General features: G+C 43.6%; 1 protein-coding gene and 1 non-coding gene across 4 annotated transcripts; one reads left to right on the forward strand and one right to left on the reverse strand.

Annotated features, from left to right (window-relative positions):
- Window positions 1–18793: 18793 nt before the first annotated feature.
- On the reverse strand, window positions 18794–18899 carry LOC125463029 (U6 spliceosomal RNA). The gene has a single exon (XR_007249739.1). It is a non-coding gene; the product is annotated as a U6 spliceosomal RNA (small nuclear RNA).
- A 3533-nt stretch (window positions 18900–22432) lies between these two features.
- Window positions 22433–224689, forward strand: LOC125462621 (leucine-rich repeat neuronal protein 2-like). 3 transcript variants are annotated; one of them, XM_048552834.2, is made up of 3 exons: window positions 22433–22729; window positions 208363–208501; window positions 220639–224689. In XM_048552834.2, exon 3 carries the CDS (start codon window positions 220951–220953, stop codon window positions 223087–223089), a length of 2139 nt encoding a protein of 712 aa, XP_048408791.1. In that variant the 5' UTR covers window positions 22433–22729; window positions 208363–208501; window positions 220639–220950; the 3' UTR covers window positions 223090–224689. The 3 variants fall into 3 exon arrangements, with proteins under 3 accessions (XP_048408791.1, XP_048408792.1, XP_059509314.1); XM_059653331.1 differs by lacking the exon at window positions 22433–22729 and adding an exon at window positions 24014–24032; XM_048552835.2 differs by lacking the exon at window positions 208363–208501.
- Window positions 224690–288358: the final 63669 nt, after the last annotated feature.

The raw sequence follows: 288358 nt of genomic DNA on the forward strand, positions 1-288358 counted from the left end.
TAGAACAGGCTCAAAGGATTGATTGGCCTCCCCCTGCTCCTAATTTGTACACTCTTCAGGCAGATTGCTGTAACAAGTGATCAATTTGCTCTGTGTTTTAAACAGCAATGATTCGCTTTTGAATGTGTTATTGAACTAACTGTGCTGAATTAGGTTCTACACAAAGAGTTAAAATCTGGCTGAGAAGTGGTGGGAAATACAGAGGTTGTGCTGACTGCTAATTTGCAACATACCCTACAGAATGAGTCAGGAATCTCAGCTCAATCTAATTACTCAAAGTGATGAGTGCAGTTGGTGTTGGAAAGGTGCTACAGACTGTAGTATACAGGAGAGCAATTCTGCTCCAGTTTTCAATGGGGAATGTACCCTTCTGTCCTTGCAGATGAGTAGTTTGTTCACTGATGCTATTTCATTGTTCTTCTAGACTGTGATTTTCAGGTGGAAGCTGCTAAGCAATGTCTTTGCAGCATCCCGACTGCAGCGTGCAGCTTGTCAGGCAGTCAGAAATCACATGACACCAGGTTGTAGTCCGACAAGTTTATTTGAAATCACAAGCTTTCAAACTTCTGACTTCGTCCATACCAGTCCAAACACCAGCACAACTACATCATTGTTGCACACAGAACAGCTCTGAATGTGTAAACCCTTGATCAGCCATGGCTTTGTGGGTTCCCACTCTGATTTCTGAGTGAAAAGACTGTGCAGATGTTTGGGCATAACATGACACCCCATCAACATACAGAGGGTTTGCTAGACTGGTGACGAGTTTACCCATTAAACACTTAATTTGGTTACCCAGTAGGCAACGGTCAGTGGTGATTGAATTGGTGATGCCTTGTGCCTGAACCATGGGGGTGCAGAATTTAATTCCAACTCCAGACTTTTAGGTGATAAATCTGGGCTGAAGATGCTGTGAAGTACTGAAGGCATGCAGCATTGCCTGAGGAGCTGTATTGTTGGTGAGATGTTGAACAGAGATGCTGCCAGCCCTCCAATGAGGTTGAAAAGTGTCTAATGGCACTACTTTGAAGAAGTGTGAAGAAAGTTTTAGAATTCATTCATGAGATGTGGGCATCACTGGCCAATGCCAAAATTTATTGCCCATCTCTAGTTGCCCTTGATAATGTAGTGATGCGATGTCTTCCTGAACCATCGCAGTCTGTTTGGTGCAGTTAACCCCTCAATGCCACAAGGGAGAGAGTTTTAGGATTTCAACCCAGTGACGGTGAAGGAACAGCATTATATTTCCAGGTCAAGGTGGTGAGTGACTTGGAGGTGACCTCGCAGTAGTGGTGTTCCCATGTATCTGGTTGCCCTTATCCTTCTAGATGATAGCAGTCGTGGGTTGGCTAAGCTCTGTCTAAGAAGCCTTGGTGGATTTCTGCTGTGCATTTTGGCGGTGATGCACAATGCTGCTACCGAGTGTCAGTGATGGAGGGCTGGAATGTGATGTCAATCAAAACGGCTGCTTTGTTCTGGGTGGTGCCAGGCTCCTTGAGTGTTGTTGGGGCTGGACAAATAGGGAGTATTCCATCATACTCTTGGCTTGTGCTTTGTAGATAGTGGACAAGCTTTGGAGAGTCAAGGAGTGAGTTACTTCCTACAGGATTTCTAGCCTCTCATCTGCTCCTGTACCCAGGGTGTTTATATGGCTAGCCCTGTTGAGTTTCTGGTCAGTGACAAACTCCCAGAATATTGATAGTAGGAGATTAGCCAGAGTGATGCCAATGAATGTCAAGAAGTAATGATTAGTCTCTCATTTGTTGGAGGTAGTCATTGCTTTGAACTTTGTGTGACACAAATGGTGTTTATCATTTGTCAGTGTAAATCTGGATATTGTCCAGGTCTTGCTACATCTGAGACTGGGGAGCATAGTTCAGCTGAGAGACGTTGGGGCTGAAGTTTGAGAAAAATCCACTTCATGGGAATGAACCTTTTGTGGATAACAGGATGGATCCTAATTTAGGTGTCTAATTTTACCTCACAGGAGTTTGGACAGAATTGTGGAATGGAAGTGTGAATATGTACGGAGGGAAAGTTCAAAGTGATGCAGTGTGGATGTCCGATATTCATGTTGAAAAGAGAATGATGTCCTTTATTGCATGGGGAATAGAAAATAAAGGTGGGAAAGTCTCTCCACACCTGCACAGAGCATTGGTGAGATCAGATCTATAGCACAGTTTTGGCTCCCTTTCTTTAGGAGGGCTAAACTTGCATTGAAGACAGTCAGTGAAGATTCATTAAGTTAACTCCTGGAATTAGGGTGTTGTTGGGGCTGGACAAATAGGGAATATTCCATCATGAAGAAACTTTGAATGGGTTGAGCTTGCATCCATTGAAGTTTACAAATACAAGTGATCTTATTGAAACAGACAAAATTCTGAGCCGGTTTGACAGTGTAGATGCTGTGTAGATAGTTCCCCTCATTGGGGAATATATCACTAGAGGTGATAATTAGAAAATAAGTGCTTCCTATTTGCAATGGAGCTGAGGAAGAATTTCTATTCACAGAGGGCCAACAGTGATTGGAATTCTCTTCTCCAGACAGCAGTGGGGGCTGGGTTATTGAATGTCTGAATCTTCCAGGGGCAGCAATCCCTACTGAATTACTGCTCTACCATATGCATTTTTACTTTAGAGTTCATCTCCTACATAGCTGGCCACAACTTCTGTTGCCAGTGTTGTGATTGTTAAAAGTTCAGCTAGCTGGACAGTTTAGAATATGAGATCCCTGATTGGGGTTGTTAATCTGGGCCGATCAGGGATCCAGGACTGATGTAAACAGGTGAGTGTCAGGGATATTGGGACTCCGAGTGTCTGATTCAGTGAAAGACAGTGTTATTATCAAAGGCTAAGCATTTGCGAATAAAGGGTGACTGGTAATAGGATACCAGCCTCTGAAGAGTTATTTCAGCTAGAGGCCTCCAAAATGTGCAATGAACCATTCATCCAGCTGAATCCTTGTAGTGCCAGATGGCCAGGGGAAAAACAAATCACACCTGCTTTTTTTTTACAGCACTAACTGCAGTATTCTGGTAAATTCATTCATTTACTCACACGCCAAAGAGTTGTGGGACAATTAAACAGCTTTGTAGTGTTAGTAACTGAGTGCGAGTCAGCTAAGTGGTTAACGGGTAAGGTAAGTTATAAGGGGACAGGGTGGCAAGATGGGGACGGCATAGAGTGGCAAGAGGCATCATAGTTAGAGTGGCAGGGTGAATGAGTTGATAAGTCGATTGGAGATGAGTGAATTCTGCTTGGGAGGTGTGCTGTTGGGTTTGGGTCTGGAAGTGTTGCTGAAGTGGAAGGGGGAGGGGTTGATATCCTGAGGCTGGAGATACTATTTGATCTATTTCAAGGGGCTGGGGTGCTGGAGGTCAGGTCAGCCCAGCAGCAGAGTCGAATCCAGTCCAGAGTGTTGGATTGAGACAAATTTATACTCCCCTGGTATTTTAATTGTGGTCAGTGCATTAGGACTGAGAAGAGTACTGACAAGGTTCTTTCAGGGTACGCCTGGTCTACAGCTATCCCAGGACTGGAAGATCTGGGCCAATATATTCAGGTTGGAGTTAGAAAGATGATTGATTGAATGGCTAAAGGGAGGGAGTTAAAGATGGTGGGTGGCTGTGTGCAGATGGAAAATCGAGTTAAGGCCACAATCAGATCAGAAATGATTTTAGTGAATGATGGAGAAGACTCAAGGAGGCAAATGATTTGTTGCACTCCTACCACTCCTACACTTGCACCAGCAAAATCCCTGGAAAACCCTGTTGCTGTGTGTAACAGGAATCAAATTTGATTTGTGGCTTTTCCTCAACACTTCGGGATTAATTATATAACAAATGGAATCAGGATGTGTCTCCTCTGATCTAAAATAATAAGAGTATCAAACTGCCAAGTCATTGAACAGGATTTGACACACTCACTCACTCTATACTTGGGGCCACGGCCCTCTGTGTAAATTAGAAGGATTGATTAGTGAACATTTACCTCTAGACTTTGCAGTTCCCTGGCAGGTTTGTTTAAAACTCACTGCCTGACATTGAACTGTGTGTTTGTTCACTGAGCATTATGGAATGTGGACACAGTTCCACATAGCTTATTAATCTATGTTACACCCGACTCTCAGTTTTTGCAAAGCAAATGGTGCAGAATCTAATTTTATTGATGATTTGAAGAAAATTATCGATGTTGGAAAACTCAATGCCTGCATTGCATCACAGAGGGTGAGAAAACATTTCCATAAATGTGCGTGTATTGCCGATTTTAATACTTAGTTTGCACACTTTTAGTTCTGTTCAATAATTGCTCATCATACCCTCTTCATAGGATCCCTACACTACAGGGAGTGGTTCTTTGCCCTACTGAGTCGACACCATCCCTCTGAAGAGAATCAGCCCTGAACCCCCTCACCAATAACTCCACATTCACCATGAATAACCCACCTATGGCTAATTTCCCCACTGCCAATCCACCTAACCTGCACGTTTTTGGACTGTGGGAGGAAACTGGAACATGCTGAGGACATCCACAAAGGCACAATGTACATCCACAAAGGGAGAATGTACAAACTCCACACAGACAGCCACCCAGATTTGAACCCAGGTCCCTGGTGCTGTGAGGCAGGAGTGCAAACCACTGAGCCACCATGCTCCTAAGCTCACCACCACACCAACACCTTACCCCACCGCCTTCCCTCCAAAGTTGCAGTATAGGCAGGTCCACAGTCTGGTACGACGAACGAACTTAAGCAAGGAATTAGAAGGGCTAAAATGAGTCATGAAAAGTCAGTAGCAAACAGGATTAAGGAGAATTCTGAAGCTTTGTATACATAAATAAAAAGCAAGAGGGTAGCCGGGAAGATGTTGGCTCACTCGAGGAGAAAGGAAGCAATGTATGTGTGAAGCCAGAAGAGGTAAGTGTGGTCTTAAATGAATACTTTGTATTGGTTTTCACCAAAGAGAAGGAATTGGTGGAGAATGATCTCAGAGAAGGGAGTTTTGAATTTCCAAGCTAAGTTGCTCACAAAAAGGAACATGTTATACGTCTTAAAAATATTAGAATAGATATGTCCCCAGAATCTATCCCTGAATGTTGAAGGAAGCAAGAGAACAAATTGTTGGAGCATTGCAACCTCTCTGGCCACAGATGAGGTTCCAGAGAACTGGAGAATAACCAATGTTGTCCCATTGTTTAGAAAGGGTAACAGGGATAATCCAAAAAAATTACAGGCCTGTGAGTCTCACATCAGTGTTAGGGAAATTTTTGGAAAAGGTTCTCGATGACAAGATCTGTACACATTTAGAAGCAAATGGACGGATTAGTGATAAACAGCATGGTTTTATGCAGGGGAGGTCATGCCTCGCTAACTTGATTGAGTTTTTTCAGAAGGTGACAAAGACGATTGTTGAGGGAAAAGGGATTGATGTTGTCTGCATGGACTTCAGTAAAGCCTTTGACAAGGTCCCTCATGGCAGACTGATACAGAAGGTGAAGTCATATCGTATTGGGGTGAGCTGGCAAGTTAGATACAGAGCTAGCTTAGTCATAGGAGACAGATGGTAGCGGTGGAAGGATACTTTTTGGAATGGAGGCTTATAACTAGTGGTATCCCACAGGGATCAGTGCGGGGACCTCTGCTGTTCATGATCTACAATAATGATTTGGAGGAAAACGTAGCTTGTCTGATTAGTAAATTTGAATATGGTACCAAGGTTGATGGAGCTGCAGATAGTGAGGACAGTTGTCAGAGGACAAAGCAGGATATAGATCAGTTGGAGGCATGAGCAGAAAAATGGCAGATGGAGTTCAATCCAGACCAATGTGAGGTGATGGATTTTGGAAGGTCAAGTACAGGTGGAAATGGTACACTGAATGGCAGAACCCTTAGGAGTATTGATATGCAGAGGAATGTGGGTGTGCAGGTCCCCAGATCACTGAAGGTAGCAGCACAGGTAGATAAGGTAGTAAAAGAGGCTTATCGCATGCTTGCCTTCATTTGGAAGGGACATTGAGTGCAAGGTTAGACAAGTTATACTGCATCTTTATAGAACTTTAGCGAGGCCGCACTTGGAATATTGCATACAATTCTTGTCACCATAATACCAGAAGGATGTGGATGTTTTGGAGGTGGTACAGAAAAGGTTTAACAGAATGTTGCCTGGTTTGGGGAGTTTTAGCTATGAAGAAAGATTGGATAGACTGGGCTTGTTTTCACTGGGATGCAGGAGATTGAGGGGCAACCTGATAGTCGTTTACAAGATTGTGAATAGCATGGAAAGAGTGGCAAGTATGAGGCTTTTTCCCCAGGGTGGAGGAGTCATTTACTAGGGGACCCAGGTTCAAGGTGTGACGCAAGTTTTTCAAACAAAGGGTGAACAGACTTCTAGAGGACGTAGTGGCAGCAGATAAAATAGTAGCATCCAAGAAACACCTGGATGAATACATGAATAGGAAGAGAATAGAGGGATATGGGTCCTGTCAGTGAAGATAGTTTCAGTATGGAAAGGCAAAATGTGTCAGTGCAGGCTTGGAGGGCTGAAGGGCCTGTCCCTGTGCTGTACTGGCCTTATCTCTTTGTTCATTGTTCTTGTTCTTACTTGTCATGCATAAGATTGGATATTTCACAGGAAAGTTTCAATGCTGATTCCAAACTATACAAGAAGGCATGAAGACAGGTGGCTAATAACTTGATCAAGTACATAATGCAAAAGGTATGTACCAAAAGGTTGCAGGAATGGTTTGATGAGTGCATTAGGGGAGGGGAGAGAGGGAGAAAGTGGGCATATGGACTTGGGGTAGATGTTGACCTCTTGAGCCTGTTACATCATTCAATTAATTCATGGCTGATCGTGCATGTTTCCACATTTCCTGATCCGATAAGCTTTGATTCCACTGCCTAACAAGAATTTAACTCCTTCCACCTTAAAAGTGTTCAATGATTCCAGCTACTCCGTTCTTCTGAGGCAGATTTTCAAAAATGCATAAAGGTCTGAAAAAAATACAGATCTACTCAACTCTGACCTGAAAGGATGGCCACTATTTCTTTTTAACAGTGTCCATTGGTTCTGTACCTGCTCACTGATAGAAACATCTATTATGTGCCTAATTTGTCAAGACCAATCAGGATCTTATACTGTTCAGTCAAGTCACGCAATGCGAACAAGACCAATCTTTCCTCATATAAAGACCTGTTCATTCTGGTATCAATCCAGTAACCTGCTTTTTTACTACCTCCAATATATTTAAGTTCTTCTGTAAATACGACCAAAATGCACACAATATTCAAATTGGCTTACCCTGCATAACTGAATTATAATGTCCGTACTTTTATGTTTAATTTATGTTGTGCTAAAGGAGAGCATTCCATTAGCTTTCATAATTACTTGCCGCACCTGCACTCTACAGTGTACTGTAATGGAGAGTACTGTAATTTGTAATGGAGAGCTGTAGAAAGGCAAGGGATTTAGCCCTGGGACCTGAGCAGTAAATATCAAGGATGCTTGAAAGGCTAGAGTTGGAGGGACAGAGAGATCTTGGGGGGATTATAGGACTGGAAAAGGTTTTTGAGGTAGAGGTCATAGAGGGACAAGAATCTTAAAATGTCTTTTGATTAACATGAAATGTTACTCATTCCCAGCTTTACAGCTCGACATAGTACATTCAAGACATAAAAAGAACATGGTAAAATCGAAGAGCCGCAACATCGAGGACCGAAAGGCATGTTCTGCATTGTATTGTTCTATTGTAAAGAAGATAATATGAAAGCTAAGAGTGTGCTCTTAGTTTTTGAACTTGCCATACTTCACAATTGATTACTTTATTAACATATCATTTAACCCTGAAGTGCACCATGTTTAGTAACAGCATGCTTATTAGTAGTCATGAAGTGCAGTGGTAATGTCCCTACCTCTGATCCAGGAGAGACACATTTCAAGTCCCACCTGCCCTAGATGTAATGACATCTCTGAAGAGGTTGATATCTCAACAGTCAGGATTCTATTTGTGTATCTTGCTGTAACTAATCTGATAGAGCCTTAGGGTCCAAAGTAACTGATAGATCATTAGCAGAGAGATGGACTATATTTGGCACTTATTTATCCTGCAGAATTTGCTCTCAATATATAATGTAAAAATATTAAAATTGCTTATTAGCTGAGACAAAAATAGAAATTGCTGGAAAGGCTCAGCAGCTCTGTGGAAGAAATCAGAATTAACGTCAGAACTGATGGCAGCTAGGAAAATGCTGGCTTTATGCATAAGATAAGTGGAGGTGGAGGGGGGGTTAAGGAGTAAACAAAAGTTGGGCATAGAGCTCAAAGACAGAGAAGAATAGTTGGACAGACAAAGAAGTGGATAACAATCTGGCTGGAAGGATGAATAGCTGTTAATGGGGACTGTTAGTGGCTAACGTTGTGTGTAATAGCAAACCATGTGAAATCAAGGCCTGGTGTGTCGGAGTTGGATTAAGGACATGGAAGAACTCAGGCCCTAAAGTTTTTTAACTCGATGTTGTCCAGAAGGCTGCAGGGTCTTCAGATGGAAAATGAGATGCTGTTCTTTCAGCCTGCACTGAGCTTCACTGGAGTACTGCCGCAAGCCTGAGACAGGGATGTTGGCCAGGGAACGGGGTGGCATGTTGAAGTGGCAGACAACTGGAAGTTCAGAGTCTTTATTGCTATCAGAATGTAGATGTTCTGTGAATTGTCACCCAGTCTACATTTCCTTTACTCCATGTAGAGGAGACCACATTGTGTGCAGCGAATGCAGTAGCCTAGATTATGTGAAATGCAGGTAAAGCATGTCTTCACCTGCAAGCTGTGTCTGTCCCTTGGATTCTAAGCTTATTTGCTGCTTTTACTGAGGGCAATACTTTTACAGCAAACCGCAAATACAGTTATTAACTCAGCACTCAGTAAATAGAGTCTATTTTACAACATTATAGTGCATTAATGGCACTTAACTGGCTGCAGAAGTTCAAGAAAGCAGCTCACCACGACCTTCTCAACGGGCAACTGGGGATGGACAATAAATGCTGGCCCACATCCTAAGAATGAATGTTCAAAACAGAGTAGAGACTATTAAGTTAGCAGTCAGCAAACAATGTCTATTTTGCAGCAAGTAAAGAGTATTTAAACAGCAATTAGCTCTTCAAGTTTATTTTACAGCAAACAGCAAATAAAATCTATTTACTTGGATGCTCCAGCACTTACAGCAAACAGAATTCACATTCCAAATCTACAAAAGTCTCCAAAAAGAAGCAGAGCTTTTCAATGGTAAAAAACAACAAGTGGAGGAGTTTTGCACAGTACATGTTACAGGTAATCCCCGGTGTTTGCAGCAACCTGGTTTCTGTGTCATTCTTTGCAGTTTTAAAAGAAACCAAGTACAGGCAGGGCTGTGAAGTGATCCCATATACTGCACATTCACTTCAGAGAAGTCTGGAAAATGCATTTACGTGTTTGAGTCATCTTGTATCAGAAATTACATCTCAACTGCTGAATAAAGCACAGTTTCCATTAATGCCGATTGTTTGCTTTTAACTATGGCATGCAATTCAATTATTGTAGATGCTTTATTGAAACCATACATTACTAACAGATGCTAAAACGCAAGAGCATCACAGAGAATACCAATGAGTTTCAATAGTTTCATAATTTACAACACAGTCATCTAAATACCTGTGGTTGATTTGCAATAATGTGTTTCTCTTACAGAAGGAAGTTATTGACCCTACTTTTAATAATTCCTGTCCCTTAATAATTCATTTGAATAGTGATTTACTGTTTATACCCTAACGCATCACACCTGTGATTAATTTCAGTGCAAAGTGTCACTCAGGAATTATATTGCCAAGACTGATCCTCTTACCAGAATGACAATTTATCGGAGAGTTCTAAATGTGCTGAAATACCCAGCATAAATCAGAACTGAGCAGGAAGCAGTCTCACCCCTGAATCAGGATGATGTAGGTAGAGGTCTCTCTGAAAGACTGAAACATCAAATTTAGACTGACAGTTCCAGGATAGAACTGGGAGGGTGCTGCTCTGTTGTATATGCCATCTTTCAGATAAAATCTGAAAGAAAATACCTGATTGCTCGCTCAGTGGGTTTAGAGAGTTCCATGGAAAAGGAGCAGGAAATTTCTTCCCAGTGTCTCCTCCAATAGTTATCCCTCAATCAAAACATGATGAAATTAGGTTATTGCCACTTTGCTGTGTATGGGAACTGGCTGTGTGCTAATTCCAATATTGACTTCCTGAAAACAACAAATGCCAGAGATCATAATGGGTCTGGCAGCATCCATGGAGAGAGAGCAAGCTAATGTTTTGAGTCTGGATAACCCTTCATCAGCTCTGATGGAGAATCATCGAGACTTGGAACTTTAGCTCGATCTCTCTCCAAGGATGCCACCTGACCTACTGTGAACTCCAGCATTTGTTGTTTTCAGTACAAATTCCAGCATCTGCAGTAATTTCCTCCACCAGTATTGACTTCCCTTCACTTTGGAACATCCTGAGGGTGGGAAACGTTCTGTCTCATCATCTTTCTTTTAATTTCTGATCTTTATTTTCCTGAAAACTGAGTGTTTTCAACCCTCGGCCACAAAACCCCAACATGGGTCATTACAAATGGAACAATGTTAATTTCTATCCTCCAATAGTTCATTGGAAAGGTGAACAGAATGGGCATTGTGGTACAAAACCTTTCAAGCGAGAAGGTACATGGATTCAAACTGTGATGTTTCCAACCAGTGGGGGAGCTATACCTAGCCTCAATGATAATAGCTGACAGTGAGAGAGAGAGAGAGTGAGGCAGAGATAGACACAGAAATAGTAAGAGAGAAAATTTATGAGACAATAATCAGAGTTCACATTCATGAATTCCTCCCAGTTCACACAGCAAGTTCTTGTCGAGAAAGAGTAAGAGAGATGGTTATACAAGGCTTATTCCAGATACTGTTCAAATCAGTTATGAAACTGAAGTGTGGAAAATATGAGCTGCAGGCTATTCGACCCATTGAGCCTGCTCCTCCATTCGATATGATCAGAGCTGATTAGCCAACTCAGCCCCCGGTGCCTGCATTCTCCCCATATCCTTCTATCCCTCTAGCCCAAAGAACTATATCAAACTCCTCCTTGAAAACATTAAATATTTCGTCTCAATCATTTCCCGTGACAGAAAATTCCACCACTCCCTGGGTAAAGAAATTTCTCCTCATCTCAGTCTCAACTGGCCTCCCTGCTATCCTCAGACTGTGACCCTGGATTCTAGACTCCCCAGTCATTGGAAACGTTCTTCCTGCAGTTACCCTGTCGAATTTTATCAGTTTAATGTCTTCAACGATTGCAGCAGCAGCATAATAATTGTTTCCAAACTAGCGATGAGACCTGGACAAATGGTTCAGAGTCAAAAATGTAAATCCTACTAATTGAGGAAATTATACTCAATATTTTATAACATAAAATCTTTACTGGAAAATAAGTAAACGTGATGGTGGCCGTAAAACTGCCACAATATAACACTTTGGTTAGACCGCGCTTGGAATACTGCGTCCAGTTCTGGTCACCCCATTATAGGAAAGATGTGGATGCTTTGGAGAGGGTTCAGAGGAGTTTACCAGGATGCTGCCTGGACTGAAGGGCTTATCTTATGAAGAGAGGTTGACTGAGCTCGGACTCTTTTCATTGGAGAAAAGGAGGAGGAGAGGGGACCTAATTGAGGTATACAAGATAATGAGAGGCATAGATAGAGTTGATAGCCAGAGACTATTTCCCAGGGCAGAAATGGCTAACACGAGGGGTCATAGTTTTAAGCTGGTTGGAGGAAAGTATAGAGGGGATGTCAGAGGCGGGTTCTTTACACAGAGAGTTGTGAGAGCATGGAATGCGTTGCCAGCAGCAGTTGTGGAAGCAAGGTCATTGGGGACATTTAAGAGACTGCTGGACATGCATATGGTCACAGAAATTTGAGGGTGCATACATGAGGATCAATGGTCGGCACAACATCGTGGGCTGAAGGGCCTGTTCTGTGCTGTGCTGTTCTATGTTCTATGTTCTATGTAATATTGATTAAAGCCCATCTGGTTCACTATATATCAATTAAGAAAGAAAATGTGCACTTACCCACACTGGCATGTGTGTGATTTCCGACCTACAGCAACGTGACTGATTATTAATTACTGTCTGAAAATGGCCCAGCAATACCTCCGTTTTATTTGAGAAGGTGGCTCACCACTGCCTCCTCAAGGACAAACAGCAATGGTCAATGAATGCTGGCCTTACCAGCAACGCTCACATCCTGTGAATAAATAATCAAAAACGCAGGCTCTGGAAAGATTCCCACCCATCTATTTCTTACTGACAAGGCTACCAAATGCAGAAGCACTTATAGAGAGAAAGAGAGTTTAAAATAAGTGAGTGTCATACATGATTTATTACACTATTCATACAGGCCTCATATCTTATGAATGACATTGCCATAAATGAGTTATGATTTGATTAGATTAGACTCCCTACTGTGTGGAATCAGGACCTTTGGCCCAACAAGTCCACACCGCCCCTTGAAGCATCCCATCCAGACCCACCCCCCTATAGCCCACACACCCCTGAACACTATGGACAATTTAGCATTATGTAAGTCTATGTCCGCAATTTGAGGCACCAGGGGTTTGGTTAACCAAAAAGGTGGGAATGAGAGACAGATATGGTAAGCTGATTAGCATCCTAAAGAGTTAACTAGGTCAACCCAGGTCTTTCACCAAATGGTAACACCAGAGATGTTAAATTTCATCTTTTGACTGACCAGATTCCAATGTTCCCTGTATTCATCACCTACTCTGTGGGCTGTCTACCCTTGCAGTGGATTTTTATTGCACAACCCTTGACATCTACACCTTTGTCACTTAAAAATTCAACTTTGGAATTCCCTCCCTAGATCTACATCTCTTGCTACTTCTCTCCATCCCTCTCTTAACAAACTTATTAAAACCTATCTCTCTCACCAAACTATTGGTCACCTGTTTTTACAAGTATGAAATTTATGGAATCGGCATAGAATCCCAACAGTGTGGAAGCAGGCCATTCATCCCATCGAGTCCATACTGACCCTCCGAAGAGCATCCCAGCCAGACCCATCCCACTACCCACAAAAACAGAAGTTGCTGGAAAAGCTCAGCAGGTCTGGCAGTGCCTGTGAAGAAAAAAATCAGAGTTAACACTTCGGGTCCAGTGACCTTTCCTCAGAACTCTATTTTCACAGGTGCTGCCAGGCCCACTAAGCTTTTCCAGCAACTTCTGTTTTTGTTCCACCCCACTACCCTAACCCCACAACCTTACATTTCCCATGGCCAATCCACCTAACCTATACATCCCTGGAGCTATGAGAAATTTAGCATGACCAATCCACCTAACCTGTACATAGAGTCATCGAGCGCGGAAACCCTTCAGTCCAACTCATTGAGAGGCGATGTTTTCTCCTGCTGTCTCACTTGACACAGCTTGAAGGACCAAGTATCACCTGCATCTTGGTTAAATTGTCACTTGCAACATCTTTGGATTTCTACTTATGTTTTGAGGCTGGGTCTTTAATTTTAAGTAAAATAAAAGGAATGATGTGATAGGCTGATTTCAGTACTGGTGGGCTTGATTGTTAGAGATGAAGGGAAGACTTACTTTCGTTTATAGGGAAGAAAATGCAAGGTGTTGGAGACAATTGTAGCAGCTTATGCACTAATGGGAATGCTGTGAATTTCCAATATCTTGGAAAAGAATAAGAATGTTGCATTGCAAAGCTTATGTTTTAAGTTGTCCCTTTAGTTCCGACAAGAAAGAGAGTTTTGCTGGCTAATTCGCATTGCTACCTGGATACAAGGCCAACATGATTCAAGTTGCCTCGGAAATGGATTTATCAAGGGAAAGAATTTCTAAGGATATCTTTGATAACTCAGGAACAGTGAGTCTGGCAGGATCGGGAGGTGGAGGACAACTCAAGGCAACAAGACACTGTGGCTCACTGTGCAGGAATGCAGGGGGAACTAATATTGTGCAGCAAAAATCAAATTTGTGGGGAGCTCAAAGACATCCAGAGGCGATGGTGGCAGCGGCAATAAGGATGTCCTCTGGCATTCAGGGCTGGCAGCAGCAATGGTGGCAAAACTCCTTCGGTGGTTGGAGGCGGCAGCAGCAGCAGAATTTACAAGTTGGCAGCGCTGGCAAGGTAACATCTCAGAGGAGGGCAGCCAGAGAGGGACTCTTGATGAGACGGTGGAGGCGGCCTGGTGGGGTTAGTGGAGCCAGGGCCTCCTAGTTGCAGTAAGCCCAGAGCAGGGACTGTTCGTGTTGATAAGGTGTCAACAGGTTCGGGGAACCCTGGTTGCGGGGCAAGCGTAAGTTCAGCACAGGACCCAGCATTGGCATCAGCAGCAGTGTTGGCAAGATGGGCCCAGGAGCAAAGAGATGGTGACTCTTATGGCTTTCTATAGGTACTTAAGGAATAAAAGAATGACGAGAGTAAGATTAGGGCCAATCAAAGATAGGAGTGGTAAGTTGTGTGTGGAGTCAGAGGAGATAGGGGAAGCACTAAACGAATATTTTTCAACAGTATTCACTCTAGAAAACGACAATGTTATCGAGGAGAATACTGAGATACAGGTTACTAGACTAGGTGGGATTGAGGTTCACAAGGAAGAGGTGTTAAAAATCCCACAGAGTGTGAAAATTGATAAGTCCCCTGGGCCGGACAGGATTTACCCTAGGATCCTCTGGGAAGCCAGGGAGGAGATTGCTGAACCTTTGGCATTGATCTTTAACTCGTCATTGTCTACAGGAATAGTGCCAGACAACTGGAGGATAGCAAATGTGATTCCCCTGTTCAAGGAGGGGAGTAAAGACAACCCTGGTAATTATAGACCAATGAACCTTACTTCAGTTGTTGGTAAAGTGTTGGAAAAGGTTATAAGGGATAGGATTTATAATCATCTAGAAAAGAATAATTTGATTAGGGATAGTCAGCACGGTTTTGTGAAGGGAGGGTTGTGCCTCACAAACCTTATTGAGTTCTTTGAGAAGGTGACCAAACGGATAGATGAGAGTAAGCCGGTTGATGTGGTGTATATGGATTTCAGCAAGGCATTCAATAAGGTTCCCCACAGTAGGCTATTGTACAAAATGCGGAGGAATGGGATTGTGGGAGATATAGCAGTTTGGATCAGAAATTGGCTTGCTGAAAGAAGACAGAGGGTGGTGGTTGATGGGAAATGTTCACCCTGAAGACCAGTTACTAGTGGTGTACCGCAAGGGTCGGTGTTGGGTCCACTGCTGTTTGTCATTTTTATAAATGACCTGGATGAGGGCGTAGAAGGATGGGTTAGTAAATTTGCAGACAACACTAAGGTCGGTGGAGTTGTGGATAGTGACGAAGGATGTTGAGGTTACAGAGAGACATAGATAAGCTGCAGAGCTGGGCTGAGAGGTGGCAAATGGAGTTTAATGCAGGCAAGTGTGAGGTGATGCACTTTGGTAGGAGTAACCAGAATGCAAAGTACTGGGCTAATGGTAAGATTTTTAGTAGTGTAGATGAGCAGAGAGATCTCGGTGTCCATGTACACAGATCCTTGAAAGTTGCCACCCAGGTTGACAGGGTTGTTCAGAAGGCATACAGTGGTTTAGCTTTTATTAATAGAGGGATTGAGTTCCGGAACCAAGAGGTTATGGTGAAGCTGTACAAAACTCTGGTGTGGCCGCACTTGGAGTATTGCGTACAGTTCTGGTCACCGCATTATAAGAAGGATGTGGAAGCTTTGGAAAGGGTGCAGAGGAGATTTACTAGGATGTTGCCTGGTATGGAAGGAAGGTCTTATGAGGAAAGGCTGAGGGACTTGAGACTGTTTTCGTTAGAGAGAAGAAGGTTGAGAGGTGACTTAATTGAGACATATAGGATAAGCAAAGGGTTAGATAGGGTGGATAGGGAGAGTTTTTTTTCCTAGGATGGTGACGGCGAGCATGAGGGGGCATAGCTTTAAATTGAGGGGTGAAAGATATAGGAGAGATGTCAGAGAGAGTTTCTTTACTCCGAGAGTAGTAAGGTTATGGAACGCTTTGCCTGTAACGGTAGTAGATTCGCCAACTTTAGGTACATTTAAGTCGTCATTGGACAAGCATATGGACGTACATGGAATAGTGTAGGTTAGAATAGGCTTCAGATTGGTATGACAGGTTGGCACAACATTGAGGGACGAAGGGCCTGTACTGTGCTGTAATGTTCTATGTTCTATGTTCTATGATGGGTCCTTCGCCGGTGGTGGCGAGGTGGTGGAGGAAGGGTGGCAGTGCATGTGTCATTACTGACCCAGTTCAGGACTCAAGATGCTCTTTCAGTTGTATCTTTTATCCTGTTTTCTCTCATTCTTAAACTATTCAAAATGGCATTGGATTGTGGCAACTCTATTTTACTGCATGATTTACTGTAAAAGATAAGTGACAATAAATAAATCATTCATCCATCATTCGGGCTTGCCCAACTTGGATGAGATGGAGAAGTAATCAAGAAACTTGCATTGTGAAAGTCTTGCCCGGGGTTAAACATTGCCAGGCTGGGGAACAAAAAAGATCAGAGGTTACTCAGCTTCTCCCGTATACCTGTTCTTACATCACATTCCTGCAATTTATTTTTCTTCAGCTGCATATCTGATGCCCTTTTCAAAGCCCTGATTCTATCTGTGTTCCAGGTTGCGAATTCCAAATCCAGATTTCAGTTCAGATGAAAGACTAAAGAACCATAACCTGCATGAGCCAAAGTAGGCCATTCAGTGAGATCATGGCTGATCTGATAATCCTCAGTTACATGTTCTTGTACATCACCCTTTATTCCCTTACTAATTAAAAAAATTGCCTATCTTGATTTTGAATTGACTTAATGGCCCAGCCTCAACAGGTAAAGAATCCCAAAGATTCATTACCATCTGAATGCAGAAATTACTTCCTTTCTCTGTCATAAATGTGCGATCCCTTGTTCTGAGATGATGCCCTCTAGCCCAAGAATCTCCCACTGGAGGAAACAACCTTTCTGAATCTATTGTGTCAAATCCCCTTACATTAAATAAGGCTGCCTCTCATTAATCTAAATTTCAATGAGTTCAGGCCAACCTACTTAATCTACCCTCATAAGAAATCCCTGTTTGATTACAGTCAGAAGTCATGTAACACCAGGGTATTGTCCCACAGGTTTATTTGAAATCACAAGTGTTTGGATCTTGTGTTTCCGGTTGGACTATAATCTGGTGTTGTGTGATTTCTGATTTTGTCCACCCAGTGGCACTTCCATATCATGTTTGTTTATTTAAAGTGGGTGAAACACTCAAGAGGTTCATGAAATGATTGGGACTTAAAGAGTTAGATTCTGAAAACAGATTACAGGATAAACTGGCACTCCCAAGAAAAAAGCAGATTGGGGAGTCTAATTGAAGCATTTAAGATGATTAAAGGAATTAGTAGGGCCGACATGGCGAAAAATTTCCACTGGGCCAGGGATTCAGGCTGCATATCTTAAAATTAGAACTAGCCTTTATAGAGGTAATCTCAAGGAGATATGGCTTAATTGAATGGCAATGGAAGTCTGAGGGGCTGAATGGCCTGATCTCCTTCCTATTTTCTATTGAGCCTGGCTGTACAGAGGCCACGACTATTTCCAGGTGCTAAAACCATGGCAGATGGATGTTTTTGTGTACATTTATTTTATTTTAAGATAATAATGCCAGTTTCTCTGACAGAAAATGGTTCCTAAACAGTTGTACAAATCTGAATAAATGCAAGTAAAATGGTAGCTAAAACAATGAGGCTTTTATTCTGTTCAGAGAGCTTCCCTGAGACCTTTGGAGGTAAAGATAGAAATCATAACTGCTGCTGTACCTGGAACAAAAGTGTTGGAAACACATGGCATGTTAGAGGAATGATCTCATTCCTCTTTCAAATAATTAAGGACTGACCTACATTTCAATCCCGATGCCTTTTGCTTTTATGGCTTAATTTTGTTGAATTTGTTTGATCACTTGGAGCCGGTGCTACTTCATCTCATTCTTCTGCTTGAATCTTCATCAGTGACTGTTCAAACACCAGCTTTGGTTCAGCTGGTAACATGTTGATCTGTTAGAGCTACTGATTTTCACATGAAATACTTTGGTCAGTCATGCTTCCATAACTGTGAAGATCAGGGGGAGCTGAAACATTGATAAATTTTAAAGTCTTATTAAAAGATTAATGCCAAGAGATGCTAGCCAGAACCGTTGGAAATAGTCATTTGGCAGCCACGGACATGCAGATGCAGTGGCTTACTGATAATGTCATTGTGCTAGTATTTCAGAAGCCCAGTGCATTATTCTGGGGACATGAGTTCAAATCCTAACATGGCAGGTGATGAAATTTGAATTTGATTAAAAATAAGATTCTGGAATTTAGGAAAAAAATCTGGTCTAGTTCCTCCATATAATAACTTGTAATTTTTTAAAAAACTTAACCAGTTTTGCTAACCAACCTGTTCAGAGACATTATTACACTGTTCAGGAGCAGCTGGGTCTTAAACCGCGGCCTTGCAGTCTAAGGGGAAGGACACTGTGTCACAAGAGGGCCCTCATTTCTTTTTTTCCCTGACAATGGATTTATGGCCATCATTAGACTCTTAATTCCAGTCTTCTAACAAATTAAAAGTCAACCATTTGCCACGGCATGATTCGAAAACAAGCTCCACCTGTGTGTCTGGATTATTAGTCTAGTGATAATACCAGTACGCCATCGTCTCCGCCAATATGGACCCCTTCACAAATCTGTGAGTCATCCTTGTGCAGGAGTCGTGCTAATCTTCTCTGGATCTTTGTAATTTTTGTTGATGAGCTGCCAAGATTGTTCCATGTGAAAAGACCATCTGTTGCATTGATGGCCTCATGAGAAGGAAATCCTAACGTGGCCTAGCTGACATGTTCCTACAGAACACCAGTGCTTTTTTTTACTCTTAACTGCCTTTTTGGCAATTAGTGTGGAAGATAACTGATAGCCGAGCCAGTGACATGGGCATCTCAGGAAATAATACAAAAACTTGAGTATTTCAGGAAAGGTACATTCTTTTGAGTCTTCCCATTTTGCAATAACTGAGAAAATTCGTAAGAATGAACACAGCAGGCCAAGCAGGAAGGCTGACTTTTCGGGCCTAGACCCTTCTTCAGAAATGGGGGAAGGGAAGGGCATTCTGAAATAAATAGGGAGAGAGGTGGATGCAGATAGAAGATGGAGAGAGGAGAAGTAGGTGGAGAGGAGACAGACAGGTCAAAGAGGCGAGGGTGAAGCCAGTAAAGGTGAGTGTAGGTGGGGAGTTACGGAGGGGTAGGTCAGCCCAGGGAGGGCGGACAGGTCAAAGGGGTGGGATGAGGTTAGTAGATAGGAGATGGGGGCAGGGCTTGAGGTGGGGGGAGGTAATAGGTGGGAGGAAGGACAGGTTAAGGAGGCGGGGACAAGCTGGGCTGGTTTTGGGATGTAGTTGGGGGAGGGGAGATTTTGAAGCTTGTGAAGTCCACATTGATACCCTTGGGCTGCAGGGTTCCCAAGTGAAATATGAGATGTTGTTCCTGAAAACTTCAGGTGGCATCATTGTGGCACTGCAGGAGGCCCAGGACGGGCATGTCATCTAAGGAGTGGGAGGAGGAGTTGAAATGTTCGTGACTGGGAGGTGCAGTTGTTTAGTGCAAACCAAGCATAGGCGTTCCGCAAAGCGGTCCCCAAGCCTCTGCTTGGTTTCCCCGATGTAGAGGAGGCCACATCTGGAACAGCAGAAACAGTATACTATATTAGCAGATGTGCAGGTGAACATCTGTTTGATGTGGAAGGTGTTATGGGGCCTGGGATAGGGGTGAGGGGGTAGGTGTAGGGGCAGGTGTTGCACTTCCTGCAGTCGCAGGGAAAAGTGCTGGGGGAGGTGGGGCTGGAGGGGAGTGTGGAGCGGACAAGCGAGTCACGGAGAGAGTGGTCCCTCCGGAAGGCAGATAAGAATGGAGCGAGAAAAACGTCCATTTTTATTTATTGTCCATCGCTTAGTACCCAAATGGCTGTTAAGGATGAACTATAATGCTGTAGGCAAGGAGTCACATACAGACCAGGCAAAGATCCCCGAAAGGCATTTATGAACCAGGTGGGATTTTACAACAACAATTAGAATAACTATTTTTTAAATTTTAGAGTTTATTGAATTCAGATTGCACCAGCTTTCAGGTCCCAAGGACACTGGCCTCCGTCATTCTTGCCAATCCAGTGACATTGCCATTACACTGTGTCTCCAGACCATGCCACCAGAATATCTCTTTGCTGTTGTTATAAAGATGCAGATATACGGTTGTCTTGATGGCAGGAATATCATCAAAATCTGAATCAACAATTTACTGCGCATATCTGTTTAATTTGCTCAGGGGAGGGATTTGTGATTACTTCTGGTCCCCAGACTCCCAATCAATCTCTCTCTCTCCCCTCACCATCTGCATTCCTCCACCTCTCCCTCCCTCCAGGTTTCCCATTCCAGTCCCATCCATCATTTATTCTCACTCACCTTTTCCACCTTCCCTCTGGCTCTCATTCACACTATAGGTCTTCCCTTTTGCCCCAATAGCCTCTTCTCCCATCGCCTTCCCCTGCCACTTTCCTCTCCTCTGTCCCCCTTTCTGCACCTTCAAACTCCCTCCATCCACTCCCTCTTTCCTGACATCACATCCTCCCTGCCCCTCTCTCCCTCACTCATTCTCTTCCTCGCTCTGCCTTTCCACTTCCCTACCTTTCTTTTCAGTCTTTGCCCTCCTCCCACCTTCATTCTCTGCACCTCTCTTACCCCATTCCCCACATTACCCCTTCCCTCCCCACTTACTACCCCTTACTCCACATCTACTCCCCTACACCTCTTCCACCTCCCAATCCCAGCCTCCTCCTCCCTTGCCTGCATTTCTCTGCTCTCTGCCTCCAAACTATCTCTATCCCCAGTCCTACTCTTCTTCTCTTCAGCTCCCTTTCCTGCCTCTCCCTCTATCCTACCTTCCTCCCTCCCCTTTCATCCCCTCCCTCCATCTTCTCTCACTATTCTTCTTTCTTGCCCCTGCTCCCTTCGCTTCTCCATCCCTTCCTCCCTACTCTCCTCCTCCTACATTTGTCATCACTCTCCCAGCCTCCCCTGAACTCCTTCCCTCCCCGTCCCTCACTCACTCTTCTCTTCCACTCATCATCCCTCTTCACTCCATCCTCTTTCCCTATTTCCTTTCCCCTTGATACCTATAATTCCTCCCACTTTCCCTTCCCTCTTCAATCTCCATCCATATACTCTCCCTCACCTTCTTTCCCTCCTTTCTCCTTCTGTATCCTTCCTTTCCACTCCCTATATTCCTCCTTGCCCTCTCCACTCTGTTTCCCCTCTCTTTGCCCTCCTATTTCAGTTCCTCCCTATTCTACCCATCCTCTTTCCCTAACTCGTCCCTCCTCTCTCCTCCCTCCTCCTTTCCCCTTACCATCCTCCATTCACATCTTCCCTTCCCACCCTTCCCTCTTCCCCCTTACCTTTCCCTCCCCTATTCCCATCCCTCCTTCTCCCTTCCCCTTCTCTCAATCCGCATTTTCAACGTCTTCTCCATCCCTTACCCTCCTCCTACATCCCTTTCCCTCATCCATTCTTCCAATATGTCCCTCCCTCCCATGCCCCTCGCTTCCCCTCTTCCTCTCCATTCCTCCTGACTCCTGTTCCCTCTCCCTCCCTTCCCCTCCTGTTCATCACTTTCCCTCTTCCTCCTTCTCTCCATTCTTCCCTACTTCTCTCCGATTGCAAAGTCCTCCATCCTACCATCCTCCCCATCCCCTCTTCCTCCATCCCTCTGTCCTACCCCATCCCCTCATCCTCCATCCCTCTGTCCTCCCGAAAACCCTCCTCCCCATTCTTTCCTCCCCATCCCTCCCTCCTCCTCCGTCCTCCTGGTCCCCCCTCCCCAACTCCTCCTCCTCATCCCCTCCTCCTCATCCCCTCCTCCCAATCCCTCCCTCCCCATCCCCTCCTCCCTGATTGCCTCCTCCCCATTCCCTCCGTCCTCCCCATCCCCTCCTCTTCCTCCTCCCCATCCCCTCCTCCTCCATCCCTCCCTCTTCCTCCCCCCCACCCTCCTCCTCCATCCCTCCCTCTTCCTCCCCATCCCCTCCTCCTCCATCCCTCCGACCTCCTGATCGCCTCCTTCCCTCCTCCTGGTTGTGATCTGCAAAGGACCCGTAGACACAGCCAATGGGGGCTGCTTTGCAGTGACAGCCCCTTTGCCTGGAGCAGCCTATGGGCTGTGGGCTGTGGGCAGTGAGGGCGGGGGCTGGGGGGGGAACGTTGAGAGCTGCAGCTCACTGCCTGACTCAGAGACACTAAATGAGAGAGAGAGAGAGATAGAGATAGAGAGAGAAACTGAGTAGGCGAGGGGCTGGGAGGCGAGGGGAACGCTGCAGACACTCAGCTCGCTACTGAGTCAGGGGGAGGGAGGGAAGGAGGAGAGACAGCGCGGAAAAGAAGGGCAGATGAATCCTGGAACCAGTGAGGCTTAAATCTGAAGGATGGTCAGAATAATTCGTCACTGTGTGGGAGAAAACAGCAGAGTGTTGTGAAGGTTCCGGGATCTGGACTGCGATCCAGCGTGAGGAATGGCTAAGGAGAAGCCTGGACCTGAGCTCTGAGCAAATCCACGGTGAGTGTCCTGGAAAACATAATGTGTCGGGGGCGTTCTGAATCATTGTCGAGAGCCCAGAAACGGGCAAGGGGAAATAATCTAGGGAAGAAACAAATATTTTTTTTGTGTATCAGATTGGAACAAGTGTGTGAGCGTTCAATGATTTGAGGAGGGTTTGGGAAGCGATAGGGGACTAATCAAAACGTTTTAACAAAAGTGGGTTTGAGGGGCAGTTTAGCCCCGTTGGAAATGAATCCATTCACATCTGACGGAGCGTTTTCATTGCAGTGCAGGAAGGTCTAAATAGCCAGCTGATGTCCACTAGGTTCAGTGCAATCCTTCTGCAGTTTTCTCAGCCTTCAGTGTACCATTTAGCTCTGTCAGCCCAGGCTGTCACTGAACAACGCTGCAGGAATTGCGAGGTCAAAAGAACACGTCTGTCTCTCTCTCTCTCCTCCATCTCTTACGGGACAAACACGCGAAGGGTTCCCTGAGTCAGATGTAACGGTAACATAATTATGTATCACAGAGAAGAGAGAACAACTCTCGGAAGAGGAACCCATGGCTTGTAACAATTTTGGGATCTTGTGAAACAGTCTGCTGTGCTGTGCCCTGGTGGTCTGTCTGAAGAAAATTTAAATCTTTGCAAGGTGCAACAAGGAGGGGCGGTCTCGGGAGCTTATAGTTAGGGCAAGGGAAGTGGGAGGGAGTGATGTGCAAATCTTAGCTTTTTCAAATGCAACGTTAGTCTTAATTAAGTTGTTTTAGTTTTGACTGTCGTGGTTTACTATCCACATAGCGTGTGACTATGATATTCCTGAGCTTGTGCGGTCTGAGGCTGGGTTCTTTGGCTATGTAGGTGTCTCCAGGACAGAGCGTCCGCATTCACTGATAAATTGCTGTGTGGATGGATATGGGCACTTGCAGTGTGTGGGTGTGGGTGGTGTTTATGTGTGTGTGTGCGTTTGTGTGTGTGTGTGTGGGTGGGTGGGTGTTTGCGAAAGCTGGTGTGCGGGTGTGTATTCGTGTTTGTGTGTGTTTGTGAGAGAGAGAGGGGGGATGTTGGAGTTCCCCTGCTGTGTGCGCAAGATTATCTGCTGCTCAGTGAGTGTGCGACCAATGTGGTGACTTCGTGTGTGGGCAGCACATGCACATGGTGTGTCAGTGCCTGGGTGTGTCAGTGTAGTGTCAGCGTGTGGTGCGTGCATGGGTGCCTGACTTTGGGAGTCTGACTGCATATATAGCCTCCCATGTCCTGAGCTGTGGAAGCCCCTCCATCCGAAAGGATGAAGGAAACAGATTCAGAAGTAACTTTCAAAAGGTAATTATGTTCATTCTGGGGGGGGGGGGGGGGGGGGGAGAGAAGAAACAGTAGGACTAGGTGTGGGAAAGAGGGGGGACTAATTCTGCAAACAGCTACTCTTTGGTTTGGTGGGTCGGCTGGCCTCCTGCTCTGTATCATTCTACACGCATGTTAGCCTGTCCCTGTGGCCAGTTCTGTGAGCGCAGTTGTGTGTACATTTTTCATGTGTGTGCAAATGCGCAAGGCTTACATTAACAGTGGGTCCCATATGGGTACGTTGCCAACTGTATGTAGCTATTGGCCTATGTGGCGTACATTCGTACACTTTACACACACACACACACACACACACACACACACACACACAAATATATCTGCTTGTTATTGTAAACATTTATATACTAAATGTGCAGGTCTATAGGTTAAGGTGTATATGGATACTTGTATCTATCGGTGTGTCCCAAAATGTTCGTGTTCGGGTATCTGTGTACATGTCGTCTGCACATACTTCTGTGGATTTGCTAGTGTGTGTCTTTTTGTGCATTTGTGTTTGCTTAATAACTTGTGTTAATCCGTGTTAAAATATTGCAGCGAGGATTGTTCTCTCCGAGCTAAAGTTAGTGAAAGGTCTCCCCAGCAAACAATGACAATATTGGGGTTTTGTATCAAAAGTGAAGTTGAATGTGAATTAAATTGGTACTGAATATGGTGAAGCCAAGATGGTAACAATAAGGAAAAAGAGAGGTCTGGTATTTGAGACTATCCTCATTAGCCTCAACGATCCACAGCGTTTCAGAAGCAAATAAGTATTTTGTTTTCAGTTGTAGCCGCTGGTTTGATGCGTGGCTGCCATTAACAAAATAGACAAGGCAGATCACCTCCTTCTCGGGCAACTAGGGATGGGCAATATATGCCCATTTTTGAAGAAGGGTCCAGGTCCGAAACGTCAGCTTTCCTTCTCCTCTGGTGCTGCTTGGTCTGCTGTATTCATCCAGCTCCACACTTTGTTATCTCAGATTCTCCAGCGTCGGCAGTTCTTACTATCTCGGTGACACGCACTTCTTTTTTAGTTTTTTTTAAATATACCCCAAAACATAAAGTTACACCAAACAAACAGGATGTTGCAAAACTTCAGCAGGTCTGGCATCAATGGAGAGAGAAACAGTTAACACTGTGAGTCTGGTCTTCTTTCTTCAGAATAGTTGCTTTTCGAACGGTTGTAGAATAGCTATATAAATGTTGTACTGAGGGACCTCTACGCTGTTAAAGATGTGTTCTTCTGGAGGGTCAGCTAGGATTAAGACCACCCTCACAGGTGGAATTTAAAGGTCACATGGCGACCAGGGTAATTATCCCGAATCTCCAGGCCAATATTTATTCCTCAATGAGCGACACAAAAACAGGTTCCCTTGTCAGGATGGCATTTTTGTTTACGGGAGCCTTGCTGTGTGCAAAGTCTTAATAGCTGCAGTGACTACACTTCGAACAGTATTTAATTAGCTGTAAAGCACTTTGGGATGCCCTGACGCCTTGTGGAAGCGGCTATATAAACAAATTAAAACGGAATGTGCTAAAGAAACTCAGCACGTCGAGCAGCATCTGTGGAGAGAGAAACAGTTAACATTCCAAGTCCGAAATGGCTCGTCTGCAGAATTTGTATCATAGCAGCTTCTATGTAAATACATGTTATTCCATATGAGTGGAACCTACGTGAGTGCTTAGGGAAAAAGAGACTTCGGGAGAAAATACTACGAGTGATAATGCTCACTAGCATCTTTCTGTGGATCCAGGTACCTGGTTTGCGATGTGTGTTGTAGTGGGAAGGGAAATATAATGTTGTATTGATCCTGTGTGTTTGAGATCTTTATATCTGTGTACTGAAGGGAGCGCAGATGTTTATCTCTGCATAATGATGTGTGGGATGGTGTGTTTGCACACTTGCTTAACAAACATCTCCTCACTTCAATAGGCTAATCTCAGCGTTCTCTCCTCCCAGTACCACACTTGAAGAATTATAGCGTTGCGGTTGTGACGGAAACTATGTGGCTGTTTGTTTTTAATAAGCTCGTTTTGCTTTTGCCAACTGATTTCGTAAAAAGCCTTCAAGTTATGTCTTTATCTAATACGTGCTGTTGCATGACGGTGACATTTTATTTGCTGTACAAAGATAAAATCAGTTGTTCAAACTTATATATAAGCCCCTAACCTCTTGGGGCCGTATTTATCGGAAAACTCTTTGAATCAGTTACCATGTCACCAACTAAGTAACTTGTTTTCCCTCCAATGCTCTCTACTATTCAGGTAATGAAGTGAGGGATTGCTATCTCAAGTAGCCATTCTAATAAGGCTGCGAGCACTTAACACTTTTTGCAATGTCATCTTGATTATTTTGTCTTGTTCAAAGACCCATCAAGGACTATGTCCCCTGAGTCTTGCCTTGTGCCAGCTGTAGTTCAGTAGACATCCGCTTTTGAGTCAGAGCATTGTGAGCCCAAATCCAGCTCTCAGTAAAGCTAAGCAAAAAAACAGTCAAGGCTAACATTTCAGTGAAGGATCAGTGCACAGTCGGAGTTAGTTTTTCGGAAGTATTACTAAAGCAAGTAAGTTTTCGTCCCAATCGGGTGATCACAAAAAAAATCCCGTGGCAGTAATGCAGAGGGCAGGAGGAATTCTTCCTGCTGTTCCTGACCAATACTTAGCCATCAACTAATTTCACCAAATAATTAAAACAGATTTTCGGATCAGCAGTAGGTGACTGCTTGCAATTTAGTTACTCCACTTTACAGCAAATTTTAAACTTCTTCCTTCTTGGGATATGGACAAGGCCAACGCTTACTATTCATTCCTAATTCTTATCGAAAAGACAGACAGGAACCGTGTTTGGTCACTACAACTTGATGGTCCATCTTTTTTTAAATTCGATCATGGGTCACAGGAATTGCTGGGCAGCATTTATTGCCCATCCATAACGACCAAGAGGGCAGTTAAGAGTCAACCACATTGCTGTGCGTCTAGAGTCACATGTAGGCCAGACCAGGGAAGGATGGCAGTTTCCTTCCCGAAAGAACATTAGTGAGCCAGATGACCTTTTTCCCCAACAGTGGTTTCGTGATCATTGTTGGACTCGTAATTTCAGTTTTTCTTAAAAAAAAATTCCCTTGCCTTTGTATTCCAGCATCTTCCACGACAGGATTTGAACCCATGTCCCCTGGATTAATAGCGCAGTGATAATGCGACTAGGCTAACCCCTCCCGGCGTGGGTGGGAAACGAGTCTGACGTTAAGAAGGGGACACCAGGAATTTTAACTCGGAGCTGAAGGATAAAATTGTTGGTACTTTTCCCAGTCAGGATGACATCTGACGTGATATTTCTACGTACCTGCTAACTTTGTCTGAGCTGGTGGGTTTGGGAGGTACTGTTGTAGAATCCTCAGTTGTTTCTTCGGGGTATTCCACACACAGCAAACCAGAGAGGTGACCAGCAAGTGTGCCAAATGGAAAATGCAGCTGGTCTACTACAGTATGGTTTTCCGGGCTTAGGCTTGAGCTATGCAATGGAGCAATGTATAGGAAACTTTCCACTTCTGTTTGTTCAGGCTGTATTCCTGCTCGACACTGATGCTAGAGACAAAAAAAGTAGCAAAGTACTCCATTTCTCAAAAGTCCACCTCACATTCTTCAACATTCACCATTTCATTCTGCCCAGCTCCTCCCCAGTTCAACATCTTGCCCTGGTTCCCAGGTGATAAACAGATTATCTCCAGCAATCCAAACCAATTGCTCCAAAACAATTCCACTTTCCATAGAAGATAACAGAGTGTGGAGCTGGATGAACACAGCAGGCCCAGCAGCATCTCAGGAGCACAAAAGCTGACGTTTCGGGCCTAGACCCTTCATCAGAGAAGGGGGAGAGGGAGAGGGTTCTGAAATAAATAGGGAGAGAAGGAGAGGCTGATCGAAGATGGATAGAGGAGAAGTTAGCTGGGGAGGTAGGGAGGGGATAGGTCAGTCCGGGGAAGACGGACAGGTCAAGGAGGCTGGATGAGGTTAGTAGGTAGGAGATGGAGGTGCAGCTTGAGGTGGGAGGAAGGGATGGGTGAGAGGAAGAACAGGTTAGGGAAGCAGAGACAGGCTGGGCTGGTTTTGGGATGCAGTTGGGGGAGGGGAAGAACTGGGCTGGTTTTGGGATGCAGTGGGGGGAGGGGAAGAACTGGGCTGGTTTTGGGATGCGGTGAGGGAAGGGGAGATTTTGAAGCTGGTGAAGTCCACATTGATACAATTGGGCTGCAGGGTTCCCAAGCGGAATATGAGTTGCTGTTACTGCAACCTTCGGGTGGCATCATTGTGGCACTGCAGGAGGCCCATGATGGACATGTCGTCTGAGGAATGGGAGGGGGAATTAAAATGGTTGGCAACTGGGAGGTTGCAGTTGTTTATTGCGAACCGAGCGGAGATGTTCTGCAAAGCCCCAAGCCTTCGTTTGGTTTCCCCAATGTAGAGGAAGCCACACCGGGTACAATGGATACAATATACCACATTGGCAGAGGTGCAGGTGAACATTTGCTTGATATGGAAGGCCATCTTGGGGCCTGGGATGGGGGGGAGGAGCATCCCAAAACCAGCCCAGCTCGTCCCCTCCCCCCACTGCATCCCAAAACCAGACCAGCCTGTCACCACTTCCCTAACCTGTTTTTCCTCTCACCCATCCCTTCCTCCCACCCCAAGCCGCACCTCCATCTCCTACCTACTAACCTCATCCCGTCCCCTTGACCTGTCCGTCTTCCCTGGACTGACCTATCCCCTCCCTACCTCCTCACCTATACTCTCCTGTCCACCTATCTTCTTTTCTCTCCATCTTCGGTCCGCCTCCCTCTCTCTCCCTATTTATTCCAGTTCCCTCTCCCCATCCTCCTCTCTGATGAAGGGTCTTGGCCCGAAACATCAGCTCTTGTGCTCCTGGGAATTGAGCCCAGCCCTCCTGACCCAGAGGCATGGTCACTGCGCCACCAGATATTTTCTAATCAACCTGTTCACACAGGTAATGACTCACCTCTGGATTGCATGGATGTTGAATTCAGGTCTCCGGGGGTTGCAACACTGCCACTTTTGGTAAATTTTCATTGAAGATAACTTAGAATCCCTACAGTGCAAGAAGCAGCCATTCCGCTCAGTATCCCATCCCTCTAGCCTGTACATCCCTAAGCATGGCAAATTCATCTCACCTGCACATCTTTGGACTGTGGGAGGTAAGCCCATGCAGACACTGGGAGAATGTGGAATTGAACCCAGGACCCTGGTGCTCTGAGGCAGCAGGTCTAACCACTGAGCCACCATGCTACCCTTATCAGTTATCCCACAGTGTGATTCAAACCCACCTCCCCATATCATTGACCTGGTGTTCAGAATTATTGATCCAATGACATGGCCACTGCACTTCTGTTTCAAATTTTTTTAACCTCATTTCACGACTAAGCAATTACTGGGATCTCAACTCATACCCCCATAAACATCAGAGCCTGGGGTTATGGGTGACTGCACACTGTCATCGCCTTCCCTTTTTCATGCGTTCTTGGTAGATATTTCCCAATCGCACTGTCCAAAGCTGTTAGAACCCGCACCTCTGGAAAGGGTGGGATTTGAACCTGGGCCTCCTGGTTAACTGTTAGGGACAGGGCCGCTGCACCACAAGAATTCTAATACTCTTGGCACTGCAGTGATACTTAATGTGCTCATCCTCTGCCCCTTCCCCGATTGAGGAAATGTGAGACTGCACTCAGCCGTTCTCTCAGAGTGGCCTGCAGTCTCTGTGTCAGGAGCACCAGGGGCTATTGCGCTGCGTTGCGTGATATGTTTGCAATCCACGTAACTCTGTGTTGGAGGTTCTTTTAACATCTGAATTAGGGATAGTCTTTCTTTTCTCTTTTCAGGAAACGCGTTTGGTGCCAATTGCTGTTGTCATGTGCTTGAATGTGTTCCAGTAATTATGATTGTAATCAACCTCGCAGGCGACCTGATGTTTTTTTGCTAACTGTACAGAGTGTCAGTGATGCCCCTGGCAGCGAGAATCTAACCGTCCAGGCATTCATTTCATTACTGTAATCGCAAACAAAAAAAAGTTTTGTAAATCCAACCCAAGGCATGTTTGAAGTTAAGTAGCGTTACTGTATTCCCTTCACGCCTGAGCTCTTCAAAACTGCTCTGTCTTGGTGTTTTGCGGCCAGACTACACTGCATGCCGTCTAAAGCGAGGTCCTCTCCTGCCTTAATGATTCTGAGATGCGAACTGCAAATGAGAACGCTGTTGCCATTTGGCTGGCCCTCTGCCGGGAAGCGTGTGAGAGAGAAGAGCAGTTGGTTGAGATTGAGGGCCAGCGCCTGCTTTACTGGGACTGCACCTGTTCAGATGCTCCTCCTTTTTTCCACCTTTTCCATCCAAACCCCGCCCTCTCCCGCCATACACACTCATTCTCTCTCTCACACTGACACACACAAATTCACATGCAAACATCCATTCACACTCACTGTCACTCACACTTACACACACACATACTCACACTCACATTCACACTTCCACACACTCACTCCCACATTCGCACACTCTCACTCCCACATTCCCACACTCTCACTTGTCTCACTCATCTCCCACTCTCCCACACTCGCTCTCCCACACTCGCTCTCCCACACTCATTCACTCCCCCCTCATTCACTCCCACCCTCATTCACTCCCCCTCATTCACTCCCACCCTCATTCACTCCCACCCTCATTCACTCCCACCCTCATTCACTCCCCCCATTCACTCCCCCCCTCATTCACTCCCCCCATTCACTCCCCCCCCATTCACTCCCACCCTCATTCACTCCCACCCTCATTCACTCCCCCCATTCACTACTCCCCCCATTCACTCCCCCCTCATTCACTCCCATCCTCATTCACTCCCCCTCATTCACTCCCCCCTCATTCACTCCCACCCTCATTCACTCCCCCCATTCACTCCCCCCTCATTCACTCCCACCCTCATTCACTCCCACCCTCATTCACTCCCCCCATTCACTCCCCCCCTCATTCACTCCCACCCTCATTCACTCCCACCCTCATTCACTCCCCCCTCATTCACTCCCCCCTCATTCACTCCCCCCATTCACTCCCCCCCTCATTCACTCCCCCATTCACTCCCCCCATTCACTCCCACGCTCATTCACTCCCACACTCACACTCATATGCACTCACTCTCACACACAAACTCTCTTTTCTGTCTCACTCACTCTCTTTCACACACACACACAAACACAATGAGATTTCTTAATTTGTGACATTAAGAACAGTCACACATGCAACCATAGGCTGAAGGAGTTTGTGCTCTTCAAGAGAGAATATTGTGGGGAGGGGACAGAAAGGTATTTCTAATCCAGTTTTGATGCCTATGATTATTTTTACCCTTTCAAGGGGCTTAAATACTGGCACAGTCAACACTTGTTTTCCATCTCTAATCAACTTTGAGAAGGCAATGGTGAACCATTTGGTCTAGGCACTGTTTAGAGAGGGAGCTTTTAAGTTTCTATTTCTCACTCAGTGAAGTAAAGGAATGGTAGTACAGATTCGGGTGGTGATAATTTCACTGTAGCCTTTGTGTTTTAAACCATTCTCTCATGGTATGGGCACTTTGCTGGAAAGACAAACTTCAGTAGTTCATTGTAATTTCCTGCATGACCAGTGGGAAATCGCATTGGGTCAGATCAGATAAGAACAGAAAATTTCCTTCCATAAAGCAGATCAGTGAAACAGGTGGCATTTTACAAAAAAAAACGAATTGTAGCTTCATGCTCACCATTATAGAGATGATCTTTTAATTGCAAAGCTTTCATGAATAAGTTGCATTTAAATTCCAATAGCTGTTGCAGACGGATTTGAGTTTGCAAACATAAGCCTTCTTGCTTACCACCACCAACAACAAACAGAAATTGCTGGAAAAGCTCAGCAGGTCTGGCAGCGTCTGTTATCAGTTACCATTTTGGGTCCAGTGACCCTTGTTCAGAACCAAATCTGGAACATTAACTCTGCTTTCTTTCCACAGATACTTCCAGAGCTGCTGAGTTTTTCCAGCAATTTCTAGTTTTGTTTCCAATTTCTAGCATCTGCAGTTCTTTTGGGTTTTATTTTTGCCTCTAGATTTACCAGCCTAAGTAGAACATATAACGTAGAAACAGGGCCGTTGGTCCAACAGGGGAGGTGATGGTCTAGTGGTATTATCAGTGGACTATTAATCCAAAGAGCCAGATAATGCTTTGGGGACCTGGGTTCGAATCTTGCCATGGCAGATAGTGGAATTTGAATTTGATAAATATCTGGAATTAAGTGTCTAATGACGATCATGGATCAATTGTCAGGATAAACCCATCTGGTTCATTAATGCCCTTGAGGGAAGAAAACTGCCATCCTTACCTGGTCTGGCCTCTATATGACTCCAGACCCACAGCAATGTGGTTGACTATTAACTGCCCTCTGGGCAATTAGGGATGGGCAATAATTGCTGCCCTAGCCAGTGACACCCTCATCCTGTGAATGAATAAAGAAAACAAGACCACTCTAACCCTTGGAGCATCCCACCCACACTCATCCCGTTATAACCCACCAAAGCTAAACCTCCCTGAACACTGCCAGCAATTTAGCATGGCCAATCCACCTAACCAGCACATCTTTGAACTGTGGAAGGAAACACACGCAGACATGGGAAGAATGTGCAAACTCCACACAGGCAGTCGCCCGAAGGTGAAATCAAACCCAGCCCCCAGTGCTGTGAGGCAGCAGTGCTAACCAATGAGCCACTGTGCTGCCCCTGTTGTATTTTACCACTACACCAGCAACACCCCAGCCCAACACCTAGATGTCAGCTTTGAAGGTGTCATCAAGGAAGCAGTCGCTAGTTATAGAAGTACACCTTGCTGTCATGGATGGTGCTGAAATGAATGAAAGTTGAAGGTGGCAGATACCATGCTGATCCAGTGGGCTGCCCTATCCCCCATGATGTTAAGCATCTTGAATGTTGCTGAAGCTGCACTCATCCAGGCAAATGGAGAGTATACCATCACACTCCTGACTTGTGCATCATAGATGGTGGACAGGCTCTTGTCACAGAATTCCTAGCTTTTTGACACAACCTCGGAGACTCAGTATTTATGTGAGTGATCCAATTTAGCTTCATGTCTCTGGTGCCTGGGATGTTGTTTATTGTTCTGAACATGAGGACAAGGAGATGGGGCATTACTCATTAGCAATGTGTCCATTTGAATAAGCTGGGCCATTTTTCCTGGAGCGTTGGAGCGTTGGAACTTATAGAGTTTTACAAAATCATGAGAAGCATGGATACGGTGAATAGACAAGGTCTTTTCCCCAGTCCAAAACTAGAGGGCATAGGTTTAAGGCGTGTGGGGAAAGATTTAAAAGGGACCTGAGGGGCAGGTTTTTCACGCAGAGGGTGATGCATGTATGGAATGAGCTGCTAGAGGAAGTGGTGGAGGCTGGTACAATTACAGCATTTAAAAACATTTGGATGTGTATGTGAGCAGGAAGGGTTTAAAGGGATATGGACCAAATGTTAGGAAATAGGACTCGATTAATTTAGGATATCTAGTTGGCATCAATGAGTTGAAGCAGAAGGTCTGTTTCCATGTTTACACCCCAATGACTCAATAACTGAAACAAGTTCACAAATGTAGCTAGTGGTGCTTACCCTCATTCTTTTCTTGACTTCATGCAATCCAACATGTACATTTTTCTCTTGGAAGGAAACGTCCCAGATTATACCATTCCTTTTGTATCGAGAAAGTCTGTGTACACTAAACACAACATGTAGTCCTCCTTCTTCTAGCGGAAGTGAATTTACAGTGGTCCTGAAGAGAAGCATGGTTCAGCCCTGTTGTTCAGTCCTAACCCTAACCCTAACCATATCGCAGCAAAGCACACTTACAACTGAGTCCTGAAGTACACCTCCAACAGGATCAAAAGGAGAAAGGAAACATTTTGAAGGTTAAAAATTAGACAAACTTCCCAAAACAAAGGACTTGTCAATATTTTCTCTACAAGTCTGGGGAAAATTGGGGTCTTCCATGCCAGCAACACAAAATACTGAGCACAAATAATAATCAAAAAATCTATGCCTCATTGTGTTCCTGAGAGGTGTGAATTAATGCCTCAATTGAGAGGTGGTCATGTTAATCTGGCTGTCGATTGATCTTCTGCTTAAGATCTGCTTAATATTCTGCAGGAGCAAATGAGAAATGTTTCACACCATAGAATCATTAAATGAGGGTTTAGGAAGTGAAAAAATTGAAATGTGTACAAGACAGTGAGTAATTGACACTGTCCTTGCAAAATAAAACACAGATTGTGCTCAGACCACCCACATGAGCTAACTGCTGTTAGCTCAGAACAGGTCAGATGGTGTAATCTTTGTGAAGTTGCCAATCCCAAAAGAAATCTAGAACACTGGGATATAAAGAAAAACATAGTATCAGAGATAATGAGAACTGCAGATGCTGGAGAATCTGAGACAACAAGGTGTAGAGCTGGATGAACACAGCAGACCAAGCACCATCTTAGGAGCAGGAAAGCTGACGTTTCGGGCCTAGATTCTGATGAAGGTCCTCAGCCCAAAATGTCAGCTTTCCTGCTCCTATGACGCTGCTTGGCCTGCTATGTTCATCCAGCTCTCCATCTTGTTGTCTAGAAAAACATCATACTTTTGTGGTGCACTTCCCTACTTCAATAGACGGTAAATTGATTAACAGTTATTGAAAGTGCCAACACAGTAACATAGGAAGTGGAGCAGCCAATTTGTATCAGCAACGTAGACATTTTCTAGTCAACGTTGTTCAGAGATGTTATTACACACCTCTGGAGCGGCTGGGACTTGAGCCCAGGTCTGTTTGCACTACAAGAGCTCCACGTTACTGCTGTGTTGATCACCCAATAATCCTTGTTACTTAAGGATGGCCTGAACTTTTATTTTGAAGAATGTTAAGGCATCTTTTATAATCACCCAAGAGGACAGACAGGGCTTACTATTACATCTGAACAACAGAATAGCAGACGGGGCAACACGTTCTCACCCGAGATTTTGTGTTAGGGTCTCCTGAGCAGACAATCACTTCTTCCAACAAGAATATACATTCGTAACATTTTTTAAGTATGGCACAGTTCCTGAGGATGCTTCAAAATAAGACCAAACGGGATTTTGTAATGTTTGAAATTGTTATTACACAAAATTAGACATCCAATTAAGATATTAGAACAGCTAGGATCTAGAAAGCTGAATCGGAGAGTGAGAGAGGTGTTTTAGGAGGATCCAAATCTTTAGTTCTTGAGCAGCTCATAGCAAGACCACCAATAATGTTGCAAGTAAAATTGGGAGAACACTAGGACAGAATCGAAGGAGTGTGAAGCACTTGGAGGGCAGCTGGGCTGCTGGCAGGATGGGTGAGGAATTTGTAAACAAGGATGAGAATTTTGAGATTGGGGCATTAGGCACAGAGGTGAATAAGCAGGAAACTGGCCAACTGTCGGCAGGTCAATCAAGTCCTGAGACAATGACACTCCAGAGGGTGTTTGCATGTGGTGTATGATGCGTCAAGAAGTAACAGCGCTTAGAATAATTTTAAGTTAAAGATGCACAGTATGTTATTTAAAGGATCACCACTGTCTGGCATAAAGTGAATCACTGTCTTTTTAAATCAATGGCTGTTTTGAATGGTCACGGACCATGGGAATATTAGGCTATGCTCAGGATAATCCGATCACATGTAGTTCTTGAGAACATGCGATACATTGTCTATTCATTTGAAAAGGGTATTGGATGGTTTTGATTTGTTTTACTGTCTCACAGCAGGCACGCTGAGCATGATAGAGACAGTGTGATGCAGATGACAAAGTAATAAAGACAATATGGTCCAATGGTTGTTGCCTTTCTGGACTGTTATCATGTGGATTTTTAACATGCAAACAGACTGTCTCTGCTGCCAGATCTTCCTCTAACTGGTCAATGAGTCACGTGGCCTGTTGGTTTAACATAGCCTTGGTTTGTTTAATTTTGCCATGAAATTTGGAGTGTTATTTTGCTGAATGTGAGTGAGGGAGATACCGCGTGGTGTTGTCTGCAGTGTATCTCAGACCTGGCTCCAGACTGGTGAAACAGGAGACGAGCAGCGCCAATGAATTCTGTAGGAGATCAGGTGAACAAAACAAAATACAGCGAGGGAAAGGCTGAATTTAAAATTTGGGGCAGAGAAAAGTAGAGCCAAGAGGCATTAAGCTTTTTCAGTCTCATCTGACAGCAGAGACCCCCTTGGTTCAACACTTGGAGTTTAAATGCTGTACCAACACAGGCTGTGAACTCATAAAATACTGCAAAGGGTAGAAATCTGAAATGAAAACAAATTGCTGCAGCACTTCCACAGGTCTGGCACCATCTGTGGAGAGAGGAACAAAGTTAACATCTCAAATCCAGAAAATCTAATGTGGAGACAGGCAGATTTGTAACTAACAATGGTTTGAAGGGTCGTGGAGAGCAAGCAGGAAAGTGAAGTTGAAGCCAAGATGGGATCAGCCAGGATCATATTAAGTAGTGCAGAAGGCTTGAGGGGCTGAATTGTCTATCCCTAGTTCTTAGTCTCTACATATTTTCTTCAGAGCTCGTAATAAATATTGACATTAATCAATAACAAACATTATTATTTTATGATAGACAGGAATTGCAAGAATAGCACCGGTGTCTGGAAATGCAATGGGGGATTCGGTAAAGCAACAGAAGATAGGATAGAGGGACGAACACTCAAGGACTCACAGTCACAGCTAGTCACATGAAAGACAGAACTCCCTGGTCTGACTGTCAGGTGGAATTATAAGCGTCCTGTATGATCTCAAGGTTGCAGCAATAGACATCTCCTGAGGACCAGACTGGCACCCCGCTAATATGTGCCAAGGTGGTGTGGCATTAGGTGGGATTGTGCAATGGAAAAAATACAGCACAGCTAGGGAGAGCCCAGAAAGGAAAGCTCTGAGCACCACCTGGGACCATAGCTGGAAGCAGCGGAGAGCAGCCTCAGTAGTGGCTTTTGGTACCACAGAGTGCCCAAGGAACAAAGTGTTGTTTGTTAGGAGTGTTCAGATCCTCATCCAAAAAGAAAGATGGAGCAAAATAAGTTAAAAGGTATCAGGCATCTAGCTATGTTGCAATCCTGTGACTGAATCGTTCTTTCCATGTGAGTGGATTGAACTATTTCTGACACAGATGAGCTTTTTGAAGGTGGGGAGCATGGGATGATGGGCTGGTGTAGTGGTAGTGTCACTTGTTCTAATAATTCAGGCACCTAAGCAAAATGTTCTTGGTGCATGAGTTCAAATCCTACAATGGACTGGGGGAATATCATTGTGTTGCTGTGTCCATAACCCAACTGTCAATGGATTGAAACCATCCTCTGCTAGTTACATATTAAAAATATTGTTTCATTGGAGACAGTTCAGTTGGATATCCCCTAGTATGGATGGACTGTATTATTAGCCAAGATAAGAGGTTGGGATGCAATTCAGTAGAGTTTAGAAGAATGAGAGGTAATCTCATTAAAATATATAGGATTCTTGAGGGGTTTGACAGGGTAAATGATTAGAAGATGTTTCCCCTCATGGGAGAGTCTAGGACCAGAGGGCATAGTCTCAAAAAATAAAGTGCTAATTTAAGACAGAGGTGAGGAGGAATTTCTTTCTGAGGTTTGTGAGTTTTTGGAATGCCTTGCCACAGAGAGCTACGGGAGCAAAGCCCTTGTGTACATTTAAGACTGAGATAGGATTACGGGGAAGGGCAGAAAAGTGGACATGAAGAATGCCAAATCAGCCTTGATCCTATTGAATAGCAGAGCATGAATGGGCTAATCCTGTTCCAATTTCTGATGGTCTCTGAATTTGGGAATTTCACAGCAACGCCGTCATAACCACTAAATTTAGCTTTCACTTATTGAAGAAGACACTGCAGCGTGATGCTGGTCAATGCCTGAATTAGAAGCCACTGAAAAAATGAATTCCTGCAAAAAATGAAGGTGGAATGTGGTGGGAGGTGCAGGGTCAGTGTAGGGACAGAGAGGGAGGAAGAAACACCAGAAGCCAGGTATCACTTTGTGATTTATGTTGTCACCTGAGCTAATCAATTAGCTTCTAGTTTGTATGTCACTTCTGGGTATTTAATGCCCCATGTAACAATTGTCTGAAAATCTTCAATTTCAGCCTCAGTTGCCTGTAGGCTCTATATAGTAACCATCTCAGCTCCATAATTAGACTTCAAGCCATAATTCATTCTTCAGTTTCATACAGGTTTCGCACTGCATTTCAAAAGTACTTCATTGGTTGTAAAGCCTCGGGGATGCCCTGAGGTTATGAGAGGTGTGGTAGAAGTACCATATCCTTCTTTATTTGAAGCTCAGAATTAGATTGTGTGTCCTGCAACTTTCACATGGAAGTCTGGAATAGGAATCAGAAGATTTCACTTCACAGATGACCTGCTGAATATTTCCGGCATTTTCTGTTCTGATTTCTGATTTCCAATGCGCAGAAAAATTTTTCTTTCTGAGCTGAAAACCTATGATTTTATCATTTGTGTAAGGAAGGAATGGCTTGCATTGATATCGTGCCTTTGCTGCTGCAAACAGCTCAAAGTGTTTCAGAGTCTAAGAAGTACTTTTGATTATTGTGATTATTGTTATAGGGAGGCTCATTTCATTCTCAGCAATGTCTGCTGAGATGGGGAAAAAATATTAATCCATTTTGGCAAAGGCGGTCACGGTTAATCCCAAACGAAAACAGAAATTGCCGGAGAAACTCAACAGGTCTGGCAGCATCTATGGAGAGAAAGAAGTGTCAACGTTTTGGGCCCAGTGACCCTTCTTCAGAAATGGATGAGCTTGGCTAGGCAGAGAAGGGTGGTGGTGACGGGATTGGCCTTTGTTCCAGGAGGAAGCAGAAAGCACTGAGACCATTTTGACGGGGGATGGACAGGTAAAGGAATCACATGTCCTTGGCAAAGAGGAGGCAGCTGGCAGCTGAAAACCGGAAATTCGGGAAACTGACAAAATGTTGGAAGAATCGGGAATTTAATTGGGAAGGGAGTGGACAAGGCCAGAAAATAATCAAGTCAAGGTTGGAAAAGACGCATTCCATCCCTAGTTCTGATAAAGGATTACTGGATCTGAAGGGGTGACTGTTCTGCATCTCCCTCCTGCAATGTTTTTTGTCTCAGAATTCCAGCATCCGCAGTTCTTTGTTTTATTTTCGTGGTTAGGGCTAATGCTGGCCTATTGCATGAAATTCTCTGCAATATGGCATCCAGGCAATCAAATTAACATGCTATCAGTGGCAGGTGTTTAGGGATCTGGAGTGCACTACCTCAGTGCGGTGGAGGCAGGGTCAATTGAAGCATTCTGAAGCGAGTTAGTGAAATCTGAAGTGGAAGAATGCGCAGGGTTAGAGGCTGAAGGCAGAGAATAGGACAAAGTTGATGTGTTCATGTGGAGACCCTTTGCAGATGCAGTGGACCAAATGACCTCCTTATCAATTCTGTGATACACTATCGACTAGGAAGTTAAACCAATGCCTGTGTTTGCCTCCTAACCAAATGTGAAAGATCCCATACCATGATTTTGAGGAAGAGAAGTAGAGTTCTGCTGACTGTCCTTGCAAATTATTATTGTTCTGCCTCTCAGATGATCTGGTTATTCTGACACTTCTGTTTTTGGGAGCTTGCTTTGCCCACATTGGCTACCATTACAACAATGACTACACTTCAAAACTTGACTGCTTGGCATTTTGAGGCATCTTAAAATCTGAAAGGTGCTATACAAGGTCAATTCTATGCCATTTAAGAGCAGGGCTCAATCCTATATGTGATATTATTCCGATTTCACCACTTGCCTCTCTCATATCCAACAAAGCCTTTATTATGCAAACACTGGTTATGTGCTCTTCGTGAAATTAGCGTAGGAGACAGATTTTACACAAAGGCCAATAAAATCACAGAGCTAGAAAAAAGCCCATTCAATGCATAAATCCCAGTTTTTGCATCGACTGTGCATAATCCATTTATAACTCATCTGAGCTGCTTGATTAGATTACAACCCGATCAGATTATTTTACACTGGATCAGATCAGATTAGGGAGAATTAAATTACACAACAGCGGTTCCTGGGACTGTTCTGCCAAGATAAACAGATTGTGCCCAACATTGATCTGCAAATCACATCCTTCTCTCTCTGAAGATGCGTTTTTTACGATCAACAATGTCAAAAGACGGTTGTCCATGTCATTACTTCCCATCTTTTTCGTTATACTTGTATGCTATCTCCTTCTCTTAAAGGTCCCTTAGAAATGTCTTGTGCATATTTATTCTCATGGTGTAAGTGATGCCGGTAAGCCCGTATTTATTTCTCATCTCTGGTTATCTAAAAAGTTGACACGCCTGTTAAACGTGTATTGAACTTGGAGGCTTACTAGAGGAACATTGAGAGGAAACTTTGTAATGTTGATTATTACCATGCATAGGCCATGCCAAATAACACTGGCAGATTCCAATCATCAAAAATCATCACTCACATAGAATCAAGGGTCCAGATTCTACCCATCTAATTGTTGATGTTTCTATTCCACTCAGTTCTCATTACCTCTTCCTTCTATTTCCCAATACTCCTTACTTCCTTGTCAATTTTATGATTTATGATCTTCAGACAGCCTTTATGATCACTTTCTCCTGATGGTAGATAGATTCCCACACTTTTTTTATTGCTTTCAGTTTCTCAATGGGTGACTGGGAGAGTTGCTTGTCAAAGTCTGTAGCCTCAGTTTTCAACATGAGCCAGCTGTGCTCAGAAACTGGGTAAAGTCATGTCTCCAATGACATTCCAAAGTAGAGTTGGTGTCGATACAAATATGAGGTTTTACATGAGTGAATCAATTGCATTTCTGCACCAGTAACCTACAATATTCACAACTGGGTGAGATGAAAGATGTCTTTACCCAACAACCACAGGAGTATTCCTTCTCAGAAAGACACTGGTTAGCAACTAGAAGTGAAAGATCCAGCAAGATGCGTTTGTAACATTTCCCTATTAATATATTGATTGAGATGAGCAAACGAGGCGTAGCTCAGTGGACAAGGCTGTGTAATATATTTACCAAAAAAAAATTGCTATAAAAAGCATTAAGGACAAGAAAGGATCATTCATCTCATTTTCTCTCATCGCTGTAATTCACCCAACCTATTATCCAACTACCACTGCAATTCTTCATTCAAATTTTAAACAGTAAATGCCTTACAGAGGGTACATAAGGATTTAATTATGTGGGGAGATTAGATAAACTGGATCCCTTCGCCTCAGATCAAAGATATTTAACAGAGAGGTCTTCAAATAGAGGTGCTCAAAATAATGAGGAGTTTTGATGGAACAGATAATGAGAAACAAATTTTATACTGACAGGATTGCCAGTTACCAGAGGACATCGATTTAAGATAATTGAAAAAAAATTAAGAAGATGAGAATTTTTCTAATGTAGCAAGTTATGATAGTTATAGAATGTACTGCCTGAAAGGCTGGTGATCCAATAATAACTTCTAAAAAGGAAATGCATTTATTCTAAAGGGAAAGTAATTAGATGTCTTTTGAAGAGCCAGTACTGATTCATTGGGCTGAATGGCCTGCAGGTGCAGAATTGAATTCCCAGTGCAGAAAACTGCTTGCCAGGTTGAAGATTTGTTTTTCTTAATGTTACCTCTGTCAGATTATTCCAAATATTTGTCATTCCTGTATAAAGTTATTTTAAGAAAGGAGCAAAGGGTAACCCAGGAAATATCAAACCTATCAGCTTGTCCTCAATAGTGAGACTACTAATGGAGGCCATAATGTAGGATAAGTTAAATATACACTTAAGGAAGTATAAGTTAATACTAGACAGCCAACATGGCTTTGTCAAGAGACAAAAAAACTACAGTTGCAGAAATCCAAGATAAACAGGTGACTAGAATAACACAGCAGGCCAGGATGAACAGTAATACCTAAAACGTTGAATTCTTCTTTCCTCCAGATGCTGCCCGGCCTGCTGTGTCCTTCCAGCCTCCTGTTTGTCTACCTTGGCTTTGTCAAAGGCAAGCCATGTTTGACAAATTTTGTTGAGTTGTTTGGCGAGATGGCACATAAAATGGATGAGGGTAGCCATCGGGTCATAGAGCACAGAAACAATCCCTCAGTCAATGCCAACCAAGTTTCCCAAAACTAAACTAGCCCCTCTTGCTTGTTTTTGGCCCATATCCCTCGAAAACGTTCCCATTCACGTACCTAACCAAAAGTCTTTTAAACGTTGTAACTGTATCAAGTCATGGAGTCATAATAGTGCTGTGGATGTTTTATATTTGCACTTTCAGAAAACATTTGATACAGTGGCACGCGGCAGACTGGTTAGCAAATTAGAGATATTTGGGACTGATGGGTCCTGGGCAGCATGGATTAGAAATTGGCTAAAAGATAGGAAACAGAGGGTAGGTTTAGATCAGCATTTCTTAGATTGGAGATGAGTTGAAAGTGGTGTTCCTCAGTGTTAGGACCCTTGCTTTTTCTGATTTATACAGACAATTTTTAGATGGGTGTTAAGAGCAGAATCTCTAAATTTGCAGATGATACTAAGCTAGGATGAAAACTGAATGGTGAGGGTGACTGAGTGACTTCAGAGGGACACTGACAAATTGGCCAAATGGGCAGACACCTGGCAGATGAATTTCAACACCCAGAAATGTGAGGAAATGCATTTTGGTAAAAGAAACATGAAGAGACAACGCAGGATCAATGGTACAACTTGAGGGAACACAGGAGCAGTGGGATCTCAGACGTCACATGCATAATTCTCTGAAGGTGGTCAGGCAAGTTGAAACAGTTCTTCAGAAGGCTTATAGGCTACTTGAGTTTATAAATAGAAACAGAGAGTAAAAAAAGTCAAGGAAGTGATGCTACACCTCCAAATCATTGGTCAGAGAATAATTAGTGGGATTTTTGATACAAGAAAAGATTAGAGAAATTGACCTTATTCTCCTTGGAGCAGATAAGTTTAAGAGGTGACCTTATTTAGGTGTTCAAAGTTATGAACAACTTTGACAGGGTAAAGAAGGATATTCTGTTTCCACTAATTGTTATGTCAGTAACTAGAGGTCATAATTTCAGAATTATCAGCAAGAAAGCTTGGAGTGAAATGAGGCAGAATTTCTTTACGAAGAGAGGAGCTAAGATTTGGAATCCACTGCCTGGGTGAGTGCTGGAGGTGGATTCCCTAAGAGGTTTCAGAAGACAGCTGGATATATATTTGAACGTGATAGGACTGGAGAATGGGATCGCTGGGCAGCTCTTTCTGGAGATAGTACAGACATGATGAGTTGACTGACTACTTTTTTATAAAATTCTATGATAAAATATTCAATACATTTATTTATATTTTTTAAAATAATCAGTATTAAATTTAATCTTCAGTGTTATCCATTTATTCTCTTGATTTAACCTTGAATGAATATACTTGGATTATTTTAGGCATAACATTTTTCATTACAGACTAAGAAGTTTAATACATTTCTAGCTCATCTGTCCTGCACTTTCAGTTTTGATGCACTTCCTTTCAATGCAGGTACCCCCCCGCAACTTTTGAACTATGCTGTTCAATGTGTTGAGTCTAAATGTAGAGTCAGAGAAGCAGCCAACTTAATGCCTCCAGCACTTTTGAACTGACCTCTAGAAAAATTTTGAAAGTCTTGATGTGGTGCTGCTTGTCTCGTTGATATTCCTTGCCTCCCGATTCCCAACTGTAAACGTTCTTCCTAACACAGATGATTGGGAATTATTTACTGGCGAGAAAACTTGATGCCCAGCATGCTGGATTAAGGGTGTTTAGGGATGGGCAATGAATGCTGGCATACTAGAGTGTTGGGCCTAACCCAGTGACATTAGTGCAATGTTACCACCTCCTGATTTCAAAAAGCATCCAATAGCTTTTTTTTTAAATGTTCCATCTATTTCGGGTTTGCATTCTGTGCACTTATTCACAGATACTTCACACCAGCCATGAAGTTGCATTCTGACCAGCAACTGCTACTTGGCAGCTTCTGAAAATTGTACCTAATACTTTCCAAAGCCAATAGCAACTCAATGTGTTCAATTCCCGACTCCACACTTTCATCAGCATTCAAACGCCTCATCATTTTTCCAGAGCTCTTCTCATCTCGTGGGAAATCTTGTCAACTGCCACCCTCACATCCCATGCCTCAGCCTGAGTTTCTGTCTGTGGTACCTTCTATGCTTTCCTTCCTTGCCTCTTCACGGAGCTATTCCCTAACCTTGGTGTTTCCAAACTCCACTGCAACTCATTTTGCCTTCTTTTCACCAATGTTACTGCCCTCAAAACCTCTTCCTCCTTATCATACAATCATAGAATGATACAGCACGGAGGAAGGCCATCCAGCCCATAGTGTCCATATCAACTCCCTGCAACAACACCTCTCCTAGTGCCATTCCTCCACATTTTGTCCTCCTAATTTCTTTAGTAAATTGGCCTTGAGTAAAACCATCACTGAATCTGCTTAGCCCCGTCCTGCCATCCTCAATTATTTATGCATATATATTCCAAGTCTCTCTGTGTTGCCTCTATAACGTCAGGTCCTTCACTTTACTTTGTTTTACCTCCTCCTAAACTCACCCATCTTGCTCTCCAGTATCCCTTCAGCCTTGGCAGATCATTTTCTAAAATTCATTCACGTGTCACTGTGGGTGTCACTGGCCAAACCAGTATTTTTGTCCATTCTTAATTACCCAGATGGCTGTTAAGAGTCAGCCACATTGCTGTAGGTCTGATGCCACATGTAGGCCAGACCAGATAAAGTCAGTACGTTCCTTTCCTAAAGGACATTAATGAACCAGATGGGTCCTTCCAACAATCAGCAACAGTTTCATGGTCATCCCATTTTTTTTTATTGAACTCAAATTTCATTATCTGTTGTGGTGGGATTTGAACCCAGGACACCAGAACATTACCTGAGTCTCTGGATTAATAGCTGAATAATAAAACCAGTAGACCATCACCTTGCCTCATGTGGCCACTACTCATGCACTTGACCCAAGATTTCAGCTCTCTCCTGGCTCTTCATTGGAATCACAGAAGAATTACAACACGGATGGAGACTATTTAGCCCATCATATTCCTAAATTTCAAACAGTTACCATCATACCCTCCTGCGCTTAGCCCTGTCATCCTCTTCATCTGAAGAAGAATGTAGGGAGATGTAGGGTGTCCATGGCAAACATTTACGGCCCATTCCTAATATGAACTTAGCAAGCCTTTTGAGACAGCAGTTGAGAGTCGGTCATCTTGCAGTGGGTCTGGAGTCAAATACAGCAGACTTCTGGCTTTAGTGAACCAGATGGGAGCTTTCCCCATTACAGCAACCAACCTCAATGGTCAAAATTAAGATGTCTGCTTATTTTTAAATTAACCTATTCTTCTAATCAATCTGTTCAGGGTTTCCTCCACGGTGAAGTAGCACTGTACCTACCCCTGAATCAAGAGGCCATGGGTGAAACATAGGCTAAATTTGAAATATTCAACCCGTTCAGAGATGTTTTTATGCACATCTGGAGCAGGTGGGATTTGAAACCACGCATCTTGGCTCAGGGATAAGAACACCACCACTGTCCCACATGAGGGCCCTTCTTAAGATGGCTTTTTTTTTGACCTAGGCTTCCTGGTCCAGGGGGTAGGGACACCACAAGATGCCCCTCCCCTACCCCGAGTCTGCTTTTTTTTTTAACCTGAGCCTCCCAGCCCAGGGGTAGGGACACCTCTTAAGTGCTACAGGAGGGGCCTTCTTAAGATAGCTTTTAATTGAATTTGCATTTTGCCAGTGGCGAAGCTGGGGTTTGAACTTAGACCCCCAGAACATTAGGCCCAGGTAGGGGTTCTGGATTGCAGAACTAGGCCACCCTGTCCCTTTGGGAATGGTAAGCGTGCTGAAGTCTATCACAAAAGAGCAGAGGTTCCAGGATGGTGAGAGTAATGGCAGGAAGGAGGCCCAGATTGCTGGACACCCTTTCGGACTTGTTGTACAAATAAGCAGCCAGCTGTGTGGAACAGCTTGTTATCACAGGCGGTGCAGGTGATATTTTAAAAGTGGGATGCAATATATGTGATAAGCCACTTTTTAATTTATAAACTGCTGTCACCTTTACTTTAAAGGGATGGAAATTGCTGTGAAAATATTTTCTGATAGCACTTCATAGCAGCTGTGAGGTGAAATGTCGGGAGAAAAGCAATTCAGAGTAGCGAAGCAGCAGGCTGAGATTGTGTCGAATCACACTTCCATCTTTTAGCTAAAATAGAACCAGCTGCCACTGGTACTCAGTGTGTTCCCATCAGAGTTTAAGCAATAAAAGCAACAAACAGCTCTGAGTGCAGGTCTTTACTGTTTAATTTTTTTCCCTGCCACTTTATTCTTCTCCTGGCTTTGAGTACTTTTTATAAGTTCTCAAGATATTGACTCTATATTATATGAAAGAAAAACTTGTATTTATCTAGCACCATTTGGAATTGCATCGAAGAGCTCTACAGCCAATGGGTAGCTTTTGAAGTGTTGCCACTGTTGTAATGTAGGAAGTGCAGCAGCTAATTTACACACAGCAAGCTCCCACAAAAACATCAATGCGATAATGACTGCAATATCTGCTCTTTGTTGATTGACTGACAACTCCTGCATCCTGGCTGAGGCATGAAAGAGTCTGATTGCTTCTGGGATGGTATGTTTGGTTTGAAAAAAACAACTGCTGCCCCTCTTTGAAATATGCAATCACATCTGCTTCAGAGGTTAGGTAGCTCCTCGACTTAACATCTTGTCCAAAACAAAGCGTTTATAGTCATGCAGCATTCCCACAGTATAGCAGTGGAATGTCAGCCTCAAACTTTGTGCTAAAGCCTGAATAGTGATTTTGAACGGGGAGAATTGAGTCACATGTTCAAGATAGACCACCACCGACTAAGCCACTCTTATGTCAGGAGTGTGGTTTTGCCCAAGAAATGAGTCAGAATTTGCCTGTCTTCCCCAAGGCAAGGGTTAGCTCTCCTCAATTCTGAACCTGAGACCGCTCAGCCATCATGACAGGCTTCATCTCATTCATTCAGGACACTACCCACACTCTCCATCTCCTCCAAGACTTCCAATTCCCTGGCCCCCAACACCTCATCTTCACCGTGGACATCAGATCCTGTACACTTGTATCCTTCACAGAGATGGACTAAAAGCCCTCTGTTTCTTCCCCTCCCACAGGTCCAATCAATTCCCTTCCACCGACACTCATCCACATAACAGAACTTGTCCTACCCCTCAACAACATTTTCTTTAACTCCTCTCACTTCCTACAAACTGAAGGAGTGGCTATGGGAACCTGTATAGGCCCAAGCAATGCCTGCCTCTTCGTAGGATACATGGAACAGTCCAGTTTATTCTGTTACACTGGCACCATCCCTCACTTCTTCCTCTGCTACATCAATGATTGTATCGGTGCTGCCTCGTGCTCCCATGAGGAGTTTGAACAGTTCATCAACTTTACTAACGCCTTTCATGCCAACCTCAGATTCACCTGGACCATCTCTGATGCATCACTCCCCTTCCTGGACCTCTCTGTCTCCATCTCTGGTAACCATCCCAGCACCAACATCTATTTCAAACCCACCGACTCCCACAGCTACCTAGATTATACCTCCTCTCACCCACCCTCCTGTAAGAATGTGATCCCTTATTCCCAATTCCTCCACCTCCACCACATCTGCTCACAAGTGTTCCACTCCATGACATTCCAGATATCCTCCTACTTCAAGGGCCGCAGCATCCCCCCTCATAATGCACTCAACCACATCTTTTGCATTTCCCACACTTCTGCACTTAAAACTCCTGCCCCTGGGAAAAAATAAGGACAGAGTCCACCTAGTCCTCACACAGCACCCCGCCAATTCCCGCATCCTGCATATCATTCTCCACCATTTCTGCCACCTACAATCTGATCCCACCATCAAAGAGATATTTCCTTCCCCACCCCTATCTGCCTTTTGTAGAGACTGCGCAGTCTGCTCCCTATCAAACCCACCACACCCAACACCTTTCCCTGCAACCGCAGGAGGTGCTAGACCTGCCCCTACACCTTCCCTCTCACCCCCAAGGCCCCAGACAATCTTTTCAAATCCACCAAGGATTCACCCTCACATCTTGGTCTACACAATCTGTTATTCCCGATGTGGTCTCTTCTACATCAATGAGACCAAGTACGGACTCAGCGACTGATTCACAGGGCATCTGCGCTCTGTACACTATAATCAACAACATCTTCCATTAGCGAACCATTTTAACCTCCCGTCCCACTTCCTGAGTGACATGTCTGCCCTGGGCATCCTCCAGTGTCACAATGATGCCACACACAAACTGGAGGAACAGCACCTCATATTTCGCTTTGGGAGCTTACTGCCTGATGGCCTCAACATAGAATTCGCCAGTTTCAAAAATCTCCACACCCCGGCCTCATCTCATGTCCAACCCTCCCTCTCATCCCCACCTCCTTGACTTGACACCACCTGTCCATTTTCTTTCTCACCTATCTGCCCACCCTTCGTATTGACCAATCTCCCCACCCCCTACCTGCGTCCACCTATCATCATCCCACCTACATTCCCCTAGTCCCATCCCCTCTATCTATTTCCAAGTTCCCTCTGTTTCCCCAGTCCTCATGAAGGATGTAAACCGAAACGTTGACTTTCCTGCTGCACAGATGCTGCCTGACCTGCTGTGTTCCTCCAGCTCCACACTGTGTTGACACAACCTGCCCTTGCTGGGTTTGCGCTCTTTACCCTTTTGAACATTATTGTTGGAATGATTATACCTGCAGGGTCATAGGTGGGAGAGCACATTTCAAACATTGGGACTGTCCCAATGTGTAACTCAGTGGAAATGGGGTCAGACAGAGAGCCCGGAATTTGCTGAAGCTGAGCTGGTGGTAAGCGTTTGTCCAACTCAACCTGGGATTTGGAATTAAGCTTTATAAAAATGTGTTGATATTCATAATTTAGTCCATATCTGGAGGAGAAACTGCACATGGCGTGCTGGAAGACACTAATAAAATAAACAAAGTGCTGGGCCTCTTTGCGGCTCAGGCAGGTTCTGTGCAGAGAGAAAAACAGTTAATGTTTCAGGTGAATGACCTTTCGGTAGGACTGGACCAAAGTTGAGAGATAAAACAATTTATAAAGAAGGGCAGAGGAAAGGAAGCAAAGAGGGAAAGGAAAGGTGTGGAGAGATTATGTAGTAAAAATGGAAGTGGTACCCTAATTTTCATCTTATTTTCCAATTACTGCTTTCCCTGGTCCTGATGCAGGAGATTGCTCATCTTACTGAACCTGCCTCTTCAAATCTCTTTTGGTTTTGCCAAGGGTAGGGCAGAGCAGAGAGCACATGTACAACAGAGTTAGGCCGACAGCACCTGGTTGTAGGCCAGAGTCGTCCACAGGCGCTGCCAAGCATGGAGACTCACTGTGCCTTGTTTCTCTGAGACTTTGTCTCAGTAGTTCCATTAAATATTAGCCCCTCCTGCCTGTGGTCCCTTATAGCCTTCAAGCCAACATAATGTGTTGCCCAGTGTGATGTTTGTAGAGCTTTAGGCACACGGCAACCTGCCCTCTGAAACGGCCAAGGAAGTCACTCAGTTATGACAAATTATTGATGGATTGTAACAGTTCAAGAAATTTGCTCACATTCACCTTCCCATAAGGCCATATGACATGAGAGTGGATCTAGGCCATTCAGTCCATTGATGCTGCCTTGCCATTTAATGAGATCATGGCTGATCTGATATTCTTCAACACTTTCCTGCCTTACCCCATAACCCTTGATTCCCTTGATTAAAAATCTATTGCAGCCTTAAATGTACTTAATGACTGAGCTTTGACAGCCCTCTGTGGTAAAGAATTCCACACCTTCACAACTCTTTGTGAGAAAAAAAGAGTTATCGTCATTTCTATTGGGCAACCCTTCACTCTGTGATGCCGTCGGATCCTAAATTCTTCCTCAAGAGGAAACAGCAGTTTTGCATCTAATTGTCAATTTTTCTAAGAATGCTTTATGCTTCAGTAAGGTCACGTTTCATTCTTTGAAATTCCAATGAGTACAGGCTGAACCTACTCAACCTCTCATAATAAAAAAAATCCCTCTATACTCGAGATAAACCTGGTGAACCTGGTGACTTCCTCCAACATCAATAAACTTTTCCAGAGATAAGTGGAGCAAAACTATTCACAGTTCACAGGGAGGCAACCATCTCGCAGTATTATCCTTAGACTGTTAATCCAGCAACCCAGGTAATGTTTTGGGGACCTGGCTTCAAATCCCACCACAGCAGATGGTGGAATCTGAATTTGATAAAAGTTTGGAATTAAGATTCAAATGATGATCATGAACCCATTGTTGATTGTCGGGAAAAGCCATCTGGTTCACTAATACCCTTTAGGGAAAGGAACCGCTACCCATATCTGTGATAATGGGAACTGCAGATGCTGGAGACTCCAAGATAACAAAGTGTAGAGCTGGATGAACACAGCAGGCCCAGCAGCATCTCTGCCTGCTGTATTCATCCAGCTCCACACTTTGTTATCTTCGCTGCCCATATCTGATCTGGCCTACATGTGACTCCAAAGCCACAGCAAGTGGTTGACTTATATCTGCCCTCTGGGCAGTTAGGAATGGGCAATAGATACCAGCCTAGCCAAAAAAAATGCCCTCATCCTGCGAAGGAATTAAAAATAGCATTCCAGTTGTGTTCTGACCAGTGCTTTGTATAGTTGGACTGGGCAATAAACACCAGCCTTGCCAAAAGCAAGGTTGTGACTGAGTAAATAAAACCAGTTCAGTTCCTCACGTGTAAAATGTAGTTCATTCAAGATCTCACAAAATCAGACTGACCCCACCTTGAAGTTTCATCTCTGCAGGCCCTGTAAATAAATTTAACCAACTATTAGCCTATGGCTGCATTCAGATTAATTAGTAATGGTGCTATCCATTCTATTTCCAGCAACAGGATCCATTCAGTTTCATTCTCAACACTATGTACAGAGAGACAGCGAAACCAAGTGCACACCTCAATCTCCCAGGGGACCTTTGTAGGCTACCTTGCAGAAATGCATATTCCAAATTCTTCAACTATAAAGAAAATAGAATGGTTTATGATACAGTTTTGATTCTCCCACACTTTAATTTTTATTGTCATTAATGCTGTTCAAAATGGCAAAAAAACCCACTTGTTCATTCAGCTTTCAATCTAAGTGCCTTAATCATGAGGCTGAGTATTTGATGTGTATTGCCATGAGCTTTGTGGCTCAGGATCCGTTCTGCAAATTATGTATACTTTTTTAGCTGGTAGTTTGTAGCCTATGAATTTTTTTTCTCCTTATTGAGGAGTGATTACTCTCTGATAGGCAGCTTTCTGCAAACTCTTTCATTAACACTATTGTACTTAATCCAGTTGCAGCTGTTCTTGCCTCCCTCACTTGTCCAGTCTACTCCACTCTTTCATGAAGGTCTCTTACACATGTCTGGTGGCATCTCTGTCACAACACGATGTACATCATTATCACATGTGATTGTATTTTAATATAAAGTAGTGAAATAACTTTATTACTACAGTTGGGGTGGGGGGTTCAGACAAGGAAGGAAAGCAAATTCTTCTCTCCAGACCCCCATCTCATTGGAAATCTTGCTGTAAGTTCTCAAAATCTGCAGGTTGGGAATTGGCGTGCTCAGTTACCTGAGACAGAAATACACATTGCTGAGCAGACAATGACCTCAAATTGAGGGTCAGCTGATATCACTGATAAATATTTACTCCTACCATTTTGACGGCAAGTCTTCAGAAACATTGGTAGATTCTTTTGCCTCCTTCCAGTGTGCATCTAAACCGTGAAGGGTAATTGGTTGTCTGTTTAGGGCAGGATTGAATCATAATCCACCTGTTTTCACCTGATATTTGTACCTTTGCATTTCCCAGCAGAGTGCAGTGATGAGGGAGCTACGGGGCTGTGCTTCCTGTGATCACTATAGCTGCAATCCAAGCAGAGAATCTAAGGCATTGATCTGGACTGTTTAATATCCACATGAGGCTCTGCATATATCCCTGAAACAATCAGTGGGACCCAAAATGTTAGCTTTTGAAAATAGAAAACGACAATGATGACAATTCTAGCTTCAGTATAAGTGTTACATTATATTTTAAAACTCAATAGTTGTCCAGTTATTTTCTTTCTCAGTCTGTCAAAAACATCAAGATATAATTGGCACTATCACCCCTCAGTTCCCGTTAAACCTAGATGCTGTTGTACAGCAAACTTTGTTTTAACCGGAACCCCAGGAACCAGTACTTTTGATAAATCAGAAAAGATTATATACCTTAAATATCTATGTTTACTATGTTATCATGGTCTCTGCAATGTCCAAGTAGTCAAGTGAGGGTGTGGGTGAAAGGATCTATGCTGGTACATTTTATTTAAGGCAAAGTTGCATTATTATTTAACTGATCTTTGCTGTAAATAATGTGTGACCTATAGAAATTAATAAAATAGTGAGAGGTATAGATAGAGTGAATGGTAATTGCCTCTTCCCTAGGATGGGGGATTTCAAGACTAGGGGCTACATTTTTAAAGTGAGAGGAGAGAGATTTAAAGAAGACATTGGGCAATTTTTTTACAAGAAGGGTGTTTTGCGTGTGGATTGAACTTCCTAAGGAAATGGTGGATGTGGGTACAATTACTACGTTTAAAAGGCATTTGGATAAATACATGAATAAGGAAGGTTTGGAGCGATATGGGCCAGGATCAGGCAGGTGGGACTAGTTTAGTTTGGGATTATGTTCAACATGGATTAGTTGGACTGAAGTGTCTGCTTCCGTTTTGTATGATTCTATGACTCTGTAACAGTGACATGTGTACCCCTGCACTGCATTTCACTTGGTGTGTGGTCTTTATGTTGGTTATGTGGACTGTTTGATTATCCAGAATATTTGATCAACCAACACACTCCTGATCCCATAGGTGATGGGTAATCAAAAGTTTGCTGCATGAGATAATGGTTCTGAAAAAGTTAATATTTGTGTCTGACATCATACAGTCTCTGAGTGGAGAATCAACTGGACTCTCCCATGCTTCCTGATGGCGACATAGGTCTTCTCCATGTTTTGTTGGTAATTGTAAAGAGTAATTGTCTAAGAGTCACTGTAACCTCTAAATAGATACATTGATGTAATAAATTATATGGTGTATTAAAGGACAAGGGCCTCTTCTGCTCAGGCTTACTTGTAATCCATTTTCCACTACAGGTTACTGAACAGCCCCTTCGACTAACACAAACAGGAGGATTGGTGGCAGCATTATCTGGCATTCTGTGGCCAGTAATATGTGTCTTGTTCTTGGGATATCCAGACGGCACATGATGTGTATAACAAATAATCCATCTGGTTGGTCAAGCCACAGCTTAAGGAATGGCACGGTGGCTCGGTGGTTAGCACTGCAGCCTCACAGCACCAGGAACCTGGGTTCAATTCCAGCCTCAGGGTTACTGTCTGTGTGGAGTTTGCACATTCTCCCTGTGTCTGTATGGAACTACTCTGGGTGCTCTGATTTCCACGCACAGTCCAAAGATGTGCAGGTTCGGTGGATTAGCCATGCTAAATTACCCATATAATGTACAGGGAAGTTTAGGTTAGGAGGGTTACCCATTGGAAATGTAGGGTTACAGGGACAGGGTGGGTCTGTCTGGAATGCTCTATGGAGAGTCACTGTGGGCTTGTTGGGCCAAATGGCCTGTTTCCACATGGTAGGGATGCTATGAAAACACCACACTGTTTGCTTAATAATGGCCAGAGTGTAGGATGTTATTCAAGAACATTGACTTCAATTTTTCAATATCCATTATCTCCAATCCAAACCTCCCTACATGGTACCATGATCATTTTCAGAGGCATTCGACCAAGAATTTAAAAGTAAGAAGAGCCTGATTCATTTTGTTCTTCATACTTATGCTTTTTAAATCATAATTGGTCAAGGCACCATTTAACTTGCAGGCTATGGTTATGATGTGGAGATGCTAGTGTTGGACTGGGGTGGACATGGTCAGAAGTCACATGACACCATTTGAGGTCTGACGAAGGAGCAGCGCTACAAAAGCTTGTGATTTCAAAGAAACCCATTGGACTATAATCTTACTCAGTGTCAATACAGTGTGGAGCTGGAGGAGGACAGCAGTTCAGGCAGTATCAGAGGAGCAGGAGAATTGACATTTTGGGCCTAGACCTTCATCAGGACTTTATGCCTTGTGACTTCTGATGCTGTGGTTATGGGTTGAGCCAGTTTCAGACTGAGAACTCCAGAGCCAGAGATATACACAGGATAGCTGAGGCTGCGAATCTGCAAACTTCATGTCAACAGGTAATTCTCTGCCAACCAACTTTGAAAAGTGTTGATGGTTTGGACAAGGGTGGCTGAGCTCCCAGCATTGCCTTTCCATGTTTTGGGTGGCCATGTGTTGAGGAATTGTTATCCAATGCTTGGAAATTCTAATTTTCTGATTGGCGATGGCCGCTGGAGTGTCTGCAAGGCTGAGATCTTCTTCAACAGTGTCGACAGTGAAGTGGTCACTACAGGCAGAAAGGCAGGAGGCGACCTCCAGGCAGGTGGAGCAGGAATGACCAGGGCCACCCTTCACACACTCTCTCTCTCTCTCTCTCTCTCTCCCTCCCTCTCTCTCTCTCTCTCTCTCTCCGTCTCTCATTTTGAACATTGCTGAGGAGATGGTTTCTCAGGGAAAAGCAGTGACAGCTGAGACCATAGTACATTTTCTGACTGATTTTAAAGTTTGGGAGGAAAGGAAAGCATGAGATCAGTAGTGATGGAAGATTCTATTGTAAGGAGAACAGATCGATTTGGGCAGCAAGGTAGTTCAGTGGTCAGAGCTACTGCCTCATGGTGCCGTGCATCTGGGTTTGATTCCAGCCCTCAATGACTGCCTGCTTGGTGTTTACACATTGTCTGCGTGGGTTTCCTCTGGGTGCTCTGGTTTCCTCCCACAGTCCATAGATGTGTAGGTTAATTGGATTGGCCAGGCTAAATTGCCCCATATTGTGCAGGGTAGGTGGGTTAGCTGAGAGAAATGTTGGGGTGTGGGGATAGGTTGGGCCATGGGTCCGGGTTGGATGCTGTTTGGAAATGTCAGTGCAGACCCAATGGGTTGAATGGCCTCCACTTGTACTGTAGGGATTCTCTGTTCCTGCAGCTGCTCAAGTGACACCAGGATAGAGTGTTATCTCCACAGTGCCAGGGGCAATGATATGACTGAGATCAGGACATTCTGAAGAGCAATGGAGAGCAACCATACTGTGGTTCATGTCAGTACCTATTACATGGGGGAGAAAGATGGATGGAATCATGCAATCAGGACATGGGAAATGTGAAATAAATGGAAAAGCAGAGCATCAAATGTAGTAACGTCAGGATTACTCTCAGGGCCACGCGCTAGTGAGATCAGGAATATGAGAATTGACTGAATGAATGTGTGTTTGGAGGGTTTAGATTGTTGGGGATTTGGGACCAATTCTGGAGACGATGGGACCTGTATAAGCTGGATGGTTTACATCCTGTTCGGACCAGGACCAATATCCTTCAGGGGCATTCACTAGCACAGTGGGGGCAGGTATAAACAAGAGTCTCAGGGGACAGAAACCTGAGCAGAATGACAAGACTGAGGGGACTATGATGGAAAAGCAGAAAGCAAAAGTAGAAGGCAGAGGAAACAAGAGCTAGCAAATAGACTGGGCTATAACAATTCATATGTGAATATGCCAAAAATACAAGTCAAAAGGTATTGTATATGAATGTACAGAAGAAGATGACACCAGTGTAAATAATAGATTCACAAAAGATATTGAGAAATTGGATAAAGGAGTGGGGTAAAATAGTTCCAACCTTGCTGACAACACAAGACCAGGAGGGAGAAGGATGAGGATAATATAAAGAGGACTGAAGTTAAGTGAATGGGCAAGTATGTGGCAGATGCAGGATAATATGGATAAACGTGAAGTTGTCTATTTCAGTTAGAAAACTGAATTTCACTATATTATTTAAATGGTGATAAATTGTTGTATAGAGGGACCTGAGGGCCTCGTACACTGGTCATTGAAGGCAAGCATGGAGGTGCAGCAAACAGTTAGGAAGATAAATGGTCTTCATTACAAGACGGTTTAATACAAGACCCAGGAAATCCTGATGCAGCTGCTCAGGGCCTTGGTAAAATTACACCTAGAGAATTGTTACAGAGATAGTAGGAACTGCCGATGCTGGAGGATGTGAGACAACAAGGTGTAGAGCTGGATGAACACACAGCAGGCCTCATGCTGCTTGGCCTGCTGTGTTCATCCAACTCTACACCTTGTTGTCTTAGAGAATTGTGTTTGTTTTTGGTCTCCTTGCCTAAGAAAAGAGATGTGGACAGGAGAGTCAGGAGTGAGGGTTCATAGGCTCAGGACATGCAGCAGGCCATTTCAGACTGAGATGAGGAGAAATGTCTTCACTCAGTGAGTGGAGAACCTGTGGACTTCTCTTCCTCAAGGCTGTAGAAGCAAATCCACTGAAGATATTTAAGAAGGAAGTAGATCTCTAGAAGCTAAAGTTCACAAGGGGTACGGGTGTATGGTATTGAGGTGGAGGTTCAGCCATGATCAGGTTGAATGGTGCATCAGGTTTGATGGGGTGAATAGTCTACCTCTCCTATTTCCATTTCTATGAACAGGGCAACAAGCTAAACAGAAAAGGTGAGGTCTTGATAAATGCTTTTTTTTAGACAAGAACATTAAGGGTTACGCAACCAAGTTGGGTAGATAGATTCCAAATATAGTTAGCAATTATCTAACTAGACAGCAGAACCAGAAAGAGGGACTGAATGGCCTCCAGTTCCTCCGCTCCCATTTGAAGCTGAATTCAGTTCAGTTTCTTTGAGACAAAGCTGCCTTATTTCATGGTTAACAAGAAGTTAAGACGGATGATGAAAGATATTTCAGCTGGTCCACGAAAGGGTGAAACTTCCATCATGCTGCACTGCTGAAGCTTCAATGGATGAAATTTGTTTTGGCTTCATTACCTGACCCATATCATTCTAAATGCTTTATACAAAGAAATTTCTTCCTGACATTTGTCTGAAATTAACAGAGTAAAGAAAATCTTGAATGAGCAACTTGATTATTTGAAATATAAGGTAATTGGCTTTATTTTATATCTGTGTGATTGTGAAATATTACAATGTTTTGAAATTATTGCACAAGAATCTAAATGCACCGCCTGTTGATGAGACTAAAGAATAAATACCTAAACGATTCATCGCAAGAGCAAAAAAAACCCTGAGAAAATACAGCAACATTCGTGGTGAAAGAAACAGTCAATGTTTCAGAACAATGACCTTTCATTAGAACTGTCTGACCTGTAACTAATTCTGTTTCTACCCAATCTGCTAACTGATCTGGTTGTGTTTATCCGGCTTTTTGTTATTCCTCTTTCAGATTTCCATATTATGTGTCAAATTTGTGTTTAATTCACCTATGATATTCAGACATATCTGAAACAGGAGCTCCTCCAAGCTCAGAAATACCTTCAGAGATAATGGGAACTGCAGATGCTGGAGATTCCAAGATAATAAAATGTGAGGCTGGATGAACACAGCAGGCCAAGCAGCATCTCAGGAGCACAAAAGCTGACGTTTCGGGCCTAGACCCTTCATCAGAGAGGGGGATGGGGAGAGGGAGCTGGAATAAATAGGGAGAGAGGGGGAGGCGGACCGAAGATGGAGAGTAAAGAAGATAGGTGGAGAGAGTATAGGTGGGGAGGTAGGGAGGGGATAGGTCAGTCCAGGGAAGATGGACAGGTCAAGGAGGTGGGATGAGGTTAGTAGGTAGCTGGGGGTGCGGCTTGGTGTGGGAGGAAGGGATGGGTGAGAGGAAGAACCGGTTAGGGAGGCAGACACAGGTTGGACTGGTTTTGGGATGCAGTGGGTGGGGGGGAAGAGCTGGGCTGGTTGTGTGGTGCAGTGGGGGGAGGGGACGAACTAGGCTGGTTTAGGGATGCAGTAGGGGAAGGGGAGATTTTGAAGCTGGTGAAGTCCACATTGATACCATTGGGCTGCAGGGTTCCCAGGCGGAATATGAGTTGCTGTTCCTGCAACCTTCGGGTGGCATCATTGTGGCACTGCAGGAGGCCCATGATGGACATGTCATCTAAAGAATGGGAGGGGGAGTGGAAATGGTTTGCGACTGGGAGGTGCAGTTGTTTGTTGCGAACTGAGCGGAGGTGTTCTGCAAAGCGGTCCCCAAGCCTCCGCTTGGTTTCCCCAATGTAGAGGAAGCCGCACCAGGTACAATGGATGCAGTATACCACATTGGCAGATGTGCAGGTGAACCTCTGCTTAATGTGGAAAGTCATCTTGGGGCCTGGGATAGGAGTGAGGGAGGAGGTGTGGGGGCAAGTGTAGCATTTCCTGCGGTTGCAGGGGAAGGTGCCGGGTGTGGTGGGGTTGGAGGGCAGTGTGGAGCGAACAAGGGAGTCATGGAGAGAGTGGTCTCTCCGGAAAGCAGACAGGGGTGGGGATGGAAAAATGTCTTGGGTGGTGGGGTCGGATTGTAAATGGCGGAAGTGTCAGAGGATGATGCGTTGTATCCAGAGGTTGGTGGGGTGGTGTGTGAGAACGAGGGGGATCCTCTTTGGGCGGTTGAGGCGGGGGCGGGGTGTGAGGGATGCGTTGCGGGAAATGCGGGAGACGCGGTCAAGGGCGTTCTCGATCACTGTGGGGGGAAAGTTGCGGTCCTTAAAGAACTTGGGCATCTGGGGTGTGCGGGAGTGGAATGTCTTATCGTGGGAGCAGATGCGGCGGAGGCGGAGGAATTGGGAATAGGGGATGGAATTTTTGCAGGATGGTGGGTGGGAGGAGGTGTATTCTAGGTAGCTGTGGGAGTCGGTGGGCTTGAAATGGACATCAGTTACAAGCTAGTTGCCTGAGATGGAGACTGAGAGGTCCAGGAAGGTGAGGGATGTGCTGGAGATGGCCCAGGTGAACTGAAGGTTGGGGTGGAAGGTGTTGGTGAAGTGGATGAACTGTTCGAGCTCCTCTGGGGAGCAAGAGGCGGCGCCGATACAGTCATCAATGTAACGGAGGAAGAAATGGGGTTCGGGGCCTGTGTAGGTGCGGAAGAGGGACTGTTCCACGTAACCTACAAAGAGGCAGGCATAGCTGGGGCCCATGCGGGTGCCCATGGCCACCCCCTTAGTCTGTAGGAAGTGGGAGGAGTCAGAAGAGAAGTTGTTGAGTGTGATGACGAGTTCAGCTAGGCGGATGAGTGTGTCGGTGGAGGGGGACTGGTCGGGCCTGTGGGACAGGAAGAAGCGGAGGGCCTTTAGGCCATCTGCATGCGGAATACAGGTGTACAGGGACTGGACGTCCATGGTGAAGATGAGGTGTTGGGGGCCAGGGAATTGGAAGTCCTGGAGGAGGTGGAGGGCGTGGGTGGTGTCACGGACGTAGGTGGGGAGTTACTGGACCAAAGGGGAGAAAATGGAGTCCAGATAGGTGGAGATGAGTTCGGTGGGGCAGGAGCAGGCTGAGACGATGGGTCGACCAGGGCAGGCAGGTTTGTGGATTTTGGGAAGGAGATAGAAACGGGCCGTGCGGGGTTGGGGAACAATGAGGTTGGAGGCTGTGGGTGGGAGCTCTATTCTAGGTAGCTGTGGGAGTCGGTGGGCTTGAAATGGACATCAGTTACAAGCTGGTTGCCTGAGATGGAGACTGAGAGTTTCTTCTTATGCCAGATTTTCGACATACAGTGCTTTCTTTTACAAAAGAGGTGTGTATTTGAGCAAAAATAAAACTAAAACTTGTATTCCTGTCATGCATTTCATATTGAACAGTTATTTCAAAAAGCTTTACCACCAATTAACTACTTTGGAAGTGTAGTTCTTGTTGTAAGAAACCTGTAATCAATTTGCAGACAGCAAGCTCCCACATACCAATGAGAATGACCAGATGTTAAGTGAGTGATATGTGTGTGTATTATATATATATATATATATATTGGCTACAACACAGGCAAGCAAGCAAGTTTGATTGCACATCTCATCTAAAGAAAGACAAGTTCTGCAGTGAGGAGGTGATAGCCTGGTGGAATTATTGCTGGACTGTTCATCTAGGGACCCAGATAATGTTCTGGTGACCAGGGTTTGAATCCCACCATGATGGCAGATGGTAGATGAATTCAATAAAATATCTGGAATTAAAAATCTACTGATGACCATGAATTGATTGTTGGGGGAAAAACCCATCTGGTTCACTAATGCCCTTTAGGGAAGGAAACTGCCATCATTACCTTGTTTGGCCAACATGTGACTCCAGACCCACAGCAATGTGGTTGACTCTAGACAATTAAGGAAGTGCGATAAATGCTGCCTAGCCAGTGATGCCTTCATCCTGTGAATTAATAAGAAAAAGTAATACTGACTCCTTAAACACTGAACCAGATCAACCACTCAAATTGTTTCATTGAAGTTTTGGTGCCTGCAAGAGTGTAGAAGAAAGGAATACAGAGGGAATTAGAGACAACCTAACAGAAATGTGGATGAACCTTGGATCAGGAAGAATTGCTTGTCTGAGGGTAGCATATCTGTTGGATTCTTTAAGTAGAGCACTGTCAAGGCTGGGTCAATAACTAATTTCAACAGATTTTTAATCAGTAAGGGAATCAAACGTTATGAGGGAAAAGGTGCAAAGTGGAGTTGAGGATTATTTATTGAATGGCAGAATCGTTGGGCTGAATGCCCTACTCCTGCTCCTATATTTTATGGTCTTTGAGTAACATTAACTGAGCCACAGCTGACAGCAAAGGGATAACCCAAGTGGTGGAGTCAAAGGCGTGCAGTATTTATTTCTCCCAGCCATTCAAATCGAATGGCACCTACTTGTCGACATGACAGAGCATCGGCTCAGCACACCTACTTTGGTGGGACTCCACACCGTCCTGGCTTTTTATAGTGCCTTTAACACATGCCGAAAACATGGCAAGGAGGTTCACAGGAGTGTTAGCAATTAATGTGAGACACTCAAGCAAATGAAGAGATATTAGGACAGGTGACCAAAACCTTTGTCAAAGAGAGGTTTTAAGGCACATCTTGAGAGGAGAAGGGATTTAAGGGACAGTTCGAAAGTTATGGCCTATGTGGCTGAAAGCCAATGTTATGACAAAGTTGTTAACTATAGAATATGTATATATCTACCCTTTCAAGTAACACTATTTGATTCCAATTGTTGTCTCTTGAATGTCGAAGTTGAAGCTCCTATTCCAGGTTTAAAGTACAGGGAGTTTAACTGTGTCTCTGTCCTAATGTCCTTGAAAAACAGACACCAGAGAAAAGGTCTCCCACATTTCCCGCAACGCATCCCTCACACCCCGCCCCCGCCTCAACCGCCCAAAGAGGATCCCCCTCGTTCTCACACACCACCCCACCAACCTCTGGATACAACGCATCATCCTCTGACACTTCCGCCATCTACAATCCGACCCCACCACCCAAGACATTTTTCCATCCCCACCCTTGTCTGCTTTCCAGAGAGACCACTCTCTCCGTGACTCCCGTGTTCGCTCCACACTGCCCTCCAACCCCACCACACCCGGCACCTTCCCCTGCAACAGCAGGAAATGCTACACTTGACCCCACACCTCCTCCCTCACCCCTATCCCAGGCCCCAAGATGACTTTCCATATTAAGCAGAGGTTCACCTGCTCATCTGCCAATGTGGTATACTGTATCCATTGTACCCGGTGTGGCTTCCTCTACATTGGGGAAACCAAGCGGAGGCTTGGGGACCGCTTTGCAGAACACCTCCGCTCGGTTCACAATAAACAACTGCACCTCCCAGTCGCAAACCATTTCCACTCCCCCTCGCATTCTTTAGATGACATGTCCATCACGGGCCTCCTGTAGTGCCACAATGATGCCACCCGAAGGTTGCAGGAACAGCAACTCATATTCCGCTTGGGAACCCTGCAGCCCAATGGTATTAATGTGGACTTCACTAGCTTCAAAATCTCCCCTTCCCCCACCGCATCCCAAAACCAGCCCAGTTCGTCCCCTCCCCCCACTGCACCACACAACCAGCCCAGCTCTTCCCCTCCCCCCACTGCATCCCAAAACCAGCCCAGCCTGTCTCTGCCTCCCTAACCAGTTCTTCCTCTCACCCATCCCTTCCTCCCACCCCAAGCCGCACCTCCATATCCTACCTACTAACCTCATCCCACCTCCTTGACCTGTCCGTCTTCCCTGGACTGACCTATCCCCTCCCTACCTCCCCACCTATACTCTCCTCTCCACCTATCTTCTTTTCTCTCCCTCTTCGGTCTGCCTCCCCCTCTCTCCCTATTTATTCCAGAACCCTCACCCCCATCCCCCTCTCTGTTGAAGGGTCTAGGCCCGAAACGTCAGCTTTTGTGCTCCTGAGATGCTGCTGGGCCTGCTGTGTTCATCCAGCCTCACATTTTATTGACCAGAGAAAAGGCGCAGCTACACTGGATGACTCCCATGAGAAGGAGATGGATGGGCAGACAGTTAGATCACTGGAGTTGACAGGAGAAAAATAAAAATGATTCTGGGAAATCCAGGCTATTAGTTGGGCTTATTTTGCATTTCAGAGGGAGTTGTGGAGTCTTCTAGCAATGTTTCTTGAGAATTTAATCCTATTTGCCCTTGTCAGATCATACTGCCTTACACTGTCATTAGGGTTGATGTCCAACTGGTTTGAGTCATCGGTTCAGCTTGTAGCATTATAAACAAACAAATGAATTAAAATTAGTGTAAGCAGGGCCCGAGGAGCACAGTAATGCAAATGAAAATTCCAAAGAAAGCTTGCTAAATTTAAATTAAAATATCATCTTGTTGGACAATGATGCATCCCGCATCCTGTAGTGCCTACAGGTCAAGTTTCTAAACTTAATAGATTGCTGGTGCCTATTTTTAACTCTAAGCTATTGTTTTGTAACTCTCTTGAGATGTGAAAGCAGTTCTTCAAGGGATTGTCATTCGCAGCAGTGCACAGCAGGGTAGTGGTTATGTGACTGAACTGGGAATTCAGAAATATGGGCAAATAGTCCAGAGACAGAGAGTTCAAATCCCATTTTGAGAATTTAAATTCAGTTTTTGAAAATCTGAAATAAAGAGAATTGCTGTCAATAATATGGCACACAAATAGATGGAAATCTGAGATTAAAAAAAAGCAAAATGTTAGAAAAAAGCCTTGCTCGACCAGTGGAGAGAGAGAGAAAGAGAGAGAGTGAGAGAGGGAGAAAGAGAGAATGAGAGTTGAGGATATCAGTCCTAATGAAAGGTCACCAAACTGAAAGGTTAACTGTTTCAAATATGCTGCCTGACCTGCTGAATATTTCCACCATTTTCTGCTTTTACACTGGGTGACCATGGATTACAGTTTAATACCTATCAAGTTTCCCTGCTCTGCCCTATGCATGACTCTTAGCTGAAGTGATCTATCAAAAAGAAAGCCCAGCAATGCGTTCCCAAGGCAGCTAAGTAAAGACAATAAAATCCTGGTTTTGCAAAGTAATTCCTATGGTCTGGAAACAAATTTTAACAAAGCTGTTATCAAAATTTAAACTATTATCCCATTCCAAGCCCATTCTTGCTCAGCTTCCCAGATGTGTACTTCAGCATTGGATAGGTAAAGTGAGGATGGCAATGATATTTCCAGTCATGCTTTGGTATCAATATTTATTCTTTCTCTAGATGTGGGCGTTGTTGGCAATGCCAGCATTTGTTGCCTATCCTTAGTTGTCCAAGGAAGAGCCAACAACACGGCATTAGTCTGGCCCGTGGGGAATACTAGTCCTGTGACATTACATTTCTACCGTCATCTAAACACAGAGGTGTTGCATTTTGCAGGCAATAAGGTGTGAAGAAGCAGCCTCAGAATTTCTTGCTGGACATGTTTCTCCCTGCATGTGTTGTAATTTTCAGAAATGTTATTCATAAGAATAACTTGTCATGTGGTAAAGGAAGGATGTACTGATACAAGACTGCCCATCTCCGTATAAGTCAATATTAACAACCTTCATTAAGGATAGATACAGACATGGCAATAGAGGACACTGCTGAAACCCTGCTCACCAGCTGGTCCTAGTTCGTGCCTCCTTTTCCCTGAGAAGAGAAATGAAAGGCCAGCCTTATCTTCCTGTGTTTCGAAGAAATGGAGTTGTCTTTGCCCAGTTGGGGTACTGTGAAAAGGCAGTAGCCCACCTCCATCCTTCCTATTAGCTTACACATCAAAGCCTAGCCCTGTCTCACCCTCGCAACCCAGCCCCCATGGTGGTTAAACTGAACCCCTGCCCACTACTACACTGTGCCACTATCTTATCTGGATGCAGATTCTATTGGTCATCTTTTGTGGGCCAGTCATTGTGCTGAGCAGTGCCCGTTAGACAATTGGCTCTGCCAGGACTGTTTATGTTGCAGGTCCAGAGAGTGAGATGCGCCGCCACTGCGAACTGGAAGCCTTATTTTGCACTAATTTAGCCTGACCACAGTTCTTTAGAGTGATAGTGCAGGCTTGCACTCCATCTACCTTCTCACCATCGTTTTTCTTTAACCCCCCACCCCTATAAAATTCTGTCCCCTGCCGGGCAGTTGATAATCTACACTTGTACCAGTGAACACCAACACACTGCATTACGTACAAACTATACACAGGAGACAGTATGAGAGGCGATCTCTGAACATCCCACCGTCCATGTGATCTACCACATTGTCGTGACATAGCCTCTTGTGTACATTCGCAGTATAGTTAACTCTTTGCTTCACTTGCCTGAGGTGTTAAACAGTATACTACCTCACATTCACCTATTGCAATCATTGTGACTGGGAGGCAAATGTTCCAATGTACTCAACTTTTAGTTCCATCATATTCCATTTCTTTTAAAATGCAAACCAAAGATCTGACCTCTTAATGGCTCTAGTTAATTTCCATGATTGGTTTCAGTGTTGCCTGGTTAGGGAGTGAAAAAGTAAATATTGGACTCCCATTCCTGATAAAGCTCCCATCGCACCCCTTTTATAGAGCAGTGTATAAGTGAGGTATGTAAAAGTATATGAGAGCGTACAAGCTGAAGATGGCTGTGGTGAGTGCTGCAGTGCTACCTCCTGCTGATAGTGGCCCTACACAGGAATAGATGGGGGTCAGTTAGCTCAGTTGGCTGGACAGCTGCTTTTGGGATACAGAGTAAACACCAACAGTGAGGGTTCAATTCCAACACCAGCTAAGGTTACCTATGAATGACGCTCCCTCTCAACCTCTCGTCTCACCTAAAGTGTGGTGATTGTCAAGTTAAATCAATACTGTTCACCCCTCTCTAAGGAGAGAGCAGCCCTACGGTCTGGTAAGGCTCATGTGCTATTACCTTCATATGAAAACTAGTGTTGCCAACTCTCCAAGATTGGGCTGGAGTCTCCAGGACAATGCTATGTCTGATATTGGAGGAAAATCTTTGGAATATCAGTGGAAGATTGACATTTCCTTTGAGCATTTCACTTTACTGGTTTTCAAAAGTATTGAAAATGAGGGGGAGAAAACGTTGTTTTGGCCCACATACAAATGAGTCTTTTTGCATACGGATTAGTATAGGAGGGCAGCACCATGTGCTAGATGGATGTATTGACCAATTAAAGGCTGGAGCATGGGACAGTTCATAAGCTCCAGGAATAGATCTGGTCACAGTTGACAATCCTAGTGAAGTATGGGCAATTAGCCAAGGTCGCCAATTGATGTGAAATCTGTACTTGAAACAGAAAAGAGCAGGAAATGTGATGAAATAAAATGTCACTAAAACGTGTGTGTGTAAGGTTTGAAAACATTTCTTGAGAAAGACTCGGAATGGTTTAAAATGTAAAAGAGACAGGCACACAGCCTACAGAGCTGCAGGCAGCATGACAGTGAGCATAATCATTTGATTAAATCTGATAACCCTGTTGAACTGGAAAACAGACAGCGATTATCAGATAGAGCCTGCAGCAAGTGCAGGGGGAAAGTATCAGTGCCGTATTCTGCAAAGAGCAAAAAAAATCTTTCTAAAGAGCAACACAGAATTATACCCGAAGGTTGCAGGAACAGCAACTCATATTCCGCTTGGGAACCCTGCAGCCCAATGGTATCAATGTGGACTTCACCAGCTTCAAAATCTCCCCTTCCCCCACCACATCCCAAAACCAGCCCAGTTCGTCCCCTCCCCCCACTGCACCACACAACCAGCCCAGCTCTTCCCCTCCACCCACTGCATCCCAAAACCAGTCCAACCTGTCTCTGCCTCCCTAACCTGTTCTTCCTCTCACCCATCCCTTCCTCCCACCCCAAGCCACACCTCCATCTCCTACGTACTAACCTCATCCCACCTCCTTGACCTGTCCGTCTTCCCTGGACTGACCTATCCCCTCCCCACCTATACTCTCTCCACCTATCTTCTTTTCTCTCCATCTTCGGTCTGCCTCCCCCTCTCTCCCTATTTATTCCAGAACCCTCACCCCATCCCCCTTTCTGATGAAGGGTCTAGGCCCGAAACGTCAGCTTTTGTGCTCCTGAGATACTGCTTGGCCTGCTGTGTTCATCCAGCTTCACACTTTATTATCTTGGATTCTCCAGCATCTGCAGTTCCCATTATCTCTGACAGAATTACAGTATTTTGAACACAACAAAGTACTGGAATAGCTGGGTTTGTTATATCATGAAATGATGTTGAGAGGGTTACTGTCCATGTTACATTGGCGCCACCCATTCTACTGATGCCATTCTCAGCCTATGGTATGGCTGTGAGTCATACGGCATTCGATGTTGACTCTGTTTCTGTCTCCACAGATGGTGCTGGGCCTGATGAGTTTCTCTAGTATTCCATGTTTATTTCAAATTTCTCGCATCCGCGGTATTTTGCTTTCATCACAGTAATGTAAACATCATTCACGAATATGCCCACATTGCCTAAATTGCTTATGGTTCCCAGAAATGGCCCTTACTATGTACCAGTCTCAGGTTCAAGGATTGTGATGATGATAGCTCTCTTTTTTCTATAATATGTACCTGTGGCAAGTCTGAAGTGTGGAATTAGATCATTGCTTTGTGGGAAAAGGAAGTCGTTGCCTTTTTGTGGAATTGCCAAATCGGTTGCTTTCTCTTCTTCCTCGCTCCATCCCACCAGCCCCTGAGGGGTTTTACCTGTCACTGATGGTGCTGCTTTTCACTGTGGCTTTGTCAGGATATCCAGATGACAACCACAAGTTGAACTTGAGGAGATCCCATGCTCCTGTTGGGGGGCACTCATCCAGAGAAAAGAAACATTCTTGGCAATTATTACCCAAGTTACTGGTAGCTGCTACAACAAAGAACAAGAAAATCCAGGCAATGGCAAAACTGTGATAACCTTTCTTTTGCAAGCTATATAACATCATTTAACATCTATGTGAACTCAGTACTCCAGGCATAAGGGGGTTGGGGGTGAGTCTAATTAGTGAAGTGAACAATTCAAATTATTGGAAATGTTTGTGTGGAGCTCTGAATAGGTTAACAGAAGTTAATTAATTCTGGAGAATAGCGTTGCTGGAATTTAATTACAATGTACCTTGATGAGAAATCTTTGACATTTACTTGTTGCATTAAATGTCACAGTAAACCTTTCACTTTTACAATTTCTTGCATTTCTTTCCTCCCCAGTGAGATTATTAATTTGAACAGGAGGGCAACTATCAACCTGTGAAATTAAACAAATGCTGAAATAATTAAATGAAATACAATACTATTCATTTCAAGCCCTGCATGCTTCTCTAGGCAAAGGAAGCTCCTTTCTAAGTTTGACTTGGCTTGTTTGAATATGGCTGACTAGAAATGAGTCTGCTTAATGGGCCTGAAGCCAAATGGCACCATCCGAGGCTAAAATAAGTGAGCAGGAACAGTGAAAATCATAGCAGATTGATCAGAGGGATTGTGAAAACAGCTTGGAACTTATGCTTGGTTGATGAGAGTGGAGATTGAGTGAGTGAAGCAAATCATCACTGGGTGGCGGGGAATGTAGGTAAGTATTGGGAACAACAGCTTGCGTATATGTAGTGGTTTTATTGTGACAGAATCCCAAGGCACTTGACAAGTCTGAAGATGTGCAGCTTAGGCGGATTGGCCTTGCTAAATTGCCCATAATGTCCAGGGGTGTGTAGACTAGGTGGATTAGCCATAGGAAATATGTGGTTAGGATTAGGGTAGGGGGTGAGTCTGGGTGGAATGCTCTTCGGAAGATCGGTGTTGACTCAATGGTCTGAATGGTCTGCTTCCACACTGCAGGGATTCTACGATTCCATGACTAGAACCTCATAAAACCAATTCAACAGTAATCCCTATAATGATCAGATTGAGCAGCATTAAAGAAAGTCATTCAGCCCATCAAGGTACGCATGGAATCCGTACCAGTTCTGAATGTAAAACTCGACAATACTAAACTCTAGCACTGCCCTTGATTCAGTTAGTTTCACTCTCCTCTCCTGATCTTTCTTGAGATGAGCTTACAAGTGTTTTCCGTTCAAGCATATAGCTAAGCCTCTTTGAAATTAAATTACTACTGAATCTTTCCTTTCCAGGCAGGTCAGTCCTTGAGTAAAAGTAAATTATTTTCATTTCCCCTCTGTTTGGCTTTTGTCAATTACCAACTTTCCTCCCAGTGAAAAGTTTCTCCCTACCTTTTATATCATTAGTTTGCAAATGTCAGTTCCTTCTTTTCTTTACTCAGAGAGTAGTAAGGGAATGAAACGCTTTGCCTGCAACGGTAGTAGATTCGCCAACTTTAGGTACATTTAAGCCATCATTGGACAAGCGTATGGACGTACTGGAATAGTGTAGGTTAGATGGGCTTCTGATCGCTATGACAGGTCAGCACAACATCTAGGGCCGAAGGGCCTGTGCTGTGCTATAATGTTCTATGTTCTATAAGTTAGGAGTGAAGTATGTTTGGGCTAATAATCCATTAGAACAGTCTGCCCCCCTGTTCAGACAAATTCCAAGCTCTGAGACAATAAGAATGAATAATTCACTAATCGCCATGTTACACTGAAGGCCAAGGAGGATAATGCAAGAGATGAGCAAATTTGAAAAGAGTATATGGTAAAATGTGGTGGCTCAGTGGTTAATGCTGCTGCCCCAAACATCAGGGTCCTGGGTTCAATTCCAGCCTTGGGTACTGTATGTTGTCCTAGTGTCTGCATGGTGCTCCTGTTTCCGCCAGTGGCCCAAAGATGTGCATGTTAGCTGGGTTAACCATGTTAAATTATCCAGGGTGGGAATTATGGGGATAGGTCTAGGTGGGATGCTGTTCAGAGGGTCAGTGTAGACTTGATGGGGAAGAATAGCTGGCCTACTTACACACTGTAGGGATTCTACAAAAATTGGACTTTTAAAAAATATTCACTCAACCACATTGCTGTGGGTACAATCAGATACCAGGCCAGGCAGGGATGGCAGTTTCCTTCCCGAAAGCATGTTAGTGAACCAGGTGGGCTTTCTCAACAATTAGAGTCTTAATTCCACATTTTTCTTGAATTCACATTCCATCTTCTGCCACAGTGAGATTCAAATCCACAGAACAATACCTGGGTCTCTGGATTAACAGTCCTGTGATAATACTATCAGGCCATTGCCTGCCCTGTACCTTCTACTAGTTATGACAGTGATGGTGAGCAAACTGTATGTCAGAGTACAAGAGAAATTTTTTACCATTTATGACAACAGTCCAATGTTAAACTCGACTATCCCATTACTAACATGTAGCAGTATCCATGTCTTATATATCTAATCGAAAACTATATAGTACTTGATCTGGTACTTAACTGCACTAATCCTGAGGTGATTTTGAATGAGCACGGTACAGGTAAAACACATCGTTTTCTGACCTAAGATAGCAAGAACTGTAGATGCAGAAGTCAGAGATAACACGGTGTGGAGCTGGAGGAACACAGCAGGCCAGGGAGCAGGAAAGCAGGAAAGGTCTGAAGAAGGGTCCCAACCTGAAATATCAACTTTCCTGCTCCTCTGATGCTGCCTAGCCTGCTGTGTTTCTCCAGCTCCACACTTTGTTATCACATTTCCTGACCTAGTTTTTTGATTATTCATATAGTGGTATATCTGCAAAGAGATCATCTTAAAAATAAGAATATTAAGCTCACATCTGGCATCATTGTCAGACTGAATGCTTTGATGGGAACTCAATCCAAATTCAAACATTCACAGATTGTTAACTATTGCATAACAAAAAGAATAAATTTAAAAATTCTCAGTAAAACATCCAATCCTTTGAGAGGTTCACAGTATACTTCAGTAAGTGTTTTAAATGCTTGGAAGGGGGATTAAACTTGCCTGGAGAGCAAGAGCAAAGGAATACAAATGTCCTTTGAATGGTTACAATTCTCTTTAAACCTCACTAAATTGGAAATGTAAACCCTCCACTGCTAGTCATCATAAACTCATTTTCAGATTTCAAAGGAAATTAAGATTACGTTTCATTTAATTTCGCCTGTGAAATCCATTTGTTTGTAGCCAGTGACCTCTTCCTGCAGAGCTCAATGAATGGTTTCTCTTGTGGAGCACATGAAGTTCCTCATGAACCCTTATCTCTAAGTTCAGAAAATGTCATTCAGTTACTTATCCATGTACCAGACCTCAGTCCCTCAAAACATAGGTTCTGAGAGAATTTGCAGATCCTGCTGGAAAGGTTAAAACAAGCTGTTATTCTTTGCTGGAGAAACAAGAAGGTTGAAGGGTGACACAATAGAGGTCTTCAAGATTATGAAAACTTTTAATAGCATTGACGCAGAGAAAATGCTTCTACTTTCCCTGGAGCAGAGGTTGAGGCATGACCTTGTAGAAATTTATAATATTGCGAGGGTCATGGATAGGGTGAATAGACAAGGTCTTTTCTCCAGGGTGGGAGAGTCCAGAATTAAAGAGCATAGGTTTAGGATGAGCAGGAAAGATTTAAAAGGAACCTAAGGGGCAGCTTTCTCACACTGAGGGTGGTGCATGTATGGAATGAGCTGCCAGAGGAAGCGTTGGAGCCTGGTACAATTAGAATATTTAAAAGGCATCTGGATAGGTATTTGAATAGGAAGGATTTAGAGAGATATGGACCAATTGCTGGCAAATGAGACTAGATTAATTTAGGTTATGTGGTCAGTGTGGACGAGTTGGACTGAGAGTCTGTTTCCAAACTGTACAACTCTATGACTCGTGAGTAAGAGTCCACATTGCAGATTTGTAGATACGCAAATGGACCCAACAGGAAATTGCACAGAGGCTGTAGACTAGTGTATGAAGAAAAATCCCAGTACTCTAGGAGCATGGGTTTCAAGTGGAAGGGGTTGATTAGTTCAGTTTGCTGGATGCTGGTTTGTGATACAGAGTGTCACCTTCGACATGGATCCAATCCCTGCGCAGGCTGCAGTTAAACAGAAGTGTTGAGAGTGTAGAATACATGGAGTGGCTGGTATAGGGGAGGTGATGGCCTAGTGGTATTATTGCTGGGCTATTAATCCAGGAACTCAGTGTTATGGAGATCCAGGTTCAAATCCTGCCACAGCAGATGGTGGAATTTAAATTCAACAAAATATCTGGAATTAAAATCTAATGATGGAATTAAAACTGGAATTAAAATCTAATGATGACCATGAATCCATTGTTGATTGTCTGGAAAAATCCATGTGACTCACTAATGTCCTTTAGGGAAGGAATCTGCAATCCTTATCTACTGTGGCCCTCATGTGACTCCAGACCCACAGCAATGTGGTTGACTCTCAACTTGCCTCTGGGCAATTAGGGATGGGCAATAAATGCTGCCTAGCTAGCAACACCCTCATCTTGTGAAGGAATAAAGGAGAAACAAAGTTGCATTTAAGGGGAAAGTAAGACAAACACACAATGGAGAAAAGGTGGAGATAATGAGAGGGATGAAATGAAGAGCGAAGAGACTCATTGGGAACTTAAGTGTAGGGGGAGCCAATAGAGGGTAGGGGTAGCAGTAATGTCTCTGGAATAGTAATCCAAAACTGCAGATTAATGTTCTGGGGTCATTCATTCGTGGCAGATAATGATATTTTGAATTCAATATTTAAATATCTGGAATAAAAAAATGGTGGTGCAACAGTGACCATGTGGATTCTTGTAAAAACCCGTCTGGTTCACTCATGTCCTTCAGAGAAGCGAATCCAACATCCTTACCTGATTTGGCCTATACATGACTTCATTGTGTGTTCCAATCTTAACTGCCCTCTGAAGAATTAGGTTGGGCAATAAATGCTTGCCCAGCCAACAATATCCACATCCCATGAATGAATAAAAATTTCTTTTTAAATGCCAATGGGAGCCTGTTCGGTTGACTTGTCAGTGTCAAAAACAGAAATTGTTTGAGAAACTCAGCAGATCTGGCAGCATCTGTGAAGAGAGAGAGAGAAAGAGAGAGACTCAGTTAATGTTTTGAGCCCAGTGACCCTTCAGATTTCCAACATCCACACTTATTCTGTTTTTTTTAAATTGTCTGTGTCTTTGTTGTAGATCCTGTGTAATTTATCATCTACAAAAGCATAAAAATAACCTACAAAAACAGAAATTGCTACAAAAGCTCAGCAGGTCTGCCAGTATCTACAGAGAGAAATCAGAGTTAAAGCTGCAGGTCTACTGACCCTTCTTCAAAACAGTTAAACTCCAAGTTCGCTTCACAGATGCTGTCAGACCTGCTGAGTTTCTCAAACAACTTCTGTTTTTGTTTCTGATTTACAGCATCTGCAGTTCTTTTGGTTTTTATAAAAATAACCTAACCTGCTCCTGATGGTGACTTTACCCAATTGAGGACACAATTAACATGGATTTCACATTATAATACAATTATAATTGCTTGTTTCTTTTATTTAGTGAACAAACGGTGTCCAATTTCTTTGTTTTCTTATTTAATTATCAGCATTGATTACTCAACATAAAACTGGCTGGTATGTTCAAGGATGAAGATCGTTTAATGTTGACTTATAAATCTTCCCAGATGTTAAATACCATTTGATGACATCCATCTACTGGTGTTTTTTATATCAATGTCAAAAATATTGATGCAGTTGGGAGCCACAGTAACTACATTTATATGGAGCCTTTCACAACCACAGATTGTTCTAGAGCACTTTGCGGCAAATGAGAATATTTCGAAGAGTTGTCGTTGTTATAAAATGCAATGCAACAGCTGATTTTGACATAGCAAGATCCTACAAATTACAAGATGATACGGACCAGATAATCTGATTGTGATGATGGTTGACTATTAGCCAGGACATTGAGAATAACTCCCCTGTTCTTCCTCGAATATTGGTTTGGGATCTTTTGCCTTCACTGAGAGAGAAGATATGAAACCTCGTTTAACATCTCAACCAAAAATAGCAGCCCCAACAGTGCACTATTCCCTTTGTACAGCATTGGCTTGATAGCCTGAATTTTGTGTTCAGGCCGCTCTAATGGAATTCAAACTTTCAATGTTCTAACACTGAATCCTAGCCAATACCACGCCAGCAACAGAGCATCACAAAAAGCTGCAGAGGCTGGAAATCTGAAACAAAAACAAAAATTTCTAGAGAAACTCAGCAAGTCTGGCAGCATCCCTGCTGAGAGCAACAGTGCTAATGTTTCGAGTCTGATATGAACAAGACTTATTTACTCCACACATGACCAAATATCAATCCATTTGAGAGGTGGGCTCATTACAACATAGGTGCAGGATTAGGCCAGTCAGCCCCTTAATCCTGCTTTGCCAGTCAATAAGATCATGGTCTAATTGTGATTTTAACTGCACTTTCCTGCCTGTGCTCCACCCACCAGACACAACCTGTCAAACTCTGACAGCCTTGTCAATTAATGGGTGAAAGCTATACTGGACCATAGAGCTGCTGTCTCATTAGAGACAGATAACTGATGATGGTTTAACTTGAGGGTCATTACATGTCCGGTGAGAGAAGAGGGTGGGAAGGAGAGTCTTTCATAGTAACTCAGCCAGGGTGGGAATTGAACTTGCACTCTTAGCATCACTCTGCCAACAGAGTTAACCGATCTCCCCTCTGTTAATCAGTAATCTATCTTCAATATATGAAGTGACCCAAACGCCATGCTAAATTGCCCATAGTGTTCAGGGGTGTGTGGGTTATAGGGGGATGGGTCTGGGTGGGATGCTCCAAGGGGCAGTGTGGACTTGTTGGGCTGAAGGGCCTGTTTCCACACTATAGGTAATCTAAAAATACAGTGATCTCTGTGGAAGAGTATTCCAAACATTAATGAAGGTCTCAGGGAAAACATTCCTCCTCATCTCTGTCCTAAATAAGCAATCCTTTATTTTAAACTCTGCACCCAATTGTAGAGCCCCCCATGAGAGTAAACACCATCTCAGCATCTAACTGTTCAAATTCCTGTCCAGGATTTCTGTATTTTTAATACAGAGGGAAAGATTCACTTGTGGGAACCAAAGAACATAAGAAATAGGAAAGTCCGGAAAATGATACATCCAGATATTGACTCAGAATTTTCAATCCTTATTAGAGATGTTCAGCATTCATAATTATTTAATTTTTTTATGTTTGATAGAGGAAATAAAATTAAAGCTATTAAATTAGCCACATGACAATTTTTCATACTTAATGTTACGACACATACTGTCAGCATTAACTGAACTTTCAACCTCTGCTGCCTCCACAGTTTTTTGATCGTCATTGTTCGAAAAAATGTTTGCACGATAAAAATACATTTTCATTTTCTTGTCACAGAAATATGAAAAAAAAATTCAATCATGTCCTCACCAAGGATTTGTGAAGGGACATTATAAATGGGTTTTGAATTAATTTTCACTTTCCTGTTGACTGATGTCTTGGATGAAGCTCATAATTTGTCACTGTTCGATTCACTTGGACAACACCTTTCATCTGCTTGATATGCAGTGCAATAACTATTGAGACTGCAAGAGGTATAAACAGGGGATGAGGGAATTTAGCCAAAAGGTTTGGTGGGAGAAGCTGGGGTTGGTTCCTTGGAGCAAAGAAAGTTTGGGGATCATGTAATGCAAGCACACAAGATTATCACAGAGTGGTTTTATTTCAGAAGGAGGGACCAATTCTGTGCTTAGCCTAGAAGGTGAGGAAATATTTGTTTACCCACAGGATGGTGGGATTCTGGAATGCACTGCCTGTGAAGGTGGTGTAACCACCTGAGGTTACTATCCTGGACTCTCCTCCTCAACCTCTCCTCTCACTAGAGGTGTGATGACCCTCAAGTTAAAGCACCATCAATCATCTGTCTTTAATGAGATAGAAGCTCTATAGCAGAGACCCTCGTAACATTTATGAAGTATTTAGATTTGCACTTGCAATTCCAAGGCACAAAAGGCCATAGGCCAAGTGCTGGTAAGTGGGATTAGAATAGTTAGGTAACAAAGTGTGGAGCTGGATGAACACAGCAGGCCAAGCAGCATCTCAGGAGCACAAAAGCTGATGTTTCGGGCCTAGACCCTTCATCATGTGCTCCTGAGATGCTGCTTGGCCTGCTGTGTTCATCCAGCTTCACACTTTGTAACCTTGGATTCTTCAGCATCTGCAGTTCCCATTATCACTGTTAGAATAGTTAGGTGCTTATTTTTTGACTAGTACGGATACAGTGGAGTGAAGGGCCCATAGCACAAGTCATAGCACAACATGAAAACAGACCCTTCAGTTCAACTAGTCCATGCTGATTGTAATCCCAACTAAACTAGTCTCACCTGCTTGAGCTTGATCCATATCCTTCCCGACATGTCTTATTCATGTATTTATCTGAATTTTTTTTCAAACATTGATCTTTTTGATGGCATATTTCCCTCTTCCACTCCCCTGTGGCCCTGCAAGCCAGTTACCTCAAGGGATGTGGGTATGGGCAGCATTTGGTATTCATCTCTAATCACACTTGAACTGAATGGCTTACTAGGCCATTTCAGAGTCAATCCTATATAAAACACAGTAAGAGCAGTAGATTTCCTTCAAGTTTTCCTGCCCTTTTGGTGAACTAAATAGAGCTTGACAACAATTAGATAGGTGTCATGACCACCATTCTGGGGTAATGGGAACTGCAGATGCTGGAGAATCCAAGATAACAAAGCGTGGAGCTGGATGAACACAGCAGGCCAAGCAGCATCTTAGGAGCACAAAAGCTAACGTTTCAGGCCTAGACCCTTCATCAGAAAATGGGAGAGGTGGGGTTTAGGGCCAGTGTAGGTGCAAAAGCAGGACCGTTCCACATAACCTACAAAGAGGCAGGCATAGTTTGGGCCCACGTGGGTACCCATGGCCACCCCCTTAGCCTGTAGGAAGCGGGAGGAATTGAAAGAGAAGTTGTTGAGGGTGAGGACGAGTTCGGCTAGGCGGATGAGGGTGTCGGTGGAGGGGAACTGGTCGGGTCTGCGGGACAGGAAGAAGCGGAGGGTTTTTCTGATGAAGGATCTAGGCCCGAAATGTCAGCTTTTGTGCTCCTAGGATGCTGCTTGGCCTGCTGTGTTCATCCAGCCCCACACTTTGTTATCCACCATTACTGGGACCAGCTTTCAATTCCAAATTTGTTAATTGGATTTTAAACTCCACCAGCTGCTGAGAAGGGATTTTGAACCCATGTCAGCTGAGGCCTCTGGATTTTACTAATCGAGCAACAACACCACTGCTCCACCACTTCCTGGAGTGATAGTGATCCAATTCTGTTGTCAAAGCCATGATTTGAATTTATCCCCAGTCCAAACCCTAAGCAATTGCTGCATTCAAAAAGTTATTCTGCATGTGTCGTCGTTTCTGCTGCCAATCGCCTGTTAATTAGTGTCTTCTGGTTCACTTTCCTACCTTTAATGGGAACAATTTCTCCCTATCTATTCTCTCCAAGCCAATAATGACTTTCTATACCTTTATAAAAATCTACACTAACATTCTCTGCTTGAAGGAAAGCAGCCCCAGCTTCTCCAACCAGGCTTCACAAATTGTCACTGGAACCATTCTCATGAATTGATTCTGAGCCCTCTCTAAAATCTTCACATGTTTCCTAAAGAGTGGCACCCAGAATTGGGTGCAATATTCCAATAGATGTTGAACAAATGGGTTATAAAGGTTTATCATATCTTTCTTACTTTTGTATTATTTATAAAGCCCAGTATGTCATATGCTTCATTCTTCTCAACCTGCCCTTGCAAACTTCATTAACTTGAATACACATATTCCCAGCTGGCCTAGTCCCTGACTTCCTTTCAGAATTGTGCCCTGTCTTTCTATGTTTTTCATGCCAGAATTGTTCACTTCACACTTGTTTGTAATGTATCTCATCTGCCACTTGTCCGTATATGTTCTACCAGCCTTTAAGTCTTCTTGAAGTTTACCCTCTCACAGTTCGCAATACTGTAGCTTCTGAAACTGTGGCCTGAGCCCTCAAGATATACTCATTGGCATACATAAGAAACAGCAGAGCTCCATTACCAACCCATCGCAGACCCTATTAAAAACTCTGCTCCCACTCTAAAAAAAAACCTTTCACCATTAAATGGCCTCCTGATACTCAACCAATTTTGTAAGCCTCAATGCTACTGTCCATTTAACTCCATGAGCTCTAAGCTTGCCTCTTGTAAGTCCATATGCACCTCGGCAACCATAATACCCTCAGCCAACCTGTCTGCTAGTTCATGAAAAACTCCAAGCTCATTAAAATTGCCCTTAACAAACAAGTTCTGGCTCTCCTTAATTAATTTGATTTTCCCAAAGTTCATTTGCTCCTGAATTATTGTTTACAAAGGCTTCCTGACCATCAAAGTTAAACTGATCATCTTGAACTCAAAGCGTAGTCATATCACATGCAAAACATTCACTCCATTTCTCTCTCCAAGATGCTGCCAAACCTGCTGAGTTTTTCCAGCATTTTCTGTTTTTGTGTGGAAGGAGGCCTTTCAGCCCATCAAATCTGCAGCAACCCTCCAAAGAACATACCGCCCTATCCCTGTAACCCTGGATTTCCCATGGCTAATCCACTTTACCTGCACATTCCTGCACACTATGGAATAATTTAGCATGGCCAATCCACCTAGCCTGCAAATCTTTGGACCGTGAGAAGAAACCAGTGCACCCAGAGGAAATCTGTGCAGAAATGAGGAGAACGTGCAAACTCCACACAGACAGTGGCCTGGGTCCCTGGCACTGTGAGGCAGCAGTGCAAACCACAGAGTCACTGTGCCACCCCAGATTTATTTCACATTTCCAGGACCTGCAGTACTTTGCTTAAAATGGCCCGCCGTTGCTGGACTTATCCCTGGGTGTTATCTCAGAGATTTTAGTTGCAAGTCTAGGTTTGAAAAATTCAAAGCAGAATGAGAAGAAATTTCCTTGGAGAGGAGGATGATGAGGGGAGATTTGACAAGTTCTCCAAATAATGAGGTGTCTGGACAGATTAGACAGGGCAAAAATGTTCCCTCTCATAAAAGGACGAAGAACCAGAGGGCACAGTTTAATAAGAAGCAAATGCAAGATGAGAAAAAAATGCCATTTTCATGAAACAAGGTCTAGATTGCACTGCCTGGGGCCATGGTGGAGGTAGGTTCAACTGAGGCATTCACAAGGGTATTGGGTGATAGAAACAATGCACAGGAGCAATGGGGAAAGGCAAGAAATTGGCACTAAGTCAAAATATTGAATGAGCCAGTGCTGACAGGATGGACCAAATGGTCTCTTTTTGCACAATAACAAGTCTGCAATTCTGTTTACAAGATTATGATAGATTAAGGTACAATGGACAAAATCTGTTCCAATTAGCTGATGGCTCAAGGATGAGGGAATATTATGTTTGGTCTTGGCCAAGAGATGCAGAGCAAACACATGAAAGAATTTTTTTTTTTAAGAAGTGACTGAAAATGAGCCATATGCCAGAGTAGTGGAAGCAGATACTAACTGATTTCTAAATGAAATCAGTTCGAATTTAGTGAGGAAAATAATCTTTTAGAACCACAGATGTTTGCGGGATGGGGAGTTTATGAACTGGACTGGCTTGAGTTTGTCTACACAGAACCAATGGGCCAAAGGGCCTCTATCTGTCCCATGATAGCTCTATATCCTGGGGAATGCAGAGTGAAGGAGCTGTGTGACTGTGGAACATCTATTAGTCCTCTTCTGTATCTGTTCATCTATACTTACTTTATGTTGAAATCGTAAACATTAATGGGATAATTCGAGAAACTGAGCAAGCTGGAGGAGTTACTGAACCCAATAGCCTCAGGAAATTGTATTATCACAAATTAAAGATGTAATTATTTGTCCTTGGCACTTTCACTGCTGATTTACCAACATTTGCGATTACATTAAAATAATATTCCACAACAAAATGTAAAACTAAATGAAAAGAATACTAAGATCTTGTAGTTAATTGTAATGTATTTAAACTGAGAATTTTAAGGACTCAATTATCTTACTAAGGATGTGCTGTGAGTCTGAAATATGAATGCTTAGTTTGTAAGTATATGGGGTCTAAATGAGGTCTGTAACAAGCAACTTGTGCCTGGCAAAGTTCTGAGCAGAGATTCAGAACCAGCTGTGTACAGTGTGAGACCATTCTCCCCTGCCAGAAAGGAGATGGTTGGGTTGTTTGATGTCAGTAATACACAGAGACTGCATATTATATTGATTTTATTATCTAACTGTTCTGGACTAGACCAGACCTCTCCTGCTCCAAAGTACTGTAAGGAGATAGCCTAGACCCTAACTTCTATATTTATTTAAAGGCAAGCATCAGATGATGTGTAATAGATGTGATTCGATTAGTCCACCACTAGGATTTACTCAATACACACTTTATTCTTACAACTCAGTTAAAATACAACAAAAAAAACTGGAATAACTTATTGACAGATAATAAGAACTGCCAATGCTGGAGTCAGAGATAACACAGTGTGGAGCTGAAGGAACACAGCAGGCAAGGCAGCATCAGAGGAGCAGAAAAGTTGATGTTTCAGAAGAGTCCCAAACCGAAATATCAACTTCGCTGCTCTTCTGATGCTACCTGGCCTGCTGTGTTCCTCCAGCTCCACACTGTGTTATGCCGTATTAAAATGTTTAACAAGTTAATATATTATTTAACCATTAATCATCAACTGTTCCAATATACGCAGCATCCCATAAACACTTCCTTGGCAAGGCATATTGGCAAATCAGGTTTATTCTCATGTGCTGTCTTTCTCCAGTCCAGCAAAACAAAGTACTGAGGGAAACAATCTTCCTTTTTCAATTCTAAGAGGAAGTTTCTTGTCTAAAACTCCAGCACAAAAGAACTCACACTTACAGCTCAGCAGACAGCAGCAAAAACTTTCTTAACTAACTGAAAGCCAAACTAAAACTCTTCTTGGGTCTATGTGAGCCTTGATTCTGTCCACTTATGATTTTTCTGCCTCAATTTAAAAAAAGAGTACCCAGGAAGATCTCAAAAGTTATTTATCAGCTGCCTGTGTGAAAGAGATATTCCAGCACCAATGTGGCAAGACCCCTCTGCACGAGAAACAGCACAGAACACATCCCTCTCAAAAGTAAGTTTCACCACAGAATTATTATCTGAATGGCAATAGATTGAGAAAGGTGGATGTGCAAAAAGGCCTGGATGTCCTTGTCCACCAATTGCCTACAGTAATCAGGCAGGTGCTTAAGGCAGTGAAGAAAGCAAATGGTATGTTGGCCTGCATAGTGAGAGGAATTGAGCAGAGATGTCATGTTTCAAATGTATGGGGCCTGGGTGAGACCATACCTGGAGTTTTGTGTGTAGTTTTGGTCTCCTTATCTGAGGGAGGAATCTCTGGCTATAGAAGCAGTATAACGAAGGTTTCCGAAGCTATTTCCCGGAATGGCATGAGTGAAGTATAAAGGGAGACTGGATTGGTCAACCCAATGTCCATTGGACTTTAGAAGGATGTGGTGAATTTCATCGAAACCCATAAAATACAAATAGGGCTACCTCACTGGTGAGCAAGGTTAGATCATATGGAATACAGGAAAAATCGGACATTTGGATATAGAACTGGCTTGAAGATAGAAGGCAGAGGGTGGTGACAGGGGTGGGGGTGACCAGGGGTTTGATTCTTACACTGGAGGCCTGTTACCAGTGGTGTATCAGAAAGATTGGTGCTGCTTTTTGTCATTTATATAAATGATCTGAATGCGAACGTAGGAGGTATCATTAGTAAGTTTGCAGAGACGCTAATATTGGAGGTGTAGTGGGCACTGAAGGAGGTTACTTCAGAGTACAGTGGGATCTTGACCAGATGAGCCAATGGGCTGAGGAGTGGCAGATGGAGAAGGACAAAGTAAACCATGACTTCGACTGGGACAACACCGAGACCCTAGGACAGGCTCGGCAGGGAAAGCACGAGAATTCTTAGAAGCATAGCACTCCATGAAGCATGCTATTAATAAACACATTGAACTTGACCCTGTAGACATTTCACTATGAAGGAAAACTGGAAGTGAGGCAACCCATCTCAACGGATCCAGAGTTTAAAAACCAGGCAGGAAAACACACCGATGCTTCATCAGAAGCTGCACTGAGGATGTGACCAAGCACGGTAATGAAATGTCTGAGGAACAACAAACCAGCTCAGCGAGCCAACCAACCTCAACGCCCACAACCCGAGCTACAGGTCTACTTCAAAACCTTAGAGAGGGAGTTTAATTTAGATAAATATGAGATGTTGCATTTTGGAAAGGCAAATCAGGGCAGGACTTATACGCTTAATGGTAAGGTCCTGGGGACTGTTGCTGAACAAAGAGACCTTGGAGTGCAGGTTCATGGTTCCTTGAAAGTGGAGTTGCAGGTAGATAGGATAGTGGAGAAGGCATTTGCCATGCTTTCCTTTATTGGTCCGAGAATTGGGAGGTCATGTTGTGGCTGTACAGGACATTGGTTCGGTCACTATTGGAATATTGCGAGCGATTCAGGCCTCCTTGCTAAAGGAAGATATTGTGAAATTTGAAAGGGCTCATAAAAGATTTAGGAGGATGTTGCCAGGGTTGGAGGGTTTGAGCTATAGGGAGAGGTTGAATAGACTCGGGTTATTTTCCCTGGAGCATCGGAGGCTGCAGATGACCTTGTAGAGGTTTACAGAATCATGAAGGGCAGGGCTACGATAAGCCCAAAACCAGATGGCATAGGTGTAAAGTGAGAGGGGAAAGATTTAAAAAAGACCTGAGGGACAACATTTTCTTGCAGAGGGTGGATCATGTATGGAATGAGCTGCCAGAGGAAGCGGTGGAGGCTGGTACAATTGCAACATTTAAAAGGCATCTGGATGGGCACATGAATAGGAAGGGTTTAGAGGGATAAGGGCCAAATGCTGGCAAATGAGACTAGATTTGTACAGGATTTCTGGTCAGCATGGACAATTTGGACCAAAGGATCTGTTTCCATGTTGTACATCTCTATGACTATATCGACAGAAGTGCAAAGCAAGAAGTCCCAATGAATGGACCGTCCAGAAGCAAGTGTCACAGTCTCAGGATGCAGGATCAGCATTTAGACTGAGATGAGATTAACCTTCTTCACCCAGAGGGTGGTGAACCTGTGGAATTCTCTGCCACAGAAAGTGGCTGAGGCCAAAACATTGACTGTTCTGAAGAAGGAGATGGATATAGTTCTTACGGTAAAAGGGATCAAAGGTATGGGGAGAAAGCTGGAACAGAGGATAGATTTGGATAATCAGCCCTGAACATTTTGAGTGGTGGAGAAGGCTTGAAGGGCTGAATGGCCTCTCCATGTTCCTATTTTCTAAGTTACAATGTACTTTTATTTTGTAACTATTCTTCATCCACTGCATTTTACTGGAGAAAGTTTCCTAATGTTGACAAGCGATGTTGTAGTTTTAGTTATGTGCTCTGATTCCTGTAATTTATTGAGATTCTCCTTGGTAGAGTCTGTAGACTATTTGCTCTTACTCTGAACAAATAGAGTCTGTTTGTGAACTTTGCTGAGAGAGTTGGCTTAACTCCTATCTTTTCACCAACTCATTGGTACACGCTTCAATGACAACAGGAATTCTGAGCATCGTGCCCTTGTGGAGTCCCATGACATAAAGGTCCAGGCTGCCTCAGTTTGGATTAGCATACTGTACATTATAATAGTGCCTCAATTCCAAATACCAGTTGTCCCCAGAGTGGAACCGAGAGGCAAAGGATCACATGGAAAGGTGATAGTGACATCAAGAGCTGATCAGTCAGATATTATTAAATGGCAGAGTAGGCGCAAAGAATCTTCGGGCCTACTAGTGAACCTGTGTGTTATTGGCTTAAGGAAAGTGGAGGCGTGCAGAGAGGATAATCCCATTACTGTTTCCAAACACTACTTTGAGACTTTCTCCCAGGCCCCGGTAGTTAATGAATTGATTGAGGTTTTGTGTTTTTCTTAGCTCTGAAGGAGAAGATCAATTTGTTTCTGTAAATTACCAATGGTCCCGGCAAGCCACGATGACAGAAGTCTCTGAGGAAGCCAGCAGGAAGCGATCAAAGAACGATGTTGGGCAGGAAAGCTTGACTGATGTCGGGTTGAGGTAGTGGGAGGTAGTTAGCTGTCACAATGATGTTTGTGGGGGGGGGAAAGGTGATGAATGGCTTGTATTTCTATTGCATCTTTCACAACTTCATGTCTCGCCACTGCTTCAAAGCTAAATCATTCCTTCTTTGGAGTGTCATCACTGTTGTATTGTCAGAAACACAGCAGCTAATTTGCACACAGCAAGCTCTCTCAAACTGCAGATAGCTGACTTTACTGTTGCCATCTTATACAACTGCTAGCTAAAGAAAAGGAGATCAAAAGATGAAGGCGTGTGAAAAAAGAAAACTGGAAGAAAATCTAAGAGGAGTGAGTTGGATTTTACAGACTGTAACCCTTAAACTGCAGATTTTTTTCAATATTACTAACCATGCTAGTGTAAGAAAAAAATTGTCCCCTTGTAGCTCCAGTATAAACCTAATTACTTAAATTGTTAAAAAAAACTTGCAACTGATTTTGCTTTGAGTTTTGAATTACCACGTTAAAGATTATTTCTCATTAGAAAAAAATCAACACTTCCATGAAGACCACAAAAGCCAGCCTCTGTGCAGTTATGTCAATTAGCTTTGTCATAGTGCAGAAGTATAAAAAAAGTCTTGCATTCGTATTGCATCTTTGAGATGTCAAGCCATCCCAAAGTACTTAAAACAAATGAAGCACTTCTGAAATGCACAGCATAGACCTTTTCCTCATTCTGTATTTATTATGGAAGCACGAACGAAAGATGTTCTAAAGCTTTGAAGATCATTACAATGAATAGGCATACAGGAATACAAACTAAATAGTGGGTAAGAAAAGGCAATTAAACTTTTTTACGCCTTGACATAGCAATGAGTTAAAATTTTCAGGATTCAAAAATGTATTGACATTCTTCTTGCCTCATTACGATGTAAATCCTATCAATTTACTCAGCAATACAATACTTCAGAAAGATAACTTTCTTCCAGATGTGCCTTTCCACTGATGCTTTTCAAAAGAGGAGCCTGGCATTTACTCTTTGAAACAATAATGATTTAAATAAAAAGCATTGCCTAATAAGTTACTATCAAACAGCTCCCATCTGCAGAGCATTCTCAGCCATAAGTTATTGCAAAGATAGAAATTTCCAGCTGTAACATTAAGACTTCTTTTAACTTGTTTAAGAGCAGTCACAAGACTCTCTCTCCCCCTCACAATAAATTCTGTGAGGAATTCGCCTCCTAACAGTTGGCTTCTTACATTTTTGTGCAGCACTGACGAAAAGCTACAGTTAGAGGTGTGGAGACATTAAACCGAGGCTCCCAATCTGATCTGTCAGGATGGATTTAAATAATGCCATTGCATTATTTTGAAGAACAGGAATTCTCCCTCAAGAGTCCTAATTAACAGTTAACCCCTTGATTGGCATTGCTACGAAACAGGTTATTACATTGTGAGTTTCCTTTGCTCTCTGTGGGATCTTGCTGTGCACAAATTGTCAGCCATTTTTTGTTATTAGTGGTACTTTGACGTGCATGTGTGATGCCAAAGCACACAAGGGTATAGGCCAATTGCTGGGAAATGGGATTAGAATAGTTGAATGCTTGTTTCTGACTAGCCTGGACATGACGGGCTGAATGGCCTCTTTCAGCCTAGTGAAGGGCTGCAGATTTCCATAACTTTGACTCTATAGGTTTCAATAGCGACTGCATTTCAAAAGTGCTTCATTTGTTTTCAGGTACTTAGGGATGGCTTGATATCTCAGAGGTACAATACGAATGAAAGACTTGTTTTATATTTCTGCGCTGTGATAAAGCTAACTGACATAACTTCATAGAGGCCAGAGTCCTATCAGTAAGCCATCCATTATTAACACATAGAGAGTCCTTGTCACTGATTGAGTTCCCTCAGAGCCAGCTCTCAGAGTGAACAGTACCTCTGACACTCCATTTCTTATCTGCCAGCCAGGGCTCCTTGATTAGACCAGGTTAACAGTCTCAATCAGGGTACTCATATTCTGTGAAGTCCAGAGATAGCGGGAACTGCAGATGCTGGAGAATCTGAGATAACAAGGTGTAGAGCTGGATAAACGTAGCAGGCCAAGCAGCATCAGAGGAGCAGGAAAGCTGATATTTCGGGCCTATACCCTTCTTCAGAATAAGACTTTCTATGAAGTCCACCTGGCTGACCTTGTTACAATCACTACACAAGCAAATGTTCAAGAATATTCATTCACCTTTTTTTTGTGAAAACCCTCCTCTGATACAGATATGAAGCAAAGAGCTCTGTTAGCACTGTGGGATGGGATTCTTTTGCGATTTCCATTCAAATCTTAACCTGTGCAGAAGGATGACAATCGCCTCCATAATGAATATTGACTTTCTGCCAACCCTGACCAAAGTATGAGTGGGCTTGACTCCACAGGTTAACTGTTACAGGTAATTAATAGCCAATTAGTGTGAAATCCTGATTAGTAACATTTGGCTTGCTCTTAGTACAGCTAAAGGAGGATTTACAAATGTCACACTGCTTCAGGACGGGGTATTTAACCATATTTGGATTCTGGATCTTAACAAGATAAGAGATAGAAAACTTATTTCCATGGATGCTTTCTACTAGAATCATAGAGTCTTAGAGTCATACAGCACGGAAACAGGCCGTTCGGTCCAACCAGTCCGTGGTGGCCATAATCCCAAATTAAACTAGTCCCACCTTCCTGCACTTGGCCCATATCCCTCTAAACATTATTTATTCATGAATTTATCTAAATGTCTTTTACATGTTGTGACTATACCTGCATCCACCACTTCCTCTGGAAGTTCATTCCACCTATGAACAACTCTCTGTGTAAAAAAAAGTTGGCCATCATGTCTTTTTAAATCTTTCTCCTCTCATCTTAAAAATATGCCCCCGAGTCTTGAAATCCCCCACCCCAGGCAAAAGACTCCTGCCATTCACCCTATCTCTAACTCTTATTATTTTATAAACCACTATGATGTCACATCTCCATCTTCTTTGTTCCAGCCGACACAGCCTCTCCTTATCACTCAACCCTTCATTCCCAACATCCTGGTAATTCTTTTCTGAACCAAGACAATGGGGAAAACATCTGATCTTTTCAAAATAATGCAATCTTTTACACCCACTCTGGGAAAGTAGAATAAGCCCTTGATGAGACTTCACATCCAAATGGAAGCACCCTGACAGTGCTGCTGTCTGCCAGTGTTGGCAGCTCTCTGTTACAAGACAGATCTTTCCAGGATTGCAAGATCTGGTGGAGAAAGACAAGTTCCCTTCTGTCCAAACTGGATAAAGTAGTCACATGGGTTAGAGCTAAATTTCTCTACCTTGCAGTAACACAAAGTTCTGAAACATAGAGTAGATGGGACATGTTGAACAATAACCCATCATGAGACGCTTGTTTTGAGTCATACCTTGTTTCTACAATTAAATCCTATAGTGAGGAGTTCATAGTATCAATGACAAGGTTTGAGTTCCCCATGAGTTGATCTCATTCTCATGCTACAAAACGCGAACTGCTCAAATTCTAAAACAGTTTTGAAAAAGGGGGCTGTTACCTCAAATCATAGTTTAATGCTTTGTTTTTTAACTCTCATCCCATCTCAGTAGGTTAACTCAATTGGTGCCATTAGTATTCTAAAAGATTGATTAAGATTCCCTATTCATCATCTATCATCAACAATTCCTCATGTCGTGAAAGATTCTTTCTTGAGTTTAATTCTTGAGAAGTCAGTGTTGACCATGGATTCTCAGGTTGTTTATGCATTGCAGGCTCTTCCAATATGAGGGCATTAATTGCTGGCGATTAGAAGTGGTGGTGGATTGTCAGCTGGAGCAGCTATTCATTCCAACATAATAAAATGTGAGGCTGGATGAACACAGCAGGCCAAGCAGCATCTCAGGAGCACAAAAGCTGACGTTTCGGGCCTAGACCCTTCATCCCCACAAAAGCTGACGTTTCGGGCCTATTCATTCCGTCTCTTTTACTGTTGTTCCTTCAGTGGCTGATCTTGTTAACGAGAAGGTCTCAGCGCTAGTTTTGAAAATAGGTCATTGATAATGGGAACTGCAGATGCTGGAGAATCCAAGATAATAAAATGTGAGGCTGGATGAACACAGCAGGCCAAGCAGCATCTCAGGAGCACAAAAGCTGACGTTTCAGGCCTAGATCCTTCAACAGAGAGAGGGATGGGGTGAGGGTTCTGGAATAAATAGGGAGAGAGGGGGAGGCGGACCGAAGATGGAAAGAAAAGAAGATAGGTGGAGAGGAGAGTATAGGTGGGGAGGTAGGGAGGAGATAGGTCAGTCGAGGGAAGACGGACAGGTCAAGGAGGTAGGATGAGGTTAGTAGGTAGGAGATGGAGGTGTGGCTTGGGGTGGGAGGAAGAGATGGGTGAGAGGAAGAGCAGGTTAGGGAGGCAGAGACAGGCTGGGCTGGTTTTGGGATGCAGTGGGGGGAGGGGAAGAGCTGGGCTGGTTGTGTGGTGAAGTGGGGGGAGGGGACAAACTGGGCTGGTTTTGGGATGCGGTGGGGGAAGGGGAGATTTTGAAGCTGGTGATGTCCACATTGACACCATTGGATTGCAGGATTCCCAACCGGAATATGAGTTGCTGTTCCTGCAACCTTCGGGTGACATCATTGTGGCACTGCAGGAGGCCCATGATGGACATGCCATCTAAAGAATGGGAGGGGGAGTTGAAATGGTTTGCGAATGGGAGGTGCAGTTGTTCATTGTGAACCGAGCGGAGGTGTTCTACAAAGCGGTCCCCAAGCCTCCGGCTTGATTTCCCCAATGTAGAGGAAGCCACACTGGGACCGCCCCAAGAGGATCCCCCTCGTTCTCACGCACCACCCCACCAACCTCCGGATACAACGCATCATCCTCCAACACTTCCGCCATCTACAATCCGACCCCACCACCCAAGACATTTTTCCATCCCCACCCCTGTCTGCTTTCTGGAGAGACCACTCTCTCCGTGATTCCCTTGTTCGCTCCACACTGCCCTCCAACCCCACCACACCCGGCACCTTCCCCTGCAACCGCAGGAAATGCTACACTTGCCCCCACACCTCCTCCCTCACCACTATCCGAGGCCCCAAGATGACTTTCCATATTAAGCAGAGGTTCACCTGCACATCTGCCAATGTGGTATATTGTATCCATTGTACACAGTGTGGCCTCCTCTACATTGGGGAAACCTAGCGGAGGCTTGGGGACCGCTTTGCAGAACACCTCCGCTCGGTTCGCAATAAACAACTGCACCTCCCAGTCGCGAACCATTTCAACTCCCCCTCCCATTCTTTAGATGACATGTCCATCATGGGCCTCCTGCAGAGCCACAATGATGCCACCCGAAGGTTGCAGGAACAGCAACTCATATTCCGCCTGGGAACCCTGCAGCCCAATGGTATCAATGTGGACTTCACCAGTTTCAAAATCTCCCCTCCCCCACTGCATCCCTCAACCAGCCCAGTTCATCCCCTCCCCCCACTGCACCACACAACCAGCCCAGCTCTTCCCCTCCACCCACTGCATCCCAAAACCAGTCCAACCTGTCTCTGCCTCCCTAACCGGTCCTTCCTCTCACCCATCCCTTCCTCCCACCCCAAGCCGCACCCCCAGCTACCTACTAACCTCATCCCACCTCCTTGACCTGTCAGTCTTCCCTGGACTGACCTATCCCCTCCCTACCTCCCCACCTATACTCTCTCCACCTATCTTCTTTTCTCTCCATCTTCGGTCCGCCTCCCCCTCTCTCCCTATTTATTCCAGTTCCCTCCCCCCATCCCCCTCTCTGATGAAGGGTCTAGGCCTGAAACGTCAGCTTTTGTGCTCCTGAGATGCTGCTTGGCCTGCTGTGTTCATCCAGCCTCACATTTTATTATCTTGATAATAGGTCATCATTGGTAATGATTGTACATCTGTATCCTATTTGATATTAAGACCAGCCCTTCATGGAGGCTTTACAATTGATTTTGAGACATAGTTCTCATCCCTGCTCCCCAGGACTGTCTCCCCAGTGTGCACCATCTGTTTGGACAACGCTGAGTTGGGCATTCTGACAACATGTAATGTCCCATCTCATCTGAAATAGATCGTAAATGCTGACACATTTGAAAGAGAATGTTGTCCATGCAATGAGCAATTCAGGGGCAGAGGATCGAGGCTAGGACCAGAGGGCATAATCTCAGAATAAGGGGTCACACATTCAAGATAGGGATAAAATAGAATTTCCTCTCTCAGAGGTTAGTGAATCTGTGGAATTCTTTATTGCGGAGGGCCATCAAAGCTAGTTTGTGGAATATAGTTAAGACTTAGTTAGACAGATTGTTAACCAGTAATGGGATAGACAATTTTAGGAAAAGGGCAGAAAAGCAGAATTGAGCATTATCAGATCAGCCATGATCTCATTGAACAGTGAAGCAGACACAATTGGCTGAATGGCCTACCTGTGCTCCTATTTCTTATGGACTTAGAAGCAATAACTGCTTTTGTGCACTCTTTCTCTGAGGGTTCTATTCTGAGAGCAGCACTTATTACCCTCTTCACTAGTCCCATCCTCATAAGGATCAGATCTTTGGGACAGACAGGAAAGCAAACTTTTAGCTACTTTCTGTCAGGAAGCCTCTCGGCTACACTGGAGTGATTCAAGTGACAGGAAGTTTGGATAATCTCTTACTGAAGGGAGACGCCACAAGAACCTGGGAGATCACGTACAGGGCAATGGTGAGTCCTCTTGTGGAAAACTGTGTCCAGTTCTGGTTCCCCAGTTACTAGGAGGATATTTTTGAGCTGGAAAGGGCTCAGAAGAGATTGACCAGAATGTTGCCGGGTATGGAAGGTTTGAGTTACAAAGAAAGGCTGGATAGTCTGGGACTGTTTTCACTGGAGCGTAGGAGGTTGAGAGGACCTGATAGAAGTTCATAAAATAATGAGAGGTATAGATAGACTGAATGGTAATTGTGTTTTCCTTATGATGGGGCATCTGAAGACTAGGGGACACATTTTTAAGGTGAGAGGAGAGAGATTTAAAAACAAAGGCAAATATTTTACACAGAAGGTGGTCCGTGCGTGGAATGAACTTCCTGAGAAAGTGGTGGATTTGGGTACAATTGCAACGTTTGAAAGACATTTGGATAAATACATGAGCAGGAAATGTTTGGATGGATATGGGCCTGGAGCCGGCAGGTAGGACTAGTTTAGTTTGGGAACATGTTCAGCATGGACTGGTTGGACCAAAGGGGCTGTTTCAAAGCTGTGTGTATGACTCTAACCTCAGGTTCATGGGATAGTTTACGTTGTCTTGCAAGATGGCATTGAGAGAGGAAACTCATTTGTTTATTTCCCCACCAATTGGCTTTCTTTCTTCTAGCTATTCACCAGTCCCAGCAGATCATAAGGTGGAAAATATCACAATACATAAGATATCATGACTCTATAAGTAGTGGAACAGGCCACAGGGTCTTTTTGTGATCATTGTTGTTTATATATCATCCACTTTCTTTCTGTTTGCCATGTCTTTCTCAAAGCTTGCTTAAGGGAATAAACTGTTACAAATTTACAAATACAGAGCCAAAGTCCCAGTGAATGAGAAACACCATTCTTCTATTAACGTCAGAGTGAAATGGTTTCTCTGCAAGCTCCTGACAGCTCTTAATCCTAACGGGAATTGTCAAATGCACAGATTATTTGCTGTGTAAAACACTTCATCGGAAAAGTAACAGATTTAAATTCAGCCACATGTTTTATCAATGAGCATTGTCCTCTGTCCCCAAACAGCCCAACACCATTTTCCAAGACACACTCATAGGTCATATATTAGTCTTCCTTGTGAATTCTCATGTACTTTAATTGAAAACATTATTTCAGGAACCTAGAAGTAATGAATAATTTTAGCGGTAGCTGAATCCCACATGGAGTGAAAAATAGAGACCGTCCCTTATTCCAGAGGGAGTTGAACAGAGACAATTTTCTTAAAGAAACCTGTTATAAGCTAACTCTTTCTACCTATCATGATGACAGACTGCAGTATCCATGTGCAAAAGCACATTGTCCCTGAGACCAAACGTGTAAGTTAAAGCATGTGGGAAATGTACACTGTTTCTTTCCAAATTAAAATACCCTCTATATTACTGAGCTATACATGAGAAATGATATGGATAGCCATTGTGAACTTCTGATTTATTCAGCCAAAAAAAAATAGCTTAAACCACAAATATGCTCCTAACTAAAATAATTAAGTACTGTGATACATTTTTTACCTGCTGGTTACGTTCCTTCTGTGTAAATATACTTTCTGTAATAAACCCGGTTTAGAACTTAGCTAGACGATATGGTTTAAGCTAATTCAGTGATAGTAAGAACTGCCGATGCTAGACTCAGAGATAACACAGTGTGGAAGCTGTCGGATCACAGCAGGCCAGGCAGCACCACAGGAACAGGAAAGCTGACGTTTTGGTTCGGGACCCTTCTTCAGAAACGGGGCGCAGAAGGAACGTAACCAGCAGGTAAAAAATGTATCACAGTACTTAATTATTTTAGTTAGGACCATATTTGTGTGTGCTGGCTTAAGTTAACTACTCATTTTTTAAACTTATTATCAAATAGTATTCTTACCGCTTTTGGCAAGACTGCAGTTTTAGTCCTAAAATAATTGCACTAATACCAGTATCCCGTCATCAGGTCACCCTTTATTACATATGCACTGTACATGAGGTCTGACTGGCCAGACTATCTCTGACCTTTCTAATTTCAAATAATGTTGATCTTGCGAATGTTGTTCTGGCTTTGTGCAGCTGTTACCTTGCCTGCCTCACTCTGTCTAAGCACCTTATGTCCTGTATGTCCTTGTTTGCTTTGATCTGCCAATACTGCATGCAAAACAAAACTTTTCACTGTACTTGGGTATATGTGACTGCAATAAATCAAATCAGTTCAAAGCCAGTCCCTCAAAAGAGACCTTCCGAATCGCTTGTTTATATCTGTCAGCCAGGGCTCCCTGATTGGCCCACATTAAGGATCCCAATCAAGGATCTTATACTCGATGTGATCCACCTGACCCTTGTGCCAATCAATATGAGCTCCATCAGGGTAAAGAACAGAGATGACAAGGTGTAGAGCTAGATGAACACAGCAAGCCAAGCAGCTTCAGAGGAGCAGGTCTAGGCCCGAAACATCAGCCTTCCTGCTCCTCCGATGCTGCTTGGCCTGCTGTGTTCATCCAGCTCTACACCTTGTTATATCAGATTCTCCAGCATCTGCAGTTCCTACTGTCTATAGGGTAAAGAACAGAGATAGTTTGCCACAGAATACTGTACTTTCTGCCTTTATATTCCAGCTACTCCCAAGCCAATCTTGAGATGGTAGGAGGGCAGAAGAGTGGTATTGCCTTAAGATTGGTCCCTGCTGGCAGGCTGTGGGACTGGGTGAAATGGACAGAGGTATGGCAGGGTGTGACAGTGCTCCAGAGTGACTATGGGACCATCCCTGCCCGCCTAGGTACAGTGGCACCCACAGATAACCCCTCCCCTCCTGACAGCAATGCAGCCGTTACCGTTTTAAATTTTAAATCGGGTGGATTTGGAGGAAGAATAGCTCCATTGTAAATGCAGGAGTAGTTTGGCATAGCTAGAGGTGCTGTCTTTCAGCTGAGACATTAAATTCCATTTGTCCTCACCTGTGGATGATTAGTGATGAGGGGCAACCCAGAGGCCGTGTGCTGGTGATCCCATCATCACATTGTGTGAACCCGAGTTAGACAAACCAGTTAACCTGTGAGATCAGGCCAGGAATCAAATGACCACCACTGCCTTCAAGTTATCTGGTTTGTTCGATTTCTTACTCCAGCCTTCAGCTCTGAATCTTTTCACCCTGCAAGCAGTTTTAAATGGCAGCTGGTGACTCAAGACTGAGACCTCACTGGACAATGGGACTATCTCATTCGTATGAATGATTTGAGGTTGGCAACATAGTGAAGTGGCAAAGAAGATGAATTCAGTGTCAACACAGGTATGGGAATAGGACTAAGGACTGACAAAAACATTTAGAGGCGGGTTCAGGCCATTCTGGCCATGTGTCTGCTCCCCTATTCATGGCATCATGGTTTGTCTAATTATCCTCAACACCAAGTTCCTACTTTTTCCCCATACCCTTTGATTTGATTAGTAATTAGAAATCTATGAGTCTCAGTGTTGAATATACAATCCAGCCTCATCACTCCTCTACAGTAAAGATTTCCACAGATTCAATACCCTTTGAGAGGAGCAATTCCTCCTCATTTCTGCTTTAAATGGATAAATTCTTGTTCTGAGATTATGCTGTCTCGTCCTAAACTCTCCCACAAGGCCAAACATGTTCTCTCATCTACCCTGCCAAGCCCCTTAAGAATCTTGCATGCATCAATAAGGTAACCTCTCTTTCTTCTGAACTCCACTGAGTACAGACCCAAACTAGTCACCCTGTCCTCATAAGACAATCCCTCTGTACCCAGAACTAACCTGGCAAGCCTTGTCTATGCTGCCTTTGATACCAGTAGATCTTTCCTTAGATTAGGGGTGGCATGGTGGCTCAGTGGTTAACACTGCAGCCTCAGAGCACCAGGGTCCTGGGTTCGATTCCAGCCTGGGGTGACTGTCTGTGTGGATTTGCACATTCTCCCCATGCCTGTGTGGGTTTCCTCCGGGTGCTCTGGTTTCCTCCCACAGTCCAAAGATGTGCAGGCTAGGTGGATTGGCCATGATAAATTGCCCGTAGTGTTCATGGGTGTGTGGGCTATGGGGGATGGGTCTGGGTGAGATGCTTCAAGTGGCAGTGTGGACTTGTTGGGCCGACGGGCCAGTTTCCACACTGTAGGGTATCTAATCTTAAAAAAAAACTGTTCACGGTGTCTAGGTGCAATCTAACAAGTGCCTTCCAGACTTTTATGCTCTGACCCCTTTGAAAATAAAAGGCCAATTTCATTTGCCTTCCCTATTACGTCTTGAATTTGTAAACAAGTTTTTTTTGTGATTTATGCACAAAGACTCACAAATCCTTCTGTGCTGCAGCTTTCTGCAGTCCTTCTCCATTTAAATAACATCCAGCTCCTCTATTCTTCCTACCAACATGCACAACTTCACATTTTCCCGTGTTATGTTCTACCTGTTAGGCTTCTGCCCACTTGCTTAACCTGTCTTTATCGCTTAACAGGCCCTTTGTGTTATCCTCACCATGTGCCATTCCACATATTTTTTGTGTCACCAGCAAATTTGGCAATAGTACATTCATTTCCCTCATCTGCATCATTAATATTTATCGTAAATAATTGATATCCCAGCACTGATCCCTGTGGTTTTCCTTTAGTTATAGCTTGCCCTCCTGAAGAGTGGATGGCAAGTCTGAACTAAAGCAGAGGCAGAAAAAAGACAAGAGTGTACAAGAAAAAAACTAAAATTGAAACTTGAACTTCTTTAAAAAAAATCCAAGAACAATTCACTGCATGGGTGGAATGAGAATCCACAGGTGTAATTGTTTACTTTTTGAGACAGGAGTTTGGTTGGCTCTCATTGACAATTACCATTGTTTTTAAGCCCCTTTCTGTGACAAATTTAACGGCTAAATGTGATAACTTCATAAAACTCAATAGGAGCTTTCATTCATAGCCAACCTACTGGGACAGCATGTATTTTCTTTCATGCAACGTCCCCTACAATTGGACAGTGCCAAGAAGTATTCTAAAAGAGAGTTAATTGGTTTCCTGGTTGTGACATCTTTGGGTGTTGAGAACTGTCCATGTGATTTGAGGTTGCCATGGGATTAAGCGATTAAGAAGCAAAGAGTAAATGGAAAACTCATTTCAGGGTCTGGGCCAACTTATGTTTTATGTTTGGCGGTTTGGAACACTGGTGTTTTTCAGAATGAGCAAACCAGCAAGATTTTCTCCAATTTGAAGAGTTTTTTTTTGCTTGACAGCCTTCAACAAGATCCTGGTGTTGAAGCAACCTCTGAGAAAACAACATAAACTGTGTTACTGTGTGTGTTTTAGAGTTGGGAAGAATAAAATGCTGAAGTCAGGAGTGCAAGGATTGTGGCTAGAACAAGACCAATTCCTGATATTGCATCATTGCAAGAGGTCACCAGGTGCGGATTGTCTTGACCTTTGTTGCAGGGTGGCGTTCACAATCACATATCTTGTCAAGAAATGCTTGGGTCTGGGAATGTTGGATGGGATGTGATCACTAGTGAATACAATTCATGGTCAAAATGACGAAGTGGGAGATCTTGCAATAGTGAAGGCCAGGTTCAAAAAAACTAATAGATCAGTGAGTTTGTGGATGATAGTTCCAGATAGTGAGGAGGATTGCTGGAGTTTACAGCAGAAGTTAGATAGGCCGGTGACGTGGGCGCATTTTAGCTGGCACATTTTAGTCCAGACAAATGCGAAGTGATGCATTTTGGAAGGCATTGTGCAGGAGGGAGGTATACAGAAAATGTCAGAACCCTTAGAAGCATCAACATACAGAGGGATCTAGACTTAACAGGTACACAGTTCCCTGAAAATGATAACACAAGTGAATAAGGTGGACTCGAAGGCAAATGACATGCTTGCCTTCATCAGTCAAAGCACAGAGTATAAAAATTGGCAAGTTATGTTGCAGCTGTATTAAACTTTAGTCAGATTGTATTTGGATTAATGTGTACAGTTCTGGTCACCACACTATCAGGAGGATGCACAGGATTTGGAGAGGGTACAGAAAAGGTTTACCAGGATATTGTCTGGTTTGGAGGGTATTAACTTTGAGGTGAGATTGGAGAAACTGTTTGTTTTCACATAAATGTCAGAGAGGTTTACAAAGAGGTTTACAAAGTTATGAGAGACATGGATAAAATGAATAGTCAGAGCCTTTTTCCCAGGGTAGAAACGTCAATTACCAGGGGACATAGGTTTAAGGTAAAAGGGGGAAAATTTAAGGGAGATGTACAAGGATCAAGTGTTTTAAACTGAAGGTGATAAATGCCTGGAATGCACTGTCAGAGGAGGCAGATACAATAGAAACATCAAAGAGGCATCTTGACAGATACATGAAATGGCAGAGGCTAGAGGAATAAGGGCTGCATAGAGACAAACGCTTTTAGTTTAGAAAGCCATCATGTGAAGGCACAGGCATGGTGGGCCAAAGGACCCGTCCCTGTGCTGCACTGTTCCTTGGACTTTGTCCACACATTGTTGCACCTTCTTGCAGATTGTAATGTAATTGCTTGTACCAATATGAGATACATGGTTGCTGTGCTGACTTTTTGAAGTGAAATCCACCTCGTTGTTTGAGATCTTCGCATGCACCATTGAATCCTTCAAATATCATAATTAACTATTTAATGCCAAATTCACCTGTTCAAGATATCCTTTGCCTCTTAATTAATGCTTGAATTATGTTGACTTTGCTTGATTTGTTGCAAGAAAAGTTCTATAGTGGAATCTTACCCAGCAGTTCTCTTTCCTTTGACATTGTAAGGATTCACTTCTTGTCAAAGGAACAAGTTGCTGGTTAGAAGTAGAATTAGCTTTTATTGTCACATTTACTCACTTGCATGAGTACAGTGAAAACTTTAGAAGCTGCCACTTAACATTTTTGCCTAAGATGACACCGTATCTTTTCTTTATTCATTCAAGGGGTGAGGGTATCGCTGTCTAGGCAGCATTTATTGCCCATCCCTAATTGCCCAGAGGGCAGTTAAAAGTCAACCACATTGCTGTGGGCCTGGAGTCACACATAGTCTAGAACAAGTAAGGATGGCAGTTTCCTTCCCTAAAGGACATTAGTGAGCCAGATGGGATTTTCCTGACAATTGACAATGGATTCACGGTCATCATTAGATTCTTAATTCCGGATATTATTGAATTCAAATTCCACTATCTACCATTAGAGGTGTTCAACCTGGGTCCCAGGAACATTATCTGAGCCTCAGGATTAACAATCCAGCAAAAATACCACGAGGTCATTGCCTCCCCTCACCACCTAGGCACATAATCAGAAAATGATGAAGGGTCTAGGCCCGAAATGTCAGCTTTTGTGCTCCTTAGATGCTGCTTGGCCTGCTCTGTTCATCCAGGTTCACACTTTGTTATCTCGGACACCGTTAATAGTTCAACATCACAGTCCTGGGCTCGCATTCCTCACAAAGCTTGACTTCAACCACACTGCCTGCTCCCACTCTCACTGATGACCCCAGGGACTCGCTGTCTGTGCGATGATCCGGGCTGTTTCCCCATGTGCTGCTACGGAGCTCTTCCCCGCACTGCTCTGGGGCTGTCAGCCCATGCATTGCTGCAGGACCCACTGCTCTAGGGCTCACAGCCCACACATTGCTGCAGGACCCGCTGTTCTCGGGCTCACAGCCCACACATTGCTGCAGGACCCGCTGTTCTTGGGCTCACAGCCCACACATTGCTGCAGGACTCGCAGCTCTAGGGCTCACAGCCCACACATTGCTGCAGGACCCGCTGTTCTTGGGCTCACAGCCCACGCATTGCTGCAGGACTCGCTGTTCTCGGGCTCACAGCCCACACATTGCTGCAGGACCCGCTGTTCTCGGGCTCACAGCCCACACATTGCTGCAGGACCCGCAGCTCTAGGGCTCACAGCCCACACATTGCTGCAGGACTCGCAGCTCTAGGGCTCACAGCCCACACATTGCTGCAGGACCCGCTGTTCTCGGGCTCACAGCCCACACATTGCTGCAGGACCCACTGCTCTAGGGCTCACAGCCCACACATTGCTGCAGGAACTGCAGCTCTAGGGCTCACAGCCCACACATTGCTGCAGGACCCGCTGCTGTAGGGACTTGCTGTCAGCGCCTGACCCTGCAGTATTTTCCTCCAGTTCTTAGGAGCGAGAAGAAGAAACAACAGAGACAAAACAAAAAGGCCGAAGAAGGAAATAAAAAATACAGCCAGAGCGGAGGAACTCCGACAGGAATGTCCTGCTCTGCTGCCATTTTAATTGGGATCTCTGTGGGGATTGTAGATATTTTCTCTTAACCATGGGGATCTTCACAGGAGAGCAAAATGCAATTTCGTGGAGCTAATGGTGAAGCTACAGAAATCACCCTGCAGGCTGTGGGGTTTTGCAATTCATGGGGTATTTTTTTATTGGTCTGAGATGCTGGCTGATTTACATGTTAATTAACAGTGTTCATTCAGCCGATTAAGGCATTCTTTCCCTTTCAGAGGTTAAGAAGAGCGACTAAACAACGTCCAAACTTCCTGGCCCGCTTTAGTTACAAGATTCACTTGGTGACCCCAGATGAAATTGGTTGTTTGTTACTCCTCACAACACCATAAACCACCCCCCCCCCCCCCAACTCTCCTCACCGTCACTGTCATGTTTAGCAGCTGGTTGAAAGTTACCACCAGCTGGAAGCAGATCATCACATTCTGTGGAGCTGGAGGAACGCAGCAGGCCTGGCAGCATCAGAGGAGCAGGAATGCTGACGTTTTGGTTCGGGACCCCTCTTCACAAATCCCCGTTTCTGAAGAAGGGTCCTGACCCGAAATGTCAGCTTTCCTGCTCCTCTGATGCTGCCCGGCCTGCTGCGTTCCTCCAGCTCCACACTGTGTTATCTCTGACTCTAGCATTGGCAGTTCTTACTATCTCTGAGTGGGTCATCACATTCTGACCTGATCTCCATCCTCCCACTATCCTCCACCTCCCCACCCCAGCCCAAGTGAGAAAAAAAATCGCATCCTTCCCACCAGACTGTGCTGCGAAAACATGCTACCCCCACAGGAATGTTGGCTCCGTAGCTAAACTTCTTCATGCATTCATGTTTGAGTAACAGAAAGGTTGACAGCACAACCACAGTGTAAAATAACCTAGGCCAGCTCTTCGACAACAACAATTTGCATTTCGATGATGCCTTTTGACATAGAAACATTGTCTCAAGTCACTTCATAGCAGGCATAATAAGACCAAGCCAAAGAAAATAAAGTTTAAGGGCAGATGTCCTGATTGAAGAAGTAAGTTTTAAGTAATATCCCAAAGATATTAAAGATAAAGTGGTTGAGATCTTTAGGGAGGAAATTCCAGAATTTAGAGCCTTAACAGCTGCACAGTGGTACAGTGCATGAATGATTGATACAGAACAGGCTAGAGTTGAATGAATCTAGACATCCCTGAGAGTCATAGGTTTGGGTGATAGTAGAGTGGAATACCAGGTAGTTTTGCATTGTCAGAAGTGATATCTTTCCGATTAGGTACTAAGCTGTAGACTCACCTTGCTTTTTCTTGGAATACATTACCAGAGCATGCAGTCGGTATAACATCACTGTCATCCCTCAGATTGGAACTGGCTAAATTCCCAAGAGTCATGGACAATTTAAGACTTCTGCAGTGCCCTGAATTGCTTTAACAGAAACCGCAACATCTCCAAAGAATCTTTCTCCCAACTTTAGCTTCCAGCTCTTTCTCAGGATGGTTTTTGGAGTGGGGAAGCGTGGGATAACGTGCACATTGATTGCTTCATGTTCGGATGAATTGGGCTTAACAGATCGTTTGGTCTTTTTCAGTCACAAAATGTTCTGCTCATAGCTCAGATCCCAGTTCAAGTGCTGAGGTAGCCCAGAACTGGTGGAGGGACCATCGTTTCAATGACGCCTTACAAGAGGGTGATGTCTGCACTCTCTGGTGTCTATAAAAAAGTTCCATCACAGAAGAGACAGCTTGTTGTTTATCCCACAGCTAACATAACTGCAGAAGAAAGTTGGAGGCCCAGTGTCATAGTGGTTAGCACTGATGCCTCACAGTGCCAGGGACCCAGATTCAATACCAGCTAGGGGCAACTATCTGTGTGGTGTTTGCACATCCTCCCCGTGTCTGCATCGGTTTCCTCCCACAGCCCAAAGATATGCAGCTTAAGTGGATTGACCGTGCTAAATTGCCCATAGCATTCAGGGGTGTGCTGCCTGAGTGGGTTAGCCATGGAAAATGCAAAGTGGGTCTGGGTGGGAGGCTCTTCAGAGGGTCAGTGTGGGCTGAATGGCCTGCTTCCATACTGTAGGGATTCTAAACTATCTGGTTCACACCTGCTACACACAAATTAGCAGTTGCTTTGTAGATCGGGGAGTTGCCTTAATTGTGTGGCCCAAGAGTTACCCCATGACCCTCAACACATTGACGCTTCATTGTTATTTTTGAAATGATTGAACGGGTCGCCATTGATGCCAAACTACTAATGCACAGGTGCTTCCAAAACACAAAAAAATTGACTTCTGAACCTTTCATGTTTGAAATTCTTGGTGTAAATGTCAATATTATTGTCAGATTACTGTGGCAAGGTGTACCACATTTCTTAGGAAAAACAGTCAGGGTAGTGAATGCCCTATTTCTGAAGAAGGGTCTAGTCCCGAAACGTCAGCCCCATTTCTGAAGAAGGGTCTAGTCCCGAAACGTCAGCCTTCCTGCTCCTCTGAAGCTGCTTGGCCTGCTGTGGTCATTTCAGCTCAACACCTTGCTATCTCAGGGTAGTGAATTCCAAATTCTAACAACTCACAGTACAAAAAAATCTCTTCGCGCTGGTTTTGAATGCCAAGTTTTAAAAAAAAACTCTTACAAACAAAATGCTATTTTGTTTGGTTAGCTGATGCTGTATTTTGGGAATGATGACAAGTGAATCTCTGAAATTGTGTCAATATTTGTAGAAGGCTTCCCAACAGTGAATCAATAAGTGTCAGGGTGAGGTGCCCAGTAATCTAATGGTGTTTTCTGGGAGTCTCTTGGGATAGATCACTAGGGGTTATTTTTGACTTGTCCCTTATATAGGAATGCTGGATCAATTCTCTGATATCTGTCTCCCCATTGCTTCACCAATGCAGATGGCTTATCCTCTCTTGCTCCTATTAAATTCGGAATGACTTTACTTTAGCGAATAATGTTCCTGCCAAAATTTAAGACAGAAGAGTTTGAAAAACACTATTGCATTAGAAAGCCAACAGATTTAAGATTCTATACAGCAATAAGTGTGCCGTGCTTCATTCCCAACATCAAGTAAATTGACTAACAGCACACTCCCAATAGGAGGCCTCACTAGTCAGGAGTCCAAGCTTGACGCATGTATCCTAAAGTTTATACAGTTAGTGATTCAGCTGTAGAGGGATGTACAGGAACAATGTCTGGGCGGTTACAATACCTCTCTTATTCTCTGTCAACATAGGAACACAATAAAAAGAATGCAGTATAACCCTTGGTCACACACCTCACTGAGCTGTGTCTCAGGACCAGGAGTTTTACCAGAACAATGTTAGGCAAGCCAAGATCCTCTGGAACATCCAGCTTATCCCACCGTTGACAGCCTGTTTTATCCTTACTCACCACTGTTGATTTTAAGGGTTCGCAATCACAGCTATCCAAAAGAGGCCATCACCGACACATTGCAATTTTCTGATAGTTTGTTAAGAAGCAGCAATTTAGATATGGTACATAATTAACTGGATAAAGAAAGTATACAAAGATATAGATCAGTGATACCAGAGGGCAAACAGGCTGTTGGTGCAGAATATTTCAGTCTTGTTGAAGTGATGGGGGCAGCACCCTGACCTTTACCAAGGCGCAGGGGAGCTCTTCCCGAGGACTTCCTCCTCGCTTCCTGCTCCATCTTGCCACTGCCTGATGAGGACTGTTCAGTAAAGACTACTCTCTGGGCAGTGCCCAATGAGAACTGCTGCCTACCAGCTCTGCTTGATGAGAACCCCCGAGATAGATCTCCCCTCTGTACCTGGCACTGATTTTTCCCTCATATTTCTAGGGGCAGGTTATTCTCCCTGTGTCAACAAATTGTCTGAACTCTTTTGGTCAAAGGCCATGGGTCAGTCACTCATGACTCAGAATGATTGTTTACACCTCGCCTGTCTTCATCCAAGGGCTTTTTTTTACCATTCTTTCCAAAAACAAATATCTCTTATTTTCAAAAACAACACACTGATAATAGGGTGAATTTGGCAGATGAATTATTTGCCAGATAAATTGCTGCCTCTAATATGGTGGGCATCATGACTTCCATTTTGTTTTGTAATTCGTTCCTTTGTTTTCTCATGCTGGAATTTTGGAAAGTTAATTACTGCGGGAAGAGCTGTTGAATGAAATCTCATACAAACCGAAAGAACTACGGATGCTGGAAATCAGAAAGAAAAACTGAAATTGATGGAAGAGCTCAGCAGGTCTGGCAGCACCTTTGGAGGAGAGAAATCAGAGTTAACGTTTCAGGTCCAGTGACCCTTCCTCATAACTGAATGAAACCTCATGTTGCACTGTAAATATTAAGAAGCCTAAAAACACCATGGAGGATCCTCGATAGACTGACTTCAGCAATGCACTGACAGCTTCTCACAATTCCAGTGTCCTGAGGTTGCATTTGGGTCCAGGATCAAAGCAAATACCATTCAAGCACTAAGCTGAAATTAAATTGAAAATTCTCAGTGACGAATCATAAAACCAGGAACCAATAATGCTGTATGACTAGAGTGACTAAGAGCTATTCTACTTTCAATTACCATGGAAACTAAGGTCCTCCACCATCCCCACATAATTAATTGAAAAATGAAAATGCTTCAATTTCTGTTTTTTTTTCACTTGTTTGGGCCTGTGGTATTCTCATTTTTTAGCTGGCAGGTTCTTTTGCCGGAACAAATAATTTCATTTACATTTGTTCATGGTCGTCCTCGTTGTTGGAACTAATCTCTCTTTACGTTAGTGAACCAAACTCTCCAGTTCAGCATTCCTGCTGTTGAAGCTGCAGCTGTTTTAACTGAGGGCCATTAAGACAAACACAAGAAAAAGAGCTGCAACCTGTTCAGCTCTCAGCTATATTTTCTAAAACATCAAGTTGTCTCCCAGGGGACTAGCTGTGATGGGATTGGCTTCCCGAGCTGTGGTCTCTGCATTCGCCCGGTCACTAATGCATTTCCGTTTGTCATTTCTGTTAAGTAGGCTCTTATTCTAGAATCTTAATGTCCTTGACTGAGAAACCCTCTTTCTTACAGAGATAAATGACTGTGGATTTGGTGTGAGGCATGCTATCAGACAGAGCCATGGAGAAACAGCATGCCTCTTCACACACAGGATAAGCTAAATAAATAAGAAACTAAGCTATCACAGGCTCTGTCGACAGATGGCCTCCATGCCAGATGCACTGCTTAAGGGAGTGAGTGAAATGAAAAGCTGGAAATGAATTCTGTTGGCCTTTCGCTGGTTTCTTTATCCCTGCCTTTGTCTTTTTGAGGAGCAAACTATATCAGTTCGTTTGGGTGCCAGTTATGGGGGACACAAATTTGGGGAGTCGGTTAGTTCAGTTGTCAGGACGGCTGGTTTGCGATGTAATGTAACGTCAAAAATGCAGGTTTAGTTCCAGTCACTGGCTAAGGTTTACATGAAGGTCACTCATTCTCAACCTGTCCCCTCGCCTGAGGTATGGTGTCTGGCAGGCTGAAACACCGCCACTTGTCACTCTGTAATGACAGGGCAGCCCTATGATCCCCAGAAACTAAACTGACTTTACTTTATAGTTAGGAGAGGTACATACATTTTTATTAAAAATGTGAACAGGCGTCTCATGTAAGATTGCCATACCAATTAGACTCATTTGTTGAGGTCGAGTACTAGTTGGTTAGCTCAGTTGGTTAGACTGCTGGTTTGCAATACTGACTGAATCAGCGTTTAACTCCCCTCACCAGCTACAGTTACCCATGAAGGACACTCCATCCAAACCTCTCCTCCCTTGCCTAAGGAGAGGTGACCCTCAGGTTAAATTCATTATCTCTTTTTAAAAGTCTGGTAAGATATCTAGGAATTCTGAAAAAGACTCATACCAGACACAAAACTTAGTGTTGTTTCTCTCTCCACAGATACAGCTAGACGTGCTGAGTTTCTCTTACATTCTCTGTGTGTTTGAAAAAGAACAGCACAGTACAGGTCCTTTGGCCCACAATGTTGTGCCAACCTATTATCCTACTCTGTGATCAAACTACCCTACATTTTACTATCCTCCATGTGCCTATCCAAGAGTCGCTTAAATGTCTCTAATGTATCTGACTCCACTACCACTGCCGGCAGCGCATTCCACACACCCACCACTCTCTGTGTAAAGAACCTACCTCTAACATCTCCCCTACACCTTTCTCCAATCACCTTAAAATTATGCCCCTTCATAATAGTTATTTCCACCCTGGGAAAAAGTCTCTGGCTATCCATTCTATCTATGCCTCTCATCATCTCGTAAACCTCTATCAAAATCACCTCTCATCCTTCTTTGCACCAATGAAAAAAACCCTAGCTCCCTCACCCTTTCCTCATAAGACCTGCCCTCCAGTCCAGGCAGCATCCTGGTAAATCTCCTCTGCACCCTCTCTAAAGCTCCCACATCTTTCCTATAATGAGCTGACCAGAACTGAACACAATATTCCAAGTGTGTTCTAACCAGGGTTTTATCGAGCTGCAGCATAACCTCGCGAGCTGCAGCATAACCTTGCTCGTGGTGATATCACTGGATTAGCAAATCCAGAACATTACTGGCCAGCAAGTTCAAGTCCCAGTCTGGCAGCCTATAGAATCTATGGTTATAAAGATATGTAATATCTCAGATCAAATATCCTGAAATCCCCTCCCTAACAGCATTGATGGTATTCCTACCTAGTGTCATACAGCATGGAAATAGACCCTTTAGCCCAACCAGCCCATGACAACCATAATCCCAACTAAACCAGTCCCTCTTGACCCATATCCCTCCAAACATTTCTTATTCATGTATTCATCTAAATGTCATTTTATCGTTGTACCTGTACCCACGTCCACATGAACCACTGTCTGTGTTAAAGGTGTTACACCTCATGTCTTTTTTAAACCTTCCTCCTCTCACCTTAAAAGTATGTCCCGTAGTTTTGAAAAGCTCCCACAGGCAAAAGACACCTGCCACTCAGCTTATCCACACCCCTCATGATTTTATAAACCTCTGTGAGGTCTTCTTTCTCACTGCTACGCTTTAGTGAAAAAAGTCCCAACCTGTCCAGTCTCTCCTTCCGACTCAAACCTCCCAATCCTGACAACATCAAGAAGGCAGCTCACCAACACCCTCTCCAGGGCAATTAGAGTTGGATAATAAACGCTGGGCCAACCACTAATGCTAATATTCTACATTATAATCATTTTTAAAAAAGCAAGTCCCTGTAATGGTGATTGTAGAAATGTTTTTGAAATCCCATCGAGTTCAGTAATGGCCTTGAGGGAAGGAAATCCGTCTCCTACAGACTACCTGTAACTCCAGACTCGCAGCAATGCAATTGCTCTTAACTGACCTTCGAAAATAGACTAATCTGGAGGAAATTAGGGAGAGGCAACCAAAGGTAGTGCCCACATTCCATTAAAGAATAAGGGAAAAAAATCAAAATGATAGAGAATAGAGGCCATTCAGTGCAACAGCTCTATGCTAGCTTTCATGGTCTACACGAGCCTCTCCATATCAATCAATAAACATATCAATAACTGTTTCTATGTGCATGTCTGAATGGCAAGCCTTAGGCAGCATCTCCCAAACCCAGGACCATTCCCAATTAGAAGGACAAAGTCAGCAGAAACATAGGAACACCATTCCCTGTGGATTCCCGTCCACTCAGCATCCTGACTTGGAAATATACCACCATTCTTTCACTGTCACTGATCAAAGCCCTGGAACTCCCTCTCTGAGGACATTGTGGATCTACCTAGAGTAAGAAGCAAAAAAAACTATGGGACTTGGGTGTCAGTAGCGACTGGGCCCATTTTTATCTATGACTCTGTGACATGTGCTAGAGCAGCTCGAGAAGGCAGCTCACCACCAGCTTTTGAGGGCAGCTTAAGACAGGCAATAAATGCTAGGCCCAGCCAGCGATGCCCACATCTTGTGAGTGAGTTTTTAAAATTGAGCCACCTAAGGAGGCCTGGCAGCAGATGTCAAGCGAAATATTTTTGAGTCTGAAAGAACTTTCTGATCAGAACCGAAAAGGTTTGGGAAATGAAGGTTTTCGTACTTCTGACAAATGCAGGAGAGGAGCAAGGGGTACACATTGTGTAGAGGCCCAGTGCAAAAGAGAACTGGGTTGCTAATTAGGATGAGAGAGAAATGGAGATGTAAAATAGGGGGGAAATCAAGGTGTGGAAGGATAAAAATGGGCCCTCTCCGCTCTGAGTACGCACCTAGGCAGAGACCGACGGCCTAGTGATATTATCACTGGGCAGTTAATCCAGAGAGCTGGATCCCAAAACCAGCCCAGCTTGTCCCGCCTCCTTAACCTGTCCTTCCAACTATACCCTCCTCCCACCTCAAGCCCCACCCCCATCTCCACCTACTAACCTCATCCCGCCCCCTTGGCCTGTCCATCCTCCCTGAACTGACCTATCCCATCCCTACCTCCCCATGTACACTCACCTTTACTGGCTCCATCCCCATCTCTTTGACCAGTCTGTCTCCTCTCCACCTATCTTCTCCTCCATCCATCTTCTGTCCACCTACCCCTCTCTCTCTATTTATTTCAAAACCTCCTTCCCCTCCAACATTTCTGAAGAAGGGCCTATGCCCGAAACATCAGCTTTCCTGCTCCTCTGATGCTGCTTGTCCTGCTGTGTTCATGCAGCTCTACACCTTGTTATCACAGATTGACCAGAATGACTAAGACAACTAACTCTGAGATGGCTGATGAAACTAATTTGGCAACATGTGGTTGTAAGATGATACAAAATAACTAAAAGCTAGGTGCTTCCCCCAAAATTAAAATAACAATTAAGATGTGAAGAATTGTGTACGACTTGATGCATTTTGTAACATGGCCAAGAGAGTCAGAATTTGTCGATTCCAATTCCAATCCGAGGGCTGGATATCCAGTCTGGAGTTGGGAGCTGGCATATGGGCTAGGTCCGCGCCTACTGGAATTCTGAAAGCTACAGCCTATTAAATCCCAAGAGACAAATTCACTGCTCAATCCAGGAGGGAGTGTGTGCTGCATCTTAATGCAGAGCAGCCATTGGGAGTTGCGAGTGTGGTATTGGAGATTATGAAGGACAAGAATTGGTCTTGGTCATTGCGTAAAACAAGACACAGCTGCTCAACCAAGATCTTGCAGCCGTAACCCAGCAATGGCTATACATTAGGATAGAGGAGAGGCGCTCTTGCAACATGGTGACCCCTCCCCAAACCACCTCGACACCCCAAAACCCACCCTGACTCACTATAGAGTTGAAGATCCATTAGGCAGCCACTGATGAAATCAATTGGTCCTTGCGTCGTATTATTCTGAGGAACGTAGTACACAACTTTGCTTTATTTGCAGCATGCATACTGGAGTTAGAGGTTATTGATCCCAGTTCCACATTCTGATCGATAAGGATCACCCGTGTTTCTTTCATCGCAGTTTATTTATGGGATGCTACCTGAGGAGCACTGTTTCTTTTCTACGCAATGTGTGGTCTGAATTTTGGGTCACATTCGCGCAGGCAGCAAGCAGAGAATTGGTAATGTTGTCTGATTTTGTGAGATAGTGGCCAGGAATTTCTAACAGGGCCACCTATGAGAACTGCAGGTGGCTCCCCCACCTAGTTTGATCAACATGTCAATCAGTCAAGTTCAATTCTCTGCCATCTTGTATTAGGGAGCTTTGTTTTGCCAAAGATTTCATGGTAGAAGTGTTTCATTGCCTCTGAAAGACCCTGCCAGGGGAACTTAAAGCACCCCATTATTATCTCAATGGGAAGATATGATTCAGATCTTCAGAAAACTAGAATATCTATAATGTAATTTGACTGCCTGCCAGCCAAATTAAATCAATAACTACTGTAGAGTTTGTCAGAACAAGAGCATTAATGCCTTGTGCTGCACTCTCAAGATATGCGACTGGGAAAAAAAATCAACCGTTTGCCCGCATTAAATTGGACCAGAAAGGAAGCGAGGTGACAGAGAAGTTGAACTTCTACCACCCGAACAAGTGTTTGTTTGAGGAAAAAGTTAGTGCCTTGCAAATTTTTCTCCCCAAAAGCGCTGACTGTTTATGGGAGGTAACTGAGACATGGGCAGGGAGTGGCAGGGCACGGTTATGAATGGAGAGGTGGAAAGGTTATGGATAGGGGACGGACAAAATGTATAGGGGACTGGCTGGCCAGTGGTCCACGTATGAATGGTGGGGGATGGGAGATATGGACAGGGAATAGAAGAACAGGGTCAGCACCTTCAGGACAAGAGAGATAAGAAAGATTTGAACTTGTACTATTTGCTTTGCATCACAATGTACTGCTAGCATGGAGTATAATCACTGACACAACCTGAATGGACCACATGGCCGTTTTCTGCAGAGTACCGTGATTTATTGATTAAGATCGAATATCGCATATGAGTGAGCAGAAATGTCACATCCAGATAGGATAAGTGTGTGCCATCATCAGGTAGAGAACAAAAATAAAACAAATGAAAGTACAATTCTTGGCAATTACAAATGGCTAAATAAAAGCTGAAGTGGGTACGATGTCAAACCATGTTAATATTTGTTCACTATACACTTAACAGTAGGCATTTTTTACTGTAGTTTATATTCTGATGTCTCACGATGTGAAAAAATATTCTCCTAACATTTGCTTCATTTTTCGAGATAACCCTATCTCAGTTCCCTTAGAACCAATTGAATGACTGAGCTTTTACAATCACTTTTATTCCATGGTGGAAATATCTCAATTTTTCAAATCGTTCTTCTTAACTAAAATCCCTCAGCTCTGCTATCATTCCAGTAAATCTTTACCAGGCATTTTGTGTGGTTCTAATAGGCCTTCTGTGGCAATACTTCATCTGAGGCTGCTTTACCTCCTTCTTTTTATATCCTCAAAGAAAAAAGAACCCAGTCAGAGCTATTGTGGCACACTGATCATGTTCATTACCTCTGAACCAGATGGCCTGGATCCAAGTCCCACCTGCTGCAAAAGTGTGTGACAGCATACGTGAATGGATTGATTAAAAATATCTAGAAGTACTCAATATGGAAGAAAGAACCACTTCCCTGTACCTCTGCTTTTCTGCAGAGCCATGACTGCTTGCATACCTTGGTGGGAATGTTGTCTGTGTCTGACTACACACCTGAGCAATCTAAGAGGGACATTGTACAGGTTCATGAGATGCACCACGATCTTAATAATCTAAAATGATTAGTTTACCCTTGCTGTAAATACTCTCTAATCAACCTTTTCTGAGACGTTATTGTACACCTCTGGATCAGCGGAGATTTGAACCTGGGGGCCTCCTGGCTCAGAGGTAGGGTCATTGCCATTGAACCAACCCCACTGACCTGTGCATGTACATGGGTAAATATAATGTCATCGACATTTTCAATCAAGCTGTTCAGTCACATTATTACATGCTTCCAGCGTAGGTCAGACTTGAACCTTTCACCTCCTAATTCAGGACGCAGAGAAAATGCCAATCTGCCACATTCATTTCTGTCAATGAGTATTAATTGAGAGTAATTGGGCTCGTAGTTCAGGGATAGGAGACTTTTTTTCCTTTTCAAGTACAGCCAGTACAGGCCAGAACATCAGATACTCAATGTATCCTGCCTGACAACAATAGTAGCTTGTTTGTCAGGTGTCAGAAATTGATCCCTTGCTTAGCAAGAATCTGAGATTATCCGGGATAGGTGGAAATGTGGAATTTGAAGCACAAACAGATGAGCTGTGATGTCTTGAATACTAGCATAAGCTTGAGGGCTGAATGGCCTTCTTGTGGTCCGGTTCTGTGTCCATTTGTACATTGTGGTTGAGCGCCATGAAATGTAAATCTTCAACAAATCACCTCCTTCTGCAAGGGGTACAAATAGGAATTAGTGTGAAGCTTAACGCCAACATTAGTGGGTTTGAAATACCAGGTCAAAATATTAAGGACAGTTCTTTTCATGTGTTTGCCCTTTTTCACATTAGACTGGTTTCCTCAAAATGGAGGCTGACAGGTGACATTGTAAAGGTTTATAGAATCACAAAGGACATGGATAGTGCGAATAGCTGAGGTCTTTTTCCCACGGTAGAAGAGTCCAAAACTCAAGAGCATAGGTTTAGAATGAAGGAATCAATGGGATGAGGGTGTTGCTGGCTATGCAGCATTTATTACCCATCCCTAATTACCCAGAGGGCAGTTGAGAGTCAACCACATGTCGGCCAGATCAGGTAAGGATGGCAGTTTCCTTCCCTAAAGGGCTTCAGATTGGTATGACAGGTCGGCACAACATCGAGGGCCGAAGGCCCTGTACTGTGCTGTAATGTTCTATGTTCCCTAAAGGACATTACTGAGCCAGATGGGTTTTTCCCCCAGTCATCAACAATGGTGATCATTAGATTCTTAATTCCAGATATTTTATTGAATTCAAATTCCACCATATGCCATGACAGGATTCGAACCTGGGCTTCTAGAATGTTATCTGGGTCTCGGAAATAACAGCCCAGCGAAAGCACCATTCAGCCATCACCTCCCCAAGAGGGGAAAGATTTAACAGGGACCTAAGGGGAAAACGTTTTCATGCAGAGGGTGGAATGAGCTTTCAGAGGAAATGATGGAGGCTGATACAATTACTACATTTAAGAAGTATCTGGATGGGTACATGAATAGGCAGGGTTTAGACAGATATGGGCCAAATGCAGGCAAATGGGACTAGATTTATTTCGGATATCTAGTCAGCATGGACGAGTTGGTCCGACGAGTCTGTTTCCATGCTGTACATCTCTGTAATACTGTGACTCTAATTCCCTTTTCTGTCACCTCTCTTCTGTATTTATTCAGAGGATGAATGCAATGCTGGCTAGACTAGCATTTATTACCCAACCCAAATTACGCAGAGGGAAGGTCAGGGCTCACATGCAGGCCAGACGAGGTAAGGATGTCAGATTTCTTTCCCTGAAGGATGTTCATGAACCAGATGGTTTGTTCACAACAATCAGAAGATAAGCTTTTTATATACAGAATGTTATTGAGCTCAAATTTCATCATCTGATAGGATTCAAACCCACATCCCCAAAATTTTAGCCAGTAGCTCTGGACTTCTAGTCGGATGACACTACCACATACCACCTTCTTCCCAATGATCCGCCTAATGCTGGTTTAGGGTTGCAGAGGTGGTTAGGTGTTTTTGTTGCTTTTTTACAGTCAACAGCAGACTTTATGATGGATTTCCTTTTGTTTTCATACCGTTGTAATAGTCCCCAACCCACTTCAATTGCAATTTTTGATGGGGGGGTGGGGGTGCAGAGGGAAGTGTACTGCAAACTGCATTTATATAGCACATTTTAATGACCTGAAAAGTTCCCAGTCCAGGGAATTTAAAAAAATGACACTTAGCCCAAGAAGAAATTAGGATAGGTAACCAACTGCTTGGGCAAATAGATAGATCTTAAGGCCAGAGTTGGAAACAGGAAAGGAAATTCAGGCCTTAAGGCTTAGTCAGAAAGAAAGAAGAGTTTTGCATTAACTTCAGCTCTTTCAGAATCTCAAAGTATGTTACAGCCAATGTAGTACTTTAGTGGTGTAATTACTGCCATAGGAAACAGCCTCTACACTGCAGGGTCCCACAGAGAGTGAGAAGATAGTGATCAGACAATCAGTTTTCATGGCATTGGTTAGAGGCAGTACCACCAAAAGTGTGCCAATAATGCATGTAGCTAGATTACAAGGAATTAAGAGCTCTTGGAAAGTCGTGGAACCAGAGATGATTACAGAGATCAGCAGGATTGACCCTACAAACCACGGAGATGACCATAATCTTTGCTTCCCCAATCCATATAATTTGTGGACTCAAATCAAAAGTTTCAACACCAGATTCTGTTTCTGCTATTGCACCCCTGTATCTAATAAGATACAAGCATTGGTTGGTCATGGCTTGGGAGGGAATAGAGAGGGAAAGAGAGAGAGCCAAGAGGGGAGTTACACTAAGGCTGAGTGAGCAAAGGAAATCTCACTAAGCAGATATCTGTGATTGTCTCAGAGTTGAAGTGGAACAGCAGATGAAGGGAGAATGCGGGTCTCGAAGTGGGTTTGGAGGGAATGAGAGTATGCTTAGTGAAATGTGATTCAGAGGGTGCGACAGCCTGTCAATGTGTTGTATTCCCCCAGCACTCTTCCTGTTTCGAATAATGAAACAAAGCTGCAGAAATCTCACTCGTGAGGCGTCATAAATCCTGAAGATTTATTAATATTCAGTTGTATTCCACCTGGAATTATTAGCCCGGGGCCAGATGCAATTAATTTCTCACTTGAGCCTGCTAAGTTGCTTCAGAAAATAAGTTTTAAGAATAAAGAATGAGATGCTTACACTGACCTGTGTGAACATAGCCAAGAGATTTCACAGATCACTTGCTGTTTAACACTGAATGCCACCCGCAGATTTACATGTTTGATCTGAACAGCTGTACCTCCCTGCCTCCTGTAGGGAATCTGTGGTAAATTTTGGTGCTGATCAATGTGTGAAGTAACAAGGAATGAAACACTCTCCCTCTTTCTGTAATCACCTCCAGTATTACAATTCCCTGGGATCTCTACGCTTTTCCGATTCTGGCCTCCTGTACATCCTTGATTTTAATCACTTCCATCATTGCCTCCCATGCCTTCAGCTACCTCGGTCCTAATGCTATACAATTCACTCCCTAAATGTCTCTCTCTCTCTCTCTCCCCCACGTCCGTTACCATGATTCTTAAAATCTACATCTTTTATAAAACATTTGGTCACATTTTCTAACACCTCCTTAGCTAGCTTCATGTGCTTTTTGTTGATGACTGCCTTTGACCCTCTTAAATTGTGTTTATTAAATTTAGAAGCTTTCAACATCCCGTTTAAGACTGAATACCGGGAACTGTAATCAGGGACCATTATCATGGGTACAACATAATCCACATAAAGATGTCCAAGTGAGGATGGTTTCTTTCTTTTACCACACCTTCCTTGGTTTATGGGAGTGGGAATTATCTAGTGAAAGGCATGGCAAGCAGGTTACCTTGAGATTTTTATATGATGTTTGTCAAGACAGTTTAAATTAAGTAACCAAAGCACTCCAATTTTCCCATACACCATTCAGCCAGAGTGGTAGGACAGATTAGGTCATTTAAAAATTCAGTGAAGTCAAAAGAATATATGGCTGTTAAAGTTTGGGACTTTGGCTCACGTCGGGATAAATTCAGTGGCCTGTCTGGGTTTGTGGCTGATGCCACTGCTTATCTTTGTCTCTTGCGCAAGAATAATCAAACAACAAATGGCCTCAAAATGCGCATGTTGGATGAAGGGAGCGGTGGGAGTTTCACAATCAGGGTCTTACTTATACATCTGTTTGCTATTATCCTGGTCTTCAGAAGTTACTCAAACAGAAAACAATAGTCAACATGATCTTTTCTTTCCAATTGACCAGTGACATAACATGGTCATAACTATTGGATTTCTATTGCCTGACTTGCACGATTAAATTACATCTGGGTATATTCCTTTCATAGCCAGAGTCTCATGTCTAAGTGATTATGTCTAATGATATGTAATGAGAATGTAGTGATACCCTGATGAGTAACCAGTGATTGTCAAGATGCTTTGCTAATGGATTAGGTTCCTAGTTGCACTTGTTCTAAGGTTTTGCAGATAGGTTGTCTCCATTCCAATTACTTTGAGATGTAGGATACACTGTGATGCAAATGTTCAGCTGCCTTTGAGACTGTGATTTCAAATCTTTAGAATGTAACTTCAGTAATTTAAAGTTACCAGCTAGCCATGAGTCTTACCCCTCCATCGCCCAGACCCTCTGCACCTCTATCCAACGCTTTCTTTTTGTAAAGTTCTTTAAAAATGCAGAAGAAAAGCCCAGCGTCTTTTAGAGAAACAATACTCTGCAAAATTCTTCCCTGATTCCTTCAGGTAAACAAAACAAATTCTGGAGATCACTTAGACAAAGTACTACCTAGCATGCCTTCTAGCAAAGCCAATTACTTTCTGGAAATACAACTAGAGTGAAGTACACTTAGAAAGAGAACTGAGAATCATTACAAACACAAGTTTAAATGTTGTAAAGCAACTAATAAAGTTGATAGTTTGTTGAGCTACATAGTAGGAATTTAGCTTGTAGACTGGAACAATTCATTTCACCTTGTCCAGAACAGCAGTACCAGAAGTCAAAACTAGTTACTGAACAGGGCACATTATATTAATGAGTGAGTGGCACAGAATCCCTGTAAATATGATGAAAATGGTTAGCATTGATTCAGTCAAATTCAGATTAAATAGGATTATCTGAGAGAATAATATTTTCGGATATAATGTTTTAGTAATTTAACATCGTGCAGTGCAGCTTGTTCAAAAAGAACTTTTGGCTTTTGACTTGTTATAAAATATTTCCTTTTGAGGGTTTTCCTCATACATGCTCAGCCTGCTGTCATCTAAAGAGAAGAGATTGTTACAAATATAATGTCTGGGGTGTCAAAAGGCAAACCGGATGGAACTTGATCTTTTCAATGTGCAGGTTCGGCCACACATGGTATTGTTTTCAGGTTTGTCTATTATAAAAAAAATGTACCTTTATTGGATAGGGTATAATAACAAGCAGCAAGATGGAGTCCATGACTAATAAGAGAGAGTTAAAAGAAATAAACAAAAGTTGTTATGCTGTAATTCCTTCAGCAATCTTGTGTGAATGAATGGTGTAATCTAACAGAGTGCAAAGTTGCTATAGTCCTACAAGATCAGGCTGCTGTCTCATCAGACAGTGATGACTGGTGGTGTCTTATCCAGAAGGGTCCCCATGCCTCAGATGTGGGGGACAGGTTGAGAAGGAGACTTCTTCATAGTAACCTCAGCTGGTGTGGGAATTGAGCTAATGCTGTTGATGTTACTTTGCATTGTAGACCAGCTGCCCATCCAAATGTGCTGACACCTACTTGCCCAACCCCAGTTGGTATGATTACTATGCCATCTGTGGAGAAACAAACAGAGCTCATGTTTGGAGTCCAATGACTCCTCTTCGGAACTGATGAGCAAGTTATATCGGACTTGAAACATCAACTCCGTTTTTCTCTCCACAGATGCTGTCAATCAGTACTTTCCGTTGTATTAAAAAGGAAAAGAAATTCACAAGCAATTCACTGCATTAATATATCAGTTTCCAATTGTTCAAATAACTTCTCACTTAAGGCCCAACTTTCTCAATCAGAATGTATGAGTGTGGCCAATACAGCCTTGAGGGATACTTAGACATATCAATACCAACTCAACCAGGCAATGGCCCAATTTAAGCAAACTATCGGCCAAAAGATAGCCCCATCCTCCAGCATTTTCTATTGGCTGCACACCCAAGTTATTTAAAAAGCCTCTTCACTCTAGTTATTTATTTCCTTGCTCTGGCTGGGAGCTTTGTAAAGGTAAGTAATTAAATCAGCTCAAGATTTGGTCGAACCTATAATTAAATAATGTTAGGAGTGCATTACAATGCCAGCTGATTGCAGACTTTACTTAATTATCCTTTGAAGCATTGACTATAAGAAGTCAAAAGGAAAAGAATAAGTGCAGGATAAAATCCAGACAGAATTGACAACGGAAAGGAGGAATTATGAATGAAAATGCATGAGAGTTGGGAGGAACTTAGCTCACAGACAGAGAAGAAAGGTTCAGAGACAGGGGGAATAAGCAAGGACACTGCTTTTAATCAAAATGCAGTAAATGTCATGCATCAGCAATGGCACAGAGATGCAAGAGCCCACGGCATATAAATCTATGAGCAATGTATGGGAGTATGATCAGTAAAATATTAATTGCAGTAGATAAGGTGAAACCATTTTAAAACTTCAAAGAAATCCACAAAAATAAGGCCAGAGGCAATAAATGTAAATGAATGATAAGCAAACTTAAAACGGACCCAGAAAGAGATTTTTTTTTCAAAGTGATACATATTTGAAATAAACTATCAAGCAAAGTAGTAGAGAGCATAGCATTTGGATTATTCAAAGTACAATTAGTTTCAGTGATACAAATTAATATTAACAATGACAACATTTAACAGGCATCTGGATGGGTGTATGAATACGAAGGGTTTAGAAGGATATGGGCCAAATGTTGCCAGATGGGATTAAGTCAGATTGGGATGTCTGGTCGATGCAGGAGAGTTGGACTGGAGGGTCTGTTTCCATGCTGTGTGACTCTATGACTCCGTCCAGGCTCTGGAAAGATATTCTTCAACAAGTTGAGTGAACTTTTCTTCATGTTTGACATTTGCCTACCTTGTGAAGATTGCATTGGCCCAGGTGAGCTTGTCTGCAAAACACTGAACACACATGACTGAGCTGACCCACTCTTAATCATAGAAAACCTACAGTGTGGAAACAGGCTCTTCGGCCCAACAAGTCCACACCCAACTGCAGAGAATCCCACCCAGACCCATCCTCCTACAACCTACCTAATCTACACATCCCTGAACACAAAGAGCAATTTAGTATGGCCAATCCACCTAACCTTCACTTCTTTGGACTGTGGGAGGAAACTGGAGCACCCAGAGGAACCCCACGCAGTCACGAGGAGAATGTGCAAACGCCACACAGACAGTTGCCGGAGGCTGGAATCAAACCTACGTCCCTGGTGCTGTGAGGCAGCAGTGCCAGCCACTGTACCACCATGCTGCCCCAGTTAAGTTTGAGGTTTGTCTGTAAATTTGCAGAAGGTGCGATAATTCTAAATTCAAGGTGATTTTTTTCCAACTCATCATTTCACTTTTGCAGTTTAGTTCGTGGATGATCAATGACTGTGCGATGATCATTGATGCATTTCTTCAGCTCTGGCCCAGAAACGAGAGCTAAGACAGAAAATATGGGGCTGGTTCCAGAGACTAAGAAATACCATCTCCCCTTGATACTGCTTCCATCAATCAATTAAAACTATAAATTGATGCGACACGTTCTTGGATTTATGGTTAGCCAGTCCCTCCTGCCTCTCTGAACAGCCCCAGTTGCGTATTTGTCACCTTCCGCACACACTCAGTCAAACCAAGCTTTCTTTACATGCTCCTCTGAAGCTTGAGGCTATTCCAGATTGATATTCTAAATACAGCATTGTGTACAAGATTAGTAATAAAAAATGCAGCAGACTTGGAAGAAAGATTTGGAAGTAGCAGAAATATACTGCAGATTCATTCCCTTTTCACTGTCAGACTTTCAATAACTTTTCTCGTTTCTTTGCCCTACTTCTGTTACCAACCAATCTTTCATTCCTCTTTGATTAATCATGACTTCATTTCAATGTATCTATTTATTTCGCAGATGGTGCCTCTTGTTTTTCTCCTGAATTCCCTACACAGAGGCACAACTTTGCAAGGTGTCCCCAACTCAGTATCTTGCAAGACAGGAGCACAGCTCAAGGCTGAGTCACTTAATTCTAAGTGACTGAATGTACAGTTCATTTTGTCAGTCAGCGCACTGTAATATTGACCATAATCATAAATTACCACTGGTTACAAACCTGCAGGAGACAGCAGGAGCATATTAGTGGCTTGGGTCCGACTTTCCGAAAAAGACACCGATTTTCACTTAATAAGAAGGAAATCATTGTCCACTCGAGACCTGGGCTGTAGTTCCACACCAACTTGATTGACCCTAAACTATCTTTTGATGTAACCTCAGTTGTGTCATATTGCTACCAGCGGATGAAGAACGGAATAGGCAGTAATTAGGCCCTGTACTGCCTACATCCCAAGGTTTTTTTCTAATTGCTGACTTAACATTCGGGTTAATGTTCTGGAAAAATTCCCAGATTGAAACTCAATAGTACAAGCAAAAGATAAACAGCAAGAAATGTCAGTTATCCTGAGGGATTTGAAGCTTCCTTCATATGGGACCGGCCAGATAATATTAGTCTTCCAAGTCCTACATATTGTATTTCCAAACTAGAGCTAATTATGCCAATCACAGAGAATTGATCAATGGTTGTTCAGCCATCATGGTCTCAAAGGTGTCTTACATGCTTGCACATACCTTGTATCCAACCCTAAGAGATTTCAGATATGTGACTGAACTCACGAAAGGATTAGAGATAGAACGACGTGCATTTATGTAGATCCTTTCACAAACTTGGTGCGTGTTAAAATTCTCTGCAGCCAGTAAGCCCCTTGTGAAATGCAATAAATCTCGCAACCAATTTGCACAACCCAGCTTCCACAAGCAGCAATTACATTAAAAGCCAGATTGTCTTTTTCAGGTGTCAGTTGTGGAGCAAATGTTAGTCTGCACAGTGAGGAGAAATGTTCTTGTCTTCCTTAAAATACAGCAAACTTTGTTTTAACCAGCACCTTATGAAGCAGCACTCCCGATAAATCGGCAAAAGGCATACACTTCAGATATCTGTCCAACTATTATAGTTTTTCTTTACATCAGTGTAAATATAATTATTGTTCAGTCAAATGGTCGCATGAAATTTTAAAAGTTGATTCAATTTCCAAACTTTTTTTTCCCTCAAATACCATGATCTACTGTGATATCTGAGTAGTTAGTTGAGAGTGTGAGTGAGAAGGCTTTCTGCTGGTAAGTATTATTTCTGCTGGTAAGTATTATTTAAGGCAAAGTGCATTATTATTTAAGTGATTTATGCCGTGAATAAGGTACAATGGGGATGTATATACTCCATGCATTACATTTCTCTTATGTATTGTGTGTTTTTACATTGATATTTGGACCTCTTCATTATCTGGAATATTTGATCAACAGGCATATTCCTGGTCCGATAGGAACTGGTTAATAAAAGATTTACTGCGGCATCATAGCTTTTCTCCACATATAACCAAGAGGATAGAGGGCCTTGGTTTGATATGTGATTGGAAAGACAGCATCTCCAACTGTGCAGGATTCTCTCAGTACTGTGTTGGAAGTGTCTGCATTTTGATTATTAAACTGGAGAGGTTCATAAGAGATTTACCAGGACATTGCCAGGTATGAAAATTTCAGTTATAAAGAAAGGCTGGAATTTTTTTCACTGGAGCGTAGGAAGTTGAGAGGCAACCTTACGGAAGTTTATAAAATAATGACGCGTAAATAGAGAGTTAACAGTAGGTGCTGTTTTTTTTCCCGAGGATGGGGAATTCAAGACTAGGGCCACATTTTTAAGGTGAGAGGAGAGAGATTTAAAAAGGACATGGGGAGCAATTTTTTATTCACACAGTGTGGTACACATGTGAAATGAACATCCTGAAGTGGTGGGTTTTGTTACAATTGCAATGTTTAGAAGACGTTTGGATAAGTACGTGAATAGGAAAACTTTGGAGAAAAAGGAGCAGAAGCAGGCAGGTGGGACTAGTTTAATTTGGAATTATGTTTGACATGGACTGGTTGGACCAGAGGGTGTGTTTCCATGCTGTACAACTGTATGACTCTATGACTGTATCTCTGTGAAGTAGAGCTGGAATCCAGAACTTCCTGACTCAAAACAAGAGTGTTGCCCACTGAAATATTATCTTCTGCAATGGTCCCCAGGATGACAAGTGTTGTTGCAGATACATTTCAGTGTTCCATTATATATGCTGTTTTTTTTTGCAAGGTCTGTATAGGTTATTGATAAATGCCACATGCTACTATTCCCTTCTTTAGGATCTTTCTCCCTGACAATTTTCTCTATTGCTTGAATGACTTCCTGAGTAGTCGCTTGAAACATTTTCTCTCTTTCAAATGCAGAATCGGCACTCACTTTCTGAATCTGGATTTCTGGAGCATATATTAGCTCAGGAGCAAGGTCCAGGAGCTGCTCCTGTTTGCACCCTGTCAAATTCTCCCTCGCCATTTGCTCCCTCAGCAACCACACTGTCCATTTTGTGGGACAGCTGTTATTCACTTTGCTTGCCTCCAGCAAATAAAAAAAGTTGTGGTGTTCCCTAATTTTATATATATATACGTTTGTGGTATAAATTATTCAGCAAAGCATAAAACTCTGCTCAAAATAACATCTTGAGAAAAGCTGATTGTGAAGATTAGAAAAGAAAGTATTTCTACCGGTCATACCAGTGTGCAGGTCTTTAAAAGACTTTTTTTTCCTTTATTCATTCATGGGATGAGGGCATCACTGGCTAGGGCAGCATTTATTGCCCATCCTTAATTGTTGAGAGGGCAGTTAAGAGTCAACTGCATTGCTGTGGGTCTGGAGTCACATGTAGGCCAGACCAGGTAAGGGTGGCAGTTTCCTTCTCTAAAGGACATTAGTGAACCAGATGGGTTTTCTGACAATCAATTCATGGTCATCATTAGACTCTTCATTCCAGATATTTATTGAATTCAAATTCCGCCATCTGCCATGGCAGAATTCAAACCCAGGTCCCCAGAACATTATCTGGGCCTCTGGATTAACAGTCCAGCGATACTACTAGGCCATCGACTCCCCTACAGCTATCCAATTTGTCTGTCTCATCTTATTTCTCACAGTATTGAATCTGCCTCTTTTGAAAATTATATTACATATCATATACAATACTGACACAAGTTAAGCCTTTGTCCAAATGAATGCCTATGCTCCATCCGAGCCAACTCCTACTCTTTTGTCATCATCATATTATTAATCTCAACATCTTCTGTGAAGGATGGTAAGTATTCAGCCTGGAGCTCGGTGACCAGTGGAGTTCCCTAGGGATCTGTTCTGGGACCTCTGCTCTTTGTGATCTTTATAAATGACTTGGATGAGGAAGTAGAAGCATCGGTTAGTAAGTTTGCCGATGACACAAAGGTTGGTGGAGTTGTGGATAGTGTGGTGGGCTGTTATAGGTTGCAACGGGACATTGACAGGATGCAGATCTGGGCAAAGAAGTAGCAGAGGGAATTCAACCTGGTAAAGTGTGAAGTGATTCATTTTGGAAGGTCAAATTTGAATGCAAGAAGCTGGGTTAATGGCTGGATTCTTGGCAGTGTGGAGGAACAGAGGGATCTTGGGGTCCATGTCCACAGATTCCCTCAAAGTTGCTACTCAAGTTGATAGGGTTGTTAAGAAGGCGTATGGTGTGTTGGCTTTCATTGGCAGGGGATTTAAGAGCCATGAGGTTATGCTGCAGCTCTATAAAACTCTGGTTAGACCACACTTGGAATATTGTGATCCATTCTGGTCGCCTCATTATAGGAAATATGTGGAAGCTTTAGAGAGGGTGCAGAGGAGATTTACCAGAATGCTGCCTAGGCTGGAGGGCAGGTTTTATGAGGAAAGGTTGAGGGAGCAAGGGCTCTTCTCATTGGAGCAAAGAAGGATGAAGGGTGACTTGATAGAGGTGTATAAGTTGATGAGAAGCATCGATAGTTTGGATAGCCAGAGACTTTTTCCCAGGAGGGAAATAATTTTAACATGGTTGGAGGAAGGTATGGGAGAGATGTCAGAGGTAGGTTCTTTACACAGAGAGCGGTGGGTGTGTGGAATGCGCTGCCGGCAGTGATAGTGGAGTCAGATACATTAGAGACATTTAAGCGACTCTTGGATAGGCACATGGATGATAATAAAATGTAGGGTATGCAGGGTAGTTTGATCTTACAGTAGGATAATAGGTCAGCGCAATAATGTGGGCCGAAGGACCTGTACTGTGCTGTACTGTTCTATGTTCTATGTTCTTCATTGGCATCAACTGAAACTTCAATGTTGCTTTGCTGCGAACACAAAAGGTTGGTTTCCTTTTTTAAGTCAATCAATCTTCTTCCCTTCAACACCACTGAAATGGAAACTATTTCTGCGTTAACACCCTAAGACTTTTCCCAACATTCCATCAAGCATCCCTCCTGCCATTCTCCCACAGACCACCACAACCCAATCCCACTCCATGCCCATGAACAGATGCAAAAAACAGGGCAATTTCTCAATCAGTTCTATAAACTCCAAACTTCTCTAACATTGCAGTCTTTCATGTGTTTCTCTTACTTTGTCCTTTTCTTAGATTTTTTTATTCATCCTGACAAGGGCAGCATTTATAATCCATCCCAGAGGGCCATTAATAGTCAACCATATTGCTGTGGGTCTCGAATCACATGTAGGCCAGACCAAGTAAGGTTAGCAGTTTCCTTCCCTAAAGCACAATAGCAAACTAGAGGGGTTTTTCCCAACAATCGACTATCATCTCATGGTCATCATCAAACTCATAATTCCAGATTTCTGCCGTGATGGGATTTGAACCCAGGCCCCCAGAACATTACCTGGGGGTTTCTGGATTAACGGCGCAGCGATAATTCACCAGGCCATCACTTCTCCATAAATACAGCAGAGAAGGTGACAATTCAGGAAAACACAGCCATGACAGTGCTTTTACCACACAGTATTCTCATTTGGCTTTTCTTTATCCATCCATATGAAGATAAATTTACGTTCCTTTCTCCTCTCTGTACTTACTAACCTGCCTCAGAAGGCAGGATTGATGTATGAAGAGAGACTGGATTGATTAGGACTATAGTCGCTGGAGCTTAGAAGAATGAGAGGGGATCTCATAGAAACCTGTAAAGTTCTAATAGGGCAATGCAGAGTAAATACAGGAAGGATGTTCTCAATGACCAAGAAGTCCAGAACCAGAAGTCATAGTCCAAGAATATGGAACAGGCTATTTAGGTCTGAGATGAGAAGAAATTTCTTTACTTTAGAGAATGGTGAGCTTGTGAAATTCTCCAACACAGAAAACTGCTAAGGCCAAGACTTTGAATGCTTTAAAGAAGGAGTTAGATATAGTTCATAGAAACCCTACAATGTGAAAGTAGGCTATTCAGCCCATCAAGTCTGCACTACTCCACCAAAGAGAATCCCACTTAGACCGACACCCCTGTAACCCTGCAATTTCCATTGGTTAGCCCACCTAGACACTGTAGCATGGCCAATCCACCAACCTGCACATCTTTGGACTGTGGGAGGAAACTGGAGCACCAGACAGGCAGTCACCCAACAGTGGAATTGAACCTGGGTCCCTGGTGCTGTGAGGCAGCAGGGCTGGCAACCAAGCCACGGTGCTAGCCCTTAGAATTCTTAGGGCTAAATGGATCAAAGGGTACAGGGAGAAAGTGGGAACGGGGTACTGGATGATTAGCGATGATCATATTGAATGGCACATCAGGCTCGAAGGGGTGAATGGCTTGCTCTTACTTCTGTTGTCAATGTTTGTATGTTCCTATGTTTCCCATTATACACAACCATGCTATTTACTTTAACTAGCGTCAGCAAATTATTGGGCTGAAGGAGGTACAGAGATTAGAAGGAGTGACCAATACTGTGCACAGTACTTCCGATGTGTTCTCACTAGTGTTTTCTTTCATTGATGCATAAGCATTCAACTTCTATACTCAATCTTCCTCCCAATAACTGAGAACATTCTATTAGCTTTCCCAATTATTTGCGACACCAGCTATTAATGTTTTGCAACTCATGTACTAGGGCACCCAGATCTCAGAGACCTGCAATCTCTCACTATTTAGTTAGTATGCATTTTGTTTTATTCCTGCTAAAATGGACAATGTCACACTTTCTAACCCAAGTCTGTCTCCAAGTAACTCAATCCCAAACACAAGCAGGCTCAGGGCAAGCAAGGACTTTTTCAAACTGAAGAAACTTAAATAGGGACTTGAGCCAGCCTGAGTATTGTCATAGTAATAAAATGTGAGGCTGGATGAACACAGCAGGCCAAGCAGCATCTCAGGAGCACAAAAGCTGATGTTTCGGGCCTAGACCCTTCATCAGAGAGGAGGATGGGGTGAGGGTTCTGGAATAAATAGGGAGAGAGGGGGAGGCGGACCGAAGATGGAGATAAAAGAAGATAGGTGGAGAGAGTATAGGTGGGGAGGTAGGGAAGGGATAGGTCAGTCCAGGGAAGACGGACAGGTCAAGGAGGTGGGATGAGGTTAATAGGTAGGAGATCGAGGTGCAGCTTGGGGTGGGAGGAAGGGATGGGTGAGAGGAAGAACAGGTTAGGGAGGCAGAGACAGGTTGGACTGGTTTTGGGATGCAGTGGGTGGAGGGGAAGAGCTGGGCTGGTTTAGGGATGCGGTGGGGGAAGGGGAGATTTTGAAGCTGGTGAAGTCCACATTGATACCTTTAGGCTGCAGGGTTTTCAAGCGGAATATGAGTTGCTGTTCCTACAACCTTCGGGTGGCATCATTGTGGCACTGCAGGAGGCCCATGATGGACATGTCATCTAAAGAATGGGAGGGGGAGTGGAAATGGTTTGCAACTGGGAGGTGCAGTTGTTTGTTGCGAACTGAGCGGAGGTGTTCTGCAAAGCGGTCCCCAAGCCTCCGCTTGGTTTCCCCAATGTAGAGGAAGCCACACCGGGTACAGTGAATGCAGTATACCACATTGGCAGATGTGCAGGTGAACCTCTGCTTAATGTGGAATGTCATCTTGGGGCCTGGGATAGGGGTGAGGGAGGAGGTGTGGGGGCAAGTGTAGCATTTCCTGCGGTTGCAGGGGAAGGTGCCGGGTGTGGTGGGGTTGGAGGGCAGTGTGGAGCGAACAAGAGAGTCACGGAGAGAGTGGTCTCTCCGGAAAGCAGACGGGTGGGGATGGAAAAATGTTTTGGGTGGTGGAGTCGGATTGTAGATGGCGGAATTGTCGGAGGATGATGCGTTGTATCCGGAGGTTGGTGGGGTGGTGTGTGAGAACGAGGGGGATCCTCTTTGGGCGGTTGTGGCGGGGGCGGGGTGTGAGGGATGCGTTGCGGGAAATGCGGGAGACGCGGTCAAGGGCGTTCTCGATCACTGTGGGGGGAAAGTTGCGGTCCTTGAAGAACTTGGACATCTGGGATGTGCGGGAGTGGAATGCCTTAACATGGGACCAGATGCAGCGGAGGCGGAGGAATTGGGAATAGGGGATGGAATTTTTGCAGGTGGGTGGGTGGGAGGAGGTTTATTCTAGGTAGCTTTGGGAGTCGGTGGGCTTGAAATGGACATCAGTTACAAGCTGGTTGCCTGAGATGGAGACTGAGAGATTCAGGAAGGTGAGGGATGTGCTGGAGATGGCCCAGGTGAACTGAAGGTTGGGCTGGAAGGTGTTGGTAAAGTGGATGAACTGTTCAAGCTCCTCTGGGGAGCAAGAGACGGCGCCGATACAGTCATCAATGTACCGGAGGAAGAGGTGGGGTTTGGGGCCTGTGTAGGTGCGGAAGAGGGACTGTTCCACGTATCTTCTTTTATCTCCATCTTCGGTCCGCCTCCCCCTCTCCCTATTTATTCCAGAACCCTCACCCCATCCCTCTCTCTGATGAAAGGTCTAGGCCCGAAACGTCAGCTTTTGTGCTCCTGAGATGCTGCTTGGCCTGCTGTGTTCATCCAGCCTCACATTTTATTATCTTGGAATTCTCCAGCATCTGCAGTTCCCATTATCTCTGAGTATTGTCATGACTAGCTGTTACAGAGGTGACACGCCATAAAGTTGCAAGCAACATCCTATTGAGAAGAATACTGGCATTAACAAGGAATAAAACCCTAAAAACAAGAGCAAGGTGATACTGTAGCAGTTATTATTTATTTTGAAGTATTATGGATATTCTTTTGTTGATGTGACATTTGAATGGATGTAAAAATCAATACAAATACATAACAGAAGTAGCAGGCCACTCCTTCCATTCACCAATGTGCTCTCAAATACACTCTCTTCAAAGCTTTAAGAGCCAACTTTGGTTCATAGCTGGTGACAGCAAGATGGTATAACATAGAATTTTGTGTCAGTCACAGTGACTAAAAGATGCACTACAGTAAGGAATAGAATGGAATCCAATGCTGGTGAATCAGAATTTTGGCATGTTACTGCCTAAATGCAAATGTGGGCAAGGTGACAGGGAGCGATGGGGCAGTCTGAATTATATGCCAGTGTGAATCATAATGTTCAAGAACACAAGAAACACAGGAGCAAAAATAGAATAAAACAGAAAATTATAATATTTGTGAAACCATACAGGCAGAAGGAGACCCTATTTTTTCTTTATTCTTTCATGGGATTGTGGGCACTGTTGGCAACGCCAGTATGTGTTGCCCATCCTAATTGCCCTTGAACTGAGTGACTTACTGGGCAACTTAAGGGCCAACCATGAGTAAAAACTGTAACAGCTGTGTATGCTGTAAATCAAGAACAAAAACAATGTTGCTGGAAAAGTTCAGCAGATCGGGCAGCATCTGTGAAGAGAAAATCAGAGTTAACATTTTGGGCCCGGTGAGGAAGGTTCTGAGGGAGGATCATCGGACCCGCAACGGTAACTCTGATTTTTGCTGCCAGACCTGCTGAGCTTTTCCAGCAAATTGTACTTTTTTAAGAGCTAACCATGATGTATTAGGTTTGACGTCACATGTAGGTCAGGTCAGGACTGCAGGTTTCCTTTCCTAAAGTGAATCAGTTTGTTTGTGCTTTTTTTTATCACAATCAGTGATAGTTCCATGATCACTGTTACTCAGGCTAGCTTTTAATTTCCAGATCTATCTTCATTAAATTTAAATTCTACAAGTTGCTGTACTGGGATTTGAATCCACATCCCCAAATATGAGCTGAGGCCTTTTTGATTACTAATGGTGGGGGGCGGGACATTACTATTATATCACCATTTGCCCTTGACCATTTGGCCCATTGTAACCATGCCAGCTCTCTGATATGCTTGTCTGCCCTGCCATTCTTGCCCCAGAGCTATTTGTATCCTTCCCCACCCAACCTTTTTAAGGTATTCATCACCTCCCGTTTCAAAGTTACCATTAAATCTGCTCTGACTATTCATCAAGGGCACATTCCAAATTGTAACTTGTGCATCTCTATCCATCCCCCCCTTTATTTGACAGTGATTTTAAATCTATCTTTTGCTTATTGACCTGCCTGCCAGTAGAGTTATCAAAACTGCTCTTGATTTGGAAAACTTCTACTAAATCACCCCTAGCCATATCTGCTGTAATTGCTGGACTTTGAAAATGGATTTTCATTTGCATAATAAACAATATTACATAGAAACATTAGGAGTGAAGGACAGATAACTCAAAAATGGCTAAATATTTCTGCCATAAAATAATGTTCCTGATGTAGAGAATGGAAACAGAGGTTTATAATTAGACACGATAGTAGCAATTAATTTGAGAGACATCCTGATGAGGTCTAACTGAATGGTGTCAACCATATTACACGCCCTCCCCAGCCTTCTTCCTTTGATCATGTCTTTGACGAATTACCAGTAATGAATCATTGATGAGGCAGTTTGAACTACAGAGGACGGGGGGGGGGGTTTATTTGGAGGAGGAACCAACAAAGGTTCTTCAGTTTACATTCAGGCAAAGATCTGGCAGTCACTTTGTATAAAATTAGCCTGAGGCTGAGAAAAAAAAATTCTCTCATTTCCATCTTGAATGTGGCAAACCCCTATTTTTAGAATGTGTTTCCTAGTTCTAGTCTCTCCTGCCAGGGGAAATATCCTTTCAAGCATCCATCCTGTCAAGCTCTCTCTGAATTTCATGTGTTTCAATGAGGCCGTCTCTCATTTTCCCAAATTCCCATGAGTACAGGACCAGTCTTGTCACAGTTGCCTTGTGAGGTACTCCTCCTCAGGCCAGGAATTAATCGAGTGGACCTTCTGGTTTGTTAAATAGGAGACGGTGACGTTGTGGTAATGTTGGCAGACTAGTGATCCAGGACTCCAGCCTGATACATTTCAAATCCCACCGCGACTGGCAGTGAAGTTTGAATTCAAGTAAAACTTTTGACTTTAAAGCAAAAAGTTCATCAAGTGGTGACCACATAAACATAGCCAATTGCCATAAAAGCCCATCTTTTTCTCTGCCATCCTTCCTGGTTTGGCCTACATGTGATTCCAGACCCACAGCAACATGGTTGACTCTTAACTTTAGGGATGGGCAATGAATGCTAGCTTGGCCAGCAATGCCCACATTCCATGATCTTTTGTTCAGTCCCTCTGCTGGAGGGAGCATGGAATAGGGGCTATTGAAATGCAAATCTGCCTCTCTTGCTGTGCCCTATGTCTCCAGAGACTGAACACTTTACAAATTATAGAGAACTTTGAGCTGTCGTATTGAGCCACAAGAAGGGTAATGGATTGGGGAATGGCCTGACTTTCGACTGTGGAATGCAAAAAAAATTGTTCCAGGGCACCTCCTGAGTCGAGATCATGTGCCCTTTGGATGTCAGAAGGAACCCTACCATTCAGTATTCATTTCTGAAAATATTCTCCGGGGATGGGTCTTTTAATGTGCTGCAGCTCAAGTGCTTTTCATTCATGCATGAACGAACTGATGAAGGCAGGGACAAGCAGGGCTCAAGAGATTATTCGACATCAATGCAGAGAAATTCAAAAAGAAGCACGTGCCACTTAACAGGAGAGAGCAGAATTTTAAAAAGCTGCCCATGTTTAGCTGGCGGCTTGCTTAAAAAAAATGTTTCTTTAAAAAGTACATGGATCATTTAGATGATGAAAAGAAAATAATAGGCTTGCGCATGAGCGATAATGTGGAACTGATCTTGGCTGTGCAGCTCTGCAATGTCCTTTGCTTCATCATTAGTCACACTTGTGCAAATCCAGATTTTTGATCAGCCAAGGACCGCTGTTTGTGAAGCTGGTTACGGACTTCAACACCCGAAGGTGACCCGTCACCCCCAGGTGCCCCCGTCAACCAAAGGTGCCCCCGCCACGCACGCTTCATAACTAGGAAACCTTACTCCGTTGAGCCCGCTCCTCCCACACACCAGACCCAGGAAGTGAATTAAGGACCACAGGATGGGGAGGAGAAATGATAACTCTGATTTACCTCCACAGATGCTGCCAGACCTGCTTATCCAGCAATTTCTGTTTTTGTCTCTTCCATTTGCCTTCGCTGTTACCCACTGAACTTCAATACTAGTTTTGTTGTGATTCATGGATGAGAGCACCCAAATCTTTCCTGTGCTGTAGCTTTCTGCATTCTTTCTCCATTTAAATAATATTCAGAGAATTCTGATCCTTCCCATTTATATCTTAGTACCCCACCTGGAGCAGTGAATGGGTTCGTTCTATTCCATGTATCTTTAAATCATACATGTTGTATAATGAGAATGCATTTGTTAATCATATGGCTGTGTAATTCTGATATTGCAGTTATGTGTCAGCAGGGGGGTTTTATTTTATCCATTCATAGGATGCAGATGTTGATAGTTGGGACAGCATTTATTGTGCATCCCTAATTGCCCAGAGGGCAGTTAAGATTCAGCCACGTTACTGCGGGCCTGGAGTCACGTGTAGGCCAGACCAGGTTACGATGGCAGATTTCCTTCCCTAAAGGACATTAGTGAACCAGATGGGTCTTTTACAACAAAAGGGTAGCTAGGTGGCTTTAATTAAATTAGCGTTTTATGACACAGGTTCTTAATGAATTTGAACTTTATGATCTGCCACAGTGGGATTTGAGTACCAGAAACTCTCTTGGGGTCTGGCTTACTAGTCCATAGATTACCACAATGCCACTGCTTCCTTATACTACTCCTCAGGCCTCAGCTCCCATCCAAGTCTCAGTGCTGAGCTTCAGTTTGGGCCATGTCTGCCTGGGTGCTAACCTCACAAGTACCCAGAGCACAACAGGAGTCACGTGTGTACTGTGGATCCACCTTTTTCATTTTCCACTTTTGTCAGCTGTGGGCATTGCAGGCAAACCCAGCATTGCCCGTGCACAATTGCAGTTGAGAAGCTGGAAGTGAGCTGGCTTCTTGAGCTGAGCTAGTCCAAGCTATAGGCACAGCTGAACCTGTATTAAACAGCAGCAGTTCGATACAATGGCTAGGCCATTCAGAAGGCAGTATTGCTGTGGGATATTTCGACATCCCTGTAACCAGTTTGTCCCGTGATCTAGTCTGGAAAGTTATCCCAGGTTTTCTTCTTTCACGGATCATTGGAAAGACCGGGATTTGTGTCCAAATTGCCCAAGAACTGAGTGTTTGCCAAGAGCCATTCTGGAGGACAATTTGCACCAGCCACAAGGTTGTTGGTCTGGAGTCAAATGTAGACCAAAGCAAGTAAGGAGGGCAGATTTCCTGACATTATATGGGTTTTAGCAGCAATTGCTGCTCGTTCCCATAGCCTTAACTGAGATTGGCTTTACAAACTCAGAATTTATGTTGTGAATTCAAATGCCATCAGCTGCCACTGGGGTAAGTATATCCATTTCCCCCACGATATTAAGCAGAGGTTTGGGAATGACCATGATGGAAATTACCAATATGTCAGGCTGCCACGCTGGAGGTCAGCTTAGCTCTGTTGGCTGGGTGACTTGTTTGTGACACAACATGATGCCATCAATATGGGTTAATTTCCTACAGTGGCTGAAATAACCACAAAGGACTCATCTTCTTAAATAAGATCTCTAAGCCTGAGCTGTGGTGAGCCTCAGATTAAACCACCACCAGTTGCCTGTCTCTAATGAGAAAGCAGCCCCATGGTCTGATAAAACGCCAGTGTCTCTACCTTTCCTTGCTATCTCCCTGTAATGAATTTAAATTTCTTGAGCTGCTGTGATAGGATTTGAATTTATTTCTCTCGGTCATTCATCCAGTCCTCTGGGTGACTGGTCCAACTGCATTATTTCTAGGGAACCGTTTCCCTTTGAAAGATACTCTCCTCTAAGTCTGCATCCTTCATTCTTGTCACATACAGGGTTTAAAAAATCAGGACTGTAATCTCCAGTGTCACTCAAGTAACAAAAAAACCTTCTAATCAATGTCTGAACTGCAGTAACATCTTAAGGTAGTAAAACATTGTAAAGTGCTGCATGTGAATGTTCCAATCAATGAAATCCGACACGAGGAGATATTACGACAAACGACCAAAACCTTGGGCATAGAAATAGGTTTCAAGGAAAATTTTAAAGAAAGACGGAGAGGGTGAGGCAGAGAGGTTTCGGAAGGGTATCAGTGGGTTCAGGCGAATATCGGAATGTGAAGGAAAGGGAATCTGGAATAAGTAACAATAGGCTGGAATTGGAGGAGCACAGCTGATTCTTTGCCTATGGTTCAAAAAAGCCAGGTTGTAGTCCAAGGAAGAAATCTCTTCATGAACCTGACAGGACGACATTGTTGTGTTTCACCAATGTTTTCTATTTCAGATTTTTAGTGTCTATCTTTTTGTCTCTTCACTCAGTCCACCTTTATCCTGAAAAAATATCAACTCAGTCACACAAGCAATAACATACATCAAATTAGGTCCAAATCAGGAGCTCCTCAGACACAAAATTAAAGAGAGGCAATAGTTTGAGACAGACATGGTAGGACAGGATTTGGGAATTCATCACATGTACAAGAGAATTGAAAGCAAATTAACTGAGTGACTCATCAGTCATTTTATTTCCAATGATGAGTCACTGGACTCAAACTGTTCACTTTTCTTTTCTGCAACCACCCCAACATCCCCTGCAAAAAGAAAGCGGTTCGGTGGTTAGTGCTACTGCTTCAGAACGACAGGGTCCCGGGTTCAATCCCACTCTCGGATGACTGTCTGTGTGGAGTGTGCACATTCTCCCTGTCTGTGTGGTTTTCCTCTGAGTGCTCTGGTTTCCTCCCAGAGCAAAAGGTGTGTGGGTTAGGTGGATTGTCCATGCCGATTTGCTCATAGCATCCAGTGATATGATGGCTGGGGTTACAATGATAGTCAGGGTGGGTCTGAGTGGGATGCTTTATGGACAGTGGCGTGGATTTGAGGGGCTGAATGGCCTCCTTCCACACTGTAGGGATTCTATGATGCTGCCAGACCTGCTGAGTTTTGCACAGAATTTCTATTTTTATTTTATTTCTTTCAATTGACTTGCTTGTACCCAGTTCTTCGTTCATGTGTTTTTTTTCTCCTGTCATAAGTAAACTTAGTTCTCATAGCAATGTCCCTCGTCAGCGAAGCAATTGTATTTCACACTCTGTCCCAACATGACAAATGCATTAAACTAATAGCTTATGAATGAAAGAAGTTTGCACCAGAATGAAATGTTCTATCATTAATTGTTGGAAGGGATGCTTTATTTAATTCACACTGAAAGTTGTAAATGATCCAGCATGATGGGTTGTATGCATTGTGTATTGTGGTGTTTAGGTTACAATTTGGCTCCATTTTGAACAATATTTAAACCTCTGTTCAGGTAAATTGTGGCCTATTCTAGATCGGAATGGTTTCTCTCCGTGTAAAAGTAAAAGCATCATAATACTAGATAACAAAGTGTGGAGCTGGATGAACACAGCAGGCCAAGCAGCATCTCAGGAGCACTAAAGCTGACGTTTCGGGCCTAGACCCTTCATCATCATAATCCTGCTATCTCTTAGACAGAGACAACTGATGGTGGCAAGGCATGTCCTTAGTGATAACCGCAGCCAGTGCAGGAATTGAACCTACATTCTAGGTGATATTCTGCTGAGAAACCAGCTATCTGGCCAACTGAGCTATACTGAGTTGAATTCAAAGTAAGGTAACTTCATGGTTATTTAATGACAGCATTCATGGCAAAAGATTAAGTTATGTATTAGAAATAGAGTCTAGGAGGAGAGAAATATAGGCATCATGTTTCCCATAAAGTCTAGTGGAATAAGTTTCTAAGGAATAAAACTGATACAGACAGTAACAACAGAGTGAAGATGTTCCCTGTATAACAGAATCAGTCACCCATTTATGAAGAATGAGTGTATGGTTCAATATCACATTTATTTGTACAGAACAATTTGCATTTATATCGTGTTTGTCGTAAGCAGAAAGACAGCTCAAAGGATGTTTTAAGTAGCTCACCCTCTTGCCTGTTTTTCCAAAGGAATCAAACCCACTATATTGAATCATCACAATGCACCCCCCCCCCACCACCCACTCCCCTCCGTTCGCGAAGAAAATTCTAGGAGTAAGCAAAGACCAATATATTACTTGAAATGGACTGAAATAGGATTAGTTCTGAATGGTAGGATCTCATTTCCAAATCTCTTTTTGTTTTACAATCACCATTTCAGTTTGAATCAGTCAAAGAGATCAAGTCAACCGTGATAGGTGGGGATCAGGGGATCATTTTCAAATGCTTTCTTGTCAGGTAGCGCCAGAACTAAGTGGCAAGGAAAGGAATGGTGTTGTGTTTACATGGTGCCCCTGCCCAAGTCGGGGAAATAAGGGTGGGTAGTGGACAGGTGAAATGGACCTGCAAATGGAATGACGATGGGGCCTCTTCAATGGCAAGAGCATGCAAGTGGCATGTCTAATAGTATGGGGACTCCCATTGTACTGCTGACAACGAAACTCTATTGGTCTTGCAAAGGGAGGCGATCGCCAGTGATAGTATTCATCCAGAAACTCAGCAAATGTTCTGGGGCCCTAGGTTTGAATCCCTCCATGGCAGATGGTGGAATTTGAATTAAACAAGAATCTGGAATTAGAAATCATTGTCGAAAAAAAAATCCACCTGGTTCGGTAATGTCCTGTAGGGAAGGAAACTGCCATTCCTACCTGGACTGGTCTACACCTGACTCCAAGCCCACAGCAACATGGTTGACCCTCAATTGCCCTTTGAGGCAATTAGGAATGGGCAATAAATGCTGATCTGGCCAATGATGCCTGCTTCCTGCCAATAACTATTTTTTCTAAAAAAAAAGACCTGCCTTAGGAAGGATTTACAGATTGATAATTGATCTGCTTAGTCTTGTGACACATCTTCCTTGGTTATCAAGTTTTGAGCCCAGATCTTCTATCTGAGAGATAAGCACACCTACCCATCATGCCACAAGACCTGTGAAATAGTTTTAATTCAGTTATGGGATTGTGGATGTTGCTGGTTGGCTCAGCATTTATTGCCCATTCCCAGTTGCCCTTAAGAAGGTGTCGGTGAGCTGCTTTCTTAAACCACTGCAATTCATATGCTGTAGTGGACCCACACTGCCATCAGAAAGAGAACTAACAAGGAACAGGTAAGCCCACTGCCTCCCAGGGAAGCTTTGATTTCACCTTCGCTCTGCATTTACCAGGATATTACTGTATTTCAAATCTGTTTCATTGTTCAAAGTTAAAGTGTCACCTCATGAGCAGGGGGACCTAGAATTAACCTCCATTGCTCCATAAAATCTTCAGCTCATGGTTCTTTGGCATCTGTCCAGGGTTATGTGACCGGCCTCCACCTCATAAAATCTTCGGCTTGATTGTGGAACATCTCAGACATACACGCTGTTCTGCATGAGTGAGAACGACCTGCTGGACTGTAGATAGAAATAGATTCAGACTGTGTGAAATTTTTATTTAACATTACAGGAACCCACTCCTTCTGCCAGAAGGTAGATGAACACCTTACTGACCACACAGCTGGTTCAGTCACTGATCCTTCAGTTTTGATCCCTTTTGTTTGCAATGAAATCACTTGCAATGATTGTGGTCTACAACACAAATCTCTCATGTCGCTCTTCTAACTTGCACCATAACCCTCTCACCCGTGTGCCCACTTTGGTTCCTAGTTTAGCAATGCTTCGGTTTTCTAATTAATTCATTAGCAGGATGTGGCTGCCTATCCCTTGTTGCCCTGGTGAAGGTGGTGTTGAGCTGACTTCTTGAACCAGTTCATGTGGTGTAGATGATGCCCACAATGCTGTTACGGAGAGAATTCCAGGATTTTGACCCAGTGATAGTAATGGAGTGATGATTTATTTCCAAGTCAAGATGATGAATGGCTCAGTGGGAGACTGGCAGGTGATGGTCTACCCACGTATCTGCTGCCCTTGTCATCCTATATGGTAGTGGTCATGGGTTTAGAAGGTGCTAAGGAAAGGGTAGTGGATGGGGAAGCAGTTAGGAGTATATGAAAGGGGATGGGAGGTTGGAGAAGGATATTGGAATAGAAAGGGAAAGAGGTGACAGAGATATGATTAGAATGATAGATTTTCTTTAAAGATTTAGATTTAGGGTTAAGTTTTATTGTCATATGTACTCAAGTGTGAGACTACAAGAGTACAGTGAAAAGTATACAATCTCACCATACACAGTGCCACAGAGATAATGGGAACTGCAGATGCTGGAGAATTCCAAGATAATAAAATGTGAGGCTGGATGAACACAGCAGGCCAAGCAGCATCTCAGGAGCACAAAAGCTGACGTTTCGGGCCTAGACCCTTCATCAGAGAGGGGGATGGGGTGAGGGTTCTGGAATAAATAGAGAGAGAGGGGGAGGCGGACCGAAGATGGAGAGAAAAGAAGTTCCCGAATTCCAGAACCCTCACCCCATCCCCCTCTCTGATGAAGGGTCTAGGCCTGAAACGTCAGCTTTTGTGCTCCTGAGATGCTGCTGGGCCTGCTGTGCTCATCCAGCCTCACATTTTGTTATCTTGTACACAGTGCCACCACAGGTACAAAATAGTCAGGTATAAAACTTTATTTACAGAATCAGAAAAATAAATAAGTAAGTTAAAAAGATCAGCACGACCATCTTAATATAAAAGTAGATAAATAAAGAAATGGAGTTGAAAAGTGAAACATTACAATCCTCTCTTAAACCATGGGCCTGCAGACACTCCAAGTGTCGGAGACTGGCGAAGGAATGGAAGTGTGGCATACGAGTGGAGTGGAAATTAAATGGGGACGGTGGGGGAAATGATACCAGGAAGATGCACTGAAAAAAAGCGAGACAAAGTCATCCAAATTTTTGAACCGATGGAAACCCAGTTTGTGGGACAGGCTGTGTACCACGTAACCACGAACCCGTTCATCCTGGAGATGGTGTGAATGACTGGTGCATTGTTGGAAAGGGAACTTGAAGGGGGAGGCATTAGGCCAGCATGTTTTTCAGTGTTTACATGGCTATGAAGGCTGTGAGAAATCAAAGAGACAGAGTTCAGTACCTGATTCAGAGATCCATGAATGCAGATAATGAATGATTAGCTGAGGTTATTTGACTATTCCAACTCTGCTAATGTTACATCAGGTTGCAGAGAGACAAATCTTTACAGTTCACTGGTACTAACTCATTTTTAGATAACTGTCCATGTGAAATTAAATCTGTTTCTCCTTCAGCGGGCTACCTGAAAGGTCTACTTTTTTTTTAAACAGATGTACAAAGCCAATAAGCCATTGAGCGAAATGACATTGTTTCAGTAAGATTCAAAAAGATTTGCATTTATACAGCACCATTCACCACCATAAGTTACTCCAAAGCTCTTTCCAGCCCAATGAAACAGTTTTTGAAGTGTTGTCACTGTTGAAATGTTGGAAATAAAGCAACCACAAATCACAAATAAAAAGCTGCTAATGACAAGATTACATATGAGAGGCAAGTATCAGTGAAGTCACTAAGTATAACTTTCCAACAAAAGCAGAAATTGCTGGAAAAGCTCAGCAGGTCTGGCAGCATCTGTGGAGAGAAATCAGAGTTAACGTTTAAGATCAAGTGACCCTTCCTCTGAACTCAGTACAAGTTAACAGTAAGGTAAGTAAGGTGATAGCATCTTTAAGATGACAAATGAGGCACATAGGAACAGAAGTAGGCCATTCAACCCCTTGAGACTTTTTTTTATTCATTCACAGGATGAGGGCATTGCTGGAAAGACAATGTTTTATTGCCCATCCCTAATTGCCCAGAGGGCAGTTAAGAGCCAACCACATTGGCTGTGGGTCTGGAGCCACATGTAGGCCAGACCAGGTAAGGATGGCAGTTTCCCTCCCTCAAGGACATTAGTGAACCAGATGGGCTTTTCCAACAATCAACGTTGGATTTATGGTCATCATTAGATTCTTAATTCCAGCTGTTTATTGAATTCAAATTCCACCATCTGCCATGGCAGGATTCGAACTGGGTCCCAGAATGCTTTCTGGGTCTCTTGGATTAACAGCCCAGCGATAATACCACTAGGTCATTACCTGTTCCACCATTTAATGAAGTCATGGCTGATCTGTGGCCGAACACCACACCTGCCTCTAGCCCATATCTCTTGATAGCTATGCTTAACAAAAATGTCTATCTCAGATTTAAAATTTAACAGTTGATCTCACATCAACCGCCTTTTGTGGAAAAGAGTTCCAAACATCTACCATTCTTTATGCGTAGAAGTGCTTCTTGACAGCTCTCCTGAATGGTCTGGCCCTAATTCTCCGACTATGTCCCCTAGCCCTAGAATTGCCACTCAATGGAAATAGTTTACCTACACTATTGTTTTCTGTTAATATATTGAAGGCCTCAATTAGATCAGCCCTTAACCTTCTTAAAGTAACAAAGTGTGGAGCTGGATGAACACAGCAGTCCAAGCAGAATCTTAGGAGCACAAAAGCTGACATTTTGGGCCTAGACCCTTCATCAGAAAAATTTTCTGATGAAGGATCTAGGCCCGAAACATCAGCTTTTGTGCTCCTGAGACGCTGCTTGGCCTGCTGTGTTCATCCAGCTCCACACTTTGTTATCTTGGATTCTTCAGCATCTACAGTTTCTTAACCTTCTTGAGATCTTGGTTAACGCACTCATCCCAAACGAGAACAGTCCTAAATTGCCATTACATGGATTACAATATTTGATGCGTCAGAGACAAGGTATGATATCATCATCTATGACTGCACCTCCTCAGGGACTCACAGGTACTTTCTTCATTATAATGGCTTAGAGCTGGTGAACTTCACTTGCTTCGAGAATCTGGGTCTTTTCAAACTGGGAAAAAAAAGACAAGCGATAGTAAGAACTGCTGATGTTGGAATCAGAGATAACAAGGTGTGGAGCTGGATGAACACAGCAGGCCAAGCAGCATCTAAGGAGCAGAAAACCTGACATGTTGGGTTGAGACCCTTCTTCAGAAATTAGGGAGGGGAAGGGAGCTCTGAAATAAATAGAGAGGAGCGGTGGAGCTGGGGAAGGTAGCTGGGATGATGATAGGTGAGTGCAGGTGGGGAGTGGTGAGGATTGGCCAGTGAGTTGGTGGGAGCATATAGGTGGGAGAAAAGACAGGCAGGTTGTGTCAGGCCGAGGAGGCGAGGATGAGAGGGAGGGTTGGTCATGGAGTGAAGAGGCTCAAAATCTCCTTACCCCCGCCCTCATCCCATGTCAATCCTCCCTGTCATCCCCGCCTTCTTGATTTGTCGGTCTTCTCTCCCACCTATCTGCTCCTCCCACCTCACTGACCAATCCCCACTACTCCCTTCCAGCACTCACCAGTCACCATCCCAGCAACCTTCCCCTGCCCCACCCCTCCTCTCTATTTATTTCAGAGCTCCCTTCCCACTGTTTCTGAAGAAGGATCCCAGGCCTAAAATGTCAGCTTGCCTGCTCCTCTGATGCTAAAATTTAAGTCAGTTAAGAGGAGCTGAATCCATGAAAAGATCAACCATGATCTTATTAAGTGGTGGAGCAGGCTTGATGGGCCGGATGGCCTACTCCTGCTCCTATTTCTTATTTTCTGAAGAAATGAGTAATACTGGTCATACTGGAGCTCCATTTTGTAACATCCAAGATGCTCAATTAAATCTCATTCACCAGTTTTTGCATCTGGAGACCATTTGGGATTGGGCCCAGTCATACATGAAAACATACTGGCACAGGCATAGTAACTGAAAGGGATCATTGTCGTCTGGCAGTGAGATTTATTTCTTTGTAAAAAATGTACCATTTTATTTTCTCTGTATTTTTGATTGGGTACTGAAATGGGAGAAGTGCTGTTTTTAAAAATCAGAGATCGTACAAAGGATTACTGCCAGTTAAAACTCTAATACCCTTATAACAATCCCCTTACACATGCATATACAGACAGCACTTTCAAAGCAGGATACCAGCACTCATGGTAAGTGTTGTTTACACAGCTATTTGTTCAAGCATTGGGGGAGGCTTAGGTGCAGATGACCTGCAACCAAAGAGAGTGGACAAGATGGGATTCAGCCAGCAACAAGCAGCTGATTGATTTGTGGCATAGTGACTGGTTCTTGATGACAAAAGACTTCTCCCCGCTCACAACAGTGTGATTCACTCCCAAGGAGCTGAACAGCTTGTGGATGTGAATGATTGATTGGTCAGAAGCCATCAAACCTCCCAAAAGGAAGGAGCTTTGTCTTCTAACCAATACACCAGAGACTTTATAAACAAAAATAGAAATTGCTGGAGAAACTCAGCAGCAGAAATTCATTAGAGATGTACAGCCCAGAAACAGATCCTTCAGTCTGTTTGGGGCAGCACGGTGGCTCAATGGTTAGCACTGTAGCCTCTCAGCACCAGGGACCTGGGTTCGATTCCAGCCTCGGGTGACTGTCTATGTGGAGTTTGCACATTCTCCCCGTGTCTGCGTGGGTTTCCTCCGGGTGCTCTGGTTTCCACCCATAGTCCAAAGATGTGCAGGCTAGGTGGATCGGCCATGCTAAATTGCCTGTAGTATTCAGGGTTGTGTGGGTTATGGGGGATGGGTCTGGGTGGGATGCTTCAAGGGGCAGTGTGGACTTCTTGGGCCGAAGGGTCTGTTTCCACACTGTAGGGAATCTAATCTAATCTAATCTAATCTAACTCGTCCATGCTGACCACATACTCTACATAATTTGGTTCCATTTGTCAGGTGCAGAGAAAACAGCTAACAGTTCGAGTCCAGTGACCTTTCTTCAAAACCTCAGATTTTATAAGTTGTGAACCAGTTACTCAATGTTTCATGCAAACAAGTGAAAGTACCTGTTAAAAGGAAGATTGAGGAGCAAAAAGCCCTTAAAAGCCAAAAGGCTCATCTCAACTAATCCTGTGGAAAGGGACCATTGAATTGATTTCAGTCATTCCCTCCATCTGTAGCACCCTTTCTTTTCTGTCAGTCTATATGTATGTGCAGGGCATGTATTATGATAGAAAACGTTTTAACTAACAGAGTCACATGTCAATGGCCCATACTTGTTTATTTTTAGCCAGGTTCTATTTAATTCGAATAAGTAGTAATCCTTGTTAAGTATAGAAACTTGGACCGTGCTTTCTGTATTAGAATCATACAGTACAGAAGAGAGCCTTTGGCCCATCAGATCTGTCCCACCAAAAATGCAATGCCACCCACAATAGCCCCGCTTTCCCACACTAGTCCCATAGCCTTGAATCTCTTGTCACTTCAAGTGCATATCCAAGAACTTTTTACAGGTTATGAGGGTTTTCAGCCTCAATTAAACTCCCAGGCAGCATATTCCAGACCCCGACTTCCAACTGGATGAGAATGTTTTCCTCAAACCCCTTCTAAACCTCCGGCTCTCCACTTTAAAGTTATGTCAACCCGGGTCTAAAAATTAGGTAAATTGGAGAATTTTATGTACTTTCATAGGATTGTTAACTTTGTTAACAAGTTAAAATTGCTAACTTGTTGACCCTGGGAATAGTGAAGCTTGATTTCTAGCAATGTCACATCAGTGAGGCATTACATTTTTTTTAGACAAGTTTACCTGTTCTGGGCTGGGGCCAGTGAAAAATACTCGCACAGATCTTTGTACAGGTTGTCCCAAGCCCCTTTCCACTAAAGCTGAATGTTTAATGCTGGGGTCGAACAGGAACTTCATGTTCAAGGCGTGGGGGCTGTGTTCCCTTCATGAATGATCATTGTGTATCTACAGTTATAAGTGGAGGTATGTGCTTTGATGGGTCTGTCGAAGCAGCAGGGCAAAATGGCCACATTGCTAGATATCTCAACCCAAAGTATTGAGTTGGGGAGTGTGGGGTGGTGAGGTGGGTGGGGGAGTGAAGTGGTGGTGGTGGAGTTTTGGGATGACTTTACAGAAGTCTTTTAAGATTATGAAATTATAATGGAGACGTGGAGAAGATATTTGTACTTGTGTAGGAGTTCAAAATTAGGATCATTAAACATAAAATAGTTTCAAATAAATCCAATTGGGAATTATTTTACCCAGAGAAAGGTATGAGTGTGGAATTCACTATCACAGTTGAGCAGAATACCATAGTTGCATTCAAGTGTAGGGCGGAATAAAATATATAAATGAGTAAAGTAAATGGATATGCTGATAAGATGAGATGGCGTGCGGTGTGAAATGGCTCAAATGAAGCATCAACATTAGCAAAGACCAATTGAGCTAACTGAACTGCTTCTTTGCTGCAAATCCTGTGTGTCCTATGAAGCAGATAGCATGGGCATTGCTATAGATTTCCTCTGGTTTACTTCATTTCCCAGCCATAACTTCCAAAGGCTGAAATGCTGTGCAATGTGTTCTGAGTCTGTAGATGTGATTGAATGTTGAACTTCAGAACATCATTCAACCCTGACCAGTCCATTCCACAAATTACATTTCCATGGTCCCAGTAGGACTGAATCCATTGTGATCTACACAGAATTAGATCATCTCTGTCTATACTTATCCCCATAACACTCAATCTATCTTGCACTAGAATAATCGACCAGTTCTTTTCCAATAAAGTTCCCTGAGGTTTCATGAACTATCTTTTTTGAAGGCCTACTATAATTGGGGAAACAAGTTGTCCAGCTCAAAGCTTGTGAGTTTTTTGTAATGATACAACCTGATATTGGTTAAAATTGCACAGTGTGGGAGCAACCGGGCTTTGTGTATGTGATGTGCTGGAGGGGCTACATGTTGAAAGTGATAGAAACTAAATATATCTGATAGTCAGATCCTTCTGAATGATATTTTCCCCCATGCCAATAAAAGCTGCCAAGTTTGAATAACGACAGCCTCACTCACTTTGTAGGATCAGGTATAAAGAAGAGCGTTTTGAATGAGGTGCCAATGAATTGTCAGTGGTTATTTCACTGTTCCACAAGAGAAGCCGAACGGCCTGTACTGTGCTGTACTGTTCTATGTTCCATGAAAACCAAACATGGTGATGGCAGCTTGGCAGACACAAACTCCGATGAAGCACAAGACAGTGAAATAATGCAAAAATCTATAGCAAAGCCCATGGTTTCTGCTTCATAGGACACACAAAATCTGACAGGACAAAAGTGACTGAAGACTAAATGCATGTACCATGACACAAGCCAAGGCCAAACACTGGAATGAATGCTGGGAGATTGTGACATTAAAGGTGCTTTGAGAATGCAGGTGGTTGTTGTTGCCTTCATTTCATTTATTTCAGAGAACATTAAAGTAGCGAGGTTTTGCTAAAACTAAAAACAGTCCATCAAGTACATACTGGCTCTCTGGAGAGTAATCCAGTCAGGCCTAATCTCTCAATCTCTCCCTGCAGCTCTTTGTGGATAGTAAGTTCCAGGTCATTACCACTCATTGCATTAAAAAGTACTTCCTTTTCTGTTACATCACCAAAATTGTCAATTAAATGAGTCAAACAGCATCTAACTTTTATAAATCTGTGCTGGCCTTCCTTAATTAACTCAAATCTCTCCAAGTTCCCATTCATTGTTTATCTGATTATTGCTTCTCAATAATGATCCAGCACCGACATTGATCTAACTGGCCGATAGTGACAAGATGTTTCCTTAACACTTTGTCTTTAAATGGGGAGTCACTTTTGCCACTCTTTAATGCTGTGGTATTTCCAGTGTATCTAGGGAAGATTGGGAGATTATGGCAAACCTTCCCACTATCTCCAACCCCACTTCCATTTTCACTTTTATTTCTCATTTTCTCCATCTTCAATAGGACAACCTGACAATCAAAGACCAGTTACAGCACAGAATGAGGCCGTTCAACCTATCAGGCATGTTCTGGTTCCCTGCAATGTTTTTGGGAGAATTATTGACCAAGAAATTGAGAATAATTGTCCTTCTTTTCTTCAAATTGTGGCTGTAAGTTTTTGTGTGTTCCCAAGAGGTAGAATGATTTAACATCTCATCTTAAACCTTTCTCATTGTCGTTGTACGGATTCCAATATTTGATTGTGTGACGAGATAAATTTCTGCGCAGCATGATCCCACAAACAGCAATGCAGTAAGTGAGCAGAAGTTCAATTGTTATTGGTTGAGGTGGGCTATTGGGTCAAACACCATTGCCAGCCAGCTGTGGCCTGAGTGACACACCATATATTCTGAGAAGACTTAGACTGCGTGATCTGCACATTTACCTTATCTTTTGCTTTTCTTTCATTTCTGTCTTTTTTTATGGAAATCCTAGTTTTATAACCAAGATAGTATCAGAGAATGAGGATTTTGTACACTTTTTGCTGTACTGACGTATTCCTACACTTCAGGACATATGACAATATAAACTAGAGATAACAAGTTGTGGATCTGGAGGAACACAGCAGGCCAGGCAGCATCAAAGGAGCAGGAAAGCTGACGTTTTGGGTCAGGACCCTTCTTCCGAACCAGGGGTGGGGAAGGGGACTCTGAAATAAGTAGACACAAGGGGAGGCAATGGTGGAAGGTGGATAAAGGACCAGATAGGTGGAGAGAAGACAGACAGGTCAAGGAGGCGGGGATGGAGCCAGTAAAGATGAGTGTAGGTAGTTGGTGGGGGTGGGAATTGGTCAATGAGATGGGAGGAGCAGATAGGAGGGAGAAAAGATGGACAGGTCAAGGAGGCGGGGACGAGTTGGGCTAGTCTTAGGATGAGATCGGCGGTGGGGAGATTTTGAAGCTTGTGAAGTCTACATTGAGCATTGGGCTGCAGGGTTCCCAAGTGAAATCTGAGATGCTGTTTCTGTAGCTTTCAAGTGGTATCATTGTGGCACTGGAGGAGGCCTGGGATGGACGTATCATCCAAGGAGTGGGAGGGGGAGTTGAAGTGGTTTGCAACTGGGAGGTGCAGTCATTTGTCATGAACTGAGTCCAAGTGTTCCACAAATCAGTCTCCAAGCCTCCACTTGGTTGCCCCGATGCAGAGGAGGCCACATTGGGAACAGTGGACACAGTATACCACATTAGCAGATGTGAAGGTGAACACCTGTTTAATGTGGAAGGTCTTGATGGGGGTGGGGGGTGGGGGTCTAGGGGCAGGTGTAGCACATCCTGCGGTTGCAGGGAAAAGTGCTGGGGGTGGTGGGGCTAGTGGGGAGCGTTGAGCAGACAAGGGAGTCACAGAGAGAGTTGTCCCTCCAGAAGGCAGATAAGGGTGGGGAGGGAAAAATGTCCTTAGTAGTGGGCTCAGAATACAAACTAATTCTATTTCCAGTGACACTGACAACAGGAAGACTGGACTGTTGTTGAGGCAGATGTCTTGAAGTTTATTAACAACAATTACTACTTGCACTGTTTTGACATTTTATAGATAATCTGACTTCAATGCCAGTTAATATTCCTGTACATTGCATACACAACTGACTGACCGAAAATATTACAGCAAATCCATTACACTGAGAGCTCAATGGAAGGAAAGGTTGGTATCTTTAAGCTAGGACATCACAGGTCATGTTGCCAAGTAACTATCTTAAAGGTCTGGAATCTATATAACTCAACATGGGATGAAGGAAAAAAATTGATCCGGAAAGTCACCACTAAACAGATGAAGGGTCTAGGCCCGAAACGTCAGCTTTTGTGCTCCTGAGATGCTGCTGGGCCTGCTGTGTTCATCCAGCCTCACATTTTATTATCCACCACTAAACAGAGCTTTGTTCACAACAAGCTCGACCAGAATGAGACTATCTTCATTTTGGCTTATTTATATTTGTCGCATCGCAATGTGATAAACGGAGTTCCTCTCATTTGAAAGGGGTCTGTCTAAATTGTATGCTGTCATTTACCCAGTAGATTTGAAAAGTTGTAGGGTGCACATTAAAGACCCCAAACCTAAGAGTAGGCCATTTGCCACCTCTTTCAAACTGGGAATATTGCATTGGCATTGAAAGGTAGTTAGAGGGGGAGGAAAGGCACTTACTGAGCTTGACAGCATGCAGAAACCAAATTAGCATCAGTAGAGATAATTAATCCAGGGTGCTTCAGCAATAGTGTCATTTCAATTGTGCATGTGTTAATTCAACTCCCTCATACACTACATTCTGTAACTCCTGCAGCCAGAAATATACACAGAAAAATCCATTAAGCAATTATAATTCATTAACATTGTTTGAGGGGTTTAATTTCCACTGTAACTGTTCAAGTGTCAGCTTGGCATTAGCCGACGGCATTCTCACCGGAGTTAGAAGGCCGGCAGTTCAAGTCCCACGCCAGATTTGAGTGTACAATTGCATCTGTGATTAGGCACAGTATTGAGGTGGGTGTCGGAGATGCTGGTTGGTTGAGCTATTAAGGTGAGGTTGACTTCCCTGTTCAGATAAATGTAAAAGCCCTGGCAAACAAATGTATCTTTCAAATGTATCTTCTGCCTAATAGGAATCTTGACAAGTATCTTCAACAAGCAAATGGTCAACTGGTCTTGTGGCCCTATTTGTGGAATCTTGCTGTGCACAGAATTGCCTGTCACCTTTATTTACATAACAGTAATGACTATATAATGAAAGTAATTTATACAACCGAAGAAGACAATAATTAAGAACAAGAGTGGTCCCTCTAAGCCTCCTCTATGATCCAGAAAGACCTGATTGTGGTCTCAACTCCATTCCTTTTGCCTTCCTTGTTGATATGAAATATAGCTAAATCATCCATGATTATATTCAATGACCAACATTCACCATCCTTTTAGAAAAGGAAATTTCTCCTCTTCATCTTAAATGGGAGATTCCTATAATTGTAGAGCAGTTACAGCACTGAAGAAGGCCATTTGGCCCATCGTGTGTGTGTTGGCTCTCTGAAGGAACAATTCACCCAGTAATGCTCCCCAACCATTTTTTAAAAATCATTATCCAATTCTCTCTCTAAGCCATGATTAGATTTGCCTCAACTAAGCTCTCAGGCAGTGCAATCCAGATCCTAAACACTCACAATATTAAAACTGATTTCCCAATATGCCTATTACATCTTTGACCAATCACCTTCAATCAATAAATTCATTGGACGTAATGCATTTAGGATGTCCTCCTAGTATGACAAGATACGTACAAGTCCAAAATCTTTAAAAATGACTTCAAAAGATCCTGAAAAACTAACAAAGGCATTAATCAGTCATAGAATCCTTACAGTGTGGATGCAGGCCATTCAACCCAGCGCAATCACACTAATCCTCTGAATAGCATTTCACCCAGACACACCCACGTCCCTATCCCTGTAACCCTGCATTTTCCACAGCTGATCTATCTGCCTGCACATCGCAGGGCAATTTACCCACAGCACAATGTACCGAATCTGCACATCCTCGGACAGTGGGAGGAAACTAGAGTACCCAGAGAAACCTCACACACACAGGGGGAGAATGTCTTTCGGTATTTGCACAATCACTGAGGGAAGAACCAAACCTTGATCCATGGCACTATGAGGCAATAGTGCTAACCAATCTGGGAGTAGTGACCTAGGGAAAGGTTTAACATTTTGCATCAAATGTGATTCTTCAGACTCCAGAAAGTTCAAAATGTGATGTTGCTTTGTCTTGGGTTTTATGTTGCTGAAAAGCAGAGGGAGGAACAGCAAAAGGGAACGTATGGGAGAGGATAGAGGGTGGCTGAGATTAAGTGACTACAATACCATGGGACAAAAGATGAAGGGAGTGACACTGGTTGCGATACAGAATCCAAGTGTTTGTTCAGAGTGAGTGTGATCAGCTCTGACCAAAAACAAAATCATAATCAACAGATGAAGACTGGCCCATTGACAAAAATAATCAATGTCACAATGGGAGACAGAGTTGACATTCTGAAGGTATTGATCTAAGTGAGGCCAGCAGGTGGCAGTAAAGTGCCCCATTGGAAAAAAAGGTGCTGGTCTCTTGGGATAACAAAGTTTGGAGCTGGATGAACACAGCAGGCCAAGCAGCATATTAGGAGCACAAAAGCTGACATTTTGGGCCGAAACGTCAGCTTTTGTGCTCCTAAGATGCTGCTTGGCCTGCTGTGTTCATCCAGCTCCACACTTTGTTATCTCAGATTCTCCAGCATCTGCAGCTCCCATTATCTCTGCTGGTCTCTTGGGCTTACCTTGTGCTTCTCTGGAACACTGCAGCAGGGTGAGAAAGGAAGCATGAAGGCGGAAGCAAGGTAATAACTTATAAAGGTCGGCAGCAGAGGTTCGGGGTCACACTGGCTGAGTGAAGGTTTGATCATCCAGCTTGTGTTTGGTTTCCCCAGTGAACAGCAGGCTGCGCTGTGAGCACTGCATGTGAAATTTGGGAAATCGAGTAGATGTGGATTGCTAAATAAAAACCAAAAGAACTGTGGCTGCTGTAAATCAGAAACAAAAACACAAGTTGCTTGAAAAGCTCAGCAGGTCTGGTAGCACCTGTGAAGAAAAAAAATTAAGAGTTAACGTTTTGGGTCCGGTGACCCTTCCTCAGAACTGTTCTGCAGTAGGGTCACTGGACCCGAAAGGCAAACCCTGATTTCTCTCCACAGGTGTGGATTGCAGCTTCATCTCAAAAAACGTGCTCAGACTTTGGGCAGTGAAGAGAGGGGAGGTAAAAAGAGAAGTTTTATACCTTACACAATTGCTTTTGTCAGTGAAGAGGTGTTAGAAAACCCCATCAAGGCAAGATGCCCACAAACAGCAGCAGCAGACAGTCAGTATTAGGGATTACTATTAACCCTGTTCTTCCAATTGCATGATGAAACCATTGACCCAAGAAGGAAGACACTGGGGATCAAATCACATCTGAATTGCAGCAGCTCCAAGGGTGTGGCATTCCCCTCTCTCAGTTACAGGTTGTGCACTGAACACTTCTGGGGTGGAACTTGAACTCTCAACCTTCTGACAACACTTTTCACCTCCAACAAATGTGCTGTGGCCAACAAATGAAAACGATGGATCCTACACCAGTTGTGTGGCAAATATTGCAAATGATGAACAAACTACATGCTTAGAAAGCAGGATATTATGAATTAGCAGTTAGTAAAGGGATGACCTCCTTTCAAACATAAAAATCAAGAACAGGAGCAGGCCATTCAACCCCTCAAACCTACTCTGCCATTTAATATGATCATGGCTGATCTCATCTTGGCCTCGACTCTACCTTTCTAGCCCTCCCTCCCTCCCCCTCTAGCATCCACCACACTCTGAGGTAGTAAATTCCACAGATTTGTACTCCACTGACAGAAGTCATCCCTTCTGAACAAAGGTCTAACAACTGTAAAGATAAGGTACCACAGGGACAGTGATTCTGTTTTAGTCCTGACTAACTAGCCCCCACCACTTCTAGAATCACAGAATCCCTGCAGCTAGGAAGCAGGCCATTCAGCTCATCAAATCCACACTGACTCTTCAAAGAGCATCCCATCCCCCCCACCTATCCCTGTAACCGTACATTTCCCGTGGCTAACCCACACACCCCTGGATACTGGGCATAATTCAGCATTGCCAATCCACCTGGCCTGCATATTTTTGGACCGTGAGAGGAAACCAGAGCATCCGGAGGGAACAAGCAAACTGCACACAGACAGTCAGAAACCCAAAGGTGGAATTGAACCCAGGTCCTTGGTGCTGTGAGGCAGCCAAGCTAACCACCGTGCCACCCTTCTTTATCTTTTTACTCCTATTTCTCATTTACAATGCTCACAGTGAGAATACCAAACTTTAAGGGACTCAGTCTGCTGTATTTCATGATAAATATAATTTTAAAAAAAACAAGTTATGTCCACTTTAAGAAAAGGGGTTGGACAGTCTTCTCAATGATTTTTAAATGCTTATCGCACTTGGTAACTTGGTTACAGGAAAATCTCAAACTGCCAGTTCCACAGGCAGACAATCCCATTCTGTGGTTCTCACTGGAAAACACCCGTCTCTCACACACAGCTGAATAGAATTTCACAGCAGCCATCAACAGCTTTGTAACAAAAGCCTATTTTTCCATGCAGTTTAACCTGAAACCACCCCCATGCAAATCACTTACACTCTGGAAGCCTTTATGTTAAAATGTTAATCAAGCAATATATCTTTGAATCAAAATATCACTCTCACCCCTCCCCCAGCAAATGTTGGGGGGAATGAAAGTGGAGAGTATTTAATAAAAGGAAAATAAAGTTTATTTATTTTGAAAAGAAAGGGTGAAGCAATGGAAGAGGAGGAATGAAATGGCTGTTTTCTCAAAGCACACAAAAGGAACGGTGAAAAGTACCTCTCAGTCATTTAGGAATCCAGTTGCCTGAAAGCAATGGATTTTCTTTGTAAAATTACATTTGATTGAGCTGGTGAGAGACACATTTTCACAAGCGTTCAGTACCTCTTGTCAGAGGGAACAGGGCAAGTGATTGGGAAATGCAGATTATAATTCAGAGCGTGTTCAATGGGCCTTGCCTCAGGGCAGCTCTCCATTGTCCAAGACACTCGATTTTTAGCTTTGAGACCATTTCCCACATCGCAGAACAAGAATTTCTTTTGCTTGATAAACCACGTACAAACGGGGCTTTTGAAAGGCAGTGCCAAGTGATTCAAAACTACATCTAAAATGAAAAGGCAAGCACTAAGGTAACGAGAGCATTTACATAGCACTTTTCACAGCCACCCTCCATCGCAAAGTCCCTCATGGCCAGTGACTGTAGAGTTGATGTTGTAGCATTGGAAAGGTAGCAGCCAATTTGCACACAGCAAGCTCCCACAAACAACATCATAGAATCACAGTGTGGAAACAGGCCATTTGGCCCATCAAGTCCATGCCAACCCTCCAGACAGCATCCCGCCTAATCCCTGAATTTCCCAAACTGATCTACCTTGCCTGCACATCTTGGGCACTGCGGACAATTCGGTATGGCCAATCCACATAAACTGCAAATGTCTGGGTGATAAGATAATCTGTTTTGCTGATGATGGTTGAGGGATTAAAATTGATCAGGACATTAGGAATAACTCAAACAAAAACAGAAATTGCTGGAGAAACTCAGTAGGTCTGGCAGCATCTGCAGAGAGATAGTAGAGTTAACATTTCAGATCCAGTGACCTTTCCTCCAGCAGATTTCTAGCATCTGCAGTTCTTTGGTTTATTTGCCAGGGATAATTTCTACTTCAAAGTAATGCCTCAGGAACCTTTATGCTCACCTCAGCAGGCTTACAGGGCAGCAATTTATCATTTTAAGGGAAGGCAATGAGCTAAAGTCACTAGATGACTAGTAATTCGGAACACTGACCTCTAATGCTCTGGAGACATTAGTTCAAATCCCAATGTAGCAGATGATAAAATTTTAATTAAATGAAAAATCCAGAATGAAAGCTAGCCAAAAATAAAATCCCATTTGGGTCAGTAATGGCTTTTGGGACGGAAATCTGCTACTTGACACCACACTTCATTGCTCAGGCCTTTGAGTACAGGAGTTGGGGTGTGATGTTGAGGTTGTACAGGACATTGGTGAGGCCTCTTCTGGAGTATTGTGTGCAGTTCTGGTTGCCCTGCTACAGGAAGGATATTTTTAAACTGGAGAGGGCTCAGAAAAGATTTACCAGGACATTGCTGGGAATGGAGGGTTTGAGTTTTAAAAATAGACCAGAAAGCCTGGGACTTTTTTTTCACTGGAGCATTGAGGGGTGACCGCATTGAGGTTTATAAAATCAGGAGGGGCGTAGACAAGGATCTTTTCCGTAGGGCGGAGGAGTTCAAAACTAGGTGGCACATTTTTAAGGTGAGTGGAGAAAGGTTTAAAAAGGAAATGTTTTTACACAGAATGTGTGTTTCATGTATGGGATTAACTGCCAGAGGAAGTCATAGATTCAAGTACAGTTACAACATTTGAATAAGTTTGTGAATAGAATGGAATCCCGACAGTGTGGAAACAGGCCCTTTGGCCCAACAAGTCCGTACTGAACCTCAGAGCATCCCACCCAAACCATTCCCTTACGACCCACCTAATCTACACATCCCTATGGACAATTTAGTGTGGCCAATCTACCTAACCTGCATATCTTTAGACTGTGGGAGGAAACTGGAGCAAACCAATGCAGACACAGGGAGAATGTGCAAACTCCACTCAGGCAGTTACCCAAGGCTGGAATTGAACCTGGGTCCCTAGTGCTGTGAGGCTGCAGTGCTAACCACTGAGCCACCGTGCATAGGAGAGGTTTGGAGGGATATGGGCCAAGCACAGACAAGTGGGACTGATTGAGTTCGTGGACTGTTTGGACTGAAGCGTCTGTTTGCATATTGTATGGCTCTATGATTCTATGACACATAGCAATGTAATTTACTGTTGTGTTCCCTCTGAATTCCTTACAACTGTGTAGTTCTGGTCACTACACAATAGGAAAGATGTTATTGGACTAGAGACAGTGCATGAGAGATTTACCAGGATGTTGCCTGGGTTGAAGTCATTGAACAATGAAGGAAGATTGGACAGACTAGGAATGTTTTCCTTGTAGCATTAAAGGTTGAGAGGGGACCTGATGAAAATGTATAAAAAATTATGAAGGTTATCGATTAGTTGGATAGGAAGTTTTTTTTTCCATTTGTCCAGGGGTCAATTATCAGGGGCATAGATTTTAGGTATCAATGAGAAGATTTTTATCCCTCAGTGTGGTAGGAGTCAGGAACTCACTACCTGATTGAATGGTTGAGTCAGAAACTTTTGTAACATTTAAGCAGTATTGAGAAATGCACTTGTGTTACCATGCTGTATTTCGAGCACATGATTATGAGCCAAGAATTAGAAAGAAGGATAAGCACAATCAGATTTTTGTTGACCAGTGCAGACACAATGGGGCCAAATGGCCTCCTTCTGTAAATATCTAGGAGCCTGTGAAATGAGCAAGCAAGCCACACAGTTCCATAGCGCTTAGGGATGGATAATAAACTCTTCAGCAATATTAGAAATAATGGATCACAATACATGAAGGAAGATTCAAAACCAGAGAGAAAAAGATCAATAATTGGCAAAGTCGAAGGAAGTGGGGACTTGAATAAAACCTTGGCCCCTATAAATGGTCATGGAACTCGGTAGCAAAGAAGGTCATTAAAATTAACAGTAACGAGTCAACGAGATTAGTGGAAAAGATACAGTGCAAAATCTGCCTGGTCCACCTGCAATTTGTAAGAAGGATCTTGTGCAGCAGCATATAGTATTCCCACCTCTGGTCCAAAAGGTTTCATTCAAACCCCACTTGGTCCAGAGATTCATTGTGATGAGCCAGAATGAATTGATTACAGATATAACACTTTGTAACATGCCTGGATCAGTCTCCTTTGCTTATATTAATAAACTGGGACAACTGTTGTGGATTTAGTGGCAGCCCACTGCACCTGGAATAAAGCAAGATAATGTGTTAAAATTGGTTGCCATCCAGAGCAAAACGAAAGGTTTCTAACCCAAATCACTCACCCCATCCTCAACATGTCAAGCCTAACTCTAAACTCGAAACAAACAAATACACAAATTGCTGGAGAAACTAGGCAGGACTGGTAGCACCTGTGGAGAGAAAACAGTTAACATATCAAATCCTTCTTCAGAACAGAAAAAAAAAAGTGGTGGTAGGGTGGACAACAGCAGAGATAGCCACAGGAGTGATAATGGGACAAGTAAAGAAAAAATGTATCTAGATAAGATGCAAATGCCAGGATAATTGATATCTAAATGCAAACAAAGGGATTAAGAAAGAAACTGATTATTAATGAAGAAGGGCCACCGAACCCGAAACGTTAACTCTGTTTTTTCCTTCACGGGTGTTCCCAAACCTGCTGAGCTTTTTCCAGCAACTTCGTTTTTGATCCTGATTTACAGCATCCGCAGTTCCTTCGGTTTTTAACTGATTATTAATGGTGAATTTCTACATGTTAAAAAATACATCAAGGGTTACTGGAATTGTGTAGGAAAGTGATGTTGAAATGAAAGGTCACATTAAATGACAGAGCAGGTTCACAGGGATAAATTGTCTGTTCTAACTCCTGTTTCTTATGTTCCAATGCAACAAGCAAAAGAAGATCAGGCTAACAAAAACAAAATGGGCAGAGATTGCAGCATTAAAGCATTGAATTGAAACAATGAATTCTGGAACAAAAACTGAAATTGATGGAGAAACTCAGCAGGCCTGGTGGAATCTGTGGATAGAGTTGACGTTTCAAGTCTAGTGACCGTTCAGCTTGTTTGACAGTGTTTTGCTCTTATTGAGTAAGAGAATGCTATGCAGGGGAGGGAGGGGGAAGGGGTTGCTGGTGGTGCAAAATGTGGGAAGTACTTTTACTCTGGTCATGATAAAATGATATCACAGAAAACTGTTCTGTGTCAGAAGTTTGAAAATTTAATCTAGATATTACAGTGACTGATAAAAATGCCTGGTGCTGAAAGTCATTGAATGAGATTATCATCTTCACTGCCTGGGCAGTAATCTAACAAAGCAGATCACCATGCCTTTTATGGAACCACCTGAATTTATTCATTGATTTCAATGGACTGGAAATCAAACAGTTTCCAGGAGATTATTACAGTTAAAAAAGAACAAAAAAAACAAGACTTGCATTAATGTCATGTCTTTCACAACTTCAGCATGATCTAATGAGTTTCATAGTCAATGATGTGCTATTGAAGTCTTGACATTGGTATAATACATGAAATACAGCTACCATCCTCCGCACAGAGAATGAGATAAATAATTAGATTTTGTGTTTCACATGTTAGCTGGCAGATAAATATTGGCCAAGGTGCTGGTGATAATTCCTCTCAAATATTCATGGAATCTATTATGTCGACCTGGGAGGGATTAGTTTAATGCCTCCTCTCAAAGAGGACTCTCAGAATCAAGGGGTACCACTTTAAGACTGAAGTGAGGAGGAATTTCTTCTCTCCAAATGTCTTTGGACCTCCTTGTCACAGAGAGCTGTGGAGACAGTCTATTTATATGTTTAAGGCTGAGATAGATAGATAGATGGATGGATAGGTTCCTGACTATACAGGGAATCCAGGATTACATGGAAAAGCAGGGATGGGGTTGGGGTTGGACATGAGGAGAATCAGGTCAGCCATGATCCTGCTCAGGCTCAATGGACTGAACAACCTACTCCTGCTCCTATTTCTTACGGTCTTAAAGGCCGCACTTCTGACAGTGCAGCACTGCCTCAATACTTCACCAGAGTGTTTGTGCACACAAGTCTCTGGAGCGTCACTTGCACCCACAACCTAATCTGCTTGCAATGGCAATTTGACCCAGTTGTTAGCACACACCAAACACCAAAGACATCCATAATGCATGGAACATGTTAACGTAAATAAATAAAGCAAGCAATTCAAGTTAATGAACAGGCAGAATTGGATTGGTTTCTTCTCTTGATTTAATTATCAGAATTCTTTTTTTAACATAAAAGGAGTTGCTGTGTTCCATTATGAAGATTGTTCAATCCAGGCTAGTAAACATTTTTCCTCCTACTAAACTTTGAGTACCATTTTGGTGGACCTATTTACTATTGTCTTTTGTATCAATGTGTGCGAAAATTGACGAAGACTGGAAAACTCAACCCCAAGGCACTAACATTCAGAAAGAAAGATATTAATACAAAGCCTTTCCCAACATCAATGTTGCAAATCATTTCATTCAATCAAATACTGCATTAATCACAGTTGCAATGGGAAATGCAGCTAGCATTTTGACCACAGTTAAGTTATGCATCCATGTGATAATGGCCAGAAAGCCAAAGCAGCTCGCTTGACTGGCACTGCATCCACGAACATTCACTCCCTCTACCACCGACGTTCAGTAGCAGCAGTGTGTACAATCTACAAGATGCACTGCAGAAATTCACCAAAGACCCTCGGACAGCACCTTCCAAACCCACGACCACTTCTATCCAGAAAATAAGGGCAGTAAATATATCAGAACACCGCCACCTACAAGTTCCCCTCAAGCCACTCATCATCCTGACTTGGAAATATATCGCCGTTCCTTCACTGCCACTAGGTCAAAATCCTGGAATTCCCTCCCTAATGGCATTGTGGGTCAACCCACAGCAGGAGGACTGCAGCAGTTCACCAGCTTCAGCTCACCACCACCTTCTCAAGGGCAACCAAGGATGGGCAATAAATGCTGGCCAGCCAGCGACACCCACATTCCACAAATGAATTTAAAATAAATGCTAGTCCCCTGTGAATAGTGTTTTGGGATCTTTCTTATCCAACCAAGAGAGGGACATAAAATAAAACAGCGAACTGTAGATGCTGAAGGGCTTAAACTACCTTTCGTCCACCTTCTGAAGAAGGGTCACTGGACCCGAAACATTAACTCTGCTTTCTCTCTATGGATGATGCCATGCCTGCTGAATTTCTCTAGAAATTTCTGATTTTAGTTTTGTTTCAGACTCCCAGCATCTGCAATTCTTTGTTTTGTTGTTTAGCACTCTCCCAAAACTGTGCTAAAAGAAGTAACTCACACTAAAAGGGCTTAAGTGGGAAATGAACCCATGACCCTCAGAATCAGAGGTATGAGTGCCTCCACTGTAACACAGCTAACAGCAGTCAAGGCTGTAAGCAAGAGAAACATCTTTAGCAGAGCACAATAAAACAGCTACACCTTCTTGAAGCATTGGTACCGGGTGTCAATAAAGGGGGAAGCATTTCTGAATTATGAAAAGATCTTTCTTCAGAAAAAAAGAACTATCAGAGGCCGCAGTGCTACTGCGGTGATGCCCCTTTAGTTTGTGGCTCTTGGTGTTGTGTAAGAGAAATTGTTCTGAGCAAATTGCACAAGCCAGTCAAAGATATAATTTCCTGCAGGGAACTGTCATGCTGCGGGGAAGCAGAATCAACAAGAACTGAAGAGCATTATGGATTGCCTGAGATTCTACATACCTTTGCAGAAGTGTGTTTAATTAGCTCACAAATAAACTGCTCCCACTTAACCCTCACCTGCAGTCTGCATCAGCTAGGCCTTTGCAACACAATGTTAAATGACAGGTACTTAACTGCAGTAAAGCCAGCACCGAGCTGCAGTCATTCATCAGACTGCTCCGGGGCAGTTAGATAGATGGCAAAACCAACTGGGTATATAACTGCAAACAGAGAGAATAAGCTGTTTGGGAGAATGATTCATCTCTCTGCTCCTTACTGGCACTGTTGCTGATGGAAGCCCAATACATTTCTCACAGTCTCATCAATTAAGTCCCTCTTCCAATTGTGTTTTTTTATGGTTGCCTTTATTCTAAAGCTCATCAACCCCAATGCAGTTTGGGATCCTTCACAGGGCTTCTCTGGCAGGAAGGATGCTTTGCACCTGTGGGCAGTTTATTCAGATTCAATGCCAGACATTTATTTCTACAGTTAACCCATTTCAAGATCTGCAACACCATTGCAAAGTGAAATGTTATCAGAAGTGGGGTAACAAGATGTAGAGCTGGATGAACGCAGCAGGCCAAGCAGCATCAGAGGAGCAGGAAGGCTGATGTTTTGGGCCTAGACCCTTCCTCAGAAGTCGTATTATCTCTGTTATCAGAAATGGTTATGTTGAAGGCTCAGGACCCTGGAGCAACCTTATGATAGATGTCACAGAGTTGCTTGCCTTAAGGCATAAATAGTACAGTTAATTCGATACCAAATTAATTAATGCAGGAAATGTGAGCATTGCTAGCTGCACCAGTATTTATTGCCCATCTCTAGATGTCCTTTAGAAGGTGGTGAACTGCACTGCCCTCTTGTACTACTGAAGTCCATTTGCTGCAGTAGACACATGGTGCCATTAAGGAATTCCAGGAATTTGACCCAGCGATGCTGAAGGAATGACATTATGTTCCCAAGCCAGGACTGTGAGTGTCTTGGAGGGGATGTTGTAATTGTGGTGTTCCCATTTATCTGCTGCCCTTCTAGATAGTAGTGGTCATGAGTTTGGAAGGTGCTGCTGAGGGACCCTTGCTGAATTCCTGCAGAGCATCTTGTGGATGATACTCCCTGCTGCTCCTGTGTCAGTGGTGGAGGGAATGAATGTTTATGGATCTGGTAGCAATCTAAAGGCTGCTTTTTCCTGGATAGTGCTCAGTTTCGAGTGTTGTTGGAGCTGCAATTATACAGTCATTTGGGGAGAATTCCAGCACATTCCTGAATTGTGCTTTGTAGATGGTGGTTAAATTATGAAGAGTGAGGATGTGAATTACTCCCTGCAGGATTCTTCACATTTAACCTGCGCTTGTGGCCACAGAATTTATGTGCTGAGCCCAGTTCACTGCCTGGTCAATGGTAACACCTGAATGTCAACAGTTCACAGTCATTGAACATCAAGGGAGGATTGTTAGATTCTCTCTTGTTGGTCACTGCCCTGGTACTTGTGTAGCATGAATGTTATTTGCCACTTCTCAGTCCAGGTGTAGGTATTGTCCAGGCCTTTCTGCATTTGGACATCGATTGTTTCAGCGTCTGCAGAGTTGTGAATGGTTCTGAACTTTGTGAAATCACCAGTGAACATCCACACTTCTGACCTTACGATGATGGGAGGGTCATTGATAAAGTGTCTGAAGACGGTTGGGCCTGGGACCCTGAGGAACTGAGAGCTCCAGTAGTGCAGTGGTATTGTCCCTACCTCTGAGCCAGGAGGCCAGGGCTCTAAAGCTGTGTAATAACATCGCTGAACAAGTGATTAAGAAAATATCTACCCTGATGAATTCCTGCAGCGATGGCCTGGCACTGAGGTGGCTGGCCTCCAACAACAGCAGCCATCTTCCTTCTACCTGGCTATACCTCCAATCAACAGACAGTTTCAGCCCTAATTCCCACTAATTATAGTTTTGCTCAAACATACCTGGACAAATGCTGCTTTGATACAAGGGCAGTTACTCTCAACTCACTGATGTCCAAGTTGTACTATTGCTAGATTATTAATTTGGAAACTCGTTAATTTTCTGGTGACCCAAGTTCAAATCCCACCACAGCAGATGGTAGAAATTGAATTCAATAAAAAATAACTGAAATTAAAATTTTATTGATGGCCATGCAACCATTGTTGATTATTGGAAAACTTCATCTGGCTTACTAATATCCTTCAGGGAAGGAAACATGCAGCATCACCAGGACTGGCCTACATGCGTCTCCAGAGCCACAGCAAAGTGACTTTCAAGTGTCCTGTGAAATGGCCACTCAGTTATATCAATCACTCTGAAGTCTCACCAAAGAAATAAAACTGGACAGAGCCCCTGGCATCAACCTTGGTACCAGAAATAATAACAGTGAGAACAGCCTAGCTGACCCCGCAAAGTCCTCCTTACTAATACCTGGGGGATAATGTCAACATTGGGAGAGCTGTCTCACAGACTAGTCAAGCACCAGCCTGACGTAACTATACTCATGGAATTGTACCTTTATAAACAATGGTCCAGACACCACCATCCCTGGATATGCCCTGTCCCACCAGCAGAACAGACCCAGAGCCTAGGATAACAGTGTGGAGCTGGATGAACACAGCAGGCCAGGAAGCATGAGAGGAGCAGGACAGCTGACGTTTCAGGTTGGAACCCTTTTTCAGAGGTCCCAAAACCTGTCTGCCTCAACTTCAAACCAGCGCCTACAGGAAAACAACACATACGGACTTAATATTGAACTACAGGAGCAACCATCCCAACACCCACAAACGAAGCTGCGTTAGAACATTATTCCAATTTTCCACCACACACTGCAGTACAGAGGAACTGCGAAGGGCAGAAGAAAATCACCTATACAACGTATTCAAAAAGAATGGGTACCCAATGAACACAGTCCACCGATTCCTCAGCAACAAACCCAAACAAACAGACAAAACGGGTCCAGAAACTATAACCACGCTCCCCTACATCAAAGACATTTTGGAAATGACTGCCAGACTACTTGGACCTCTTGGCATCAGGGTAGCCCACAAACCCACCAACACACTAAAACAGCAGCTAATGAACTTAAAAGACCCTATACAGACAACAAATAAAACGAACATCATTTACAAAATACCTTGCAAGAACTGTGACAAACACTACATTGGACAAACTGGCAGGAAGCTAGCCGCCAGGATACATGAACATCAACTAGCCACAAAACGACATGACCCACTATCACTCGTATCCTTACATACAGACGAGGAAGAACACCACTTTGATTGGGTCAACACATCCATCCTAGGACAAGCCAAACAGAGGCACGCACGAGAAATCCTAGAAGCATGGCATTCTAACCGGAACTCCATCAACAAAAACATTGATTTGGAGCCAATGTACCATCCCCTGAGAAAAAGAACAGGAAATGACATCACCAACGCAGGAAGTGACATCACCAACCCAAGGAAACCTAAACAGATAAATAGAAAGTGGGACATAACACCAGCGCTTCGTCGGAGGCTCACTGATGATGTTACCTAGAATGGTGACGTAACATCTAAAAACTACCCTTCCAGCTCAGCGAGCAAACTCACATCCAGAACCTCAACCTGGGCTACAAATCTTCTCAAAACTCGCTACCTGTCTGCCTGAAGCCACATGTCAGGAATATGATGGAATACTTCCCACTTGCCTCAATGGGTGCTGGTCTTACAACACGCAAGAAGCTTGACACCATCCAAGACAAAGCAGCCGCTTGTTTGGCACCTCATCCATAAACATTCACTCCCTCCACCACCTACGCTCAGTCGCAGCAGTGTGTACTGTCTGCAAGATGCACTGCTGAAATTCACCAAAGATGCTTGAACAGCGTCTTCCAAACCCACAAACACTTGCATCTATCAGGACAGTGAAAACAGACACATGGGAACACGTAGATAACAAGGCGTGGAGCTGGATGAGCACAGCAGGCCAAGCAGCACCTTAAGAGCACAAAAGCTGACGTTTCAGGCCTAGACCCTCCTTGTGTTTATTTTGCGTTCTCCTTGACTAGTCTGTCTTGAACCCAAACTCTCAGGTGCAGCCTTAACACCGCGTGACTAAAGAGAAATGATGGTGATTTTTATTTTCCCTGACTGTACAGACTATTTATCATGATATGAATTGGACATTCAGTAAGAATCAGGGTTGAAGAATCTTTTCTTTATGCAAGAACAAGTGGGGACCAAGTTGGCTCTTTCACCTCTGGAACTAAGGAGTGTATTGAATTTAGGCTGATATAATGAGTTTTTTTTTGGCTGCAAGATTCCAAACTTCTGGATTCACCTCAGTTGAAGTCCCCTAGTGAGAATATGTATTGCATATAATTAGAGTCATACAGCATGGAAACAGACTCTTAAATCCAACCAGTCCAGGCTGACCATAATCCCAAACAGAATTCAACCCTGCTTGGAACTAACTTGGAAATTTAATTTCATCAGACATCAACCATGACAATTTGCATTCCCATTTCTATCTGAAACACATGGGGTAAAGGTTTTGGGACCTCCTGCAATGTATGAATGAGGTATTAGCCCCTTGAAAATAATACAGAATAACTTGCCAAACCATTCTTGCCATAATCTTTACCTGGATCTTACCAGACTGGCCATTTGTCTATCCCTGAGTTGGGATAGCTATATTAAAACTCTTAAGATAGCGGGTCCTACAACATACATGAAATTCCATTCACTATTTTAGGACGGGAGTGTGTGGGCCATGAGCTGAGCTCACTTTGGTCGATTTCAGTGGCCTGATTAAAATGAAGGCAATAGATTAGATTATGTTGGTTTTTGGACCCTTTACCTCCATAAAGCTGGTCCTCCCAAACAGCCCCTCTCATTTGGCCAATCAACCATCAGAAAGAACCACCTTCATCAGTTCTAGCCTGGTGTATAGTGGGCAACAGGTAATCAAAGCTCCCAAAAATCGTAATGTCTATCATTCCAACAATCTTTCATTACTTTTGCATTAAGTCCATAGATACAGATATGACAATGCTAAGGTACTTGTGCGATTGCAGCTACTGGAAATTTATTGTATTAACGCTGCAGGTTAACTCTGCTCTGGGTTTCAAAGTGGCTCACTGACTGGGCCTGAGGTGAAGTATTATGTTTACACAAAGAGAGAGTGAGTCTCGAATGCAAATTGCGTTTGATTCAATCCACAACAAAATTCCACAGCTAATAACATAGGCTATGATCTATTTACAAATTAACTGGAATTACTCTATTGCAACCCATTTATTTATTCTATTCTTCCCTGCCATCTATCTCTCGCACCGTCACACTTATGAAACACCTGATCATAGTCCCACTTATCAAGAATGTTTCACTTGTATGAAAAAGTGCAGCAAACCTTCCTCACAGTTGTCCCAGTACACAGATTGCCTGGCACACGAGAGGAGTGTGGGGTGACAGGAGGACTGTGTGAAATATGGTATCTTGTGACACTCTGAAATATCAGTCAGTGATGACAACGCACAGAAGAATTTCTCTTCCTACTTTTCAGCTTTTTGCTGTATTTTATCACTGTGTTGTCTTGATGTGGAGGGTCTATACAGAAATAAATGAAAGTTATCCTGTATGTAAATTGGACGTAATAAATAAGCTGCCTACCTGAGATAGATTTCTTCTTCCAATTACTGAACCTATTAGTCCCCCACTGATGGCTAATTCATTATCCTAATGATATCTGGGACATTCCTCTCAACAAACAGATTTGAAAAGCAATAGAAAATGATAAACAGCCATGAATAGCGCTTTGATTGTGAAACTAGCATTCTTGCTGGGGGACTGTCCAACAGGGATAAAAGATTTGCATTTATATAGCACCTTTCACGACTGCAGGATGTGCCAAAATACTTTACAACCAATGAACTGCTTTAAGTTTGCAGAACAGTGTGGGAAACCTGACAGCCAAATAAAAGACATCAATGTCCTGAAAATAGCAATGAAGTAATGACGAGATACAAGCGGGCACAGGTTCAAGGTGAGAGGTGGAACGTTTAGAGGAAAAATGCAGGGAAAGTTTTCACACAGAAGGTGGTGGGTGCCTGGAATGCACTACCAGTGGAAGCAGGTGTTGTTAGCAATATTTATGGCATATCTTGATACATACTTGAATGGGTGGAGAGCAGAAGGTTGAAAACCATGCATGGGCAATAAGTAGCGAGTCTAGATAAGGATTAGGAATTGGTGCAGGCTTGTTCCTATGCTCGGTTGTAGTATCGCCTTTATGTTATAAAATGACGCGGGTTATAAAATGCAACATCAGCAAAAACAGAAATTGCTGGAAAACTCAGCAGATCTGGCCGCACCCGTGGAGAGAAAGCAGAGTTAACATTTCAACTTCTTCAGGACTTAGGACTACTCCCTTGAACTTCTTTAAATAGTGGAATCTCCAACAGACGCAAGGAGGACAGGTGGGGCCTCAGATTAATATTTCAAGAAAGGCAGTACCTCTGACCAGGGAGCATTTCCTCAAATCTGTTTTGAAACATTAGTCTTGATTGCATACTTAAAACTTTGCTGTAGAAATCTCTTTGAGGGTTTTTCATTCCTGCGTTTCCCCATATGGTGACAGGTCCTGACCCCACATGGCGCACGGCTCGGCTGGGCCGCCGCCGTCGCATGCCAGGCGCCGTGACCGGGAGAGCGCGAGTGACGTGCCGAAGGGAGTAGGTACCCTGTGGCCGAGGCGAAGGGAGCGTGACTAGATAGCCTCGACATAAACCTCCACCGAGAGCTGGGAGTGGAAGACCGACGCCTCCTAGTAGGAACTGCCAATGCTGGAGAATCTGAGATAACAAGGTGTGAAGCTGGATGAACACAGCAGGCCAAGCAGCATCAGAGGAGCAGGAAAGTTTGACGTTTCGGATCTGAAGATAGGTCTTGACCCAAAACGTCAGACTTTCCTGTTCTTCTGATGATGCTGCTTGGCCTGCTGTGTTCGTTCAGCTTCGCACTGTGTCATCTCTAACCTTTGCTATAAATTACCTTTGGGGACATTGACTGAGAGCAAAGTTGGACTCAACTAAGTTGCACTCAGTGTAGTACAGTCAGTGCCTTGCACTTGGGCTCAGATTTAAAAGGCTGACCACCTTGACATGGGACTGGATGACTGCCAGTTTACCCTTGCAGATAGTTGGCTTCAGGTGAAGAGATACAAGGGAAAAGGAGCAAATAAGTGTCTATATATTGTATACACCTCATCTGTTAAACAACAGTCAATTGAAATCTGACAGAGCTATGGCTAAAATAAACCAGAAATAATACATTACTCCCACTTTATGACTATAATTGAAACAAGGAGGAATTGCACTGTCTTTCAAGCTAATTATGACCTCTAATTGGGAACTTAAACCAGATCTTCAATTTGTCTACCTTTGGAAAACACAGGTGTTGAGCAGTTTATATGATGAATTTCAAGGGAGCTGTATATTGTAAAAGTTGTTCCTTAAATATCTTTAGCTCAGTGGCAGCAGCGTGCACGTATCGTGGGGAAGCAGTAGGCTACTTTAAATGAGCTGGAAAAATCAACAGTTTATGAACCCAAAGTCACGCACTGACTGTGCATTTGGGATAACAAGGTGTAGAGCTGGATGAACACAGCAGGCCAAGCAGCATCAGAGGAGCAGGAAAGCTGACATTTCGGGCCTAGACTCTTCTTCAGAAAATCCATGGGTTTGCTTTCATGAAGCTACCCATCAGGAAGAATGTAATCACTCTCTTTCATCAGAATTTAGTGCCCTCCTAGCCTACTAAAACCTTTGTTTTCTAAATAAATTCCCCAGCTCACATGTACTACCACCCCTTTGATGCTGCCATCTGTTGCAATGTATCTGTTCCAGTGCTCTTTTGCTCTAATAAAGGCTGGTTAGAGAATCACAGAATTGGTACAGCGTGAGAGGCCATTTGGCCAATCATGTCTGTACATGTTCTATCACCCAGTGCCAATGTCTTGCTTTTTCCCCAATACTCCCGCACACCATTTCTATCCAAAAAAATTTCTATTCGAATAAATATCCGATACCCCTCCTGAATGCCTCAATTGAACCTGTTTCCACCACATTTCCAGGCAGTGCATTCCACACCCTAGCAACTCACCGTGTGAAAATGTTTTTTCCCTCCTGCATATCACTTGCCCTGATTGTATTTTCCTTCAGCTGGATAGAATTCCTACAGAGTGGAAGCAGGCCATTTGGGCCATCAAGTCCACACCAACCTTCCGCAGAGCATCCCACCCAGACCCACCCCATCTCTCCATTTCCCACCCTGGGCAATTTTAGCAGGGCCAATCCACCCTCACCTACAAATCTTTGGACTGTGGGAGGAAACTGGAGCACCCAGACGAAACCCACACAGCTAAGGGAGAATGTGCAAACTGCACACAGACAGTCACCTGAGGCTGGAATTGAACCCAATTCCCTGGTGCTGTAGGACCATGGTGCCACTAATGTGGCAATACATATGGAGTCACAAATGACTTAAGAAACTGGGTGTGAATATCATGGTCTATTGCACATAAACTTTATACACTCCTCATGCATTTAAGATGGAATCTTAATGGGGACTTGGGCTTCTCAATATGCCCCACAGGAACAATCCCCATCTACTCATAGAGCCATTGAGTCATATATTCATACAGCATGGAAACAGATCCTTCGGTCCAACCAGTCTACGTCAAATATGATCCCAAACTAAACTGGTCACATCAGCCTGCTCCTAATCCATATCTCTCCAAAGCTTTCCTATTCATGTACTTATCCAAATGTCTATTAAACATTATAATTGTAAATCCACCACTCCCTCATGAAGTTCATTTAAACCACCCTCAGTTTAAAAAAATTGCCCCAATGTCTTTTTTTAAATCTCCCTCTCCTACTGCTGCGAAACATCAACTTTCCTGTTCCTCTGATGCTGCCTGACCAGCTGTGTTCCTCCAGCTCCACACTGTGTTGTCCCGGTCACAAACAACATGTCCAGTGGTAGATGGCGTGAGCACGGGGTTGAAGGTCATGTGATCGAATCTGCAGAAATGGAGTTGCAGAGAGAAGTGAACTTAAGTAACTTTCAGAGTGCTATTGAAAGGCAAGGTCTTGTCAATCACTCAGACATTGCTTCAAGGAGAGAGCTTCAGATAACAGCACTGTCTTCGCCCCATGTTCTGACGTTCATAGAACTACAAGTCATCGACTGAATGAACTGTAACATTTTCAAATGTGCGCAGTCAATAATTTGCAATCAATTTTCCAGACACATCATTGGTAGATCGTGTCCGAGACCTTTAAGATGTCATTTCAAAATTACACCTTTTAGGAAAACATCACATCCCATCAATTGTACAAAGAATTAAAATTCTATTTTAGCCATGGACTAAAAATAAATTTGGAATCTGCATCTATCATTGACAAGATCAGATCAGTAGAACAGAAATTAGTTGTTAGGCTTCCTTTTTCCATATCTATTTAAATATTTATTTTACCTTTTAAATTATTTTATCTTTTGATAGATTTGTGATGGGTTCAGCAATGTTGGAAAGGATCTGCACTGTGGGATAACAAGACGTAGAGCTGGATGAACACAGCAGCCAAGCAGGATCGGAGGAGAGGGGGGGCTGATGTTTCAGTTCTCGACCCTGCTTCAGAAAAAATCTTTTTTCTGAAGAAGGGTCTAGGCCCGAAATATCAGCCTTCCTGCTCCGCCGATCCTGCTTGGCTGCTGTGTTCATCCAGCTCTCCACCTTGTTATCTCAGATTCTCCAGCATCTGCTATCTCTAAGCCCGTTGCTTAGACACGGTATCTATGAACATCCATTCCCTCCAATACCGATGCTCAGTAGGAGCAGTGTGTACTACCTACTGTGGAAATAGGGCTCCTTTGACTGCATCTTCCAAAACTATGACCACTTCCATCTAGAAGGACAATGGCAGCACATACATAGGAACACCACCCCCTGCAAGCTCCCCTCAAAAGTTACTTCTACTATCTCTGCACTGTGGGATTATTGGATTGCAAACAGAATTGTTATTCCGGTTTTATCATGTGTGAATCAGGAGCCCACATTGAATGATGTTCACCCTTTCAAATGTTGAAAATGTGATGCTGAGCTTCAAAGAAATCAGATGTCAGTAGTTTTTGGTTAGTTTCTTTTTATTCATTCTGTGAGATGTGGGCTTTGCTGATTGGGCCGGCATTTTGTTGCCTGCACCTAGTGGCCCTTGAGAAGGTGGTGGTGAGCTGCCATCTTGAACCACAGCAGTCAATGTGCTGAAGGTAGACCCACAATGCCATTGGAGAAGGAATTCCAGGATTTTGATCCAGCAACAGTGAAGGGACGGCGATATATTTCCGAGTGAGTGCAGGAAGTAACTTTTGAGGGGAGCTTGCAGGTGGTGGTGTTCCTATGTATGTGCTGCCATTGTCCTTCGAGATGGAAGTGGTCATAGTTTTGGAAGATGCAGTCAAAGGAGCCCTATTTCTACAGTAGGTAGTACACACTGCTCCTACTGAGCATCGGTATTGGAGGCAATGGATGTTCATGGATATTTTGTCTAAGCAACGGGCTCCTTTGTGAAAAGTAATGTATTTTTACACTTCTACATCTTGTGACATTGAGGCTTTTTGAAAAAGTGTATATAGCAGGTTCCTGGAAACTTTCCATGGAAAATTAACAAGCATTATAACCAAGACATGACACCAACCTTACTGTCTGAATCCAGCTCCATCTCCAGCATCTACGGTAGATTGTTAATGTAACACAGGAGCCAGCTGTGCACCTTCTCAAACACTGTTTCCCACTGCAGCAAATGCAGCAGAGATTTGAATATCAGTGTGGGGCTAGCAAGTTGATCGCTACACCACAAACCATGTTCCTAAAAAACAGAGATAATGGGAACTGCAGATGCTGGAGATTCCAAGATAACAAAATGTGAGGCTGGATGAACACAGCAGGCCAAGCAGCATCCCAGGAGCACAAAAGCCGACGTTTCGGGCCTAGACCCTTCATCAGAGAGGGGGATGGGGGGAGGGAACTGGAATAAATAGGGAGAGAGGGGGAGGCGGACCGAAGATGGAGAGTAAAGAAGATAGGTGGAGAGGGTGTAGGTGGGGAGGTAGGGAGGGGATAGGTCAGTCCAGGGAAGACGGACAGGTCAAGGAGTTGGGATGAGGTTAGTAGGTAGCTGGGGGTGCGGCTTGGGGTGGGAGGACGGGATGGGTGAGAGGAAGAACCGGTTAGGGAGGCAGAGACAGGTTGGACTGGTTTTGGGATGCAGTAGGTGGGGGGGAAGAGCTGGGCTGGTTGTGTGGTGCAGTGGGGGGAGGGGATGAACTGGGCTGGTTTAGGGATGCAGTAGGGGTCTCTGCCTCCCTAACCGGTTCTTCCTCTCACCCATCCCGTCCTCCCACCCCAAGCCGCACCCCCAGCTACCTACTAACCTCATCCCACCTCCTTGACCTGTCCGTCTTCCCTGGACTGACCTATCCCCTCCCTACCTCCCCACCTACACCCTCTCCACCTATCTTCTTTACTCGCCATCTTCGATCCGCCTCCCCCTCTCTCCCTATTTATTCCAGTTCCCTCCCCCCATCCCCCTCTCTGATGAAGGGTCTAGGCCCGAAACGTCAGCTTTTGTGCTCCTGGGATGCTGCTTGGCCTGCTGTGTTCATCCAGCCTCACATTTTGTTATCTTGTATTCCTAAAAAGCAAATGACTTCCATTGCAGGCTCAGGATCAAAATTTATTTTTCAATGTGCCCAGGAGTGATTCACAGATTTTATTATGCTAAAGTCTTTATCCAGGAAGAGAAATCATTGCCTTAGATTAAGAGTCATAGAGTCACAGAGCTGTATGACATGGAAACAGACTCTTTGGTCTAACTTGTACATGCTGACCAGACATCCTAAATTAATCATGTCCCGTTTGCCAGCATTTGGCCCATATCATTCTTAACCCTTCCGATTCACATGCATATTCAAATGCCTTTTAAATGTTGTAATTGTACCCCCCTCCATCACTTTCTCTGGCAGCTCACTCCATACATGCACCACCCTCTGTGTGAAAAATTGCCCCTTAAGTCACTGTGAAATTTTTCCCCTCTCACCCTAAACCTATACCCTCTAGCTTTGGACTCCCCCACCCTGGGGAAAAGACCCTGTTTACTTACCCTATCCATGCCCCTCATGATTTTACAAACCTCCATGAGGCCACCGCCTCAGTATCTGATGCTCCAGGGAAAATAGCCCCAGCCTATTCAGCCTCTCCCGAAAGCTCAAACCCTCCACCTCAAATAACACCCTTGTAAATCTTTTCTGAACCCTTTCAAGTCTAACAACATTCTTCCTCTCACAGGTAGGCTGGAACTGAACACAATATTTTAAAAGTGGCCTTACGAAAGTCCTTCATAGCCATGACATGACATCCCGATTCCTATACTCAATGCATTGACCAATGAGAGCAGACATACCAAATGCTTTCTTCACTGCCCTGTCTACCTGTGACTCCATCATTGAGGAACTATGAACCTGTGTTCCAAGGTCTCTTTGTTTGGCAACACACCCCACAACCCTACAATCATAAACTATACACGTAAGGGCGGGCAGATTTTAAACAGAGATAAGAAGGAATTATTTCTCACAAATAATTCACTATCTCTGAAGCAGTGGAAGCTGGGACCTTAAGTAAGCTTTAGGCAGAGATTGACAGATTTTTTAACCGATAATGAGTTAAAGGGTTATGGGGAGGGGGTGGGAGAGTGAGGTTGAAGCTGAGATAAGATCTGCCATGATTGTATTAAATGGTGGAGCAGGCTCGAGGGGCTGAAATGCCAACTCCTGCTCCTGGCTTTTATATTGTTACGCTCTCAATTCATGTTGCTGTTATATATAAATAGAACTAATGACAGCTCAGTTTAATGGGAAGCTATAAACTTGCTGCATCAGCTTCGGAAAGTTCACTCACAAATCCTTTGCTGCCCCCTGCAAAATATGCAGTTGAGTGGAATATTCTCCATTATTATCTCTGATCTAGATTCAAATCAAGGTGCAAGGTTAAATCTCAGCTCTTTTGGCAGCTGGAAGGACATGAAGGATAATTAGCTCGTCAAGTCTCGGTACAGACCTCAGTGGATAAGCAGCCACAGCACAAACTCACCGTAATTTTGTAGAAATGGTGATTAATTTGGCAGACTCACTTAGATAGGCCAGAAGATTGACTGGATAGAGGAAACAGCATCTGGTAAACATAATCTTTCAGAAACACTGTTCTGGCAACTTCACCCTTCATTTAGCCATGATTTGAGCTTTGAACTAAGAATGAAAGCAATGGAAAATAGGAAGTGTTCAGTCAGGAGCAGAGTGGATATTGGATTCTAGGGGGTCAGTTAGCTCAGTTGGCTGCAAGGCTGGTTTGCAATGCAGAGTGACACCAACAGCATGGGTTCAACCAGCTGAAGTTATCATGGATAATGTGGACTGCAGATGCCGGAGAATCCAAGATAACAAAGTGTGCAGCTGGATGAACACAGCAGGCCAAGCAGCATCTCAGGAGCACAAAAGCTGACGTTTCGGGCCTAGACCCTTCATCAGAAAAGGGGGATGGGGAGAGGGCTCTGAAATAAATAGGGAGAGAGAGGGAGGTGGACTGAAGATGGATAGAGGAGAAGGTAGGTGGAGAGGAGAGTATAGATGGGGAGGTAGGGAGGGGATAGGTCAGTCCGGGGAGGACGGACAGGTCAAGGGGGAAGGATGAGGTTAGTAGGTGGGAAATGGAGGTGCGGCTTGAGGTGGGAGGAGGGGATAGGTGAGAGGAAGAACAGGTTAGGGAGGCAGGGACGAGCTGATTTGGTTTTGGGAAGCAGTGGGGGGAAGGGACGAGCGTTAGGCAGGCGGGGACAAGTCTCCAAAACCAGCCCAGCTCATCCCCGCCTCCCTAACCTGTTCTTCCTCTCACCTATCCCCTCCTCCCACCTCAAGCCGCACCACCATTTCCCACTTATTAACCTCATCCTGCCCCCTTGACCTGTCCATCCTCCCTGGACTGACCTATCCCCTCCCGACCTCCCCACCTATACTTTCCTCTCCACCTATCTTCTCCTCTTTCCATCTTCGGTCCACCTCCCCCTCTCTCCCTATTTATTTCAGAACCGTCTCCCCATTCCCCTCTCTGATGAAGGGTCTAGGCCCAAAATGTCAGCTTTTGTGCTCCTGAGATGCTGCTTGGCCTGCTGTGTTCATCCAGCTTCACACTTTATTATCTTGAAGTTACCATGGAGTTCCTTCCTCTTAACTTCTCCCCTCAGCTGAGGCATGGTGGCCCTTGGGTCACCAATCGTCTTTCTCGCTCTGTAATGACAGAGCAGCTCCATGGTTTGGAAAGACCATGGTGGCTTTTACCTTGCCTTAGACACTGGATTGTCGAGAGATGATAGCCTCGTGGTGTTTTCACTAGACTTTTAAGTCAGAAACTCAGGTAATGTCTGAGGGACCTGAATTTGAATTTTGTTGAATTTATATTAAATTGAATACAAAATCTGGAATTAAGAATCTAATCACATCCATGAAACCGATATCCATTGTTGAGAAACCCCTTTGGTTCACTAATGCCCTTTAGGGAAGGAATCCTACCATCGTTAGCTGGTCTGGCCTACATGTGATTCCAGACCCAAAGCATTGCAGTTAACCCTTAACTGCCCTTGTGTGATTAGAGTTGGGTAATAAGTTTTGGCCTGGCCAATCACACGCATGTATGAATTAAGAAAGTATCTAGAGGTATTGTCCATACAGCTGTTAGCTAAACTCTACAGAAAACCTAATTAGCAGACAAGAGAGACATGGAACTGACTCAACTTTGAGATGGTGTTGGTAATTATTTAGGAGGGAAGAACAGCAAATTGGGACAAAAGATGTGTTCTCAGTCTGGCAAGTTGAGAACAAGTGGTGTTCCCCAGGGACATATATTGCAGACCTAATGCATAGATTTTCACCATCTGAATTCTGCTACTTAGTTGTGTCGATGGGAGCAGGATGTCACAAAGACACAGAAAGATGAACTGTTTTGACTGGGAAATATTGTGTAAGCTGGAGCTCAATGCAGGGAAGAGTAAGGTCAACAAGTTTGGATCAGAATATTTTTTCTGAATCATAAAGGACTTTGGGACGTGAACAAACAAAGGTATTTAGATGTTCCTGTACTCAAGTCACTGAAGTCTATTGCCCTAAATGCAAAAAGTAATCGAAAAGTCTGACCTTCAGTTTTATATATAATATAAAAGGGAAGCAGGGATGCTTTAGTTACATGGATTGCACAAGAGTTATGGGGATAAAACAAGAAAGTTGAAATTAAGGGTTATTGAATTAGTCATGATCTCATTGAATGGCAGACCAGACTCAATTGGCCAAATAGTCTATTTCTGCTTCTACATTTTATGGCCTAATCTTGGTTAAAATCTTCATCTGTGTTAAGGTAGTCCTCAGAGCCTATCAGTTTGACCAAACTTTTGGGTCACCTGTCGAATGTCATTGGGCACCAGATTTTGTCTGATAATTCTCCAGCGAAGCCCCTTCAGATATTTTGGTATGAGAGAGTCACGATGCAAATCCAAATTGTTGTTTTAATTGTTTAAATCCCTCAGAGCTGAATCACAATAAGGGACAAATTGACAATCAGGTACTGAATGGGTTAATATCACTGGTCAAAGAGCCTGGGTCCAAAATAGTGAAAACAAACACAGAGCCATCTGTCACAACATTCTCTGTGAAGTGCTTTTGAAAGATACGTAGATGAAATTATAATGAAGAAACAAGTAAAAGAGAAAAGTTCCAAAGAGAAGAGCTTGGTTTGGTCATCAAGATTAAGAACATGAAAATTTCTCAAAAGCACACAATGAAGGGGAACGGAGGGATGAGTGAAGAGATGTTTGGAATCTTCATTGGCTCAAATGGCCAGTGACTCTCAAATAAAAATTATTTACATGTAAGATTGATAATCAATAATTAGAGAAATGCCTCATTGTAGATTTATTTGATGTCACTGTTGATTTTCTCTGGCAGATGATTTTTTTTCCTTTATTCATTCATGGGATGAGGGCATCACTGGCTAGGCAGCATTTATTGCCCATCTCTAAATGCCCAGAGGGCAGTCAAGAGTTAACCATATTGCTGTGAGTCTGGAGTCACATATAGGGCAGGTAAGGATGGCAGTTTCCTTCTCTAAAGGACATTTAGTGAACCAGATGGGCTTTTCTGACAATCAACAATAGCTTCGTGATCATGAGAGAGATTGACTAGGCTAGGATTGTTTTTGCTGGAGTTCAGACGAATGAGTGGGATCTCATAGACACTTATAAAAGTCCAACAGGACTAGACACAGTGGATGTTCCTGGTGATGGATGTGTTCAGAAGCAGAGGTCATGGTATGAGGACTCGGGATAGACCTTTTAGGATGGAGATGAGGAGACATTTCTTCACCCAAAGAGTAGTGAATCTATAGAATTCATTACCACAGGAAGTAGTTGGTATCAAAACATTGAATATAATCAAGAGGCAGCTAGATATAGCACTTGGGACAAATGGACCCAAAGGTTATGGGGAGAAAGCAAGATTAAGCTATTGAGTTGGATATCAGCTATGTTTGTGATGAATGGCAGAGCAGTTTCAAAGAGCTGAATGGCCTCCTCTTGTTCCTATCAGAATCTTAATTCCAGATGTTTTTTATTGAATTCAAATTCAATCATCCACTATGGCAGGATTCAAATCCAGGTCACCAGAACATTATCTGGGTCTCCAGATTAATAGCCCAGCAATAGCACCATTAAGCCATCATCTCTCCTTGTTTGATTATAAGACCATAAAAAGTATGCACCATTGGAAAGGATAACAGCTGATCAACATTCCTCATGTCTCCTTTCCTGTGCTTTCTCTGACTGATCATGAATCTCCCTCAGTCTTAAATATACACAAGGGCTCTGCCCCCACAACTCTCTGTGGCAAGGAGTTCCAAAGACACATAAGCCTCTGAAAAAAGAAGCAATTCCTTCTCATCTCAGTCTTAAATTGGCCACCTTTATTCTGATACTCTGCCCTGTGATACTAGGTTCTCTCATGAGGGGAAGCATCATCTTGGCATTTACCCTGTCAAGCCCCTTAAGAATCCAACAAGTTTCACCGAGGTCACCTCCCATTCTCCTAAATTCTAGCAAGTACAATCACTACCTGTTTAACCTTTACTCATAAGGCAATCCGTCCATACCAGAGATCATCGTTCTGGCAAGTGAAAACCACACTGCTGAAATAAGAATTGCAATAGTTTAACGGGCAGGAATTGAAAGAATGATTCGCGGTAGTTTATTTCATATTACCTGCCAAATGGGACAATGGATGCCAACATTTGGTGGTCACAACCTGGGTTGGGGCAGTGTGTGGAGGAAGGGAGGAGGGGAGGTGGGGTTGGTTGGTGGCAATGGGTCTGACCCTCCCTCCCTGAAAATGCCCAAAATCGCAACAACAAAAACAATAGCAACAATTACCGATGTCTTTTTCTACATACGTGCCAAAAGATCAGTCATTTAAACCTACAGCAGGAATATCCCTTTGCAAAACAACAAACACAAAATATTGAACTATTTATATGATTTCCTGCCTGATAAATTAATGCCTTGTATAATTTGATACCTTGAGTTATGTGTTTAATTATCTTTGCTTCTGTTGAGTCAGATTCCAGACCTTTTTACAATTTAAGTTTGATTAAATTTCACTAATAGAAGCCTGAGTGAAAGGGAAGAAAACAAGCTTAATTACTGTACAGTGCAGCAGATACCTTATGTGGAGTGTGTTCAAACCACAGCAGGAGCACCTGGGACTGACACAATGATGCAAGCAAATGCTGACTGAATAATCATGCAGGGTTACTGAGTATTCACAAACATTGCCCTGGCACTATCACTCTGTAAGGAGCCATCTGCCAAGCTGTAGCATGTAAAACATCACTCTCTCACTTTAATTTTCCTTTGTTCCCATTGCTTTACTCCTTTTTTGATCTTCTCCCAACTGGTTCAGTGATTAGCCCTTTAGCCTCACAGCACCAGGGACCCGGTTTCAATTCCACTCTCAGGCGACTATCTGTGTGGAGTTTGCATATTCTCCCTGTGTCTGCGTGGATTTCCTCCGGGTGCTGCGGTTTCCTCCCACAGTCCAAAGATATGTGCAGATAAGATGGATTGGCCATGCTAAATTGACCTTAGTGCTTAAGGATGTGTAAACTAGGTGTGTTACAGGGGTAGCAGGAACCGCTGATGCTGGAGAATCTGAGATAACAAGGTGTAGAGCTGGATGAACACAGCAGGCCAAGCAGCATCAGAGGAGCAGGAAAGCTTGTCATTTCAGGCCTAGACCCGGGTCTGGGTGGGATGCTGTGAGGGGGCGGTGTGGACTTGTTGGGCCAAAGGGCCTTTTTCCACACTGTAGGGATTCTATGTTCTATGATCTTTCTTGAGGGTGTTTAAAACCCACCACCCAACAGAGTCATACACCATGGAAACAGACACTTCAGTCCGACCAGTCCATGCTGACCATAATCCCAAACTAAACTAGTCCCACCTGCCTGCTCCTGGCCCATATCTCTCCAAATATTTGTTATTCATATGCTTGTCCAAATGTCTTTTATTTGTTAATACTGCGCCTGCAGCCACCACTTCCTCTGAAGCTCATTCTACACACAAAGCACGCTGTGTGTAAAAAAAGTTTCCCCTCATGTCTTTATAAAATCTTTCTCCTGTGAACTTAAACATATTCTGCCCTAGTCTTGAAATCCCCCACCCTAGGAAAAAGACACCTGCCATTCACCTTACCTATGCCCCTTGTGATATTTTAAGTCTCTATAAGATCATCTCTCAATCTCCTACCCTCCATTGAGAAATAAAACTAAAAATAAGCCTGAACCTCAGGAGCAGCTGCAATGTCCATGCTACTCTCAGTCCACTTTTTTAAAATCCCCTTCTCCCTTTCCTGTTTGAGTCATCTCCTCCAGTTATATGATTAGCATCTAATCACCCATGCCCCCTAATCTAGTGACTTCTGTGATGAAAGTAATCTAATTTTAGAACAGCAATTTATGGAGTTTAGAAACATGAGATGTGAACGTATTGAAACATACAAGATTTACAGCAGGACTGGAAGGGTAGATGCGCAATGGTGGGACCGGGAGAATACCTCAGAATAAGGGTTCACCCATTTAAGACAGAGATGACAATGAATTTCTGCTTTCGGATGGTTGTGAATCATTCCACAGTGTGGAAAGAGACCATTGTGCCCATTAAGTCTGTGCCAACCCTTTGAAGAGCATCCCACCAGACCCACCCCCAACCCCAAGGCCATTATCCTACATGGGAATTTTTACCATGGCTACGCATACATTCCTGGACACTACAGGGCAATTTAGCGTGGCCAACCCACCTAGACTGTACATCTTTGGACTGTGGGAGAAAACTGCAGCACGTGGAGAATACCTACACAGACACAGGGAGAATGTGCAATCTGCGCAGAGACAGTCACCCAGGGGTAGAATCGAACCCAGGTTCCTGGCACTATGAGGTAGCAGTGCTAACCACTATGAATTCTAATCTGTGAAATTCTATACTGCTGAGGGCTTTAGAGCCTACTTCATTAAGTACATTCAGGGCTGAGATAGTCAAATCTTTACTCAGTAAGGGAATCAAGGATTATGGGGAAAAAGCAGAAAAGTGGAGTTGAGAATATCAGAGTGGACTGAATGGCCTGCTGTGCTCCTATGTTTTATGATCTGATACAAAGCTGATGTTGAGAGGGAGTGACAAACCTCCAGCCAGCTCTTCTACCCCAAACCTTCAGGCACTGCCTGTCCCACAAGTAGCAGAGTCTGCAGGCTGTGCACCAAACCCATCAGCCATCTTAGACCCAGTTGAGGAAGTCATCATCAATCAGAATGAGCTGCCCAAGCAGACCATCAGCAACTGAGAACAGTTCTTTGTCTACTGTATCCATATATCCCCTAATCTCATACTCTTCAGTTAAATTACTCCTGAATCTCCCTACAGAATGTCAGTACTCTATTTTGATTATAGAGTCATAGGGTCATACAGCATGGAAACAGACTCTTTGATCCAACCTGACCATACCGACAATAATCCCAAACTAAACTAGCCCCACCTGCCTGCTCCTGGCCCATATCCCTCCAAGCCTTTCCTATTCATTACCTATCAAAGTGTCTTTTAAATGTTGCAATTGTATCCACATCCATCACTTCCTCAGGAAGCTCATTTCATATGCAAACTACCCTCTGTGTAAAAACGTCCCTAACGTAGTTTTTAAATCTGTCTTCTCTCACCTTAAATATATGCCCTCTAGTCTTGAAATCTCCCATCCAAGGGAAAAGACAACTATTATTACCCATATGGTCACCTCTCAACTTCCCGAGCACAACCCTGACCCCTTATTGATTACCAATTGTTCACATGTAGACACTATAGTGATAATTGAGGGTTCTGGCTGATTCCTCCTCAGTCAGATACAGCTTCTCTACAGCCAATCTCAGTTGGAATGGTTTACTCAGTACATACCAGGAATCAGCATTCTCTCTCATTTGCTGAGATTTGGAAAAGGTCATCATTTAGAGTGAACCAGTGGCAAAGAGATACACACTTTGAAAGGCGGAGGTGATCAGTGAAAATGACACAACATAAAGTTACAAATGTGTGGATTTAAAGAGATCTAAGACATTATTTCATAGTCTCACCATCTCACTGGGAAACTGTGCCCTCAAGGAAGAAGAGACCAGAGATAAAAATGGTAAATTGGAGCTTCGAGTATATGCCCCTTGTGTCGTACAATCATACAGTTATACAGCCGAGAAATAGACCCTTTGGTCCAACTCGTTCATGCCAACCAACTATCCTAAACTGATCCAGCCCCATTTGCTGACCCTTCATACACCCTGCTTGCTCAACAGAATTAGCCTTGTGAAGACAGCATGAGACAACTACAAACCTCTCCTCGGTTTCTGCAAGACAGGAGTTGCCTTGAAAATTGTGATGAGGTTACAGATAAGTGATCGCTAGAGCTCCTGTGAATATTTGCGTCCAATACGGATTAGAGACCTGCATTTATTCAGCACCTTTTGCCTCCCGAACACATCCGCAAGCACTTCACGTCCTACTTGTGCCAATTTTCACTCAGCAAGATCCCATAAGCAGTCATGTGATGATGGCTGGATAATAGGTCTCAATGATGTTGACTAAGGGATGAACGCTTGACCAGGTTGTCAGGTCAATTCAATGCCATTGGATTGCATAAACGTACCCAAAAGCTCAGCTAGGATCTTTGTTTTACATCCCATCAGAAAGTCAGTACCTCTGACAGTGCAACACTCTCTCAGGACTGGATTGGGCGGGTTGGCTGAGATTTTGTATGTAAACTCCCGGAGTGGGATCTCCTTCTGAAGGAGACAAAGAGGAACAAATAACAAGTCAGGCAGAAATGTACACTAAGGAAACAACATCAATCATTAATTTTAGATCAAAAGTATCACCTACATTGGATCCATCTCGCTCTCAAAAATAATCACAGATCATCTTGTTCACTGTTTCATTCTAACTCTTATTCCTGACACGTTCATGTATTCATCTTTCCTCAAACAGCAACAGTCATACAAGTTTTATTTTTCTTTACTATTTGTTTCTGGGATCTGAACATTAGTGATTAGTCTAGCATTCATTCTACACTTCTTGCCAAAGATAAAACAAAGACAAACCAAAAACAAAGATACCACAGAGAGGGATACCAACATAGACCCTCAATGGCATAAACTCACTGAAAGACACAGAGACACCCGAATTCTTATTTAACAATTCCTTTATATGCAGCTCACATATATAAAGATGTATTTTCCCTGAGGTTGGAGAAAAGAAAGGAAAATTTGGCAGAGTGGGATGAGAAATATATGGACCCAATGTTCAAGCAATGGATGGGAGAACTGGCCTCTCCAACAGACACTTGTCCTTGAAATTCCTTGCCAATTGTAGTGCAGGATGCATCAGTGGTGTACAGCCCAGTAGCTGCCTTGTCACCTCGCTGGAAGACAAATGAGATAATGGTTCGAAAGGGGTTAATGTTCAGGTTATGTTGGCTCTACCCATTTCATTCATGGTCTATGGCTGGACACAAGGTAGACTGCAGCTTTTGGAGGGAACAGATGTATCTGTATCTGCTCCTTCAAGTCCTTGTAATTAGGCTTGATCAAATGTGGTTGTATTTACTGCTATCATTCAATAATCTTTTTTATTTAAGAACAGCACCTCTCTGTGCGGTGTATCCTCTACTATTAATTAATAAACTAAGCAACGAGACAGGGCAGTTGGCTGCAGTGATCTACCCCAAACTACTCCTCTCCTGTATCACAAGGTACCTGGAGTGGTTACCTGGAAAAATATCACAAAATGTACAACTCTTCAGCTCCCATTTAAGACCCCTCTCCACTGGGGATCTTATTTTCCAGGATTGCTGGCCTTCCCCCAATCTCTTGAAAGCACATCATTCAGAGTTAGGCAGGAATCATGCTTTAGTTGATAGATAGTCTCAGTGACAGAGATCTGACCTTCCCCCTAACCTGATAAGACTGAACAACAAATGCAGAACCCCACAAAGATGTTGCATATACAAATACACATGTTACCTTTCTTTTAAAGTTCTCCAAGTCTAATTATTTGGCCATAGCTTGCATACCTCTGTTCAAAAACCAGAGGAAAATAGAATGGGATGTGTGAATAAAGTAGAAGATGAAAGGATTTCTTTGTTTTTGGTTTGTCTTTGTTTTATCTTTGGCAAGAAGTGTAGAATGAATGCTAGACTAATCACTAATGTTCAGATCCCAGAAACAAATAGTAAAGGACTTCCCAGATGAGGAAAAAGAACAGTTAAGAAACTATTATTCTTGAAAATCAACATTGTGGTTGTACTGGTCCTGAATTTTAAGGTACACAAGCTGAGTCAGATGAGAGTGCCTCATTTGCCAGTTTTACTGGATTTTCCTGCTGAAATAATCAGGATACTTCATATAGACCCGCTTCGTATGTTCAATAAAATTATTACCAGTCTCAATTCCACTTTTCTGCCCTATCCCCATATCCCTAATTCCTTTGGTGTTGAAAAATGTCCTCACAGTGCTCAACAACTGAGAATTCTGAAGATAGAGTCATAGAGTCATACAGCACAGAAACAGACCCTTCGGTCCAATGAGTCCATGCTGACCATAATCCCAAACTAGTCCCACCTGCCTGTGCTTGGCCCATATCCCTCCAAACATTTCTTATTCATGCATTTATCCAAATGTCTTTGAGGATGCATAGTGTCCTGAGAGAAGAATTTTCTCCTCTTGCAGTCCTCAATGACTGATCCCCTATTCTGAGACTATTCTGCTCTTTTCGCCATTTTAGATTCTCCAACAAGAGGAAGCAGCGTGTCAGTATCCACACTGAGAAATCACCTCCTGTTTTTAATGCATTTGAATGAGGAGAGAACACTTGTACAATCGTGAAGAAAAACAGATGAATGCTGGAATTGCTCAATAGGTCAGACACTGTCCAAGGAGCACAGAACAAAAGTCAAAGTAAAGAAATGTAACAGTTTTTGAAGCGAGTACAGAGATGGTTCACAGACAGTGTGAATACAAAATAGCTGTTCTCCTTATTCAAAGGGTCAGCAACTTTAATTTTAAAATGAAAGGCAGGAAGATTTGAGGAAAAACCTTTTAACAAAGATGATTAGAATCAGGAATGCAGTGTCTGGGAAGGTAGTTGAGGTGGAAACTTTTAAAAAACATTTGGATGAGCACTTGAAGTGTCATAACATTCAAGGCTATAGGCCTAATGCAGGAAAGTGGGGCTAGTGTAGGTAGTAATGTATTTTTGGTTGTACAGAGCCAATGGGCCAAAGGGCCTCTTCTGTACAATATGATTCCACGGGGAAGGTGGGGACTAGAAGGAGAACAAAATCTCCACGATAGGTTCATGATATATTGGAGACTAGGAGAGATTAAATCATGAAAGGAAGGATGGCACCAGGTATAAGGGAGTGTTAATACAATCATAACCCAAAGATGAGTCTACACAAGGTATGAATGACAAAAAGAGTTTTAAAATTTAACAATGACCCTGATTGAGATTTGCGGTACAGAACAGTAGAAATACAATTGGGTGATTACACCAGAGAATGGAAGTCAATAAAGTCCAACATTATTTTCTTATTTGTTTTCAGTCACTGCCCAGTACAGGGAAGGATTAGAAATTGGTTTTTAACATCGGTCCCTGACTGACCCCCGAGACATCAGAATTCTGCAGAGATTGAAGAAACTGCCGATGCTGGAGAGTCTGAGATAACAAGCTGTGGAACTGGATGAACACAGCAGGCCAAGCAGCATCAGAGGAGCAGGAAAGCTTTCTGCTCCTCTGATGCTGCTCGGCCTATTGTGTCATCCAGCTCTACACCTTGTTATCTCAGAATTCTGCAGAGCCTTATTTTTTGTGCAGAAGTGAATTGTCAACTCAACTTGTTTCCACATTGGGTTCTCTTGGTGCAAAGCTACTAATACTTTGAGTTACAGAATTAGCTGTTAAGTTTACCAGCTGTGGTTGGACTAGTTTCTACAGGGTTCATCATATGACTGTCAAGCAACCCGCCCCGTAAACCTTTTTGTCATTGGTGACCTAGCACAGCAATCGTCTCAATGCCCCTCCTTCACATGCCTTTGTCATGCAATAGGATGCATCTCATTTGTTTTTCTTTTCTCCAATGATCAATAAATTTGAAAAAAGCTGATGGTGATAATGTCCCTAATTTTTTAATTCAGAGAGGTAGGTTAATTCACTGAGTACAATCATTCAAATCCCAACATAGCAGCAAATAGAATTATTATTCAATAAATAAATCTGGAATATAAAACAAATCTCAGTAATAGTGATAATAAAATGTGAGGCTGGATGAACACAGCAGGCCAAGCAGCATCTCAGGAGCACAAAAGCTGACGTTTCGGGCCTAGACCCTTCATCAGACAATCTCCAGCATCTGCAGTTCCCATTATCTCTCAGTAATAGTGACGTTGTCATATAAAAACCATCCATCCGATTCATTAGAGGGTGTGTGGGAAAGAAATTAGCTGCTCTTATCTCGTCTGGTCTACATCTGGCTCCAGGCCCTCAGTAATATGGTTGACTTCAATTCCCCTTCTGGTGACCTAGCACGCTATTCAGTTCAAAGGTGTTGAGAGATCAGTTCTGAAGAAAGACCACTGGAATCAAAACGTTAACTCTGCTTTCTTCTACTACCAGACCTGCTGAGTTGCTCCAGCAATTTCTCCTTTTATTTCAGATTTTTAGCATCCACAGTTTTCCATTTTGTTTTTAGTGCTGTATGGAGTCTGTATGGTTAGCTCAGTTGGCTGGATGGCTGGTTTGTGATGCTATCGGGTGGGGGGGGGGTGCTCAATACCTGCACCAGCTCAGGTTACTGAGATGGACTGTTCTTCTCTACCTCTCTCCTTGCCTGAAGTGTGCTGACCCTCAGGTTAGATGACCACCAACAGTCAGAGTCTCTCTAATGAGAGAGCAGACTTCCGGGACTATGGTGGCTTTACCTTTATTTTAAAATGAACAATGAAAGCTGCCTTGAAAGCCAAGCCCTTATCCTGTGAAAGATTTTTTAAAAATCACAAGAATAACACAATTTATTTAACACCTGTATGATTGTGCTATTTGTTTCCTGGAGTATATTCACCTTGAGATTAACTTTTAATTCCTTTACAATGCCTGCAGCTTTTGCAAGTTCTACTGTGCATCTTCTAAACATGGTAAGAAGATGGGGCACTGCTGTATTGTAAGGTACATACCAATGCTCCTTAGGAAATTGCAAACAACATAAAGGTTGTGACCTCATCATCAGGCACTGAAGAAAGGATAATAACTTCGATTTTCTCAAAACACACCAGCTCAAACTCTCCTTAGGAGCAATTTGCAGGCAATTTGCAAAAATACTTTTTGCCAGCTCCCTCAGTGACTCATCCTGGAAGTGAGCCATTAAAAGCAGGACCTGTTACTGAATGATGGGATGGTTTCAGGGTTGGCAGAAATCACGAAGGATTTCTACTCCAGATCGCTATCAAATGGTATATTATCCTGGAAAGTGTGTGGGTATAAATGTTGGGCAAGGGGAAAATCAAACTCATTTAAACTGACCCCTACACCCTCATGGTTACATTTATTTGAGCACAATCAAAGCTCACACACTTACAGGTAAGCATCACAGAATCTCACAGCACAGACGGATGCAATTTGGACTATCATGCTGTACTCCCTGTTTGAATGTACTGCCTGATTTAATCCATTAAAACCAACAACTTTCACTTAACTTGCTAATTTATCTGTTTGAAATGCATGCACTTTGACTGGCTTTTCAGGTTGCTTCTGGTCAGTATCTTCAAGATCATGGAATCCCTATGATGCAGACAGAGGCCATTCAGCCTATCAAGAATGTACGAACCCTCTGAAGGGCATCTCACGCAGACCCGCCCCTCTCCCCGTAACCCCACATTTACCATGGCTAACCCACTTAGCCTGCACATTACAGGGCAATTTAGCATGGCCAATCTGTCTAGCCTGCGCGTATCTGTACTGTGGGGGGAAGCCAGAGCATCTGGAGGAAACCTGCGCAGTCACAGGGACAACACGCAAGCTCCACATGGGCAAAGACCAAGGGTGGAATCAAACCCAGGTCCCTGGCACTGCAAGACAGCAGAGGTAATCACTGAGCTACTGTGCCACCCTCAATAACACGCAGTGTGAAAAAAATGTTCCGAATTTTTTGCCAATTATGTTACATCCCAGACCTTAGGTTACTGACCCTATCGCCAGAGGCAAAGACAGCTTCTCTCTGTTCCCACTATCAAAGCCCTCATTGTTTTGAACACCATTGTTAGGTTTCCCTTAAACCAGATTACCCCTGTCTTGTCCAATTGTTCAACTCTTCAATGTTTGATGATTGCCTATTCAGTACTGTTAGTCAAGTCTGGGTTTGGCGATTGGGAATGTGAAACTAAAAGAAAGCTAGAAGCTTATACAGAATATATTTGAGAAGCATTGTAAATAAAGCTGAAAGAACCATGGATGCTGTAAATCAAAAACAAAACTGAAATTGCTGGAAAAATGCAGCAAGTCAGACCATATCCATAGAGAGAAATCAGTTAATGTTTCGGGCTGAGTGCCCCTTCCTCAATGGTTCTGAGGAAGGGTCAGTCAACCCAAAAGGTTAACTCTGATTTCTCTCCACAGATGCTGCCAGAACTGTTGAGCTTTCTCAAGGAATTTCTGATTTTGTTGCAAAGAAAGCTCCTGTTGAGATGTAGAAGCCAGTACTATCTCTACATACTTCCTGGACAAAAACAGAACAAATCTCTCCACACAAATAAAATCCCTCATCTCCAGTATTACCCTCATAATTGTTAGTCCACAAAATTATTACAGCGTAGAAAGAGACCATTCAGCCCATTCTGTGCACACTAGCTCTTCAAATGAGCATTAAGACTTTACACCATTTTCCTAACCTGTTCCTCATAACTTTGCATGGTGTTTCTATTCATCTCATGTCCTCTTGAATGTCTCAGTTGAAACTGTGTCCACTGTACTTTCAGGGCAATGCATTCTTGATATAGGATTAGTAAGTTTGCACATGACACAAAAATTGGTGATGGTATTGATACTGAGGATGGTTTCAGGCTGCAGTCATAATGGGTAAATTGGCCATAGCAATTGCAGATGGAATTTAAGCCTGCTAAGTTTGATGTGATGCATTTTGGTAGACCTATTAAGGGAAGGATATACACAAAAAATGGTAGGTCCCTAGATAGTACTGAGAAACAAAGGGACCTTGGCGTACAAGTCCATTGATCACGGAAGGAAACAACACAGATAGACAGCATGGTAAGAAGCCATAAGGGATACTTACCTTCATTACACAGGCCATCTAATATAGGAGCAAGGAAGTCTTGTTACAGCTAAATAAAACATTGGTTAGGCCACAGATGGAATACATTGTGCTGTTCTGGTCACCACATTCTTGGAAAGATATGATTGCACTGGAGAAGGTGCAGAGGAAATTCACCAGGATGCTGCCTAGGATGAAAAGTCTCAATTATGAGGAGAGACTGCATAGTCCAGGACTGTTTTCCTTGGAGCACAGGAGGCTGTAGCAGGATCTGATTAGGGCGTAAAGAGAATAGATCATGAGACTTGTTTCCCCAAAGCAGATATGTCTAAGACCAGGCAGCATGCATTTAAGGTGAGGAGTAAGTGATTTAAAGAAGATTAAAAAAATCTTTTCTCCCAAATGGGATATGGAATGTAATGCCTGAGGTGGTGGAAACAGGTACTCTCATAACATTTAAGAAGAGTCTGGATACGCATTTAAAATGCCAGGGCAGAGAGGCTATAGACCAAGTGCAGGTGAATGGGATTAAGGTAGTTTGGTGTTTTTTGGTCAGCATTGGCATGGTGAGTCAAGGGGTCAGTTTCTAAGCTGTATGACTCTTATAACCTTAGCTACTTGCTGTTTGAAAATATTTTCTCTCGCAATACATTTGCTTCTTTTGTAAATTACTTTAAATTGCTCCTTTCTGTATGTTCTCCAGAGCTCTGATATATTTCCTAAAATGTGGTGCCCAAATTCTTTGCAATACTTGATAGTACCTAATGGTAATTTATAAAGGTCTATGCAATTTTCCATCCCCTGTTCCCCCATTTTACTCAGTTGAGTATCAAATATACTTGAGGAATGCCATTAAATATTTCTCTCCAGTTGGAAAATCTTCAGTTCACCCAGCGCTATGCCTCCTGTCCTTAAGCCAATCACTTACCAACATTGCTTAATTCCACATGCCTCTGTTCTTCCCATTGTGTAGTTATGTGACACTTCATCTGAAACCATTTTTGAGTCCCTATACAAAATATCTACTGTGCTAACTTCTTTGTTTTATTCTTTCATAGGATGTGGTTATCTTTGTTGCCTATTCCAAATTACCCTTGCACAGCGTGGTAATATATGCACAAATGCACCCGTTTACTTTGTACATGAATCCATTGAATCCTTAAGGAAGTCAGGCTAAACTTTACAAATCAGTGTGTAGCCTGTGGTTGGAGCATTATGTTCAATTCTGGTGTCAATACGAACATCAGAAACAGAAACATGAGTGGAACACACAGCCCCTCCAGCTTGTTCTGCCATTCATAAAGTCATACAGCATGGAAAAAGACCCCTCAGTCCAACCAATCCATGCCCAACATGATCCAGAGTAAATTAGTCCCACTTGCCTGTTCCTGGGTCATAACCTTCCAAGCTTTTCCTATTCATATACTTATCTGTCTTTCAAACATTGAAATTGTCCCCACAACTACCACTTCCTCAGGAAGTTCATCCATCTTGGCTCACTTTGTACTTCTCCCCACATTGTCCATGTTGCTTAATTCACTGAGAGGCCAGAAGCCTATCATATAGAACATATATAGAACATTACAGCACAGTACAGGCCCTTCGGCCCTCAATGTTGTGCCAACCTGTCATATCGATCTGAAGCCCATCTAACCTACACTATTCCATGTACGTCCATATGCTTGTCCAATGACGACTTAAATGTACCTAAAGTTGGCGAATCTACTACCGTTGCAGGCAAAGCGTTCCATTCCCTTACTACTCTCTGAGTAAAGAAACTACCTCTGACATCTGTCCTATATCTTTCACCCCTCAATTTAAAGCTATGCCCCCTCGTGCTCACTGTCACCATCCTAGGAAAAAGGCTCTCCCTATCCACCCTATCTAACTCTCTGATTATTTTATATGTCTCAATTAAGTCACCTCTCAACCTTCTCTCTAATGAAAACAGCCTCAAGTCCCTCAGCCTTTCCTCATAAGACCTTCCCTCCATACCAGGCAACATCCTAGCAAATCTCCTCTGCACCCTTTCCAAAGCTTCCACATCCTTCTTATAATGTAGTGACCAGAACTGTACACAATACTTCAAGTGCGGCCGCACTAGAGTTTTGTACAGCTTCACCATAACCTCTTGGTTCCGGAACTCAGTCCCTCCATTAATAAAAGCTAAAGCACTGTATGCCTTCTTAACAGCCCTGTCAACCTGGGTGGCAACTTTCAAGGATCTGTGTACATGGACACCGAGATCCCTCTGCTCATCTACACTGCTAAGAATCTTACCATTAGCCCTGTACTTTGCCTTCCAGTTACTCCTACCAAAGTGTATCACCTCACACTTGTCCACATTAAACTCCATTTGCCACCTCTCAGCCCAGCTCTGCAGCTTATCTATGTCTCTCTGCAACCTACAGCATCCTTCATCACTATCCACAACTCCACCAACTTTAGTGTCGTCTGCAAATTTACTAACCCATCCTTCTACGCCCTCATCCAGGTCATTTATAAAAATGACAAACAGCAGTGGACCCAACACCGACCCTTGCGGTACACCACTAGTAACTGCTCTCCAGGATGAACATTTCCCATCAACTACCACCCTCTGTCTTCTTTCAGCAAGCCAATTTCCGATCCAAACTGCTATATCTCCCACAATTCCATTCATCCATATTTTGTACAATAGCCTATTGTGGGGAACCTTATCAAACGCCTTGCTGAAATCCATATACACCACATCAACCGGTTTACTCTCATCTACCTGTTTGGTCACCTTCTCAAAGAACTCAATAAGGTTTGTGAGGCACGACCTTCCCTTCACAAAACTGTGCTGACTATCCCTAATCAATTTATTCTTTTCTAGATGATTATAAATCCTATCCCTTATAACCTTTTCCAACACTTTACCAACAACTCAGGTAAGGCTCAGTGGTCTATAATTACCAGGGTTGTCTCTACTCCCCTTCTTGAACAGGGGAACCACATTTGCTATCCTCCAGTCATCTGGCACTATTCTTGTAGACAATGACGAGTTAAAGATCAATGCCAAAGGCTCGGCAATCTCCTCCCTGGCTTCCCAGAGGATCCGAGGATAAATCCCATCTGGCCCAGGGGACTTATCTATCTTCACCCTCTGAAGGATTTCTAATACCTCTTCCTTGTGAACCTCAATCCCACCTCGTCTAGTAGCCTGTATCTCAGTATTCTCCTCGAAAACATTGTCGTTTTCTAGCGTGAATACTGTTGAAAAATATTCATTTAGCGCTTCCCCTATCTCATCTGACTCCATACACAACTTACCACTACTATCCTTGATTGGGCCTAATCTTACTTTCGTCATTCTTTTATTCCTTAAATACCTACAGAAAGCCTTAGGGTTTACCCTGATCCTATCCGCCAACAACTTCTCATGTCTTTGTCTTGAATATACTGAATGATCGAACACCCACAATCCTCTGGAGGTGAGACCTCCAAAAATTTGCAATGCTTTTTGTGAGGAACTTCGTTGAAAATGATCAATTCCTGATCCTGACTCCAGGCCCACATTCTAGATTCCCTAACTACAGGAAACAACTGCTTGATGTAGGTCCTGTCAAACCCCTTCGAAATCTTGTGTCCATGCTTTAGAAAGGATGTGAAGTCTTTAGTGCGGTCGAGTAGACTTACGAAAACAGCATCATGTTGAAAGTTTTTCAGTAATGTGGAGACGGTAGAGAATCTGTGCTTATTCTTCTTGGAGCGAAAGGGTTAAGGTGATATTTAATTGAGGTTTTCACAACGAAGAAAGGATTAGATAGAGTAAATAAGGAAAAATGTTTGCAAGGCAAAAGGGTCAGTAACCAGAGGGCACAGACTGAAGATGATTAGTGAAAGAACTACGGGGATCTGGAGGAGAATACCATATGCACCAAGTTGGTATAAGCTGCTGTGCAATATTTGAAAAGTAGGTTCAGTAAAACTTTCTCAAGGGAACATAATAAATTCGGAAAGAGACAAAGCTTTGCAGGGCAATGGGGAAAGGGTATGTTAGTGCCATTAATCAGAGAGCGCTTTTACACAGCATACACAGGCACCGTGACCTCTTTCTGTGCTGCGTGACTGTTTGTCTCCCCTCATAACTCACACCAGCCTTCCGCTAAGGTCAACCTCTTCCAAATGGTTTCTAAGAAGTGAAAGATGTGCAGATTCCCAATATGACATCACAGTGGGACGGCAGTGTGACAACCAAGCACTGACAGTGTCTCTCCAAGGAAAAGAAAACCTCACTACCAAGACTGAAATTGAACCCACGTCCAAAATGACACAACACCATTGCATTCCAAATCAGAGGGATTTACCTCGCCTTTCGACAGTTATTACTGGTTGCCCGAAAGATTCTTAACCAATTACGAAGATTCATCCTGATGACCTTGATAGCCAAGCTGAGCGACCTTCAACAGATAAGTTACAGTATGCCCCAGTCGAGAAGTAAGACTGCTTTATAGCTGCGTGTGCTGTAATCTATCTGTTGTAATCACACAGCTGCCCTGAGCCTCAAGTGACAAAAGAACTTAACCATCCAAAGCTATATGTTTCTTACATAAATTACCAGACTTTGCTGTTCAGCAAACTGCAAACCCTCTTCCCCTTCAAGGAAAAAAGATCAATATTCAGATTATATTTTGCTGGGTTATTTTTAGCAATGGACCTTATAATTGAGCGATATTCTGACAAATGAATAGTGGCTTGCTTCTCGGTACATACATCGAGTGCGGGCAAGTGCAAAACATTGCAGGTGCTGAAAATCTAAGCTAGGGACAGAAAATGTTGGAAGTGCAACACCTGAGAGGCTCTGCTGCTAACTGCTTCCAATCTCCCAGAGGGTCATTAGTCTGTGGAATTATGTTCACGGGCAGAATTACTGAATTTATTCAAAGCAGAATAAGAGTTTTGATAGACAAGAGATTCAAGGGTGATGGGCTGTGGTTGTGGGGTGGGGTAGTATGGGTTATTGTGTGTGGTTGTGGGGTGGAGTAGTATGGGTTATTGTGTGTGGATGTGGGGGTGGGGTAGTATGGGTTATTGTGTGTGGTTGTGGGGTGGGGTAGTATGGGGTTATTGTGTGTGGTTGTGGGGGTGGGGTAGTATGGGGTTATTGTGTGTGGTTGTGGGGTGGGGTAGTATGGGGTTATTGTGTGTGGTTGTGGGGGTGGGGTAGTATGGGGTTATTGTGTGTGGTTGTGGGTGTGTGGTAGTATGGGTTATTGTGTGTGGTTGTGGGGGTGGGGTAGTATGGGTTATTGTGTGTGGATGTGGGGGTGGGGTAGTATGGGTTATTGTGTGTGGTTGTGGGGGTGGGGTAGTATGGGTTATTGTGTGTGGTTGTGGGTGTGGGGTAGTATGGGTTATTGTGTGTGTTTGTGGGGGTGGGGTAGTATGGGGTTATTGTGTGTGGTTGTGGGTGTGGGGTAGTATGGGTTATTGTGTGTGGTTGTGGGGTGGGGTAGTATGGGTTATTGTGTGTGGTTGTAGGGGTGGGGTAGTATGGGTTATTGTGTGTGGTTGTGGGGGTGGGGTAGTATGGGTTATTGTGTGTGTTTGTGGGGGTGGGGTAGTATGGGGTTATTGTGTGTGGTTGTGGGTGTGGGGTAGTATGGGTTATTGTGTGTGGTTGTGGGGGTGGGGTAGTATGGGTTATTGTGTGTGGTTGAGGGGGTGGGGTAGTATGGGTTATTGTGTGTGGTTGTGGGGGTGGGGTAGTATGGGTTATTGTGTGTGGTTGTGGGGGTGGGGTAGTATGGGTTATTGTGTGTGGATGTGGGGGTGGGGTAGTATGGGGTTATTGTGTGTGGATGTGGGGGTGGGGTAGTATGGGTTATTGTGTGTGGTTGTGGGGGTGGGGTAGTATGGGGTTATTGTGTGTGGTTGTGGGGGTGGGGTAGTATGGGTTATTGTGTGTGGTTGTGGGGGTGGGGTAGTATGGGGTTATTGTGTGTGGTTGTGGGGTGGGGTAGTATGGGTTATTGTGTGTGGATGTGGGGTGGGGTAGTATGGGGTTATTGTGTGTGGTTGTGGGGGTGGGGTAGTATGGGTTATTGTGTGTGGTTGTGGGGGTGGGGTAGTATGGGTTATTGTGTGTGGATGTGGGGTGGGGTAGTATGGGGTTATTGTGTGTGGTTGTGGGTGTGGGGTAGTATGGGTTATTGTGTGTGGATGTGGGGGTGGGGTAGTATGGGTTATTGTGTGTGGTTGTGGGGTGCGGTAGTATGGGTTATTGTGTGTGGATGTGGGGTGGGGTAGTATGGGGTTATTGTGTGTGGTTGTGGGGGTGGGGTAGTATGGGTTATTGTGTGTGGTTGTGGGGGTGGGGTAGTATGGGTTATTGTGTGTGGATGTGGGGTGGGGTAGTATGGGGTTATTGTGTGTGGTTGTGGGGGTGGGGTAGTATGGGTTATTGTGTGTGGATGTGGGGTGGGGTAGTATGGGGTTATTGTGTGTGGTTGTGGGTGTGGGGTAGTATGGGTTATTGTGTGTGGATGTGGGTGTGGGGTAGTATGGGGTTATTGTGTGTGTTTGTGGGGGTGGGGTAGTATGGGGTTATTGTGTGTGGTTGTGGGGTGGGGTAGTATGGGTTATTGTGTGTGGTTGTGGGTGTGGGGTAGTATGGGTTATTGTGTGTGGTTGTGGGGGTGGGGTAGTATAAGTTATTGTGTGTGGTTGTGGGGGTGGGCAGTATAAGTTATTGTGTGTGGTTGTGGGGTGTGGTAGTATGGGGTTATTGTGTGTGGATGTGGGGGTGGGGTAGTATGGGGTTATTGTGTGTGGTTGTGGGTGTGGGGTAGTATGGGGTTATTGTGTGTGGTTGTGGGGGTGTGGTAGTATGGGGTTATTGTGTGTGGTTGTGGGTGTGGGGTAGTATGGGTTATTGTGTGTGGATGTGGGGGTGGGGTAGTATGGGGTTATTGTGTGTGGATGTGGGGGTGGGGTAGTATGGGTTATTGTGTGTGGTTGTGGGGGTGGGGTAGTATGGGGTTATTGTGTGTGGTTGTGGGGTGGGGTAGTATGGGTTATTGTGTGTGGTTGTGGGGGTGGGGTAGTATGGGTTATTGTGTGTGGTTGTGGGGGTGGGGTAGTATGGGGTTATTGTGTGTGGTTGTGGGTGTGGGGTAGTATGGGTTATTGTGTGTGGATGTGGGGTGGGGTAGTATGGGGTTATTGTGTGTGGTTGTGGGGTGGGGTAGTATGGGTTATTGTGTGTGGATGTGGGGTGGGGTAGTATGGGGTTATTGTGTGTGGTTGTGGGTGTGGGGTAGTATGGGTTATTGTGTGTGGATGTGGGGGTGGGGTAGTATGGGGTTATTGTGTGTGGTTGTGGGGTGCGGTAGTATGGGGTTATTGTGTGTGGTTGTGGGGTGCGGTAGTATGGGGTTATTGTGTGTGTTTGTGGGGGTGGGGTAGTATGGGGTTATTGTGTGTGGTTGTGGGGTGGGGTAGTATGGGTTATTGTGTGTGGATGTGGGGTGGGGTAGTATGGGGTTATTGTGTGTGGTTGTGGGGTGGGGTAGTATGGGTTATTGTGTGTGGTTGTGGGGTGGGGTAGTATGGGTTATTGTGTGTGGATGTGGGGGTGGGGTAGTATGGGGTTATTGTGTGTGGTTGTGGGTTGGGGTAGTATGGGTTATTGTGTGTGGTTGTGGGGGTGGGGTAGTATGGGGTTATTGTGTGTGGTTGTGGGGTGGGGTAGTATGGGTTATTGTGTGTGGTTGTGGGTGTGGGGTAGTATGGGTTATTGTGTGTGGTTGTGGGGGTGGGGTAGTATGGGGTTATTGTGTGTGGTTGTGGGGTGGGGTAGTATGGGTTATTGTGTGTGGTTGTGGGGTGGGGTAGTATGGGTTATTGTGTGTGGTTGTAGGGGTGGGGTAGTATGGGTTATTGTGTGTGGTTGTGGGATGGAGTAGTATGGGTTATTGTGTGTGGTTGTGGGGGTGGGGTAGTATGGGTTATTGTGTGTGGTTGTGGGGGTGGGGTAGTATGGGTTATTGTGTGTGGTTGTAGGGGTGGGGTAGTATGGGGTTATTGTGTGTGGTTGTGGGGGTGGGGTAGTATGGGGTTATTGTGTGTGGTTGTAGGGGTGGGGTAGTATGGGTTATTGTGTGTGGTTGTGGGGGTGGGGTAGTATGGGTTATTGTGTGTGGTTGTGGGGGTGGGGTAGTATGGGTTATTGTGTGTGGTTGTGGGGGTGGGGTAGTATGGGGTTATTGTGTGTGGTTGTGGGGGTGGGGTAGTATGGGTTATTGTGTGTGGTTGTGGGGGTGGGGTAGTATGGGTTATTGTGTGTGGTTGTGGGGTGGGGTAGTATGGGTTATTGTGTGGTTGTAGGGGTGGGGTAGTATGGGGCTATGGTGTGGTGTTGTGGGTGTGGGGTAGTATGGGTTATTGTGTGTGGTTGTGGGGGTGGGGTAGTATGGGGTTATTGTGTGTGGTTGTGGGGGTGGGGTCCTATGGGGTTATTGTGTGTGGTTATGGGGGTGGGGTAGTATGGGGTTATTGTGTGTGGTTGTGGGGGTGGGGTAGTACGTGGTTATTGTGTGTGGTTGTGGGGGTGGGGTAGTATGGGTTATTGTGTGTGGTTGTAGGGGTGGGGTAGTATGGGTTATTGTGTGTGGTTGTGGGGGTGGGGTAGTATGGGTTATTGTGTGTGGTTGTGGGGGTGGGGTAGTATGGGGTTATTGTGTGTGGTTGTGGGGGTGGGGTAGTATGGGTTATTGTGTGTGGTTGTAGGGGTGGGGTAGTATGGGTTATTGTGTGTGGTTGTGGGGGTGGGGTAGTATGGGGTTATTGTGTGTGGTTGTGGGGGTGGGGTAGTATGGGGTTATTGTGTGTGGTTGTGGGGGTGGGGTAGTATGGGTTATTGTGTGTGGATGTGGGGGTGGTGTAGTATGGGTTATTGTGTGTGGTTGTGGGGGTGGGGTAGTATGGGGTTATTGTGTGTGGTTGTGGGGGTGGGGTAGTATGGGGTTATTGTGTGTGGTTGAGGGGGTGGGGTAGTATGGGGTTATTGTGTGTGGTTGTGGGGGTGGGGTAGTATGGGTTATTGTGTGTGGTTGTGGGGGTGGGGTAGTATGGGGTTATTGTGTGTGTTTGTGGGTGTGGGGTAGTATGGGTTATTGTGTGTGGTTGTGGGGTGGGGTAGTATGGGTTATTGTGTGTGGTTGTGGGGGTGGGGTAGTATGGGGTTATTGTGTGTGGTTATGGGGGTGGGGTAGTATGGGTTATTGTGTGTGGTTGTGGGGGTGGGGTAGTATGGGGTTATTGTGTGTGTTTGTGGGGGTGGGGTAGTATGGGGTTATTGTGTGTGGTTGTGGGTGTGGGGTAGTATGGGGTTATTGTGTGTGGTTGTGGGGGTGGGGTAGTATGGGTTATTGTGTGTGGTTGTGGGGGTGGGATAGTGTAGGTTCAGTAGCAGTGGTTGTGGGTGTGGGGTAGTGTAGGTTCAGTAGCAGTGGTTGTGGGGGTGGGTTTGTGTAGGGTTATTGGCTGTGGTTGTGGGGGTGGGGGTGGAGGTGTGTGGGGATATTGTGTTTGGTTGTGTGGTTGCGAAAGCGTGGGTTATTAGCTGTGTTTGTCAGGGTAGAGTAGTGTAGGGTTATTAGCTGTGGTTGCGGGGGTGGAATAACCTAGGGTTGCGTGTGTGGTTGTGGGTTGGATTAGTTATTGGGTTATTAGCTGTTGTGGGGGTGGGGTAGTGTAGAGTGATTGTTGTGGTTTTGGGGCTTGGGAGGTGTAGGGTTATTAGCTGTGATAGTGGTGGTGGAGTCGTGTAGGGTTTTTCTGTGGTTGTGGGGGTGGGGTAGTGAAGGGTTATTGTGTGTGGTTATCAGGGTGGGCTAGTGTAGGCTTATTGCCTTTTGTTGTGGGGATGGTGTCGTGTAGAGTGACTGCCTGTAGTTGTGGGGGTGGAGTAGTGTAGGGTTATTGTGTGTGGTTATTGGGGTGGGGTAGCTTAGGGTTATTGTGTGTAGTTGTGAGGGTGGGGCACTGTAGGGTTATTGTGTGTGGTAGTGGGGGTGGAGTAGTGTAGGGTTATTAGCTGTGGTTGTGGGGGTCGGGTAGAGTAGGGTTATTAGCTGTGGTTGTAGGGGTGGGGTAGTTTAGGGTTATTAGCTGTAGTTGTGGGGGTGGTGTAGTGTAGGGAGATTGTGTGTAGTTGAGTGGTTGGGGTAATGTAGGGTTATTAGTTGTCGTTGTAGAGGTGGGTTTGTGTAGGGTTATTGGCTGTGGTTGTGGGGCTGTGGTAGTGTAGGGTTATTGCCTCAGTTTGTTGGGGTGGGGTAGTGTAGGATTATTGTGTGTGGTTGTGGGGTTGGGATAGTGTAGGGTTATTGGCTATGGTTGTGGGAGTAGGATAGTGTAGGCTCCCACAAGCTTCCCACTTCTCCTATTCCAATTCATCATGTCCTCCCCCCTTTCCACATCCAATCTCTTTCACCCACACTACGCCCCACCCCAGCTCTGGACATGACACTCCCCCCAGTTCCCCTGTCAGCACCCAAGCCACCTTTGTCTCCCCTTCGTCACCTCTTTGCCCAAACCAGACTTGTTGACATTGATGCTCCCCTGCGCCTGACCCTCAGCACAAACAGCCCCTCACCCACTTGACATTCTGCCCCTTTCACCTGATGCCTGATCTAGCCTTGACTTGCCCCACCCCTTCACCCCATCATTGGACACGTTCCCTCCTACCCCCATTCCTGACCTGATCCCCCATCACGAGACCCACCCACCTGCTAGAATCCAACATCCATCTTCCCCATTCCCCCACCACAACCACGTTCTCCCTCCCAACCCAACTTACCCTAGACACTGCATCACGTACCTACACCTCCCCCCACCCTTACCACTTTGTACCTTACCCACCTGGCACCCTCCTCCCTCCTTACCCACCTGGCACCCTAACCTCACACTTACTTGATGTGCTCACGATTTGACGGCAGCTACCACGTGGCTGTCTGGACTTTACATTTCAGCAAACGAAACTGGTTGCTGTGAAAAGGGGTCCATGGTTTCCCTTCCCCCCTACCCCAACAGTGCTGCAGTCTAAAAGTATGCCTCCACACTTCTGACCAGAATCTCTAGTTGGAAAATGTGGAGCTCCATTCATCCATGAAGAAGAAGGGGCAGAGTGGCAATCTGCATGAGATGCAGTCAATCTGACCCATTAAATTCTGTTTCTCTCTTCCTCGTGATGCTGCAGGGCCTGATGAGATTTTCCAGCAATTTCAGCATTGATTCAATATCAGTTAGAGATAGCAAGAACTGCAGATGCTGGAGTTATAGATAACAGTGTGGAGCTGGAGGAACACTGGAGCAGGAAAGTTGACGTTGTGGGTCTGGACCCCTTCTTCATAAATTTTCTGAAGTCTTCTGAAGAAGGGTCCTGACCCGAAATGTTAACTTTTCTGCTCCTATGATGCTGTTTGGCCTGCTTTGTTCTTCCAACTCCACACTTTGTTGACTCAATATCAGTTTCATTGCTTTATGAAAAATGTTTCCACAGAGATTTGAGTTTACAATTTTTGAAATATATCTGACTTTCAAAGCTCAGTATATTCCTGACGTCCTTTTTTAATTTAACCACAAATCTGATCCTGAGACGAAGCCTTATTGTATTGCTCAAACTCAAACTTTCTAGCCTTCATCTCCTGTAAATGTTGATGAGGTGATGCACTCTGATTTCACAGGTAATGCTTGATGTCCTCAACCAATTGTTGCTGGGGCAGCAGAACCTGTTTCCATGGAGCCAAAAGGATGTACAAAGAGGCCATTCCAAACATACAAACTAGGTGCAAGTATAGGCTATTCAGCCCTTCGAGTCTGTTCTGCCATTCAATATGATCGTGACTGATCGCAACTTGGCCTCAACTCCACTTTCCTGCCCACTCCCCATAACTCTTTCACCGATCACTGATTAAAAATCTGTCTATCTCCTCCTTAAATGTAATCATCGGCCCAGCATGCACTGAAGTTTGGGGTACTGACTTCCACAGATTCACTTTGACAGAAGTAATTCCTCTTCATTTCAGTTTTGCATCTGCCAGCCCTTGCCCTGAAATGATGACCTCTCATTCTAGATTGCCTCTCAACGGGAAACAGCTCCTCTATGTGTGCTTTGTCAATCCCCTCTAGCATCTTGTATTCCTTAATTAGATTTCCTATCATCCTTCTAAGCACTACTGTCTATGAGCCTAAACTGTTCAATCTCTCCTGATAAAACAAGCCTTTCATTTGTGCTTTTAACCTGGTGAACCTTTTCTGAACCTTCTCATTCTCCCTATTGCAGTTGTATGGCTCTTGGAACAGGTGATTATGCTTAATCTCATACTCCCCCCTTTTCTCAAACATGGGTCTGTGTAACATTAAAAGAAAAATAAAGGAAGCAGAGTGGTGTATATGGCAATCAGGTTTTCCCTGGCATTGAAGAAGATCTAAAGTGACCATTATATCTCCAAACATCCATTAAAATCCTTGAGATAACAAGGTGTAGAGCTGGGTGAACACCGTGGGCCAAGCAACATCAGAGGAGCAGGAAAGCTGATGTTTCTCCAGAAATGGGGAAGGGTAAGGGGATTCTAAAATAAAGAGAGAGAGAGGGGTTGGTGAATGGAAGGTGGGTAAAGGAGCAGATAAGTAGAGAGGAGACGGACACGTCAAAGAGGCGGGGATGGAACCAGTAAAGGTGAGTGTAGGTGGGGTGTTAGGGTGGGGATAGCTCAGGTCAGGGGGTATAGGTCAGGTCAGGGAGGACAGACAGGTCAAGGAGGCGGGATGAGGCTGGTAGGTCAGAGGTGGGGGTGGAGCTTGAGGTGGAAGGAGAGGATAGGTGAGAGGAGGAACAGGTTAGGGAGGCAGGGATGAGCTGGGCTGGTTTTGGGATGCAGTGGGGGGAGGGGAGATTTTAAGCTGGCGAAATCCACATTGATACCATTGGGCTGTAGGGTTCCCAAGTGGACTATGAGGTGCTGTTCTTGCAACCTTTGGGTGACATCGTTGTGGCACTGCAGGAAGTCCAGGATGGACATGTCATCCAAGGAGTAGGAGGGGGAGTTGAAATGGTTCGCGACTGGGAGGTGCAGTCATTTGTTGTGAACCGAGCATAGGGTTTCCACAAAGTAGTCACCAAGACATTAAAAGACATAACAAGATGTAGAGCTGGATGAACACAGCAGGTCAAGCAGCATCAGAAGAGCAGGAAGGCTAACATTTTGAGCCTAGACCCTTCTTCTTCATCAAGCCTTGTTTTCTTATCCTCATGAACCTGTCAAACTTCCATTCCTAGTTATTTCTGGAATTAGCTTCCAACATTTTTTAAGGGCATTGATTTCAAATCCCAACAACTTGACAAAAAGCATTTCTCTCTTTGTCACATCAAGATCATTTGCCAATTATTGTAAAACCATGAAGAGATAACAAGGTTTGGAGCTGGATGAACACAGCAGGCCAAGCAGCATCTTAGGAGCAGGAAAGCTGACGTTTTGGGCCTACACCCTTCATCAGAAAATGAAGGTCTAGGCCCAAAATGTCAGCTTTCCTGCTCCTAAGATGCTGCTTGGCCTGCTGTGTTCATCTAGCTCCACACCTTGTTATCTCGGATTCTCCAGCATCTGCAGTTCCTACTATCTCATTTGTAAAACTATTGGCTGTTAGTTATTAGCCTGCTCTCCAGAGGGAATAGTCTTCACTCCATGGTTATAAAATCACTGCTTGGATCATGTATCAGAGAATGAGCCTCAGGTCCTGGTGGGCCACCAGATCAATATCACATTTCTAAACTACATTGATAACCATAGCTGTTCATCAAATAAGCTGTGTTGCAAACTTTGTTTCAACCAGCACAGAATGAGCCAGTGTTCTCGATAAACCTGCAGAAATATATTCCTGAAATACTGAAAGTTTACTTTATTATCATAATCTCTGTGATCTCCGTGTAGTCAGTTGAGGATGTGTGATAAGGCTTTCTGCTGGCAAGTTTTATTTAAGGCAAAGTTGCAGTATTATCTAAGTGATTTATGCTGTGAATAAAGTATAAAAGTTACATGTATACTCCCTGCATTACGTTTCTATTTCTTAGTGTGTGTTTTTGCATTGATTATGTGGACCTCATTATCAAGGCAATGTCCAATTGGTGTTATCACTGGATTCCTGAGATCCAGGAAGTTTTCGGGGGAGCCCAGTTCAAATCCTGTCATGGCAGGTGGTGGGACTTGAATTCAGTTTTTAAAAATCCAGAATTGAGAGTCCAATGATGGTCATGAATCCATTGTTGTTTGTCAGGAAAAAAAACATCTGGTTCACTAATATGCTTCAGGGAAGGAAACTGCCATCCTTGCCTGGTCTGGCCTACGTGTAACTCCAGACCCACAGCAATGTGGTGATTCTTAACTGCCTTGTGAGTGGACAATGAGTGCTGGCCTAGCCAGTGATACCCTCCTCCTGTGAATCAACTTTTAAAAATGGAATATTTGGTCAACCAGTTCGCTCCTGGTCACATAGGTCCGAGTTAATGAAAGGTTCCCTATAATAGGTTAGGGACATAGAAACAGGAGCAGGCCATTCAGCCCATTTGATCTATCTTGGCTGATCAAACTCTTCAATGTCTTTTACCTACATTATCCATAATTCTTATAGCCGAACATTTATCATCAGCTGAATATACTAAAGGACTGAATTTCCTCAGGCCCCAAAGTAGAGAATTCCAAAGACTCACCATTCTTTGAGTGAAAATATTCCTCCTCATTTCAGTCCTAAATGGCATCTTCCTTATTTTTTAAATTGCGTCCCTGACCAGGGGAATCATATTACCTGCCTTTACCCTTTATGTCTTTTGGAGGTTTGAATGAGATTACCCCTCATTCTTCGAAATCTAGGTGAATACAAACCCAGTTGGCTCAATATTCCTTCATAAGCTACTCTTACTGTCCCAGGAACAAGTCTGGCGTAACTCCAATGGACTCTTTCTCTGGCAATAATATCTTTCCTGTAATAACAAGACCAAAATTACTCACAGTATCCCAGGTATGGTCTAACCAAGCTCTGATACAGCTGAAGCAAGACTTTGCTATTCCTGTACTCAATTCTTCTATCAATAAAGGCTAACATTCCATTAGCCTCCTTAACAGCCTGCTGCATCTGCAGGTTAACTTTCAGTGGCTTATTGACAAGAGCACTGCTTGCACACCTACAGTTTCCAACCTCTCACTACTTAAGAAATACTCATCCCATCTCTTCTACTAAATTGGATAACCTCTCATTTTTCCACATTTTATTCCATCTACTGTGTTTTTATTCCAAGTCACTAAATGTTGCATTTGGTATGTTGTGAACTTCCATCTAGAAGGACAAGGGTAGCAGATATATGGGAACACCACCACCTTCAAGTTCCGCTCCAAGTGACTCACCATCCCGACTTGGAAATATATCACTTTTCCTTCACAATCACTGGGATGAAATCCAGGAATTCCCTCTCTAATGGAATTGTGGGTCAATCCACAGCAAAGGAACTGCAGTAGTTCAAGAAGGCAGCTCATCCCCACCTTTTCAAGGGCAAATAGGGATGGGCAAGAACTGCTGGCCAACCTGCGAAGCCCACATCGCACAAAATGAATAAATAAAAACAAAATAGCTGGGGCCTAAGTGCTGAACACTGCAGTACCCCAACGGTCACAGCCTGTTAATGTGAGAATGACCCGCATGTTCCTATTGTTTACCTTCTAAACCTATGGAATTTACTTTGAGTGATTGGGTACTGGAATTTCCCATGGAATGTCACAATGGGTTTCTTTTCCAATATAGATATTAGGATGAGAATTCTAGCCTTCTCTTCCAGTGTATGTGTACATGACGTGATTCCCCTTAAAGGTAAGCTGAAAGGCTCCTGTCCTCTGCTGAATTCTGGTGATTTTTGCTGAGCTGGAAGTGGGAGGCATCACAGTTGATCTTGCACTAAGGAGAGGAAGGACAGCCTAAGGCTTATTTTCCTGATCCTCCAGTATTGTAGGAAACATTCTGAGTCATTTTCCAGAAGGGGAAAGCAGACAAAAATAAAGTAGTACTAATTGGAAATTAACATACTCGATCTCCATTTTAAATGTACAAGGTGAGTTGGACCAATTTGTCTCATTTGCCAATTTTACTGGTTTTTCTATTTGTGTTGGACATTGGTCAACGGTTTTCCAGCATGGGCTAACAAAGTTAGAAGGGGCTTATAATGGTCTGCTCATCCAATATTGTGTGTTTCATACTATCACTAATGGCAAAATGACTTCCATCATCCGCATATCGAATGGGGCTAACATTGGCCTTCACTCCATCATTCCCATGATCAAGTAATTTTCCCACACTCAATTCATAGACATGAAGAATTGGCACTCAGTAAGGTTAAGCAAGATTATCACACCCATGTATGACTCCTGCTTGCAAGGGAACCTTACAAGAGCTTCAAAAAATAAAAAAAATACTTTCAAGTTGACTATCAGAAACCTCGACAGGAACAACACATTCTGCATTTCTTCGTGTCAGATCCAACAGCAAAATCTTTCTTCATATATAGTGAACTCCTAAGATGGAAGTTGCATCCTAACGGGTTTAGGGAGAAGGTTTGATATTGTGGCAGTGATTGTATGCTGGGTCCAAAAAATAGATTTTAAATAGACCTTTTGAAATGCCAGAAATGTGGTAAGACATTTGTATAAAAGAAAGAATTTAAGATGGTGTTAGTGATGTGGGTAAAAGTTCTAGTACAGATGGAAGAACAGAACACAAGAAATAGGAACAGGAAAAAGACCATTCGGCCCATCAGGCTGCTCTACGACTCACTCTAGGCCTGAAACATCAGCCTCCCTGCTCCTCTGATGCTGCTTCTCCTGCTGTGTTCATCCAGCTCTATACCTGTTATTTCAGATTCTCCAGCATCTGCAGTTCCTACTATCTCTGAAACTATTTTAACTCCACTGTGAAGCCTCTTCTAAAGATGCCTACCCTGAAGAAGTTACCCTCCTCCCTCTGGAAAAACCTCAGTGGATCTCTCTCCCACTGCAACTCTCTCATAATCCCTGTCTTCTCTCCACCAATCTTCTCCTCTTTCCATCCTCTATCTGCCTCCCCCTCTCTCCCGATTTATTTCAGAACCCCTTTCCCCTCTCCTATTTCTGAAGAAGGATCCAGGCCCGAAGCATCAGCCTTCCTGCTCCTCTGATGCTGCTTGGCCTGCTGTGTTCAACCAGCTCGACACCTTGTTATCTCACAATCATGGGCTTCAACTTCACCTTACTGCCTGCTGCCCATATTCCTTGATTCCTGAGAGACTAAACCTCTGTCTGCCCCAGCCGTAAATGTATTCCATCAATGGACCATTCACAACCCTCTAGGGCAAAGAATTCTAAAGAGTCACGACCCTTTGAGGGAAGTAATTTCTCCTCATCTGTGTCCTGACTGGTCCGGTGCCACTGTCCGCGGAGCGGGTCACGCCTGGCCACCCGGGCGCCTCCGACCAGAAGCGAGAGCCCCTCGGGGCTCGCCTCCGCGCCTCACCAGGTAAGTGAAAAAACGATAAGAGTAGTGGTATTTCACCGGTGGCCGAGGCCTCCCACTTATTCTATACCTCTCATCCTCTGATGAAGGGTCTAGGCCCGAAACGTCAGCTTTTGTGCTCCTGAGATGCTGCTGGGCCTGCTGTGTTCATCCAGCCTCACATTTTATTATCTTGGATTCTCCAGCATCTGCAGTTCCCATTATCACCGAGGCTATTATACTGACAGTTTTACTTTCCCCTCACATTGGAAACAATCCCTTAATTCCTACTCCATCAAACTCCTTGGGAGTTCTGTGTGTTTCGATGAGATACCCACAAATTTTTCTTCCCATCAGAAAATATAGGCTCAGCCTCTAATTACAGGGCTCCTCTTATCTCAGCCATCAATCCTGTGAACCTCCTGTACTGCCTTCAGAGGAGGCAGATGGTTTGTCAAATATGGAGACTAAAACTGAACACAGTGCTCCAAGTGTGGTCTCACCACAGCTCTGTATAACTGTAACAAGATTTATTTATTCCTGTATTCTAATTCCTTTGCCTTATATTTATATAGTGCCTTTCATGATGGCCTCAACACAACCAAACATAACTCAAAGTGCTTTACAGCCAAAGAGCTATTTAAGAAGCATTTTAATTTTAGCTGACCAGGATTTATTGCCGGTCCCTAGTTGCCCTTGAGAAGCTGGAGATGAGCTGTCTTCCTGAACTGCTGAAGCCCTCCTGCTGTGGGTTGATCCATAGTGTCCTTAGGGAGGGAATTTCAGGACTTTTACCCAATGTTTGAAGGAACAGTGATATACTTCCAAGTGAGGATGGGGAGTAGCTTGGAGGGGAACTTGAAGGTGATGCTGTTCGCATGTATTTGCTGCCCTTATCCTGTTAGGTGGATGTGGTCATGGGTTTGGAAGGTGCTGTCTGGGGATCTTTGGTGAATTTCTGCAGTGTAGAAATTGGAAAAGGTTTCAGAGGTGAGGGACAGGGATGAGTTACAAAGCCAGAAAAATAAAACAAGAAAATGTTTGAGGCACATAGCTGGTCAGTCAATATCTGGAGAGAGAACAGCTTTAGATGTGGACCCTTCAGCATAATTTGAGTTCTTAGAAAGGCCACACACCAATAGCATTCAGTCAACTGTTCATTCAATTAGTGCAGACTGAACTGCTGAGAACTTACGCCACTTGTCGTTTCACGTTTTCAAAATCCTTTGCTCGCCGTTAGAGTTGCGTTAAGCTTGTTTGGATAAATGTAGAAAGATTCATGGTCAGTCTTGCGAAGAACAAGAGGAATTTCTCACAGTGCTTTGGTTGACCAACATGGCTCAATCAACATCAGTGAATGCAGAATGCTGACTTGTGGGATCATGCTGTGTGCCAAATTGAATTTGCCCACATAACAATGGTATAACCATGTTTCAAAGGTGATTGATTGGCTGTGAGGTATAACGAAAGGCACTCTATATGAAGACAACTCTTTCTTTGCCTACCACACTGGTTGTGTGTCTTTATTTCTCTTTTTCATTTATTATTGTCCCATGTACCTAGGTGCAGTATAAAGTTTTGTTTTGTGCACAGTACAGGCTGCTCATACCAACCAAAGTACATTAGGGCAGTAGGACAGAGCAAGATGTACAATGTTATAGCTGCAGAGAAGATGCACACAGAGTGAGGTCAACATTAAATTTGAAATTTGAGAGGTCCACCCAGTAGTCTGATAACTCAGAAGAAGACAGAAGAGGTTGGAACTTTTCTGAGGTGACGGGAAATATAGATGGAGTCAAGGGATGGAATGTTGCCTTGTGTGATGGACTGGGCTGAGTTCACAACAGTGTAATTTCTTATGATCCTGGGTAGAGCAGTTGCTGTACCAAGCCATGACGCATCGGGATAGAATTTTTTCTGTGGGCATCTATAAAAATTGATAAGTATTTTAATGGACGTGACGAATTTCCTTAGCCTCCTGAGGAAGTAGAAGTTTATCATACTTTCTTGACCCTTGCATCAATGTGAGTGGTCCAGGACAGACTGTTGGAGCTCAGCACTCCTAGGAACTTGATGCTGTCAACCATCTCCACCTCAGCTCCATTGAATAAGACCTGCTGTAGACAGCCCTCAACGAGTCACTATGCATTGGCATTATAATTAGCTCCATCATTCATTGGACACAGCTTATTTCTTGTCATTTCTGTCTCACTGATTTAGTTGAAAACCTTAGATTTTACTGAGAATAGTTCACCCATAGCAAATCACTTTTTTTTTGCCAAGATCAGTTTCATTGTGATTAATAAGTGTGAAGCAAGCACTGCACTTGCTATACAATAACATATTAAGGACAAATGGAGAATCTAAAACTAAGCAGAGTAATGAGCCTTAGTACAGGATGCAGTGTGTAAATGTGTGGTGGTAAACTGCAAAACCCTAGTGTAAATGTCATCTTTAACCTCCCTGGATGGAACTTTACATGTGCTGGATGCTTAAGCATAAACAATTAAATCAAGCCAGTACCCGTTATCCACCTAGAGGGATTTGTCTCCTTGTCTCTTTCTTATAACCCTGTGACCCATTAGCACTCTCTTCCATGGATTCCAGGTCCTTGTATGTTGGCCCTTCCTCCTCCATAGCATGAGCAGTGCAGTCTCTATTTAATTTTTTCTATTGATTTGTGAGACGCAGGGTAGCTGGTTGGGTCAGCGTTTATCGCCTGTCTCTAGTTGCCCTCAAAGATGATGGTGAGCTGCATCCTTGAACTGCTGTAATCCCTGTTTTGGTCTGTTGTAGCACCCTTCTTCTTGTGTCAGTTGTAGCTTAGTTTCTAACGCTTGTGCCCACGAAGGTACATGACACTCCAGAGCAGTTTTGTGGGAATGACACACTATCGGATGAGAAGTTAAACTTCAGAATTGTTTCCTTTCTCGGGTGGATGTAAAAGAGCTCATGACAATATCTTGAAGAAGAACCTAGTCCTACTCAGTACTTCACCCTCAATCAACATCATAAAAATAACCATCTGGTCATTCATCCCATTGCTGTGAGTGGGATCTTACTGAGTGCAAATTGGCTGCCACTTCTTAAGCAGTTCATTGGCTGTAAAGCACTTTGAGACATCCAGGAATAAATAAATTTGGCTACAGTTGTACAAACGTTACCCATTTCACCCTCCCCAACTTGGATTGAATGACCCTATAACCCAGCCATCCCATCATCCAGAGCCTGGTTTACATTTGCTACCAGCCTAACAATGCCTCGATTTTAGAATTCTGATCACTGAATTCAATTCCCTCCAAGACATCTCCCTCCCTGTATCAGTGAACGACTCCAGCCCTATAACCATCTGTGTTTCTCCAAGTCTGTTGTCTTGCGCATTCCAAATTTCATCACTTCCCTGCTAGCCTTTAATGCCTGTGGAATTTCCTCCTTAATGCTCTTTGTCATGCTATCAATCCCTTATCCTTTAAGACACTTCTTGACACAAGACCTCTGCCCAAGCTTTTGGTCACAGACCTTGAGATATCCTCCTTGCTGTCAATATTTATGACCTATCCCCAATTATGATGAGGAGATGTTAGGCCACAATCTTGAAATTCAGCAATGCATGTGACATTGACATACACACTGCTGTTAGGGAGAGAGAAGCAGCAAATTGACCCAGTGACATTGAAGGAATGACAACATGACAGCAAGGGTGTCAGGAGAGTTGTTCAGAGGTACAGAACCACTGAATGTCAAAGTGGGGTTTTACTGTGGGTTTGGTGTCAAACGTGAATGGACTGTGAGGTTCCTTGGGACACATTTCTATGTTGGAGCTGCTACATAAATGCAAAGTCTGGTTGTTGATAAGACATCATGGGAGTTGGCACCACCACACATAAGATGTGATAACCTGCTCATGTCACTGCTGTGACCTTTTAGAATTGGCTTGTCTGAAACTGATTCTGCCTGATAAACCCTGCGCTATCTTACTACGTGCCACAACAAGAAACAATCATTCATTTACCTCTGTGTGTCTCTGCCATTCTTTTCCATTTGTCAACAACCTTTTCACCTAACCTGCAGAACCCTTTCACAATTCTCACTTAGCACTTCGCCTCAAAATAACAGTGAGACACTGGGATGATTTCCCGACTGAGTAGTTGAGTAAAATACAAAGCAGGAATGCCAATGAGGATTGTCACTTATATAAATGACAAGCAGTATTAGAGCAGGCAAGGAAAATGAGGACAGCATCAGGATTAATCGCTGTGGAAGAGGTTAATGGATTGTGAATGTGGTTGTGTGTGTGCAATTTGTGCAAATATTATCAAAACCCATGCACCCCTGAAAATATCGGCACAGCTGTCAAGAATTCCCCACATAATGGTGCAGAATCCCCCACCCACCTCAAATGCTCACACTCCAGGGGATATTTATGTTCAAAGACTATTCAAATGAAAATGTGCTACTGTGGCAAACAGCATCAACAAATATTGAATGTACAGAGACTTGTTTTTGCAAGTCGCATCCCTCTCCCTGAATCCTCTAACAGGTTCTCGAGGGAAAACCTCACTTTGAAAACCTGAATTTGAAGCAATAATGAGTTGAGACGCTATTGGGGAGGTTGGGGCTTGCTGCTGGTAGGAGGTAGGGAATTAAAAGAACAGCACCATTTTTCACAAAATGAAATTTCTGGCCCCATTCCAGATTCTGCAGGTTTTGGCCTGGGAATTTCTTCAGATGGCAGTCAGTAAGCAAGTGTCACTAAGAGAAATGCAGAGAATTAAAAGCAGGACACAGGGGTTAGATTAGATAAACTACTGAAATCGACAAAGTACTAAATGACATCGCTGCAGGTCTGGCTAATATCTTTCACAGGTCCGTAGGCTAAGAGAGCGAGGAGCAAATATTATCCAAAATATCCAGAAGGAGGCATTTATTTGTGTGATATGCAAATCAGTTAGTTTAATAATAATGCAAACATTCAAGAGCCTTTTGGAGATCAGCATCACTATTTAATTACCTTCTAAAGGGCATCAATCGAGTGTATTACTACTTTTAACTGCTCCCTACTCTATCACGTCTAACCCTGCTGCCCTGTTTTTAATTCTCTGCATTTCTCACCCACTTACTGACTGCAGAGTAAAATGGTTCTCAAGCCAATTCTGCAGAATTTTTAATTTGGCCACAGATTTCACTCGCACCAATTAATTTCGTTGTTCATTCTCTCCTCCCCCTGCCCTCCTTCCAACTCCCAGCCCAATAATTCTTCTAACAAACATATCAGCACCTTTCTAAAATATCACGCAGGTTGCTGTTACTTAACATTGCAAACTACAAAACCATGGGGTAACGAGTCAATTTAGTGGTAAAATGGCTTTGAATCACCCGCAATACACAATAGTGGTGACAAAGCAAGAAAAGGCCAACTTCACCAAGTTTAAGTACATTTAAGTCATCATTGGACAAGCATATAGAGGTACATGGAATAGTGCAGGTTAGATGTGCTTCAGATCGGTATGACAGGTTGGCACAACATCGAGGGCCGAAGGGCCTGTACTGTGATGAAATGTTCTATGTTCCATGTTCTATGTTAAAGCCAAGTGATTCTAGAGTAATAAAGGGCTCTCACATGTCTTGGTGTACTTTCACCTTGAGGAATTGAAGTAAGAAAGTGGTTCTTCCTCCTTGTGTGGGGGCACAGTTGGTATTTTGGTTAGTTGTGGAATTAGCTGATGTATTTTTGGAAGAATTCAGCATTTAACAGGCTAGTTGGTCCATCAAATAGTCTCAACTCCTGCCTTTCTCTTGTGTGAGTCCTCCATGCACAAAGGCAGGATGGTCACCCACTCTTCATCAGCAAGCTACTGATGCTCTGTGCTCTCCTGTTGTCCATAATGGAAAGCGTGTAGACAAGGAAAGGAAGCCCATTGGCTAAACCTCGCTCCAGGCCTGCAACATAACTCCCTGTGATGCCATTTGTGGTTTTCTTTGTTTTATCCTAAGTAATATATAACACAGAAGATCAGGTTCTGTTCAGTCAGATATCTTGAAATTTGTTTACAGCACTATTTTCTGAGTTTCTGTTATGGCAGCCTAGGTTCTGTGTTTACTGATGTTACTGTCCAGCACACAGATGTAATTGACTGATTACACTGCCACTGCTACACAGAAAAGGGGACTGTAGGTGAAGTACATACTTTAATATTGGAATGTCATGATGCCCTCTGGCTATCTTAAAGATATTGGCCTTGTAGTAATACAACCCCATGCTTGCTTGAAAACCATTTTAAGAGAAAATCAATCACGTATTCTGCATGGGGAATGGCTTCATAGCCAAATGGCATTTTCTCATTCCAGATTTCCTTATGCATTTATTCAAAAGAATGCCCTTGTGTTTCCTGATTACAGAAACAAGCTGCTGGAGCAAGTGACAAGTCTGTGTGTTCTTTCCTCGATTCGAGAGGAACTGATTTGAGATTATCAAGATTGTTTTCCATTTTTGTCACATTTGTTCCAATTCTTGGATCCTACTGGAGCTCACTCCCAGGTAAGGTTAGAAATAAACATCTCAGAATCGTAGCTTTAAAACCTTCCACGACACTAAACAAATACCTGAACCAGAAACCTTAAGGTCCCAGAATTGGCAATCAGCACTGACATTTCCCCAAGATGTAGTCATGCTTTATAATGAGCTGGTTAGGTACTGGTTAAAAATTCCTATGCGGAGATATGAACGAATCTCTTGGCTTCAAGCTGTCATCACAAACCCTTGCTAAGCATTAGGCATCCAGCCATGGTACCATCTACATCCAGCAGTGAGCAGTAGGCAGCAGATTAAATTAATGGTCCATGATATTGCACTGGATATTAATAGAAATGTCACAGAGGAATGGGATGGAGGGTAATCACAATAAAAGTAGCCTTATCGCTGGTTTGGAGACATAGCTTAGTCAAAGTGGATGGAATGAAGGACCCAAAATCTCATAAAATCCATCATTCAGCGGGTCATGTGCTCAAGAAGAACATGAGAAACAGGAAACTGAACCAACCATTTGGCCTCTTGAGATAGTAGGAACTGCAGGTGCTGGAGAATCTGAGATAGCAAGGTATGGAGCTGAATGGACTTTCTTCAGAAAGTGGGTCTGAAGAAGGCTCTAGGCCCGAAACATCAGCCTTCCTGCTCCTCTGATGCTGCTTGACCTGCTGTGTTCATCCAGCTCCACACCTTGTTTTCTGGCCTCTTGAACCTGCTCCACTGCCCAATATGATGCCTATCCAATCAGATCTTGGCTTCCACTCCATTTTCCTCCCAGTTCTGCACAGCCCTTTACTGGCAGAGACTTGAGAACAAATCTGTCTGTTCCTCCACCGTGGTGCATGGACAGAGTGCTGCCCCATTGATAGTGCTTTCTTTCAGAGGAAGCATTAAGCTAAGATACCATTTGCACTATCAGTTGGATGCAAAAGTATTCAATGGTACTATTTTGAAGAAAAGCAGGCAAGCTTTGTACAGCACGACCAATGCCTTAGTGCTCAACTGGATCACAAAAGAATATAACCCACTCATCATGGAGAATGTCTGGAATTCTCCAATGCAGAGAGTTGTGGGGGCTAGATCACTGAAAGTTGCTAAAGATGAAGCAGAGATTTTCGAGTTATCTGGGAGCTTAGGTCTTTAATAAGATGGCATCAAAGAGGAGTTAAGACTTGGGGTAGATCAGTCATGATCTTACTGAATGGTGAGACAGGCTTGATGGGCTGAATGGCCTACTCTTGCTCTTGTTTATTAGTCTCTTATGTTCATGGCAACTTCAGTTTATGGGATCTTGCTGGGTACTAATTATCTGCCATGTTTCAAATGTTAGAACAAGGTACCTCATTGGCTATAAAGTTCCTGAGTAAGTAAAAAGCATTACATTAATACAAGTCTCTTTCTTTCAAGAGGCTGTGTTTGAACAAGCAGCTGATGGAGATTGTTGCAAAAAATAATAGTTTCTTCTGCAGAGTACAAAGTCTTCCACAGGGACAGTGTGAAGATTGTCTCTCAAATCACTGCATGGAAACAAGGAAACAAATAATAGCTTATCAAGTGAAACTGTGTACAATATTCCACTTATTTCTCAATAGGCAGAGGTTATCCAACTCCCAGGTACTCAGGCCAATCACATCAAAGAAAAGACTCAAAAAGAGGAAGCAAAGAATTTGCATACAAGTAATCAGGGTACCTGAATTCCTCCTGAAGAGATCATCCCTTAGCGCAAATCCCAGAGTATCTGTGGTAATGAAAATATCATGAGATAACTGGCCCTTAATGAGCTGTGCTTTACAGAACAGCTGTAAATCCAAGTGGCCAGCGCAGTAGGAAGTGCATTACTGTTGTCAATGTGTTGTGGGCAATTAAAGAAACTACTCCCTACTCAATTATGTCACTGGCATTGGGAAATTAGAAGAATTGAGTATTTAAACCACATTCTGCCTAGTTTAATTTACTTCACACCTCCTTCCCTACACCTGAAGTCACCAACTCTCAATGGGATATTGGCCAATTGACAGGGAGGAAACCACCTTCTTTCTCATTTTGCGAATGTAGTCCAGGATGTTATAGGCCTGTCAATCCTGATCCCATTCTCATGTAATGCTACGAAAAGTGGGGCTTCTAGAATGAGGCAAAGAACAAGGAAGCAGGAATTCTGGCTGATCTTTCTTTCCACGTGGAGCTGAAAGTTTGCTCGTGCAAATATTGACCTTGCCCCAATTCAGCGCAGCCCAGGAATCGAACCTGATTCCCTTTCCTGGTCCCAGCCGATGGACAGTTCATCTGGCTAATTGATGGGAAGTCAGTTGGCGAATGAAATAGAGGTAGTCAGCATGGAGATAGGGCAATGTGGAGGCATTGATGTGAGAGTTGAGATACCACAGGGGTCCAATAATATAGAGGTAAGCCTGGTAGATCACAGGGCAGCACTGTTGTTTCTCTTGACCCACAAGCAGTGCTACAAAGAGCCCTTTGTGATGAATCTGTCTCTTCTCACCTTCTTTCAGAACCCATCTGAGAGGCAGTTGGAGACATAATGAGTTGATGATGGTTAATCTTTTGGGTCTGACCAACATAAAGATTTAAACATAGCACCAATGAAGCCCAATTAAGGAAACACAGACTTGGAGGAGAAGACTCCAGGACTAGCCTGGTCACAGCTTCTCGAAAAGGAAGACAAGAAAGTGAAATTCTCACTCTCCTTTCTACCCACATTGCTTTCTGTTCAAGGGAGGAACGTAATAGCTGAAAGGAGGATAAAGAGTGTTTTGCAGTAGGCAAAGAAATGAGGACTTCTCCATCACTTCTAATGTATTTTTCTGGAGGTAGGATATCACTTTGACATTTGCATCTTGAGACACTGAAACGCAGTCAAAACATCTCAGGATCTCATGGGTAGGATTCCATCATGTGAATAACAGAAAAGATTGGATTTTGATTTGATTTATGGTAATTGGTTGAAAAGCACAGTTAAAAGCTTTGTTTTGTGAGCAGAACAAGCAGATCATAGCAAACAAGGACATCCAGTTCTTGGGTGCTTAGATACGCTGAGGCATATAAAGCTATGACTGCATTGGATGTGTGCAAAACAACATCAGCATTATTTGGAGTTAGAGAGTCCATCTGGCAGTCTAAAACTGGCAGGGAAGAAGCTGTTCTTGAACCTGCTGCTGCGAGTGTTCAAGCTTCTGTATCTTCCACCTGACAGGAGAGGTTGGAAGAGAGCATTAATGGGATAGGAGGGATCTTTGATGATGTTGGCAGCCTTTCCGCGGCTATGAGAAGAGTAAATAGAGTCCACGGATGGGAGGTTGGCTTCCGTGACGGTCTGGGCCATGCGCACAACCTTGTGTAGTTTCTTATGGTCCTGAGCACAGCAGTTGCCAAACTAGGCCTTAATGCCCCAGTTAGAATGCTTTCTATGGTGCATCCGTAAACGTTGGTGAGGGTCCTTATGGACATGCCAAATTTCCTGAGCTTCATGAGGAAAAAGAGATGTTGTTGTTCCTTCTTGACCATTGCACCTACTTAAGGAGTCCAGGACAGGTTGTCAGCTGTTGTTAGATTATTGTAGGGACTTGATACTTTTGGTGCTCTCCTCCTCTGCTCTGTTGATGTCGACAGCAGCATGCTTTCCTCCTTTCTTCCCAAAGTTAATGATCAGTTCTTTAGTTTTGTTGACATTGAGAAAGAGGTTGTTATCATTGCACCAAAGCAACAAGCCCTCTATCACCTGACTGTATTCTGACTCATCATTATTTGATACCCATCCTACCATGGTGGTGGTATCAGCATTCATTTGGAATTTGGCTATACAGTCGTGGGTGTCCGGGGAGTACAGTAAGGGGCTTGAGAACGCATCCTTGGGTGGGGGGCTCTATGGTGAGGATATCCAAACAGGAAATTCTTGTATAGTATTCTGATTTTAGAAGCCACTTGAAAGAACAATTTCTTTCTGCACAGAATTTCAGGCATTTATAAAGATACTTGTTCTTTGTCTCCAATGTTTCTTTTTAAAAGACTAGATAATTGCTTATTAACTGTAGTGGAGAGGGTCTTTTTTTCACCTCAACATTCATTATGATCTTAGCGTTCTGAACATTTCTGCAACAAAAAAAGGTTTTTTGTCCTGCATTTTTTGCTGCGTCACCTGGGTGAAAACACTAGTTATGTGAGTGCAAGAACTTTGCAAATCTTCTGCAAGTTTCTCATTTCCAGCCTGTAAGGCTTGATTTAACTGCTAACAGCTGAACATTTGATTCTGCGATCACATTGAGACAGCTAATATATTTTAACTCTGTTGAGTTCTAACTGTTCCAGTTTGTTCCTACATTTAACTTTAAATTTTGCAAAGGAATTCTACATTTCCATGAACTTGATGATTTGATCTTATAGACTTTGTTTGACCAAGAGTTTTAATGATTCTTCGGCTTACCACTGGGCTTCTCTTGCAGCCTCCAGCTACCATCGATACAGATCAATAATTTATACACGTGGAATATTAATATGATCCACTTGGATGGAAAGAACTCTTTCTCTTTCAATTGATCTTATTAGTTATTGCTGTATTTCTTCTGACGGGCCTTTCTCTGAGGATTGAAATATTTCCTTAAACACGGCAAGGTCATGTTGATGTTCTCTGTACATGATGGCTAGGAATTGTTGAAGACAACATGCCTCTGCCTGGGCAGATGTGGAACTGAAGCTTCAATAGTATTACATTTATATTGAAATCCAAAACTGCTTCTTTGCACAATTGAAGATTTTGATTCTGTGGCCACTCGACTGGCTGTTGAAATCTTAGAGACTTAATTTTCTTTCATTATGGATTAAACCAGCATAGGCTGCTTTCTTGCATCCTAGCAATGATCTGACTAACCAGTCCAGGAGGAACTGTAAGTGCAGTTTGCTGTTGTTGCGTCTTCTGGGCAGGTTCTGTGCAATAAGTAGGTGACTTCACTTCTTCCTTATCTTCATCAAGGCAGAATTGATTCTCCTTAAAAGAGACAACTGGGTTTCCATGAACAGTGTCCTCAATCCATAAGTTTAGGAATGTCCAGAGTTCCACATTTGAGTAAATGAATGACTTGTGTGCTGGTTTCCTTCTCTGTGATTATATGCAGAAAGTACAGTTCACTGACTGGAATGTTCTCAGGCAACTGAGTATTGCCTCCTTTAGTGCTTACTTGAATGCACTGCTTCCAGTTTCTGTTCTGAAGGAGATGGAAGACCCTTGTAATACAAAGGCTGCATATTTTCAATGTCTTGTCACTGAAAGACGTCTAAAGCTGTACAAGCAGTCGTGCTTAATAAAGCATCATAATGATTAAGAATTACATATATGATTTCTATAATCACTTTACCATTGTAGCAAAACATAGCACACATTTGGCTTTTACTCTGAATGCACCAATGTTTGGAGTATGGTCTGATAATTCCTGGCCTTAATCATTGAGTAGAATCTGAAAGGATTAAAACAATTTCTCCAGTATCCAATTTAAAGCTAGATTTGTTTCAAATTACCCAAATCTCTGTACGCCAAAATTGATACGAACTCTACAGTGTGGAAACAGGCCATTTGGCCCACTGGGTACACACTAACCAAGCCTCTGAAGAGCATCTCACTCAGACCCATCCCCCTATCCCTGCATTTCCCATGGCTAACCCACCAAGCCCACAAATCCCTGAACACCATGAGCAATTTAGCATGAGCCAATCTACCCTAACCTGCACATCTTTGGATTGCGAGAGGAAACAAGAGCACCCAGCAGAAAGACACACAGACAATGTGCAAACTCCACACACTCAGTCACCTGAGGGTAGAATTGAACCCAGGTCCCTGGTACTGTACACAGCAGTGCTAATCACTGAGCCACTTTCTCCAGCTTCTGCACAGGCTTTCTCATATCACAGTATATTGCCTAAATACCCTCGCATCACTCACCATCTCCTATCACATGACATTTTTTTTTTCCCCCACCTCTGGGTTTGAATTGCTGAGCTAACCTGGTGTTTCACTGTCACTGACTTCACTTCAGGTTGCTACTGTCTGCCTCTGTTCTGTGAGTCTGTAATACTGAGAGATCTACCTTCCTGTGAGACAGTGGCAGCAGGCTTTATTGAACAAAAGTATAAACAGAGGATGGAAAGAGAGGACATCTTACTTGGACGCCTGGGACCCTATTCTTGAGTTCCTTATGATCCAACATCGCTATGACAGAGATCCCTTCACACATGCTCAGTAGCTATGGCCTGAGTATAGGTACAACTCCCTTTAGTCTCTAATGCTGCTGATAGGGAGAGATGAAGTGAAGAGGAAGGGGGCCTTGAATGTCACAAGGACCACATAGAACAGTTAGGCTGCACTTAGATTCAATATAATCCTGTGCAATTTGACATATGAATTGAATGCACCGTCAAACCTCTAGCCATTTAAGAAAAATAATCACTTTGACACTATAAACACAGCCAGCACTCCATCTATTCACCATTAGCGTCTAGCATTGAAGCCTCCAGTCCCATGACAATCACAGTGCATCTTATGCTGAGCATTAAGGCTGATATTCCCTTGAAGTGCTGTGTCTGTGCCTGAGCACAGCCACTCCGAGATTCCTTGCAAAGTCAGCACACTGACTGAGGCATTGACCTTCAGTTCCAGAAGGACCTCGAAGGCCCAGGCAGTGGAAAGAAAACTAGCTGACTTCACATTATTGTGCCTGGTGCAGATGTGTGTAGTGTCTACGAAATAGTAGCCCTTACAACATTGCATTGGAACCTTCCTGATGGCTCCCCAGATATTGAAATGCATCTCTGTCTCAGTTTGCAGGTGATGTTTTCATAATGAGAATGGAGCCTTACTCCCCACCAACCCTTCCAGATCTACCAAAGATACTTTAAATGGGACTAAAGGAGCAGGCCATTCAGCCCCTTGAGTCCTCTCAGCCATTCAGTGCAGGCACTGCTGATCTGATTGTGGTCTCAACTCCAATTCGTGTCTGAACCCTACAATTTTTTTTTTAAATTCCACCAGCTGCTGTGGTGGAATTGAAAGTGATGCCCCTTTAAGATCTGTAGATGTATAAGCAATCTTGATACCAGAGAAAGCTTTGCATAGCTATGGCACATTTCATGACCTCTGGACTTCCCAAATCACTTCATGGCACGATTGTAATGTAAGAAACCTGGCAGCAAATTTACACACAGCAAGTTGATACAGACGATCTGTCTTTTGTAGTTAGGTGATGAATATAGAGCATCAGACAGAGCTCTCAAGAACGATATTGAAAATAAAAGAGATTTTCTGAGCCCTTCTAGAATACTGTGTCCAGTTCTGATCACCCTGTTGTAGGAAGGATATTATTAAGCTAGAGAGGTTTAGAAGAGATTTACCAGGATGTTGCTGGGCTTGGTGGGTTTGAGTTATAAGGAGAGACTGGATGAGTTGGAATTTCTTTCACTGGAACATAGGAGGTTGAGGGTGACCTTATAGAGGTTTCTAAAATCATGAGAACTATAGACAAGGTGAATGATAGGTGTCTTTTCCCTAGCGTGGGGAATTTCAACACTATTTTTAAGGTGAGAGGAGAAAGATTTAAAGAAGACAGAAGGGCAATTTTATTTACATAGTGTAGGTTCATGTGTGAAGTGAACATCAAGAGAAAGTAGTGGATATGATTACAGTTACAATGTCTAAAAAACATTTAGATAAGTACATGAATAAGAAATGTTTAGAGGGATATGGACCAAACGCAGGCAAGTGGGTGTAGTTTAGTTTGGGATTATGGTTGGCATTTTCTAGTTGGACTGAAAGGCCGGTTTCCAAACTGTTTGACTTTATGGCTCTATGAAAAATGGGTAAAAAAGAAAGATTTGTATCTATATAATATTGTTCACAATGTTCCAAATTGCTTTACAACCAAAGGACTTTTTGAAGCATAGTCACTATTGTAGGACACGTGGCAGCCAATTTACGTGCAGTGAGCTGCAACACGTTTATGGCCAGTTAACCCATTCATTATAAAAACCAAAAGACCCGTGGATGCTATAAATCAGAGACAAAAATAAAAATTGCTGGAAAAGACTCAGCAGCACCTCTGGAAAGAAATCAGAGTTAATGTTTCAGGTCGAGTGAGGAAGGATCACTCAACCTGAAACATTAAGTCTGATTTCTCTCCAGAGATGCTGCCAGACCTGCTGAGTTATGCCAGCAACTTCTGTTTCTGTCTCTAACTCACGCATTGTGATGTTGATTGAGGTAGCTATTGGCCAGGACACCAGAGATAATTCTTGTGTCCTTCTTTAAAATATCACCATTGGATCTTTCAAAATCAACTTGACAAGCATCAATTTGAGATCTAATTTGAGAGAAAGCACTCTCAACAGTGATGCACTGCCACGGCACTGCACAGGTATTCCAGTCTAGATTTTTGAACTCAAACCTATGGAATGAGACTTCTGTCCACATGAGAGGATCTAGCACTGGGGAACATCGTTTCATGGTATGGTGTTGCTCATCTAAAATGGGAATGAGGAGAAATTAAATCTGAGAGGATTATTAGTGTTTGGAATTCACTCCTCCAGTGAATACTGGGGGCTGAGCCATTGAATATATTCAAGGCTGAGCTCGACAGATTTTTGTTTGACATGGGAAGAAATAATTGGAGGGTCAAGGCCGGAAATTGGAGTTAAGGCAACACCAGATCAACCATGGATAAAGGCAAAATGCTGTAGGTGCTGGGAATCTGAAACAAGCACAAAGAATGCTCAAGAAATTCAGCAGATCTGGCAGCATCTATGGGAAGAGTGATACCAGAGTTGAAATGTTAACTCTTTCTCTCTCCACAGATGCTGCCAGACCTGCTGAGTTTCTCCAGCATTCTATGTGTATATTTCAGATCAGGCATGATTTTATTGACTGACAAAGCAGGCTCACCTCCTGCTCCTATGTCCTATGTACTTATATCTCACATGAGAGGGCACAAGGACAATTGAGGGTACTTGTGACTGAGTGTTGGCTAAAGAAACACCATCAATTAGCTCATTTGAATTGCCCGTTGTTCATAGTGGCTACTTTGTTGTAATGGATGCGCAGATACTGGAGCGGTCCATTTTAAATGACCTATATCTGAAGGGTAAGGCTTGTGATGGCAAGAGGCAAGAAACGTTTGCACGACACAAATGCAAGGCAATTACCATCTCCAATAAGAGGCAATCTATTCACCACCCCTTGACATTTCATTGAGTTCTCCACTAGCGATATCTGGGGGCTACCATTGACCAGAGACTCAACTGGACTCACCACATAAACACAGTGACTGCAAGAGTAGGTCAGAGGCTGGGAATACTTCACTAGACGCTGAATAATTCGCCTCCTTGTTTCCAAAACCTTGTTCGTTATCGACAAGGCACAAGTCAGGAGTGTGATGGAATACTCCCCACTTGCCGAGATGGGTGCAGCTCCAACAACACTCAGGAAGCTTGACACTGTCCAGGACAAAGCAGCCATTTGATTGGCACTACATCCACAAGCATCCACTCACTCCCTATCTGATGTCCAGTAGCAGCAAGATGCATTGCAGAAATTCATCATAGGTCCTTAGACAGCACCTTCCAAACCCACAATCACTTCCATGTTGAAGGACAAGAGCAGCAGGAACATGGGAACACTATAGCCTGCAGGTTTCCCTCCAAGCTACTCACCTTCCTGACTTGGAAATATCTCACTGTCCCTTCACTGTTGTTGGGTCAAAATGCTGGAATTCCCTCTCTAATGGCATTGTGGGTCAACCAACAGCACATGGACTGCATCAGTTCAAGAAAGTCGCTCACCATCACCTCCTCTAGGAGAAATTTGGGATGGGCAATTAAATGCTGGCCCAACCAATAATGCCCATGCCCCACAAATGGAGAAGTTTAAAAAGTGTGGAGCTGGATGAACACAGCAGGCCAAGCAGCATCTCAGGAGCTCAACTCCACACTTTGTTATCTTGGATTCTCCAGCATCTGCAGTTCCCATTATCACTGATACAAGTTTAAAAAGTAATTCCGAACACATGAAGAATCATATATTTAGGCGAGACAGAGGCTTAAGGGACATTGGAGGTTCCACCTTGAGTAGTCACAGATTGGCAGCCTCTCTTCTAAACACTGAGATTTACTGCATGTGGTATAAGGCATGTCTCATTGGGAGTATTACTCTGCTGAATCTATGCCTCATGATTGACAAGAACATAAGTGACTGTGATGGGAAATGAAACCCTTACAGGATATAAGGACAGACCCAGTAAATGCCCTTCTATTTTCATGGTACAAGAACAGGCTTGAGGGAGTTATAGGACGTGTCAATTGTAAACTATGTGACACCTCTCCCATATTCAGAAACAATCACAGGGCCGTAATCCCAGATGATGACAAGACTTGATGGAATTTAAATATCAAAAGGCAGAGAATTCAAGTGCAGTAGCAAAGACTGGATAGACATAATCAGTGGAAAAATCAAAATGAAACCTCCTCTGTAATTATAGTGGGCAGATATTGAGCTTACATTGCAGGACTTGTTCTACTGATGATTCTATGAATTATATAATAATACAGCACAGAAGATGACCGCTCAGCTCCTTCGGTCTATTTACTTTGCTTCCAGTAACTAACGTCCTCACGCTTTTAGAAATATGTTGCTTCCTGATGTCTGTCAGTGCCCTGTTGGCTGTAGGACATCTGATTTGAGTGGTGTGTTGTGAGGCACCACTCAGAAGGCTGACAGAGAACCCATTCATGGAAAGCGTGGACCATGTCACTAGCAGTGATATTGGCTTCCACACCCACCAGGGAGGGAAAGAGTGACTTGAATCAGCGGCTGAGCAGGAAGGAATTACAGAATTATTACAATGCAGGTGGAGGCCATTCAGCCCATTGCACCTACACTGGCTGTATTACCTAGTGCCAATCTCCTGTCTTTCTCCCCATATCCCTGCACATAATTTCTATCCAAACAATCACCCAATGCTCTCTTCAATGCCTGAAGAAGACCACATGCATCTGGAATATTAATGCCTGGGAGATTTTTCATACACCCCTATTTGGTAACATGAATAGGATGGAAAACCTATTCCCCTGCGTACCACTTCGTAGTGTAGTGGGAAGTTAAAAGTCCCTGCCCCAACATGCTGATCAGGCTCAGGGTCAGGTAGAAATAAAAAATGGATAAGTTTTTGATTGTCAAGGGTATGAACAATTATCAAATGAAGGTGACCAAATGAAGATAGGATACAGGTCAGTCATTAAACAAGTGAATGATGCAGCAGGTTCAAGGGGAAGAATGGCCACCTCTGTTCCTATAGTCCTTACGTCAATGAGATTTTCTTAACAGTGAAGTTACAAGAATGGCATTTCCTGGTACTATTTTCCTGTTGGCGAGGTTCATAACAAAATGCAAAATATAGTAGTCGGGCCTTTATTTATAGTTCATTCAAGGGATGTGTGTGTTGTTGTATGGGCCAGCATACATTGCTCATCCCTAATCGCCCTAAAGAAGATGGTGATGAGCCACCTTGCTGAACTGTTGTAATCTTCATGATGCCAGGACAGCCACAATGTCATTAGGAAGAGAGTTCCAAAATAACTGAAAGATGGAAGTATGTTTCCAATTGGATGGTGAGGGGCTCGGAGGGGAACTTGCAGGTGGTGGTGTTCCCATGTATTCAGTACCCTTATCCTTCTAAGTGGAAGTGATTGCAGATTTTAATTGTGGCAGCTAAGGAGTCTTAGTGAATTCCTACAGTGCATCTTGGAGATGATATATACTGTTGCTCCTAAATGTTGGTGATGGAGGGAGTCAATGTTTTAGCTGATGGATGAGGTGCTGATCAAGTGGGCCAATTTGTCCCAGAGGGTCTCTTTAAAATGGTCCCAAAGTTCACACTCCTTTTCAGGTAGGAAGTCACATCTTCCAAAAATCTAAAAACATGGGTTGTTAGTTATTATTTCTTCAGAGAGTTGTATTAGTCGCCCCACTGAGGACTGAGTATTCATTGCTAATATTCCGTCTGTTTATTTCTTAATCCTTGCATGTATCATATAGTTGGCATTTTAGCAAGCAGTGAACCTTTTCCAAAAGCAGTTCTCTAACAGCGTCTATTATTCTGTTGCAGGATCAGGCCTCGGAGGCAAGTACCGATCACTTAGGCACAGGCAAACTGCTTTCTTCAAATGCTGAATGAAGCAAAATTGACAATCACTGCCAGAAATCCTCAACTAATGGAGTGAGATGCCATTTGCCTGTGAAGTGTGGATGACATGCTAAAGCTGGAATAACCTCTGGCTCTAGTTCCGTTGCTTACTGCACACGTTAAAATGCCCTCTTGACATTTAAGACATCTGCATTTGGATATCCTGTATTATATTACACAAATAGTACCTTAAAGGACTCTCAAACATTAGCAGTTTCATAATTGGGAAGAAAAATGTTTCTGAACCAGTACATGTTTATCAGTTTGGCAGCTGTTACATTAACTGAAGCGATCCCTTGGCGTGTCAAATGTCCAGATGCATGTGTTTGTGAAGTTAAGCCTTGGTTCACACCAAGGTCTATGTACAGGGAGGCTCCAACAGTGGACTGCAATGATTTTTTAATGACTCAAGTTCCTACGAATCTGCCTGAAGAAACACAGACATTATTACTGCAGAGTAATAGAATTGCTAGAATTGAGCCAGAAGAGCTAGAATACCTGGTGAACCTGACGGAGCTGGATCTGTCCCAGAACAGTTTCTCCAGGATTGAAGACTTCAGCTTGAAGAACATGTTCAATCTCCTCGTCCTCCATTTGGAAGAGAACCAGTTGACCAAACTGTCAGATGATGGCTTCTCCACTCTCACCAACCTTCAAGAGCTATACTTGAACCACAACCAGCTAAGCAGCATCTCCCCCAGGGCATTCTCTGGTCTTGAAAACCTCCTTCGGCTCCATTTGAACTCCAACAAGCTGAGGACCATTGGAAGGGAATGGTTTGAGCCGATTCCCAGTCTGGAAATCCTCACAATAGGAGAGAATGCAGTAGAAACGATCCAGAACATGAACTTTAAGCCTCTTGTCAATCTAAGAAGTCTCGTATTGAGTGGAATGAGCCTAAAGGAAATTTCGGATCATGCCCTCGAGGGGCTGGAGAATTTAGAAAGCATTTCTTTTTATGATAACAAATTGCCTAAGGTTCCAAAGATGGCTCTCCGGAAAGTTCCAGATCTTAAGTTTTTGGATTTGAATAAGAATCCAATCGAAAGGATCCAGCAGGGTGATTTCACCGATATGCTTCATCTCAAAGAGTTGGGCATTAACAACATGGAGGAGTTAATCTCCATCGACAAGTTTGCTCTGGACAACCTCCCAGAGTTGACCAAACTGGAGGTGACCAACAACCCGAAACTTTCCTACATTCACCCGAGTGCGTTTCGCCTCATTCCTCAAATGGAAACTCTCATGCTCAACAATAATGCTCTGAGTGCCTTATACAGAAAGACAATTGAGTCCCTTTCCAAACTCCAGGAGATTAGCATTCACAGCAACCCCATCCGATGTGACTGCGTCATTCGCTGGGTGAACACCAACGAAAACCGCATTCGCTTCATCGAGCCGCAGTCAACTTTCTGCGTGGACCCTCCAGAGTTCAAAAGTCAAAACCTGAGAGATGTTCCATTCAGAGAGATGACAGACCGATGCCTCCCTCTCATCTCTGCTGAAGCATTCCCCTCGCATCTTGACGCCGCAGTCTCGGACTCACTTTCCCTCCACTGTCGGGCTTTCGCTGAGCCGGACCCTGAGATTTATTGGGTCACGCCATCCGGTGATAGGCTTCAGGCCTACAGCATATCAGACAAGTACAGAGTGCAGCCCGAAGGGACACTGGAGATATTCAACCTCACAGTCCATGAAGCTGGGCTCTATGCTTGCGTGGCCCACAATCTGGTTGGCGCAGACACAAAAAGTGTGACCATCAGAGTGAACGGATTCTATCCGGGAGGTAATGAGAGCATTCAACTGTATGCACAAGAAGTGGGGTCACACCATGTCCTGTTGTCATGGATTATCACCTCGAATATAATAGCATCAAATGTCACATGGTCACATACAATGAGCAACAGCAGCTTGAATTCTCTGTTCACCGCCAGGGTTCCAGCAGGTGTACACAGGTATAATCTGACTCACCTGGAACCATTCACTGAATATGCGTTATGTGTGCATGCATCCTACATCCAGCTCCATAATAAGATATCCTGCATCAGGATCAGGACCAAAGAAGCCAACTTAGCCTCTGGCACCAGCGAGATAAGAGTACAGTTTCTCATCACCTTGACTGTCTGTGCCCTGTTTGTGGCGTCGAGTGTCTTGTCCTTTCGTGGGCTCATGTCTACAGGGCAGAGGGTGGAGGTGAAGCCGAGCTCTTTGGCGATGTGTGTGCAAAAGGACTCTCTGGTGTCATTGAGCGGGATTTACCCTCCTTTCGTCAAGCACTGGGAGGCGGCTAACACCCCAGGGAAAACGATAGTGGTGGAGGTTCAGTCCACCCCTCTGGGACGCTCTCATGCTGGTTGTTGTGAGGCGAACTGAAACAATCTGATTGTGAGAAAGGCACCACGAGCCAAGACAACCATAAACAGGCCCTGCTATCATTGTCCAGACAAACAGGCAAACTGGATCAAGAAAGCGAATTACCGCACAAATAATAGTTAAAAAAGGGGGAATGTGGATCCTGTTGAGTTCTTTTAGATGGTAACAGTGAGAGGGTAACAGTTCTTGTAGCGGTAAACCCCGTCCTGGTAGAAAACTCTCTTCTCTGTCCAACTGATGTCCATGTGTTTGTTCTGTACTGGTTATGAACTCTGTTTATGAGAGACATATATAGGAATTTGAGAAAGATTAAAACAAAAAAATGGGATCTTGCTGTTCAGAAATGTATCCAATCTCTTATGTAAAACATTTGTGACCATGTTGACAAAGAATCTGCTGTCTTTTTTTTCCAGCCAGGCCACCTGAAGATCTGAATGGAAACTCTGAGCCGGTTTACAACACTTTTATACAGGAAAGTATGCGCATATTTTTCTAGGTTCAGATAGTGATGCCACACTCTTGTGTTTGACCCTTTCCCTCCCTCCCTCCCTCCGCATTTTCCCACTGCTCCCGGAGCTGGATGATGCGGCCCCTTTAAGCACCGCAAAGGGATTTTTGCAGTTTTCAGGCGATGTGAGTCTTTTCTATCACTGCACCATTGACCAAACTAATTTTCTGTAGATTTCCTGTAACGCTGACCATTACTGGGTGAAAATAAAACAACAAGCAGAAACACAAAGGGCTCGCAGAGCATTTCTTTATTTTTGATTGCAGTGTTTTCTGAATAAATAACAGCGAGAAAGAAAGTTGCCAGTAAAGCTTGTCCCAACGTTTTCTTTCCAAACTTGCCCATCTGTTACATTCAGGACAAGATGGTCCCCTTGTCTATTTGGTCACTGAAACTATTCATCAACTGGAATAATTAAGTCTGAGGGAGGAAATGCTGAGTGCATTTAGTTCTTTTATGTGGAGAAAATTTGGGGCAATGTTAACTGAATTAATGGGATAAAGTGCAATGCAGCTTTTAGATACTTCCTGATTTTGCTCTAACCACAGTCCTGCAGACTAAACACCAACAAGTAATGTTAACATTACCCTTTTGTTATTTTCCATTTTATCATTCCATTTTCCAAAAATTTGGGTATAATCCTTGACAACAGGCAAACGCACATCCTCGTGTCAATAGTGTGCTTTCCTTCAAAGCACAAGGATTCACCAGCTGTTCCACCTTGGGGGGTGACACAGCCAAGTAAAATTCACTATCATGTACGATGATTTCCCACAAGAGAAAGGGGGTGTGTAGGTGGATGTACTGGTCATTTATCAGGAGCAATTGCACCAGCAGTTCTCTCTTCATCGAGCCTACAGGTATAAAGAAAATTGTTGTGCATTTCTCTAGCTAAAATTTGATAAGCCACCACAGCAACAACCTGCATTTATATAGCTGTTTCCACCAAATACGGGGAGCTGCTGGACAAAAGTCTTAAAATTTGGTCCTACAATCATAAATAAAATTTGCAAAAACTAATCGCTGTTTCCTCATGCAATCTGCATTGGCTGTCCAACTTGGGAAGTTAGAGTGATATTTGCCAAATGCTGGCAAATGGGACTAGATTAATTTAAGATATCTGTTTAGCATGGATGAGTTGGCCTGAAGGGTTTGTTTCCATGCTGTACAGCTCTATGACTCTAAATCATTCAATCGAGTGAAACGTGACTGGTGTGAATAAACAGCTCAGTTGTCATTGGCTTCAAGGTTACTGTTGTTTCTGAATGTTTTGATACATAGACCGCGTCTGAATGCACATTGTAGAGGCAGAAACACTTGGCTGAAGAGATTTCAAACAGCATCTTAAAAGAAGAGGTAAAGACACAGAGGAGTTATAAAGGAATTCCAGTATACAGTGACTAGGCAGCTGACAGCAAAGCTGCCAATGGTGGGGCAATGGGACCTTAGGGATGCTCAAGAGGCTAGAATTGGAGGACTGCAGAGCTCTTGGAGGATTCCAGGACTCAAGGAATTTACAGAAACAGACCAGGAACAATCCTTTTACTAACTAAGCCATGGGCTGAGAGTCAGAAGTCACACAATACTGCATTGTAGTCCAACACGTTTTTTTTTAAGTCAAAAGCTTTCAGAGCACTGCTTCTCCATCAGGTGAAGTCATTTCATTTGATGAAGGAACAAATCTCTGAAAGCTTGTGACTCCAAAAAGACCTGTTTGACTATAACCTGTTATGTGATCTCTGACTTTGTCCACCTCAGTTCAACATCGGCCCTTCCACATTTAGGGCAGAGAGAACAAGTTCTAATGTAATTTAAATCCCAAGAGAGCTATTGGAAGTTGTGTAGATTTTTAATGCCTTCCCTTCAGTATCATAGGCCTGAAACATGGAAGAGAATTTAGAGAATTTAGAGAATGATACTGGGATTGAAATTTGGTGGCTCACCTCACTGAACCGATATATTTTTGAGAGGAAAGTAATCCAAAAGGAGCTTATTCCAAGTTATGAAAATAATTAGGGGCATGGCGAACGTTAGAACAAAGCATTAGGCTTTGGTCAGAAAATCTGGGAACATCAATCTGAGTTTAAAAATAAACAGAACTTGGGCATTGGATTAAAAACAAAACAAAACGCAGAAAAAACTGAGAGCACTCAGCAGTTCAGCTAGCATTTATAGAGAACATGTAAGACCCTGAATCTTTCAGGATAGGCACTCAATCAGATGTGGATAATATTACAGAGGATCAAATTTTTAAAGACGGGGAAACACACCCATACCCACACATATGCCTACACGTGCATTAAACAACAAGTGTGCACATACCTGTTCTGTGGTCAGGCCAGGTCATGACACTATGTGGTCTGCAACAAAAGTGCAACACGGTGGCTCAGTGGCACTGCTGCATCACAGCACCAGGGACCGGGGTTTGATTCCAGCCTCGGGCAACTGTGTGGAATTTGCATATTCTCCCCCTGCGTTTCCTCTGGGTGCTCCAGTTTCCTCCAACACGCAGGTTAGGTGGGTTGTTCATGCTAAATTGCTCATAGGATCCAGGGATGTGAAGTCTATGTGGATTAGCCATGGGAAATGCAATGTTACAGGGATAGGGTCATGGGGTTGGTCTGGGTGTGCTGTTCTCAGGAGGGTTGATGTGGTCTTGATGGGTCAAATGGACCACTTTTGCACCATAGGGATTCTATGAAAAGCAAAAATTCTTAGAGAAACAGAACAGGTCTGGCAGCGTCTGTGGAGAGAAAGCATAGTTAATGTTACAGGCCCAGTGACTCTTTGTAAGAATACTGTGTGAGCTCCTGATGGTGAGGTGGTGATGTTTGCTGCCAGCATCCTCTTCACAAAACTACAGGACCTGCTTAGTTTAGTATGGTGGACGAAAGCCAATTCCACTTCCACTGGGAAGAGTGTCTTACGGTTACCCTGATTTGTAGATTGCACGTTCGTAACTAGTCATAGGCTACATTGATGCAATGGCCGTTGGTACACAGACTTACATGCAATAGAGATTGGGTGGAATTTTACAGGCCATCTCTGGAGCTGGGAGGTGGTCATGAATGGGCAAGAGGCAGCCATTCAGTCTCCCAACAGCGGTTTGAAGTTTTGCTGTGGCATTCCCAGAACCTTTCAGGTGAGTTGGCTTCCAACTGGGAACATGTGATGCACTCATTAGCATACCATGTCTCCTTCAATAGCAGAGCCTGCTCTTTCATGGGCACAACCTTATTAGCCAAAAGCGATAACATGTGTGTTCATCAACCCGTTTCTGTATGAGTTACGCACTAGGCAGGCTAGACTCCTTCCTCCATGCTCTACTCAGTACAAACTCTTTCATTTGTTTTTGCAAACACTTACAGAGCTGGAGGTAAAGCCTAACCAGGCCAACAACCTGCCCAAGTGAGGCAGCCAGCAAACCTGACCAGGGCTGGCAAATGAGACTGAACTCATAAGGAGGTTCAGCTTAAAAGGTCATGTTTTGTGGCTTGTCATAGAATCACCTAATTTTACAGTACTGAAGGATGGCATTTGACCCTGATAGTGCCAACGATTGTGAAAGTACACAATAGGATATAGATAGATTGGCAACTTGGGCACCAGAAATGGCAGATGGAGTTAAATCCAGACAAATGCGAAGTAATGCATTGTGAGGATAAACTGAGGTGTGAATTATATTGAAAATGGCAGAACTTTTAGGAACATTAACATTCAGACAGATCTGAGCATGCAGGTCCATATTTCCCTGAAAGTGGCAACACATGTAGCCAAGGTGATTAAGAAGGCATATGGAATGCTTGCCTTCATCACCCGAGGCATGGAGTACAGGAATTGGCAAAACATGTTGCAGCTATATAAAGCACTTGTTAGGATGCATTGGGAGTATTGTGTGTACCACATTACCAGAAGGACGTGGAAGCTTTGGAGAGAGTGCACAGAAGGTTCACCAGGATGTTGCCTGGTCTCGAGGGCATTGGCATTGAGGAAAGGTTAAAAAGACTAAGATTGTTTTCACTGGAAAGACAGTGGTTGTGAGGAGACCCAATAGAGGTCTGCAAAATTATGAGAGGCATAGATAGGGTGGATAGTCAGAGGCTTTTTTGCCGAGTTGAAGTTCCAATTACAAGGGGGCACAGGTTCAAGGTCAGAGGGGAATGGTTTAAGGGAGATGTGCGAGGGACGTTTTTCAGACAGAGAATGGTAGCAGCCTGGAATATACTGCCAGAAGAGATGGTGGAAGCGGGCACATTGAAGACATTTAAGAGGCACCTAGATTTGAACATAAATAGGGGGAGAATAGTGTCATACGGATCGAAAAATGGCAGGTTTATTTTTAGATTAATTAGGGCATGACAGTCAGCAATGGCTTGGAGGGCCGAAGGGCCTGTTCCTGCGCTGAAATGTTTCATTTGTGCATTTGCCCCATCATGTCTGTACTGGCTCTCAAAAGAGCTACCCGACTAATCTCATGCAGGCATTTGGTAAAAAGCTGACAGATGCTACATTGACCTAGTTGTGATGAAAAGTCAGTTATCCTGATACTGTGTGAGCTGTTAAGTGCTGTAGCTTCTTCTGAGTTTTAAAGCTTGAATCCTAGGCACGTGAGAGGCTGCAGCATGGTGATGCCAGTATGGCTACACTGGTAACTTCAGTGAAGTGATGAGCTCTGAATGCCTGAGACACCTGATACCTGGCACCCTAGCTCTTGTGTGGCAGCTTGCAGTGGCAATCCTATGCCAACTTATACTCATAGGTACCTTAAACATGGTGTGGATAATGGTAGCCCTGGCAGAGAGTGACAGACCATTCATCTTCCTGCAGCATGGGAGCTGGCTTCTCTTAAGCTGCCACAGGCTTCGATATCCACAGCCATCTCAGTCTTGGAGAGTTGGGATGGCATCTTGTTGCTATCCACAGGGAAAAGAGCTTCCCTTCTCTCCTGGGCAGACCTCAGAAGAACTTCAGTGGATGCCAGGGATAGGTGTGACAAAGGAGAAAGGAACAAGAGGATGAGTGATGCTCCTGAGTTACAGAGAGTGAGGCAATGTTTGGGTGACTTGAAGTTTCCAGCAGGACTCAGAACTTGCTGACCCAATAAAATACAGAGTTTTACGTTAGGTAGTCAGCTGATAAAAGCTTAAAATAGAAATTGCTGGCAAAGTTCCAGCAGCATCTGTGGAAAGAAAGGGAGTTCTGAGGAAGGGTCACTCGACTCGAAACACTAATGTTGATTTCTCTCCACAGATGCTGCCAGACCTGTTGAGCTTTTCCAGCAATTTCTATTTTTGTCTCTGATTAACAGCATCCACAGTTCTTTCAATTTTTACTTGATAAGAGTGTAATGCTGAGGGAAAACCCACCTCTCCCCCGAGTGGAGGCCTCTGCCAAAGTTAGGCCCACTTCCACATTCAGAAAAATTCCACTCATTGCCATAGAGACTTTGAGGGGTTGATAGTGATTCTCAATGTCTTGAATTTTTAATCTGCTTCGCTCACAAGTCCATGTGACAATCACTGTAGTTGGAGGTGCCTATGGCACTCTTTGGTATTAGCCCTTTCAGACTCATATACATTGCCCATACACACACCATCATATGTACACACCACACACACAGAATCTTGGCAAGGCAGACCCACCCATACTCGCAATCCATATTTAAACCTACCTAATCCACACACACCCAAATCTATCAACGCACACCGACCATACAATCACCCACAAACACACACTCATGCTTATACATCGCACAATAACAGGATTCTGGATCAACCTATAGCATGTGGACTGTAGCGGTTCAAAGAGGCAACTCACCACCACCATCTCAAGGGCAATTAGGGACGGCCATTAAAAAAAAGGCCAGCGAGAAATGTCCATGCCCCACAGTTGACTAAAAAAAATTAAGCACACAACTGCACAGAAACTGTACTAACACATCTACACACACTCATTGAGACACCCAAGCATATCCATGCACACTATCCTTACCAATATGTCTGACTAAAACACCCAGAATGCGCACACCTACACCTACAAACGCACGTAAGATAACACTTAACCATCGGAAAAATGCTGTTAAAATTGAAAGGGTTCAGAAAAGATTTACAAGGATGTTACCAGGGTTGGAGGGTTTGAGCTCGAAGGAGAGGCTGGGGCTATTTTCCCTGGAGCATCGGAGGCTGAGGGGCTGGCCTTATAGAAGTTTATGAAATCATGAGAGGCATGGAGAGGGTGAATAGCCAAGGTCTTTTCCCCAGGGTAGGGGAGTGCAAAACTAGAGGGCATAGGTTAAAGGTGAGAGGGGAAAGATTTAAAAAGGACTTAAGCGGCTACTTTTTCATGCAGAGGGTAGTGCGTGTATGGAATGAGCTGCTGGAGGAAGTGGTGGAGGCTGGTACAGATACAATATTTAAAAGGCATTTGGATGGATGCGTGAATGGGAAGGGTTTACAGGAATATGGGCCAAATGCTGCCAAACACAACAAAGGTAATTTAGGATATCTGGGCAGCATGGATGAGTTGAACGAAAGGGTCCGTTTCCATGTTGTACAGCTCTATGACTCTATTAAGCACACATGTACACACATACAGACCGTGACACAGGCAAAAACAGAATGGAATGTGAAGCTTTTAAGGAGAATGTTAACTAGCGGTGGGCTTATTAGCAGAATGCAGTTGAGGGCACAATGAGAGGAAAATCAAAGGAATAAAAGAAACAGGAAGATTTAAATTGGAAAATACCAGCAAACTGAAGAAAACTTGGAGCAGGAAGCACAAACAGGTAGGCCTGAAGTCCAACAGAAATTGGCTAGCTGCTGTGCATTGTTATCTCTAATCTCCCTCATCCCAAACCTTCTACTGACCCTCCCTTCTCTTCCACTTGCTCCTCTCCAACTCTCTCTACAACATAAAACCCATCTGTTTCCACCTCTCTCTTCAGTTCCAAAGATGACATACAGACTTGAAATGTTAATTTTCTTTGTCCCTCCACTGCCAGACCTGCTGAGTATCTCCAGCACTTTGTTTCTAGTTTGGATATCCTGCATCTATAGAACTTTACTTCTGCGGCAATTTTCTGGCGAAATGGTTCAAATCCGGACACAGCAGCTAGTGGAATTTAAAGTCACAGTTTATCTTGGATGTAAAGTTGTTCTTAGTAACAGTGATTATGATAACTATCATTGTTTGTTATAAAATAAACCTCATCTGGTTCACTAATGTCCATGGGAAGGAAACTGCCATCCATATCAGGTCTGGTCTGCATGTGACTTCAGACTCACAGCAATGTAGTTGACTCTAAACTGCTTCCTGAAATGACGTAGACAGCCAAACAATTAGGCAATTAGGAATGGGAAATCATTTGCCAGCAACTCCCACAAAAGAATAAAGACAATCAAAATTACAGGCATTTGCTAATTTCCTATTACTTAATCTGCTTGAACGTTCAACATTTGGTTCAGTTCTGAGGAGGGATCACTGGACCAGTAATGTTAGCTCTGCTTCCTCTTCGTAGATGCTGCCAGATCTGCCTAGCTTTATCAACAATTTCTGTTTTTATTTCTGATTTCCAGCATCTATTGTTCCTTCAGTTTTTATTTGGTTAAGTGGACTATACTAATGTTGGATGGTGGTGTTGGACTGGGGCGGACATAGTCAGAAACCACACAACACCGGCTTATAGTCCAAAAGGTTTATTTAAAATCACAAACTTTCTAGCACTGCTCCGTTGTCAGGTGAAGTGGAAGGACACACACAGAGGTGCAGAATACTTAGGCAGACTGATAATGGCAAGATAATTCCAGGTAATTAAGAGTGTCAACAGATAAGTACTAATAGTGTGAGCGGAGTGTCAATAGGTAGAATAACAATTCTTTGTAAGTGATCAAAAGTGTCAGATGGTGTGAGTAAAGTGTCAACAGCTGAATAACAAGTGAAGGGATGACCTATGAACAACATAATTAGGGCAGAGAGATAGTTAAATAAACCCAATAAAAACCGAAAGAACTGTGGATGCTGTAGATCAGGAACAAAAGCAAAGTTCTAGACCTGAAACGTTAACTCTGTTTTCTCCTCCACAGATGCTGCCAAGCCTGTTGAGCTTTTCCAGCGACTTTGTTTTTGTTCTTGAATTAAACAAACCTGTTGGTCTATAATCTGGTGTCATGTGACTTCTAACTTTGGCCCCTATAAGAGTTTGGCTTATTAAAGTCTTAGCTAATAACCTGCTCAAAAAAGAAAACATACTGCAGCCCCCCTGACAGATTCACATGTCTCTACCCCTAGACAACGTATGCACAGCAGAAGTTATCTTAATGACAGAGAGATAAGAGCTGGAGACATCAGAACAACACTGTCAGTGGGATTTCTTGTGTTAAAATCAGAGTGGTGAATGTGTCTGTTAAACCAGTTAGCAATAGAAAAGTTAGACCAGGCTTGTGGCCATTTACTTTGGTCACATCCTGCAGAATGTAGTTTTATTTGGTTTACTTCAGGCATTAACGTGCTTTCAGTTAAACTTGAGCTTTGTAACCTACATCAGAACTAGGAGCAGGAGTAAGCCACTCAGTCCCTTGAGCCTGCTGTGCCATTCATAGATGATCCAATAGTAACCTCAAACCCACAATCCCACCTAACCCGACAGCCTTTCACGCTCTTGCTCAAGAAGAAATCTATCCACCTCTTAGTTAAAATTATTGAAAGTCTGTGTCCACCACTGTTACAGGGAGGGAGTCCCAAAGCCTCATGACCCTGATTTGTCTCTTCGAGAGGTATTGCTCTCAATGGGTGGAATCCAGAGGAAAGGCTTGGCCAGCGGCCTTGTTGGTTGGCATGTGGCTTAGTGACCTTCCCTTGGAAGATGACATGGGTTGTGTCTCAATAGGTCACTAGCTGGCAGCTGAGATCCCTACCAACACCACATGACTCGGCCCATTCAACTGAGATTGACCAAACATTGGGGGAGCATGTTTAGCACTACAACCTCACCTGGGACCTGTGTTCGATTCCATCCTCAAGCGACTATCTGTGTGGAGTTTGCATATTATCCCCGTGTCTGCATGGATTTCCTCCTAGTGCTCCAGTTTCTTCCCATAGTGCAAAGATGTGCAGGTGAACCAGCCATGCTCAATTGCCCCATAGTGTCCAGGAATGTGCAGATTAGGGTGGATTGGCCATGGGAAGTGCAGGGTTACATAGAGAGGATAGGGAGGGTCTGGGTAAGATGTTCTTCAGAGAATCAGTATGGACAACATGGGCCAAATGGCCTGCTTCCACACTGTATGGATTCAATGATTCATCTTGATTTTAAATGGACAATTTCTTATGTTTAAATCCAGAAATAAAGGGATTTAAAGGAGGGACTTTAAACCACTGTAAGATAGCTGAGGGGAGAGGGGAATGTGGGAGGAATATTAAAAGTTTAAAAAATGCAAACCTCTCTGCAACAAGCTGCCCACACCCTGTGTGCTCACACTCAGTTTTAATGGGGGGGGAGTGTTGATATGGAGAGAGGGGTAGATGGCTAAACCTTCACTCCTGATGCAGATTTCTGATTATATAGAAACTTGCCCTTCTAGTAGAAATGAAGGTTATGGAGATCAGCACTAAGTTGAACTTAAACAGCCAGAGCAGACATGGTGGGTCAAACAGCCTCCTTCTGCACTGTAACAATTCTGTGATCCTGCAAAGGCCAGATCTGCATTTATATAGCACTTTCCATGACTACTGGACTTTCAAAGATCTTTGCAGCCAATGTGGAACGGTCACCATTGCATTGTAGGTAACACAGCTCCAATATTGCCTTCAGCAGTTCCTACAGGCAACCAATATGATTGTATCTAGAGAATCTGTTTCTTCTGGTGTTTGGATGACGGATAACTATTGGCCAGGACATCAAGGAGATTCTCACTGCTCTTCGATATTGGGCCATGCGATCTGTCTCAACTACCCGAGCAGTAAGATGGAGTCTCAGTTCAATGGTCTGAATTGTATAGGTGTGTTAAGGATCTCAGCTGGTGACCTGGTGAGAGACAATCCACTCCTTCTTCCATGGGAAGGCCACAAAACCACATGCCAGCCAGCAAGGCCATTAGCCAGGCCTTTCCTCTAGTCCCACCCATTCAGAGAAACTAGCCAATGAGAGGCTGGTAGCTCTTACGCTCAGCAGTGCTACAGAGGAAATGCTTACTGCTACAGCACCTCATCCCCTGACCTCCATCAATCTCAATATCAGTAGATATCTCCGACAAAGGTAAGTGATGTGGTGGGAGGAGAGGGAATAACCCATGCTCCAACTAAGCGGGGTTTCAGCCCAGATTCCTGAGATTAAGAAATGTGTGTGTTACCAATGGAGTCTCAGCTCACATACACACCTACACTATAAAGAACTGATGTGACTCAAATTACATGCAATGTCAGTGGGTCTGGTTCTCCAAACTCAGGACTAGGAATAAAAAAGGGTCAAATATTGGGAATAATTTAAATCTTTAACCCAGCTAACAGTGGACAGTCATTTACAATAACTAATTTCACAAAGGCAACATTACAATCATGGCAGGCCTGTTGAGATTTAGTGGCAATATCCCTAACTTGGAGCTAGGAGACCTGGGTAGAAGTCTTTCTTATTCTAGAGGTGTATCATAACAGGTTCATTAAAATATCCCTGACAACCATGTCAGACTTTACTGCAAACAAATGAGGAGTAGTCCTCTCAAACCTGCTTCAATGTTCATTCAGATATTCAGCTGATCTGCTTACTCCAGAGACCCATCAACACCTGATAACCTTTTACCGCCCACCTCACAGATCAAAAATCTGCCTCCACATGAAAAATATTCAAAGACTTTGTTTCCATTGTCATTTGACAAAGAGTTCTAAAGTCTCATGACCCTCTATGAGAAATAAAAATCTAATCTCTGTCTTAAAAAGGAAACCCATTATTTGGAAACAGCGAACACCCCACCCCCAGCAGAGGTGGTTCCATGTAAGTCATGACAGGTGACTGAGTTCAGTTTTTGAAACCGTTCTATCTCCTATTTCCCACTGCCCCATCTGGAGGTGCAGTCTCAGGACAAGGGGCTGAATATTTTGGACTGAGATGAGGAGAACTTTCTTCACTCCATCAGCTGGGAACATTAGAGTTCCTGACAACAGAAAGTTGTAGGTTTTCCATCACTGAATACATTCCTCGCCCTCAGCAAATGTAGGGATGTCATAAGTCACAGAGCCGTACAGCATGGGAATAGACCCTTCAGCCCAACTAGTCCATGCCAACCAAAATCCTAAACAAAACTAGTCCCACCTGCCTGCTCCTGGCTCATATCCCTCCACCCTTTCCTGTTCATGTGCTTATCTAAGTGTCTTTTAACCAGTGTAATTGTATCTGTATCCACCACTTCCTCTGGACGTTCATTCCACAGACAAACTACTCTTTGTGTAAAAAAGTTGACCTTCATGCCTTGTTTAAATCTTTTTCATCTCCCTTAAAAGTATGCAGCCTAGCCTTGAGATCCCTCATCCTAGGGGAGAAAACACCTGGCATTCACCTTATCTATACACCTCATGATTTTATAAACCTCTATTCGGTCACCTCTCAACCTGCTATGCTCCATTGAAAAAGAGTCCCAGCTTATTCAGCCTCTCCTCATAACTTAAACCTTCCATTCCCAACAACATCCTGATGGGAATGGTTGAGAAGTTGGAATTGATTGAAAGATCAGTCGTGATTGTATTGGACGGCTGAGCAATCCTGAGGCGCTAAATGGTCCATTCCTGTTCCTATCCCTTAGGCCACGATATAATTGATTTAATAGATTATTTCTGCTTCATTCCAATGCCCTAGGAATATTATAGATAGACTGTCAATCCAGTGACTGAGATAATGTTCTGGGGACCTGTGTTCAAATCCTGTCATGGTTGATGATGAAATTCAAATTCAATAAAATATCTGGAATTAAGAATCTAATGATAACCATGAAACCATTGTTGATTGTCAGAAACACCCATCTGCCCTTTAGGGAAGGAAACTGCCATCCTTTCTTGGTCAGGGCCTACGTGTGACTCCAGCCTCTCAGCAACGTGGCTGACTTTGAACTGACCCCTGGGTAATTAGGGGCGAGCAATAAATGCCGCGTGGTTAGCGATGACCTCATCCTGCGAATGAAGAAAGAAAAAAAACTCCCATATGGATATCATTCCTACAGCAAAGTTAGCTGAGACCCTTTTTCACTATAACCATTACACAGTCTAATAAATACATCTGCCCAACTGCCTTCCTTTCTTCCATATCCTGTCAAAATATCTTACATCCTGGGCCATAGGCAAATCATTAAATGAATAAACAATTATTAGTATCAGTGAGACAAAGCTGGGCTTGTTCACAGAGCAGTAGTAAATAACAAGGTAATCAGTTCTTTAAACAATTCCTGCTCTATCAGAGCCTCTCTAGGGCAACTTTGATGCTTCTTATGTTTCTCGCCTATTAAACTAGCTTTTCAAACACCAGGGATTGACTCCCTTGGTGACCTACGCTTCGAAAATCTGTTCCCGAGATATAATTGCAGCAGTTTTCCACAGACGCCTCAACAGTCTTTGGCATTATGTGTACCATTTAAACGGCTGTTCAGTCATTCGAGAAGTGAGAATTGAGTGCTTTGACAGGGTTGTGTGACCCTCATGAGGTTTATGACACTATCCTTAAGGAAAATGTCTCACAAAATCATCCAGTGGAAAGCAGAGGTGAGGACCATTTTAAACAGTTGGCAGTCTCTCCATTTAAGGGGGAGGAAAGAACAGGTGGTTCAGCTCGAAAGAGGAAAAATATATCTTTTCAGTTCTTTAGTTTTTCTAAACACTGGCTATATATCTGTGCAGACGAAAATCATAGCTAGAGGAAGGAAGGCTGGTGTGACAGGGGTGGGGGGACAGAGAGAAGAGCTGAATTCTACAGTCCTTATCCCATTCTTCTGTCACAGTCTGAGGGACTAATCTGACCAGACATACTGTTGAAATGACAATGCACTCCCTTTGGTGAAAGACCTCAGAAATAGAGTGGAGGCAGGGATTTGTGGTGTAAATTAATCTTTTATTAGAGATCTCATCATAAGTGGTAAGATGGAAGAGGAACTCGGCCTCAAAAGGCTGTAAGTGCAAGGTGATAATGGGAGCTTTTGAACTGAAGACCAATTGGTTTCTTACTGGGTTAAGATACTAAGAATGCCATAAAGAATACCAAATGGAGTTGGGGTGTAGATCAACCATGCAGTTTGAAGTCAAAAGGATTGAATGGCCTCCTCCATTTCCTGGGTTACTGTGGCAGAGACCCTGCTTACAAGCAACAAACATACAAACATAGGAGCACATGAATTGGGAACAGAAGTAGGACATTCAGCCCCTCAACACTCCACCATTAAATAAGATCATATTTAATATGATTGCAGCCTAAACACCACAGTCCCACTTATCCCTAATAACCACGTATTAGTCGAGAAATTATCTGTCTCTGTGTTAAAATATTCAATTATTCCATCCTCACTGCTCTCCGGGGAAGAGAGTTTGAAAGACTCACAAACCTCTGAGAGAGGCTCTTTACTGGCCTCTTGTATAACTTATTGTAAAACTGTGCCCCCTGATTCTTCTGCTATTGTGTTAACTCTTGTAACATGATCAGTAAGTATTGGACAGCATGTATTGGAAGATTTATTCACAAAGGAATTAAATGCATTACAATGCCGTCACAGATGGTGGATTGGGCTTGAGGGGCTGAATGGTCTCCTTCGAGTCTTAATTCATACGATCATTTGTTTGTATGTTTCACACTCACGAGAGCGGGTGCTGCCAATATTAACTCAGAAGTAGAGGGCCAGGGCTTTATCACATTAAATGCTGATTGTAAACCATCAGGATAGACCACTGGACAAAGTGCAGTGCAGTTACTCAAAGTCCAGGAAATACCTTCATACATGACTATCACATGGCATTATGTCACACAGTTTTCATCATTTTGCTTCCTTGAAAGTACATACTCACGTGATCATAGTTACATGCCAAATTCCAACATGCCCTATTTCTACTTTCTAAAGGGAAACAGCCACCTGTCAAACATCCACAGAATCTTACATGGTTCAGTAAGATTGCATGATGGTAGAGTGATATAAGCCTGAGAAAATTGATCCTGAAACTCATGCTTAACAATGGCTCAGTGAGTAATCTGCATAATATGGCATTGAGCTATAAAGATCAGGAGATGCATAGCAACAGGAGGAGATTCCCAATTAGTCTACAAAATCATGCGGTGTATAGGCAAGGTGGATAACAAGAAGCTGTTTCCCAGAGAGGGGAATTCAATTACCAGGGATCATGAGTTCAAAGTGAAAGGAGGAAAGTTTATGGGAGATATGCGTGGAAAGTTCTTTACACAGAGGGTGGTGGGTGCTTGGAACGCGTTGCCAGCGGAGGTGATAGACACAGACACAATAGTGTCTTTTAAGATGTACCTGGACAAGTACGTGGATGGGCAGGGGGCAAAGAGATTCAAATAGGTGACAGGTTTAGACAGAGGATCTCGATTGACACAGGCTTGGAGGGCCAAAGGGCCTCAACCTGTACTGTAATTTTCTTTGTTCTTTGTTCTTTTTTCTTTGATGTCGATGTGCCAGAGTTGGATTGGGGTGGGCCAAGTCAAAAGTTACACAACACCAGATTATAGGTGGAGTCCACCTGATGAAGGAGCAGCGTTCTGAAATCTTGTGATTTCAAATAAACCTGTTGGATAATAATCTAGTATTGCCTGACCTCTGAAGATGTTAGAGAGCATGGAAAAAGGATTCATGAGAATATTTTTGGGAGAAGGGACTTCAGTTACTACACAGACTTGAGAAGCTAAGGTTGATCATGGAAGTATTTGGGAAGAGACTTTATGGAGGTATCCAAAAGCATGTAAAGGGCTATATAGATGAAATGGACAGAACCTGTTCCCATTCTGAAAGGATCAAGAACCAAAGGAAACCGATTTAAAGGGATTGGCAAAAGAATCTAAGGTGAACTGAGAAAAAAAAGGATTACGCAGAGATTATAATATGCAGCGTACTATTTGAAAGATTGTGCTATTAAATCTTTTGGTGGTTTTCATTACAATGAAGGCTCAAGGCATGTGCCAATTTCCACTCCTACTTCTCCACTGACCATAACAGAAAGGCAATACGGCCAATTCGATAGCTTTTAGAACATATCTGCTTTTGATTTAGAAACAATTCAGCCAGGTTTCTTTTGCCAACAAATAACTAGTATATTACGATTATAATTTAACAAGCATCCAAAGATTATCGCCAAACAAAAAGTTTAGTTAGCACAATGATAGAAGTAACTCATGTCCAAACATCCTCAAACTAACTGGAGGCCCATGTGGATAACAGACAAATGATGATTGAACAACTCACAAAACAGATCAAAAGCAAAACGTGATCAAACAGATTCTACGGTTTGCTGAACTAACACCTTCCTTACATCTGTAAGACTATAAGACATAGCAGCAGAAGAAGAATCTTCAAACCACCAAGTCTGCTCCACCATTCAATAAGATCATGGTTAATCTGATAACCCTCAACTCCACTTTCCTGCCTTTTACCCAAAACCTTTAATTCCCTTACTAATTAAAAATCTATCTCAACATGGAAATATACTTTATAAGCTAGTCTGAACAGCCCCCTGTGGTAAAGAATTCCTCAGATTTACTATCCTCTGAGAGAAGAAATTCCTCCTCACCTCTGCCTTAAATTGGTGATCCCTGACTCTGAGAATACATCCTCTGGTCCTAGACTCTCCCGTAACGGGAATCAACATGTCTATATTTAACCTGCCACGTCATCACTCACAGCCTATAATGTCACCACTCATTCACCTACGTTCCAAAGCATGGGTCCAATCTGCTCAGCCTCTCCTCTCAACACAGTTGTTGTACACCTGGGGTCAGCCTGATAAACTTTCTCTGGACCTGCCTCATATGCCAGTATATCTTTCCCTAGATAGGGGCACAAAACCTTTCACAGTATTCCAGTTGTGGTCTCACTAGTGCCTTGTAATGTTTCAGATAAATATCCATACCTTTGAAATAAAGGCCAACATTCCATTTGCCTTTCTTATTACCCATTGAACTTGCAACACATCAATGAGACTGTGGGTTACCAAATCCCATTAAACCTTCACAAAGGTTCAGTTTCATTGATCTGATCTCGAAATTCACTTAAAAACTGCTCCATCATATACTGGAGTACTGTGTAAAATTCTGGTCATCCTGCTAAAGGAAGGATGATATTAAACTGGAAAGGGCGCAAAACAGATTTACAAGCATGTTATCCAGACTGAAAGGCTTGGGTTATAAACAGAGGTTGAATAGACTGGGACTTTTATCCTTGGAGCTTCAGAGGCAGAGGGGTGATTTTACAGAGATTTATGAAAACACAAGGGGTCGAGATAAGGTGAATAGCCACGGCCTTTTCCCCGGGATAGGGGAGTCCCAAAATAGAGGCATAGGTCTAAGGTTTAAAAGAGGCCTGAGGGGCAATTTTTCACACAGAGAGTGATGCGTAAATGTAATAAGCTGCTAGAGAACGTGCTAGAAGTAGATTCAACTACAACATTTCAAAGACATTTTCATAGGTACATGGAGAGGAAGGGTTTAGAGGACGAAACACAGGCAAAAAAGACTAGTTTTTAAAACCTGGAAACCTGGTTGTCATAGGCAAAGATCCTGTTTCACAGTATATTACTCCAAGGTACTGTGATAGCGCATGTTCTGGTTCTCTGCCTTCCTTCCCTGGGACTACGGATTCTTGGAAACTGCACTCTAGCAATTACCCATAGACACACTCCAGTTTTTTGAAAACAGAGTTGCATCCACCCAGCATTGCTCCTCGATTTGTTTCTTGAGCTCTAATCTGGCTTAGCTGCACAAATCAAAATAGGTTCTCAACCACTGCCCTCTGCTACACTGAAGCATTAATTTGTGCTATTTATTGCTCATTGGGCCTTCTGCAACTTTACACAGGGCTAGTCAACTGCTCTAAGACTTTCCTCAGCCCCATTACACAAAACCCGTGTAGTTCAGCAGCCTTTTAGCAGCACAGCTAATAGCAGCCCTGCATAGCATGGAGATAATGGGAACTGCAGATGCTGGAGAATCCAAGATAATGAAATGTGAGGCTGGATGAACACAGCAGGCCAAGCAGCATCTCAGGAGCACTGCTTGGCCTGCTGTGTTCATCCAGCCTCACATTTCATTATCCTGCATAGCATGGAGTCTGCTTCTCTCTTCCTCCCACATACACAGCTACCTCTAGACTCACTGCCGATCAACATTGCACATCTTTTCAGTGACGTACCAACTGTCCTGAATGACCTTTGCAACTAGGCTTGTCCCTATTCCTTGGCAGAACTGAATAAAACCAATATTTTGAAACTGTCAAATGGTGCACTGATGGAACTATCTATAACTGGGACTATTATAATGTTCACCAAGTGCTAGCTTCTGCAGCATAAATTGACACTATAAAGACCACATCTTTTATCTTTCTTTATTTTGGTTTGAGGACCAAATGGGAAAAGGCTTACTTCAAAGTAAGGACTATGAGACGGTGTGTTGCACTATTTTGGAAACGGTTTCTGGAACTCATTGTCGGTTCTGTTTATGCTGTTGCTACGTTAAAGTAGTGAGGAACGATGTGGATGATGTCACAGCACTGTGGAGTTGGGGGGTGTGGAAGAAATTAATGCAAAGTAAACTTCACCCAGAGACATATTTCTGATTGGTTTGTGCAATCAGGAGCAGTCGTGGAAATTGGGGTCGTCTGCATGTCAACAGCCCTCTGATTGTTCCCTGGGCAGGTCAACAGCTTGAGTGTGAACAATACTGAGGCAGAATCCTCTGGGCTGATAAAAAGATGGACTCTCTCTCTTGCTGTGCAGTGAATAAGCAAAAACTGGAAGATAGCTAGTTATTGTCTCTCACCTTTTCCTCATCCCAAAGACTGAACGATTGAGCAATTAGCGTGTCAAACACTCTATATCATTGACAAAGGAACTAAAGCAACCTGGAAATAAGGAAATCAGTGTTCAAAAGGATTTGGAAGAAGCAAAATGGACTTCTGCTGTCTGGTACTATTGAAATATGATTCCCAAATAAGTTTCCTCCAATCATAACATCCATGTGTTATCTGTAGTTGCAGGGATTTAGGAAGGGGATACAGCCTAAGAAAGTAGAGTTAAAAGATGATAATTCAAAGTTTTGTTTGCCTGTGGTTAGGAGTGATTTACTTATAATAAGTAGTAGTTTCTGGTTAAGCAAATAAATCTGCTCAGTGTTTTCTGTTAACCCTGAGTTCAGGTAAATTGGGGAAATTAAGTAACTCAGTGAAATCTTCAACTTTTGTGATGGCCCTGGGATTAGTGGAACTCAGGCATCAGTGCAATTTGCCAAATTGGTCCTGACAATGCAACAAAACAAAATTAATTTCACAATTAGTTCGCAATCTTAGCTAGTTGATTATTCTCAAACCAGACAATAGTCTGTGACTGGTTACAGTGTTGTCATGAGGAAGGTAAGAGGGATTAACAGTCTCCACAACCCATTCTAAATAGACAATGTGTAATATATGCACAAACTCATTCTGCTTATGGGTCCTATGTGAATATATGTCGCTTCTAGCACAAATTAAAAGCCCCATGAGCCTGGCTGATATTCTAATGTTGGTTTCTGGTGTAATTCCGAGCAAAAACTGGATTATTCAGTAAATATTGTTGAATATCAGAATCACATCTCACGCCGGATCCCAAGTATTGCAATCCTGGCTTGGTTAACCATAGCTGCCTAACTGCATAGAGCCAAAGGACGTTATTATTTAATGTGATCTTCTGGTCATTGGCATGAATACTACGATTCCACATCAAAGGATTTATTTTTTATGTCTTAATAAACTTGTCCTCACTTCAATCTGTAATTGAAATATCAGAACCAAATAATGGCTTATTCCACTCACTGGAGGAACTTCTGCAGTGAGCCCAGGAGACTAAGGGGTGAGCTGATAGAAATTTATAAAATCATGAGGGGCATGGATAGGATGAATAGTCAAGCTCTTTTCCCTGGGGCAGAGGAGTCCAAAACAAGAGGGATAATTTGAAAATGAGAGGGGAAATATTTAAAAGAATCTGGGCGGCAACTTTTTCACGCAGAGTATGGAATGGACTGCCAGAGGAAGCAGGGAAGGCCGGTACAGTTAACACATTTTGATGGGTACATGAATAGGAAAAGTTTAGAGGATATGAGCCAAATACTGGCAGAGGGACTCAATTAATTTAACATATCTGATTGGTACGGACGAGTTGGACCGAAGGGTTTGTTTTTATATCCTGTACAACTCTATGACTGTATTACTCCAACAACCAAAATCATCTTCCTTTGTACTAGATATAATTCCAACCAGCGGAGAGTTTACAAACAGATTCCCATTGATTCTGGTTTTGCTCTGGCTTCTTGATGCCAGACTTGGTCGACTGTGGCCTGAAATGTTAGTTGAGCAATCTCTCAGCTGTGTCTCTACTACTGACTTCCACAAGCTTACATTCACTGGTCAATGGATGCATTGGGATAGCAGTTCCACATCCTGCAAGATACACCTTATTGGTTACCACAAATAGATACATGGCCATCGACTTGCCTTGTGAACTTGATGCTGAGTAGGGTGTAGCAAAATAACGCTATCATCAATCACTCCATGTCACACAAGCTCATCAAAGTGCCTATGGCTGCCATGTAAACATGCAGACATGATTATAAAGACCAAGAATAGGCCTTGAAGCTCCTCGGGCCTGCCCTGCTTCTCAATAAGCCCTTGGCCGATCTCAAGGTAATCTCAAATGCTCATTCCAGCCCACCCCTGATAACCTTTTAACCCCTTGCCCCCTTTAATGGTGGCCAGTCTATTTCACCTTACCCAGGATGGGGGAGGGGTCTCAGATGTTTGAGCAACAGGATCAATTAGGATGGTCTTAACTTCCCTGAAGAACATTAAAACCTTGAGGGATTTTTACCGTGATAGCTGTGATGATCAGCATTGTTGAGATTCTATATTCTTGATTAAATAATGGATTTTAATTCCCCCAGTTTTTGCGGTGGGATTGAAAGTCTACGGCAATAGCCTGGACCTCTGCTTTACCAGTAGAGTGACAGTACCAATATAACATTGTCTCCTCTACTGATTGATACAGCCATCCAGCCCATCAAGCCTGTGCCAACCAACAACGTGAGAAAGAAATCGGCCAGTTTCATTTGCCTTGCTCTTTCCTCAGACCCTTGCAATCTTTTCTCCTTTAATTATTCAGCCAATTTGCTTTTGTAGGCTACAGATGAGAGTGTATCCATCACTTTATCAGGCAATTTGAAATCCAAATCTGAACCATTGTCTGCATTAAAAACAACTTCACCAATTTTTTGTTCTAATTTTTTTCTTTGACAAACGTAAGTCTGTACCCTTTTGCTATTGAGCTTAAAACCTTCAAAAGCTCTCTCTTTATTCCATCAAAACGCTCCATGATTTTAAACAACTCCATTAAATCTCCACCCACATTTTTCTGCATCACGGAAATCGCCCCACACTTCCCCAGTCTAACCCTCACCCATGAAAACATTCCGGTAAGTCTCTATTGTACCTGTCTATTATTAAAAAAAAGTGTTAAACTAAAATCAAGTTCATGTAGGTTCATAATTCTCAATAGCTGCTAGCTTTCTTATGAAACGTTTATTTTTTAATAGGCTACATATTGCAGTTGGGTAATAGATGGTATTAGGAGCAGGACGGCCTAGTTGCTTTTCGCAATAGACTTACTGAGAACTGAAAGGCCGAGTACATTGGTTCTGTACATTTACAATGTTTGTAAAAGGGAGCTAACGAGACAGCTCTGTTCCCAGTAGAGACACAAATGAATATTCTTTACCATGACTCCACAGGCTGTAAAACAGAAAGAAACTGGGAACTGGAGGCAATGCCAAATTGAATGATATGGTACATTTATCACATGGGTGACTGACCTACAATTACAATCTACTGGATTCAGGGCAGTGGTTCTTTTAATTTAAAAAAAGTTCAATTCTTCAATGTTGTCTCTGTTCTGCTTTAGCAAGTAGCATGTGCTGAATCAGAGGGTTAGCAATTCTCTATCATGTTCGGTGCTGATGTTGCATTGTATTTAAGTGACTGGAGATAACAACTAGGCATCGTTCTCGTTCCTGCTTTTCAGAATAGAATTTTATCAGAAGGAAAGACAACAAGAACACAATAATGGCAATGAAAATGGCTGACTGTACATGGTCATGGTGGTGTCAGCCACTGGTAACAGACATCACTGACCTGTCTGTGTTTGGCTAACTGTGTTTAATAATCATATCGCCAAAGTCCCATCAGACTGTAAGTGAGTTGAACCTGAGGGTCACCACACCTCAGGCAAGGGGTAAAGTTGGAAAGATGGGACTTTCATGGTTACTTCTAGACTTAACTATTCTGATACTGTCCTGGCAGACTTACTGAATCCCATAGCCAGCAGCTGGTCCAAAGCTCTGCTACGAGCACCAAACTCTCACTACATCCAGTTCGCCCATCACCCACACATTCGTTGAACTACTTTGGTACCTGGTGCAGGAATCGAACCTTGTTACAAATGTCACTATGCATTGCAAACCAACCACCCAACAGACTGAGCTAAGTGCCCCCCACAATGGCAAACCACTTACAAGCATGAGACATCTCTGCTCCTCTACTCAAATCCTCTCACTGTGAAGGCCAGCATGCCATTAGCTTTCTTTACCACCTGCTACACCAGCAAGCCAACATTTGGCAACTGATCCACCATGACACTCAGGTCTCGTTGTACCTCACCATTTCCTAAACTGTCACCATTCAGATAATAGTTAATATTAGCCACCATTCAGATAATAATTTCCATTCTGAAATAGGAAATAGAAACAGGAGTAGGCCATTCAACTCTTCGAGCATGTTCCACCATTCATTATGATAATCACTGATCATACAAGTCAATTGCTTATTCCTGCCTTTTGCTGTTATTCTTAGATCCCTTTTGCCCAAGTGCTAAAGCCAACTCCAATGTTCTGGCAATGACAATGGTCGTGAATTCTGTGGTAAAGAATTCCTTTCAATCATAAACTCTTCTAAACTCCAACGGTCACAAGCCTAGCCTGTCTCACCTTTCCTCATAAAACAACACATCCATTCCAAACCTTAAGTGAATTGCTTCCAACGTAATAACAAAGGTGGGAAATACTGCACAAATTTCTTCAGATCTGGCCTCACCAGTTCTATGTATAAATGAAGTAAAACCTCCTGATTTTTGTAGATGTAGTGATAATGGAAGGCCCAGGCTAATTCTCTGGGAGTTTTGGTTTAAATCCCACAATTGCAGCTAGAGGAATTTAAATTCAGTTTATCATTTGCTACATTCAGTAATACTAACCAATCGTTGATTGTCACAAAAATCCACATGGTACGCTAATGCATTTTAAGAAGGTAATCTGCCAACCCTATCTGATCTGGCCTATATGTGACCCCTGACCCAGCAATGGATGACTCTTAACTACACTCCCAAGTGGTCTAACAGTCTCTCGGTTCACTAGGATGTTAAGGATGGAAAACAATGCCAACTCTGCCCACTAATATAATAAAATGTGAGGCTGGATGAACACAGCAGGCCCAGCAGCATCTCAGGAGCACAAAAGCTGACATTTCGGGCCTGGACCCTTCATCAGAGAGGGGGATGGGGTGAGGGTTCTGGAATAAATAGGGAGAGAGGGGGAGGCGGACCGAAGATGGAGAGAAAAGAAGATAGGTGGAGAGGAGACTATAGGTGGGGAGGTAGGGAGGGGATAGGTCAGTCCAGGGAAGACGGACAGGTCAAGGAGGTGGGATGAGGTTAGTACGTAGGAGATGGAGGTGCGGCTTGAGGTGGGAGGAAGGGATGGGTGAGAGGAAGAACAGGTTAGGGAGGCAGAGACAGGTTGGACTGGTTTTGGGATGCAGTGAGTGGAGGGGAAGAGCTGGACTGGTTGTGTGGTGCAGTGGGGGGAGGGGACGAACTGGGCTGGTTTTGGGATGCGGTGGGGGAAGGGGAGATTTTTAAGCTAGTGAAGTCCACATTAATACCATTGGGCTGCAGGGTTCCCAAGCGGAATATGAGTTGCCGTTCCTGCAACCTTCGGGTGGCATCATTGTGGCACTGCAGGTGGCCCATGATGGACATGTCAGCTAAAGAATGGGAGGGGGAGTGGAAACGGTTTGCGACTGGGAGGTGCAGTTGTTTATTGCGAACCGAGCGGAGGTGTTCTGCAAAGCGGTCCCCAAGCCTCCGCTTGGTTTCCCCAATGTAGAGGAAGCCACACCGGGTACAATGGATGCAGTATACCACATTGGCAGATGTGCAGGTGAACCTCTGCTTAATATGGAAAGTCATCTTGGGGCCTGGGATAGGGGTGAGGGAGGTGGTGTGCGGGCAAGTGTAGCATTTCCTGCGGTTGCAGGGGAAGGTGCCGGGTGTGGTGGGGTTGGAGGGCAGTGTGGAGCGAACAAGGGAGTCACGGAGAGAGTGGTCTCTCCGGAAAGCAGACAGGGGTGGGGATGGAAAAATGTCTTGGGTGGTGGGGTCGGATTGTAGATGGCAGAAGTGTCGGAGGATGATGGTTGTATCCGAAGGTTGGTGGGGTGGTGTGTGAGAACCGCCCAAAGAGGATCCCCCTCGTTCTCACACACCACCCCACCAACCTCCGGACTGCAACTTTCCCCCCACAGTGGTCGAGAACACCCTTGACCGCGCCTCCCGCATTTCCCGCAACACATCCCTCACACCCCACCCCTGCCACAACCGCCCAAAGAGTATCCACCTCGTTCTCACACACCACCCCACCAACCTCCGGATACAACTCATCATCCTCCGACACTTCCGCCATCTACAATCCAACCCCTCCACCCAAGACAGTTTTCCATCCCCATCCTTGTCTGCTTGCTGGAGAGACCACTCTCTCCGTGACTCCCTTGTTCACTCCACACTGCCCTCCAACCCCACCACACCCGGCACCTTCCCCTGCAACCGCAGGAAATGCTACACTTGCCCCCACACCTCCTCCCTCACCCCTATCCCAGGCCCCAAGATGACTTTCCATATTAAGCAGAGGTTCACCTGCACATCTGCCAACGTGGTATACTGCATCCATTGCACCCGGTGTGGCTTCCTCTACATTGGAGAAACCAAGCGGAGGCTTGGGGACCGCTTTGCAGAATACCTCCGCTTTGTTCGCAATAAACAACTGCACCTCCCAGTCGCAAACCGTTTCCACTCCCCCTCCCATTCTTTAGATGACATGTCCATCATGGGCCTCCTGCAGTGCCACAATGATGCCACCCGAAGGTTGCAGGAACAGCAACTCATATTCCGCTTGGGAACCCTGCAGCCCAATGGTATCAATGTGGACTTCACCAGCTTCAAAATCTCCCCTTCCCCCACCGCATCCCAAAACCAGCCCAGTTCGTCCCCTCCCCCCGCTGCACCACACAACCAGTCCAGCTCTTCCCCTCCACCCACTGCATCCCAAAACCAGACCAGCCTGTCTCTGCCTCCCTAACCTGTTCTTCCTCTCTCCCATCCCTTCCTCCCACCCCAAGCCGCACCTCCATTTCCTACCTACTAACCTCATTCCACCTCCTTGACCTGTCCGTCTTCCCTGGACTGACCTATCCCCTCCCTACCTCCCCACCTATACTCTCCTCTCCACCTATCTTCTTTACTCTCCATCTTCGGTCTGCCTCCCCCTCTCTCCCTATTTATTCCAGGACCCTCACCCCATCCCCATCTCTGATGAAGGGTCCAGGCCCGAAACGTTAGATTTTGTGCTCCTGAGATGCTGCTGGGCCTGCTATGTTCATTCAGCCTCACATTTTATTATCTTGGATTCTCCAGCATCTGCAGTTCCCATTATCTCTGCCCACTAATGCCCTGTTCCCATGAAAAAAGTAACTGAAAAAGTAGAGTTGATTGATTCTCTCTCTCTCTCGCTCACACACACACGCACACACACACGTACATAAACACACTGAATCAAACATGACACTTCACACATTCATGCACTCACACACAAAGAATAGATGGAAATGTACATGATGTGCTGTTAAAAGTGATAATTATCTCATGTCTGATCTCCAGTCTCCCACATGGTAGGCCATAGTTGGATGGTTTTGATGCTTTAAAGTTGAAGTAAATGTCTTGTAACGAGAAGGATTCTCAGTAGACTGTAAGAATTTTTGTGGTCAAATTGAAGACATCACATCAAATCAGTCTGGAAGTTTCTTTTGTGTTGGCCTATACTTAAAAAGAAAGAGATATGGGAATTCCCCAGAATGGCTGTGAAAGTCCATATTTAATTAGGCATCGGCTTTGAACTCAATACTATCGATAGCTCAAATGGCACAGGTCACATGATTGGCAGCAGCCATTTTAAGAACTTATTTGTGTCAATTTTTTTCTTATTGACTGAAATTTCATAGTGTTAACAACTCTGTATTGGGCATGACAAAGGAACGAAAGAGATGAGAGAGAATGAAAGTAGAGAGGATGAAAGGTTTAGAGAGGACATTCTAGAACTTAGAACTGCTGAAGACATCGGCAGCAACAAATGGTGGGGCAAAGAAAATCGGGGATGTGCCAAAGGCCAGACTGCCAGAACCTGGAGTTGGTGGTCTTTTAAGAAAGAGATAGATAGAGCTCTTAAAGATAGAGGAATCAAGGGTTATGGAGATAAGACAGGAGACAGGATACTGCTTGTGGATGATCAGCCATGATCATAATGAATGGTGGTGCTGACTCGAAGGGCCGAATGGCTTACTCCAGCACCTATTGTCTATTGTTGGAGGAGATAGGGAAAGGGTGAGACTGTGGAAGGATCTGGAGACACGAAGGAGAATTTTAAATGTGGAACATTGTCAGACCAGATGCCAATGTAGACCAAAGAATGTGTGGGTGATGGGTGAATGAAGAGTTAGGATACAGGCAGCAGAGCTTCGGATCAGCGCTGGTTATGGCATTCAGGAAACCTATGAAGAGGGTATCAGAACAGTTAATTCTAGAGAGAGCAAGGCATGGATGAGGAAACACCGAAAGCAAAGATGTTATTTCTGCCTGTTTCACTGTTCTGCTGACTTAAACAGGGATATGACTATACAGGCCCTGGCAGTTTGCCTAACTGCTCGTTTTGCTGTGTGTGTGTGTGTGTGTGTGTGTGTGTGTGTGTGTGTGTGTGTGTGTGTGTGTGTGTGTGTGTGTGTGTGTGTGTGTGTGTGTGTGTGTGTGTGTGTGTGTGTGTCTCAGTGATAGCACTACTGACATACTTTATTAGTACTTTTTGAACATCCTGAGGTCATGCTACAGCAATGCAATTCCCATCCTTTCCTTCTCTGTCAGCCCATGTGCTGAGTGCCAGATGGTCATCCTAAGGGACAGGTTTGGAAATCAGCCTTTTTGATTATATAAGAAGTGCCATTTTTCCATGGTTTGTGGGCACGACTGGTTGAACCAACCATTTATTGCCTATCTCTAGTTGGCCTTGAGGATATGTTGACGAGCTACCTTCATGAATCACTGCAGTACATGAGTGTAGGCACACCCACCATGCTGATCCTGTCTACATTTTCTCACCTGTCCAGCTGGGCATTGATGCCACACTGTCAGGAGTGGGAAAACTGGTTTACTTAAACATTCCCACCCCACTCCACCCACAACCTCCCCCAACACCACACTGCACATCCACAAGTTATTAAGATAAGGTACACTATACTTACCATTCTATCTGAGATTGGCTACTGCTGCACAGATTGACGGTCAAACAATGGCACTAAGATATTAAATTTATATAACACCTTTAATGTAATTGCTTTCTTGCTTTTTAAATAATTAGCAGCTGGAAATTGAGTATAGGTTTGTGTGATCATTTTATTTGAGCGATGCAAGGAGAGACCTGCCTCGGTTATTAGACTGAAGCAAAACTCTGAAGCATGTAACTTGAGATTTTTCTACTTTCAATATCCACATTCCAATCTTCCCTTGACACAGCAAATAAAAGTAATGTCCCCTCTGTACCTGTGTTAAATGAGTCCTTCAACCAGTCAGGGGGTAGCTAGTCAATCTTGCCTGATGTGTTGCTCTCGCTTTATCAATGGCTGTCCTACCCTGTCTCCTCCCAAAACTTTCTTGCAATGTTTTAATTAACATTGTCTCCACTTTACACTGGAGATGCCTACAGAGATCCTCCTGACACTAGTCTCTAAACTGCATAAGGTTCACCCCATACAACGTACCTTGTACATTTAATATGGAAGTATGATTTATCCCTAGAGCTTAAATTTCCCCTAAATTCCCCATGATTAAACATCGCAAGGCACGTCACAGCTGCATTGCATGACTAAACACAACACCGAGTCACAGAAAGTGATTAGGTCAGATCATCAAACTCTTTATCAAGAAGGTAGGTTCTAGTGAGGGACTTTAAGAAGGAACATAGGGTGGAGAATTGGAGAGGTACAAGGGTAATATCCAGAACTTTAGGCCTCAGCAGAAACATACCTCAGACTTGGGGCAATTCTCCTACATTTTGTGAGAGAGCTATTCTTTATTCGTCTCACCAAAGCACCCACTGATTCTGCACATATGCAACGAAGCTTAGTGCTTGCACATTAACTCTGAATACTTTGCAAATGTTTGTTGTCAAAGTCACTAATTCAAGCTACTTTTCTTGGTAATATTGATCAAACAACACAGGCTCGACCATAAATACATTTACAGTCGCATGCGTTTACAAATGGAGTACATACAACTCCATTTAAAGAATGCGAGTAATGTATCAACCCTCACATGGAACAGTATAGCCTTAGGTAATAGGAGCTCATAATGTTTCATACTCTCTGAAAATTCCACTGAGCTCTGCAGTGAATATAAAGCAATTTTAACAGCTACGAGGATATCTCAATTTCCATCTCTTCAGACCAACAATTGTTTTCCTCAGATTTTCACAGAAACTGCCAGTTTTACAAACATTCCCTCTCATGCTTTCTGTTGGTCTCAGAAAAATCTCTCTTCATGCAATTTAAACTCTAGATATGATCCGGTTCTCAATGTTTCTCAGAATTGTTGAGGAAAATCAGTGATTCTGTGACGTGTGAGCCTTAGCCTGATGACCTTGATCCAATCAAATACTTATAACTGAAGTCATTTAAGATTTTAATCTCATCAACCGAGTTTAATAATTCCAGTTCTAATTGACTTTCATGGAGAGGAATAATAAACTGAGCTAAAAATAGGGATGTAAGAAATGGGGGCTGGAGTAGGCCACACTATCCTTTGAGACTGCCCTGCCATTCAATAAGATTACAATCAATCTTCAGCAAACTTCACTTTCCCACCCTGTCCCAATGACCCATGATACCCTTAGGACACAGTATATATTTATCTCAACCTTGAATACAGTCAGCAATGTTGGGAGTATCTTTTACACTTTTTCTCTCACACAAGCTGTAATGAGCCTGACTTTATAAAAGATCTTAAAGTAAGGGAACACTTAGGAGGCAGCAATCATAATATGGTAGAGATCAGTCTGCAGTTTGAAAGAGAGAAGGCAAAATCGGATATAATGGTGTTACAGTTAAATAAAGGTAATTACAGGGGCATGAGAGAGGAATTGACGAAAATTGACTTGAAGCAGAGCCTAGCGGGGAAGACAGTAGACCAACAATGGCAGGAGTTTCTGGGTGGAATTGAGGACACAGTACAGATGTTCATCCCAAAGAAAAGAAAGATTATCCGGGGTGGGATTAGACAGCCATAGCTGACAAAAGAAGTCAGGAAATGCATCAAAGAAAAAGAGAGAGCCTATAAAGTGGCCAAGAGAACTGGGAAATCAGAAGATTGGGAAGGCTACAAAAACAAACAGAGGATAACAAAGAGAGCAATAAGGAAGGAGAGGATCAAATGTGAAGGTAGGCTAGCTAGTAATATTAGAAATGATAGTAAAAGCTTCTTTCAATACATAAGAAACAAACAAGAGACAAAAGTAGATATTGGGCCGCTCCAAATAGATGCTGGAAGGCGAGTGATGGGAGATAAGGAAATAGCTGAAGAACTTAATAAGTACTTTGCGTCAGTCTTCACAGTGGAAGACATGAGTAGTATGCCAACAATTAGGGAGAGCCAGGGGGCAGAGTTGAGTATGGTAGTCATTACAAAAGAAAAAGTGCTAGAAAAGCTAAAAGATCTAAAAATTGATAAATCTCCTGGCCCTGATGGGCTACATCCTAGAGTTCTGAGGGAGGTGGCTGAGGAAACAGTGGAGGCTTTGGTTGTGATCTTTCAAAAGTCATTGCAGTCTGGGAAAGTCCCAGATGATTGGAAAATTCCTGTTGTAACCCCCTTGTTTAAGGAAGTATCAAGACAAAAGATGGAAAATTATAGGCCGATTAGCCTAACCTCGGTTTTTGGTAAAATTCTAGAATCCATTGTTAAGGATGAGATTTCTAAATTCTTGGAAGTACAGGGTCAGGTTAGAACAAGTCAGCATGGAATTAGTAAGGGGAGGTCGTCCCTGACAAACCTGTTAGAATTCTTTGAAGAGGTAACAAGTATGTTAGACCAGGGAAACCCAGTGGATGTTATCTATCTAGACTTCCAAAAGGCCTTTGATATGGTGCCTCACAGGAGGCTGCTGAGTAAGGTGAGGGCCCCTGGTGTTCAAGGTGAGCTACTGGCTTGGATTGAGGATTGGCTGTCTGAAAGAAGGTAGAGTGTTCGGGTAAAAGGCTCTTTTTCGGAATGGCAACCAGTGACAAGTGGTGTCCCGCAGGGTTCAGTGTTGGGGGTGCAGCTGTTCACTTTATATGTATTAATGATCTGGATGAAGGGACTGGGGGCATTCTGGCAAAGTTTGCTGATGATACAAAGATGGGTGGACAGGCAGGTAGTACTGAGGAGGTGGGGAAGCTGCGGAAAGATTTAGACAGTTTAGGAGAGTGGTCCAAGAAATAGCTGATGAAATTCAACGTGAGCAAATGCGAGGTTTTGCACTTTGGAAAATAGAATACAGGCATGGACTATTTTCTAAATGGTGAGAAAATTCATAAAGCAGAAGTACTAAGGGATCTGGGAGTGTTGGTCCAGGATTCTCTAAAGGTTAACTTGCAGGTAGAGTCCATGATTAAGAAAGCAAATGTAATGTTGTCATTTACCTCAAGAGGGTTGGCATATAAAAGCAGTGAGGTACTTCTAGAACTTTATAAAGCTCTAGTTACGCCCCATTTAGAACACTGTGTCCAATTTTGGGCCCCACACCTCAGGAAGGACATACTGGCGCTGGAGCGTGTCCAGCAGAGATTCACACAGATGATCCCTGGAATAGAAGATAACAGAGTGTGAAGCTGGATGAACACAGCAGGCCAAGCAGCATCTCAGGAGCACAAAAGCTGATGTTTCGGGCCAAGACCCTTCATCAGAGAGGGGGATGGGGTGAGGGTTCTGGAATAAATAGGGAGAGAGGGGGACGCGAACCAAAGATAGAGAGAGAAGAAGATAAGTGGAGAGGAGAGTATAGGTGGGCACAGGTGGGGAGGGGATAGGTCAGTCCGGGGAAGACGGACAGGTCAAGGAGGCGGGATGAGGTAGTAGGTAGGAAATGGAGGTGCGGCTTGAGGTGGGAGGAAGGGATGGGTGAGAGGAAGAACAGGTTAGGGAAGCGGACACAGGCTGGGCTGGTTTTGGGATGCAGTGGGTGGAGGGGACGAGCTGGGCTGGTTTTGTGATGCAGTGGGGGGAGGGGAAGAACTGGCTGGTTTTGGGATGCAGTGGGGGAAGGGGAGATTTTGAAGCTTGTGAAGTCCACATTGATACCATTGGGCTGCAGGGTTGCTGTTCTTGCAACCTTCGGGTGGCATCATTGTGGCACTGCAGGAGGCCTATGATGGACATGTCATTCTAAAGAATGGGAGGGGGAGTTAAAATGGTTCGCGACTGGGAGGTGCAGTTGTTTATTGCAAACCAAGCGGAGGTGTTCTGCAAAGCAGTCCCCAAGCTTCCGCTTGGTTTCCCCAATGTAGAGGAAGCCACACCGGGTACAATGGATACAATATACCACATTGGCAGATGTGCAGGTGAACATCTGCGTAATATGGAAGGTCATCATGGGGCCTGGGATGGGGGTGAGGGAGGAGGTGTGGGGGCAAGTGTAGCATTTCCTGTGGTTGCAGGGGAAGGTGCCGGGTGTGGTGGAGTTGGAGGGGAGTGTGGAGTGGACAAGGGAGTCATGGAGAGAGTGGTCTCTCTGGAAGGCAGACAAGGGAGGGGATGGAAAAGTGGCTTGGGTGGTGGGGTCGGATTGTAGATGGCGGAAGTATCGGAGGATGATGTGTTGTATCCGAAGGTTGGTGGGGTGGTGTGTGAGAACGAGGGGGATCCTCTTGGGGCGGTTGTGGCAGGGTGTGAGGAATGTGTTACGGGAGACCCGGTCAAGGGCGTTCTCAACCACTGTGAGGGGAAAGTTGCGGTCCTTGAAGAACGTGGACATCTGGGATGTGCGGGAGTGGAATGTCTCATCCTGGGAGCAGATGCGGCGGAGGCGGAGGAATTGGGAATAGGGGATGGAATTTTTGCAGGAGCGTGGGTGGGAGGAGGTGTATTCTAGGTAGCTGTGGGAGTCGGTGGGCTTGAAATGGATATGTGTTTCTATCTGGTTACCTGAGATGGAGACTGAGAGGCCCAGGAAGGTGAGGGACGTGTTGGAGATGGCCCAGGTGAACTTGAGGTTGGGGTGGAAGGTGTTGGTGAAGTGGATAAACTGTTCGAGCTCCTCTGGGGAGCAAGAGGCGACGCCGATACAGTCATCAATGTAACGGAGGCAGAGGTGGGGTTTGGGGCCTGTGTAGGTGCAGAAGAGGGACAGTTCCACGTAACCTACAAAGAGGCAGGCAAAGCTTGGGTCCATGCGGGTGCCCATGGCCACCCACTTTGTCTGTAGGAAGTGGGAGGAATCGAAAGAGAAGTTGTTGAGGGTGAGGACGAGTTCGGCTAGGCGGATGAGGGTGTCGGTGGAGGGGGATTGGTTGGGCCTGCGGGACAGGAAGAAGCGGAGGCCCTTGAGGCCATCTGCATGAGAAATACAGGTGCTCTCTCTGTGACTCCCTTGTCCACTCCACACTCCCCTCCAGCCTCACCACACCCGGCACCTTCCCCTGCAACCGCAGAAAGTGCTATACTTGCCCCCACATCTCCTCCCTCACCCCCGTCCCAGGCCCCAAGATGACCTTCTATATTAAGCAGATGTTTACCTGCACATCTGCCAATGTGGTATACTGCATCCATTGTACCCGGTGTGGTTTCCTCTACATTGGGGAAACCAAGCAGAGGCTTGGGGCCCGTTTTGCAGAACACCTCCGCTCAGTTCACAATAAACACCTGCACCTCCCAGTCGCGAACTATTTTAACTCACCCTCCCATTCCTCAGGCCACATGTCCATCATGGGCCTCCTGCAGTGCCACAATGATGCCACCCGAAGGTTGCAAGAACAGCAATTCATATTCCGCTTGGGAAACCTGCAGCCCAATGGTATCAATGTGGACTTCATAAGCTTCGAAATCTCCCCTCCCCCCACTGCATCACAAAACCAGTCTGGCCTGTCTCTGCCTCCCTAACCTGTTCTTCTTCTCACCCATCCCTTCCTCCCACCCCAAGCCGCACCTCCATCTCCTACCTACTAACCTCATCCCGCCTCCTTGACCTGTCCGTCTTCCCCGGACTAACCTATCCCCTCCCTACCTCCCCAACTATACTCTCCTCTCTACCTATCTTGTTTTCTCTCCATCTTCGGTCAGCCTCCCCCTCTCTCCCTATTTATTCCAGTTCCCTCTCCCCATCCCCCTTTCTGATGAAGGGTCTTGGCCCGAAACATCAGCTTTTGTGCTCCTGAGATGCTGCTTGGCCTGCTGTGTTCATCTAGCTTCACATTCTGTTATCTTGGATTCTCCAGCATCTGCAGTTCCCATTATCACTGATCCCTGGAATGGTAGGTTTAACGTATGTTGAAGGATCCTGGGATTGCATCATTCAAGTTCAGAAGGTTGAGGGGAGATCTAATAGAAACTTACAAGATAATGTTTGGCTTAGAAAGGGTGGACGCTGGGAAGTTGTTTCTGTTTGGTGGGGAGACTCAGACCCATGGGCACCGCCTTAGAATTAAAGGGGGTAAATTTAAAGCGGGAATGAGGAGACATTTCTTCAGCCAGAGAGTGGTGGGCCTATGGAATTCATTGCCACGGAATGCAGTCGAGAACGGGACGTTAGGTGCCTTCAAGGCAGAGATCGATAAATTCTTGATCTCAGAAGGAGTCAAGGGCTACGGGGACAGTGCAGGGAAATGGAGTTGAAATGCCCATCGGCCATGATTTAATGGCGGAGTGGACTCGATGGTCTGAATGGCCTTACTTCCACTCCTGCGTCTTATGGTTTTTATTGTCTTATGGTCTATGGTAGCTGTGGAGAAAACTCAACATTGAAACCAGAGCAGGTAAATACAACATTTTGCTTTTTCCAAAGGACCTCCATGTTGGACACTGGGCACCAATATCTCAGGGCACACTCCGTGGGCATCAGACACGTAGCGTCACATAGTCATTCAGCATGGAAACAGACCCTTCGGTCAAACCAACCCATGATGACCACGTTTCCAAACCAATGTAGTCCCATCTGCCTGCATTTGGCCCATATTCCTCCAAACCTTTTCTACTTTTGTACCTGTCCAGATATCTTTTAAATGTTGTAACTGTACCTGCATCCATCACTCCCTCTGGCAGTTCATTCAACACTTCAAACACTCTCTGTGTAAAAACTTTTTAATGTCCTTTTTAAATCTCTCTCCTCTCATCTTAAAACATATGCCTCTAGTTTTGAACTCTCCCACCCTAGGGAAAGACCTTTGCTATTCACCTTATCTAGGCCACTTGTGATTTTACAAACCTCTATAACGTCATCCCTCAGCCTCCTGCGGTCCATTTATAAAGTCCCAGCCTATCTTTATAACACAAACTATCCAGTCCTGGCAACATGTTGGTAAATGTTTTCTGAACCCCCTCCAATTTAATAATATCTTCCTGTAGCAGAGCAACCAGAACTGTACACAGTACCCCAGAATGGGCGTCACCAATGCATCTGATATGCACCAGCTTGTCAGAACCTTCATGGTATATCTCTAATCCACTTACACGATGTTCCTGTACTTCAGTGGTGTACTTAAGGCCTCACTGCCAACTCTCATTGTAATGCTGCAGCAAGGACACTGCGTACTCAGGAGCACTCACTCAGCTCATGTATTGGACCAGGCTGCATCTTTGGAATCTTCACTCACTGTCATAGCACTTACTCTGTTAGAACCTACTTGATGCTCACTCCATCTCTTCCTTGCGCCGCCTTGACTTCACTCTTATGCATGTTGCTTCCTCAGCTAAATCTCAATTTCCCTCAGTCTTGCCCTGCTGTTTTGTGCAGACACAAAGGAAGGAAGCTCGTCAGCATACCTCAGTTAGGTAAAAGGAGATAAGTATTTGTTCTGGGAGGCTGTCCCATCTCAGTAAATCAAGCGCAGTCTCCATTTCCAGTTCAGGGGCTTGGACTCAGTCAGCCATTTGGGGCAGTCAGAGCTAGAGGGCTCCCACGTAACTAAGGATGTCAAGCAGCCCACCACCTACCCTAAGTTATTCTACTGTAATGCAGGTTGTTTCCTCATGGAATGGCGGAGGCATGTATTACAGGAGTTGAAAGGGATGGTACAGCTGTGACTTTTGGTGGAGGTGATGATGTGTCCCGAGTGAGTGAGGAAGAAGTGTGTAGGGCATGCAAGGTTAGTCATTTCAGTGCCCGGGGTGAGTGAGGGCAAAGGAGAGATGTTGTTGGCGATGGTGAGAGTGGGAGGGTGTGAGATTTGGTCGGAGGTGGATGCAGTAGCAGAGAGACAGAGGATGGTGGCACTTACCCCGGCAGAGTGGAGAAGGGCATTGACCTTCTTCTTACAGGGCCTAGCATTCATTAAGACAGCTGAGACTGCTTTAACCCGGGTGTCAACTTCAGCCCAGGTTGGCATGGTCTGCTGTTATGGCGTCCACTGCTGGTCGTGGGGAAGAGGAACTCTTGACTCTGTGCTATCCATCCAACATGAACTCCAGGCCCCCTTCCAGGCTGACAGTATCCCCCAATCTCACAGCTCTACACTGACAGTACTACCCAGTGAACAATAAACTTTTAAAGATGGAGTGGCTACAGGGTTGCTGCTGATTTCAGGGACATCTGCTGAAATAGAAAGTTGCTCTGGGAAAGTTTCATGGTAAAATGGAACTGGAATCAAATTTGAGTGAAGTCATAGTGGGAGGCTGGGTAGTCACTGGAAAAGTTTGGTAAGGTTCTTTGTTTCTTACTTAAATTCTACCTTGTTATGGTTATTGCTCCTTAGGGAATCTGTCATTTATTAAAGTTGCCTCGTTACACATCATCAGATCCAAAATAGCCTGATCACTGATTGGATCCACAACATATTACTCGAGGGGCAAATGTGCCAAAAACATGCTACGAATTATTCTTCATGGCTACCTTTGCCAATTTGATTGTCCCAGTCGACACGTGCCTTTTAACATACATTCATTATCTCATGACTTATTCTCTGTCCTGCAGAACAGCTTCTGTTTGGGGGCCTATAGACAACTCCTACGCGTGCCTTTTTCCCTTTGTAATTTCTTACCTCCACTCACATGGATTCTCTTCATCTGATCCAAAATCATTTTTTACAATCGTACTAATTACATCTCAAACTAACAAATCTACCTTACCACCCTTTCTATTCTGATTGTCCATTTGAAAAGCCACATATCCCATGTGAGTTGGATGCCTATCCAAGTCCACACAGTCTCCTTCCAGATGCATTCCAATTATAGGGGAAATGATGGTCTAGTGGTATTATCACTTGGCTGTTAAACCAGAGACTCGGGAACTCTTCTGGGGACCTGCATTCAAACCCCAACATGGCATTTGAATCCAATAAAAATTTGGAAATGTGTGAAAATGACCCCTAAACCCATCATCAGAAAGACCAACACTGATGTTGGTTCACTAATGCCCCTAAAGGAAGGAAATCTGCCATACTTACCAGGTTTGGCCTACTTGTGACAGCAGACTAATAGTAATGTGATTGACTCTTAACTGCTCTCTGGGCAATTAGGGATAGGCAATAAATACTGGCTAAGGCAGTGATGCCCTCATCCCATGAATATGCTGGTGCACCCCAAAATATTGTGTTAAAGTGCAGAAATACAGTCCTGTAAGTGGACTGGACATGTGCCATGAAGATGTGGTGATGCTGGTTCATATCGGCTGCCAATGACCATGGATATCAGTTGCATGTGGACACTGCCCATGGAGCATGCCTGAGATGTTGGCACTAGCTGTCCAACATGGAGAGCCAGAGGGGCAAGAGACAAGCTTTTGTCACCAGGAACCTGCTGTGACTTTCATGTCGAGAATTCTCAGGTTCTAGTTTCTATCTGGCAGAAGATAGAATGGAAGAGTGATTGATGAAGTGAGATTAGCTCATAATGAAGGTGATAACCATCACTGCTCACGAGAGAGAATCTTGACTCGATTGGAAAATGCGATATTTTGGCATCAATGTCAAGAAGGGAACCACTCATCATCATGACGACAGAACCCCTACACTGGGGGAACAGGCCCTCCAGCCCAACAAGTCCACACCAACCATCAGAGTATCCCTCTCCAGACCCATCCCTGTATAGCCCACCTAATTTACACATTCCTGAACACTACAGGCAATTTAGCATGACCAATCCATCTAACCTACACATCTTTGGTCTGTGGGAGGAAACCAGAGGAAACCCACACAGACATGGGGAGAACGTGCAAACTCCACACAGACAGTCGCCCGATGGTGGAATTGAACCCAGGTCCCTGGCACTGTGAGGCAACAGTGTTAACCACTGAGCCACCGTGCTTCCCCTTTCTTTAGGGAGCTACTGTAATGCTTTCTAGATCACTAGTTAGACTGTGGCCAGATTACTTTACCTGGTTATTGGTATCATCTGTCAGAATTATGTCAAGGCCTTTGAGAGGGAACATGGGAGATTTATTATAATGTAGCCAAGGATGAGCAACTTCAAATAGTTGAGATGCTTACATTAGATTCCTTGGAGCAGAGAAGTTAAGGGAAGATTGAAACAAGGTGTTCAAGAGACAGAGATTGACAGTTATCAGGATGGCGATCAGGATGGAGAAACTGATTAGTATCTGGATTATGTGAGCTGAAAGAATGAAGAAATAATTTCAATATAGATAGTTTCCAATCATCCTGTTCAGAGATGCTATTACACACCCCAGATAGAACTAGAATCAGGAACCCGAGGCCAGAGACAGGGGCACTACGACTGTATCAGAAGAATCCCAAAATCTAGATTTTTAAATCAACCTGCTGAGCCATGGTGTAGCATACCTCTCTTGCAAATGGGACTTGAACTTCCTGATTCAGAGACAGGGAGCAGGTTCAATTTCTTTTTCTCTTGATATATAGAAATACTTTCACATACAACTGAACATTTTTAATACTCCCATCACTAAATCATCCCATGGTATTTTTTTCATCACCAATAAATCACCTGTGTTTGCCAATTGATGAATTTACATTCAAAACCCCTTAAGAACAAATAGAAACAAAAGCAGAAGTTTCCAGAAAAGCTCAGCAGGTCTGGCAGCATCTGTGAAGAAAAAAATCAGAGTTAATGTTTCAGATCCAGTGACCCTTCCTCAAAACCCATTTCATGTTCATGTGGTCATAGATGGTAAGAGTGTTGCTGTTTCTGCCAAAAAAAGACAAAGGAGCCTAAGGTGAACAAATATAGAGACTTCTCAAATTTATTTGTGCTATGTGAGCATTATTGGCCAGACAGCATTTATTGAGCAATAATTTTCTGAGCTGAAATCTTGAACCACTGCTATCGACAATGAGTAGATACTGTTAGGGAGGGAATTTCAGGATTCAGAATAGATGGGTTTAATGATGTAGATGAAATAACTCCACAGAGGAGTTCACCCCTTATTTACGCATGAACAGTCCCACACTTTAGTACTGCCTCATTCAGAGTCAGCTACCAGAGTGTCAGTATTTCTGCCACTTACCTTTTTTATATGTCATCCAGGGGTCCCTGATTGGATCAGATTAACAGCCCCAATCAGAGAACTCATTCTATGAGATCAAGCTGGCTGACCTTGTTACAATTGCAACAGCAAGACATTGAGAAACTTCCACTTACGAGGGAGAACTATAGTAGCAACCTCAAGTATAGGATGCTGGTGGTATGTTACAGATCATGGCTTACATGAATGTTTAAATTGTAACCTGGATTTGTGGTAGAGGTTTCAACATTGTATTCACTGGAGTTTAGAAAAATGAGGGGGATCTCATGGAAACCTACAAATTTCTAACAGGACTAGATAGGATAGATGGTAGAAGGATGTTCCTGATGGTGGGGGAATTCAGAGCCAGGGGACATAGTTTAAGGATAAGGGCTAAACATTTTGGCCTGAGATGAGGAGGAATATCTTCACCCAGAAAGTGGCGAGCCCCCGTGGAATTACTGCTCTAAAAAATTGTTGAGGCTAATACATTATGTGTTTTCAAGAAGGAGGTAGGTATAGCACTTGTAACAATAGGGATACGGGGGCAAGTAGGGTTTTAAGCTTGATGACCGATCATGATCATATTGAATGATAGAGCAGATTTGAGGGGGTGAATGGCCTTCGATGTGACTTGCTTTTCATCACATGGCTGAGGGGGGTTTGCTCCCACTGTCACCTTTGGCATTTACTGTGAGATTAATACAGAACCTGTTCTGGCATATTATAAACACACCTTTCTTGGCCATTCTGTCCCAGGGTAGGACTTGAAACCAGAACTTCTGGTTCAAGCATTAGAGATAGTGTCCACCGTGCCATCAGAGCGCCTCATAAATATGCAATCACCATCAATAAACACAATAGGGAATTCACATCACAGTTTTTTGGTGAGTGGTTAGAATGTGGACTATACGGAGTTGCTAAAATGAACAGCATTGATGTCATTAAGGATCAGCAAGCGTGTATTGAACAAGGAAGTATTGGGGTTCCATAGAATCCCTGCAGTTTGGAAACAGGCCATTCGGCCCATTGAGCCCACTCTGACCCTGAAGACTATTCCACTCAGACCCAACCACTACCCCGCCCCAGTCCCTGGGACCCTGCATTTCCCATGGCTAATCCACCTAGCCTGCACATCTTTGGATTGTGGGAGGAAACTGGAATGTCTAGCAGAAGCCTACACAAATATGGTGAGAATATGTTAACTCCACACAGACAGTCATCCAAGGCTGGAATTAAGCCTGGATCTCTGGCACTGTGAGGCTAACTACTGAGCCACCCCTTAGATAAGATAGATAAAGGGTTAGATAAAGTAGGAGGGAGTTCAACTTCCACCCCGCAGTGGCCAAAAATGCCCTCGACCGTGTCTCCCGCATTTCCCGCAACTCATCCCTCACACCCCCTCCCAGCAATAACAACCAAAACAGAATCCCCCTCTTCCTCATATACCACCCCACCAACCTCCGGATCCAACGCATCCTTCTCTGACACTTTCATCATCTGTAATCGGACCCCGCAATCAATGACATTTTTCCCTCCCCACCCTTACCTGCTTTCCAGAGAGACCATTCTCGCTGTGATTCCCTTGACCGCTCCACAATCCCCACCAGCCCCATCACCCCCAGCGCTTTTCCCTGCAACCATAGGAAGGGCTACACCTGCCTCCATACCTCCCTACTCACCCCATCCCATGCCCCGAGAAGACCTTTCACATCAAAGAGATGTTCACCTGCACATCTGCCAATGTGGTATACTGTATCTGCAGTTCCCAATGTGGCCTCCTTGACATTGGGGAAACCAAGCAGAGGCTTGGGGACCGCTTTGTAGAACACCTATGCTCAGTTCGCAACAAACAACTGCACCTCCCAGTCGCGAACCATTTCTAAACACCCTCCTATTCCTCAAACGACATGTCTATCCTGCAATGCCACAATGATGCCACATGAAGGTTGCTGAAACAGCACCTCATATTTCGCTTGGGAACCCTGCAGCCCAATGGTATCAATGTGGATTTCACAAGCTTCAAAATCTCCCCTTCCCCTACTGCATCTCAAAACCAGCCCTGCTTGCTCCCACCTCCCCAACTTCTCCTTCCTCCCACCTATTGCCTCCTCCCACCTCAAGCCCACCCCCACCTCCTACCTACCAGCCTCATCCCCACCCCACCCCCATGAACAGCCTGTCCTCCCTGGACTGACCTATTTCCCTCCAACTCCACACCTATACTCACCTTTACTGGTTCAAACCCTGCAAATTTGACCTGTCTGTCTCCTCTCCACCTATCTTCTCCTTTGCCCATCTTCTATCCGCCTCCCCCTCTCTCCCTATTTATTTCAGAATCCCCTTCCCCTTCCCCATTTCTGAAGAAGGGTCTTGCCCCAAAATGTCAGCTTTCCTGCTCCACTGATGCTGCTTGGCCTGCTGTGTTCATCCAGCTGTACACCCTGTTATCTAAGAATGAACATAGCCTAGTTGGGCCGAATGGTCTTTCTCTGTACTCCACATTCAATGTAATTTTATGTGCATTCTTCCTCTATAATTTCCATTTTTTGGTCCAATTTCCTATGTATCTTGTCTCCTAGGATAACCAACATTTAGTGCTACATCAATTTCTTGCCGAAAACCAGTTTATTTTGTGGGAGAAAAATTGATACATTGGCTTTAGCTGAGCAGTTGGACCTACCGCTGAACCAGTGCCAACTCTGACTACAAATAAATATCCACATTATTAAATATACTCTCCCTTGAAGGTTACTGTATGTGTTTATCCTAGCCTGCCATCAATAAACAGTTAACAAGACTTTAACGAGATTTTTTCCACTCTTTTAAATAATGAGAATTACACATTTAGGGGGAAATTTACAATAACAATCAGCATTCTGCACAAGTTTGTTCTGTTTTCATTACTCTGTGAGACAAAGTAAATGGGCATGAATTACAATGCCAGAGTCAGAGGAAAGAATTACGAAGGCGGTAATAAGGGGAAGAAAGAGCTTACATTTTTATAGCATTTTACTGTGTCTCCCAGGAAGATCCTGCAGCATTTCACAAGCAATGAATTACTTTAAAATTGTTGTCACTGTTGTTGCATAAGACATAATGAGCCGCTGTTACGTATGAAGAGAATAATGGACATGACTTGGAGATATAACAATGACAATGAATTACAGGAAGTAAGTTACCAAGAGATTAGTGGAGACTGAGATATATTGACTAACTCCTGGTGATTTTGCATAGATTAGCCTCAGTTAGAATTTCGGTCCCAGATCCAGAATATGAACACTCCCTCTTCTGGTATGTATTAATAGTTGTGGGCCTCAGTTAAATCTTCTCAGCTTGCTTCCCATCATTCTTTGCCTGGCATTGACAGGAAGCAGTAGATACAGTCTGGAACAGGCTCACCAGGCTCAAGTAGATCAAAATTGATGCTCCAAATTATCCTGTGGGTGTCTGACAGGGAATTGGGAAGACCATGAAACATCAAGACAACATTATAGAGCTCTGCTTCCCTTGAAGAACCTGGAAGGACACTCATGCCCGCTGGGTACAAATTGGTCACTATAGAGTAACGGGTTAACTATATCTTTACACTGGCAAAAATAGCTGAGCATATCCAACAGGAAGGTATCACCAGACCTGAAACATTAACTCTGTTTTCTCCCTCACAGATGCTGCCAGACCTGTTGAGCTTTTCCAGCAACTTTGTCTTTGTTCCTGATTTACAGCAACTGCAGTACTTTTGGTTTTTGTTTATATCTAAAAGGAGCTCCACCTTAGTGACATCAGATCACATGGAATTAGGACCTAAGCTCAGAAAATGCCCTGACCTACATAGCCCTGTATATTGTTGTAGAATCCATGTGTGTGGCCTCACCAAAAACTCTGTAAACACAACTCTGATTGAAAGAACATTGGGCATTTCTGCATTTTTGACTATAAAGGAAACAAAATCAATCAAAGTAAATATCTTATACTACTTAAATGCTGATGGATTAAGCCTTATCTTCTCCAAACTTCAATATCAAGCTGGCGGTTCTGACCAGAATATTAGGTCTTCTTTAGGCTCTATAAGTTCTGATAGAGTTTCATTAAGCACTTCCAATTTTGTCTGGTCTGATACAAGCTCATCTTTGAAAGATTCAGACAAAATAAATTTACAAAAGCATCAATGGTTGTTCCTGACTTCTGCTTGCTTTGGATGAACTAGCATTGACAAATCACACATAGAGTGGTGGGTGTGTGGAATATACTGCCAGCAGTGGTAGTGGAGTCAGATAACATAGGGACTTTTAAATGTCTCTTGGATAGATACATAGAGGATAGTAAAATGCAGGGTATACAGGATAAACTGAGCTGAGTAGGATAAAAGGTCAGCACAACATCGTGGGTCGAAGGGCCTGTACTATGCTGTACTGTTCTATGTTATATTCAGACACAACGTTGCATCAGTTCATAAAAAATTGCAGACAAAGCCCAGGTCAGCGTATTTCTGTACACAATTGGCAGCAGTGCAAACACCATGTTCATTAAGGCACAGAAGAGGAAATTGAAAGCTATGATTATGTAATACAGTCTTTCTATTACAGACCTAATAAAATTAATTAATACAACCATGAGTTAGGAACACCTACTGATTTTTTATAAAACTATTTTGTCTGTATTTTTTGAATATGAGCTAGTATGGAGATGACACAATACTAGATGTGCTTGGTGAATCTCTATCAGAATTCTGACAGTCTAAAGAAGACTCCATTATCAAAAGCAGTGTAGTTCACCCAGGCCACTGAATTTTGTGAGCAAAAAGAAGGCTTTTTTACAGAAGGGAACAGTGAATTTTCCTGGGCAAGATCACTGGCTCTGACTCAGTCCAACTTGTTAATCAGAGAGCCATTAATGCATCAGCAAGGTAATCACTACAATGGGAACAGGGAGCTACTTCCGCTTCTAGTCCTTGTTGTGACAGGATAACTTGAATCAAAGACAATGCTATACAATCACCAACATGAATGCTATGCATGCCAAAATAAAAGTTATTTCCAGGTGTTTTTCTGAGCCTGCAACAGGAGATTTTAACTTCTAGCAAAAAAAAATTAAGGCAGACCAATCTAATCTGTGACTGTCCAAGAAGTTGATGCTACCAAGGACCAAGAGACAATCTTCTTGAGTGAAGTGGTAGATCCATACAAAGATCATGGTTAATGGCAAGAAAACTAATTTTAAATTGGATACAGGAGCTAGCTTATCCATTCATTCCGTTCAACACAGTGATTGAAGCCTTAACTTCTCTAACCATCTTCCGTTAAACAGCAAAGTGCAGGATGAATCATATAAGACCATAAGCCAGATACAATCTGTCCTTTGATGCAATGGGAGAGATTGTTGATACCATGTGCATCATTCCCAATCAACATCATTCTTTATGAAAATGTTGCACATGTAACTTTGAACAGTTTTTACTCATGGGCTACAGGAGAGTATGAAATTGACTCATTACCCAGGGAGCCAGACTTCAGTGATATAATACCATCCCGATAACTATAGAAGAATATTACAGACCTTTTGTCTCTCCTTGAAGAAGGACTCAAAGAAGTGGGAACAGCAAGAAATATTTACTGGTATTGGAGGTAGTTGGGAGAAGGTTCACCTGACCGATCCCAAGTATGGAGGGGCTATCTACTGATAAGATATTGAGTAGGCTGGGCCTGTACTGTGACATTTTTTTTAAAAAATCATATGTTTGTCCAAAAATTCAATATGTCCATAATTAACTTGGGATTCCCATCTGTTGTCATGACAATATCCAAAATGGTATCTCACAAAAAGTGCTGGCAACTTTCGAAAAACCGAAGAAACTAAGGATGTTGAGGAAGGGTCACTGGACATGAAACATTAACTCTGATTTCTGCCCACAGATGTTGCCAGACCAGTGATAATGGGAACTGCAGATGCTGTAGAATCCAGGCACAGATGTTGCCAGGCAGCTTTATTCCTTCTCCTGCTCGGTCTAAGGTGCACAACACATGCTTTAGATTTCCCATTAGAGAAAATCAGATTGCCCTGAGACATCTGAACCACAGATGTGTCTATTAGAATCCATGCCTCTTTTACATTTGGCCCACAAAGAATGATTGGTACCACGTTCGCAAACAGGTTCTCTGTAGTCAGCCATCAAAATGCTACCTTTAGGAAAATTCAAGCCTTTTCCCCTACAGCAATGCTTTAAAAATCATAATAATGAACACATTCATCAGTTAGAAACTAGAGTCATTTCTATGTTGCTCTGTAATATCTAAAATATACAACAGATTACAAAGAAAAGGAAAACAAGAACCTTGACTGACTTCTTCCTCCCTATCCCACAATAATTGAAACCACTTTTAGCAGCCTATCAGAATTTGGCAAGTTTTGCACTGACACAGAGGAGATTCCTTCTCTGCACAATTGGATGTTTTAACATTTATTTTTGCACAACATATGGACATCTCTGGCTGAGACAGCAATTATCACCCAGCCCTAACTGTTCTTGAGAAAGTCATGAATATTCCCATAGTACAGTTAGGGAGAGAGTTCCAGGGATTCAAACCAGCAACAGTGAAGGAATGGCAACACAGTTCCAAGGCAGGATGATGAGTAGCTTGGAGGGAACCTGCTGTTGGTGATGTTCCCATGCATCTTGTTCTTTTTGCTGGTAGATATTGTGGATTTGGAAGGTGCTGTTAGAGGGCCCTTGATGAGTTGATACAGTTCATCCTCTAAATAGTACAGCTGACAGAAGACAGAGGGTGGTAGTTGATGGGAAATGTTCATCCTGGAGACCAGTTACTAGTGGTGTACCGCAAGGGTCGGTGTTTTGTTCCACTGCTGTTTGTCATTTTTATAAATGACCTGGATGAGGGCGTAGAAGGATGGGTTAGTAAATTTGCGGATGACACTAAGGTCGGTGGAGTTGTGGATAGTGACGAAGGATGCTGTAGGTTGCAGAGAGACATAGATAAGCTGCAGAGCTGGGCTGAGAGGTGGCAAATGGAGTTTAATGCAGACAAGTGTGAGGTGATGCACTTTGGTAGGAGTAACCGAAAGTCAAAGTACTGGGCTAATGGTAAGATTCTTGGTAGTGTAGATGAGCAGAGAGATCTCGGTGTCCATGTACACAGACCCTTGAAAGTTGCCACCCCGGTTGACAGGGTTGTTCAGAAGGCATACAGTGTTTTAGCTTTTATTAATAGAGGGATCGAGTTCCAAAACCAAGAGGTTATGGTGAAGCTGTACAAAAGTCTGGTGCAGCCACACTTGGAGTATTGTGTACAGTTCTGGTAACCGCATTATGAGAAGGATGTGGAAGCTTTAGAAAGGGTGCAGAGGAGATTTACTAGGATGTTGCCTGGTATGGAGGGAAGGTCTTATGAGGAAAGGCTGAGGGACTTGAAGCTGTTTTCGTTAGAGAGAAGAAGGTTGACAGGTGACTTAATTGAGACATATAAAATAATCAGAGGGTTAGATGGGTTGGATAGGAAGAGCCTTTTTCTGGGGATGGTGACGGCGAGCACGAGGGAGCATAGCTTTAAATTGAGGTTTGAAAGATATAGGACAGATGTCAGAGGTAGTTTCTTTACTCAGAGAGTAGTAAGGGAATGGAACGCTTTGCCTGCAACGGTTATAGATTCGCCAACTTTAGGTACATTTAAGTCGTCATTGGATAAGCATATGGACGTACAAGGAATAGTGTAGGTTAGATGGGCTTCAGATCAGTACGACAGGTCGGCACAACATCGAGGGCCGAAGGGCCTGTACTGTGTTGTAATGTTCTATGTTCTATGTTCTAAATGCCACTGTGTGTTGGGAATGGAGGGAGGGAATGTAGAAGGTTGAGATGCCAGTGATACAGGCTACTGTCGAGCTTCTTGAGTCTTGTTGGAGTCGCGCTCATCCAGGCAAGTGGGTTGAATTCAACACACTGCCAACTTGTCCTTCTAGATGGTGGACAGGCTTTTGGGAGTCAGGAGCTGTGCAGGTCATTGCAAAGTATCCAGCCTCTGAACTGCTTTCATACCTACAGTGTTTATATGACTGCTCCGATTCTGATTCTCATCAATGAGAACCCACAAGATATTGATGGTGGGAGAGTCAGCATTGGTAATGTCATTGAATAGCCAAGGAAGGTGGCTAGATTCTCTGTCTTGTTCAAGATGGTCAATTCCTGGAACTTGTGTGGAGTGAATGTTATAGCATATGAATGTAAACCACTTCAGTATCAGAGGATACGCAAATGGTGCTGAACAACATGCATTCACCAACAAATATCCAAACTTTTGATCTTATGATGAAGAGAAGGTTAATGCTAGTCGCTACCAGCAGTGCACAGGGCTATGAGAATGGGATGTATAAAAGGTATTGAAGTCTTCCATGATCATATTGAATGCTGAAACAGGGCTTGATGGGCTGAGTTGCTTGCTCCTGTCCCTATGATAGTGCTGAAGATAGTTGTGATTAGATTCATCCCCTAATATTCACTAAATGCCAAGGGTATGGATCTCATCCTTTGTACTTAGTACACAGGCATATCCAGACATGACATGATATACTCTAATGGATTTCGCCAGATGCAGCTGTTGGTTTTGTTGAACGTCACAGCGGAACCTCAGTGCATTTATAGAAACGATGTTGATCAGATATCTTTGAGAAAATGTTGTCAGTGAAGAAAGATCACAACATCCTGACCCTTTTTGAAAATCTAATTATTTACAAGCACTGAGATTAACTGTAACATTCCTTTCTCTGTTCTTCATTCAGAATATTGACCACACTCCAAAAAATACCCAACAGTGCTTGGCTGCCTATGATCAACTTGGTAGCATCTTGTCATTGTGGAAGCTACTACATAGATGTGAGTCCTTTATCTAATTTCTGTTTTTATAAAATATTTCTTTGCACATTGCTGCTGTAATATTGAAAATTCTGGCAGCAGTCCCATTTCCAACATTAAACTGTTCTGCACTGTATAATATTTAGGTGTAACATTTTTTTTAAATTCATTCACGGGATGAGGGTATTGCTGGCTAAACAGCATTCATTGCCTGTTCCTAATCGCCCAGAGGGCAGTTAAGAATCAACCACATTGCTATGGGTCTGCTTACTAATCTATACCCACTGTGCTTGATTGGCTAAGGCTAGGTGTGGACTCAAATAAAAATAAACAAACTGCAAAACGTAACAGATACATAGCAGCTTGACAAATAATGTTCCTAAATACACATAAGCAGCTGTTTGTAAGGTTCCTGGCTAAATGTGATATGCTTGGGCCTAATACAGACAAAGAACAACTAACTTTTAATATTGCGCATGAAAACAAAGGCCCTTTGTTTTAAAAATTCTCTCCATTTCTACTGCTTATTTTTACAGGCCCATCTATGATGCTAATCTATTATGATATGTCATTGCTATCTGTGGGAACTTGCTGTGTACATTTGACTGCCTTTTTGAACATTTTAACAGTAACTATACTTCAGTAGTACTTTCATATCTATAGAAGAACTCAGCAGAAGTTCAGCAGAACACCTCCGCTCAGTTCGCAACAAACAACTGCACCTCCCCGTCGCGTCCATTGTACCCGGTGTGGCTTCCACTACGTTGGGGAAACCAAGCGGAGGCTTGCGGACCGCTTTGCAGAACACCTCTGCTCGGTTCGCAATAAACAACTGCACCTCCCAGTCACGAACCATTTCCACTCCCCCTCCCATTCTTTAGATGACATGTCCATCATGGGCCTCCTGCAGTGCCACAATGATGCCACCCGAAAGTTGCAGGAACAGCAACTCATATTCCGCTTGGGAACCCTGCAGCCCAATGGTATCAATGTGGACTTCACCAGCTTCAAAATCTCCCCTTCCCCCACCGCATCCCAAAACCAGCCCAGTTCGTCCCCTTCCCCCACTGCACCACACAACCAGCCCAGCTCTTCCCCTCCACCCACTGCATCCCAAAACCAGTCCAACCTGTCTCTGCCTCCCTAACCGGTTCTTCCTCTCACCCATCCCTTCCTCCCACCTCAAGCCGCACCTCCATTTCCTACCTACTAACCTCATCCCACCTCCTTGACCTGTCCATCTTCCCTGGACTGACCTATCCCCTCCCTACCTCCCCACCTATACTCTCCTCTCCACCTATCTTCTTTACTCTCCATCTTCGGTCTGCCTCCCCCTCTCTCCCTATTTATTCCAGAACCCTCACCCCATCCCCCTCTCTGATGAAGGGTCTAGGCCCGAAACGTCAGCTTTTGTGCTCCTGAGATGCTGCTGGGCCTGCTGTGTTCATCCAGCCTCACATTTTATTATATAGAAGAATTTAGGACTTTTGAAATCATGATAACTGAAAATTTGCTGCATTTCTAGATCTCTCCTCTCCATCAACAACTCTCTTCACTACCAGCACTTTAAACATGCCTACAACCACCATAACAACTAGTCAGGAAAAGATGGAAGCAGGCTGAGAATTAAATGGGAGGATGGTTGGGCGACGTGGTGTGGCACAGTGGCTCAGTAGGAAGCTCTGCTGCCTCACAGGACCTCACGGGTTTGATTCCAGCCTAGAGTGACTGTCTGTATGGAGTTTGCATATTCTCCCTGTGTCTGTGTAGGCTTCCTCTGTATGCCCTGGTTTCCTCCCACAATCCAAAAATGTGCAGATTAGGTGGATTAGCCATGCTAAATTGTCCTGTAGTGTCCAGGATTGTGTGTGTTAGCCATGCGAGCTTAGTGTTAAGTTGCATTTTGGAGGTTCAGTGCAGACTTAATGGGTTGAATGGTCTCTATCTTCACTGTAGGGATTCCCTGAATATAAATACCAGTTGCATTTGATGTGTTGAATGCATTTCTGTACCCTATTCCCTATCTAAATATATGGAATACGAGAAGGCTATTTAGCCTTCTCCTTTGAGCACAGTCCACTGTTTAATTACCAGATGATCTACTTTAACACCATTTTTCTACACTACCCCCTTAGCCTCTGTTTTTCTCTTGTGTAATAAGTGCCTTTTAGGTGTTTGGTAAATCAAAAATATTCCATAATTAGAACATAGAACATAGAACAGTACAGCACAGAACAGGCCCTTCAGCCCACAATGTTGTGCCGACCATTGATCCTCATGGATGCACCCTCAAATTTCTGTGACCATATGCATGTCCAGCAGTCTCTTAAATGACCCCAATGACCTTGCTTCCACAACTGCTGCTGGCAACGCATTCCATGCTCTCACAACTCTCTGCGTAAAGAACCTGCCTCTGACATCACCTCTATACTTTCCACCAACCAGCTTAAAACTATGACCCCTCGTGCTAGCCATTTCTGCCCTGGGAAATAGTCTCTGGCTATCGACTCTATCTATGCCTCTCATTATCTTGTATACCTCAATTAGGTCCCCTCTCCTCCTCCTTTTCTCCAATGAAAAGAGACCGAGCTCAGTCAACCTCTCTTCATAAGATAAGCCCTCCAGTCCAGGCAGCATCCTGGTAAACCTCCTCTGAACCCTCTCCAAAGCATCCACATCTTTCCTATAATAGGGCGCCCAGAACTGGACGCAGTATTCCAAGTGCGGCCTAACCAAAGTTTTATAGAGCTGCAACAAGATCTCACGACTCTTAAACTCAATCCCCCTGTTAATGAAAGCCAAAACACCATATGCTTTCTTAACAACCCTGTCCACTTGGGTGGCCATTTTAAGGGATCTATGTATCTGCACACCAAGATCCCTCTGTTCCTCCACGCTGCCAAGAATCCTATCCTTAATCCTGTACTCAGCTTTCAAATTCGACCTTCCAAAATGCATCACCTCGCATTTATCCAGGTTGAACTCCATCTGCCACCTCTCAGCCCATCTCTGCATCCTGTCAATGTCCCGCTGCAGCCTACAACAGCCCTCTACACTGTCAACGACACCTCCGACCTTTGTGTCGTCTGCAAACTTGCTGACCCATCCTTCAATTCCCTCGTCCAAGTCATTAATAAAAATTACAAACAGTAGAGGCCCAAGGACAGAGCCCTGTGGAACCCCACTCACCACTGACTTCCAGGCAGAATATTTTCCTTCTACTACCACTCGCTGTCTTCTGTTGGCCAGCCAATTCTGTATCCAAGCAGCTAAGTTCCCCTGTATCCCATTCCTCCTGACCTTCTGAATGAGCCTTCCATGGGGAACCTTATCAAATGCCTTACTGAAGTCCATATACACCACATCCACAGCTTGACCCTCATCAACCTTACTAGTCACATCCTCAAAAAACTCGATAAGGTTTGTAAGGCATGACCTACCCCTCACAAAGCCGTGTTGACTGTATTTGATCAAGCCATGCTCTTCCAGATGGTCATAAATCTTATCCCTCAGAATCCTTTCTAACACCTTGCAGACGACAGACGTGAGACTTACCGGTCTATAATTGCCGGGGATTTCCCTATTTCCTTTCTTGAAGAGAGGAATTACATTTGCCTCTCTCCAGTCCTCAGGTACGACTCCAGTGGAGAGCGAGGATGCAAAGATCTTCGCAAGTGGCGAAGCAATTGCATTTCTCGCTTCCCAAAGCAGCCGAGGACAAATCTGATCCGGGCCTGGCGACTTGTCAATCTTAATGTTTGACAAAATTTTCAGTACATCAGCTTCCTCTATCTCTATCCATTCCAGCATGCACACCTGCTCTTCAAAGGTTTCATTCACTACACAGGTCGTTTCTTTCGTAAAGACAGAAGCAAAAAACTCATTTAGGGCTTCCCCTACCTCCTCAGGCTCCACACACAAGTTCCCTATGCTATCCCTGATCGGCCCTACTCTTTCTTTGACCATTCTCTTATTCCTCACGTAAGTGTAAAATGCCTTTGTGTTTTCCCGGATTCCTTCTGCCAAGCCTTTCTCGTGCCCCCTCCTGGCTCTCCTCAGACCATTTTTGAGCTCCTTCCTTGCCTGCATGTAATCCCCTCTAGCTGAACTTGACCCTAGCTTCCTCCACCTTATGTAAGCTACCTTCTTCCTTTTCACTAGAAGCTCCACCGCTCTCGTCATCCAAGGTTCCTTTATCTTACCCCGTCTTGCCTGTCTCAGAGGGACATATTTACTCATCACTCCCAACAACTGTTCCTTAAACCATCTCCACATGTCTATAGTTCCCTTACCATGGAACAACTGCTCCCAGTCCATGCTTCCTAACTCGTGTCTAATCGCATCATAGTTTCCTCTTCCCCAATTAAATATCCTCCCATTCTGCCTAATCCTCTCCTTCTCCATAGCTATGTAGAATGAGAGACTGTTATGGTCACTATCACCAAAATGCTCTCCCACCACAAGATCTGATACCTGCCCCGGCTCGTTTCCGAGCACCAAGTCTAGAATGGCCTCTCCCCTCGTCGGCCTGTCAACGTTCTAAGCTTTGTTTTCATTCTATGAGTGCAAGTCTTTTGTTTAAAGGTTAAAATTTCCTCAGGAAATGAAATGATTAAAACAAATTATTACCAAGCTCAATAAATGAGAAGTATTGACTCCTGGTCGATCAGAGTTGGTTGTGGGCCAGAATTTTATATCAAAGCAGTTCATAGGTTTGTGAAAGCCAGATCATTTCGGCATGAATGTGCTCCTTGCAGGGGACTGGAAATAGAGACAATGGGTTTTTCTGCAAAATCAATTCAAAACCAGGAGAATAAAACAGTGATTGAAGAGTGGATCAGGCAAGCTTTTGGCATTGGCTGATAAAAGGTGGACTGCCTCAGTTTTAATGCATAGCCTAGTGTACTTAGCCACTAATTTAAATGACCAAGACACAAGAGCAAATTGCAGTCAAGATTCCCTCCTGAATAGAATTCATTTTCCATCAGAGTTACTGATAACACCAGGAGAAGCACAAAGAAAATCACAGGGAGTTATTCAGACAAGTCCCTGGTAATTCAGGCTTTCTGTTGCCCATTATAATTTCATGCTAATACATTCAGGTACCCCAGAGATGCCATATTTTTATAGATAAATTGGACACTATTCAACCAGAGCTAATAACCAAAACCAAAAGGAAGTTTCATTACGAAGAAAGTATGATATCACACCTAGCTAGTTGGAGGAAAATCTATAATTATGGCCTATGTTTTAAAGTCTTTTCTGTTCATTTATTTCACTTTCTGCGATAAAGATATAGTTATGAATATAAAAATAAACCAAGGCCATTCCAGTGGCCTCCTTCCTCTCCCCATCCCAAAGGGACTGTCTGATCTTTCACATCTGGCATTTCGACACACCTTTGTTCTGCCACTTTTATATTCCAATCCCTTAATCTGAACTATCAACACCCTTTCTCCCCCAGTAACATCCCTCCCAACTATATCATAAATGCTGCCCCCTCCACACTTCACTTCAGCTCTGATGAAGTGCCATCTAGATTCGAAATGGTGTGACCCTTTGACCTTTTACTTACAAATTCTATGTCTGATGCTATGTCTCTCACTAATACCTGAAGAACGAGCGAGGTTCCGAAAGCTTGTGTTTTCAACTAACCCTGTTGGATTATAATCTGGTGTCACGAGATTTTTTGAGTTTGTCCACCTCAGTATCACACTGGCACCTCCACACCATGTTCACTTGGAGGCTGCCAGACTCCTTCTACTTTCATAGAGATAACAAGGCATATGGCTGATAAAAGGTGGACTGCCTCAGTTTTAACGCATAGCCTAGTGTACTTAGCCACTAATTTAAATGACCAAGACACAAGAGCAAATTGCAGTCAAGATTCCCTCCTGAATCGAACTCATTTTCCATCAGAGTTACTGGTAACACCAGGAGAAGCACAAAGAAAATCACAGGGAGGCCAAGCAGCATCTTAGGAGCAGGAAAGCTGATGTTTCGGGCCTAGATCCTTCATCAGAAAGCGTCTAGGCCTGAAATGTAAGCCTTCCTGCTCCCCTGTTGCTGCTTGGCCTGCTGTGTTCATCCAGCTCTACACTTTGTTATCTCGGATTCTCCAGCATCTGCAATTCCTATTATCGCTCTCCTTCTACTTTATTTTGCTTTAGTGCACACACAGGTTCAGCATGGACTTACAGTCTGTCAGAATCTGTGTACTTCATATTGGTGTACAGGGACATCAGTGTTCAATTACAGACAACAAGCCTCTGTGGGTTTACACTGCTTTTTAGCATAGAGGCAGGCAACTTGTGATGTTGCTAGACAGTCAAGGGGCTGTACATGTGGCTTTATAGCACCTTGCTACATCAACATCACACCCGACCCTATACGTTGACAGCCAATGCTGCAAACACACTGCACATGCTGCAAGCAAGTGAGCACGTGACAGTCAAAAAGGTCAATCCTTAACAAGGTGAAGGTAGGCTATGGTCAGCAAGGCTTACTACCACAAGTCATCCTATTCCAGTCCAGGGGATTGGTCACAGTTAATCCTACGGCTCAAGTGCCACTAGCCTGGGGATTGCAGGTGGGTAAGTCAGGAAGTCATGAACATCCTAGCCTGGGGGGTTCAGCCAACGATTCCTGCAATAAGCCATAGGGAGGATTGCAACTGATGCAAGTGGATGGAAGAGAAGTTACTGGTGCTGTATTTGTGGGAGAGGTGGCGAGCATACCTGGTGAGTGAATAGGAAGCACAGAGGTCAGGAAGGGTTCGTAGTTGGAGAGGATAATATGGGTAAGAACTGTTGAATGGATCAAATAATGAAAGCTGTGGTCCCCAAACCTTGACAAGAGGTATGTACAGTGGCAGAGTTAGAGTGAGCAGTGACCCTGTGAGTGTGAGGTGAGAGAGAGAGAAGATGCCGGCACTTACTTTGGCAGAGCACAGGATAATATAAGAACCAAGAACAGGAGTAGGCCATTCAGCCCCTCAAGCCTGCTCCACCATTCAATTTGACTAAGGCTGATCTCACCTCAGTCTGAACGCCACTCTCCTCACCATTTCTCATAACCTTTTAACCCATTACTAATTTAAAATCTCCTCCTTAAAATTTATTCAGTGTCTTAGCCTCCAACGCACTCTGGGATTCTGAATTCCACAGATTCATGATCCTTTGAGAGAAGTAATTTCTCCTCATTTCTGCTATAAATCATCTGGCCGTTATCCTAAAACTATCTTGTTATAGATTGCCCCTCAAGGGGAAATATCTGCTCTTTGTCAGTTCCTTTTAATATCTTTTATACCTCAGTTAGATTGCTCATCCTTCAAAACTCCAGTGAGTATAGCCCTGAACTGTTCAGTCTCTCGTTATGGAACAAGCCTTTCACCTCTGGTATTAATCAAGTGAACCTTCTCTGAACTGCATTCCTTGCAAGTTCATTGACTTTCATCCTGCACCGCTGTGGTCCTGCTTCATCCAGGACACGGCCCTGACAGTTTTTTTTAAAAATGAATTTACAGGATATGGGTATCGCTGGCTAGAGCAGCATTTATTGCCCTTAGGGATGTTAAGAGTTAACCACTTTGAAGTCTGAAGTCACATGTAAGGCAGACCAAGTGAGGGAGGCAGCTTCATTCCATACACGTTATTTAGTGAACCAGATGGGTTGGTCTGACAACTGATAATGGTTTCATGGCCATCATTAACCTTTTAACCCCAGATTATTTTTACTGAATTCAGACTTCACCATCTGCTATGATGAGATTTGAACCACAGGTCCCCAGAATATTACCTGAGTCTCTGAATAAATAGTCTAGCGATAATATCACTAGGCTCAGGCTGCACTTAGATCCAGGCTGGGTTGTTCTGGTATTGTGACTTCCTTTGGTGGTGTGGCAGTCTGCAGGAAAAAGGGTAGCCATCCTTTCTAGCACCCTGTGCACCAAAACCTCTAAAGCAGAGTCCGCCAAGTGAGGATAAAATTGTATCAGTGATAATGGGAACTGCAGATGCTGGAGAATCCAAGATAACAAAGTGTGAAGCTGGATGAACCCAGCAGACTAAGCAGCATCTCAGGAGCACAAAAGCTGACGTTTCGGGCCTAGACCCTTCATCAGAGAGGGTCTAGAGAGGCCCTCTCTGATGAAGGGTCTAGGCCCGAAACGTCAGATTGGAGGGTGGCAAATGTTGTCCCACTTTTCAAGAAAGGAGGGAGAGAGAAAACAGGAAATTACAGACCGGTTAGCTGACATCAGTGGTGGGAAAGATGCTGGAGTCAATTATAAAAGATGAAATTACGACTCATTTGGATAGCAGTAACAGAATAGGTCAGAGTCAGCATGGATTTACGAAAGGGAAATCGTGCTTGACTAATCTTTTGGAATTTTTTGAGGATGTATCTATGAAGATGGATAAGGGAGAGCCAGTGGATGTACCTGGACTTTCAGAAAGCCTTTGATAAAGTCCCGCACAGGAGATTGGTGAACAAAATTAGGGCACATGGTATTAGGGGCAAAATACTGAGTTGGATTGAAAATTGGCTGGCTGACAGGAAGCAAAGAGTAGTGATAAACGGGTCCCTTTCGGAATGGCAGGCAACCGGTGGGGTACCACAAGGTTCGGTGCTGGGACCGCAGCTGTTTACGATATATATTAATGATATAGACGAAAGCATTAGAAGTAATATTAGCAAATTTGCTGATGACACAAAGTTGGGTGGCAGTGTGAAATGTGAGGAGGATGTTATTAGAATACAGGGTGACTTGGACAGGCTAGGTGAGTGGACGGATGCATGGCAAATGCAGTTTAATGTGGATAAATGTGTGGTTATACACTTTGGTGGCAAGAACAGGAAGGCAGATTACTATCTCAATGGAGTCAAGTCAGGTAAAGGGGAAGCACAACGAGATCTAGGTGTTCTTGTACATCAGTCAATGAAATCAAGCATGCAGGTAGAGCAGGTAGTGAAGAAAGCTAATAGCATGCTGGCCTTCATTACAAGAGGAATTGAGTATAGGAGCAAAGAGGTCCTTCTGCAGCTGTACAGGGCCCTGGTGAGACCGCACCTGGAGTATTGTGTGCAGTTTTGGTCTCCCAATTTGAGGAAGGACATTCTTGCTATTGAGGGATTGCAGCGTAGGTTCACAAGGTCAATTCCCAGAATGGCGGGACTATCATATTTTGAAAGATTGGAGCAACTGGACTTGTATACTCTTGAGTTTAGAAGGATGAGAGGGGATCTGATTGAGATGTATAAGATTGTTAAGGGATTGGACACTGTGGAGGCAGGAAGCATGTTTCTGCTGATGGGTGAGTCCAGGACCAGAGGACACAGTTTAAAAATGAGGGGTAGGCCATTTAGAACAGAGTTGAGGAAAAGCTTCTTCACCCAAAGAGTGGTGGATATATGGAATGCCCTGCCCCAGAAGGCAGTGGAGGCCAAGTCTCTGGATAGTTTCAAGAAAGAGGTAGACAGAGCTTTTAAAGATAGTGGAATCAAGGGTTATGGGGATAAGGCAGGAACAGGATACTGATTGTGGATGATCAGCCATGATCATAATGAATGGTGGTGCTGGCTCGAAGGGCCGAATGGCCTACTCCTGCACCTATTGTCTATTGTCTATTGTCTATTCATCTGAGGTGTGCTGACCCATAGGTTAAACTCATCACCCACTGTCTGCATCTCTCTGATGAGACAGTAGCATTTACGATACGCTGGGACTATGGTGGCCTTGCCTTTACCTTTACTTCAGTCAGGAACTGTCCCTCGTATTGTGGTACCTGGCCATTTTCACAGTGGACATTGTCCAGATCAAAAAGTAAGCTCACTCCCCACTCCCTGAACTGTGATGGGAAAATTCCACACACGTGCAAAGTTTCAGGTCAATGATGTTTCATTAGAACTGACAAAAGTTAGAAATTCCATGGGTTTGAGCAAGATGTGGGGAGGGTGGGAAGTACAAAAAGGCAGGCGTGTTAGGGTGGAAGGCAGGAGACATTAAATGGCAAATAGTTTCATGATGCAAAGACAAAGTGAGCAGGAATGAAACACGTAAAGGAACAGAAGATATAGATATATAGGTTACAAATGGCAGGATAGCTACAAGCTGAGCACATGGTAAAGGAAATTAGAGAAAAATGGGAGGTAAAAATACTAAGGCAGCAAAGCATCATGAAATAAATGAGGACAATGTTTGAAATTGTTGAAGTCAGTGTTGAAGCCAGAATGCTGTAAAGTGCCCAACGGAGCTTGAACGGGAGGGATTGAGTTTGATGAAGTTGGATGAAAGAGCTGTTGGTATTGTTACAAGGGCAGGAACGGTGGTGAGTTTTCTCCATAGGTAGCACAAAGGATGGGGAGGGCTCACTGTTTCAGAAGATGAAGTGAGTGACAGACAACCAGAGGTTGCAGAGCTCAGAGATGCAGGGAGATCTCGGTGTCCTAGTGCATGAATCGCATACGGTTAGCGTGCCTGTATAACAGCTAATCAGGAAAGCTAACAGAATGCAAAGATTTATTGTGAGAGGAATTGAATGCAAGAGATAGAGATTATGTTTCAATTAGACAGGGTACAACTGGAAACCATATCTGGAGTAGTGTACAGTACTGGTCACTATACTTAGAGAAGAATATTAATGTGTTGAAAGCAGTTCAGAGAAGAATTCCTGGACTAATGGATGGAGTTGCCTTGTGAAGAAAAGCTAGACAGTTTAGAAGAGTCTGAGGTGACTTAATTGAAACGTAGAAAATCCTGAGGGAGCTTCAGGTGTATGTTGACTGTGTGTTTCCTTTCATAGTAAAAATCTAGAACTAGGAGGTCACAGTTCAAAAATAAAAGTTCCGCGCATTTAAGATAGAGATGAGGAAACATTTTTTTTCTCAGAGGGCTGTGAGTTTTTGGAATTCCTTTCCTCAAAAGGCAGTGGATACAGAAACTTTCAATATTTTTAAGGAAGACATGAATGGATTCTTGATGGCCAAGGGGATAAAAGATAATCAGAGGTGTGCACGAAGGTAGAGTTGAGGTTAAAATCAGATCAGCCATGATGTTATTGAAAGGTGGAAGAGGCTTGAACAGTTGAGTGGCCCTATTCATGTTCTTTGGTCATATATTCGTATCTTTGTGTGTGACAAAATCATTTCACCATGGGGTATGCACCATTCCAAAAGATGTTGGATACCAGCATTTGATTCTGCTCTGTGATATGGGTGGGGTTTGTAGCTGGATTTTATAGTCATTGAGGTTAGATCCGGAGTCACAGAAGTGCAGTTCTGAAGTCTCAGGCAATGAGAGAAAGAAAGACAAGCCTTTGAGCAAGGGAAGGCTGCTATCAGCTGCAATGTTGGGAAGAAGTCACGAGTAGTAGAAGAATCAAGGCTCAAAATAAGTGCCCAAGGGCTGAGAAAGTGGAAAGCCACTGGGCTGTGTGTTCAGGGAGTGCTGTGATGGACTCAGAATAAAAGTGTGAGCATTAGTACTTCAACGCTGCTCAGGGAATGAGGGCTGCAAAACAAGAAAACCATAAGTAGCACTTGCTTGATGCAATTGAACAAGATTAGAGCTCAGGGCAGAAAAGAAACCCAAGGGCAGACATTTTTAAACTCAGAGACGGGTTTTTTTTTTATTTAGCTTAGCGAAGTTAGCTGTCAATGAAAAGATGGAGTTGTAACTACACTGGAGCACAGTTCTACAGTCCAGGGGATTTAGTACAGCAGTCCAGCAGAACAGGAGGGGCAGCCCAGTGGCTCAGTGAATAGTGCTGCCATCTCAAAGCGCCAGGGACCCAGGTTAGATTCTACCCATGGTTAGCTGTCTGTATGGAGCTTGCACATTCTCCCAGTGACTGCGGTGTGTTTCCTCCCACAGTCCAAGGATATGCCAGATGGGTGATCGGCCATGCTAAGTGCACAGTTACAGGATGGGGGTGGGATGGTCTTCAGAGGGGCAGGGTGAACTTAATGAGCCAAATGGCCCACTTCTACTCAGTAGCGATTCTATGGGCAATGAACTAGAATTGGAGGGATTGTTGAGACAGTCCAAAAGGCTTTTCACAGGGATTTTCCATCTCGTTCAGCTTTAGTGAAGAATCGCAAACCCTTGTGAAGTTTATTTAGGGTCAATGGCTCACCATGTCATTAACATCTGGGGAGAATAGCTAAGAAATCTATGGGATTTATCATGATCATTTTATGTCACACTAAGATGTTTGATCATCTGTGTTTACCACATGTTAATTCGGAATGTCAGAGATAGATGGTACATGTATTACAGATTATATTATTGTTCTTACCTGTGTAGTATTGTTGTGCTTCAAAACAAAGTAATCTTGTGGCTTTAAAGTCATGTACAGTTTAACTGAGACTTTCAAAAGGGCATTGGATAATTATTTGGATAGAAATAACGTGCAAAGATATGGGAGAAAAAGCAAGAGACTGGCACAAAGTAATGATGCTTGTCTAATAAGCCAGTTCAGACACAATGGGCGAAATGGCCTCCTTCTGTACCATTGAGCCACAAAGATGTGAAGCCCAGAAACAACCCCTTTGGTCCATTCTGTCTGTGCCAGTTAAAAATAAACCACCTAACTATTCTAACCCCTCTTTCCAACATTAACCAGAGGATCTGATGAAGGGTCTAGGCCTGAAACGTCAGCTTTTGTGCTCCTAAGATGCTGCTTGGCCTGCTGTGTTCATCCAGCTCCACACTTGTGATCTGAACTACTCATGCAGCGACATCACCACATCACCATTTCATCACTACCTCCCCTTACAGCTGCCGTCTGTAACTCATTGGTGATTGCACTCTTAGTAAACAGTCTAAATCTCACTCTTTATCTGATTTAAAAACAAAGGCTATTGGTGCCTAAACATATTGCAACTTAATCTTTCAAGGATCACAATATAAGGGTGGCAGTCAGATCCAGGGTGGTAGCAACACTCAATGAGGTAACAAGGTGCACAGCTGGATGAACACAGCAGGCCAAGCAGCATCAGAAGAGCAGGAAAGTCAATGTTTCGGGTCTGGACTCTTCTTCATCCAGCTCTACACCTTATCTGAGATTCTCTAGCTTCGGCAGTTCCTACTATCCCCAAACAATGAGGTGTTGCTTCTCAAGTTTGTGTTGAGCTTCATTACAGTGCTGTAGCAAGCCAGGAACAGAGAGCTCAGAGTGGGATATGAAGAAATGAAACAGCAGGAAGCTTGCAGACTGATCAAAGATGTTTACTGAAGTGTCCACCGGGTCTGTGTTAAATCCCTACAATTTTTACAATAATCTGATCATTGCCAGCTTTTTATTCCAGAATTTGGAACTGGTTTGTCATAATGTGCACATTATGCTGCTAGATTGCACATTAGCAATCTCTCCCTACTTAGGGCTCAGTTTGCAATTGCAGGCCAGATGGTGTCTGTTAGTGAACCTCCATCTTTCTGTGGTTTACAGTAACACGGTTTGAGTAAGCATGGGAAAATTTGATGGAAGACTGTACACAGAGAGTTGTTTTTGACTCCTTCACATCACTACTGAAAAGTAGGCTCCTTCACACACCTTTGTGCGACAACATCAAAGGTAGTAGTAAAGCAATGAGACCTCATGATGTATTTGTTCCTGAATGCCTACAATGCACATCAGATTCAATGTTTCAGTTCAAAGGTGTTTCCCCCAAACAAGGCTTCCTGCGTCAACATTCCTTAAATCATTTTGAAAAGGTTTATTAACACCTTGTCTTTATAAACATTTGCAAGTTAGTAGTCATAGAGTCATAGAGATGTACAGCATGGAAACAGGCCCTTCAGTCCAACTCATCCATGCCAACAAAACATCCCGAAGTAATCTAGTTTCATTTGCCAGCATTTGGCTCATATCTCTCTAAACCCTTCTTATTCACATACCCATCCAGATGCCTTTTAAATGTTGTATCTGTACCAGTCTCCACCACCTCCTCTGGCATCTCATTCCAAACACACACCACCCTCTGTATGAAAAAAGTTGCCCCATAGGCCCCTTTTCAATCTTTCCCCTCTCACCTAAGGCCCTCTAGTTTTGGGCTCCCCTATCCTGGGGAAAAGATCTCTGCTAGTCACCCTATCCATGCACCCCTCATGATTTTATAAACTTCTATAAAGTCACCCCTCAGCCTCTGATGCTCCAGGGAAAATAATGCCAGCCTATTCAGCATTTTTCCATAGCTCAAACACTCTAACGCCTGCAACATCCTTGTAAATCATTTCTGAATATTACACCAAACAGTGGCTAAACTTCAAAACTAATTCATTGGCTCTGAAATATTTTGTAAAGTCCTGGGGTCACGAAATGTGATATATCAATTCAGGTTAATTTTTCTTTTTTCCAACCGCGGGAAGTTGTACTTTAATCCTTTGTGATTGATGTTGTTCCACTCACTTACTTTCTTGCACAAGCATGTCACAAAATAATGCTCAGGTCTTCAGAGAAAAAGATCACTAAATACTTTTTCCCCACAAGCCCATTTCCACAAGATTCAGGGAATTAATCCTCAATGTACCAAGGTGCCCGACGGAATCATCGGCTCTGATCCACAAATTTTAAGCCGACTCTGCTTCCTTCCTGTGAATACATTGCTCTCCTGCTCAAAGGAATGAAGATCAATGATGGGAGACAGGGAGACGAAAGCAGGATTTCCTGGCATAATGGACTTCCATTATTTTAACTGGACACCACCCTCCCTAATGCACCACCACGGCCTGGTTTCTGCCAATATAGCAGGGGGCATAATTTAAATTGCAGCTCCCAAACCGTTCACCAAACAGAAGGTGCATCTCACCTCTCAACGCCAAAGAATAATAAACTATTTTCTCCTGGGATCCCTACAGTGTTGAAACAGGCCATTCGGCCCATTGAATCCACACCAACCCTCTGAAGAGTATCCCACCCAGACGCACCCCATCATGCTGCATTTTCCATGGCTAATCCATCTAGCCTGCACATTACAGGACACTACGGATAATTTAGCATGACCACCCTAGCCTGCACATCTTTGGACTGTGGGAGGAAACCAGAGCACCCAGAGGAAACCCATGCAGACACAGAGGGAATGTGCAAACTCCACACAGACAGTCGCCTGAGGGTGGAGTTGAACCTGGATCCCTGGCACTTTGAGGCAGCAGTGCTAACCATATGTACCATATTATAGCAGCAATATGGTCGGCTTAAATCTGATGGAGAATGGAATGAAGTGTGGCAGACAGAAACTTGGCCCAGCCTGTAAAGATTGCAGGTTGATTAAAATGCGTTAAAGTCTGCACTGTAGGGAATCTATGATTCTTTCTCAGTACGGTTCAAAGGGCAGACATTAATATGGAGATTGCACCTTGGGGGATGTCAACCTGACTGCCAAATGGATGAGGACAGCCAAGGCTACAAAGCTCCATGTGTCAAAATCCAATGTCATGCTACCATCCCTCAGATTAATGTTCTGAAATCTGATCAGCAACAGCGAGCTGTACAGCAATGTTTGGATATCATTGCAAGACCACCACAAGATTTGAGTGTGATGGACAATATTTCATAAAAATTCTTGCACAAAGTACATTTTGAAAGGCAAAAGGGAATGCCAAAAATATAACATTGTCACCTCCTAAGAGTCAGCTGTTGTTGCATTTGGTCAATTCATGTTCTTCAGCACGCAGTTGAGAAAGAGATAGAGATGGCAGGCTCCTCTGTGGATCCCAACTCACACAGCTTCACCTTTATCCGATCTCTGGCACTGAACTTTCAGAAACCAAGGCCGCTGAAGACACTACGGCAAAGAAAAACAGAATGCTCTGGAGAAACTCAGCAGATCTAGCAGCAGCATCTGTGGAGAGAAAACATTGTTAACATTTCTTGTCCAGTGGTGCTCCTCTGGAACTGGTCTGAAAAGGCATACAGAGGGTGGCACAAGTACAATCAATAGTAATCAAAGAAGAATTAATGTAAGTTTGGACAGAACTATGGAGAAAGTGCTGGCAATTTGGAATAAATATGAATTAATTGGGGAAAAATTCAAAAAGCTAGCATGAGCACAATAGAACCAATGGCCTCCTTCCATGCTGCTTTCAATTTTCAAACTACAGACTTTAGAGCATTTCTTGTCAAGACCTCAGGCACATTTCACTCTGATAATAAAATGTGAGGCTGGATGAACACAGCAGGCCAAGCAGCATCTCAGGAGCACAAAAGCTGACGTTAAGGGTCTAGGCCCAAAACGTCAGCTTTTGTGCTCCTGAGATGCTGCTTGGCCTGCTGTGTTCATCCAGCCTCACATTTTATTATCTTGGATTCTCCAGCATCTGCAGTTCCCATTATCTCTGATACTACATTTCACTCTGAGCCTGATTTTGGAACTATGTCGCCATTCTTTCACTGTTGCTGTGTCAAAATCCTGGAAAACCCCTTCCTACCAGCCATCAGCAGGCCCTTGCAGATGAAGATGGCTCTCTTTCACTCTCAGGGTGTCTGTAGGTAGTTTTACAGACTGATGTGGCTACCACAGGCTCTGTTACACTTGGGAGCTGGTGGTGGCCATGGGAAGGGGTAGGTGGGACGTTGATGGGACAGTGCACTCCTTTCGCTGTTTTCGCTAGGCTTCTATTTTTTTTCTCAGTGTCAAGTCTCAAGGTGCTTTACGCCTTCCCGGATGCTCCTCCTCCACTTTGGATGGTCAGCGCTGTCGGTTTCACTGCACCATGAGGTGTGCTGCAGTTCAAGAAGACATCTTCTCAAGGGCAATCAGAAGCAGGGGCACTAAAAGCAGAAATTGCCCACAACCGTGGACTAATATTTTTTTAAATAATGCAGCCACTTCATTGGATGACTGAGAGAGTGCTGTGGCACCAACTTTGCGATCTGTACGATGCTAAACAAAAGATCTTCCAAAAGTTGCCATGGGAGAAGAGTTCTTCTGGTGGCTAGGTCAAAGTTCATGCATCAACCAATAACCAAATAAATGCTTTGACTATGTATATCCTTGATATGATAACAGTGACTGCTGCATCTTGATATTCTTTACAACTACCCTATTACTCTTTCATAGCTTAAAGGCCAATGTGGTAATCTTTCCTTTTTCTAAGGCTTAACATATCAGAAATATTTGAGGACTCTGGGACTATATTCATTGGAGTTTAGAAGGATGAGGGGGGAATCTAATTGAAACTTACAGAATATTGAATGGCCTGAACAGAGTGAATATTGGGAAGTTGTTTCCATTGGTAGGAGAGACGAGGATCCGAGGGCACGGCCTTAGAGTAAAGGGAAGATCTTTTAGAACGGAGATAAGGAGAAACTTCTTCAGCCAGAGAGTGGTGAATCTGTGGAATTCACTGCCACAGAAGGGTGTGGAGGCCAGATCATTGAGTATATTTAAGACTGAGATGGATAGGTTTTTGATTATCAAGGGGATCAAGGGTTACTGGGAGAAAGTAGGAGAATGGGGTTGAGGAACTTATCGGCCATGAATGAATGGCAGAGCAGACTGGATGGGCTAAATGGCCTAATTTCTGCTCCTATGTCTTATGGTCTTATGGTCTAAATAGCTCCACCTATTCAATCTTTAGTCAAGCTGGTCACCTCTCGGT

This window comes from Stegostoma tigrinum, chromosome 21 (assembly GCF_030684315.1).
Source record: "Stegostoma tigrinum isolate sSteTig4 chromosome 21, sSteTig4.hap1, whole genome shotgun sequence".
NCBI classification, from domain to species: Eukaryota; Metazoa; Chordata; class Chondrichthyes; order Orectolobiformes; family Stegostomatidae; genus Stegostoma; species Stegostoma tigrinum.

Excerpts from the sequence above, each read along its gene's own strand:
- LOC125462621 (XM_048552834.2), top strand. The coding sequence starts at position 220,951 with ATGTTTCTGAACCAGTACATGTTTATCAGTTTGGCAGCTGTTACATTA.